Genomic DNA, 288,358 nt, shown 5'->3' with positions numbered 1-288,358 from the left:
AGGAATTTCTCTGCAGTACAGAATAAGTGATAACAAGAAAGCTGCATTTTTTTTTCCTATGAGGATAAACTATATAATCTAGTATAGTGCCCTTCTCTCTGCTAGGTCTTAAAGAGAACCTGGATCCTAAATTTATCCCATAACTTCTTTTTCTCTACCATGCAATTCAGTCCTTTAAAGCTGTTAAACAAGACAATGACAAAGCATCAAATATTTCCTGTGGGGATATTTTGCTTCAAAGCTTTCTGGTGTACTGTTATTTCCGTGCTTCTGCTCCAACCCTCCCTCCTCCCTATAATGATTGTTTTTCTTTAGTAATCAGAGTCTCCTTCCAGCCCATTGTGAAATAATTCCAGGTTTTACTGTTGCTTTTATTCTTTTCACAGTAACATGCAATTGAAAAATTCTGCCTGATTTATTTCACAATGCTCTCTATAGAAGTTGATTCATGCAGAGCAGACAAAATAGTCCCCCAACACCTGCATGCGTAACAGAGGTAATCTATCAGGAACAAACCAAGCAAGGAACACCATGACAATTAGTAGTTTATGAATTCACATGTATCCTTTGCTCTCCATGGTGCAGTTGCTTGACATGGTAAGTAGGTGTCCATACTCAAACCCTGGTTCAAAGTTACAGCACTGTTCTTCAACATACTATGGAGTATATAAAATGAATTCTCAAGAGTATCATGTCACAAATAGCACTCCATAGGATGATAATGTATTCTTATGATAAATTTATGTTTCTGCGCATGGAGTTTATCTTAACCAATGGCTGTTAGGGGCCATATAAGAAAAGAAAAAAGATTTTGTAAGGTAGTCTGCATCTTCAGGTGCCTGATACTCATCTAGTCAACAGTGACTTAACAGCAAGGAGTTAAACAAAGAATCGAGCAAAATCAAAGGGATTGTTTCCAAGAGTACTCTGTGGAGCATTCAACAAACATATGCAGTGTAGCTCCTTGTCATTTCAGAACCTTTTCGAAAAGACTCGTCTTTCTTGGTAAAGCAGTCTAAATCTACCAGATTTCCACAGTATCAAACCCTCATTTATCTGAATCACTTCAGTGAAAGAAAGGTGCTTGCTTTCTATTTGATTTTCAGACTTCTTTCTACGATTCTAAACAGAAGGTAACTGAAGGAGACACAAACTGATTGGAAGGAACTTTGGGAGGTCTCTAGTCCCACCTCCTGCTCAAAGCAGGGTCAAGTTCAAAGTTAAATCAGGTTGCTGACTGCTTTGTCTAGTCAAGTTTTGAAGGTCCTTATCTTCAAGGATGAAGATTTCACAGCCTGTCTAGGTAATATATTCCAGTGATGTTTTTATACTTAGGCTATACTGCATATATACATATTTTGTATACTCAAGCAAACTGAACCTATATTAGTTATTGGGACCTAAGAATATTGGAGAATACTTAGGGAGCAGGCCAATGCCATTGTGAAGCTGTTTTTTATCTTTAAAAGGCCAAGGTGATCGTGAGAGGTACCTGATGACTGGAAAAAGGCAGTCACCATGCCCTTCTTCAAGAAAGGCAAGGAACTACAGAACAGTCAGACTAACCCCAGTTTATGGCAAGATTATGAAACAAATCCTGCTCCAAGGCTCTTCCAGCCACATGAAGGACAGGAAGACAATTGGGCACCACAAGCTTGGGAACAATCAGGCTTTGGGTGCAAGGAGAGCAGTAGCCTTCCTTTATCTTGACTTTAGCAAGGCTTTTGATATGGTTTCCTATCATCCAAGTTGGGAGCTATGGACTATGGGTAGACTACAAATTGAGTTAAAAAGTGGCTGGACTGCTGGGTTCAAAGAGTAGTGGTGAGTGGTTTGAAGTCCAACCAATATCATACTTGGTGATACAAAGTTTGACTGATATGGGTCTCAACAACCTGATCTATATTTGAAGGTAGCCCTGTGTTGAAGCAGAGGGTTGGACTAGATGACCTCCCAAATCACTCTATGATTCTATATAGCCAAATCCCACTCATACATTATGACCTTTTGGAAAAGGAGCGTGTCTCTCCCTGATAATCAAACACACGCACAATCCTTGAGAAGCGTAAGACTTATCCTAACATCCTCTGAATCTTCACCCACTGTAATACACAGGTGGAGTCAGCAGTATCCCCCAACATGATCTTGGCTGTTACAAATAATAAAAATAAATAAATAAATATTGTGCCTACCTGTCACTTATCAACCTTTAGTTTACATGGTTTTAATAGATGCTGAAAGTACTACAGACAAACAAGACACTTACTCTCCAGTTCAATAATTTCCATTCTGTTCCCTTCCGTATCATGGCCAACAAATTTCAAACCTTTCTCTTCAAAGCAGTGAGTCAATTCTGGGTTCACCTAAAATATTGAAAGTAATAATAATCGCAGTTCTATTTATTTTTGGATTTAACAAACAGTAGTAGTTACTTGTAATGTTTTTAGTATGCATACAAGAATGAAAAGAATTAAAAAAGAGTTGGGAACTTTCGCTTTCTTGTTTTAACAACTCTCTGATATAAATTTGTAAAAGTGGGCATGCTTATTTAATAAGAGATGGATCAGTGATTTTTAAACTTACTACAGAACATTCAAAAGATTAAAGCCAGAGTCCTCTCTGCTTGCTGTCCTCCTGATTCTGAGCAGCTTGCATTCCTCTTTCTTTAAACAGCCCACTACCGTAGGCATAAAGACTGACCTCCTCTTTGAACACTGCATTTCAGTGGTTGACACAAACTGTGGTTCAGCTCCTCCAAACTGAGGAGCTCTGCAGTGAGCTGTTTCATTTCCTTGGTGATGTTCTAACCACTCATTTAATATTCAAACTCTGAGCACCTTTGCCACCATCACATTCTCCTCCCAGCTTTTTACCAAAATTTAACATTGTCTGAATCACTTTGAAGCATGCACACACCTCATAGCACAGGCCCCTCTGGAGATACTGATGGAGTCAGGTCCCTTCTGAACTATTTCAGTGATAACTCTAGGAGTCCAGCTCTTGCCCGTCTCCTTGAATGACAGTATTTTGAATGTACACAGACACCTTTGCTCAGATGTTCTCAAACAGAGAAGTGGACCTATACAAGGGGTCTACAGAGTTGAACGGTAAGAGTTGTAGATGCCTGAAGGCTGCCTACATTTAGACTATGAAAGAATGTGCACTGCTGGAACATAATCTAAGCCTTTAAATAAGCCAAATCAGCCAAGGAGCAAGGCATTTAAAGATTGTAAGCCTTTACCTTTCAAATACTTCACAGGAAGTCTTCAGGTAATCTCTGACATCACTCTCCAAAACCATTTCGCTAAGACACTGCGCTTCCTCTACCACAGAAACAGTACTCTACATTATCACCCTCTATTGAACACTTGCAAGAACACCTCTGTGATACTGTGTCTAGTTTCAGGCCCCTCAATACAAGAAGGAAATCGACTAAATGTTGCGAGTCCATAGGAGGTCCAAACAGGATGGTTAGGGGGCTGGACCACATGCAAAATAGGAGGAGAGACTGGATGAACTGGATTTGTTCTTTGCCAGAAAAGGCAAAGAGTGGATCTCGTTGCTGACTTCAACTATCTAATGGGACAGTATACAGAAGACTGCATCAGACTCTGCTCAGAGATGCACAGCACAAGACTGAGAGACAAAAGACAAACTGTCCAAGGAAATCTCCTATTAGATATAAGAGAAAAAAGGGTTCACAATGAAGTGGTTAAGCACTGGAAGAGACTGCCAAAAGGTGTTGTGGAATCTCTTCAGGAGATTCAGAACTACATGCAACAAAACCCTGAGCAGCCTGATCTAATTTTAAAGTTGGCTCAGCTCCAAACAGGGAGTTGGACCAGATTGCAGAGGTTCCTTTCAATCTAAATTATACTATCTAACCATTACTAAATTATGGGTTATGTTTATGTAAGAAATCTCCCATTGGCTTTAAGGACAATCATGCCTATCGAGAGAAACATAATTTACTTAAGCTTTACCTTTTGAGCACAAAGTACATTAGCAGTTCTTACCTCGTATCGATGCCTGTGTCGCTCCTCTACAAATGTTTCATCACCATAAAGTTTCCCTGAATATACAACAAAAAAAGAAATTAATGCTAATGAGTTGCTTAATAGTTGTTACAACTATTTCTCATAATTTAAACCTCAAAAAAATTTTACATGTAAAACATAACAGGACACTATTCATCTCAGTCCAGCATTCTGTTTTTCTGAGTGATGACTAGTTTCTTTTAATTTACTGTTACCTGAGTTTATTCAGGATTCATATTCAACATTCTTTGACCAGAAATAGCTTAGGTAGACTAGAGTCTGAAGGCTACACTTACACTAATTTAAATTGTAAAGCCCAAGATAAAATAAAAAAATGTTTGAGTGAACAAGCAACATAAAATCCCTTCAGGGTTTTACAACAGTTATACACAAAAGGTGCAGTGAAGGAAGCCTTTTAGGAGCATCTGCTCTATTTTAATAGATTATGCATGGCAGCTGGCATAATACCTCCAATGACAAACAGAGAATATTGTTTTTCTTCTGTTTTCCTGATCTCATTACCCAAATGACTCTTACACAACTCTGAGCCTAATCTGGAACATTCTACATTCCAGAGCAACAATGAGTAAGTTAGAGGTATGCAGTAAAACAGAATTTAATCATAACTCTCTTACAGTCATAGCTCAAACTCTGCTCTCAATTTATCCTAGTGTCATTAGGATTACTATCTCGCTTAGGGGTTGGTACAAGAACTAGACTACCACTAAGATCTCCCAAAATTGTAGAGTGATAGTACTGCAGTTTTACAAAAAGTGATATATGAGTTAATTTTAAGGAACCACCCCCTCAAAACCATTATTTCCATTCAAGTCGTAAAGCATTAGAAACAGAAATCAGCTTTCCTAAGTAAATTAGCAGACCTTTCTATGGGTCTGATAAATATGGTCATCTAAACAACTCGTAATACTGGTCAAGAGTTACAACACATGTTAATTTTTATTAACTTTTCCAAGAAGGGTTTAGGCCACAGAACAACTTGTACATTGTGATATGCATATCTATATCATACCTAGGCAAACTATCACCCAGGACAATCAGATCACTAGCATGGGCAGATTTTTCATTAAATGTGCATATGTATTACACTTTGGTCTCCTGCTGAAGTAGATGTCATTTTTAAAAGCTCAGAAGGATATACTCCAGAAATTCAGCATAGCTAAATATAGCAATAGCTCAGATCAATGTCAGGGCCAAGGCAATACAAGAAATATGCCCATATTTAATTGATGGACAAGAAACCACTTTTTACACATTTGAAGCGTCGCTTATATTACTACTGTATAATAGGCTGATTAATAGAAGACAAATATTATTTCAATTTTAAAACATATAGATCAAATTGAATCATTTGTTCTATATTCTAGTTGCTTTTATTTTGCCTTTTGAAGCATCCTGTTACAGCAAATAATTTTCCTTTTCTACAATAAATAATTTGCTTTTCCAAAACACGAATGTTTCCAGGGCTGGGCTAGGCCTACGGCAGTGCTGGATCACAGTCTGGAGTTAAGCAGGGCCTGGCTATAATTAGGATACAAACCAGCAAACTGTGTCAAGACAAGGTGAGGACTAAGGCAGCAAGGCCAGATGACATTTGAGGTTGAGGTGTACTGGCAACTCTAGGGAACGACAAGCAATGTTTAGGTCTGGCAAGAGCATACTGGTAGGAGGTTGGGTTAGTTCTACCAAAAAGCTTCAGGGGTAGAACAAGAAGCCCTGGTTCACACATCCTGTCACCTCATAAAGAAAATAGGAAGAAAATGCTCTGATCTTCTCAAGAAAATAATGAAGTAAACTAATATAAAATGCATTTCAGTTATCTCAACAGTCTCCCCATTGTTTATTGAAAGCATTGGACCCTAACTGACCTTTTCACTGGGACTTCCAGATGTGTCTCATTTCTTTCTTTACATTCCGATCCTGGGCAAATGTATGTGGGACCAGAATCAGAATGAGCAAGCTTGGGGAAGCTGTCTCCCAACTGCTTGCTTGAGGTTGTAGTCCTTTAACAAAAACGTGCTTTGGAATTTTTGCTTTGCCATGTTACAGAGCTTCTATTCAAAAGGCAAACCATAAGAGCAGAAATGGAACTTACTTAAAACAGAATTTTGTGTTTTGAAAACAGTCCTCCTCTTTCCCAGTCTCATTGTTCCACCCATATCACCAGGATTGTGTTCTGGCATGTCAATAACCTGCAAAGAAAAAGCAGTTTAAACACTGTTTCGTCCAACAAAGAAAAAAAAATAAAAGCAACAACTGCATCACAGGTTGCATAGATCTACAGCTGGCAACATTATTTATTTTTCGTCTAAGCATTCCCAATTATGACTTCTCTTTGGTTTTCCTAATGCTTTGTTCTCAATATTGAGACTGTAATAGACTGTGAAATCGGGACTGTGAACCTTTTCCATTTAATGCCAAGATCAGCAAAATCATTTTATTAATTCCTTAATTCAATTTTTGGGGTGGAAAAAACATTTCTCTTAAAAAAGATACCAAAACGTTAGCCATAGGATAATTCTGCCAAAAGCTATTCTTGGTGCTATAAGAGTACATAGATTTTTAAAAACTGATACATTCATAGACAAAAAAATCCACCAAGTGATAAAGACACCATCTTTGAAAAAGCAAGTCCCTGAACCACACAGTGATAGATGCTGAAAGATTATCCTGGGTATATATTCCTGTATACTAGGCCCCTTCTTACACCGTTCTTTATACACAGTGTTGTTTCTTACACTAAAAGGCAGAAACAGTCTTATCAAGACAGCAGAAGTCCTCTTTTTTGGGAAGTGGGGAGGAGGGCACAAAGCAGCAGAGTGAAAAGAAGGCACTTGTTACAAGACTACAATCTAGTGCTGTAAAAGTGGAGCACTAAAAAAGGTGCCTCCAACATGTGTGTGCTATTTCAGATTATATATGTAACTAATTTATCACAGGGAGAAAATGGAAAACACTCCCCCCTAATTCACCTTTACTAAAGTGTTTCTCAGATTGCCTAAGAATCCACAAAATACTGGGTTTCCTTGTATGAAGAATATGCTATTTAAGATAACATTTAAAGAAGAGAATATACAAATACTGGTTTTGAGGACTGAAGCAGATAGGTCAAATGGCTGCTATGTGGGTCAAGTGGAATCCAGAATGGTGGGACTCAGAGGATGTGAGAAACCACAGCCTAGTGGAAGGCACGCATTTACTTTTGCTCAGTTTGAAAAGTCCTGTTGGGTCTCACAACCATGTTTAGAGGCATTCTCTCTCAGAGAGGTAAAACAGTTCAAAATTGTAGAAACACATAAGCTGAAATTGTGACCTACGTACTTGTATTCACATATACACAGTCAGTGAGGAATGCAATTGACAAAGAAAGGTTCTAAAAATACAAATATTCACACATATGGGTAATCTGGAATTGGATTTTTATTAACCTTAATTCACCCTCTGCGAATAATGAAAACAATTTCTGATGATACACTTCATAAAGCGAAGTTATTCAATTTAGAGGGGATGGTGGAAAGTGCATAGCCTTTGGCCTTGTGCCAATGCATTTCAGCTGTGCAATTATCTCTGTATAACCTTATACCTTCAAAATGTTATTTATAAACTATATACTCATTATAAAATGTCACAAGCAGAGGTTGTGATCAAACCAGGGGGATATTACAAATCCTCTAATTACCTCTCAAATCATGAAGGTGAGGACTATGCAGCACATTCAGCTAAAAAAACCCCATAAGCCAAAAAAAAAAAAAAATTAAAAAAAATCATTCATTGAATCCTTATTACTTCAAAAAACGTGAGATTGTCTTTTTTACTTTATTTCCTTCCATTTACATTCACTTTTTTCCTGAAGTAGTGGCCACAAAAAAACCACAGAACATCAGAAGCAGTTAGAGTATATACAGCAGACCGTGTGTATATGTCAAACACTCTGACCCTCTGAAATCAAACACAAGTTTTCTATGAGGTGTTATTTATTGTCTACACCCATACTGTAGATAACCTTAAAGTTGTGCTCCTGGTTCTTGTCAAATGGAAATGAAGTGGTAACAGGCAGCTATCAAATACTTTAAGTACATGCTTCTCTTCCAACTACAAAAATTTCACTTTAACAGCTGTTTTACTAATATTTGCAGTTGACAAGAAAAACAATAAGGGCTTTTTGTTTGTTTGGGTTTTCTTAAGTTTGAAGGCTAAAGTCAAGATTAGACATTCCTTCATTCTCAAAAGTGTATGAAGCGCCTAAATACTGTCCCCTTACCTCAGCTTTAGACTTTTTCTTCCTAAAAATTTGAGGTAGGATGTTTTGGCCTAACTTTGCTAACTGAATCACAGTAATACCCAGGTGTTTGGGGTTCCCCCCCCCACACTGCCTTCTCAGAAAAAAATAGATTTCATTATTTTCACCTTTCAGTCAAGACCTTTTGAGCATAATGCCATAAATAGGAGGAAGCATGGGGATACAATGAGTGGGATGGTAACTTCTTGAAGGACATTGCTTAGCTCTTAAACTCCTGAGTTAAAACACTGGCTCCAAACGAAGCAGACCTGTCTATGTAGTCCATAGCAGATTTCACTAGTTTACTGTGCTTAAATGTGTTCTCCAGGAAGAATCAAAAACATCAGCTAGAAAATATATGGTCTTCTCTTCATTAAACAGAGCGCATTAGTTCAAACAGGTTATGGCCACACTCTCATCTCTTCCTTCTTTCAGTAGGCAAAAAACAAACACTGGATTCTTATAAGTCCCACTAAAGCTCTAGATACTGGCCTGGAACGAAGCCAGGCTGTGAAAGCACAGCTTCATCTGTTCTGCTGAGAGCTTCTGCTGCCCTTTGGGTCAGAATCCAACATGAGGCTGCAAGTCCAACAAGAATTCCACTGGAGAAATGGTCTCACAGGGCAGATTTGGACATTTTCCCCCAACTAACCTTTGTCTTCTAAAAGGCTTGCTTCCTTGTCTCAACAGTTACGTTAGTGTGGTCAGGGGCACATATTCAGAGAGGATCCAATCGTTAAAACTTTCACTAATGTCTGCTGTCTTAATTTAGGCATCTTGTAAGAAACATTGCATGATACAACCATTCAATCTTATTTCTATCTGTGGCAGACTTTCTGCCAATATGACAGCTGGATTAAGTTTCAGTATCAAGCATTTTACTGTGTGCATTCAGGTTTTGTTATTGATATGTGCATTATAAACCAGTTCTCCACCTTCCCTAAGATTTGTAGGTTTATGATAGTAAGAAAATAGACAGGCTTCAAATATTATTTTTTGCAGTCAGGTGAGGAAAGGAGCTACTTATGAAGTAATACCTCATAGCTACTCTGACTCTGGATCTTTCTTTTTGATATGCTCTGTGGCTCTGACCAACTTCAGCAACTATCACAGCACAACCCTCAACATTTATATATTACATGAGTTTCTCTGCAACAAAGTCTGTGCAAGAAGCTTTCAAAAGCAAAGCAGCACTGCTGCCTTACAGCCCTAGTAAGTAATAAGCATTAGAAAATCAACTCACACATATTATGGAAAATTTTGCCATATTTTACAGAATTTATTTGATCAAAACCTTCTAGTGGTGGTTATTTTGAACAACTGAGCAACTGAATAGATTCTTCAAAGAGATTATGTTTCCTGCCACAGAATAAATCAGCTCTTACTATGCATTAATTCTTTGAAGAGCAGAGAACACAGAACAACAGGCACCAACAGGGGAAAAAAGCATCAGTAGAGAGGGTGCAAGAAGAGATAAGGCATTAATTAGGGGTCTCTTACCCACATCTCTGAAAACTGCCAACACTACAGAGATTTTACAGAGATCACGTATTACACAGCAGACAGCCAACATGAAATAAATAAAGAATCAGTCTGATATAACACAAAGCACATCCTAGATATAAAACAGCCTGATCAGTATTAAATCATGCTACTGATGAATAGTGACTTTAACTATCCATGAACTGCAATCTTCTTTCAGAAATCTACTGCTTGGATCATTTCATTGTTGTTAGGAAACATAAAAGCTAATGAGAAAACCTCTCAAGCCCAGATGCTCAACACAGAGCAACCAAGGCCCTGAAAACCCAACACCTACCATTTTAGTAATCACCCCAGAACCATTAAGTTTTGTCTTTGTTTTGCCTCACATCCTGCAATGCCATTTTGAGAAACACATCTACCGTGGTTACCCAGGCGGGGTGGGTGGTGTTTGTTGGGAGGGAGGGGAGCATTACTTGATTTGAACAGCTCATTGGTAAGCCAGCTTTGGAAGCAGGTTTTTAGGGTTTTTTTGCCTTTTTACTTTGCTCTTGTCTGGTGAGCAAATGATTTGTCACTGCTGAAAGAAATTGCTATACATGTAAGCGCTGATCAAAGCATCAGGAGAAGCCCCGACCCTAAAGATTAATTGAACACTGAAAAGAGGCTCTAAGACGCTCAGCACACAAGAGATGTGTAGAGGGAAAGCTGACAGGAGCAAGGAATACAGTGACAGGTACTGATGAATATTAATCCCTGCTGAACACATCGTTGGGGAAAAAAAAAAAAGGCAACACAAACTGACAAGAACTCAACACAAACTAGAGGAACCCGTTCTTTTATTGACTCTTCCATCATTTCTCTGCAGGATTAGTCAGTACTTGACAGACTCAAACTGATCTGTTTCAATCACAAGTTCATCAGTAAACAGAGCCAGCCACCTACAAACGGGATGTTTATACTAACATTTTAGAAACAACAGGACAAACACTTTAAAGAAAAAATTGGCAGATGCAGCTTCCAACTTGTCAAGTAAACCAAAAAGACACTCTTTCCACATACATTCAAAACCAGGGTTTTAACATTTTCAATTACTGAAAGAAGGTGCAAGGATCTGCCAGAATCTCTTGTTCCCCAAAGACATCCTAGTTCCAAGCAAACTCCATCATTGCCCACCTATCTAAAGCACTCAGCCCTCTAGGATGGAACTAGTTGCCATAAAGCAACTTGCAGATTTCAAACTACTCAGTGCTCCATTACTCTGACTGAAGTAATGCTTGTTTTCAAAAAGATGACCACCATCATGTGTAAGATCAAAGCAGAAATCATCAATAGCTGATTCATGCAGCTACACAGTGATATGAGTAACCAGCTTGAAAAATCCTGTCCTCTCCTCCCTTACTAAACTACAGTGCAGTATCCAAATATTCAAAGAAATATCATCTTTAAGAAATTAAATTTCTTATAAACTCGTAAAATCCCATGGCATGTTACTCTCAACCATTTTTCAATTTGGGCAATCTTATTTTCCAGAGATCTGTTGTTTCCTATTCTAGAATTAAGTAATTGCCCTAGAGCATTTATTTAACTAAAGCCTAAAAACTCTCTAAGAAGGATTCTGCCTGAATAAGCAGAAATTCTGGTACAGAATGTTTTGTAACATTTTCTTCAGAAAAAGTCATAAAGGGTGTAACTTCTTTTTCAAACAGTGCTTACTCACTCATAAGCATGGTGCAGTGAACTGAGAAAGTTAATGGAGATGTTGATATGCAAAGCCCACATAGATATTGCTTAACAGCATTTTAGACTCATTCTAGTTATTCCAACCACAAGTCCCAGAGTTAGCTTAAAGACTTAATCAAGAAGAAATTTTCAGACTGTTAGTGTTAGCAAAAGGAACAGGATCAGACAGTGCCAGCTATAGAAATACACTGGAGTGCCAGTCATGCCATGCCCGGAGGTGCAGGATTTGCCACAGACTTGAGTAACTAAAAGTGGAAGAGTGTTCTCAGGCCTTTGACTGGTCCAGCTCATGTTACAGTTAATGACCAAATATTCACTAATTTAACTTCAGAAAAATCAGCAGGTCTGTAGCTAGGAGGAATCCTTCCCTTCCTACCACATACATCTATTAAAAAATCAGAATTTTATCACAGCCTTTGAGGGGCACTTCTCCAACTGAAATTGCTAGTAGGTGAAATTTTACCCCTACCAAATTCACTTAAATCCACATGAGGTATATTTCCAGGGGGAGAAAGGCATGAAGCAAGTCTGTGTCTCTGAGCATTCTAAAGCTGCGGGAACAACTTAGAGTGGGAGACAGAGCCTGGTGTTCTCTTCATCAAGCAGCCCAGCCACAAAGATAAGACAGGGATAATCAAACACTTACAGCCTGAGATTGTTTAAACAGTAGTATGCTTGATGGTCTCAGACTCAGAGAATTATATCCTACAGGCAACCGCCATGGAAGACTCAGCCACAGACAAGCCCCACTAGCAAAGCTATGCAGAACAGCCGAAGAGACATAAGATTGTCCTTAGTAGAGACAAAGCACAGCACATGTTTTATCCTCAAAATTGTCTGTGTTCTGTACTTCCTCTACACTGAGTTACCACACACAAGCAAGAATCCATTCCACTTATTTCTCATTCATGAACAAGGTAGCATTAGTTAGAATCACTTCATTATCAGTTATCTGTGCCTTCAGCAAGCAAGACAGATGGAAAATTGCTTACTTCAAGTGCTCACTACTCCAGACCTTCACTGAGGGGAATTTCTGGTATCAGCTTCCAGGCAACGCTCAGTACCATGACCTGCACTACCCTAGTATTTCCTAAAGAAATTCCATTCATCCGCCATAAAAATCAGTATCCCCATAGGGAAGATGAGAACTAGCAACTATTTTTCATCCCATTTCCCTAACATAATGAGACCACTTGCAGACTTGTTAGTAAGACTGCCTGGATTCCAACCACTGATCCTTCTCACAGAACGGTGTCACCAGTCATCCTGCTATCCTGTCCATCTTCCAGATCTGCCCAGCTGTGATTTGGTACTTGATGATCAGGGATGCAGAAACAGAGTAATTTATTTTAGAAAGGAAGTGAGTGGGCAGCAAGTAGAAAATTATAGTTTGCCTTATTTTAATTTTTATTCTAGTTGGAAGGTACTTTTTTTGTGGTATAAAACTTCCCAGGTACTTCAGAGCTGAGAAAAAATCCCTGGAAAGGTCCTGGATCAGTTGAAAGATTTCTTTTGAGTAATCTCTTACAAATACTAATCAGAACAGCAAGCCACAGCCATTTGTTTCTAATTTATTTTTTGTAAGCCCTCCCCTTTTCAGGCCTGCCAAGACAGGTGCAGAGGCATGTTTCTCACAAATTTGTTGAAATTGCGTGGGCACATGCTAAAATATAACAGTTGTTGCAATGGAAATAAAATATATCTGTGGACTATTTATTTTATTTATTGGAGATTGTGGTGGCCTATCCTGGTTAAACCAGGACAGAGATGGAAAAGGATCCTATCGAAAGTATAGCTATTTGAATAGAAAAAAAAGAAAGGTAATGGTACAATACTGTACTTCAAAATTGAAAAAGGGACTGGAAGTTTTTAAGTAAGAGCTCTACTCCCAGAAGAAACAAAGAGCAAATGCTATCTAGAGCTTGAAATCCATGTCATTTATAAGAATATAAATCTAAACATATATGTATTTTTTGTGGTTTAAGTTCTATGAAATGAAGAAATGGCTTTATTCTGTCTGTGATTCAGCCTGATAAATCATTTTTATGTTATCTGACCACAAATGCTTGACTGAGATTAAGTTTAATGCAGTTTAAGATGATTTCACCAACTAGCTTTAGTTACTATACATTTGATTAATATATAATTAAATTGAGGTTTTAAACTGAAGGAAAAAAATATACTATCACATTGCTTGATACTGCCGTAAGAAAATGCCTTATTTAGAATTTGGAGTAAATGAATGAAACAGAAATAAAGAATTCTAACTCCATAAGGATTTCTGTGCTAGAGATATGGAGGAAGTAGCCTAGTATCACTTTTTCCAATTAGGATATCATGCTTCATATCATGCCCAAAGGTCAGTGGCAGACCATGAACTTTAATGACTGATTGATCACCTTTTGAAATGGATACCAGAATTTAAAACATGACATTTTTACATCAAAAAGAGAATTCTCTGCTAGTTGAGCTAAATTAGTACCTCTTATAGGTGAGCATTTTATGAAAATCAGCTGAATAGAAGGAAAAAGAATACACTTACTCAGAAAAAATTCTCTAACGTTTAACTTTTAAGAACAAAAAATCCACAATACGATCCAAGATCCCAAGCAAAGGCAAAGTAGTGAGAAAGTATCTTAAAATGTTTTAAAGACACTGCTGAGCAAACATGCTAAACTTCTATGAGTAATTTTGCAGGTTTAATATCTTTGCAAGAAAATCCCCTAAAGTTGTAAACTGTAGACAGTTGTGAAAGTAAATGTTACTCTACTCCCAGTACCAAAATCTTGTACCAATCTAATTCATTTAACAAGCAGTTCAACTGAGTCCACTCTGCAAAACCACACAAAACAACCAGCTCATGCCAACCTCTGTAACCTTTAATTGAAGCAATTTGTTCTGATGAGCAAGCCTATTTTCCTTTCAATTCTTCTTTTACATTTAAGCTGTAACTTTGTAGAAATGAAGAAATGTAGATAATGAAGGCTAAAGTAGTTCCCATACTAATTTACAGTATAGTCATGCTTCTTCCTATCTTCCCTCCCCTTCTCCCCTTTGTTTTCAATTTTGCATTTTGAAATGGCATCTCACAAAGGATCACAACCAGGAAAAACACTGTCCAAGCTAAAGTAACTGTTTTTGGAAGACAAGAAGGATCACTTTTACTGTTTAAACAGAGATTCATATCTACTACATAGATATCTTAGAATATTTTATATGCATTTTTGTATTATCCTCCTTCTCTCTTCCTCTTTGGAACATTCCAGTTTAGTTAAACTCCTGTTTAAATGTTACACCAGTTCCCTCACCTCTACTATCCAGTAACATTCTGTTCCCCATAACAAAAGCATACAAAATTAAAGGACCTATAAAATTGAAGTTGGCCACCCATTACTTAGTGATCCTCCCACTTAATTTACTAATTTGAGACTTTCTAATAATGATAATCTTATGGACTAATAGCAGGAATTTCTAGGCAGAAAGCCTATGGTACAATCACTGTAATTTTAACTATTACTACTCGTCTCCCATGGCATGCCTAAGATAGTAAAAGTACCTTGGCCTATCTGGTCTTTCATGCCTGTAACTTTTTCTGAATTACAGGGAACAATGTGAATGCTGGATATCTCATTAAGCATACCGAATGGACACCTAGCCCTCGGAAAGCTCTCCAGGAATGAGTAATGGGATTTTCTTTCCCCCTGAAGTCAATAGCGGTAGCGGAGATCACTTCCATGAGTCATTATTCTCTCTCTCACATATACATTGTAACATTTCTCATTTCGGCTGGATAACTGGAAGAACTAAAGCAAGTGCTGGATACCATATAATGCTAATCAAGGCACTGACTTTTAATTCTAGGATTTCCTAAGAATACTGTAAACTACATTAGAACAAAAAAATAAAGACAACAGCATAGAGAGATAATTACAATAATACAATTTTAACCAGTTAGATTATCTTGCAAAAAAAGTACCTTGGCATTTTCATTACTGTCTATCCAACAAGAGTACACATCAGCTTCAGAAAACCAAAAGGAATGATATATATTAATATCATAGCAGAGATTAATTACCTTAATTACCTCTGCCAGCCATTTCAGGGATGCTTTGTCACATGCTCTACATTACATTTAATCATTTCCTGCTTCCACTCAGAAAAGATTCAGCTGGCCAAAGATTATTTTGCCTGGAAGTATCTTAATTCTGGTAGAAGATTTATGACCTACAATCCAAATCTTTTTTATTTCAAGCAGAAACCACTATGTCTTCCTTCTGAGCAAGATCCTTCCTGTCTCGCTTTGTCTGTTCTGCCTCCTCCAAAATCCTGAAAAGCATCACTGTCCAGATCTTAATTTAATTATGCAGTCCTTATGATCCTCCCCATAGCACATTAACTCTATCCCCTTCAACATCAAATGACAAGAATTCTTTGGAATTTGCTTTCCCTAATTGTGTTTATACAAGTATCGGGGGACAAGTTCAGTCTGCATTTAAAAAGACAAGTGGCTTGACCAGTTGCCTACATGCCACCTACACCAGCAGAGCTCAAATGTTAAGGACTTCCTCCTTCAACAAGGCACCAGTGAGCACCACTAGGATGCTTGGATTCAACTACAAGGTCCAAAGTCAATGTGACAGTAACAGACATACCTGTGCAGTTCTGGTTTGCTAATAAACCGGAATTGCAAATCTACGTATTCATTTTCAGAAATGAATATGGTACATACTTTTAAAATACAATCAGATATGAAGACATACATACGAGGAAGTAAGAACAGAGAAGCAGACAGGATGTGTGCATGCACGTGGAGAACCATTAGCAAAAAGGCCAAAGAGGAGGAGAAATAGATCTTCAGATCATTTCTTATTTACTAACATGATGGTGAAAACCTACAGGAAATATTTTACCAATATTGTTTCTAAGAAAGTAACATCTATAGAATAATGTCACCTTTATACTACCACAAATCAAATAGGCGTTTAATTAGCATGACATCAGATGAACACACCCAGCATAATTCAGACATCCTCTGTGAAAAGTGTGGGTGGCCAGGTACAGATCAACTCAACAGATAATGCAGTGACCTATTCAAATGCTACAAATGTTTACCAAGCAACCAGAAAAAGATATTGCCACACAGTAAAAGTTCTAGGCTGCATCACCAACCAGCACAGTATCACACAACATGCAGCTAGCACACCAGCTAGCTCTCACACAAAGCAACACACAACAGCTACAACCCCACAAAGGCAACGTTATTTAATGGTGCCCATATAAAATCATTTTTATCCTTCACCTGCACCTCTAATAGTTTATGTCTCCAATGGCAGAATGAAGAGTCAGAGAGCATGAGAAACTATTTTGAGTCAAAAAGCACAGGTCTACAGTGAATCCCTGTCAAATCCATTGCAAATGCAGTTCTGTTGTTCAGTGCCTAACTTCACAGTATGGAATATCCTATCAGCACGTACAAGTCAAGGATGGGAGGCAAATAAATATAGAATTAAGAAAACAGAAAACCTAATTTAATAAAAAAGTATTCCTTTTGGGGGAACCTTTGTATTATTCTTCTACCTCACTTACAGTAGGTAATTTGATAGGGGCACAGAGTATTTATCAAAAATAAAACTTTGGCTAATAGTCTTTATTTTTAATTAAAATTATGTAGTTCAGAACATAACGAACAGACCACTCACATCTCATTAAATATACCCTCCAGTGCAACTATGCAACTGATTTGAATTCCTCAGGTTTTTCTCACCCATGCACTCTTAGGCACACACTCAGTTCCCGTTCTTACTCCTGGGTGCCTAAAAGGCTGTTACAAAAAAGGTGGAAGTCCTCAGCTGCTGCACAGACCTTGTCTTTGCAGGTATCAAGCCACTTTACAAAGGCAGGGGTGTTTCATTACCTCCATTTGGTATGAGAAATATAAAGCAGATTAAGCAGTTTGTTCAGCCCAGCAGAACCAGGACTTCTGTGACACCTAATGTTGTTCCTACACTTTATAAACAAGGCAGCTAATCATACAGAAACTCACACATTCCCAGGTGAGCTTCTAACAAGGCCAGTGTCTTAATGTAACTTGCTCAGTTATGTAGGTAGGAAAAACTTCTATGGAAATGGCATTCATAATACTGGAGGTGATTTCATGTAGTTTTCAACAGATGAGCTGCAGTATACAGGTAATCTATTTCATGTTACCTAATTTTTAATATTTTTTTTTAATACATAATTTCTGCAAGTTTGTTTGCGTGAAAGGTTTTTTGGGGCTGGGGGGTGAAGGAGGTGTTTTGGAGGTGATAAAATTTTGAAGCGATATAATCACGGTATTAAGGGATCTGGACAACCCCTTTCCACATTTACTTTATTTCATTGATTAGTATTGCATTTTTAACTTGCCAAACAGGACAACTAAGAGGAACTACTTTACCATAGCGCCACTGAGTGTAGTCCCCTTGTGTGGGAATCACCTCACCTAACTTTGGCTGCCTAAGTTTCAGATAGATAATTTAAGGGGACCTCATCTAAGCCATAAAGCACGCAGTGCTGTTCTGCCCTAACACGTACAACCCGCTTGGCACAAAGCAGTTTTGTGAATGGCCCTTCCACATCCATGCTTTGTCAACACTATATATAACACTCCTGGAGCATCCATAGTTCATACTGAAGTGACACACTATTCAAATATATTGCAGCATTACGAAGACAGACTTGGGCATAGAGCCCTCCATAAAATAAGTGTTCTGTGCTTGTTAAATCACACACTGACAGATACTCACCCTATGTCCACTTCATCCAGAAAATTGTTTTGTACACAGCATAGATTTCCCTATTCGATTTACAATTAGTTACACATAATTCTCTATGTAAGTACTGGAAAGGTCAAAGACTTTCTGAAAATATTAACATGCAATTCTATTCAGAAAAATCCTTCTTATGAAGAAAACCTCAAGAAAGGAAAAGAGTGGGAGGTTATTAACAGCAAGAAGGCATTCTTCACAAAAACTAAATCTATGTCCAAATGAAGATAAAGAAACACAAATATTTTTAAGTTAAATACATACCAAATCATTATTTCCCTCAAATATTCAAGAAGCAACTTGTAAAAGGCATCAATAACTAAGAGTAATTATTTTCATTACTTTTCATTTAAAGAGAAAAATCTGGCATTGGAAAGCTAATCAATTATCAGGATTAAAAAAATAAAACAAAACATACTCAAAGAAGCTATGACCATGGCATTAAGAAATGAGCATTTTGCTTGTGTGCATTGTCAAGGAATTTGAAAGGCATTTCCAAGCTAAAAACCTTCTTCATGGGAGACTGATATACTCATCTCAAATTGAAGTGTTAAAAGAAGTGCTTACAAAACAAATAAACAAAATAGACAGTAAGAAATCACTGGAAACAGATGGTACTCACTCCATTTTGAAGCAACTGAAGGGTGAAATAGCCTACCTAGTAACTGTGGTGAATAACATCTCACCAGCCTTGGCACCCAAAGACTCCAAATGCTTCAGAGGAGATAGAGAGACCCATAATCTCAAACACTTGATGTCCATGCCAGGCAACCTAGCAGAACCTTTAACAAAAATGTAGAAGTAGGGGGTACCTGGGCAGCTACAATAAGTTGGGACACTGACAACAAAGATTTTGTAAAGGGAGGTTGTCTGTCACCTAGCTATTGAAGTTCTTCAGAGGAAAAGTACGTGGATAAGGGAGATTTGGTTGATAATCAAAGTTCACTTTGTTAAATGTGTTAAATGTTAAAAAGACGTGGAAGACATGTCAACAAAGACTTACAAAAAACTGAGAGGCTATTGAATTAACACACAGACACACACACAATACAGTTAAAAGTACAAGGGCAGAAGAAAATGCAATATTTCACAGTAGAGGAAAGTCACTAGTAGAGTTGAACAAGGCTCTAGGAATAGTACATTCAACTTATTTGATAAAAAGAAATAAGAATGAACAGTAGGCGACAGCCTGCTGATGACACCCTAATTTACTGAGGCTAATAAAGATGAGGGCTTACTAAAAAGAATCACAAAAGGACCTTCTGAAACTTAGTGATCAAAATGCCAGGTGAAATTCAGCAGAATCAAATATAAAGCCATACACAGGGGATAAAACAAGCTTAATTTCACATCACAGTTACAGGCTTTGAGCTGATCACAGCCCCTCAGGAACACGCCCTTGAGACTACAATAGATGGTTTTATAAAGATGTCAGTTCAACACTCAGTGACAGTCCAAAGCTATTCACATTATAACCAATTACAAAAGGAAGACAGACCACAACAGAGGAGATCATTGTAACACTTCTTATGTCTGTGCTGGCCACAGTTTATACTGTGCAGTTTAGGTCTTCCAGTCTTCTCTGTCTTGAAAACATCTGAGCTATAAGTTGTAGGAAAAGAGAAAATACATTGGGGAAGCACCACTGTACAGCTGTACACTGTACTGTATTTTTCCACAGAAAATTACTCATAGATGACAATGGACACAGGTGATGGGCCAAATGGGCCTTTGGTCTAGATGGAGCTCTGGTCTTACCAAGTGTGCTTTTCTTAAGTCAAGGTGAAACCACCAAATGCGCTGGAGAACACCAAAGGCATTGCCTACCTCTGATATAACCATAGGTGTGCTTAGTTCACAAATACATTCAATCAGTTCAATTTGGGTTCTGAGAGGAAAGCAGGGTTCTTTCCTTTCAATTTGTTATCTCAAATAAATGTCCTCCCAGTGCCACTTGTCACTCAAACTTCAGGTTTTGCTGAGTTTGCAAAGATGTGGTGGAATGAAGAAGAAATTAAGTAAATTCACTGACAAAAGAATTTTTAGAAACTTTTTCAGTTGTTTGCTTAAGTAGTGGCTCTCTAATGCCCCCAAGAAGACATAGACTTGTCTTGTCACTTAAGTTTCAGCTCAGAAAACACAGGTAAAAAGCAGTTAAGTTGGGTGAGAAGGTGCTAATATAAATATATTCACCACATAATGGTGCTAATGATATTGAATTTCAAAAATGGTAATTTATCTGGTGTTACAGAATTCATATCGGGTCTGCATACCATCACTTACAATTCCCATATACACAGTGAGAGAAACAACAAGACAACAGAAACCTTGCAAGAACTGTATCTCTATTTGAAATGGATTATTCTGAGAAAGTTTAGAATATTTTTCTGCCACTAGACAAAAAAGTTTTGCACAATGTCAAGCTGTGCAAGAGAGCAATGGTTGCCGATCTGTGTTGTTTGCAGACACAGCATGTCTGCTGTGATTTGTCAAAACCTATTTTTCAGTTTACAGATTGAGCAATACTGAGGCTTTGGTATTTTTCCCAGGCTCTTGGGCAATTGTTGGGCTTTCTTCTCATTAGTGAAGACCAATGTTAACAGTTTCATGGCAAGTTACATCTCTGATCCTTACGCAGGGTCTCTAATTAGCCAGGCCAAATGATAATCCCATCGGAAACCACAGCCAATTAAATCTGTATTATCTTTTAGCCACAATGCAATAATCACCAAGTGTTTTTATACATATATTTTCACTATTTTCAAATACATAATTCCAGATTCTTCACATCTAGATATTAAGGCTTTTTAATCCTAGGTTGTGATGGACAACAGAAGGTGAGTGTGCAGAGGTGATGGGAAAAATGAACTTTAGTAATGTCTCAGAAGAAAACCAGTGTTTCTCCTTTTCTGATCTTTTGGCAGTTCTGACATACAAAGGTCACACAGCATGCACAGGTACCTTGGGGTTACACAGGTCTGTTCCAAACTGATGTTATCCTTAAGGCCAAGTTCCACATGGCACCTGGTGCATACTCTCACAAGCTAAAGACACCTAAAACTTTCTTACAAAATCTTCTCCACTCTTGGTTCTGAATCCTAAGAAACCTCTCAAAGCTGCAATTTGTTACAGCTTAGTTGTGAACCTCTGTGTATTACAGGAAAGAAAGAAAAGCAAAAAGCAAAGCCCTTCTGTGTTGAAGGCAAGACTAGTCACTAACCTAAAATAAATCAAACAGGCTCTGAGGTTGAATCTTAAATTTAACTTAACTGATAGTACGGTTCCTCACTAGGAGAACTGAGAAATGAGTTATGATTGGCACGGATAATTTGTCAATTTCAGTTTATAACAAAATGCAAATCTAATTCTTTGAAGTTGTTTTACAGTTGTTTATAAACAGCTCATTTGATGCACTTGTGTAAACTGAAAACTTCCAAACTACTACTGCTGTTACTTATTGAATTTATGATAATTTGGCTTTGACTTAGTAACCACATTAAGCAATTAGTAAATCTAAAATTAAGCCAGGTACACAAGCACTTTCCCTCCGTGACTACAGTTCTTGTTAATTAACAATAGGTTCATTTCTTTCAAGAGGCCATAATCACATATAAAATATTTAGACAACTGATTGCTCTACACCATTAGTTAGACAACAGCTACTCTTCTCATAAGCCTGATTAGTTCCCTCTGATTTAACCCTCAGTTTTCCCTCATGTCCCAGGGTGACTCTTGGCTTGGTCAAAAGAGGGAGCGGGTGGGGAGACTTCTCTAGAAGTCTTTTGCTTCCATTGTCCCAAATTCTCATATCAGAGAGAACTGAAACAAAGGTATTCATGGTAACTTACTTAACATTTTGAGAGTCTTCCTTTGGAAAGAATTTAGTAAATATCTATTATATCTACAAATCAACACATCAGAGTGCTAACAGATGGGGAATTTGTACACCAAAGGTAAAGCCGTTACTTCATAACATCATTTTTGTTATGTTTCACATTGATAATGAAACATATCCCAGAATACCACTAATAATCTAATTTTACATGGCATGGCACACTTGCAGACTTCTGACTGAGAATTACCAACTACTGGAGCTCAACCAGTGCATCTAAGCACCTCTTTCTCTGAATCAAAGAGAGCGCTCCAAGATTCTTACCACTCTGCTATTTCTCTGCCTCTGCATTTTGTGCTGCTGAGTCTGACCAGGCCAGTGAGGCTGATCTAGCTGTTCTTTCAGTGTTGAAGGTAAAGAAATTGAACAGAGACTCAGAGGTTGCTACCAAAGAAGCATTGCAAAATGACGTCCATTTCTTTCTCCCTAAGAGTACTGCTCATGGTTGCTGCTGTTTTTCCCAAACTTACCTCTTCCTGGAGGAAAGAAGTTGGTCATTACCTAGCACAAGCACCTTTACTCAGTATTGTGGCACTGTCTCAATAATTCCCTTCCACTTCAGCAGCAAGGCAGCAGGGTCACAGTGACCTAGAAGGTCATTGCAGCACAATTCTGACAGAAGACCTCAGTGCCCGATTTCTAGGTGACAGAGCACTGTAACTGTGCTGAGGGCCCACTGTCCCTACACAGTATACAAAAACATCCCACACAAGAGTGCACACAGGTCCATGTAGTCAAAAATTCAGAATACTCATTCTCTCAGCTCCTGCTGTTTAATGTAAAAGGCAAAAGTGTTTTAGACAGAGAAGCCAGGACCCAAGATTCCCCCATCTTCCCCACATGCACCCAAAAAGAATCAAAAGTATCCTATCACCATATCATCTCAAGCTGCAGGCTTGCTTTAGAAGAAAATATTATACCAGGCCTCTTTCTATCAAATCATATTAAATAAATTTTAAGAATACATAATGAATTAGGCCCTTCCAGGATCAAGACAACCAGATGTGTCATTTCTGACTCACTAGTAGGATTATTACATTGACACAGTAATCCTGGACTTGCATGAAAACAGATTATAGGTATTTCTAGGCAAGAAAAAAGCTGGGCAAAGGAGTTTCTTGGTACTATTTTCACACCTTGGGATTTAGGCATCTCAGTGCCATGTAATTTCTATATTATGTGCCCATGTGGTTTATTAGGTGCACCTCTAGACCTCTTTTGAACAGTCCTTCAGGTTTGCATTGTCGAGAGTAACAACAATGCTTTGAAAACAAACTACAGAACTCAATTCTACCTCTCCTCATCAATTTTGTCTTCAGGATGAAGAAGGGTTCTTAGATACAGCTGAGACATGTAGAGATTCCAGGCATCTCCAAGGTCAGAGAACAGCTGAGAAGACTTAATCTCACCACAGAAATAACAAACTTGCAAGTGCCACTTGTACAGTACTACCTTACTTATACTTATTTTGCCCTACATGAAACTCAGCAAAATGTAACTCCTCCATAAATCCATATGTGCTTTCCTGGAATAGAGATTTATGCATTTTTGATCACTCTTAAGAATTCCAAAAAACAAATCTGAGTTTAGGAAAGAACAAAAAGTTTTAGGGTTTTAGTAATTACACTAACTGTAAATTTCAGCTGTGTCAGTAACAACCTTATTGCACTGCTGCATGAGCCAAGGTTCAGAAAGTAGAAGGATAAAACATCTTGAAACACATTCTCCCTCAAAACTGTCTCGTGTACATAAAATACCTACATCACAGGGACTTTCAGCAGATGTGTACATATGACAGCAAAAGCTGACACATACAGCTACAATGAATAACACATCACCAATTTATAGCTGACTACAAACAATGCATCATATTAAATCATCCATCCCTTTAGCAGCCACACCCAGTCCTGTTTAGGGAGACACGTTCAACATCTCATTAGGTATATGTCACAAGGGAGGGCCTGGAAGAAACTCTTGTCAGGATAACCCATATAGTTCAAGTTTAATTTGTGAGATGAGACAACTCTTTTACACGTCACCACTGGAGGTCTTACAAACAATGGCAATTTGAACATAAGGAATGCATCATCTGTGACACATAAAGGATTTTACAACCCATTCTCAACTTCTATCTAACAGTTCCATACCTCAAAGCAATGCCAGGTGCTCTACAACGGCTGTAGTGCAGTTTGCTGAACTTCTCACCCATAACTACTTGATCTTTTTCAGAAAATTTGTTAACTGGATGTTCCTGCTCTCTCAGTCTGTCTTTCACCTCCTCCTAGCCTGACAGAAAGAACCCATGGCACTGGCAACATTGCCAAGTTCTGTCACAACTCCCCTATTTGCACTAGAGAGTTAATTCCCACACCTGTCAACATACACCTTCAAAAAGGTCCCATGTAGCAGACTATCAGTATCCCAACTTTAAAGTCTTTCCCTTTTTGCAGATAGTGCAAGAATGTCTGAAGATGACTGCAGCTGCAGGACTGATTCTCTGCAGAACTCACCAAAGCCCCTATAGCCAAAATGAACACACATTGTGGTAGCGGCAGATATCTGCATCTCCACAGCTTTCCTTTTACTACTTGCAAATTATCTACAGTACAACTATTTCAAAAAAATGTATTCCTACTGATCTATTATTGTACATATCCCATACTTAACTTCAGATGCAGCATGGGGATTGGTATTTTACAACAGGCACGTATTTGACATACATGTACATTCTTTATACTAGCATTAATTCTATACAAATATCGCTCTGCTTCTTTACTCAGTAAGAAATCAAACTTATTTGACACCTGTGCAAGATTTCTTTGCCACTCAGATAAAGAATCTACGTCCCACTGAGTTCCTAATCCAGCCCAATTTACTTAAACTGTCCCATCATCTTTTTCCACTTCCACTCCAGAAAGTAACCAAAGTTAACAAAGGGCTTTGGTCTAGTGACTGATGTCTGGAAACTAGAGATGATGCACAAGCAGTATAAAAGTAGAAATAAATGCATACTAAGCACAAAACCATCTCCTGCTCTTTCTTTCTAAATGCACAGCATCCACAAATACACGGTCTCAATTATAGCCAACTTCACCTTGACAGTAGACATTTCTATACTGTGGTCAGGCTATAACATAAGCCTCACAGAGGTTCCTCAACTAGCTTTGAAGTAGTTGGGCTCACATACAAGCATTAGTGGTGCTGCTACAATAAAATACACCGAAGAAGGTGGAAAAATACTGGAGGGTTAGGGCGTTAACCCATCAGCAGAGGATTAAACAGGATGACAGAGATAGTTGCTGCCCTCAGGGACAACCACAACCCCACCCCTGTGGAAGGTGCCCTTCCAACAGTGTCAGTGAATGGCATAGAAATCCACTTGTAGGCCAATCCAATTTATAGTCCAGCACATTAATGTAAACAAAAAGCACAGATTCACATACCACATACCACACACCATCAATGGTGACAGGAGGATGTGACAAGGGCAAAAGAGATAACACCATCCCACTTAATCCATCATTAAACATGCATGAAGACCATGTGACCATGATGCCATAAGCTCCCAAACTTCAGTCATCCCTGCAGCTTTTATTCTCTTACTCTCCAACATGATCAGAATTGCTTTCTCCAAATATGCCAGCAAACCAGTTTACTAGGGCAATACTTAGCAATAGACAATTTTGAGTCAATATTGAATCTGCAGACACCATCACTGAAAGAAAATGACACACAATTATCACAGGGACACGTGTGTGATGTGCATCCCTAAACAGACTTAAAACACATCATCAGCATAGTTCTTTCTTTGCTAATGGCTTTGTATCTAAGCTACAATAAAAATGTCAATTCCAAAAGGATACGGTGCTTACTAACATGACTTCTCTAGCCCAGGGCAAACCCAATTGAATAATGTCATAAACTGCAGGAACGATATGTATTCATACATCTGAGGAAGAGCAGCAAGACACTTGTAACAAAAGCTGGACTGCTACTTCTACACTGGGAGTCAGCTTGCACAGATATCAAAGCTTAGTAACAAGTGCTGTTCTTCAGCACAGATAAATGCTGCTATCTGCTAGTCACATATCATCTAATAGTGACAACAGTAATATATTATCTTCTCCCACTTTTGTTAAAATTCTTGGTCAGCGATCAGAATTCCTTACCCCTGGATATCATTCTGCCATTGCTAGGTTGTGCTGGATAAACTGTACCTATTTTGGAATAGCACAAAGGGGTCTTCTGACAAAGACAGTGTACTGGGGCCCATGAAACCGAGTTCGGTTGCTGATTCTGATACAGAGTTCAGAGATGCCACACAAATTACTGGAGGAAAGCACTGTGGTCTAAATGAGAAGAGGCAGAGTTGGGAGATCAAATTACAAATCCCCACTCTGCCACTCTCTTATTCAGACAGTCTCTTACAGATTACAGTGCCTTGTGAATAAAGCTATTCTGAGGAGACTGGATTCATCTCCAGATCTGGCATACAACTCCTGTGCAACTCTTGAGCAGGTCACCTAAATTTCCAGACACTGGTCTCTCACTTCCATGGGAAGATGTTTCAGTAAAACTGGTTATGCTATTTTGCAATTAGGTGGTTTTCTTTAATGAATGCTTAACAAATTAACAAGGCTAATGTGCTGAATTCCTTGAGTTGTGATCCCTGGAAATGCAGTTCTTCTTTCATACTACTAAGCATCTTAGTACTACATCTTCAATACAGGGAGGTGCCTTTGGTACAAGTAAAAGCAAGTCATCTGAATACATAAAAAAAAGTTTTGCAAATACTGTAATGTCAACAATACACATCAGGCACACCAACTTCCTGACACTGCTTCCAAAAGGGATAAAGCAGTAAGTATAGCGCAGCTGTCACAGGCAGGAGCTCTAGGCAAAGAGAAGCAGCAGATGGGGATCAAAAGCCTTAGATCACCTGGTCATGCACTACTACTAAAACTTCACCATCTACCAAAGGTAGAAAACAGGATGGAAAGAGAAAGATGTTTGGTTTTTGTTTTGTTTGCAGAAAGAAGAGGAAGAAAAGAGGAAAAGGACTTATGATTATCTTATTGTCATGAATAACCACAGAGTTCATGCCCCAGTTTAGTGTATGGGACTTGCCCTAACCCATACAATGCATTCTAAGGCTAGGATGCTCAGACTTGCTTGCACTGCTGCCATAGCAGCATGAGAGGTTCTGCTAGTGATGACAGCAGCAGCTCCTGACTTTCTGTTGAGCCAAAAAGCAAACACAAGAGAAAATGCCTTTCCAGCTTCCTCCCTCAGTTGGATTGGACTAAGACTGGGGGATGCCTGACCTCAGTTCTCTGACCCTCAAGCTAATGCCAAGCTTCTGTGCTGAATTTGAAATCAGTGTATGTCACAAAAAGCTTGAAAAAGTGTCAAGAAACTTGACAAAGTCTTCTACTATTAAAGACCTGTAGCCTGCCACCTCCCTGTAAAATGACAAAGGTCCTCCTCATCAACCAAGTGCTTCAGGCACTATTTAAATCTGCAACGCTCTGAGTGCCCAGAATGGTGAACAATCTGTACAGCTTTGGACATGGTATCTCAAGCAGGATGGGAACCAACTAGAGGAAGTCAAGAAAAGATGAGTAGATCCAAGAAGCAGGACTCCCAAAGGAAGACTAAACTAGCAAGGATTTCTGAACCAAAAAATGTGGTATGTTAAAGGCCATTTTAAGAAGGAAGACAATAGGTCTCTTCTCCCTGTCTGTGGAGACAGGAGAAGCAAAGGGCTTAAGCGCAGCAAGGCTTGTGGACATATAGTAATACTGTCTAACAGCAAGATAAGGGACCACAAGGAATAGATCAGATAAGGAAGTTGTGGAGTCCCCATTATTTAAGGCACTCAGTATGTTAAGCACACATCCAACAAATACCTGTGATCCCACTCTAGGGCAAAGGGAAGAATGAATTATATGGTCTTTGAAGGACTCTTCTAATACTCTTCTCTCTGACACTTTGGGAAGTAAGTATAAGCACATGCAAGTAGACTCCTAATGCAAGGTGTGTATCTACGTGATTCATCTAGCAAAGCTTGCCTAGTCTTCTCAGGAAACCTCCCACTTACCTGTCATGGAACCCTAGACCCATACACCTACAGTTCCAAAAACACCCCTTCCAACCCATACATCTCCTACAGATCCACAAAGCTCTGGGCTCAGATTTCTAAGTGATGCAATGATGATTGATTCTCAATAAGTGATGCACACAGTGAAAGATCTAGTAAGTGAGCCTGGAGCTAAGCACTAAATGGCAACAGCAGACATCAGGCAGATTAGAAACCACATGTAGAAACCACAGCCAGAGCCAGCAACTTAGCAGTTGCAAAGCCAGCAGTGTTGAGTTAGGAAGCATCAACCACAGGCTGAATATCACTCAAAAATGCACCACAGACCATCAATGGACGTGATTTCAGAACCCGCAGAACACAATACTCAGTTATGAAGGTGTTTCCAAGAAGGAACCGTTTTTCAGAACCTTAGATTGACCTTTCCCATTTAGAATGCTTCGGGCTTTTTCCATTCACATCATGGAGTGTTTTGATCCTTAATAGCAGCAACCAAAATTTTATTCCAGAGGACATTAAATCATGTGTTGAGAAAGAGCACAAAATTTGCAGAACTGGCTTTGGCATTGGTGATTATCAACTCACACAAAACGCAAGTAGCTTCTTCATATTTTATCTGGATCTTTTAAAAACAAATTTATATTTACCATTTTCCAAAAGTCCATTATAGCAACAAATGCTATACATATCCCCATAGGAGCCTTTTTCAGGCTTCTTTAGGTGTGGTACATCTTGAAGCGTAAAATACACAAATTTAAGAGAGAAAACCTCTCTGAGATGGCCTATAAAGACCAAGTAAATCTACATTATGTGCAGTGGTGGATGTTGATGCTGACCCATTTGAGAGACAAAAAAATATTACTCATTTCTACTGCTAAAGTATCCTATTCCTTTGACTACTGAAAACACAATAAAAACTAGTGCACTGACTCAATGACAAATGCTAGTTGCATAACTAGGGTGGAGCGTGCAAGCAGCTATAAAGGTTGCCCCAGTCTGAGACTCTCACTTGTGCTCAATACATTTGAAAGCTCTGGATTCTGAGTGAGGTAAGCATAACCTAAACATACTGGGTGTTTCAAATCTTTGAACCTAACTTAGATTTTTTTTTTCTTGGGAGAGTTAATCCAGTTTTATAGAAAAAAAAACAACAAACACCAAAATCTCTTTTAATCTAGGTTAAGTATTAATCATTTCATATGGTTAGTAAACCAGTAAAAACAAGGTGTCAGATGTATTTCAAAATTCTGATGCACAAGATTGTTACTGTCTGCTTTGTTTGCAGTTATTCTTCAAGACAACATCTGAGAAACATGGAACATTTACTCAACGATAACCTTCTGAAGTATTTTACCCAGTATGCTTTAATGGAGGGCAGCACCAGTGCACTGTCCATTGGTGGGCTGAAAAATCTACTTCAGAATCAATTTGCACAGTACCTAAAGGTAAGTTTTACTCTTCTTATATTCACTGTGCTTCCTGTGAAATGGATAGGAAAAAGGAAATACAGGCAATGATGTTGCAGGGCAGATTATTGTGCCCAAATGGCTTCACTGACTCCATAAATAATCCTTTAATAAGGGTTGGCTTATAAAACTTCATTCACATTAATGAACAGTAGCTCCAAACAGATATCTGAGTAGGGAGTTTATAACAAAGCCCTATGAAATAAAATGAAATAATCTAAGAAGTTGTTTTGTTTGGGGTTTTTTATGTGAGCCAAATTTCACCTAGAGTAGTACATCTGAGTCTCATAAAATATTTTTTGTTTCAGTCTAAATAATAAATCTTGAATCTAGAAAATATATAGGAAAATCTATAAAACAACTAAATCAGTAGGACAAATTTAAGAGACATAAGCCAATTTCTATCTAGATTAAGTTCCCACCATCACAAAATAAAAGGTTTGCCATTCCAGAAAGATGCCAAGTTAAGAAAAGTAGTACTCGTTTCCTGTAGCTGGAAAAAGTCTAGGTTCTGACTTCATATATATTCTCTGCCAGACCTTTCCTGAACTGCATTAGGACTCAATTTAGATTCTTTTGCTAGACAAATTCTTAAATACTGTGTTTTGGATAGCTGACAAAAGCAATTTTTGCTAAAGGTCTGAAAGAAGTTGCATCTCAATAGAAAAATCCAGTATTCTGGGAAATACAGTAATCCAATTTAGTAATATCATGCCTAATTAAGGGAAAAAACTTTTGTGTTTTATTAGTGTGGGGTTTTTTGATTTTAAAAAAAACAAATGAGTCAGAAATTGCCAAAAATAAATAGAAAATGTGATGGCAAATTCAGAAATATAATACTTTTATATTAGCTGTAGACAATTTAGCACCATACCCATTTTCCTAGATATGTGGAAATGTAAGTGTTCAGGAAAAGCAATACTGATATTTTCTGTCTGGATATCAGGCATTTTCAAGTACCTACTCTGTTTGCAGAAATATATGGCACCATAATAAATCAACATAAAAGCAGGACAGGACATTACAAAACATGCATACACATTAAGTATGAAGAAAGAAAACATTTTAAAAATTTAAATTATAAATCAAAACTGGTTTTATATTATTTAACTAGCCTGATCGGGGATGTTATCAGAATACTCACTGCATCAGGATGTTACATGCACTCTACCAGACACGACAAATAAAAGGAGCTAATAATCTAAACTGTATTTAATACATTAGCAAGAATTTTTCAGCAGTGAATACAGTATTCCTAGTAAAGAAGGGAAAAGGGGAGGGAAGAGACTCTCAGGTCCTGGTCCAAAGCGTAATGAAAGTAGCAACACGTTTTCAAATAGCGTATGCAGGGCCTAAATTAGTACCTAATAAAGCAGTAGGTGGTATGCATATTTATTTTTTATTGGTGATGATGTACGTGCTGTAGCTATTCCACCTGGTCCATTTCCTAAATTCCAAATTTACCCACAAGACTGAAGTAACCTGAGTAATACTTGATACTTCTCAAATGGTTATCATATCTTTGATAACATTTTTGGCAGGCGATAGCAGGCACTGTATTTCTAGTTTAACCAGTAAAACTGGTAAATACAACACTACCAGTAACGCCTTCAAGTAACACTGACTGTTATTGACTGCATCACTTCTTGGCAATATTCCCCATAGGACAATAGTCATGGTAATCTATTTATTTCATTCTCTTTTTTTTTTTTTTTTAATTCTTTTCCTATAAAAACAGGATTCATTCTCACTTGATAACATAATTAAATCGTTGGACAAAAATAATGATGGAAGTGTCAGCTTTGATGAATTTGTGATGCTTATAAAAAAGATAACTGGTACAGGACAGTAACGCATCTGCAAGAATCAATATCACTGCTTTGAAGGAGAAGAGCCTGGCGTTTGTGTACATTATACATACACCTAAACCACAGATTTGTTATGATTTTAAAACATACAGAATAAAGATTTGACATATAACAAAGTATGTCTTGTATTGTTTCCTGCACATTTGCTAGCCACACTTTCCAGCTAAACTGCCTCACAATTAGTTCAGAACTACCCGTTTCTATTCCACATGACATCTGAGATAGCGTTGTTTAACAAACCCTGCTTTGCCCAAGCTGTTCTTTGGACCTCTAGAGCAATTAAAATCAAATGGTTTCTAAAACACATAAAAGGAAAGATGTATCATTCCATTTGAGGAGTGTTCCCTAGGGCATACTATCCAATACTCCCAGTTCAGTTTCATCATTCACATAAGACAACACTTCCATACAGTAAACAGTTCAAATTTTTTAAACATAAAATACTTATTTTCCATAACAATCTAACAATGCTAAGTATGACGACTGTAACATTACATGCTCATTTTAAATTCTATTTACGTAAGTATGTACTTTTTTGTTATGACTCTTGTAAATGGGAATACATTACATACAGGAACTGAGTGCTGTTGAAATTAAAACATTAATTACATTTATTTGGTGCAGTTTTAACTTTTTCATTGCATGATTCCCTGTGACATGTATTTTCACACATGTAATTCATGGCCATTATTATTTACTTCAAGAGGAAATTGGTGAAAAAGAACAGAAATGAGAAGAATGAAAAGTTTGAAGACAAGTAATTCAGTGGATTAGGCACTAATCCTACCCGAGAACTTGGAATTTGGACTGAATTTTAACACCAACATCACCCATTATCCTGATAAATCAGTTAGATCTCAGAGTTACTTAAGGTCTTAAAGACTCAACTTAATTGCAAAGCCTATCAAGTGCGTACAGTGGTTCCTATCCCTGAATTTCCCCTCCATGAAATGAGGAATAAAATAATTCACGCCACTGATGCATGAATAGAAGCCTCAAAAATTACAATATTTAAACATGATATAAATGTTCTAATAGGCTCCTGGACCACTCTTTTACACAAACACTTCAGCTGTTAAAATGTGTTATGTTTCTTGGAAGAAAAAAAATAGAAAATCATAATATTTATTACTTTTTTTCTGGTTTATGAAAAAAATTTCTAAATTAAAAATAGGCTTTGATTTCAAAACTAAATATACTCCTCACACATTTGCTTTCTAAGCTATGTTAGCTACTTTACACAAATAAGTAAAATCACAGAATTTTAAAAGGTGCTTTTGCATGAGTGGGACATACATTCCTTTTCATCTCTTAAGACAACCTTAAAAAATTTTTAATTCAGTCAGGTTGCTGACATCCTGAAGAGGAAATGTGGTCATCAAGAAACAAACGTTACAAGAGTGTCACCTATTGGCAAAATCTATTTCTGCACAATTGCTTGAGTTTAGAAAAAATGCACTTATTTTACATGGTGAAACATCTGAAGTTTCATGATCCTACACAAGATGCAATAGATCATGAAGAACAATGGTCACAATTAAAATTAGCTTTTTTAAATTTAAAAAAAAAAAATTATTTCTAGGAAGTCTTTTTTCTTTTTCCTAGAACACTATTAGATGCAGTTGCAATAAAATTGACAAAAAAAATATAATTAAAAGGCTCCTCCAAAAAATAAATCTAAGTTTAATAGTAGAGGAAGATGAAGGAAATGGAATAAAAAATTAACTCTTTTGCCATCCAGTGAATTCAGTTCATTAGCAGTTCACAGACTATACAATTTCCTTTTAAAGGAGTTAATTTTCATGTAATCATATAATAGGAAGGCACCTCAGGCATCATCTGGTCCAACCTTTCTCGGCAAAAGAAAGTCAAGACGGCCCAGCACCCTGTCCAGCTGAATCTTAAAAGTGTCCAATGTTGGGGAATCCACCACTTCCCTGGGGACATCATTCCAGTGGCTGATTGTTCTCATTGTGAAAAATTTTCCTCTTGTGCCCCATTGGAATCTCCCCAGGAGTAACTTGTACCCATTACCCCCTGTCTTTTCCATATCACTCCTTGTAAAAAGGAAGCCTCCATCTTCTTTGGAGCCACCCTTTAAACACTGGAACATGGTGATAAGGTCTCCCCTAAGCCATCTCTTCTCAAGGCTGAAAAAGCCCAGTTCTCTCAGCCTTTCATCACACAGCAGGCTTCCCAGTCCCTTGATCATCTTCGTGGTTCTTCTCTGGACCCTCTCCAGCCTGTCTACATCTTTTTTGCATAGCAGGGACCAAAACTGAACACTGTATTCCAGCTGTGCCCTGACAAGCACCTAGTAGAGTGGGATAACAATTTTATTCTCTCTGCTGGTGATGCCCATGTTGATGCAACCCAGCATCCTGTTGGCTTGCACTGCCACAGCAGCTCACTGTTCACTTGCGTTGAGCTTGTTCTCCACCAGGACTCTCAGGTCCCTTTCCACAGCTGCTCCCCAGCCAGGCAGATCCCAGCCTGTGCTCCACTCCTGCATTATGTTTTCCCAGGTGCAAGACCTTACCCTTGTCCTTGTTGAACTTCATAAGGTACTTGTTAGCCCACTCTTCCAGCCTATCCAGGTCTTCCTGCAGAGTGGCTCTCCTCAAGTGTCCACTTCCCCACTCAGTTCGGTATCGTCAGCAAACTTCATCAGGGTACACCTGCTCCCATCATCCAAATCACTTATGAAGCTATTAAACAGCGTTGGGCCCATTATCAATCCCTGGGGGACCTCACTTGTGACAGGTTGCCAGTTTGAAAAAGAGCTCTTTACCACTGTCCTCCGGGTGTGACCTTAAAATTATCATTTGCAACAGAAAACTCATACTAAGCACTACTCTCAAGCAAATTCATTACTTCTCTGAACAGCTATCTTCCTGTAAAGAACAGTAACAATTTACCTATCGTTATTATCCAAAAGGCTAGAAAGTAAAGCAGAAAGCCTAAGAATATATAATGAGAATATGACCTGCAAATAATCAACCAAGATGAGATCAAGAACTTGAGGGACTCTGGCCAGTGCTAATGCACCTCCCTCATTTTCCCTACTAAAATCAAACGTGTTAAAGAGGAATGGAACCCAAAACTTTACAGTGATATTTGATAGTGTAAATGGTATGGTCTGGTGAATACAGATAACTGCCATATCACAGGTCTGGGTTTTTTTTCTTCAAGAGTACACATTTTTAACTTAAGCCTAAATGAAAACATCCAATAGCAACTTCAAATCTCTCAAACACAGCTTATAAATAACAGCTTATTAATATTTTCAAATTCTAGGTCTCATTTCCTCTAAGTTTTCATCACATAGATATTCAGCTTTAGGACTTTTTTTTTTCCCTACAGTATTTTAAAAACACAATGTAAAATGGCCCAAATGAAGTCATTAACTTCCATTTTTTGTATGCAGATACTACTATTTTTTCCAAGGTATTTGAAATCTTAATTCTACAATACTTGCAGTCATTTACACACCAGTATAACTGGTATCAATATTCCCCAAAACAAGCAATACAGGGTTATACAGCATTTCTCTTCTATATAAAGTTACTCATGGGTGCTTTTGCAGAGCCTGGGTTGAGCAACATTGTTGTAATGATAGTAGAAATTGATGGAACAGCTAAAATGAAACAGATATTCAGCATTGCAGGCAACTCTCTACATTTCCACATTCAGATGTGCACTCATTCAAAACAGAACAAGTCACAATTGCCTCCTCATGTGAAAACCTTTTACGATGTTCAAAACTTTTTACTAATGCAGACAATGCTTTTCTATAGTACAATAACTTGTGTTATTTTAATTGAGAGACAGTAATGCCAGGAACATAATTTCTCATTTCAGCCACTTGTTTTTCCTTTGCAAGCCTAATTCTCAGTTACATGATTACTTGATGATCTCGGTCTTTATTCCTAATAAAAAGGTTCAAATTTCCATAGATGCAGACAAAAGGGAAGCAAAGTAGATGAAGATATTTTATATATACTTTAGAAGACACTATCAACCTTGGTGAGTACAGTTCTGAGTATTGCAATGCTTAGCAAATTAGAAGGGATGTAAGTAGTTGCATATTTTATGGTTGTCCCTCAGTTCCCCTGCCAAACTACATCTTCAAACTTTTGATTTTTTTCCTTTTTCTTAAAAATAAAAGGAAACAGAACTACTGCCTCACCAGTGCCTTTCTTCTCCCCCTTCAGTTTCCAAATGAGCAGGAACCAAAAGAAAAGTACACTCCTTTGGCCCTAAATTAGTGCTTAGCTGAACCACACAGTGACAACACAAAGTATTACCAGTGCTGATACAGTGTTTCCAATTAACTTTCTTGGGTAATGAAACATCTACATCAGTTACGTAGTTCGCAAACTTCACTAATCTGCTTCTCTTCCAATCATTTCTATTGATTTGCTATTATAAAGAATATCTAAACAGTTTTTAGCACCAGATGGACTCTGCTAAGATATATTATTCAGCAGTTACAATTACTGATAGTGCAAATTTAACCCTTGGAATGATTTACATCTGTTTCTCGCCCAGAACTGAGATGTCAAAGATCAGATTAAGATACTGAAATATGACTGGTAATAACCAATTTCAGAACCTTAATGTAGTTCAGAACAAAAGAATATCCATTACATATACTGCAAGCATACTGCTTCAGTTGTAAACACTGTATTAATCTTCTATGACACATTCACTCCATTATTTTCTTAATTTTATGTCCACATAATTGTCTCTTTAACATATATACCTTACTTGTCCTTGAATGCAAACTGCAAGTAACTCAGTTAATTACTTGTGGAATAAAATTTTGTCCTAGATGTCCTAATACACACTACAATTCCTGTAATAGAAGAAACTGCTGGTAGGGCCCCAGCAGTTAAACATCTGCGTTCTGACTTCAGCTAAGTGTGGAGCTCTGCGTTACTGTCAGCTACTGTGAACAACCCTTCAAATAATAGAGAAACCAGCAGTTCCAAAGGGTGACTCACGCCCTCCTAATGATATGACTGCATCCTGAAAAGGTACCTGAGGTGACTAGCTGAAATGTAATCACAAGAAGTTAAATAAAACTGGCACTAAAAAGCCCTAGAAATAAAGATGCCCCAGAATCAGTCTTCTGTACTATCCCTCTTGCTTCCCAAAAGCAAGAGGTTTTACAGTAAGCTTTCAACATCTTCCACATTTTACAACACATTGCTATTACAAAATTGATCCCTTCAGTGAAAGAGTATGTCTTCACATACATTCAAGAAGGGTGAAGGAAAAGACCTCTTACAATGGCAAGCCCACAAATTTGATGCCAAATGAAAAGTTTACCTTTGTTAACCTGAGGACATTTCCAAATGCCATCAAGTTTTAGCAGCAAGTCTCACACTGAAATGCTGAAGGTTTCTAATTTACCTTCAAAAGTTCAGACTAATTATCTCTCCTATGCATATAAACAACATTGACAAACAGGTCAAACGTTTTAAAAACCTCCTATTTGCATGTTTCAGACTAAGCAGAAGTGGAAAAAAAAATATTTTTTTTCAAAACTCTTTTGAAGGAAATTGATACAGAAACAGTAGGTCACTATGAGCAACCCACTTAATTTATCACTAGAACAGGTATTTACATCTTACACAAAGATACTACTTTACTTCTCACGTGTATTTCTGTTCCTTTTCATTTTCTTAAAAACTCTCTTTTACTGATAATTTTGAAGTTCTACTATTATGACAATGTGATGCCATACTCTCTTGAACTAGGAGATACCTAGAAGAACTCCACTCTAAAATTACACCATGGGCCTATGATACAGAGAGCCCTGTCCCATCTACAGCACTGAAATTTTTCTCAAAAGGAGGACTGTGAGATGCATGGGGGAAGAGGGGTGTAGTGACTGTTTATACTATTTGTATAAAGGAAAGACAAGATTTTTTTCAACAGCGTTCCATATAATCCTTATCTTTTTATATAAATTTATATTTTGATAATAGCTTTGTGCTATACTTTCCAGCTTCCCTTTATATTTTATTCTCTAGTAAAGCCAACCGAATCATTATTGCCTACTCACAGCATCAGTCTACAGCCAAGCAATCTATTAGAAAAACCACAAAAATAAAGCTAAGGCAAATTACAGAAGTGAGCAGGTGAAGGCAAGGAACTATTAAAAAAAAAACCCAACTTTTAAAACAATCCTGAATAAGGACAGTGGACACCTCTTCATGCCCTACCATATAAAAATATAGATAGATCTTAACTTACACAGAGGTAACTCCCTTTTTAACAACAGATATGTGTTCACAAAACATGCAGGAAAAAGAAAATCAGTACTTACAACAGGGTTTTTCGTGTCTGAGTCAAATTCTGTAGAATTTGCATCTAAAACAGAAGTTCAAAACAAACACAGTACATTTCCATTGATCTACATGCACTACAAACTCATCATAACAGTTCTGTGGCACTTTAGGGCTTGTCTGCATGTAAGCTACAGTCTTGTATGTTGAAACACATACTGCACCACTTTTAAAGCAACCCCAGGAAGCATATGATCTTAGCTGCACACACTCCCTTTCTTACTTCACAAAACTTTTTCCTCTCAGCTCTTAGCAGTAGAAACTCATTGGCGAGCTAAATCTCTTCATACTACTACTGCAATGACTATGGTTTGGCTACTTCAACTACTGAAAGCAAGTGAGAAAACTGCTTCTCACTTTTTACTCCTCACTACCTGCGCACTCCAGGAAGAGAATACAGGAGGTGAACTGTAAGCACACTTTCTTCTACACTCGTTAGACCAAGAAGCAGTTTTCAAGCAACCTGCATAAGAGTTCCTACTCCCTTGTACAGAAAGGTAGCTCAGCTGAAAATGATCATGTTGCAAGAGTTAAGTGCCTAATGATCATGGGATCTATATAATAGTTCTAATAATAGATATACATTTTACATATAGAATAAAAGTTGTTCTAAGCAAATCATAGTCACATTAGCATATATACTGAGCTCACCTTTCCAATTCAAACAGTTTCTTGCAAACTCCACAACTGCTAATTGCATTCCCAGGCAAACTCCTAGAAAAGAAGACAAAAACCCCAGAATTTAACAGGACAAAGTGCAGGACTGACAAATTACTTGCTGTTCTGTCTTAAATTTGACTACTTAGAAATCTTGGTACACAGTGTATATACATAGACTTACCAAAAAGATAAAACAAAAATGGCTGCTCAATGTAAAATTCACTCTTCAAACTTGCCACACTGTAAATACATGTGACACAATTATGTGCTTTAAGCCCTTTCAAAGATTTTTTTTTTCTCCCATCTATTTAACCAATAATTACCATAAAGACAAAGAGAAGCTGAAAGCCTAGGTATATCCAGATTCAAATTTTGCTTTGGCAACTAGTTGAAGTTGTAAGAAACACGGAGTAGGAACCAAAGCTTCAGAGGCACTTACACAAACAGCACTTAGCTTATACATCAGATGGCATCTTTACACCTTATCATAATAAAATATACCAGTAAATCAATAAAAGTTATTTAATATATCAAATGTGTACAAAGATACCTATGTTTTCCACACACCGATTACTATCTGTAATGATGCTGATTCAATTACAATGACAAGCAAAGACTCTCCACATCAAATGTGAATATAGCAAATAAAACCTTTGGAGTAGGGATAGTCGTCTTCTTCCTTCCTTATGCAGCAGATGTAGTACATGACTATGACCCCGCCGAAAATATTCACAACAGCACACGTACTTCCCTAAGACAGAATCCTTCCCTAGTGTGTGCTTTTCTTCTTTTTTTTTTTAATCAAATCAAGTAGCTTGCTATCAACTAGCTTGCTCTACACCTCCAAAACACAGTGATTTCTTGACTCTAATGATCTTACCAAGAAAAGGTTTTTTCTTTGTTCTTGCCCAGGAGATGGCTTGGAGTTTGCCTTCTGTTCCCCTAATTCCAAACCCTCCTGGGACCAGAATGCCACTGTAATGACAGCCATATATAAAGCAATCAACATGTAGAATCAACCCAGCAAAGGAAGTCCATACAAACTGAAGAAAGTCTTTTGAGGAACAAAGCAATCACAATGCATGACAGGCATGTTTTGTATGACCATTCAGAACACACAGAATTTAACTCCACATTTAGAGATTTGTCTCATCTATCCACCCCAATTCTCATCTGATCAACCTCATGTTTCTCAGTGAAATTCCCAATGCTTAAATAAACTAGCTACATATTCATTACTCTAAGATCTTAACAACAAAACTTTATGTCTACTGAGTAATAATGAAGAAATTAAATGCATTTTGACAGCAAACAACATCCCTTTATAAACACAAATTGAAATCCCAGCAATGATTCTTAACAGAGATGTCTGCAGAGTGTCACCAGCATTTACCAAGCTTTTATCTAACTACCTTTCACTATGATGCATGCTGACAAAGAAAAATCTTTGACAATTGACCTGCACTGTAAAGTCTAGCTACCCAAAAAGAGAAACAACCACCAAACTATTACAACTTGTCTAAAGATATTAAAATAGAGTTTGAAGATACAGGTTGATACTATAATTTGCTATGCCTGAAGCTTGTCACCAACCGTGCTCATCTATCCCTTTACGTAAGTAACAGAAGTTTGGATGCACTGAGAAGTGATTTACTGAAGTATTTTTTATTACGTGAAATAAATATCACAGTCTGCATTTTGGATACGTAACACTTACTCTGCTTTGCACAGTTTGTGCCATGCCTGGTGATATTTCACTGAGTTCTCCACTTCTGTGGAACGTTCAAGTTCTGTTGAATCTATGTACTAATAAAAAAAATATGCAGTAAAATAAGTCTTTTCTTCCACAGAAGGAGCAGCATACATTATATAACCAAGTTTTTAATAGCATTAAGACAAACTATTAAGAGTTCCAAGTGAATTTCCCAATAAACCTGTAATAGCTTCACTAAAGACCCAATATTTGCTCTGAAGACCCAGTATTTGCTCTAGTTGCAGCAATCCATGCCCCTTTCTTTGCAGGTAGCTCCAAAGTACTGCCTGCCTCCAGTCCTTATTTTGCTATCCTCTGGGTAAGCAGACTTGCTAGAATGCTTCATAACTGTGTAGTCAGGTTTTCTTCCTATGGAAATAGGGCACCAATCAAGGGGTGGTGCTGACTTTATCCTGTCATACAAATGAGATGTGGTGTTCACTTTCCTAGCTTTTGGGTGCCACAGTTTATCTAATCTTATCATAAGACTGGATAAACCTGTATTGTCTAGCCTGTGAGAAAGGCATTCCTGGGGACTGTCATGAAAGCATAAACTGTAGAGAGAGAGGCAGACTCATTATCTATGTCCTACTAGAAATACTGCCTTAGAATCTCTACTACCATTAATAAGCATGGCTCCTGAAGTACCACTAGAGCAACTGAGGCAGCTATGTACTGCACTTGGGGACACAAAAGATCAGAGTTTTATTCTTGGTTTTGTCAGTCTTTTTCACAGACAACATAATTCATAGCATCCTGATGTAGAATCCATCCCTCATAAAAATGAGATCATCTGAAATGACAGAACTCATTGGTGGGCAGAGAAATGAAACCAACAAGAAGATGGCTGAAAGTTTTCCAGATAGGATTGCCTTCTAGGAAACATTTTCTACTTTTCCACACTTCAGAAGGCATGAAAAATACAACAAAAAAATAACTACTTATGAATGTTGTTATTCTATACTAGTAGGATACTATAGGATCAACTAAAAGAAGACTTTATCATACTGGGAGTTTGGAAAGAGAAACTAATTACAGTTGAAGTTAATTGTGGTTTCCTTGCCAAGCACTGAGCCAGCACATTTATCACTTCAAGCAGCATCAACATTTCATCATTCACATATGTGGATGCTAGGTTACAAGCTGGATGCCACATACAATATTAAGCAGTTGCTTCAGAACACAGGATTATACAGAGAGCCTTTGGACAAAAACACTAATAAGGAGGTTAGCACATGCAGGTAAGTACAGTAGGAGCCCTTGTTTGTTAACATTTCAGCACCGCACTGGAGTTCAGCAGTCATCGATTCACATGCTTGTCAATGCAAAAGCCCCACTGAATTTAAGACTAGCTGCACACAAAGCTAACCGCATTATTTGCGGACTTGGCGCCTTTCACTTTTTTGCTAAAAGCAAAGTTAATTTACAGATCATAAAAGTTTCCCACTATGCAGCTGCCAGTATAAAATACTGTTTAGACTGACAGAATCACACAGGTCAGAAAGGGCCTTGGGAGATATCTAGCCCAACCCCCTGCTCGAAGCAGGTCAAATTAGAGCAGGTTTCCCAGGGCCATTTCCAGACAGGATCTGAAAATCTCCAGGGATTAATTCTATTCCCTCTTCCTTGTTTTTCATTCACACAGAAAACACTTTTTGGACTATTTGCTCCATAACCTTCACAGGGAATGAGGTAAGGGTGACCACCTGCCATTCCCCCAGATCCTCCTTTTTTCTTTTTTGAAGACTGGTGTGACATTTGCCTTTTTCTAGTCATAGAATCATTTAGGTTGGAAAAGACCTTTAAAATCATCAAGTCCTACCATTAACCTAACATTGCCAAGTCCACCAATAAACCATGTCCCTAAGTGCCACATCTACACATCTTTTAAATACCTCCAGGGATGGTGACTCAACCACTTCCCTGGGAAGCCTGTTTCAATGCTTGACAACCTTTCAGTGAAGAAATTCTTCCTAATATCCAATCTAAACCTCCCCTGGAGCAACTTCAGGCTGTTTCCTCTTGTCCTATCGCTTGTTACCTGGGAGAAGGGACCGACACCCACCTTGCTACAACCTCCTTTCAGGGAGTTGTAGAGAGCGATAAGGTCTCCCCTCAGCCTCCTTTCCTCCAGGCTAAACAACCCCACTTCCCTCAGCCGCTCCTCACAGGACTTGTGCTCTAGACCCTTCACCAGCTTTGTTGCCCTTCTCTGGACACACTCCATCACCTCAATGTCTTTCTTGTAGTGAGGGGCCCAAAACTCAATACAGTATTCGAGGTTTGGCCTCACCAGTGCTGAGTACAGGGGGGCAATCACTTCCCTAATCCTGCTGGCCACACTATTTTTGACACAAGCCAGGATGCTGTTGGCCTTCTCGGCCACCTGGGCACACTGCTGGCTCATATTCAGCTGGCTGTCACCCAGGACCCCCAGGTTCTTTTCTGCCAGGCAGCTTTCCAGCCACTCTTCCCCAAGCCTGTAGCATTGCATGGGGTTGTTGTGACCCAGATGCAGGACCCAGCACTGAGCCTTGTTGAACCTCAGACAACTGGCCTCGGCCCATCGATCCAGCCTGTCCAGACCCCTCTGTCAAGTCTTCCTACTCTCAAGCAGATCAACATTCCCACCCAACTTGGTGTCATCTCCAAACTTACTGAGGTTGCACTTGATCCTCTTGTCCAGATCACTGATAAAGATATTAAACAGAACTGATCCTAGTATTGAGCCCTGGGGAACACCACTTGTGACCGGCCACCGGCTGGATTTAACTCCATTCACCACAACTCTTTGGGCCTGGCCATCCAGCCAGTTTTTTACCCAGTGAAGCATATGCCCGTCCAAGCCATGAGCAGCCAGTTTCTCCAGGGGAATGCTGTGGAAAATGGTGTCAGAGGCTTTCCTAAAGTCTAGGCAGACAACATCCACAGCCTTTCCCTCATCTGCTAAGCAGGTCACCTTGTCATAGAAGGAGATCAGGTTAGTCAAGCAGGACCTGCCTTTCATAAACCCATGCTGACTGGACCTGATCACCTGGTTGTCCTGTACGTGCCACGTGATGGCACGGAAGATGTTCTGCTCCATAACCTTCCCAGGCACTGAGGTCAGACTAACAGGCCTGTAGTTCCCCAGACCCTCCTTCCAGCCCTTCTTGTAGACAGATGTCATGTTTTCTATCCTCTAGTCAACTGGGACTGCCCCCATTAGCCAGGAGTGCTGATAAGTGATGGAAAGTGGCTTGGTGAGCACTTCCGCCAGCTCCCTCAATACCCCATCTGGCCTCATAGACCTGTGTGTGTCTAAGTGTTGTCGCAGGTTGCTAACCATTTCCCCTTGGATTATGGGGGCTTCATTCTCAAGCAAACAGAATTATGTTACCAGGTTTCTGATATGAGAAACTCCTTCATCAGTACTCAGTATTCATGGCTTAAGGAATTTATCTTCTCTCAAAAGATGTTGGAAACATCACTGTAAACAGGACTCCCGTGTATTCCTTACTCTGTGTTTCAGTAAATAATTATATATGCACCCCTGGTTGTTCTAGGTGCTCCCACTGTTTCTTTCTGGGGTAGATGGACTGAGACAACAGAATGGTGGCTATGTCTTTGGCTTGCTGCCTTTAGCAACCTGTTAAGCCATCCCAGATATTAATGACCTTCCTTGTCAAAAAGTGGTTAGTTCCAGCGAGAAACTTTCTAGACTGGAGTGGAAACAGACTGCTTTCCTTGCACAAGCATTATCTAAAGCAACCCATACACAGCATTTGACAGACTGGAACTTTCACTCAAATATCTTCTATTTTTCATCTCATAAAAAAGGGAATGATCAAAGGTCACAGGGTTCAGCAATTTTCAGCAGTTACCAAAGTACATAAAATACATGAGCTTGCTTCCATCACAGAGACCAAAACCCGAGTACAGTAGAGCCTGCAACAGCCCACTTTGATCAATTTATCTTATATCATTTAACGAATCACTCTAAAGCAGAATCAGCAGTTGTTGCTGATACTATGTGACCATTTATTACTGTTTTGCTACTGCAAGTTGCTAAAATGTCCTCTGTACCCAATTAAGTGTTAATAATACACACTTCCACACTGCTTCTCTGCTGCAGACTTGCCAGCCCTAGCAACAAAACAGCAATGGAAACTGATAGTTCCACCAGTGAGAAAGCTGGTAACAGTTTTTCCCCCATGTAGTTCAGCTTTCTATTCTCATTAAAATGAGACAAATTAGATCCCTAAGTATTCCTTTATTTGAGGAACTACCATCTTGAAGAAACTAAGTTTAATGGCCCAATTCTGGTATTGTTAGAATCCTGCTGAAGATAAAATGGATGGGTCTCAGAATATTAACTGAAATGAAGAGAAACAGCTTCTGGCACCAGATTTTAAAAAGAAACTCAACTGCTTTCCAATTTACCTATTTTCTCCTGTCTTCAAGCTAATCTCATTAACATGATAAGCAGTCTCATGAGAACAAGTGAAACCTACCTTTGATCCAAATATAAACTTGCAGGTAAAGTCTGCTTTTTCATCAGACCCAGTTTTGGGTTAATTGCAGCGATCCTTTCAGATAATTTTAGTTCCAAATAAAATAATTAAATCTGTAAACACTGTTTTAAAAAAATTAGATGCTTCACCAGTCTGTATTTATCTGCATGATTCATTTTCTAATTTCCACATGAATTAAAACTGCCTCACATGATGGGAACTAGTACATTCAAAGTATTCCTGAAAGCAAAAATCCAGAAATATCCTCACCATTAAATCCAGTTTGTGATTAATTGCCAGCGCAGAGTGTTCCAGAGCCTTGAAAACAGATGCATAGCAATCACTTAGTTTTGTGTACTTGCCAACGAGAGCTATGGAACACACCTTCAACAACCTTTCATATCTGACAAAAACAAGTTTTTCAGTTATTACAGCATTTTTCACAAAGAAAACATTTTAACAGTGTTTGCTTTTTCTTTAACTTCATAAAACATCTTCTAAAAGTCTCAAAACTGACAATGTTTTTAAACCCAGACCATGCACAGGTGTTGATCAGCAGCATGCTACTGATCCCAGTCCAGTTTGGTGATTTCACAGCAGCTAAAAACCTAACCTGTATTAAAACACTTCTAGAAAAAAGCACCAGGAGCTAGAATACCTGTCAGCCATTTTTTTCCATTTCATTAGAAGATCACTTGGCTGGTCATCAATAGGTAAATTTAACCTCTGTTTAAAATACTTAATGATGCCTTGCTCCTCCAACAGGATTGGTACTCGGTAAGTGGAAGAAACATCATGGATAAATATCACCTAACAAAAAAAAACATAAGAGACTTACGTAAAAATTTTTCATAGGAAACATACATTCTATTTTCTGTATACTATATGCATTTTGTATTCTACGTACATTCTACATTTTAAATACTTTTCTTTAGAATGAGGAGGGCAGCACAGCTAATATTTAAGGTTCCACTAAATCTACAAGAAAAAAGTTACCCAAAAGGTAAAAATGTGTTTCACTTCTTCATTGCACCATCATACAAAAAAGCTTGTCAAGCCTATCAATGCATCAGTTTTAATACAAACATCTGGCCCCACAAGCAGTCATGTTTGCTAATTCTTCTTTCTCCCTCTCTCACAAACCTGAAGAATATTAACTGGGAAAGAGAGAACAAATGGAACTTAACAAAACAGACCCAATTAGGTTGCGATAAAGTCTCCCAAAAGAATTCTGTTAGTGAATTCGGTTATGTAATTAATTGATGACTATTGTCCATTCAAGGACCATTTAGTTAAGAACACATTTATGAACCACATCCAAGCTGCTGGCAGCTAAGGTCATTGCACTTGGCTTACATAAGACCACAGAGTTCAGAATCCTGAGCACAAGTGTTCTTCTCCTTGCTTCAATGTATATGCTACCAAAACAAAAGCTTTTTAAAAAAATCCACTTAGAGGAAGTCTGTGGACAAAATAGCATGTAGTCTTCATGGACTAGTTATGAGAGTCCTGGAAACCATTTCCAGGCACACAAAAGACAAGAAAATCATCAATAGTAGTCAGCATGGATTCTTCAAAGGGAGGTCATACTTGACCAACTTGATAACCAACTTGATAAACTTCTATGATGAAGTGACTGGTCTGGCAGATGAGAGAAGAGCAGGGGACATTGTCTACCTGGACTTCAGGAAGGTTTTTAACACTGTCTCCTCTAAGATCCTCAGAGACAACCTGTTCATGTATGGGCAGGATGAGCAGACAGCAAGGAAAACTGGCAGAATGGCCGGGCCCTGAAGGTGATGATCAGCAGCACAAAGTCTAGTTGAAAGACAGTAACTAGTGAAGTACCCCAGGGGTCAGCAATGGGTCCAGTCCTTCATTCATGATCTGGATGATGGGGCAAAGCATACCTTCAGCAAGTTTTCAGATGACACCAACGTGGCAGGAGTGGCTGATACACCAGAGGCTTGTGCTGCCATCCTGCCAACAGGCAGGAGAAATGGGCCGACAGGAAACTCACGAAGTTCAACAAGGGGAATTGCAAAGTCCTGCACCTGGGGGGAACAACCCCAAGCACCAGTACATGATGGGGGCCACCCAGCTGGAAAGCAGCTTGGCAGAAAAGGACCTGGGTGTCCTGGTGGACACCAAGTTGAACATGAGCCAACCAACGGTACCCTGGACTGCATTAGGAGGAGTGTTGCCAGCAGATCGAGGGAGGTGATCCTTCCCCTTTACGCCAGCACTGATGAGGCCACACCTGTAGTACTGGACCCAGTTCTGGGCTCCCCAGTACAGCAGAGACATGGACATACTCGAAAGAGTCCATGGCCAATAAAGGGCCATGAAGGTGATTAAGGGACTGGAATATCTCTTTTGTGAGGGAAGGCTGAGAGAGCTGGGACTGTTCAGCCTGGAGAAGGCTTGAGGGTGGAGGTGGAAAATCTCATCAATGTATAGAAATACCTGAGAGAAGGGTGCAAAGAAGATGGTGCCAGGCTCTCTTCAGTGGTGCCCAGTGACAGGACAAGAGGCAATAAGCACCAACTAAAACACAGGGGTTTCCCTCTGAACATCAGGAAACACTTTTTCACTGTGAGGGCCCAGGAAGGTGATGGAGTCTTCATCCTTGGAGATATTCAAAAGCTGCCTAAATAATGGTCCTGAGCAAGGGAGGAGTGGACCTGATGACCTCACTTCTAACCTCAACTCTGTGATTCTACAACAGCAAATAAATGGGAAATCTGGACTGAAAAGAAAAAAAAAAAATGCCCTTGAGATTGTAAACCACCATTCTAGACACAAAATAAACTAGCTTCTTCTATAGTGGCATTGCACTTAGCTCCCAAAAGAAGACCAATGATGCATCTAATCCTTCAGTTCACAAGAAATCCAGGATCATTCTAGGGAATATACAGACATGTGGCCAGTGTCTTCTGAAATACAGAATTGGCTCATTAATTTTAAGACACAGAGGGAACTTAAGAATGGCTTTGCAGAATTCTGATGACTACAGTTATGAAGAAAAAAAAAAAAAGCTGCAACATAGTATGATACCTAGCAGCATCCCAGTTCAGTCTACTGGGTCTAACTGCCAAGGACACACCTATATTACACAGTGCAGTGCTGTGGATAGACATTTGAGCTAGCCAGAACAACAGCACCAGAAGAACACAGCACTCTGTCTGGGATTATATACTCAACTTCTCATGAAAGCTGTTAACTGGCACAACTACTGAGCTTCTACCCTAAAAGACAGAACTTTGGAAAAAAAACAGTGCCATGAAGACAGCTCCCTCCCTGCCAAGGAGCTTTTAGGGAAGTTCAGTTACACGTGGGACTCTTGGTCCTGTTAGACTGGCATAATAACCGCAGTTGGAATCCAAGTATGTGTATGCTTACACATGGTCTGATTCTGCCAGGAAAGCACACACCATTTTTGTTTGATTGAACTTCCAGTTGTCTCTCTCTCTGGCTGGAGAAGAACCACAAAGGTATTTCTGAAGGATTTTCCAGAAGCTACCTTAAGGGTGTTGCCTTCCACAGATATTAAGATGGAAGGAAGGGGGCAGGGGGGGAAGTAATGACCACACTGCCATCTATATCTTACTATAAAAAGCTTTTTCTTACACACCTACAGAGAGAGGGGTCAACACTGATACGTATTTGAAATGCTGCATAACTGCTGGCATCTATTATCCCTTTAATATTATCCATTACATTGCAGAGTAAAATGCTCTCACTTGCAAAAATATTAAAGAGCATTTGATTTATCAAAATTAATATTTGATTAACAATTAATCACAAACTATTAAGGCCAAAATCACACATGAATTATAAAAGGATATATTACTACACAGTAGATGTTCTAAGCATGTTAAAGGGTCTGAATAGCCTATTACATATTACCACAATAAGAGCGCTCATGTGGCAGTGATCATCTATGGACATAAGGAAAACCCCTAGCTTTAACCACACTTTGTTCAGCCATTATTATAATCACCTGAGATGATTTATGGTCAATAACAAACCATAGCTTGAAACAGAACAGTTTTCCAACTATGCATAGCAATTAACTATGGACTCAAAATCTAGTCCTTTTATTATTTACATAACAGGCATTTAAATTGTTAATGAGCATTTGACATGAAATTTAACATATAAACTCCCAATATTTTTCAAGTGTTATAGTACACATGACAGCAAGATAGAAATTCTAAAAACAATTATATATTAATGAAACAGTCTGAAGTTGAAAACAGAAATGCGCAGAAATATTTGTATGCTTTCCCACATGTTTAAACAGTGACAAATAAAGTATTAAAGTACTGACCTGCTCAGGCTCCACATGGCAAAACATGGAAATCTTTTCCTTCACTGCCATTTCTATAGGTTTTGCACTTCTGCAGACAATCTGTCATAACAGAAGGAAAAATCTCAAATATTTAGTAGGCAAACCCATAAACGATCCTCAATACTGTTCACGAAGAAAGTAATCTCCTTTGGAAGCACAGCACAAACAAATGTGTTTTCCCCCCTTCCCCTTTTTTGGAGTTCTACACTATATCATAGCTCACAAATACCTGCTAGGAACACAAAGTAAATCAGTGACCTGCCCATACTGACCCATTTTCATTAATCTTTTTTTAGCATTCTCTGTAATACCACTTCCTCATGCTCTCCTTTCTTGTAGCTACTATTGTAATACCCTTTATTCAAAGTCTAGCAGCTGTATAAGCGTGAATAATATGACGAATCAAAAGAAATTGTGATCTTATCAACTAAGTTTAGAGCAATAATACTTAGCTTACATGCATGTTTTCTAGTATTTCAGTACTTCAGCACCTTTTCTTAGTTCTTAATCTGCACGTCATGATAAAAAGGAGGTGGCTGAAGATAAGAAAACTATTTCATAATTTTGTGGGGTTTTTTTTCTGGTGCAATTATTCTAATATTATTTTGCTGATACATGTAAAATTTGTCAATTTTAGAAAATATTTACAATTTTTACCAATAAAGAAAATAAGCATATGTTTGGTGCTTATTGGAAGGGGTTTTTTTGCAACTTTAGGCAGCTAGCACAAAATGCAAAACTGCTCTATCAATGTGCCTATTGATTACTCAGTCTATTACCTTGTTATTTTGAACCTTGAAAATATAACAGAAAGTAGCATGATCCTGTTAAGATACTGATTCATTATTTTCCCCATCTTTCTAGCAAATGCAACTACTTAATGCATTAAGCCCCTTTTTTTGTTCAGAAACTTGTAGCTGATCTTTGATCACCTTGCTAGAATGCAGCTTAGCTGCACTGATATTGATAAAGTCTAACTTCCCCTGCCCTTACAAGAAATTCTAGAAACAGAAAAATAATGCCAAGGATAAGGGAAAATTAGTGCACATTCTAATAATCAAAAAAGAATTATGAAACAATTTGTACATTCTATTCAATTAAGCACAATGTATACTTAAAAATTGGCTACTGTTTGAAGATGTGATTCATAAACCTTGACAGTATGAGCACACAATTAAATCCACTTTGAAATCTAACATTCATCTTGCTGAGACAAATTTAAAGTTAATGCAGTCACAGAAATAAAAAACATCAGAATCAGCATGAAAATATGAAACTACAGTAACAGTGGCAGAGCTGCATCTCAAAGAAACATAATACAAAGATGAGGAACAATTCGATTGAATAGGCCAGCACTGACAAGCGTACAATCAGTTTTCAAAATGCTGTAACAGAGTCCATTAAATCTGCAGATACAGCGTATTCATTAAGCGCTTAGAACACCTCGCAGAGAACAGAAAGGCTCCTGTACATACGCAGCTGACACTGGCCCAGCATGCCACCTCAGGGAAGCCTGGGACCAGACAGTGAGGCAGCAGGTATTAAGAACAAGCCTAGCCCAGTTTAGATCAGGCAGCCTGGCAGCACAGCTTAGGAAGGAAGCCCTCCTGACTGCTGTTCTAGGAGCTTCCCCATGTGCTGTCTTGGCCTTGGGCCCTTACCCAGGAGAGCAACCATTTAAAGATTTTCTTGAAGCAGTGCCCAAGCAACTTTATAACAGTGCCAAGTGGCTGTGTTCAGTGTGTAATCTCTCTATGCTTTACCAGTCAACAGCAGCAGGTTTTTTTTTAAAAAAAAAAAGGTACTAGGCTTTTGGCAGTCCCAGAACTGCCCCAGGCAAGAACTCAAGATGTGAGAAAGTGACTAGATTAATCTGTTTTCCTTTTAATACACACACATACACACACACACTCATTTAACAGGCTTTTAAAAATTAATTCAGAGGGAAAAAAAAAAAAGTCAGGCACTAGCAAGGCCTTCAAAAATCACATGCAACTTTCCACATGCAATTAGCACCTCAAGGGATTTTGAAATTTAGGCCCTGAAGCTTGGAATATAGAGCAGCATTGTGTTAATAAAAGTCTTTCCCTCCACAAGCTGATTACAGTTACCAAGTCAGAACAATTTGAAGCTACCTAACACATCTTTCACATATCATATTTATAAAGCCATTGGTTTTGTAGTTAGAAATGTGCTTTTTGATAAATGTAAAATGCAAGAGTTAAAAAAAATCAGAAAGAAGCACAACACAAAATTTAGTTGTGTGACTATCCTTTTAAGAATAATTTTTCCTTTTTGAGGACATAAATATTATACAGAAGCAGTGACTATTCTCACTACTCTTTAATTTATGAGAAGAGCTAGGAAGCTTTTTCTCCCAGTAGACTTTATGGGAATGGAAAGTGCTCAACAACCACCAGAATCAAGCAAGGAAAACATTCTTTGACTTATCAAGCAGCCTCACATAAAAGAGTAAAATTGTCCTTTTTTGTTCCTGAAGCACACCTAGAAACAGAGCGTGTCTTCAGCTGCACCAACTGCAGCTCAGGAAGATATAAGTTTGATCTGGGTTTGTACTGGCATTTGAAGCTGTGCTGCTCTGGCTTCAGTATCAACACCTGACCAAGCAGATTAACATCAATGACAGACAGGTATCACAACAGGGGAGCTGCAATCTACCTATTCTCCTCTCTGCTCCCAAGGAAAAGTGCCAGGGAGGCAAACACAGGGAATAAGCACATACTCATTACTAGAGCACTGGGGAGAAAGAACAGGAGTTAAGCATTTGTCATCATTTGCCAACTGGCATGAGGTGAAACTTGCTGGCTTTAGGTTCACTATAGTTTGTGGTGCAAGAAGGGATTGAGGGCAGCCCTGAGAAGGACTTGGGGGTACTTATGGATGAAAAGGTGCACGTGAGCCAGCAACGTGGTCTTGCAGCCTTGAAAGCCAACCATATCCTGGGCTGCATCAAGAAAAACCTGACCAGCAGGTTGAGTGGGGGTGATTCTCCCCCTCTACTCTGATCTCATGATTCCCCACCTGGAGTGCTACATTTAGCTCTGGGGCCCCCAACATAAGACAGACATGGACCTGTTGGAACAGACCCAGAGGAGGCCACAATGACCAGGGGCTGGAGCACATCCCCTATGAGGACAGGCTGAGAGAGTTGGGGTTGTTCAGCCTGGAGAAGAGAAGGCTCCAGGGAGACCTTACTGCAGCCTTTCAGTACTTAAAGGTGGCCTACAGGAAAGATGGGGAGGGACTCTATCAGGGAGTATAGTGATGGGACGAGAGGTAACAGTTTTAAACTAAAAGAGGGTAGATTTATACTAGATATAAGGAGGAAATTTTTTACAATGAATCACAGAATCATCTAGGTTGGAAAAGACCTTGAAGATCATCTAGTCCAACCATTAACCTAACACTGACTGTTCTCAACTACACCATATCCCTAAGCAGAGAGACATTGAAATAGGTTGCCCAGAGAGGTGGTAGATACCCCATCTCTGGAAACATTCAAGGTCAGGTTGGACAGGGCTCTGAGCAACTTGTCCTAGTTGAGGATGTCCCTCCTCATTGCAGGACAGTTGGACTACATGACCTTTAACAGTCCCTTCCAACCCAAACTATTCTATGATTCTATGAAAGGAATTGAGGAACCTTACTTTGAAGATTCACTCACATGTTTTATATTTCCAAACAGGAATATTTTTAAAGGCTGTACTTCAAAGGTAGGATTGCCTCTTCTTAATCATGCATAAAAAGAAATTTATGAAAAAAATGTTAGAAGCCAGAAGCATTCTAGGTCTTCCCACAAAGCGAACTGAGACTTCAGATTATTTTTAGCAGCACAGAATGATTTTTCTGCAAAGATCCCTGTAGAAGAAGAACATAGCTACAGTCCCAAGATACTGCAAGGAATTAGCTGAATTGTTAACTTAGAGTGAATTTCAGTAATTTGATTTCCTGCAGCTTTAGTGAAGCAATGCAGCATATAATTTGCATTTCTTCTAAAATTCTTGTCGCTCATGGGAGGCTAAGGCTTATTCTTTGAACACAGGTTATGCAAGGACACTTCTAGATAACCTATAAATAAAAATCTGTACTTTTTGACTCACCAAATCAGGAGACAAGCCTAGACCCCTCAGTGCTCGAACACTGTTCTGTGTTGGTTTTGTCTTCTGTTCACCAGTGGCATTAGGCTGGAAAGACATATTTTGAAAGCTCAAATAGCAACTAATCTCTACTAATGGAGGAGTTACAGGTTAAGTGAGAAAAATCATTGCGAGTAATAACACTTGCAGGAAGTAAACATATCCAAAGAGCCACAATATGCCAGAAACAGAAATGGCACCACAGTTATTACTTATGTAAGAAATTTTATGAAGAAACCACATGGCTCTAATTCAGGTGAGGGTTGGTTTTTTTTTCTTTCAGATAAAAAGTCTCAATATAATTGACTAAGGCAGAAGAAGAAGAATATTCCAAAAGGTGGATTTTGCTTCTAAATGGAAAGTGCCCAACACATCACAAAGATGGGCATTACGTGACTGTCCTTGGAAATAATCAGATATAGTAAATAATTCTGTTCTCAAATACAGAGAATCAATCGCACCAATTGCTGAACAATCCTCTAATCCATAGCTGCAATAGTTAATAATTCTCTTTTTATCTGTGCAAGGTACAATCATATCATCATTACCAACCTTTGCTTACCAAAATCACCCCAGTGAATACTTACCTCTTAAAATAAGAGGAAAACTATCTGTGAAGTAAAATTTAGTGTTTGAATGGAAAAATACTTTTAACCCTGTACAAAAAGTTGTGGTGGCCTTGACCAGAAGACCATTGTAGATCGAGAAGTTCATGATCCAAATCTGAGATCACCTGAGGAGGCCCAGGCCTGTGCTGCACAAACGCCCTGGCTGCAGGACAAACTCAGCCAGCTCCTTGTAAGAGGAGCCTGCAGGCAGCTCCCACTCAGCACCTGTGTGGCCTTGCCTTTGCCTAGGGATGTGGCAAGAAGTTCTCCTGAGAACATCCTTTCTGTTTGATAGTAAAAATGATAGAGTTGTCTCCTTGTAAGAAAATTATCTATTAGCTCAAATGACTGCAAGGGGAGAATCTCTTCTACGGATGTGGTCTGCCCATCATGCTGCACGTCAGGGCCATTCAACGCTACCTCACCTGGGGTTCCCGCCACCTAAAGGGATGTAGGGTCACTTCTACCATTCTCTTCTTACAGTGTTAGCTCTAACAAACAGAATTTTAAATGATAACTTAGAGATTCTGAGTGCCTTTCTTACTGGGTTCATAACGTACGAGCACATTCCAGTGCACAGCACAACTTTATTTAGCCTTCTAGATAAATTAGTGTTGATAAGCATTTTTTTGATAGCTTATAACATTAAAACAGATTCTCATATCAATAAAGTAATTATCAAGGCCTTTATTTACCCCAGTGTGGCTGAGTTTCATATCTCTTGTCTCTAAAACCCTCTAGCACGAAAGGGTTAATGGGAGAAGCAAATATAAAGCCCAATACAGAGTAAAATCTATTTTATTAATTTTAGTAACTTACCTGTGGTACTAGACTAACGTGGATATTACAGAAGTTCTCTCTTTTTGCTTTGAACTGAAACTGTCTAAATGCTTCAACAAATGGCATTCCTTCAATATCTCCAATGGTTCCACCCAACTGAAAAAGAAAGCTTGGATATGTCAGAGTGGCAGAAAGCAAAAGAAAAAAAGTCTACTCCTTACATACCCAAGTTTTTTTTTTTTTTAAGATAAAAATTTCAGAAAAGAGACAATTGAAACTTGCAGGCATACTCTGTAAAGAACCCTCATCTATTCTGTGCATTTTGTTTCCTGTGGAAAACATAACACAATTTTCCAGTTTTGTTATATTCACTTTACACCAAACACATAAGCTTCCCGTGGGGAGATGTGTGGTGCTACTGAATAATACATGCTTTCACACTGCTTTCAAAGTGGTGAACAAGTAATCAATAGTTAAGTTGATGTGAAGGTTTTTGTACAGACAAAACTTTATTTTCCTGTCAGACTAGTGAACAGTTGTGACCAACAGGATACAGACATTTGGCAATATTATCATACCCTTCCAACATCAATAAATGCCATATGGACAACATGAATTAATAGTTGACATTATAAAAGATTTTAAATATTTATTACCAAACCAAAGCCCAAGACTAAGTCCATGCTAAAAGTTATTTATAAAGACAAAAATTAGATGTCTTACAAGGACACAAAGAGCTGTAGTAGACTAAGCACTGAACAAAGCAGTGGTTAGCACCTAAGTCTTATGAAGTAGTTGCATTTCAGAATGATCTTTCTGTGCCACCAAGTGGCTTTTGACAAAATTGCATATTTGTGTTCACCCAGTCCCAGAAAAACTTCAGACAACTACATTTGCATGTGACACATATATTCAGTCTAACTCCTTCAGGATTTTGCCATGGACAAACATTACAATTATCCTTAAAGTCCTGAAAAAAATATTTTTATCAGGGTGGAGCTATATCAACAACAACAAAAAACACTTACATGGCGGAAACAGAAAATAACTTCAAGTTAAAGGACTGACAAGTCCACCTGTTATTAATGTTCTTGTGCAACTTCCATATTTACTGTTTTTACCCTTGTTCTAAATGAAATGTTTGACTCTCACTGTGCACATCATAATAAAGATCTATGGCTACACCAATAGTGTTCTTTAATCAGGGCAGATTCTTCTGCATAAGAAATACTGAGCAATTTTGTGGCCTGGATCACAAAGTTCATGACACTATTGATTACGGTGGTCACTTCTGGAATTAAATCTATGACATATTCTTCTGTTGAATTCTTAGGTATAATTTTTTTCTGTATTTTCTACTATAATAGTAATACTAGCAATTACTGACTGCCCTTCCTCCAGCTGTCTCAATGCCCTACTAAGGATGGGTAAAACTCAGTTTCCATTGTGCAGAACATCAGCTGGTTAAGCGATTAACAAAGTTGCCTCCAAAGATCTTAAAAAGCACACCAGAAAGTGGGAAACTAACTTTTACAGTGTTCAAATATATTCCTTCAAACATGACCACAAGCAACAAGATGGATGTTTGAAGTCACATGGAAAGCTAGAATGTTAGAGGCTCTCCTACTGACCATAGGAGATTTCAGGTCTTACACAAGTTTTCTCAATACTATTAACAGCATAAAGCTTCAGTCAAATGACTGTATCTTGGAATAGCTACTTCACATTACAGTAACTGGCCACTTTAACTCTGTAAATTAACAAACTCTTAAGCAGCTCAGTTTCAGCAGTATTCTAGAAGGGATTTAGTCAAGAAGCTGTAAGGATAAGACCACGCCTATCATTCTCAGAACAAACCAAAGAATATAAAACGTATCTTTGCATTGCTTCTCTCCATAAAACTTCAGTCTGATCTTTTTACAGTAAGCAGCAAAGAGAAAGCAAGCTCGTTCTTTGTGTTTACTGTGGATATATAACCTAAAACGTTCCATACTTGCCTCAATTACACAAATTTGTGGCTCTTTTCTGTCATCATCCACTGGAACTTTTGCCTGATTCATCACCCATTCCTGAACTGCATCAGTAATGTGTGGAACAACTACAAGACAAAACCAAAGAAGGCAAGCATATCTTACTTTAGGCCCATATACCAGTTTTTGCATGCAAAAGGGGAAAAATGAGCAGAAAGTCAAAAGGAAACTACTAGCTCCTTTTCCTACCCCTCCTTTCCTTGAACCCAGAAGCCAAACATTACAGGAATATGCCTATCTCTCTTGGGAAGGAGGAAGGAATAAGGTGATGCATCAAGGAGCAGCTTGTTCTAGCTGATCACTCTTTTGTGAAGACTGAATGGACAAGTATCCCACAGAATTAAAAATATCACCTTGAACAGTTTTTCCCAGGTAATCACCATGTCTTTCTTTATTAATGACATGCTGATATATCTTTCCAGTGGTGATGTTGTTATCTTTATAGAGATTGATGTCCAAAAATCTCTCATAGTTTCCCAAATCTAGGTCAACTTCTCCACCATCATTCAATACAAAAACTTCACCTGAAAAAAGTGAAAAGACAGAAAAGCAATAAAATAATCAGAAATTATTAAGCACACAGCAAGAATACCACAAAGTTATCTTAAAATCAAAGAAATGTTTTTTTAAAATTACATATCACAACAACGTATCAATAAAGCACATGCTGCAACTCAATCTGCTTTGTCATTCTGTGTGACTTAATATCTGAGTCACTACTTTTACAACGAATGTCTATCCCTCAGTCACAAATAGCTTTGCAAATAAATCTGAGTTACATTGCCAAAATATTTAAGGGACTTAAAAATATTTAACCGGCATTTCAACAGCATGCTACAATCCTTGATCAGAAGAAAACAATCTCCAGGAATGATAAATCAGCAACAAATAAAACATTAATTTACACGTTGGAGCCAAAAACTGTACTTTTATAAGCATGAATTATTATGCATGTTCGAAGTGTTTCATCATAAATTCTTGTTGTTTGGATCTATTTTAATGACTAAGGCTTGGATCAGAAGTAAAGTTATGATGAACGTAAATGCTTCTTCAAATGTGATCACCATTTCTTATTTAGTTGTTTCATCTTGTATGTTTGCTTCACTATGTCCACAGTGAGGCTTATTTCTGACCCTGAAAAATTTAATGAAAATATCCTTCAGGTTCAGACTTTTCTTAGATCTCTAAAAAGTCTCTAAATTCTGAATCTAGTCAACTTCTGAAGGAACTAAAATTGCTAATCTTGAGGTAAGGCTGGAAAGCTCTTCAAAAAAACATAAAATATTTTGCCATGACCCAATTAATCAACAGCTAAACAAATTACAGGACTAATGCACAAGAAAAAAAAAAAGCAGCAATCCCCTGAAGGTATAGTCTGAACTATGGAAATATATATCCCGCCAAGATAAAACACTCCAATGAACAGTTTAACAAAAACGACACAATGTGTACAACAGAGTGGAAGATTTATGACTGATCCTGTGAGGCACTGAGTACCTCCTCTGTACTAAGTTATTTAAGCCAACAGATGTGGAGTGGAACCAACATTTCTCATAAGCAGGCCTTGGAAGAATAAAAAAATATATTCTTTCAAAAACTCTTTAGTTAACTGGAAATCAGCAAATTAAAATCCTTTGACTCAATCGTGTTTCTGCCAAAATGTTAACAAAAGAGGCTTGCTGCTCAGGTGTGTGTGAATTTCTACTTACTAACCAGCAAGCCAGTGTTTCTTCACAAGCAGTAAGGAACTCTTAAGTGAACAGAGGGGGGAAAAAAACAAGCTGTGTGGGAATTACATGCCGTAGTGTCCCCCCTCCCCTATACCTGGTCCAGGGGAGGAATACATCCTCACAGTCACAAGTCATTGCAGGAGTCTTACCACCAAAGGTAAAGGCAGAACTTTGCTGGACAATTGCCTAAGTAGCACCAGATGAGCTTCTGAAAGTGCAGGACTACTGGATTAGTTAAATTTGGCTTTTTGAGAGAGGTCTGATGTGCTGTGCTCTTCCTCCACTTAAAAAGCAAAGTGGACTTTTTTCAGCTTGGGAGATAAAACACATTTATCTCCAGTTCCAAAAATTTTGGTCTAGGCTAAAAGTAAGCAGACAAAACCCATCAAATAAAAAGAATTAGAAATGTCTACTGGCTGAAGGTACTTTGGAACCTTGAAACCCATTGTTTTTAATTAATGTATGAGTAACAAGCCAGACAGCTGAAGGAACATTCAACATTATAAATGCACGCCAGACTGTCTTGTAGCTCATCAACAATGTAGTCAATACAACCAACATAGCTTAGAGAACTAACCAAGCAAACTAATCATCTACTTTAAAATTAGTTGGCTCTCTAAGCTTCACTGAGAGTTTTGACTAGATCCTCATTGAGTAAAATGAGAACTTAATCTAACTCTCATTAAGACACTTACACCTAACACCCAGATAAGAGCATTCACAAGTAACTGTTGAGGACTTCAGTTTCAAATAGGTTTTATAGTACTATTCCAATTTTTTTTCATTAACTTGAAGATAGCATTAACTGAGTAAGGCCTACAGCTAGGATTTTCCCAGCAAAGTGGTATTTTTTTATAGAAAGGAAGCATCTACTCATAAAAATATCTTCAACAGTCTTCTCTCTCTACTTAGAGCAGACAATGCTCTTGAGAACACATAGTAAGGAACAAACATTGTAGAGTATAAAATGACTAATAACTACCATACTATTGTTTTTTTTTAAAAAAAAAAAAAAAACAACAATCAAAACCCACCAAAACAGCACATTACTGTGAAAACAAATATTTACGCAAAAGGGAACAGCACTGCCCTTCATACCATGTTCATATGGTGAAAAAGTTCCAGCATCTATGTTTATGTAAGGATCAATTTTGATAGCAGTGACACGTAGTCCACATGATTTCAGTATGGTGCCAATGCTGCTTGCGATGATCCCTTTGCCAATGCCTGAGATGACACCACCAGTTACCAGGATGTACTTCATCGGAAAATCAGCACAAGCACACAGATCTTGAGCTGGAAATCTAAAAGGACAAAGACATACAGCTGATGAATGCAAATTCGTGTCAGGGAAGAACACAGCCTCAGTAGGCAAAGAATCTAAGTTGAAATAACCTTCAGAAACAGACAATAAAAACAATCATTTTGGAATCTGGGAGTAGGATTCATCTCTCGCAGCTTATACACCAATACGTAAATTAAGCACCTAAATCCACTTCGCAGTCAGTGGAAAAAGAGGTACCATTTTGATACACTGCCATGTGGAGATGCCAAGGAGGCACAGTTCACCCAACATATTCCTCTCCTGTGATAGGAAAAGCCAGCTAACTTTTAGAACCACAAGTTAGGCAAAACGAATCTCACCCTGAATTATTTCGAAATTAAAGTAGTTGTTAATTTCACACGTTTTGAGAAGTTAGCTCAAAGATTGTTCATTGCTATATTAGCCAGAACACTCATTCTCTACCCAGTAGCTTTGCCTTCAAAAATAGTGACTGCAGCTTCAAATATCTATTAAAATCAGAATGTTATACCATCCACTCCATATTTCAGCAGCCTTCACTTCTCCAACTCACAGTATATCACGTATTTCACCAAAGGTCTGACAATATCCTACAGATCAACAGAACATGAGACCAGGAAAGAAAAACTGAACCAGAACGTCCATATTTACACTACAGTATGTTACTGCTCAAGAGCCTAGAGTCCTTTCTTCACATGCCTACCCATTCTCCCTCTTCAAGTAATTAGTGTGAGAGAAAAATCAGAAAAAGAATCATTTACCATCTCTGGACTATGATGCAGATTAAGAGTTGATGCTGTTCTAGAAAACAGTATCATATCTGCTTTAAGTTTCAGATTTAGAGAAACCCCTGATGTTATGACACTCATTAGCATCGTTCATTCAGAACAGCAACCCTGTGTAGAGTAGGTCCGAGACCTAAAGCATGGCCAACTTGACAGAGCCTCTGCTTCCCTGTCTAGACCGCGAAATAAATGGTTCTTCACAAGAGGGAACTATGAGTACTCACAAACACTATACACTGAAGATAGGAACATGATAGCTAATGCGTATTATAGTGCTGAAGCCTTGATCAGATACAACTTCATATTTCACAGTGCTCTACAAGAGTACTAGTGTAACCAACAACAGCTATTCAGATACAGAAATTTCCTCTCTTGAAAATTTGGTTCTTTATAAGAAGCCTGTATAACTAAAACCGAAGAAAAAAAAGGCTCTGCTATGAACTATCATACTAGGTAAATCATATGATGGGGGGGAAATAATCCAGTAGATGCTAATATGTCTGTGCCACCTTGCACTGTATATGAGGGGTAAGGGATGCAGAACTACTAAAAAAAAAGATGAGACCACCACCCCCTAAAAATTCTGACAATTTCCATGCTAATTAAAAATTCTTCATCACCCTTCTTGTTGTTATAATCTGCTGTTCGCATCGACTGCTGTTGATCTCCTCACTAATCTCCCACTTCATCTGGCTTTCACACAAGCATAGATTTTGTCACCATTTCTCCACCCCATCTGAAACAGGATAATGTGTGTTATCTCATCCAGAATCGTGTTATATTACATTCAGGCAGCTGTGGAGGCTAATCACTGGGATAATTTTTGAACAATGATTTGAACAATGACAGCATGGCTCACCACAGAGCAAAAATTCTAGGGTCAGGAAAATTTTTCCTTACTTAAGTACCTAATTCATCCAAACTAACTCACAACAGCACATGATCTAATGGCACCCAGTACAAATCAAAGCAGTACGGTTCTTCACTGGTGTAAGCAGTGACTAGCGTGTGAACGTTCCCTTACTGTACTGAAGTAACAAAAATAAGGCCTGGATCTTCAGGAGACAAGAGTTCAAGAATGTAACAATGCTTGCTGCCAATGCTCTTACATTTTTTGGTAATAGAAATTTATAAACCATTATTTCCTTGTCACTATGGACAAAACGAAGCCATCAAAAGTATCTCGCTCAGGAGAAATGGATCATGAAGAATTAACTTTTTCCTGCCATTTAATTTTAATACGCATTTTTTTTAATAGCATAGATTAAGATTTGGAGCCTACCTCCTCTAAGACTCTTCTTTCATAAATCAGCTAATATAGTTGTCAACATTAACATTTCCTAATCATCTAAGCCATTTTCAAAGCTATTTTCAGAAAAAGGAGGAAAGGGGGGGAGAAATTACTTCAACAACAGGTGTGAATCTTGAGTATGTGCCACTTCAAAACTCTTAAGCCCTATCACCTTGCTTAATGTTCGCTGTGATTTTACAAGAACGGCAGTTTCGCAGCAGCTTAAGGAAACACAATGTTTACTCGCAAGAGAAACAACTTCCAGGTGGTCTGGGGACTCACATTTAAAAGGAAATAGAGTTAGGGGAGGAAAATCGAAAAGAGACTAATGGAAGCAAACCTCTTGCCGGGAACTGGAAAACAGCACAAGCGGAGAACACGGATTACTCCCTCTAGTCTTACCAGCAGGAGCTTCCTGCCTTCAGAGGGGATTTCGGGGCGCTCCACCTCAAACGTGCTGCGCTACAGTCGGAAGCCAGCTGCGGCCGAGCCCCGGAGAGGGACCCCCCGGCCCGTCCCGGCCCCAGAAGCCGGGCGGGCCGTTAACTCAGGGCGGCGGCGGGCAGCTCCGGTCCGCTGTGGGGCAAGCAGGGCCGCCCCAGGACAGCCGCTAAACGGCGGCCGGGCCGGGCGGCAGGACGGCGGAGCGGGGAAGCAGCGCGGCGGGCGGGGGGAGGGTGTTTGCCCCTGCCCTCTCCCGAGCGGCCGCAAGCCGCCGGCCTCTGACTTACCGCCCCGCGCCGCCTGTTCCGCTGTGAAGGCGGGCACTCCAACCGGCAGCCCGAGAGAGAAGTGCGCCCGCCGCCCGGTAACCGCCGCGGGGTCACCGCCCTGAAGCCAACCCTCGGAGGAGGAGAAGGAGGAGGCGGCGGCGGCACCTCCCCGAGGCAGGCGAAGCCCTCACCGCCGCCCCGCCCGGCCCGGCTCCGCAGGTACAGCTCCTACAAGCGCGGCCCGCTGCTGCCCCGCCGGGGCGGAACAGGCCCGCGCCTACACTGAGGCTCGCGCAGCGCCGGGGCTCGTCCTCCGCGCGCCCTCCCACAACGGGCAGCGGGGCGCGCGCGGTCCCGCGGGACAGGTGCCCCAGGGCGGCCTCGCGCGCCTCCCGCCCCTCCGCCCGCGGCGCTCGCCCCGCCCCGCCGCCCCGCCCACTCCCCCTCCCCGCGCGGCGGCGCGAGGCGGGCTGGGGGCGGTAGAGCACCGCCCTTCCTCGCGACAGGCGGAAGTAGCGTACGCGGAAGGCGCGCGCAGGCCGGGCTTCCGCACTCGGGGCTGCGCGCCCCTTGGCGTCGGGAGTGCCCGTTAACGGCCGAGCGCGGCCGCCACCACCGCTCCTGCGCCATGTTGCGCGGCCTGGGCAGCTGGTTGGGGCTGGAGCGGGCAGGCGAGGAGAAGCTGCTGTCGGCTGAAGAGAGGAGCAGTTCCGCGGAGGAGGAGGAGGAGGTGGTAGCGGTAGCTGCGGGCGGAGATCCAGTCGTGCGGAGCTCGGAGCAGGTGGAGCCGCAGGTGGACTCGGAGGCGCTGCTCAGCCAGGCCAAGGGACTCGGCAGTGAGTGTCCCGCCCTCGCACGCCGGTACTGCTGGGGGAGCGGGGCGGAGGCGGCCTGGCGCTGCCAGCCCCGGGGCACACCCGCACTCCACCAGGAACCTCCCCGGGTTGTCCCCGCGGCTCCCCGCGGCCCAAGTGTCGCCGCTCCGCTCCCCCGCGGTGCCCTGGGCTGCAGCGGAGAGGTGTGGAGCTCCTCCCCCTCCCACAGGCATCGCTGCTGGGGGCCTTCATGCCCGAAAAAGGCTTGAGTAAAAGAATAGTTTCAGTTGTTGAAGAGGCGTGTTGTGCCCAGGCATCTTCACGCGGGGAGTGCTGCTATGACTCTGTTCTGAAAAAGAGAAAGTGTAGTCTTAGCAGCAAAGCTCCCTTAGTGCGGTGAGGTAGCACAGGGTAGCAACTGGAGGAGGGCAAGTAGACCAGATTAATGCATATTTAGAGGCTAGAGGAGAAGTTACTAGCGTTTATCGTTGGCACTTAAACCAAAGCTTTAGTTGAGCTAAACAATTACAGGTTTTAAGATGAGTTAAGCATGTTTATTCTCAGTTCAACAAATGTTAAAGAAAAATCGCTTTTCAGCTAGATAGCAACAACTCTAACACAGCTTGCACAGTGATGCAAATTGGGGAACACAAGTCTATGAGATGACCTGAAGACTCTTTAGAAAAACCCTGAAGCCTATCTCTTCATATGTAGTTGGTAATTTAGGTTAGATTAGCTAGTACGGAAAAGTTTTAAGAGTTATTGTTTTCTACACTTCTCTACCTTGTGTTTTCATATATCTTTGTTTTGCACCTCTTCTAAAGCATGTCTCTTAACTGCAGTCTATGGCATGCGTCACTACCATGCGTTTCACAGGATGGAGTTTTTAATACAGCTTGTCCAGTCTCTTCCACAGTTCTGAAACAATCCTGTGCAATTGATAAAGCTCAAGTTTAGAAGTGACGTAATTCTCTAATTTCATCTTCGTTTTTCTGCATCTCAGAGATTCATTTTAAATAGCAGTTACTGGCAATGAGAAATATTTGATTGAGTTGCTAACAATTCTGTGCACTGTTAAAGGATGTTGCCTCACTGGAAATCAAAAAACATTTTAAAAAAAAGTGGATGTTTAAAATATGAACCAAGTAAATGGCTGCAAATGTTAAGAATTGTTACTAAAGGAACAGTGTTTCTTTATCTGTTCTGTTGTCACTGTGAGAGAAGTGATGTGTACATATAGAATAATGTACTTCATGAATAGGTGTGGGGTTTCTGTGATTTTTTTCATAGGAAAGTAAAGGATTTGATGATTTTGTTGAGCTCTTCTGTAATGACAAGGCTGTAATTTGCTAGAGGTAAGAATTCTGCTTTACGATAGTAGATTCTTAGATAAGATTAATCCAAATACAGCTCCATACTCGTTGCTAAAGTGTTTTTTTTACTGGTGCTCTGAAATGCTGGATCAATATCATCTGAAAGGTTAGTCTGAGATGGCTCTTTACTGTCCTTTGCCTTGGACTATCTGAGCAGCAGCAGTTTATCTGTGTATTTTGGTCAAATACTTGTCTGGTTGTTGTAAATAGATCCTAATCTGGTAGTCACTCTGATTGTTCAGAAAGTAAGAAAAAGACTGAATTTCAGGGGGAGAATAAGTATTGACTGTTACAGGTATAAAGGTCCATCCTATAATTTGCTCTGGAAGTGAGAATTTGGTTTAGTGATCCATGGATTCCTTCTCTGTGACACGAGAGAAGATTGTGCTGGAAAGCCTTTGGATTTGCATTATTCTTATGAGGATTTGGACATCACTGTTTTAACACATGGTAACTCTAGAAACATCTGCATGACTAATAACCAGGATAGCTGTGTGGAAACACTCCCCTGGCACATAAAGAATTTTACTGGTAAACCTGAAGCCTTGCATACATTGTTTTTTGCTCATTATCACATCATTACAAAGGTTAGGAGAGTTTGTCAATGTGAACTAATAATAGAAATATTGCTAGATACCTATTATTAATACAGGCATAGATTGGTAAGAGGGAGGGATAGTTTCTTCATTTGGTTGTGGAAGCGTTATTTTCTACCACTACTTCTATTTTTCTAAGGCTAAGTACCACCTCTTACTGAGGTTTTGTAAGTACTTTAATTCCTGAATATTTGCTCTTAATGGAAATAAAAAGCATTTTGCTCCTCAGACTGGTTCCAGGATTGGCCAACACTTTGCCCAAAACATCGCTGGACAGCAAATGTTTCAGCACCTTTTGCACCTAAAACAGTTGCATATGAGAAAGTTTCCAGGGATACGTAAAACAACCAATAAAAGCTGGTGTGGAGGAAACAATCCAGTAGGCTGCTGCTTCCTCTACTGTCATAAGGGGAATAGTCTATGTGTCTATATCTGTAAGTGTAAAAGATAGGCATTTTTTATACAAGCATGTGATGGGTCGTAAAGCCTGGTAACAGATATGAAAGATGCTAGCAAGTACCTGAAGGAAGTTTGGTTGCCACCATTCTGTGGCTTATAAATGAAAGTTACATATAAGAAACTGGCATGCTTTAAGGGCTGGCTAGACCCCTGCGTATTTCAGTATTGATTTGGTGATATCATAAAGAGAATATTTTATATGCCAGAAAGAACAGTCAGCTCTCCAAAAGGTGACATGAATGTAACTCATTTTGCCAGTGGCTAACAACTGTGTATTAAAACAACTCACATGTTTTTTTGCATGGTAAGGTTATTTCTTACATTTCTAACCCATAAGGAAACTGGAATTTTTGTAAGGTCTTGAGAAGGAAGGTGTGTTTTTGTTTGAAACAGAAGTGCTGGGGATTTTTTTGAAAGTCCCCTGTATAAAAGTCAAAGTTGATTTTTTGGAATAACTAAAATATTCTTACCATCCCACATGCTTTGCATTCTTACTAAGGCCTCAGATATATCTTTGATAGTTGCTATGCAGTTTAGATTCACCATTACTACTTCTAACCCTAGAATTAGAATAGAATGGACTATTTCAGTTGGAAGGGACCTACAATGATCATCTAGTCCAGCTGCCTAACCACTTTAGGACTGACCAAAAGTTAAAGCATGTTAAGGGCATTGTCCAAATGCCTCTTAAACTCTGACAGGCATGGGGCATTGACCACCTCTCTAGGAAGCCTGTTCCAGGGTTTCACCACCCTGGTAAAGAAGTGCTTCCTGATGTCCAGTCTAAACCTCCCCTGGTGCAGCTTTGAACTGTTCCCATGCATCCTGTCACTGGATCCCAGGGAGAAGAGCTCAGTGCCTCACTCTCTGCTTCCTCTCCTCAGGAAGCTGTAGACAGCATGAGGTCACCCCTCAGCTTCCTTTTCTCCAAAGCAGACAAGCCCAAAGTCCTCAGCCACACCTCACAGGACATTCCTTCCAGCCCTTTCACCAGCTTTGTTGCCCTCCTCTAGGCATATTCAAGGACCTTCATATCCTTCTTAAATTGTGGTGCCCAGAACTGCACAGGACTCAGGGTGAGGCTGCACCGACACTGAATACAGCGGGACAGTCAACTCTTTACTCTGGCTGGTTATGCTGTGTTTGATGCATCCCAGGGTGCAGTTTGCCCTCCTGGCTGCCAGGGCACACTGCTGGCTCATGTTGAGCCTGCTGGTGCCCAGAACCCCCAGATCCCTTTCTGCAGGGCTGCTCTCCAGCTGCTCCTCTCCCTGTTTATACTTGTGCCTCACATTACTCTGTCCCAGGTGCAGAATCCAGCATTTATTCTTGTTAAATTTCATGCCATTGATGATTGCCCAATGCTCCAATCTACCTAGATATCTCTGCAATTATTATACTATGTTTGCTATGGCACTTACTGGCCTTTTATCATTGTATATACTGTAACTGTGATACTACAGTCATAACACAACTGTTCGAATGTAATAAAGTTCTTGTGACGTCATTATCTGAGAAATAAACAATACCAATGTTGTTTTAAGATCCTTTGTCAATAAACTGATATTTAATATTTCCAAAGGTTTGTGATACACATCTTGCTGCTTGCAAGTTTGTTCTCTTCAACGAAAAACAAACAATACAAGGCAACTGCCTATGCTTCATAGTCCTTTCCCGGCCACCTTTCTTCACTTCAGCACTGCTAATATAAAAATGCTAGTTAGTCTTTGGAAATATTCGTTAGTGCTGTTCTGACACTAAACATACTCAGAAGAATAAGCGAACAGGACCACAGTGCTTGTCATGGATCTAAAGAAGAGGAAGACAGTGCAAAATAGAAAAGGGCAACCATCAAGAGCAAGTTTCTGTCTTAAGACTTTTGAAGGAATTTCAGTTGTTCCTTGTCTGAAATGTTTCATGCATTTGTTGCTTTACTTCATAAGACTTTATTGTGCATGTTGATTTTCTTTAAAAAAAATCTAATTCTGTTTTAATACTGTTGCTAAAGTTACCTTACTGCTTAATGTCTCCAGAATACTTAAATGAAATTAGGAAAAACACATTACTTCAGAAAATTCATTGGAAAGCAGTATTTCAAGGACCATTAGGAATGCTTGATTTAGTAAACAAGGTTCATGTATAAAAGTTTGATTTACAGAAAGTTGTGATCAAACATACGATTTGATCCTCATCACTAAAGAATATGATCTAGAAAAGGATAAATATGATTTTAGGAGTTCTTTGTAGGGCAGAAGCTAGTGTAAATTATTTTGAAAGAAGCTTTCAAGTAGATATCCAAATATCTAAAGAGAAAGAAAAATAAACCTAGTAGGAAAACTGGATGTAAAAAGATCTTTTTTCAGGTCTTTCTTTTCTCATCTGTGAAAGGTTACCTCTTCAATTTTGCCACCGCTGCTACAAAAAAGATATCTGAATCCGTTGCTGAAACAGCACAGACAATAAAGAAGTCTGTAGAAGAAGGAAAAATCGACAGTATCATTGATAAGGTATTTTATTTCTAGATACCTGAGCTGAAAGGTCTGTTGTTGTAACATGGCAAATCTGGCATGTGATAACATTTCTTTAAAATGGCTTTAGGATTACGTATTTCAGGAACAGATGTCTCCTGTCATGATAAATTATGGGACTGAAATGTTTATTCAGGGTAGACATGCCAAAAAATGGTCACTGATTTACTCAGTACTGCACCTGTGTTCTGTTCCTTCAGGACGTAGATACACTAGAGAAAGACCAGAAGAAAATATGAGAAATGCTGATGTAGGAGGAAAGGCAGGAAGGATTAGTAGAGACAGGCAGTTGGATGTCTGGGAGATGTGTGGGTTGGGTTTTTCCCCTTGGTTTATTTAAGCGGAAAGAAGAATGCTATAGCTTGCATCTTAAATGCATCTCTAAGAGCAAGATTCAGAATTGGGTCAGCTTTGTGGATATTGTATACTAAGACCCTAGAGCTATACAGGTATGGTTTCATAAGACCCAGTGAGTTAACGAAACAGCTTACTACTGTCTGTTCTTTCCTCAACCCTGCCACTTATCTCTTGTCCTCCCTGTTCCTGGCTGCCAGCTTCAGTTCCTTAACTTATGTCAGCAGGTGCTCTTCCAGTGCTTAAAGTCACAAAAAAAGCAGCAATAAGTGCCATGTAGTGTTCTGTGTTTGTTAGGAAGCATAACTTGAAAGGGGAAGGGCAAGGGAACTGGCCAAAAACAACCCAGCTGTAGTGGGACTATGCATCCAAGAGTGTCAGACATGGGATACACAGCCAGACCCCTCTGCTTTGGTCTCTCAGACACCCCTTCAGGGGAACTAAAGCATTGCCTTTTTTTTTTTTTTAAATACAATGAAATTCAATTTCTTGATATAATTAGTGCTCATTTTGTCTTCGAAATTAATCATCAAATGATACTTCTGAATTTGTTAATATCAAATTTTTCTTCCGGATTTTGTTGACCTTCTTGTGACAACTGTATAGTTATATACAGTTATAGCAGTTATATTTCCCACCACAATATATTAGTCTAATGTAATTTTGATTCACATCAAAACAGAAAAATCAAATAAGTTATTTGGTAATTTAATACACAGATAATAGTGCTCTTAAGAAACTGTAGCAAAGTACCTACAGCACATTTTATATCTAAAATACCATTTTCTTTTTTCCATGAGTGCCTTAGAGTAATATGAATTCCCTGTTTTGACTAATAAGCTTACATATGGGAGAAACAGGATTATATGTATATCATCATAAAGCTTTTTATTATACCATACAAATTATTTTATTCCATAAATACCAAAAATATATACAACTTAAAAACAGGAGGAACCACAATGATCTATTTATATGACAGGCACTACAGTAGTTCTCTCACTGATGGTTAACCTTAAACTGAAATGCTGGGTTGTTGAAGGGAAAAAAATGTATAGGAATTTATCAGGATTTAGGTTGAAGACTTGCATGCTTTTTGGTAACTTGTTAAACCATAGACCTCACTACATAAAATTGTATTTTGATAATGGTTTAAGTATTCATTTCTAGCTTAATGGTTTTTTGCCTCTGCTTTCAACTACAGAACAACATTTGCATTGTTACTTCTAGATTATGGCATGCCGACTTCTGAGACCATTCTCCATGTTTTAATTCTAAATTCAATATAGGATATTTCTGAACATAATTTTTTGATGCAAATTTGTCAACAACATAAATAGAGAAATTATTTTATTTCAGCTAAGCAGGCATTCTGAAAATTATACTTACTAATTTTATAAGTCCAATTTATTGCAATGGATATATTTCTTAGGCAACTCTTGAAACTTATTGTAAGGCCAAGGGTATCTTTAAGTGTTTAGTGCTTTAAAATCTGTTTAAATAAGTCTAAACAGGCTATGTTGTCCGTATTTGATATGGTAAGGCAGTAAGTGTATATGCATAGTATGCTGATGTTCAAACTATCAGCTAGGATTTTCCTTTTTTTTTCGAAAGTGTACTCAATAGTTTAAACTTTTAAAGGCAAATGTTTTGATAAAGGGGAATGTATGTTTTACGTGAAACACCTTTAATTAACTTACAAAAAGGGCCACCAGGGATATAAGAATATGATCCTATAGTGTATTTGAAAGCACTTTCTGAGTGAATATGAAAAAAGAGGAGTTTTATTGTGGTTCCCTAATTTTTATTTTAGACCATTATTGGAGATTTTCAGAAGGAACAGAAAAAATTTGTTCAAGAGCAGCAAACAAAAAAATCAGGTAATGTGTGCTTTTTTTGATAATGCATGACATTGCATAAGCTAAAACTTGCTGGAAGCTGGATAATTGAGCTATATCTAAACCTAAGCTATCAAAACTCCATTTAATGAACCATGTTATGGCAGAATTTAACATATATTGTGGAATAGGAAGATGACTAACTTAAGTAAAGTTAGTGTTACATTATCTAGTTGGTTTAGATTTGCTTTTTTAACCAAATTCAGCTTTATGAAATCAACTCAGAGATCGCTGTGTTGGCAAAGCTGTTCTCTTATTGTTGTTTTGAATCTTAAGCCTCTGTATTTATTGAAACGTTTATTGAAAAAATCAGCATGACGATTACTTTTGAGCTTTAGCAATCATGTCAAGTTTTCATAATGAAATGAAAAATACGGGTTAGAGTTTGCACTATAGTATTTAATTAGTTTTGCTGTAGGAGTTGCTCTGCTTACATTAAAGACATAATTGCTCTTTTGCTTTCCCATAAATCATTTGCTTTATAATTATCTGTGATCTAAATCCTTTGAGTTATTCACCCATGTACCATTGACATCAGTGGATCTATTTGAGACTTTAAAAGAAGCACAAATTTTTTTTGGTGGCATTTCATCATAGGCTATTATCTCTTTTAACGTGTTACCTGAATGCAGTAATTTCTGACAGTTTGAATAATTAGTGGCTCTATTGTTAATCTTGAAAATGAGCTGGTTTTAAATGGATTGTGATAAAATTTTTCATGCTGTCTGTTGTTAGTATGTTAGTCAAGTTTCTTACTGCAAGACGGCTTATATAACCACGTTATCTGTATTTCTGTCTGTTTCTGTTAGTAAACTTTGGCATCTGTTAACATATTTCTAAAAGTTTCATGAAAATAGGTAGCTAGACTGGTGAAAGAAGGAGTAATAGATGGCCTAACTGAAAGAAGCATTAACATCAGACGTGAATCCATGTGGGTGAAAGATCTTGCTGATGTGAGGTGCATAGGCAAATAAGCATTGTTAGTTTAAGCGCACAAGAATTATTTGTTAACTGTTACAGATGCATCATAATGTCTCTGTAGGCTGAATTTGCATTGAGAGGAAAGAGATTAATAGATTTCTATACCCCTACAGTAGTTTATTTTCCTCTGTGTACAGCCTACAGAACTGATTTGGAAGCATCTCTGTAAATATAGAAATCAACTGAACTTGACTATGCTTATTCAGTGTATAACATGTTGTAATTTATAACATTTTTCTCCATTGTTAAAGAATCGGTGTCTTCTGGGTGTTAGAAAATTAATACAATAGTAAATTATTTTGAAAACTTAATTTAGACAAAAGTTTAGATGTTTAAAGTGGATCTAGAAATTTCTATTTGCAGGCAGTTTAACCAGTTACACAGCACTACTTCACTAACTAAACTAAGAGACAACAAATTCTGACTGCAAAGAAATCCCCACAGTTCTAGTTTTACAGTAACAGAAGTCAGCAACTATTTAATTTTTTTTTTACCTCTGATAAGCAAAGATGCATTCCTAGAGTTTCTCTCTTATGCCATGAGCTTAGTTTAGGAAAAAGGAACAATGAATTGGCTTACTGATGTCAGTCTGCTGATTTTTGTGACATTATATATTACTTTATGTAAGGTGGTTTGGTTTTGTTTTTTGTTGGTTTTTTTTTTTAAGTAATACACATTCCATTATTTTCCTCCTTTCAATAACAGAAGCAGCAGTACCTCCCTGGGTAGACAGCAATGAAGAAGAGACAATTCAACAACAAATACTGGCCTTGTCAGCAGTAAGTATTTCGTTTCCTGTAAGATTTGAAATTTTTCTGTTGGAGAGCTTAAAACTTTTTTTTTTTTCAAAGTAAGTTTGGCTGGCATTATTAAATTATGTATTTTCAATATACTTCTTTTAACGTGTCTGGCACTGCACTGATCAGGTGCAGGAGTAAATAGTTCTTTCAGTATCAACTTGAGGCAAAGTAGATCCCCAATATAATTTTTTGTTTTTATAAATGCTTTACAGCTTTGTTGTATGATAGAATTATGTGGAGGTGGGATTGCTTTGCTGGTCTTGTGTGTGAAATATGATACCCTTTTTCTAATATCAGTTAATGACCATAAGTGTGTTCTTCGAAGGATAAACGAAATTTTCTGCGGGATCCTCCAGCAGGTGTGCAGTTTAATTTTGACTTTGATCAAATGTACCCTGTTGCAATGGTGATGTTACAAGAAGATGAACTTCTCAATAGGATGAGGTTCGATCTCGTTCCCAAACAGTAAGTAATTTCTACTGGTAACTATGTATTGTTGTACTTTTAATGTGTCTGTAAATATTCATAAATTAATCCTTTTTCTTTTCACTTCCTTCAACTCTTTCTTTATGTACTTCCTCTGTATGTATTTTGTATCTGCTAATTTCAAATGCATGGAATATTGTATGTGCATTGCAGTTTAGCAGTTGGAGGAAAGAAGTAGATTTGTTAGAGATTCAGAAGTAATAAGGACCTGTTGACTTAAGTCTGGGAAAGACCTTAAGTTTTTTCCATGTCTGGTGTGCTGAATTAATTGAAAATCATTTTCCCGAACAAAGGTAAATGCAGCAACAAAAATGTTCAGATCTGTTGGTGTAACTTACACACCAAAAAGGTTATCGGATAGTCAGAGGCCCCTTGGAGAAATGGTAAAAGAATGCATCACAAAACAGTAGCAATACAAGCAAGAAAAACTGGTTTTGAATACGCAATGGCAAAAGCTGTGTGGCGACTGCCTTCCTTCTAGTGGATGTAACTAAAAGGCCCATAAGGTCTTTGTCCCAGCAGTTATGACCTGTTCTAGTATGGCTTCTTGATCCCATCTTTATTCCAGTGCTGTTCTCCTTCCTTGTCCAGTTCCAGACTCTTCTCCTAAAGCTTGTTTCACAGGTCAACATTCTTGTTAAGTAGGAGTTCCCAACATTAGTCTTCTTGTCTAAGGATGGAAACAGGACATAAAACATCTGTCTTTGTGAGCTTTTCTGTCTTAAATCTCCTCCTTTTATAAACCTTCCCAGCTCCTCATATTATCCACCCCCTTTCCTATTTTTTTTTTTTTGCTGTTGTCAGCCCTAAAACTCTGCCCACATTCTAGGTATTCATCAGATCTGTCTCTGGCACTCTGTATTCAGCTTCTGGTCATGCTATCCTTGCCTATTCTACCACATTGCTTAATAGGGTTTTTTTCCCTGTTCTTAGTAGTCACTGTTTGTCAGAATGGGCAGGAAGGTAACTTCACTCTCTTCTTTGTTTCTTGACCTATACACCTTCCTCCCCATGTGTCTTGCCATTTCTGCCTTTTGTTCCCTCTGGGCTAAAGTTGGGTCTTTTCTTGCTTGCTGGAGGATTATCAGAGGGAAATGTTACCTAAGAAATGGGATAGTCTCCCACTTACCAGAGCAGGTCGTTTCCAGGATGGCAGCTTCTAATTACTGAAGGTGCTGCAGATATGCTGAAAGATGTGCAGATAGTGAAGTAGTTCTGTTGCAGTCTAGGAATGGCTTCTGCCTACAGATCAGAGATGTTCCAGTTCCACCCAAGGTCTAAGGAAGGCGTAGATGAATATAGTTGACAATGATAGAATGTTGGTTTTAGAGAAGAAGTGAAGAGAGCAGGATTATTTGGCTTGTTGCGTTTGTTTACATAATTTGTCAAGAGATGGAACAGCATAATATTTTTCCAACTTATGTATTGCTGATACTGTTAATCTTTTTCTAAAGACATAGCGTTATTATTATATGTTCAAGTCCATTGTAACTATCTTTTGTAAGAGATCAAGAACTTCTACAATGACAGAGTTCTTAAACTGTGTTAATACCACTAATTTTTTTTTAAGTTTTTACTTAAACGGCAGCTACGTTTACTCCTTCCCTCTGCATATTTATTTCATTGCTAGATGGTAAAAGGAACCATATTTCCAAATGTAGTAATCAAAATCTGTTTGTTCTCTCTAGCGTAAAGGAGGAGGTGTTCTGGAGAAATTATTTCTACAGGGTATCCCTAATTAAACAGTCTGCACAACTCACTGCGCTTGCAGCTCAACAGCAAGCAGTAGGAAAAGAAGAGAACAAAGGCAGAGAAGAAGATAGTCAACTGAAAGGTACGGAAAAGATTTGTTTTAGCATAGCTCCTTAAGTTAGCGTCATGCATACTCACTGTGTACATTGGGTGACATTGACTTTTTATCCTGGATTTCCTATTGAATCAGGGCCTCTCTCACCATAGTTGGTGTGTTTGTCCAGATGGGGGAAGAGGAGGCTCCTACTGCTTTTAAACCATTTTCCTATTTCAGCCAAGTGGAAATATCAAGAGATGGAAATTTTGTACTTGGCTTACAACAGCTCAAGACCACTAGTGGTCTCTCATGTGCTTTTTTGACTTGCCAGAAAGAAGTAGGAGATTCACCTGATAAGCCAACAGGTACTAGCCAATCCAGCCAGCTGGCATATGGTTTGCTCTTGGCCAAACAGAAGGTAGTGAGTGTTACAGGGATAGAATTACGTGGCGGTGGAGACAGACACATGCAGGACATGGAAAGGCCCACAATGTACTATAGAAATGGAGGAAGATGGGGACCAGGAGGCAACCTGGGGTTCAATCTTGAGATAAAAAATCCACTTACTGACCCTCTTATGAACCACTGGGCATCTTTATCTGCATGCACACAAATTCTGCAAGCAGGAATATATGCAGCTTAAAGAATATAAAGAATATAAAGCAGTTAATGGCAAAGACACAAAAGATAACTAGTAGCTCATTAAATCTTAGTTTAAGCTAGGTACACTCACCCCCCCAGTAATATGCCTGAATAATCTCAACAGGCTGGGTAGGCACTAGGCAGAAGGAGAAAGCCTTCACTGCACCTGGGAACAGATTCTCATATCCCCAACATCAATAAATTGTCATAATCCATGAAATCCATTAATGTTTATGTCCTGTTGACACTGCTGGCCTGACTGACAATCAACTGATCACTGCCAAGTTGACTTCTTCCCCCCCTTTTGAATATAGTATCTTTCCATATTGGTATTTTTCCTCTTGAGTTACTGCACTACTAATGATCCCATCTTTCTAATCCTACCTCAGTTTCTAATTGCACCTTATCTTTTTACAGACTTTCTCACAGCTCTTTTGCACAACTTGGTAATCTTCAGCACAGTCTGAGCTAAGGTTGCTCAGCTGGACCTTGGCTTCTTGGGCACAGGCAGCTGAACCTTGTGGTGAAGGGGAGATTACAAGGGGAATTACATAGAAGATACCTTTTCAAAAGGACTGTAGTACTTTCCTGAGGCTTTTTTTTGTGTGTGTATGTGTGTGTCTTTGCTGTCAGCTTGTCTTATGCTGTTTCTTATAGGTTCTGTTCAGAGTGTATGTGTGGTAGCATAGGCAAGGTCCACATCTAGAATGAACAAAGTAGTTTTCTCTGAGTTAAAATCCAAGCAATGGTGATGGGACGGGTCACTCCAGAATCTACTGCAGACCAAGAGGCACCAATTCTGACTTCCTTTATCTAGGACAGTTGTCTGCTGTCCCAATGGGCTATATACAACCAAACCTTGCAGCATGTCCCCATGTTGAACAGCAATACTGTCAACCACAGAAACACTACTCATGCTATTTCAGGCTTTGTAAGCTTAAAAAAAAATCATGGCCTCACTTGAGCATATTACATGGAGCACAGAGGAGATCTAGGCCAAACCTATGCAAAGTGACCACAGGCTGCGTGTGCTCCAGAGGATGCTAACCTTTGAGGAGAGTAACTATTGCCAGCACACACCAGTGGGCTGTAGGGAGCAGGGTTCCCTCCCTGTGAAGATTGACAGACAGCATAGAAATAGCCCAAATTGATTTATATGTTTACTATAATGATGTAACTCTTTTGCTCAGTAGAGTTCAGAAAACTGCTTTAAGCAAAGGAGTACAGAATTTGTGTTTGGTTTGGGTTTTTTCTGTACCTTTAATTTAAAATATGTGCAGGTTAAAAAATGAAGTTGGGATTTACATGACAGTGAATCTTCCTGCTGTTTTCATAGTTTTGTAAGCATGTTCTCTTGTAGAAACAGAAGAGCAATAGAGGAAATGTGATTATATGGAGAAACAACTGATGAGTATTGTGGAAGATGAGAATTTTTTTTTCCTTGTGTAAAAGAGCTACTCTTAAATATCCTACACTTAACTCTTTCATCATAACAGAAAGTCTTTACCTTTCAATGCAGACTGTATTTAGGCTCATCACTTACTTACCTGTTTGCGTCATGTCACTTCTACACTCCCACCATATTCAGCTCCCCATTTCTGTAATTTTCTATGACCAGGTTTGGTTTACTGTTATCCTGTGCAGGTGCCATCAACTCAGGAAATCACTGAGATTCTCATAATTTCATAAACTTCTGCACCTTACTATCTTTTAAATTTATCTATCTGATTTTCTTTCTTTCTTGTATTTGTTTATTGTGACTTTTTTTTTTTAAATCCTTTTTTGGATTTCTGTTCCTCTGGATTTTTTTATTACATCAACTGATAGGATTATATTACAGACTACTAAGAGTAGTGACTGTCTTCTCCTCTGGTTTCTGTAGTGCCTCACAACAGATCTTTGAATATTGGATGCTTTCATTTGCTACTGCATTTAATCCTTTGTATAGAGGAAGAGGTTGCATTTGGAAAGATTAGAAACACAAATTCTGCCAAAAGAGATTTTCTTCACTGTTGTTTATACGCATATTCTCTGTGAAGTCTGTCAGTATGATTCCCCTTTGCACTGAGCTTTTTATCTGATTTCTGTTTCTGCATATGATTGCTTCAGTAAACCAATTCCAAAAGAAAAGAAAGCTGCTACTGTTGTGGCTGATGGACTAGTCAAATAGAAGTTACTCTATCGTTAATTACAGTGCTGAAGGTTTTCTTTATGCAGGCTGAATATGTAGTTAAATGGGTAGTCTTACTCTGTAAGTTTCTAGGGCAGCATTACCTCCTTTTTTAACAGTACAGTACTCACATTTGCCAGACTATGGCTGTTTTACTTGAAGTGATCCAATTCTACAGGAGAGATGGCAACTGACCCTATTGAACAGCAAAACTATTATCTTTGAGTCATCCAAACCCTTGGAAATTGCCAGTCAAAGAGAAAGTTGCTGGGTACTACCCAAAGAGTCATTCTAGTAAAATTACCATTGTGACTGAAAACAAAACATATCTTCCTTTTTTTTTAAAAAAAAAAAAGAGGCAAAAAACCCACTGTCTTCTGGCCTGTTGCAGATCTCGTAGGATATGCAGATAGATTTACTGTCCTAATGACTCTATATTCTGTAATGGTAAAGATACATTTACCAGACTGTAGTAAACACATTTTGTTTGATTCAGAAATTGCATAGATTTGGGAAGCTCTGAATCATCTGTGTTATTTTTTTATTTAAATAACCTTCTTGGAGTTTGGATTCCCTCATTGGAGGCTAAAACTGAAAGTAATTGCCTGTTGGTAACACTTCATAATGTTCAGAGTTTTTTCTTAAAGTTGACTGATGTCTATAAAATAGAAATAATTGCCTTCCATTTTTATCTCTGTCTCCTCTTGCTGTTTTCACAAAGTTAAATTAAGTGGTTGATATGAAAGGAAAAACAGAAGGGACAAATGGAAGATATCCCATGTTCTAGTGTGGAGACTATATAAGATCTATAACAAAATGCCAAGTTCTAGTCCTTCTCCAGGTATTAGTAACTATTTACTTGGGAATTAAGTTACCTCAGGGGCAGAGAGCCCATCAGCAGTGGTGGAGATGATGCGAGGCCAGTAGATCCAGAACAGTGCTAATGGTATGTTAGTCACATCAGACTGGTGCATGTCCCAGTGCAGAGCTGCTGTGCTGCTTCTGCATGAAAGCAGCAGATGGAGCGTGAGGCAGCTCTCATGTGGTGCTATGGGCATTCAGTGCTGAACAGCGAAGAGTTCATGCCATGTTCTACAGCCTTCCTGATGTGGGAGTGCTGGAGCCTCTTTGGCTGCGGTATTGGGTGCAGTAACAGATCCTCTGAAGACAGGGAAGGGGAAGGAAGGGAGAGGATGGGACAGAGCAGTGGGCATTGATTAGATGAGCTGTATAAACAGTGACAACTACCAATTAGGGATTTATTTGAATTAGAACTGATCTTAATTTTAAAAATTAAACCTGAAAAAATTCCCCCTTCAGAAATTGCAGAGTAAGCAGGAAGGGTCCACCTGGGCACACTGCAGTAAGCAGAGCCACATGCTCAGAGCTGCAAGCTCAGAGTTGTTTTGCATGTTTAAACAAATAGAACTGCTAAGCAAGCACTCCATCACTACCACAACGCTGTATGTTAATTGTTCTTGCAGCCACCTGGCTAGTTATTGTGACTTGTCTACCCAGCCAGCGTACAAAGAAGAAAGCTGGGTGTTCCTCTATCTGCCAAGAAAAAGATCTGTCCTTGCTTATAAACAGTCATCCTCCTAGCACCATGCTACTAAATACAGAATGCACAGTGAGGTTTTCCTAGGAAACTGGGAACAGCTTCTAGAGTTTATGTTTTTCAGTGACTTCCTTTGCCTGTGTGAAAGAAGGTAAGGCTGCAGAGCACTCGTCTCATGTGCGTTTAGGGGTGTGCGTACAGAGGAAGTCTGGTATACCTAAGAGCTAACTAGTGCCCATGTCAGTAGTAGTACTCAGCCAGGGGAGTTTGGGAAGTTCTGTGACAGGCAGTAACTGGATTTCATGACCAAGTGTACACCTTTGTAACTTTAAAGATCTTGTGACATGTGATGCAATCTGTGTTTTATAAAAGACATTCTTTCAGATTCCCAGCGGTTCCTATTTATGTAGTTCTTTGGATCATTTTGAGGGGCAGAGGGGTTCTTGTGATTTAACTCTGGAGTAATAATGAGGAGGAAATGGTTTGCAAAATTTGCCTTAAGAATAGAAAGTTGCTTCTCTTCCATTTTGTTGTTGCAAATGCTTCACCTATGGCTGAATTCACCCTTTAACCAACAGGATTCCTTAAAACTTAAAATACAATATTTCCTTGTACATTTAATAGCTATGCAGATTGAATGAGATCTTTATATATTTAAATGTAATCTACTATTTTTTTTCTCTCTCGCTAGAAACAGTACGGCCAAAAACACCACCTGTTACAATAAAGCCTCAAATAAAATCTCAAGAGGTAAAAACGCTGTTATATCTTTTTTGGTATTTAGTATGTGAAATTGTTACTTAATAGGTAATTATGCATCCTTTTGAGTAAGTTGTGCTATGAAACCATAATAATATAATATCTGATAGTCCTAACCTGCTGCTGTTCTGCTGTGATATTAATTTTTAGCGCATACATTTTAAACTCATTTCAGTAGAAGAAACAGTAGTTTATGTGAAGAATACTTTCATTAGTATTCTGCACATTATAATAAGACATGTTTCTACTCTGAAAAGTGACATTTCCAAAATACTTGGAGCAGAATGTTTGCATTGTATTTAGACATGAGGAGTACCTTCATAAAATTATATGTGTGCCGTGTTCTGTCCAACTCTGCAGCAGTTGTCAGACTTACATATAGGAAATCTAAATCATGCATTGCATTGCAATAGCAACATTATTTTATTGAAACGGCAAGAAGAATTTTGCTTGATACTGCAAAAACCTTTAACTTAGACACGTAATGACCCTTGTTCATTTCTTGATTGTAAAATCAGTGCTAGAGAACTCTTGGCAGAAGCAGAGCTGTGCATTCACTTGCCAATAATATGCAGTGGACTAAACTAAGCTAGAAAGATTTCCAAAGAACAGTCCTCTCAATCTTATTTGTGTGTAGAAAACTGTTACTGAATTGTGGTCAAAATTTATTATTAGTCTTAGGTACTGTTCTAAACTACTTATGAGTTTATTATTCTTTCTGAAGATTACAAAACCAGAATTGAAGTTGTTAAGAGAACACAAAAAGGAGCCTAGGATGAAAAGCAAGTCATTTTTAGTACAACTGTCTAATGTTTTTGTCTGTACAAAAATATTCTTAAAGAAAAATAGTTGTCAAGAGTAACACATTTGGTTTGTTTTTTTGCTAACTGTTTAAAAGGCAGTCAGTCACATGAGTGGAAGTATGTATTGGTGACATTTTTTTCCCCTTTTTGAATAAGTTTATACAAAACTGTCTTACTGCAGGATGAGGAAGAGATTTCCACAAGTCCAGGTGTATCAGAATTTGTGAGTGATGCTTTTGATGCCTGTAATCTGAATCAGGAAGACCTAAGAAAAGAAATGGAACAACTGGTGCTAGACAAAAAGAAAGAAGAGACTTCAGCAGCAGAAGGTAAAGCTATTATTACCTTCTGGGTCTTAAATACAGCAATTCTAAGATAGGTTGATTTTTTTAAAAATTGTAATTCAATTTTGAAGAGTAGATTTGTGACCATTTTTCAAACTGTATGAAACGTCCTGCTATGAAATATAGTAGAAATAATGATAATTCTGACCACAGTCAAACCACATCTTACACAGAATGTTGCCTGTGAGGAGTTTAAATCCAAAGAACCTAGGTGGCTCTTTTATGAAAGCAACAGAGTATTTTTTTCTGTCTACCTCTTCCTTTCCCTGCCTTCTGTCTCATAGGTCCTTATGTGTATGAATTTTTCTTTCTTTAATTGACATCCTTGTATATAAAGTACAGTATTTGGAAGTCAGGCTATGTTTTCTTCTTGTATGCGCTAAAAAGGCAGTATTTCCACCAGGCTGTGAGCTTGCAGGTGCCTCTGCTGTAAAAGGTTTACATGCATTTAGAACAGTTAAAATTTAACAAGTAGTTTTGAGAATGATGAGAAGAAATAAAGTAGGTCTTATATTTAAAATTCAGAAGAACTAGTATCAGTGTAAAAAGCATAAAAACAATCTGTGATGATGTGACTCTGGCTATGCACAATGAAAAATTTACTATGAAGACACCTGCATATGTAGATGCTTATCACAATACAATTTTCAGAATTCATCTTACAACGTGTTTTGGATGTTGCTGAATCCTTGTGTTCTGAAATTGTTCTTTTTCCCAATACATAACCAAGCTTGAGGAGTTCTAATAAGTAGTATCAGTTCCTTGCATCTAACTTTGATGGAAATGTTTCAATAAGTCATTAATGTGTAATTTGTTCAGAGAAATCTCAGCTGGCCTTAGTGACTTGGACTATGGAATTACGTACCTTCATATCTAGGCTGAAGTACTAACCAGCATGTAACACATCAGACACCCATCTCCTCCCCCATACTCTTGCATATGATAGGTAGAACTAATTAAAACAGATTAACAACACAGGAATGCCTTCTGACTCACTTTTTGTTATGAAGTATGAAATAATGATTAGCTCTAACTTTGATTAAATGAGCTTGCCTAGCTACAAGTGTCAGTGAGGAGAATACCTGCTGCTTTTTTTAAATTATCCACAGTATTTGATCTTACTTTTTTGTTTGGCTGGTTTTTTTCATAACAGTATATCCAACAAACTTAGGAACTTTGTTCATTTTTTTTTCTGGAGATTTAAAAGTACAAAGGGAGATTCAGTTGGTAGTAGACTGAAAGACTGTAAGAAATGAACTTGCAAACGGACACTAAGCTGCATATTTGCTTTTGATATCTTTTATTATAGTATGCACATAGGAATAGAGACTTGTATATTAATTCATTCCTATCTGTGGTCAATATGATGATGAAATCTCTGATCTTGAAGTTTCTTTAGTTTTTAAGAATAGTCCATAAAGTTTGAGGGATATAGGAGAGATTCAGTGCAAATCCATCTAGTTTTACTTAAACAAGCAACATTCTGTATTATCAAGTTAATTCTTACACATCATTTATCTCTTGTAGAAGAAACAGCTGATTGGGAAAAGGAATTACAACAGGAGCTTCAAGAGTATGAGGTGGTGACAGAATCAGAAAAGCGTGATGAAAACTGGGATAAAGAAATAGAAGAAATGTTGCAAGAAGAAAATTAAGCATTTTCACAAAATCGCCATAACCCTAAGATTTTTCTGAGGACTGACATGGATTTCTGCTTTCATATTTTGCTTACGAAAGATCTTCAAAATACATAAAAGAATCTAAGATCCTTATAATTCCATATGGGGATGCAATCATTCTGTTCTTTGTATGAGCAGTTTCTGAACTTCTACATTCTTCAAAAGAAAAACAGAGGGGACAGACACTGCAGGTTATATGTCATAATTAAAAGTGATAACTATTACATGAAGCAACAGTTTGAGGCATTTTTATGTGGTCAAGAAGCTCTGCAAAGAGATTTCTAAATTGAAGAATCTTGATTTTTTTTTTTTTTTTTTTTTGATAACAGCCTTCTGTTTGGGATGTAAAATTGGATGTTGTAAGTAACTTAGTCCTTGAAAATAACTCTTTCATCACATTTGCACTCTGGTCCCTGTATAATCTGTAAATGTGTACTATTTTTAAGGTACTTGTAGCTAGTAGCTTTCATGTGTATTTAACTTCCTTAATGTATGTAGCCAAAGAATTTATAGAAAACACTATCAAATAACTACTGATAGCTTGTTAAAAAAATACTAGTTCGGACTCTAAAAAGAAGTACCGATTAATTATTCATCAGGTATGATTAATTGGCACACATTTAAGCATTTAAATAAGAACAGAGTTATTAACTGCTTGAATTAAACTATTGTTTTTGTTAAGTCATCATATTAAGATACTGCCTTTCCCCAGAGAGAAATGGTTTATTGCATTCTTTCTTCAGAAGACTGTTATGTTTCCATTTAGTTTTGCTGTCTGAGTGAGAGCAAATTAAATGTTTCTCTTTAAGTGCTGAAACATTTATGTAAAAACTTTGTTTGGATTGAACATCTTTATTAAATCCTGTAGATATGTATAAACTTGGCTCATTTATTCGGAGGGAGGGCAGAGTGAGAGGCAAACATACTTCAGACTTATACAGATTTCAAAAATATACTTTGTCACAGTGGTTAAGACATGGAATTTAAATAAAGAATAGTTTTCTTTAAAAGATTTCTTGATTCTTCTTAGGTATCTGGATGTTTCCTGTTGTTTTACTATTAAGTCAGTATCTTTATGTATGTAATGAAAATTTGATATTCTGTTTGTCATCTGTTTCATAAACTTCTGTGACAAAACATTCAGGAAATTCCAAATATGAAGGAAAATGGGTAAAATGAAGTAGGAAGGAGCCATTAAGCACAACTGAATTATAGGCATGTTACATACAGTAAGCTCTGTCTTAGTGACATAATTCTGCAGAAAACTTTTGTAAAGAGACTGAAAAGATTATTGCTGTAATTACTCAGTCAATATTCATCCCGTGGGAATTGAAAAGAGCTAAGTAGTTTTAACTGCTGTTACTGTAAGAAAGGACTATTTTAAATTGTCTTTAGTAGCTACTTGGACAGAAAGCCCTGTACTTCTCATTATGGAAAATGAATTGCTTTAAACCTGCATACATTCGGCTTCTCAATTTAGTTTCTTTATTACCATACACTTTGTCAACTACAAATCATCTTAAGCACGATTTGTATTTTTACAGTGTTTTTCACTTTTAGTTAACATATGCAAGGTAAGTTGTGGTAAATAAGAAGTGCTATAGGGGCTTTTTATATCTGGGATTAATTAAAGGCCACAAACGTTAAATCTGTTATGCTCATAAAAATCAGACTATTCAAAGCCTAATGTTTACTCTTGACAAATGCTCATAGATTTAAGCTGGAGACATTAGGATCTGTCTACTGTACAGTTTGACACAACACCTTCTAAAGAGACAGGTAGTTCTATTCTGATAGTGGCAAATCTTCTGTGGATGACTAAAAGCTCAAAATCACGGCTCCAAACATCTGCTTTCTTGAAAACCAGCCTGATCATTCCTAGTGTTTCCAGATCTATGACTGGCTTATTTGCATAGCACTTGTACATCGAGACTCATCTTTCTTTTCATGTAAGCATAGCCTATATAATGGTTATAGATACTGAACCCCATATCTCATAAAAGATGAATCCTCCATATAAAACCTTAGTTTGCCAAGTCTCATGAAAAGCAAGTATGGTTAAAAAAAAAAAAAAAAACCCTATTTAAATTTGCATTTTAAAAGGCAATAATGTAGTAAGAATGACCCTGACTTGAGCTCTGATATTTGAAGTCTCTTATCAAAAATCACGTTAATATTTTCAAATCTGTATATCTGGTTTTATCCTGGAAAGCTGAAATAAGTTTTGTATAATCCTGCAGTTTTCAGGACCAGCTCGTGCCTTTCATTTAGGTTAGTGCTACCAGTGCCTAGTAGTTTTTACTGTGTGTGGTAAGAAGGAAAGCATCTACATTCCACTTGTCACCAGAGATGAACATAGGTAGACGTCTTCACATTCATGGTGAATTTTGTAGGCCTTTGTAGCCCAAATGTGTCGTAATAATATATTCCATAATCAAGTACGCTGGTGTTTTCTTAACAACATCATTGCAAGTGCTGGGATGGTACAGATGCTAAAATCCAGCAAAACAACAACAGTATGAAATCAATGACAAAACCAAAAGAAACCAAGAATAGATGTAAGTAATAACCAACCTTTGGAGACAGTGTAACAGAAAATGCAGTTGTTCAAAACATAAAGGAAAAGCAAACAAAGAAAAAGATTGTCAACAAGTTTTCTTAGAAGAAGCTAAACTTGCAGATTTTGCAGTTAACCTTCGAGAGACTGGGAAAAGATTGCCTGGGAGTCATTTAGGTTAGCTTAGAACAGTGATAGAGTTTTCCTCTGAAGTACCAACATCTCTAGTTATTGTGCACTGAAGCATCCTCTTCAACTACTAGTTTACTAGTCCATTCGGTATTAGTATGTGTATGGAATTTTGTGGTTCAGTAATTTGTTTGGAGGAGGAGGAAAAGGAAAGATTGTAAAATCCTGGAATAAAAAAAATGTAGTAAAATGTTCCCCTACATTTTTATTTGATTGTTTACAGCTGTTCTCTAAACCAAATTAACTAAAGCTTTCAATTTCCTGAACTGCTTCAGTAAACTTTGAATTTCTTTAGTTTGTCACTTGGGTCATAGAAGTATTTTTCTTCTCTTTGCTGTATGGTTATCTAGGTGTTTGTTTGGTGGCCTTACGTACATGGTACTGAAGTGCAGGAAGTCAGTTTTAACCTCGTGCATTTAAAGAACAAGCCTATGTGCAGGACAGTATCACCTGACCACGAGATGCATCCTTGAACTGTTGGCCACTCAAATATTATTGACTTTTACTTTGCAATAGCTATTACATAAAAGGGAATGAAGTGTGTCTGGTTACTTAGTGGTGTACTGCCAAGCAACAGCGGCTGTGTTGGGCCCTGGGACCGTGTGCTGTATCTAGAGTCTAGTTGTACAATTAGCATCAAGAGCCACACTGATAGTGGTCTGCATTTCACTTCAGCAGAAGTTTAGATGTATTGTCTGGCCTGATACTGTATGTCTCAGTGAGTGCTGACTGATGTATCTGTAACAACAACAGTACAGTAGCCTAGCCTTAAATAATGTTATCCATTAGTAGATTTTTTTTTTTACCAAACTACTCATTTTCAATGCTTTTTTTCCTTGGTTTTGAACATTAGGGGTTTGGGGTTTTTTTTTTTTAGATCAGCATTCCAATTTTTTTAAATGAAATGGCAAGTAACAGTTAACTAATTTCTCATTATATATTCTTTGTATTAAGTTAATGATTTCAGAAAATGACAATTCCTACAAAAACATCAGAAGACATGCATGGCTTCATCTTCTTCCCAGTATAGTCCAGTATTGGCTCTATATGCATACATACAAAGACCATGCATATATATATTGCAAAACCACATCTATTAGTGTGTCTAAATATATTCAAAAAATCATTTTCCTTTTCAGCTGTTACTTTTAACTAGATACCATTGCAAAAGTAGGAACAACCAAAATAATTATCATTAGTTTGTCACTCTATCATTTTTAATGAGACAGCACTCTGTATAAATTATCTTGAACAATGAATCACTTGCTTCATTTCTTAAAAGCCTGGTTTTCTTTGGCACGGGTTGGAAACGTTTTCCTTTGCTAATTCAGGGATTCAGGAAGCTATGACCAACCTCTCCAGATACACTTGGGAGGTAGGCTTAATCCAAAACTAAATGGACAGAAAGGTACTTTTATCTTGGTGCGATTCTGACAAAGGAGGGAAAGACAGAAGAAAAATGCAGTTAGTTAAGGGTTATATAGAAAGTTAGAAGAATAAAAATTTGATGCCTGCTTTGATACAGGCTGTTCTAAAGAAAACCATGTTTAGTGTGGGAGTTTTTAATTCTGTGCATCCATAAAATCTTCATTCTCTGGGGTTATTTATTTGTTTATTTATTTATTTGTTCTCTTAGCTATGGTTTCCATACTCAAATGTGAAGATTTCAGAGCCAGATAAAGCTGCTGCTTCTCTGCATTTCCTATCCTTCCTGAGGAGAAATGAGCCCAATTTACCTCACAGTCAAATAATGGCCAGCAAATAGATTACACCCAGCTTCTTGTCCCACATTTCAGAAATGTTTTAAAGCTGGCCATGTGCCCTTTTGTGACTTTGATGCCTGCAATTTAAACAAAGTTTTGCTTTTGCTGTATCATCACCACCTTGCATTCTGCATTGTGTGTAACAAGACTTTCAAGCCTATCATGTGTTGGGTGGATGAAAAGTGCTGCTGTAAGAGCATTACTGGGGTGGAGAGGAGCCTCCACAGACATTTAGTGTGGATGCAGAAACAACAATCTCTCTCGGTGGGATGTGGAATCAAAGAATTAGTGGGCATGTGAATGAAAGAGCTGAAACCATTGCCTAAGCGGGTAAAGATACTGGTGCACAGAATCTTTCAGGTGGAGGAATGTTATCGGACATACTTTGGGTCTCTCTGGCTATGGATATACTAGTTAACTGACGTCTCTGAGCACCTGTTGAAAACTGAATGCCTATAAACAGTTAGAAGGACCCCTACAAATGTTTACCCTGAGCCAGCTAGCAATCTCTCCATCAGCTCCTAGCCACTGAGTTATTCCCAGCAGAGCTGGTGAGCAATCCAGTTTTGGAGGCCAAGCACCGAGGGGTGCAGTAGGGAATGGCCTGCATCCCTGTGGTCTAGGTGCTGGAGGACAGTCACCAGCAGATTTAACTCACAGCCAAAAGCACAGCCTCTGGCTAGGGTGTCCTGCTTCCAGTCCCGGCTGGTGTAAACACGGACACAAGCAGCGTTAAGGTAAGCAGCGCCAGGTTCATCAGTTTCCCAGACTGACGACCTGCCTCGTCACAGTGAGCCAAGGCTCGCCTTCAGACCCTGCTGGCTGGCATCCAAATTCTCTTTCAAAGTACGTTTGGAGGAACACGTAATTGTCTACCATTCTTATCCATACAGATGTCCAGTTCCTTTTTTAATCTAGTTCATTACTTCATTGTTATTGTGGGTTAATTAATTTCTTAATGTGTGCAGGGGGAAAATCATTTCATTGGTTTTAAATGTGCTGCTTTGTAATTTAGCTGAAAGGTGTGTGACATAGGAAAACAGAAGAACCTAACTTTGCTTTCTTTTCATCATGTGTCACGTGTTACTTTCCTGAGCCAAGCAAGTAATTTCAGACTTTTCATTCTTGTCGTATTTTAATGGGGGCATTTTTCCATACACCCAGTAATTTGTGACAGCTTTCCTTAGAGCTCACTTACCTTCAGAGTTCATTTTCTGGGAGGGAGGTGTGACAAGTCCAACAAGCACGTAGGAGAATGCACCACCCAGCTGACACATGCACGTTTCATTTTCTGTATTACTCCTCATCCCATTTCATGTGTACCCCAACATCTTGTTTGGTTTTATTTATAGCTGTATGTTCAGCCAGTTCGTGTTTGCAATATTCACTGGGCCCCAGGCAATTTCCCTAGTAGCCGTCATTGAATTTTAAACTCCTGTGAAGTAGAAGAATGTTGATTTGGGTTTGTTTTTTGGTTTCTTTATACTTTTCTGTTTCCCTCCTGCCTTCATTTTTGCTTTTGATTGGTCATTCTGTGAAAAGTAATGTTGGAAGAATTACAGTTCCTACTCAGTACCAGGGGGGAAGTGTTCCAAGAACAATTCTGGTAGTCCAGAGCTTCTCGAAAATTTCAATGAAAGCAATTATCATAGTAATCATGAGAAAAGGACAAAATAAAATTTGGTGCTGCATTTCAATAGTTTCCTGGCTGCATTGCATGTTGTAATGATGCTATAAGAAAATAAACACTCTCTTTATTTCACAATTGTCATTGTTTAGAGTTTTAAACATCTTGTTCTAGTTGTCACCCTACTGATGTGTTTAAAAAATAATGAAGCAACTCCTTTTTCACCAAGTTGCCTAGGAGTCCCCACCCCAGTGAGGGCAGTGAAGTACTTGAGAGAGGTGTCAAACTGGCCACTTGTACAGGGATCATGAAGTTAGACTACTCTTAAGTATGGTAATAACCGCCTAACTTGGGTGTAGTTCATAAAAATAGGATACCCTGAAAATTTGTAAAAAGTTGGTAACTAAAGATTTTTACCAATGGATGCTTAGTTATATCCTAACTAATAATGATAAAAAAGAACTAATTTTCCTAAAATTTCATATTCTCGCCTGTGAAAACATGAGACTGCTACTTTTGGTGCCCAATATTTAAGCAACTTCTTGGCGATGGCCATTTGGGTGGAATATCTCCTTGGTTGCTCCTAGTGTATAGTCCATGACTGTTCCTCCCTCGCACGAGCAATCTCCAGCAAGATCATTATCAGGGCACAACTGCAAATATGTTCTTATCCTCCTGTCAGTCCATGTATTTACTTGCAGGAGTGGAATATGAACTTCCAGTACTGTTGATGTGCACTTTGTTGGTAAGTGCACTTTTGAGTTCACAAAAACACACCAAGAGACATAAGGAGAGAAGCATAAATGTAAATATGAAAAGTATTTTTTTTCATTCAATTTCACGTTTGAGTTCTTCAGAGGACAATAGCACAGCAAGTAGTCAGTGCACCAGATCTGGATCTGTGACTGAGTTTGGAAGCTGATGGTACCTTTCTCACTATGCCTGGAACAGTTCTGCTCAAAAGCCCCTGAACTTCTGTAAAAACTTAGTAGAAAGCAGTATCTTTCTTCATGAAACTATTACAATTGATCAGTGGCACTGTATCAGCAGAAAAAAACCTGCCAGTTAAGTGTGAAAAGAATTACTGCTGAAAATGTATCCTCTAACATCTGGTAGTTTTTGAAGTAAACTTTGTCCCCATTGACCGAATAGCCTGTCTGCTGCTGCACGATGTGTGCTAACCTCTCTGGCACCCAAATTCATCAAAATAGGCCTACAATGAATTTTATTGCGGTAAAGGCTTACAGCCTGCAAGAAGTCTGTGGTTCTTTATTCCATTCTGAGAGTAGTTCGTATTTGTAATTAATCTTCCTTCTATTCCAAAAAGTGCCTATCTGGGGGAGGGGAAGGGGGGTGCACGAGTAAGTTATGCTTTGCTACAGATATATATACTTTCAAATAATGCTTAAGAAGAATTAGAAGTAATCCTAAAGCCCTGTTTAAGGATTGCATGAGCCATCCTGGGATCAACCAGAGCATACTTGCATGGATTTCTTGCTACTCTCAAACGGAAGGGATTTGTGAGAAGAATCCTAAAGCATCAAAATTCTGCTGGGGGAGAGGAGGGGTCCTTTCTTCTTTTTCCGAGAATTGTACTAGTATTATGCATGTTTGTAAAAGCACGAGTGTTATTTTGGGGGAGAAAAACTCCATCTAAAGATCAGGATGAAACCCAAAAATCTAAGTATTTTTCATCTTGAAATTAGCAATTGAATAGTTCTGGTAAGTGTAGATTTAGGATGTAAGGACAACATAATTTAAGCAGGTACTGCCTCACAGAAGTACTCAGAAATATCCACTCTATCTATTCTCTGCAGTAGTGTTCAAGGAGATTTAGTGGTATTTTTTTATTCAGTAGCTCTATAAAAGAACATAAAAGTTCCCCTTGTATTATGAAGAGGTTGTGTTTATTTCCCTGGAAGGCAGGAATGTAGGTATCTCCAGGCCGTTTGCTTGAGTCAATTTTAAGTTATTCTACAGCAATCTACCAGGAGACCAAGGCCCACATGTGCCCATGAAACTGATGGTGGCTCCAAAGGATTGCATGTGTGCCTCAGCGGCTTTGTTCTTTCCTCCAGCAGAAGTTGCCATCCTTTCGTCCACGGAAGCAATCCTTAAACCCGTAGCAGGTGCCTCGAGGAGCGGAGAAGGGCTTGGCTAAGGCGAAGGCTGTAGCAGGCCGCTGTGTTCCCACGGAAGGCTCACGAAGCTATTTCCCCAGCCGTGCCGGCCTAAGAAGATGCTCCAGCTGCGGTCCTGGCCTCGGCTACACACGTGAAGCAATTCCTGGCAAAACTTCGTTGCGCAACTCAGCTTTCCGACAGACGTCCTGCTTTTGCTCCGGGAGAAGCGGCTCCGCCGACCACAGCCGCCGCCCAAGAGCGGCCCGCGGCAACCACCCCACGCTCGGCCGCCTGTCACGGCCCCGCCGCCGCGCTGGGCCGCGTCTTCAAAGCGGTGACAAACGCAGTAATGGCTACAAGGAAGGCGGAATAAAGCTCAAGGCAGGGAGGGGACAAAGCTTCCTTGGCTGGTTAACCGTTAATAACGCTGCCTGCCCGCCTGTCTGCCCGCCTGCGGCCGCTCCCGCGCCTCCCGCCGCGCCTCAGGCCCCGCCGGCGGGACTACCTCTCCCGGCACGCCCCGCGGCGGGACAGACTACCGCTCCCGGCATACCCCCCCTCAGGCCCGAGCGCCGGGGCGCCGCGCCGCGCAGCGCATGCTGGAGCCGGGCGGCAGCGTCACGGCGCAGAGCACGCCGGGAAGCGCAGTCCGCCGCTCACCGGGGAGCCCACGGGCGCCGCCGCCGCCCCGGCAGCGCCTGGGGCAGCGGCGGGCAAGGGAGAGCGCGAGGCTCCCACGTGGGGCGGGGGGCCGCACGGCGATTGGCTGGCGGCCGGAGAAGGGGCGGGCCCGCAGGGAGCGCTTCCGGTGTTCCTCGGTTCGGCAGCTTGTTTGGATGCTGCCGTCACATCATGGCGACGCGCGGAGCGGAGGCAGCGCGCGGAGGAGGCAGCGGCGGCGGCAGCGCGGCGGCGGGACGCAGCCGGCTCCAGAGCCAGAGCGGCGCGGAGGAGGCGGCGGCCCCGAGCGGCAGCCCGGAGGTGAGGGCAGCGCGCAGACGGACCCGGGAGGAGGGCGCTCCCCCTCCCCGCCCCGCCGGCTTGTGGCGCCTCGTTCTCCGCCTCCCCCGTCCCCACGCGGCCTCTGCGGCCGGCCGGCTCGGGCGCTCGGTGCTGGGGCCGGCAGTGCCCCCGCCGCCACCCCTGATTGCGGGAGCTTGCGTCGGGCAGGCCGGGCTCCGCTCCGCTTCCCCCGGGACCGGACCCGTCGCCGCAGCCGCGGGTGTGTGTCGGGGGCGTGGGGAGGGGTTCGGCATCGCCCCCGGGCAGCCGCGTTCGCCTGGCTGGGGCCGGGGGTGGCTTCCCCCCACCCCCCTCTCCCCTCACGCCCCCCCAAGGGCGGAGGGGCGGTCCCTGCCTCGCGCGCGGGGCGGGCCGCTGGGGGCGGCGGCACGTGGCGGGGCCCGGTGCGGAGGGGGGGCAGCGCCGTAACTCCGCGGCCGCCGCTGCTCGGGCCGGGGTCTGGGTGGCCTTGGGGGCGCCTTTGTCGACCGCCCCGGGGGGCTCTGCCGAGCGGCCCCGCCTGTACCCTGCCCCGCGGAGCGGCCGTGGCCCGGCAGTACCGGGCGGCCCCGGCGCCGCTGCCGGCACTTGGCGCTCGCCGGTGCGAGCGGAGAGAGGCTGAGGTGAGAGGCTCTGCCCGCCTGCCTGCAGCGCGGTGGGGGTGCTGGGGCGGCGGGAGCCTTTCCTTGCCCTCCGAAACGGGTAGAAATGGCCTTTTCTCTCTTTTCCCTTCATCTACCGAAACGGCGCTGAAAGCAGCGGTGTTCCCCGTGACTTTACAGTAATTTCTGGTTGCATGTCCGTGTAGGAAAAAACTAGAATATGTATATTTGGGCACCAAACAGCAGAGACTTAAAATGTGTTGTAACTCCGCTACTGTATGTAATATGGCCAACACAGTGTTTTATGTGACAGAACTGCCTTGGTAATCTCATGTGCTGCCTTCAGTATCTTATGCTGTGTCCTTACATAAATTCAAGTCGCTTTTTTGTGGTAACTTTTTACTGTGGTACAAAGCATAATAACATCCCAGAAATAGTAACTTTGTGGTGGTGACTGTTTATTTTGGCTGCTGCAGAGAGGCTTAAGAGACTGTGGAGCTAGTTCTCCTCAATGGAAAACCTTCTCTTCTGCTTTAAGTTTTCTGAAGTTCTTTCTTAGGAAGTGGCTTGTAAGTAACTTTAGTATTCACTATGAAAGCCGATTATGGTGTTGCTTAACAAAAAAGCTTAAAAAACCCCAAACAAACCATCTTTGCTATGTTATTTCATATACCCACAGTCAAGCGACATTTAATTTTTTGAAAAGGTGAAATGTGGCAGGGAATCTTAAGCAAATTTTACTTCGAACTTTTTTTGTGAGTTAAAAATCCTTTGGCAATCTCTTGCAGATTTCCCTCCCCCTGCCTTGGTACACGGGAGCTTCTTTATTTTTAGGTTCCTTGTGACCTGTTTGCATTGGGAATTCAGAACTTGTCTACCCTGCTTTTTCCAGAAATGTGCGGTGAATGACTAGAAAACTATTAGGCTTATAGTAAAGAGGAAGTGAAACTTCACTGGCGGAAGTGATTCATACTATATTAAATATTTTCTTAATTAGCACCTGTCTCAGATGCTTGATTAAAAAGGGCTGGTGAAATGCGCAGCACTTTGCCCTGCATGTAAACGCACTGAAAGTTTCCATTTAAGTTTTGGGTTCCTCCAGTGAAATTTTTGCTAGAATTACAGGAAGTGTTTTCAATGTTTTAATCTAAAGCAGGGAAGAGAACTTTCTCATCTTTTTTGAGAGCATAGAGAAGAAAAATTATACAAAACTAGTCTGGGTTTTTTTCTCCTTTGAGATTGTTTGAGGTAAATAAAGCAATTTTTAAAAGCAGGAATGTGTTCTGTGTCATGAGGCTACTGAAAGAGCAAGCAGCATGGAAAGGGTAACAAAAATAAGGACCCTAAGCAGGGGTCGTGTGAGAATGTAAGTGTGTGCATCAGTGTCAAAGGCTATATCTAGAATGTAAGGCCAACAGTATTAGTAGTGGAATTCTATTAACATTGACTCAGTATATTGACTTTTATAAAGATAAGATACAGATTTCCAAGGTAGATATTTCTTGATCATCCTCCTGCTGTGTTGGGACTTCTAACCTGCAGTGCTTTGAAACTAATGATGAGCAATACTGCAGGTGCCTCAGTCCAGTATTTTGAAAGTAGATAAATGAGTGCACAGAACATAATTTTTAATGTAATGACAGAACAGGGTGAAATGTTTGTTTGAAATTACTTTCTGATCTCGCAACTAAGATCTTGGTTCGGTGGGGAAGCCACCTCAGAGGCCATCAGGTTTTCAGAAAGGTATAATTAGACTGCACGATCATTCAGGCCAGTGAGCACAGTATAGAGAAATGGAGAAATAACCTTAATAAGCTAGTCTTGTGGTCACAGACACCCCAATTACTGTGTCTAGACCAGTGGATGAAGGTGCACCTGCTATAAAATTCAAGCCCAAATTTTGTGACGTCCCAAAACACTAGTTTTTATGAAGTGATGAATAAAATTGCTACCAAGAATGACTTATTTTTCAGAACAACACAGTTATGTTAAATGAAGTCATCTTGAGTACCTGCGCTGAAGAAGTGTATTACGCACATGTTTTCAAAGTAAGTTTCCCTGTGTTAGCAGGTAAAAGTAAATTGCTGGGATGCAGGAAGCCTAAAATTTGTTATAAGCCCTAAACATTTATGATATACTTCTTCAATATGACATACTTCTTGCCAGAAGATTTTTTCTTTTATGTGATTGGTCAGGATAAGGGGTGTAAAGGTTTTATGTCCACTTGCACATGCAGTAAGCTGAATGATGTTATTCATAGGGTCTTTTCAGGAGCCTGATGCTAGGCAAATGATTACATATTTGCTTGTATTACAAGGTTGTCTTACAGTGTGAAAATCTGTTTTATGTACATATGTTTGTTCTAAAGCTTCCAGGATATTTTTTGAAAGTATTAGCAATTCTGAAGGCTAAGGTTGTAGGAGTCTTTTCACAGTACAGGCCAACTGCTACTATGGGGAATGTAGATTTTTTTGATAGATAAATGCTAGTGCTTTTGTTTTTTAGGGTAATTTGCTAACATATAGGAGAAAAAGGGTTTTGGTGTAGCTACTAATTATGGTTTCTTTTAATAGGAGAAACCGAGTGTTTTAGGGAAAGATTGAGTATGTGTATGCGCAGGAGTATAAAATATAGGTACTTTGGTACATGTAATACCAACAATAAGCACAGTATATTTTAGGTAGCACTGTATGTTACAGACTTTTGTAGGCACTAGAACAAACAAGTAAGTCTGATGATACATTTTGTCATGACAGGATAAATTCTGCCTGGGTGTCTTGTCTTGTCCTTATGTACAATGTGTGCTACTGAAGCAGTACTCTTTGAAGTAAAGCTGGCTTATGCTCTTCTGATCATATCCTATTTATGAAACTGGCTACCTATCTTGTACCCTCATCTTTTAGGTATAAAGTAAGGTAGAGTTTTCCTGATGTGCACCTTTTTTAGTCAAGGAACAAGATGAGAGAATAGGGCAGAAGACTGAATGAAAACTTTGGGGTGAGCTGGAGTGATGTTACGAGTAATTTTCTTGCAGGCATCCTCAAGTTGTTTGGCCTGTAACTCTAGTTTAAATAGCTTGAAGATGATCTGCTTATTCAGATGTGTCAGCATCTTGTAATAGCTGATTTCACAGCTAGGTAAGTGCAAGTATCTTATTTTTTTAATGGTAGAGTTTTGAATTTTCTTAAATAATTTTGTTATCTTATGAAGTGACACGTTATCTGTGCAATATATTCTTTTCGTCTCTCACTAAAAATCTTTCTAAGTATGCAACAATCTAATTTTGGTCTGTCAGATTATAAACCACCTATCATTAAAGCTGGTTGGAAGCCAGCTGGACGCTGAGAAAGCATGGTAGCAGCTAGAAAAGGTAGTGGTGATTTCAGTAGAAGGTCTTTGGTGGGCTGGTTTTGTTTTGTTTTTATTCAGTCAGTACTGAATCAGCGCTATTATACAATGTGCTGTTGGAAGTGCTCTGTTCTGGCTGGAATGTTAAACTGAGAAGTTCACTCGTCTGATGAGCACACATTTGAAAAGATAGAGGTAAAAGTTGGGGTTGTTCTCACCATTGTCTCAAAGGGGGGGTAATTTCAGTGGTACTAATGGTTTAGTACCTAACATTCTCAGTGTGATGTTTATTATTACTATACTCCAACTTGAAGCTTGATACAGATCATATCTGAAACTATCGGTAGTTAAAGTGTTTTAAGAATAAAATTGAGTTTAAGAAGGCTGTTTAGACTTCTGGTTAAGTTTTTAATATCTAAAGTGACAGCTAATGTAGAAAATTCTTTGTTAGTCATAATCAGGAAATCATCTAGCTATTAGTGTCTGTGGCGCCTATCAGGCAATAACAGACTTTTCTGTTTAAAATGAAAAACAAATACTTTCTAATCTAGGTTAAATATGTTAGAATTTTAGTACTACTGTCAGTTTTGCTGGAACTTGTAGACTACAACTTGGTAGAATTTAACTAGGGTTTTTAAAGTTATTTTTTGTATAGTATCAGGTTGTTCTAGGTGCTGGTAGATCCACTTCTAAATACAGTATTCTAGCCTGTGGTCACCAATTTTTCATTGTATTTAAGCTAAGAAAGCTGGATATTACAAAAACTGTCTACTGCCTAAGCTTTGGTTTTGCAGGGAGCATGCTTGCTTGTCAGTAAGCTTGGATTTGTTCCATGTTTGCTGGAAAACCAAGAGGAGGTTGACAAGGTCTGTAGTTCTTCCACTATTGCTATTATCTTCAAATATATTTGAGATGTACAGGATGCTTGTACACAAACCTTTTTCTTCAATTCAGTATTCTGATAGGTTATTTCTGCCTTTTCTGTTAGACTTCAGAGAATGAGTCTGAAGTTCTGAAAATCCTTGTGGGTTTTTCGATGAAGGATAGAGAATACTGAGAGTTGAGAAATTATTATTGTCAGTAAGGAATGGGACTGACACCTAATTTAACTTATACAAAAAGCTCTGCTGAATTAATGAGGTCGTGGTGTTCACTCTGTGAAGTTTCCAGATGCTTTGGAATATGCATGTTAATTGCCAGCACTGAATTGACAGGTGTTTAAGTTACTGTGATGGTTTGCTAGTAGAGGTGGGCATTTTGCAACTCAGTGGTCACATGTATGCCCTTCCTGGTAGTTGTCTTTTTTTTTTTTTCCCCCAGAAGTGGCAGAATTTTCTCAGACGAAAACCAGTGAAAAACTCTGGATTGTCTAAATTTGACAGTGATGCTTCTCATGAGTGTCTTGCTGATGATGTTACAGTACCTTAGTTATCAGTGTTAACTAGGTACTTGTGGTGAGGATAAGGTATTTTTCTGTTTAGTTCCTTGTTCTCTGGCCGTGATTAGATTGACTTTTTTCTTTTAGTGACTCTTGGGCTTTGGCTTCTTTCCAACCATCGTGCTAGCACTTCTGGCTGGCCAGATTGCCTATTGCTGTGCAGTGAACTGGGCTGAGGTACTGATCTGGCTATAAACTGCGTTAGAACAAGTTGCATGACTGTTGTTGCTAGCACAACAGAGGCGGGTATGAAAGAGGAATGAAATGATAGCAAGAGCTGTTCGGGCACTGCTGCTATTCAATGTGTAAGCACAGCTGCAGCCAGTCAGGCCTTTGCAGCTGCTTGTTGGAGTTCCTGGCAATTTTGTGCTCTGCTTTCAAAAAGAAAATTTTGAGTCTGTTTATGGATTTCAGAAAGTCTGGGAATGCTGTGCCAAACCAGAAACTTTTGAGTTTAGAGCAGACTTTCCCTACCTTTTGCCAAACTTCTTAGGCATGGGTGTTTGAATTGGAAGTTCATGTTCTATGTGAAGGAAAAACTGCAAGTTTCAGCTGTTGTGTTGGTACTGCAGTTCTGCTCTGGTATCACGTGTTCAGATACCTCTGATCTTTCCTGTCTTATCAAAGTAGTGTGACGCAGTATCTTCAGCTTCTGTATGAATCATGGTATTTAGAGAAGATCTGTGCCATGGTTTCAACCACTGGTACCTACAAAAAGTGAAGCAAGTTCTTCTGTTTTCAATCTTTTGTCCTTTTTTGAAAAGCATCTCATTTGTTTAGCTGACCCTAAATGGGGGGGCTAAGCCTTTTCCATCTAATGGAAGCCCCACAATTTAATACATTCTAAGGAAAAAAATATGCATTTTACAGCTCTAAAGGTCAACTGTTAAATGTTGGGGTTGGTTATTTGTTACAGCAATTCTATTACTACATTACCTTTGCAGGCATTTATCAAGTACATTGTCTGATGTGATTGGAGAATGATGAAACTGCAGTGTGTTTATTTGTCCATAAAGCATGTGCATAATTTCCGCACTCATGAAGAGCAGTGCAAAGTGAATCTTCCTTGCTAAGTCAAAAGTTGCTCCTTAATGTACGTACGGATTATTTGCAGTTAAAAAGCTTATTGTCCTTCATGAAAGTTACTATATGAATTCCCTCTTCTCAGGAATGAATCTACCTTGAGATAAGGTCAAAAGCAAGAGACTTGCTTTAAATATAGAGAAAACCTAAGCTGTTATGTATTTTTTTTATGGTGTTAATGCATATTTGTTTAATGATTTTTAAATAACTCTTCCAAGCATGCTGAACAAATTGGGAGTTGAAATATATCTCACAATATATTATTAGTGTTGGCTGCATTCCTTTGTTGGCTAATTCCTTTTGAAGAGGAAAACAGTCCATCTGTGCAGAATATAAAACCTAGTGCAAACCCCTGGCTTTAAGAATTAGCACATTTTTAATATTAAAATATAAGATAATCTGAAATTAATTTGTGCTTAAACAGTATAACTCTGCATATAAACAAACACTGGGTTTATAATGCCTTGTGACTTTAAGGAAATTTACTTTCAGTTCACTGAAAATAAATCAGTGAGAATGATCACTTCTCTTTGGCAGTGAGTTCAACTCTGCTTATCATACTTTTAACTATGTATGTTGTATAGTAGGATTGCAAATGGACAGCAAAAAAAATACCCAGTCAGTTGGTATTGTCCTGTCCCAGCCTCTGTAGTGTAACAAAACAAACAAAAAAACACCCAACCAAATGCCCTTGAAGTTCTCATCAGCCTTAAATGTTTCTAAAAATTGAGAATGTTGTTCTGGTGTTTGAGAGGGGAGTCTAGTAGGTGCTCAAACTATACAGTGGTGTCATCAGGTGTTCTGCTCCAAAATGTGGACATATCACTGCAGTGTTAAAACAACTGGTGATGTTTAACTTTTTGGTTAAATGATTAAATGTATTGGGATTTAAGAAATCTTTTGAAAAGTTCTGTTTAATTGAGCAGAAATAATGTATTGTTAAAAATCATACGTAGCAGGACTCCAAATCTGAACCCAGTTAATATTCACTTCTTTGATTTCACAGATATGAATTTTAACGTTTCAAAAATGGATGTGGTGCTGGTCCTGGTTATCGTTCTTGTAACAACAGATTTTCTCTGGTTGTGAGCTGACAATGGTATTTGGCATACTGATTGAAGTAGTTTTAAACTATGTATGTTATTGAACCAACATATTTCTGTGGATTCCTTTAGACTCCCTAGCAGGTTAATTTCCCCCCCCCCCCCCCCCTTTCTTGCAGTATGTTTCTTGAATTATTTTAAAACTGATATCTTCCAGCTTTCTGAAACTTATTATGTAATAAAGTTGGTTTTAATAATGGTGTCCTCCTGCCTCAATTTCTGTACCTTATTTTTCAAATAATAGTGCATAAAGCTAGTTAAACTCTTGCTGAGTTTTAGATTTAGTATACTTAGTGTTGGTTTGTGAGATACATTTTCAAAGAACTGAGGAAGGAATGTTTTCATTTAAGATTGTGTGCTTTAACAGCGGAGATGATGGTTTTGGAGCTTTAGGAACAGATTTCCATGTGAGCTTTTAATTCGTAGAGTACAAACTTTTGCAATGACAGGGTATTTAAGTTGTTTCATAATAGAGTAATATTTTGGGCTGTTGTGTGCTGTTTTTTACCACTCTTCAGGCTCATTCTGTGTACAGTTTTTTTATATACCTGTCTTAACAGCAGTGGGTATCAACTTGAATAATGATGGGATTTTCTTATTTGTCCATGTGAAAGAAAGGGGAAATTTTCATTTTAAATACAGTTGCTTGACTGTTTACTTCCACTTCTTCCTTCCCTTCTGAAGCTGGTTGGTGGTGCAATGGAAGAAGCTGGATCTCAGGAGATGGGAATGAATAACCAGGATCAGCTGGTGAACAGCAAGTGCAATGAATTCTCTGATACAGTGTTGCAGCATGCACAGTCCAACTGTTATGGCCTGGAAAATACGGGCACATTGGAAGAAACTGGGTACATCGCAAAGAACAGAAAGTATCCGGGGACCATGTGCTGCTCTCAAGAGTCTCGTGAGGAGACTCCGGGGAGAGAAGAGGCACGTACTGATCCACCTGATGGCCAGCAAGATCCAGAGAGTGAAAAACACAAAGAGAAAACATTGGGTATGCTCTCTTCAGCATTTTGATTTTTAAGTGGCTTTAATATTTTCATAAAATAGCATTTGCTGTCTTTGTCTCAAGTTTACTCTGTAGCCAAAACTTGTCATCTTTAACAGGATATTCTGAGAAAATGTACACTTCTGCTTAGGAAAAGACAGTTCTTAATGCATATGTAAGCATCCTTCAGCTGGTACGCTGTTTTTACAGGAACTTTAATAATAATAACAATAATAATAATGTGGTTATTACTAATCTGCTTTCTTAACGTTCCGGTTGTTGGATTAACTCTTAAATTTGGGATTGCGGCGTTCAATGCTACCAAAGCACTGCTGATATTTAAATTTCGAAGGCTTATTAAAAACACTTGTGTGAGTATTCTTTATTAGCAAAACTTAACCTTTTAAATGTCAGTCAGATTTTTCTTTTTATCTGTGCTATTATAAATTATAAACCAGTACTTCTTTGGTTTTAAAATTAAAGTAACCTTTGTCGTCCGTGTTGTGTAATGGCACATAGGCAAGACAAATTTATTCTTACTGTGATGACTTCCCATTTGTCGTCCATTAGGACTGTGCAGCTATCAAATCAGAGAACAACTTAACTCACACTAATTTCTCATGGTTCTATATTACTTCTAAAGAGAGGCTGCTTTTATGGTATGGTTTTTTTACTCAATATGGTTATATGGTTGTCTTTGATCCAATTCATAGGAAAAGAAGTGCTATTATTAATGCAAGCCTTGAACACACTTTCTACTCCAGAGGAAAAGCTGGCAGCTTTGTGCAAGAAGTATGCTGATCTGGTAAGTAATTTGTAAAGATAGCAGGAGTTATTCATGTGTTAATATTAACTGTGGAATGCAAGAACATCTAATACAGGACAGTTAACAATTTCGAATTTTTCATGGTGTTAATAAAAAAAAAAAACAAACAACAAATGCTCAGGCTTATTATGAGTATTGCTTCAGCCAAGCTTGCATGTAGTCCTTTAGCTTCTACATGACTGCCTAAATCCAAAGAAAAAAGAGGTTATAATAACTTTTTGATAACTTGGTGTTGAAGCATAACATTAGGATTAACAGGAAAGCTAAGAGTTTCTTTTGGGAGTAATTATTTTGTTAGGTTTTTTTCTGTTGATAATGCTTTTGTGCTAGCACTTTATAATTTATACCCTTTAGGATAAAGGGAAAGAACATACTGTGATACCGAGATTTGGGCAAAAGTTCAGTTATACTTAACACTAGTGATTTTTTGGGAAGGTAGGGGAAGTTGGAAAGATCTAGATTTAATTTTGCTTTGTGCTTTCTGCATGCAAAGGAATGGACAGGAAAGTATACATTTCTCCAGTAACAAACCAAAATGTTAGCAGTAATTGATCATGAAGTGCATTCCCACCCCAAGTAGGAGAAATGAAAATTTATTCTCTAAATTAATTGATTGCAAAATCGATGACAAAAAAAGGCTCATGAATTCACTTTTCTGAATGTGCCTCGAGACAGAAATGCTTGACTTGTTCATCTTGAGTCAGGGACAGACAAGAATGGAAAGACCAGAAATACTGTGTGTGTATGTTTTCCCACCATATTTATAGTAATAAAGTAAATGCAGAACTGAAGAGGTAACTGAATAGCTTGACAAAAGCATAAGATTTGCCTTCTGTAGATGTCAGGTCTATGATATATGAAAATGTTTCTGAAAATGACATAGTGGTTGTAGCTCTTCTGAAGTAAATTTTTCCGTTGAGATTAATAATGTCTCCAGAGCTTTGAGGATGAGCTAGCAGGTGGTCTTTTTACTCACAGAGGCAATATTAATTACTTAAGAATAGACTTAAGTTCTGTTTAGGAAATCCTGAGTCCTCCTTGGAGGTCTGTAACATTTTTGCTTTGTTTTCCTTGCTCTCTCTCACATGCGTGCTCTTGTTCATGTGAGTGAATTTCCTTCAAAACCAGCAGCTTCTCTTAAGTTGTCACTTTCATTTAAATGAGAAACAATGACACTTCTGTAGCACAACTCAAGGATGGGGAGCCCACCTAAAACTGAGCTTTGATATCGTGAGAGAAAAATGCATTAAATGAGTTAGTTCTCATGAGCAATTGCTTGTGCATGTGATGCCTTTTCTATTTGGGTGAATGGCTCCCATGTCATATCACAGTGGTGATGATGATGGCCTGCATGAGGAGCTAGGCTGGCATAAATTCCTCACTTCTGCAGAAAGAAAACAGTCTGCATGATCTTCACTTCAAATGTTCTTGTTGGAAGAAAGATCTCAAAACAATCAGGGAACAGCTAGACCAAGTGAATGGTAATTTCCTTCAAGAAGCTTAGCAGTCAGGAGAGACATGTTCACGTTGTGTTTTTTCCCCTCTCAGGAGAGGAGCTATAGCCTATAGTAAGCATTCACAGTCTATAGATTGTCACCATCCTAGAAAAACAGTTGCTTTCCCCATGATGCTCAGAACTGCTGGGAGGTTGGGTGGGAGCTTGTTTGGGTGTAACAGTAGCTCTGTTTTAGCTGAATGAGTCTTAGAGGTACTCTGTTCCCTCTGGAAAGTTTAGGTTGGATCTGGATGTGTTCCTTTTAAGATGCATTCTTTTCTTCATGATAGTGGTGGTGAACCACTGGCATAGGTGTCAGGTTTAATGCCAGCAGAGGTTTGAACTGTTCATGACAGTGCACCTACAATGCTTTTTTTCTTTTTTTAAAGATTCATCATCTTTAAAGCTCACTGTCAGGTTTTTCAGTGGTGTCTCATGAAAAGGACTGTACAATAAAGGTAGGAATGCCTCTCTCCTGGCAAAAGATCTTCCACAATTTTTTTTTTTTTCTAATTTGGAATCTATCAGGAGATCAGTTTGTGATGCAGGAAGGTTTGCATCCTTGGTGATGTGTCTCATGCTGGCATACTTTTACAGACCTGAAGTTTCATAGGTATGCAAACAGCACAGTCGCTTGAGGTGTTTTTTCTAGCCACCCAAGAAAAGGGCTTTTTATGTTTGGATGTCAAGATAGTCCCTTAATATTCCTTTTCTCTAAACTAGATTAAATATGCATTTAATGTACTGTTGTCATGGAGGTCCTTAAATTTATTCTTTCTTCTGTGCTTCAGATTATTTTGAGCTCTTTCAGAAAACCAGCATTGTATTCTTCTGTCATGGTGATGTTCCTCGTTGCCAGCTGCCTTTTCCTGTGGTGTCCCAAGGCTGAGGCACTACCTAATAAGGAGCAGTGTTGCACTTAACATTGTTACCTTCTTTACAATAGAACAGACTCTAAATATGGTTTCTTGGGGAGCCCAAAAATGTTTAATGGAACTTACTCTCAGCTAGATATTCATGCAAGAAACTTCTATTCAGTGGATATTCATAGAATAGATTTTGAAATCAGCACTGTATACAAAGTTTAATGCTGTCATCTATCATCTAAACAGCCTAAAGGAAATAGAACAAAAATTCTGCTTCAGATGGTTGAGACTACAGATCTCTTAAGTCATCAAAGTCTGGGCTGTGCAGCTTTAACAATATTTGACTTGATTTGTCAGGGCTGCTAGTTGTATCTGTTCCTTTCTGAAATACCTTAGCATTTTACAAACTTGTCTCAACTACTGCTTCCTTTGATAGGAGCTCCTGCTGACAAGAAAACTCTGTACACAGTTCTGTGGGTTTTTCTTTTTGATAGTAAAACCAAGACCTGTTGGATTAACAGCTGTGTGTACCTTACAGATAAGAGAGTGGAAAAAGTTGTGACTAGTTGAAAAGCCAGTCTCAGTTGGCTTTTAATTGTATCTGCCACATCCTCCTTTCTCAGGGCTGGTCCTACCCCTGTAGCTGAATGCAAGCTGATAGCCCATGGTCAACAGGTCCACGGTTCCTGTTCCTCAAATGCAAACGTTTAAGTTGGAATTCGTATATTTTCATCTTCTGTCCATATGCATTTAGAATTGTCTGTAGGATGATGGGAGTTTCTCTTTAAGATCAGTTTAGGGGTCTTAATGAAATTATTTTGCTTTCTTGCTTCCAACTGAAATGTTTAAAAGTTTATTCAGTCTGCTCATCTAGATACATCAAGATAATTTCACCTATGTTTATTTAATAAATATGCTCTCTAATGTTAGTTGGAGGAAAGCCGGAATGTTCAAAAGCAGATGAAGATACTGCAGAAGAAGCAAGCACAAGTTGTAAAGGAGAAAGTCCACTTGCAGAGTGAGCATAGCAAGGCCATTTTGGCACGTAGCAAACTGGAATCCCTCTGTCGGGAGCTTCAGCGTCACAACAAGACTTTGAAGGTTAGTTTATTTACATAAATTACAGTGCCAGTGGTGGTGAAAAACTTACTTAATGATTACTGCTTAAAATCAGGACTACTGCTTTTTACTTACTACTTTGCCCATTACCTGTCCCAACAAAAGATGAGTGGCGTGTGGCATAAGTGTACCTGATTTTAAGGTAAGGAATATGGGGGTAGTTCAACTCACTAATTTTTTTTTCCTCTCAAACTGGTTCATGTTACTTGCAGTATGTGATCTTGCCGTATTTGTTTCTGGGAGCAATGCTAATGGCTGCTGGAAAAAATAACACAAGTGAAATAACCGCAGCATGAAATGGCAGGGTATCAAAAAAGGCTTAATTCTGTCAGAATATAATGGATGGGAGTGAAATGGAAGAGAGCCAAGAGATTCTTATCTGTGATCACTGTAGGAAATTTCATTATGGTATAAATGCTTGTTTTAACATCTGGGTAATTCTTAGCTTGCAAAGGTATTCATGTATCATCCTATAATACCAGTCTCTGAGCAATGGTACTAGTGGTAAGGACAAGATTCTCTAAAAATTCTGGAATTTCTAGGTTCTTCATTCTATGTGCTTCATAGGAGTAGTCAGCATAGCATGTTATGATTATGATTTATATTAACTCTAGCACTCTAGAACTTAATACTTCTGTACAGTTTTCATCATTGCTTCTGACTCAAAAATATCAAAAAGGTACATGGTTTGGCTTGAACACGTTAATATTCTCTCATAAAAGGAAGAAAACATGCAGCAAGCACGTGAAGAAGAAGAAAGGCGCAAAGAAGCAACTGCGCACTTCCAGATTACGCTGAATGAAATTCAGGCTCAACTGGAACAGCATGATATACATAATGCCAAGCTCCGTCAGGAAAATATTGAACTGGGGGAAAAACTGAAGAAACTCATTGAGCAGTATGCATTGCGAGAAGAGGTGCTTACATTATGCTTCTAATGAGATTCTGTTAGTTCTTTGACTGTAAGGATCAAACAACTGTTTAAAGGGGAGAAAAAACCCTAATACTTTACAGCCATCATGTATATATATTTGAAATTATTCTTTTTACTTCTGTGAAAAATTAAGTAGCTGTTTGGCCCACTGTCTGCCTTTTCAGTCTGGCTTTGCATATCTAAATTCAAGATGCATTGAAAAAAATCTTTCACAGTGAAAGCAGTTGAATAGAACGAAGTTGTCCAGAGACTGGACTCCGACTTTAGTGGTGTTCAGAACTCAACTGGGCAAGGTGTGAGCAACCTGATCAGACTTTGAAGTTGACCCTGATTTGAGTGGACTAAATGGCTTCCAAAGGTTATTTCCAACACAAATATGTATTAGTATTTGAACTTCTAAATTACAATTTCATGTTAGAGTGGGAGGGGATATAAGAGTTGTTCTGTTATTTGTTTTCGTTCGTTAAGGTTGGAGGTTTGGGGGAAGCTTCTTCGTGTGTGCTGTTCTTGTTGGCATAGAGTCAAAGCTAGCCATCATGCTTTAAGAATATATTTGGACTGATGTCATGGAAATTACTGTATTATAGGACTAATTGAGCTAGCTTTGATTGGCACCAGTATGTGAGCTAGCCAGTCTAAGCTACAGTGGTAGAAAACAGCCAGTTTTCCTTGTCAAAAAGAGAACTGAGCTTCAAGGAGTTCTACACTTAAAATAAGTTTGCTAGTTCCTAGTTGACACAGGAGGTTTGGAATATAATTTCTCAGCTGAATTTTTTGTTGTGTTGTTTTTTAAAAATCTGGCTCATTTAGAAAGCTTTCTGTAGACTAGTTCACCCCGCTTTGCAATCATGAAATACTTGGGGAAGAGAAAAGGTAGGAAGCTACCTTGTGCTACTTTACAGATGGAAGACTGCAAAATTCAATGATTTGTAGAATTTCATCAGCTAAATAAACTATTGCAAACTTTGCTTGTTTTGAGCTTTTTTAATTAGGAGGACTAGAGCTTTTAGAAGTAACAAAGTACAGTAAGAATTAGATACACCAACTTTAGAAGAAGGGATGTAGGCTACTTGTTACAGGATTTTTGAAATGTCTAGTGTGAGGTGACTGACGGTATTGTACCAATTTAATAAAATATGCATCTGGCTTCTGAGACAAAAAAAGTGTAGTTAGGTATGGAGTTAAAGGGAGAGAAAAGGCATGTAAAAGTCTTGTTGCTTTTTCCTTTGCATTAACCTGCTAAACAATTACATCTCCCCATACACATACGCTTACCTTAATTGACCAGTGGACTATTTATGTTTTACTAATATGATTTTCTTTTTCCTTTTAGCATATTGATAAAGTGTTCAAACATAAAGAACTGCAGCAGCAACTTGTGGATGCCAAACTTCAGCAAACTACCCAACTTATTAAAGAAGCAGAGGAAAAACACCAGCGAGAAAGGGAGTTTGTAAGTGAATTCTATGTATGTTAAGAGAAATAACAAAACCCACTGAACTGGATTTTTCATGATTTAAAGCAAAACACTGCAAATTGATGAGACTGTCTTTTGGAAGTTAGGATAGATTTCAACAGGGAGACTGAGATTTAAGTTTTGTGTATGTGTAGTGTCTACAATATTAATGTCCATATTTACAGGCAAGTAATGTTATTGTTTGCATATTCTCAGCAAATGTACTGGATATCATCCAGATTTTTCTTAAACTGAGAAATGCCTTGAGCTGAAACACCAAAGGTACTTTCTAGCAGTCAATAATCGTAACTTCTGTTTTTATGCTATAACAAATAACAAAATGCAGAATAAAGCATATGCTTTTCTGAACTTTTTGTCCCCAGAATTATGCCTGATGTTTTATTTGTACGTTAATAATCAGCAATTACTTGCAGTCTTCCAAGAAGTTGGCTTCCAAATAAAAAACAATACTTGGGTTGTTTATGCTCCTTATGTATCTGTAACCTCTAAGCAAAAGTCTTGCTTTTTCTGTATAACCTTAAAATGATCATCCAGTGTTGGATTGTTCTGTATTTTTAAAACATAATTTTGGAATCATAAGCTGATGAAAATATCTTGAAAGATGAACCTATGAAATGGTGTCAAGTGGAAGCAAAATTGGTTTGAATTAGTCTGTAAAGGTAATATTAGTGACTGGAGAAATGGAGGTGGAAAATAAATAAGGTTACAAAACAATTAAAACTATGTACAGTTGATTAATGAACTACTCATACAAATTTAGCTGTTCAAACTTGCTACAGAAATAGAAACATTGACTCATGCTACCAATTTGAAAAATGTCTCAAATTTCTGCACGCCAGCACATGCTTTAAATCGTATATATGAAAGTATAGTATAGTAATAAAAAAGCCCATGTGAGAAGACATGGTTGAATAGCCCTTAGGTGATGTTAACATATGTTCATTTTTCATCATAAATCAAGTTAGGCTATTTTCAGTAGTACTTTCTTCATTATGTGGCTTTTTGCATTGTTTTTTAGCTTCTAAAAGAAGCTACGGAGTCCAGACACAAATGTGAACAGATGAAGCAACAGGAAGCTCAGCTGAAGCAGCAGGTATCTCTTTTTAATGGAGTGGTCTTCAATTACAGTTGTTGCAGAAAGAAAATACCAAGAGATTTGTGATTGTAGTGAACATAACAGAACATATGAAGAAAACTACATGTTGTCATTCACCAGATGCAGTACACTACTTGTGAAAAGTACTTGGTATTTTTTTTAATTGCCTTAAATATAGTTTCCAGTAGTTAGCTCTTCAGTAGTGAAGTGGGAAGTACAAATTGTAAAGATCTGATGTTTTGTACTTGGTGTTTAATACATCTGAAGTGCACCGTTACTGGAAGGTGCTAAACGCTGAGTTGTTGGAGTTAGTATTCTTTTAATATGCAGACGACACCAAGCTGGGTGGGAGTGCAGAGAGATCTGGACAGGCTGGAGCGATGGGCTGAGGCCAACTGTAGGAGTTTCAATAAGGCCGAATGCCGGGTGCTGCACTTGGGCCACAACAACCCCCAGCAGCGCTACAGGCTTGGGGAGGAGTGGCTGGAGAGCTGCCAGTCAGAGAGGGACCTGGGGGTGTTGATTGACAGCCGGCTGAACATGAGCCCCCAGTGTGCCCAGGTGGCCAAGAAGGCCAATGGTATCCTGGCCTGTATCAGAAATAGCGTGGCCAGCAGGGACAGGGAAGTGATCTTACCCCTGTACTCGGCACCGGTGAGGCCGCACCTCGATGACTGTGTTCAGTTTTGGGCCCCTCACTACAAAAAGGACATTGAATTACTCGAGCGTGTCCAGAGAAGGGCAACGAAGCTGGTGAAGGGTCTGGAGCACATGTCGTACGAGGAGCGGCTGAGGGAACTGGGGTTGTTTAGTCTGGAGAAGAGGAGGCTGAGGGGAGACCTCATCGCCTTCTACAACTACCTGAAAGGAGGTTGCAGAGAGCTGGGGATGAGTCTCTTTAACCAAGTAACAAGTGATAGGACAAGAGGGAATGGCCTCAAGTTGCGCCAGGGAAGGTTTAGACTAGATGTCAGGAAGTATTTCTTTACAGAACGGGTTATTAGGCATTGGAATGGATTGCCCAGGGAGGTGGTGGAGTCCCCATCCCTGGAGGTGTTTAAGAGTAGGGTTGACATAGTGCTGAGAGATATGGTGTAGATGGGAACTGGCAGTGTTAGGTTAACGGTTGGACTAGATGATCTTCAGGGTCCTTTCCAACCTGGTTGATTCTGTGATTCTGTAACAGCGTTAATATTACAAAGATTAGAATATATAAAAGCTTAAGAATCTATTCATTGTGGCAGCTACTGTGTCATTCCTTGGCTTCTCTGAAACTGTTGTTCTCTCTTCCAAAGGTATTTTTATCTTTTTTTTTTATAGCTGTTCAGGACCAGAGGGGCCCTTGTGACTGTAAAAAGTTGGGTGGGGATTTTTACCCAGGCCCGTTTTAGAATTTGTTCCTTATTGTTTCCATCTCGTACTGTTGTGGAGGATTGGGAACCAGCAATGTCATGTTTATCCCTCTAGTTATTCAGATTTAGTAACCTGAGTGTGTCTGTCCACAAACTGCTATTTTTCAAATTGTTTTCTTGCTGTGAATGCTACAGCAAAATCCTCTCAGGGTGGAGAGATGGTCTCCAGTTTTTGCGCTGTGGTTCTGGATCACCTGCAGTCATTGGCCACACGTGAGTGCAGCACGTAAGGCAAAGGGAAATGGTAGGTTCAACATCATAGCATCTGAGAAGCAGTAGCTACTCCTTTTATTGTATACCTCTTACTGCTTCAGTTTTTTGAGGTTTCGTATAGTCTTTGTGCAAGCCCTGTTTCATGCCCTTTTTTCACACCTACTGTACCTAATTCTTTTACAGTCTTTCCAGCAGTTACTTTTGAAGTGTGTATGTATGTGTGTAGTTAAATGTAATCATACACATGCATCTCCACTGGACGTGAACTCATTAATATCCAAGTTCTCCCAAAGAGTTTTTTGCCACACTTAGTCTTTTATGATTTTTTTTCCCACGTTGGTTACCCTTTATTTAAAATCCCACTGCCTTTTTATTAAGCTTTTTCATAGTAACTGTGTGTATAGTTTGGTTTCCTGGGGCTGACAAATTTTTTTTTTGTAGAAGATGAGCTAGAAAAGTTCAGTTAACTGTTGACAAGCTGGGCTAATTTCTGTTACGAAAGTTCCCCTCTATTAGAGCAAAACATTATTTCTGCGCTCTTAGTAGTATTGTCCTGCAACCCCCATTGTAAGAATTGAGAGAACTGATTACTCTTCAGTTGAAGTGGTTAGTAGTAAATGGTCATGTATTCTTAGAACATCAAATTACACACTGGTAATAAAAGTTGTTTTAATAAGAACCATAACTTAATCATTTTTTAAAGACTATGTTAATATATTTTGTAGTTTGTTCTTGATGATTGATCTTGTGGTGCAGGGCAAGAAAATTTTTTGTCATCGAATGTTAATGCTCTTCTCTAGTTAAAATGTAATGCTTTTCACTATTAAATTAATTCCTTGTCAATATTCCCTTTCCTTGATTTTTGCTCACTGGGCAGATTTCATAGATTGTGAATGTGTATTTTGATTTCTGGAATCAAGCATGCTTATTTTGTTCCAGCCTTGGTTGTTAGCTTTGGCTGGTTAAGGTGGAAAGGTAGGTCTTTTCTAATTTTAATTTCACTAACCATGTGCTGATATGCATATATGTCCACAGATTTTTTTTTTCAACAGGGAAGCAAAAATGAGATAGTGATGAACTGTGTCTTCCAACATCTTATTAAACATACCCTTTTTAGTTCAGAATATATTGCTGTTCTATAAACATAGAACTCTCCTTTATATATAATTTGAATAGCATGTTTTCAGACAAGTTCTACATGTTCCTCAAATGGAAATCATAGGATAATATAAAAAAAATAAGTTAATCTTCTACTATTTTGAGTTTAATTTTGTCTTGTACCTTAATATTTTTGTATTTTTATACAGCTGTTCAGATTAACATCCTTGCCTCTTTTCCAACAGCTTTCTCTTTATATGGATAAGTTTGAAGAATTCCAGACCACCATGGCAAAAAGTAATGAACTCTTTACAACCTTCAGGCAGGAAATGGAGAAGGTACTTATAGGATTACTTAGTTTCATAAAAAGTAATATAAAAACGCATGCTGTTAGTGGGATGCATTTAAGATTTTATAACAGTGCTTGCCTTCTGAAAATATGTGGAGCCTTTTGACATTTGGTTGGATCATAAGATAGGGCATAAGAATTTGTCATATGGAAGAGAAATGTAAATTTTTTTTCTGATTTTTTTTAATGTACTTGCATAATATCTAAATTCCAATTTCAGTGTTCTATCAAAGGCATAAAATACTTCTTGGTCTTTTGGCTGTGCTTATGTTTTAAAACTACTTTTTCCTGAAGCTTTTTATTAGTTGTACTTGAAGGTTGCTAGTTTCTTTTAGGAATCAATCTTGGTTTCTTTGAATGCAGAATCTGTATTTATGGGGTTGATTTTGTGCAGAAACACTTTTCTGTAAAATAACTTGTTCAAACTGGACTTGGAAAGTAACACTAGAAAGTTGAATTACTCGTGTAAACCTACCTATGCTGCAACACAAGCCTCAAAATTAAGTCTTACTTTCTTTTGTAGATGACTAAGAAGATTAAGAAACTGGAAAAGGAAACCATAGTGTGGCGTACAAAATGGGAAAACAACAACAAGGCTCTTCTGCAAATGGCTGAAGAGGTAATTATCTTTTAAGCAGCAGTATGGCTAAACTACAGTCTGTATCCTAGTGAACTTCATACAGTTTTTCCATTTTAGAGAACTGGAAATAATACACAGTAGTCTCTTGGATTGTCTGCCTTGTATTTTCTGTTGTGCAAATGGTACAGTTCTCAGACTTGGAAAATAAAAACCTGCTATATAAATCTGAACTCATGACACAAAAACCAGCCTCATCTTTCCTTGCTTACTGTTTAATTGGTGAGATAATGTTTATGAAATCATACAAGCTGAATTAATTGACTGTATTTCAATATGCTAAGCAAAGTTCAATCAGTGCTGCAGTAGAAATCTATTTCATATATACAAGACTGATGTGAAGAAAATAACCTGTGTATAAGGGATCAATTACTTTCCCTGCGTTGCTGCTGCTTTTGGGGTCATGAAGTGCCATTACTTAACTGTAGTCCAGCAGAAGAGGAGCTAAAACCGTTTTCACCCAGGCCATAGGCATACAGTTCTGCTCACACTGTCTAGTTCAAGTATATTAGGTATGACTTTGCTAAACCATGCTAGGTTATACAGGTTCTGCTATAGCACTGCTTACCTTTCTCTGTTCTTTTAAGGGGCTAGTTAGGAGAGCCATGAATATGGTACCTTCTGACCTGATTTCTGGTGCCGGATTGTAGATTTCCCCCTTTTATGCCCTTTTGCTCCCTATAGTTGCGATTATTTGGGTTGTTATTGACTACTCTATGGGATTTCATATCAGGATCCTCACTGATCCTCAGCCCTCACAGTTAGCATTATGTAGTTATGTAGTGCTTATTGCTTGGTTCTAAAGGTGTCTGTTGCCAATCCGGCTTAGAAAAACCATCTGAAGTGTAGCAGTCAACTATTCTGAGGAAAATTGCTCTAGTGCAGCTGGAATTTGATCTACTGGATTAATTAAGACCTAATATTTGGGATTAAATAGTGGTGATTCTTTTCATAAATTTAAGAAAATTGTTTGAATCACAGAGCTTTCATTTTTTTTTTTTGTCCTTCAGAAAACAGTAAGAGATAAAGAATACAAGGGCTTTCAAATAAAACTGGAGCGTTTGGAGAAGCTATGCAGGGCCCTTCAGACAGAAAGGAATGAGCTGAATGAGAAGGTGGAAGTCCTTAAGGAGCAGGTTTCTCTCAGAGAAGCAGATGTGGATCTAGCTGTGCAGGTGTTGCAGTCCTGCACGCTCAATTCCCACGAGGAGCTGGGAACTCCCACTGACACGGAACCAGGAATCCAGCCCGATGTGGAATCATGTGCAGCAAATAGCTCTGAAAAGACTGTCTCAACAAGTCCTGTTCCTGGCACTGAATCTGTAGACTAAAATGAAGTGTAAACACTGTATTGAGAGATATATTTTGTGTATAACTTTCTCTGTTGGTGGTAACTATTTGGTTTTGTGGTGAAAATTTTCTTACTTTTTCTACCATATCTGTATTTTCTTAGAACTACTGGACTTATGTGGTACAGGAAGCTGCATAGCAGCTTTACATAGCTTAAACTATAAATTTTCCACAACTGTGTTGCACATCTGCCTCATTTTTTAAAAGAAAATATTTTTCCATAAAAGGATGCATGTGCGTTTCCTCCCCACAACACAAATCACTGTCGTGGAAGACTGTGTACAGATATAACATCGTTCTGGGGAAAAATAGTGACAGCAGGTCACTTTTTTTGGTTTAAAGGACAGCATTCTGGTTTTGTTCATTGATTTGCCACTCAGTATACTAAAGACTACCAATTTTTCCAGTAAATTTATCTACATAAGGATGTCTAATGGCCAGTAAAAAAATGTCAGCTTTCCCCTTTAGTATGTTTTCATATGTATGAATGAAAAAGTAAAGGTCCAGAATACAGTAAAAGATATGTTTAAAGGGTTTTATGTACTTTGTGGTATGAAAAAAACAGCTTTGAAATACATTAATTTGCAGCTGGTGAAACAGGGTGTACAACTTCTTGCAGACTTCTCAGGGTTGTGTTGTAAAGGTTAGTTTAGACTATTTACCCTACCTGTGAACATGTTAAATATAAATGCGTGAGAAAATGTACAGCAATGTTACCTAGTGGAATTTTGCAGTTGTGTAGCCTATTGCACAGGTGTTGGTCACGTTCTTCCCTCTTAGCTGCAGTGTGTCCATCACATGGTTATCCTGACTAGAGAAATCCATTACTGTCTAGATGAATCTCTGGATTATCTGAAGGGCTGGAAAACAGACATTTACTGCCGAAGGTGTGGAAGACACACGAGTCTGTGGCATATAGGCTTTCTCTAATAGCCTTGTATGCAATGTATTTAAGTGTTAGTTAAGCATATACTGGTTATAATTGAATGTGTAGGTTCAAATACTCTTCCTGACGTACAACATGGAATTTCTTGCGCATTCAACCTCAAAGCTGTACCAGTTGGCAGAGTGCCTTCCCAGTTAGGTTATCTGGTAAAGATGGTACTTCAAGTTCTTATACTAACGTACCACAAGCAAAACTCCCTTGTTAACCTTAAACCATATAGTCTTTTCCTAGAAAATTTGATATCCACATTTTGACTTCTTTTCCTGAGAGAAACTAGGACCAATGTTATTTTTGGGCAAGGTAATGTGTGAAATAACTACAAGCTACCCTTAACTTTAGTTCCCGTGTATTTACTTTCTAGTTTTGGTTGCTGTCATTTTAAGAAATACAAACGCGTAGCCTTTTCTGGTACTTAAAGTTCTTTGCACTTAACGTGGGAGGGGATTTCTGAATCAAGCACATCTCTCAATGAGCTTCCCACCCTCATTGCCCTTGACAGTTTAGTGGCTAAATTACTTGAATGTTCAGGCTGCACTGAGCTCCTGATCCTTTTCCTGTAGTAATGTACATTGAAATAATGTAGCTGTCTCTGAAAGAGAGTAAGGTTATGTAAGGCCTAATGTGTTTTAGCTCATACCACTGAGAGGAACTGCAAAACTGACATTTCTAAATGGTGAAGCAAATCAGATGCTGGCCATCCTTCTAGATTTGTGCTGGTTTTGTGTTTGTGGTCCAAGCACAATGCAGGAATGAAAAGAAGGTAGTGATGAGCAGCCAGTCAAGTTAGACTCAGAGCTTTGAAATGTTAATCGTGCTAACCATATGGTGTAAAAAATACTCGAAAGAAGTATTTCAGAGTTGCTTTTCAAAGGACTTTCTTTATAGAATCAAGCTGTTTAAAAAATAGTTGTTGCGAGAACTGGTTTTCACCTAACACTAAGCATGAAGTAATTTTCCTGAGGAAAAGTGAAAAACTTTGTATCTGATGCATCATACCCTTGGCAAGGTAGGACATGCAGTTTTCTATTTTTACAATTTATTATTTGGACATTTGTATCTTTAACAATTCTTTCTATAGTGCTTGTTCTGTATGGAGGCAAGAGTGAATTTTTGGACCCTGCTGCAAGAGTATTTTAAAGGGCTTTTAGAGACATGACAGATGTATAGAACAGCAATACAAATATATTTGTTACTGACTTAATATGTAAATGAAGTAGAACGCCCCAAGTGAAAGGCTTTTAAAACGGGGTTATCTTTTTTTCCTAACAGTAACATACCCATATCGTATCAATTTATCTGGCCAAGGTGAGCTATACTTTGCTTCCTGAAACCAGTCAATAGTTTCATGCATTGCTTAGAGTGTTGGTTTTTAAAAAAAAAAAAACAAAACACAAAACCGAATTCATGTTAAGAGATGAGCTCAGCACTCTAACTGATCTGCCATACAGCAGGCTATTGCACTGCCAGTGTGCAGCCAAATTGGCTCCAGTAGGGTTTTTAAGTAAACTTGTGTTAATGCCTTTCTCCCACTACCATAAACTGTTTAACTTGGGCTGTGAACTGATGTAGCCTGAAATAAGTATGTCTAATTGTCAAAACTCTGGGGCTTGATTGACAGTTTCACCATGATTAAGCTGCAAAAAGCTAAATTACATGTGATGCAAGACCCAAATATGTGTATACATACACAAGTAGGTTAGGGCTGTATCTCTAATGTTTTGTCCTTCCTTTCATTACACCTGGTTATGTTACAGTTCAATTCTCAGGTGTTGCAGAAAATCTACCTCTTTGGACTGTAGATGGAAATAACTGTGAAAAAAGTGATGCAGAAATCTAGTTTGTGCTAAACACACTGCTTTATTTTTACAACCCATGTCTGCTTTCATGAGGAAAAATGATAAATGAACAGGCAGTCTTTGTTTTGCTTTTCAAAAACATTTTGTAGAGATTTTTCACTAATGTGAATCTGAAATTTTATCTACTCGATTCTGTATAGATTAAGTAAATAAGTATGCTTAATATATTGGACTCTGAGTTTTTCTTTAACATCATATTCATGTCTTCTAACTGGATCTACTGAACTCATTGTATTTGTTTGAAAAAATCAAGAATGAAAATTAAAAGATGTGAAACTTGAGTTTAAGCGCATTGTTCAAGTGAAATGCCATAAGAAAGGTGCTGTCACAGGGCCGTGTCGCTGACTTCCATTTTACTGGTGGTAGCCAGGACAAGCTGCGCAGGCAGGGTAGGGTGAGCAAAGTGCGGGGCTGGCTACGCTCACCCAGCGGCCTTCGGTTTGGGAGCGTTGTCAGGTGGAGGGCAGAGCTCTGGCTGAACCTGGGGCTGCCTGCTCTGAATTCTGCTTGTGCCTCCTGTCTCCAAAAAATTTACCTACTGTAGTTCCATTGGGCACAGTGTGAAAAATATGGGGGGTTTATGTCAAAAATCAGGCTGTCCAATAATTTCATCAAATGCTCCCCATTCTGTTGTATGATGTGGGGTCATTTGTTACTAATGTACAGTTCCCTCCCAGTTTCCTAATAATGCCAAGTGTTCTGTTTGCCTTTTTTGGCATATTCCCTAATGTTTGGCAACTTCCCCAAACATATGAGAAAGGAAAACTGAACTCAAAACCAGTTATGTAGACTTTTTTCTAGGTAGTACATAGGATTGTTTTACAACAATATACTATGATGTGCTCTGTGACTCTTTGAAGACAATATTAATGTTTTTACTTAAATATAATTGCTCACTTCTTTGAATATACCTATCTTACAAAAGCTGAGCCATGTAGGTCCTACCCCTGAGCCTTTTCTAGAGCTATGCCAAGTATTTTGGAAATCCAAGTACATTGCTTGGTCTCAGTTGCTGTTCTTGCTGTACTTTACTCATTCAAGAGTATTCCCTCACATCTGAGGCTTGTCTCCACAGAAGGTGCTGCCCCTGCCTCTATATATGGTGCATACTGATACAGAAGTCAAATCTACTGTTGGTAGTTCCATGGATCTATTTCCTTACAGAAACTGGTCAGATTTGCAAGCTTTTGCTAGAGAGAAATTTGGTTATACATAGCAGTTAATAGTCTTTTTTTATTAGGTGCTAAGTCTCCTAACATACATGCACACACATGTACATATATATTTGAGCTGTACTTTTCTTGTGAAGAGTAGCTCTGACATGAGAACCTCTTTCACCAGCTGCATTCTGAGCCCTTCAGTCCAGCTGCCAGGGCTTCATTTCCCTGGCAGATGGGCAAGGGGGTTTGATGTACTTGAGAAAAGATGCTTGCTTTTAGGCTGTTACTAAGTTATTCCTCAAAGGTACTTTTTGCTCCTTCCTGAATTTTTTTTTCTACATTTAGCTTTTATTATCCACCTTTTTCTTCTTGTTTAGACATGTCTTCCTGAAAGAAGAATGTATTTTCTTCTAATAGCCTGACTCAGTCTCATCTAACTATGCTAGCTTTTATTGATCTTGCTGACTGGCACCCATCTAGCTCGATCTTTTAAGTAATTTAAAAATATTGTGCTGCCTGTAAAGACTTTAATTTCATTTTAAACTGTTATCTTCTAACTTTGAGGTTGCACGTGATCTTGGATTTCTTGCTCAGACAAGGATCTGGGCTGTGCCTATCTTAGACTATGACAGTTGGAGTCTTAAAGCAGGCCTTCTGCATAATAAAGCTCTCCTTCAAGAAAGTAATCTCTTTCAGCATCTAAAAATTAAATACCGTTATATCTTGTGATATTTGCTCAAGCTGATGAGATTAATTCAAGCCTCCCTCATTTTTAATGTTATTCGAACTACAGCTATGTCATAGATATTCCATACGGATGTAGTTCACTCTCACCAAATTTATGTCCTAGTGTTAAAGAGTCAAAATAACTACCTCGGTTCTGCCAAGTCCAAGATACGTTACTGATATTTATTTCATGTAATTTGGTGGGGGTATTTGGTTGTTGGGTTTTTTCCCCACCACAAGTGTTCATGTAAAACCATTTGATCTTGGTCATGTTGCCTGCTTTATTAATCCTGCTCATCAAAGCTCTTGCTGGCTTTGATTGGGCTTCTGTTGTTTCCTGCCAGAAGATTACTGACTCTTCTCCTAATCCTGGTTTTCATGCAGGCTTGATGTCTAAAGCAGAGAATCATTGTCTTTTAAAGGGGAAGAGTAGTTACACAACTCTCAAACACCAGGTTGCCATTTGTTATGCATGTTTGGCCATGTCTGGACTGGGGGAAGCTCTGGGTTTGAAAGTCACAGGACAGAAGCTGATGTTGAGAGAATTAGGAAGAATCTACCACATTGGACTTCTTAGTGGCTGGAAGGCAAAAGGTCAAACACAGTATTGATTAAGTACTTCTCTGTAGAGAGTTTACACAGCTAACAAGTACAATTTGGTAAGATATTTCAGTGCTGAAGTGAACAGATACAGTGTACACACTGATAATAATAAAGTATAGTATGTATAAGGGCATAAACCACATGGCTATGTATCAAAAATTGCCTGGTATCAAACAGTTGACATGCTTGAGGGTCTTCCATGCTACAAGAAAAGCAACTGCGGTTCTTCATACACAGTAAAGGAAAACCCCTGAAATCACTTTTTGTCTCACTGAAGCAAAATGCAGGAATATTACGCACGCTCTCAGTTTTCTTGTTGTATAGGTATCAGTCTTCTAAAATATTTCAGTATCAGTTACACTGAACCACTTGCAACTCCTTAGAGAGGTATTTCTGTTTTTCAAGTTTACATTCAGAGGAGTTGGTGATGCAAACCACCAGGTTCTTAGAGAAGAAAACAGTGGGAACAAAAATTTCTGATGCACACTAGTAACATACCTTGGCTTTATTGGTAATAAACCACCCCTACGGGCTGGTGCTGGAAGTGTGCTGCTCTCCAGCTACCAGCTGCTCTTCTGAAGGGCTCAAGTGGTCTGACAAGATAGCATGGCTGAAGATTTTATTATTCAACTCTGGAAACGTGGGTCTGTTGAAATAGCAGGTTTAAAATGTAGTTTATAGTTCCACTGCCATTCATGTTGTAATTCAGTACAAAGGTGAAGGAATTTTGATTTCCTTCATGCAGGCTGAAAACCTTAGAGAGAAAAGATAACCTTTTTTTCTGAAAAATTGCATCAACTATGTAGGTGTTGAGAACAAATGAGGAAGTCACCCTAAACTGACGATTTTTCACTTTAAATTACCTTCTGTAGTTTTTGTTATACCTGCACTTCTGGAAACAGCTAATACAAAAAAGGTAGGTCTCAAAACTCTGTACACAGTTCCCTTGAAAAGAAAGACGGAAAACTTGTTGGTTTTTCTTCTCCCCGGCATGTACCAACCTGCAGGAATAACTTATTGAATTGAGTATGCTCCATAAGTACTGTGTAAGTACACCTAAAGTAACTGTTGTGTAATGCAATAAATAAATATCTTGCTGTAGCCATTGTTCAGGTTGATTATTTTATTACTTTTTTTTTAAACTTCAAATTCCATGGTATTTACTACTAATGGCAGTACATAAACAGTATCTACTTCCTGTGGAAGTCACCAGTTTATAAAATCAAATACTAAGGCACTCAGACAAATAGGCTTAAATATAATGACCTTCCAAAGTTTCACAAACATTTGACTTGGGCAATAACAAAGAGCGTTTAAAAAAAAACACTTGCAAATTAAAAACCATAATGGTCCCAGCAACACATTGTCACCCAGTAACAAAGAGTTTTAAGTCAACAACATGTAGGCTAACTCTTACATTAAATACTGGCCCTGTGACCTGGCTGTGGGACCAAGCTGTCCCAGAGCTCCCTCAATAAGGCTTGTGCAAGCTTGACTATTGGAGGAAGCTATGTGTGTGTACACATTTAGTGTGAAAGACAATTCAGGCTTGGGGAAAAGAAAGCAGTTACAGAGGTTTTTACTGCAGCACTTTGAACTACAAGTATATTAAAGATAATAAAATTATGCTCTCATTTTGTTCCATAATAAATTATGCCATCCTGCTGCCTTTCAGCTGTACAAGAGTGGCTACTGAGTGTGTCCCTAAGCCCCAGCTAGCTGCCTCTTCAGTGCTCTGCAGGGAAGCAGCAGGGCTTTGTGGGACGCTGAAGGCATCCACCAGTGAGTGACTCACAGAGCTGCAGCTTGGAGCTCTTTGCAGTTCCATAAAGGAAATCAGGAACACTGACAACCACTTATTTTATTTTAAAAAGTACATGGATCTGTACAATAGTATTGTATCAGTGCTAAAATGTCTCTTGACAGTATGCCGCTAATCAGGGAGGTATGCTTCAGCAATAATTTGACTTTACCCACATAGCCAGGGTGCAAACCAAGGTCATTAAAAAAAACAGAATGGCTTTAGGCTTTTATGAGCGAACAAGTGGCAATCTGTCTGGGTCTTGCCAGACACAGCAGTGCTTCCTGCCTTCTGCAGGAGACCCTGTTTCCAACAGGAATGAATTCAGAGAAGCTGAAGTAAAACTTACAGGGCCAATCTATCACAGGGGCCTCTAACACTGAGTCACCAGCTTCCTGAGGGGCCCTGAGATGTTTCTGGAGCCAGTTAGCAAGTGGGACAGCCAGGGACAGAAACTGCTAGCACAGCAGCTGCCTTGGCATGCTCAGGCGCGATCACTCCCTTCAGCAGCAGCCCCCCACCCCCGACTGTTAGTCAACCCAAACCCACGCTTAGAGAACGCGTTCGTCTCCACTTCCTGGACGTGGCCTTTTAGTGCTTTTACACCCATGAACACCAGCTAGACTGAAGCATGGTTCATCAGATAGGGGCCTAGCTGTCCTTCAGCAGCTTTGACCTTCCATGCTGTTCAGCACATCCTCTCCAGCTGCTGCCTACCTGCTGAACTCCAACAGCATCTCAGCCTTCCGCAGGAATATTCAAGTGCTTTTGCACCTACCTGCATCGCTTTTAGAGGAACTGGGAAAAGGTGTGGGTGGACACATGTCTGTGCAGATGACCCAGTGCCTAAAACAGGGGGGGTCCTGGTAATAGCAGAGAGGGAATTAAAGCCAAGTAGCATAAGAGAATTGAGAAGAGAGCTACAATTAGTAGTCACCCCTCCTTCCCACTCCCAATTAGTTAGTGAGGCAGTAAGAAGACTTAAGTATTAACAACCCCAACCATAACTGACACACAAAGCTGAAATCACTGATTACAGGGATCAAGTGCACCGTACACGCTGGTGCAAAGCAGCTGGTAGATCTCCTTGAAGTAAGCCCTGAAGAGCACCAGCAGCGGGAGGAGGCGTGTAATAGCCCACAGCCGTATCTGAGCCTGGAAAAGCCACCAAGCTCCGGGGTGTTTTTCTGGTGACAGTCAGGCCACTGGTCTTCATTTCCTACTTTTCAAGAGCTGAAGTGCTAAGGCTTGGACAACAGGCCCAAGCCAGAGTTGACCTATAGATGAATCCTGTATATTTTATAACTGATAACCATGGTGGTAGTAGGTATTGTACTAAGCTATAACAACCCATTTATGCTGATGTAAAAAGTGCTAAAACGTTGAAATACCGAAGCCTGAACAACAGGCCCAGAGCCAAAGCTGCTAACCTAGCATGTAATCTTTAACAAAATATGTAACCTCACTAGTGAAAGATGCAGCTTAGACAGAACATAATCAGTAGTGACGATGAAAGACCGAGAAAATGTATCCAACTTTCCTTTCGCAGCCTTGTTCAAGGCTGAGAACCCAAGTATTTGGCCTTGTTAGAAACTTCCTTGGTTTCCCCCCCACCCGAGTCCTGGCCAGGCTTTGGGTGGAATCCAACAGAAGAATGAAACCAGATATTTTCCACTCAAAACAAAGGTGCCAGCTATTCTGGCTTGCTGATTTTTGGGTATATAAGGCTGGACCCGCTCACAGCAACTTTGGAAGCCTCACCTATGGGTGGACGCACCGCGTAGGATTTCCCACTTGCCGGGAAAGGCTCTCCCAATCCTCGCTGTAACCGGGGCTCCCCAGCGACTGCGGATCTGGATGATGGTAACGTATGCAAGTGGTGATGTATCTTTCTTAATCACTATTCTCTCTCTCAGGTAGTAACGATTTGATGCATTACCCTGTATTTTCCTATTTGTTTGCTTTAAGTGCATTATTCCGTCTTTTTTTACTGCATGTTTCTGTATTACTCTGTTACGTTATTTAGTTATCACTAGTAAAATACACCTACTTTTTTCACTCTGGTGTCCAAGTTTCATTGGTATCCTTAATCAGCAAAACAGCTGCGTATGTCAAGATGGATGTCGAAAGGAAGTAGGACCTGACCAAAAACTAATCTCCAAGTTCAGTATGTTTAATCCTTTTCATTTGCTGTCACTTGCAAATTAAATTAGCAGCCAGAGTTCCCCTCAGATACCATCGTGGAGCCCTTCCTGTGAGGCAAGGAAGAAAAAACTGCCAGCCTGCTTACACGTACCAAGACTTTGTCAACAGATGTTGACTCTTTTAGCTGAAGGACCATTAGCCCAACAGGAAAGTCAGCAATGCCTTTGCTCTACAGCTTCACTGCCATTCCCTCACAGCACCAGCACAGGGACAATCTGCTGCAGATGACGACCAGAGGGCACGTGTTGGAAGGAAGCTGGTCCTCTCAGGGACATACAGGTGAGCTCCTTTCTGAGGAACAAAACGCTGAACCACAGATGTCTATAGTCAAGTTCCAGCTAACAACTGCCACGTGGCTCTGCCCTGCCAAGGGCTAACTTTGACTGGACGTTAATCAGTACTACACTACTGGTATCTGGTACTAGTACCCGATTGTCTCGGGAAAATTAATTAGCTTCCGTCTCAAAACCATCTCTTGTTCATTCCCACCCCACTCCCAAGTACCAACACTTTTAAGAATGGGATGTAACATTACACCCATCTACTAGACCTAAGGAGCATGCAGCCTACCGTGTTCCCACACAGAACATAAAAGGAGCTAAATCAAAACTCTTCTCCATTCAATTCTCACTCCTTAAAGACAGAAACATTTAACCCCAAACAGCAGCTTTCCACCTGTGAATGGCAGAGCAGTGGATTGGCCCTGGCCAGCAGCAAAGCACCCACACAGCTGCTTGCTCACCGTCCCCCCAGCAGGGCAGAGAGAACAAGAGAAGAAAATTTCACATGTAAAGATGAAAGACAGTTTAATAGGTGGGTGAGAGAGGGAAGAGGGGAAAAAAAACAAAACCAGAAGTGAAATCTCTCACCACCTCCCAGAAGCAGGCAGATGCCCTGTTAGCCTCCAAACAAAGGCCACCATGAAAGGCCCCTTCTTCTTCCCCTACCTCATTTTTTATTGCAGAGCAGGACACGGCCAGGAATATCCCCCGTTGGGCAACTGGAGTCTGCTGTCCAGGCTGTGTTTCCCCTCCAGCTCGTGCCCACCCCCAGCCCACGTGGCCTGTAAGCACTGCCCAGCCATAGCCAGTAGAGGGGTGTTCATCAACACCCTTCTAGCCAGGAATCCGAAACACAGCACCACACCTGCCTCTCAGATGGACATGAGCTCCGACCCCACCAGACCCAGAACAGGTGCCATGAGCTGTGCAGCTGGAGCCCAGCAGCCCACTGGCTTGTTAAACTCAAGTCAAGGCACGAGCAAGACATGCATCAAGGGAAGTAACATTTTTAACATCAAAAATCGCATTTTCACTATCAGCCACCCAAGTCTTCTGTTTTTTTCAGCTTGAGCAGGAATATCAGGACAGCCAACAGTTCATTTAATTAAGGCCTGTCTTAAGTAACTAAGCACCTTAATTTAAACTCAAGCTGGACACCGACTTAATTTATCTGACTGACAGCTCCCAAGGTGATCCCTAACTTGTCTGTAGAACCATGATAAATACAGATATTTTACTTCTACGTGGTCTAAATTCTCCAGCTTTTCAGTCAGCCTGAAGTTTGGAAGCAAACTGTGTTTGTCTTGTACTTGTTCAGATATTAATGTATTTTAGATACCTGCCCAATTGCCTCACACCATTTTAAAATCAAAAGAAGCTATGGGAGGGCTCTAACACAACAGTGCTGGCAATACCAATTCACTGAGCCTGCACTGCCATCTTGGCACCTAAGACAAGGAAAGAGTGAAGGCTAGAGCTTCCACCACCACCACAAAAAAACCCCAAACCCACCCAAAACCAAAAACCAACTCAAGAGTTACCCGAGTCTGCTCAAGATTTATATGGAACTTTACAGGACTCTGACTGGTGATCCTCCTGCATTCCTCAAACCTCTTCCTATACCCGCTCTGTTTGGGAGGGACCCAAGTTTTTCGCACCAAGTCAACTCTCATCTCTGCAGACCTTTAATTGTGGGGTAAATTACAAACCAAGAACTACAAATCTTTCTTACCTTGCAGAAATTAAATTATATTCAGGAAAGAAGACATTCAGCTTATGTCAACAGACATTAAACACACCAAGCACTTTATTTAATAAATTTTATTTATGCAAAGCCAATCCAAAAGTGTGTGTAAAAGTGAAAAGCTCTTTTTACATATTAATAAAACTTCTGTGTGTGTGTGTGTGTGTGCACTTTCCATGTGGGAGGAGTGAGGATTTGACTGTTTTATTTACAAGAACCCACATTGTTTAAAAATATAGACATAGGTAGTAAGTCATTCTTATTTTCCCTAAAAGCTAATTGCTGTACAGTATACAACAGCTCAAAGTGCCCAAACAACCAAGGGTGGCCCATGACAACTTGACTATACAAGCTTTTCATGCCTGATTAAGGATATTCTCGTTTTTATGTAATGCTTCTGCCCAGAGCTTGTTTTTTGGGTGTTTTTCAGGGTTTTTTAGGGGCTTTTTTTTTAAATGCATACAGTAGTCAAATTATATTACTATGTCACACCCACTATTTCCTTAAGGAAGAAAACTTATGTTCCTTGACCCTCCAGTTCCGCTGCTGCTATATCTGGTTCTTCATCATTGTAAATGTTTTCTGCCTAAAGACACAAAATATCACATTAAAAATAGCAGACACAATCGTTTTTAAATGATCTTCTACACTTTATATAGAAAAAACATGGTAATACCAAGAAAGCACAGACATCATCCCCTCCTTAAAGGGCTCCTCTCCCTGCCTTTTCTTAAAGAACAGCCAAATTTAGGAACGTGCAGACAGTGGCTTGACTTCAACACTTGTCTTCTCGGGTTGTCTCATTTCAGCAGAACAAGCCTTAGCCATTTAATTCCTTACCCTGAACATTTTGTTATTTGGACTTAACCACAAAAGAAGTTAAAGAATAGGTATTAAAAACTGAAAGCCTTACTTGTGTTGCACATTTAAGTCTGTTACGCTTTTTTAACTTAAGTTATTCCTAAGTGATTTTATTCCATATTTATAAGACAACTGATCCAATTCCTGTGATGTTAAATAATATGAACTAACTGGAGAGTTAGAAGGCACCGTGCTTCATGATCAGTATGTGGGGGCTGGGGGGAAAAGTAAGTCTTGGCTAGCATTTGGATATAAGTTCTCAACTGCCACATTTATTCTCAATATTAACTAGTATCTAAGACTTGGAGTCAGGAATTAGCTAGCAGTTGTCTTTATTCAGGTTGTTTTAGTCTTTGTTTTCTTTTGAAAGTCTTACTCTCCGATCAGTGTCAGAAGTAGAGGGGACAGACTGCTTCAGCCACTGAAGGCACAAGCTGCCCTAAGAACAAGCCATTTCAGTTTCATTTATGCAACAAGCTTCAGAGCGACTCAAGAGCCTTGACACTCACCATTTGCCATATCTGCATTATGTTGTCCTCCGATACAGAACAGATTACCCAAGGCTCATTAGGATTCCAACTGAAGTCTGAGATTTTAGCAGTGTGTCCTCCATGAATAAACTGTTAAAAAACCCAGAAGCTTCAGTAAGCCATTTCACCTCTAGAGAGAAATCTGTTAAAACCCAACATTCAGAAGGTAAATTCATCATGCTGACAACTACACAAAGAAGAAAGGTTCACGATGCAGGTGTCAAGAAGGTGTGTATGAAACAGCACATTCCATTCATTGCTTACGGACACAGCTGCAACTGCTGAGACAGCATTCAAGAAGACAGTTCATATTATTACAGCAACAACTGATTGACATCCTCAAAATGGTGCTACTTCACGCAAGGCTGGGCTGTGAAATCCAGCCATATTTTACATCCATTACCTCACCTAATTATATAAGCACTTATGCAGTTACACAGGAAATGGGGAAGCCAAGCTATAAGCCTTTTTAATTGTTTGTTTCCTAAGCAAAACAAAACATAAGCCTTTGTACTTTCTACATCAGTAAGGTTCGCAGCCACATGGGACCTAACTGGTCCAATGCAAGACAAACAACTTGAGGGAGGCCTTGGCTCTACACATGTTCAGTTATAAGAGTACCGACAAGCACGTGGCCGAACTGTAAATATGTTCAACAATAAAGATGTGTGAATCATGTCCAGGACAGCTTTGAAAAAAAAAAAATCACTACCTTCAGAATCGAACAGAGGAAGCTACTGCGGGTTACAGCAATGGATTGAAAACCAGGGAGCTGAAAAGATTTATCAACTGCTGCAGTTTTAGTAGCACTCGTAAGGCATCATACTGCCATACAGCATGTCAGCAGACTGAAACCAAACAAACATACCAGCAGCTCAGGAGGCCCGTCTTCTGCGTCCTCTGCAGACTGCTCTTCTCCAATTTTACTGTAAGAAAGTAGTTTATACTTTTTATTAATAATGAAAATTGCACCCTGTATCAGCTTAACAGTTCCTAGCCTTTGTTTCCAGTATTTGCTTTTGCTGTTGGTTTTTCCCTCTCTCAAATAACTATAAGGTACAGAACATCAACCGTTTGGTGTTATCATTACTGAAATAGAATCTAACTTGTGAAGCACATGGAGGCAGAAATCCCTTATTACTGAAGACAACCCAATTCTATCAGCAAGAAATCCTCACAGAGAAGTAACATTAGAATGTTACACACATACTGTGCTGCTTCTACTGTATACCTGAGAAACCAGGTCCAAGTTATGCAAGCAAGGAAGTCTAGAGACCAGCAAAAATCCAGTCTACCAAATAAAGTAGGTCTGCAGCCTTTTTTTTTTTTTTTTTTACCAGTTCATATACACTAAAAGAAAGAAAATGCTCTTCACCTCAGATCCCATACATTAAGCCGACGATCAGTACCACTTGAGGCAAGAATTGTTTCGTTATGAGGAGACCAGTGAACCTATTGAAAGACAACAACTTGACTGGAGCACAGTTACTGATTTCTAAAGCATATCCTGAATAACCCCCACCAGCACCTGGCCTCTAATCTTCAACAACAAGACTCAATACATCAGTTTCTTCCAGCTAAAATGATGTCCTATAGCTCAAATCAAGTGCTTTAAAGTCTTAAGATGTCTGAGATTGAACAGTCAACATCACTTCACTGTTAGAGATTTACCCTATCCTGAAATTTAATTGTCTGAAATTCACTGTTAATCGCACCTACACAATATTAGATTTGAACCCAAGTCCTCTCCACAGAAGGACATTTTAGAGAAACCTTCTACACCTGTACTGAAGGTAGCTGTAAGCTCCCAGTATGTTCTCAGCAGTAAGTTGTAGACTACTTGCTTCAGAGTCGAGTGGGAAAAGGTAGAAAGAAACTATGTGGTACTGCCCATATTTATTGAACCAAAATTCACTATTTAATGTTTAACAGACTTTTATTTATTGTGGTCGGCCACCATAAGAAAACTTACATGTTCTTGTCCTAGTCAGTACTCTTACAGATTTTGTTACAGGTTGTGAGAAAAGTTTACCCACCTGAAAAATTTCATCTTTATGAGACTCAAAAGAATGGAGTTTCAATTTTAAATTTCGAAGATCCCAAAGAGCCACTGTCTGGGAGAAGTAACAAGAAACCATTTTTACTATAATGGCTATAGAACTGTAATCTAAAATTACTTATAAAGTATGCACAAGTAAATACCTTGTCAGCAGAACCAGTTGCTAGAATGAACTCACTGTATGGGTTGAAGGACAGACAGTTGACCTCGGCTGTATGAGCATCTACGGAATGACTTGGCTTGGACGTAGTGTTAGATCTTGTGTCCCAACTGTTGCAATGAAGGGTTTGTGGGAGAGTGAGGGGCAGTGAGGAGAGAGCAAGAGTGAGCACACATAAATTTCCACAGGAGGTTCTTTTTCACTACACTACACGTTAGTTTAAGAGACTACATTATTAGTAGTCTCTGAACTTAAATCTGAAGCTACAGTTTTTATTCAAAAAGTTTCCAGGTCTTTGTGTCTGTCGTACATGAGCAGTTCACACCCAGAAGCTGATATACATATTAATTATATCTTATTTTCAAATCATGTGAACACACTAAATGACATGCAGATTTCAGTGATTCTGCAGCATTACTACTGTTGATTGCACTAAAGAGCTACATTAGACCATTTCATAATTCAGGTTTCTTTAATCTAAGTGCTCTGAACTGGTCCACTGACAGCACACAGCAGGCACTATCCAGAAACTGCTTAGCCCTGACTTACATCATAAGCTTCTGATCATCAGCCACAGATCCAAACAGAGATTCATGGAGCAGATGCCATGCCACATCTTCTACTACTGCAGAGTGTCCAGTAAAGATTGCTTTTGCATCAATAATTTTGCCTTCTTTCGGTCCAGCACTTACATCCCATAAACACACAGTCTGTAAATAAGAGTCATATTCTATTGTTATGTGAACTTCAGCGTTATCTTAAAAAAAACCCCAACCATATTCTACATATAAACAGAGATAACAATCCTGCTCCTGAAACAGGTTGATTTGAAACGGAACACTTAATAAGCCATTAGAAATCAGATGAGTTAAGTTATTAATCAGTTTTCTTCAAATTCAAGGCCCAAGGATTATTTATAAGGTCACAAAAGCAATTTACAAAAAGCATCCCTAGTCAGTAGTTTGTGTTTCACTTTTAAAGCCCACGCAGAAATTTGCTAGCTGTTAGTCCAACTGATCTTCAAGGGTCTTACTAATTTATGGTCTCAGACCCCAGCCAGTTTAAAGGCTTGTTACACAACAGTTTCTTCCAGCAGAAAATGATAAGAACATTCTGTTTTTACTTCACTGAGAATGCTACAAAGAATTGGTTGTTGATTACAGCCTAAAGTCAAACTGACAGCCTTTAGAAATACAATATGTGAGAACTTCCCCACAAAAAGCTACACAAACCCAGTTTTTCTCTAATTACCTATTACAGCATAAATTAGCAGGGGTGATTTGGTTGGTTGTTTGGGGTTTTTTTAAAATAGGGGAAAAGATGTGTTTTTTACATGATCATCCGACGCACTGAGAAGATGTCCACTCAAATTTGAGTTCCATGATAAGCCATAGCCTTCCTTCTGGTGCCCTCTTAATCTAAGGTCAGGATTACACTCTCCACTTGGGTCTGAAAGAGAGTAAATTCCTTCCATTGAGCTTCATCTTGCACATCAATCCACAAGTGCATCATTATCACCCAAGAACTTTGTTTCCATTGCAATAATGGCATTTCACACATCGGCCTCATAGGAGAATGCTGCTTCTATGGAGATTCGCTTACGATATTGAGCCTAACCAGGCAGTAAAGTCATCGAAGATATGAGTCTTCCTCTTTGGACTCCAGAGTCCATCACCTCTCCTCCCAATTGCAGTAAAATGTAAGTTTACTTTCAACGACAAGAAGCATTTTACTTAACTTCAAGGAATCTGACTCACCTGGTTTTGAAGGATGTTTCGTGTAGTCAAATACCAACACATCAGCAGATGGTGTTTTTGTAGCAATGATGCAGGGATTCTGGGGCATGTAACGAGCACGGTTTACTTCACCTTCATGGTTAATTTTAATCTCTGTTTCAATTTTGCCAGTCACAGATCCAAAGCCACCAAACTCTACGTTTGTCAGAAAAAGGTCAGTTTGTCACATCAACTATTTTAAACAGGTTAAACAGCATTTCATGCATGTCCTCCACTCCATGAAGCAGTGGTAAGCATCTTATGAAAGACTAGCACCATGTGGCACAACAGTATTAACACTAGATATTTTGAGTCCTCTGATAGAAACTAAAGCTCTGAAAGAGTTTGTATTTGAGGTAGGTGGATATCAGTTTTCACCACAACTGACAGAGCTGGCAGAAATACTAGTAGGGATTATGTATCATAGTGTTACCCAAATTATTCTGAAATAAGTTTCCTCTTTTTAGTCACTATTAATGATCTAGAATTAGCGTGAACTGATAAGTACATGTCAGCTTTAGTATTTAACCAAGTTAGAATACCATTAGATAGGACACTTATTAATGCTACTGCTAAAGCATAATCTTAAGAATGCATGCACTGCCCACCTCCTTTCTCACTGTCATATTGAGAAGCATCAAACTGATCATCATTGGGAATCTGGACTCTTGCAACAACCAGGTGGTTCTGTTCATCGGACGTGTGCGTTCCCAAAACCAGCCAGTGTAGAGCATAATCCTTTCCTTCTGGCCTGTTCAGAATAACAAATGCATGGAATAAAATTAAGCGCTCAGTTCCATAAGTTTGATAGCTAGCATCAATAACATTCAAGATCCAAACTTCTTCAGGGAGCTAGAAAAGAGAGACTCGTGTAAGAGATCCTTTCCTTTTTCACAAGAGTCTTGTGCAATGCAGTGAACTAGACTTGGACATAAGCAAGCCAAAGATACAACCAGCAAGGCTAGAGTGACAACGCAAGTCAGTAAACTTTGCCACTACAGCTAAAAAGGACGATTACAGTTTGCATAGTAGCTAAAGGTGACGCTAATACCTACTTCTGTCTTTAATTCCCCTAGCAGTGGCACAGTATTGATTTAGAAAACAATCAATACTACTTTCTATAAAACACTAATACTGAGGACAAATGGCAACTTATTTTAGTTACTTCTCTTGGAAGCTTTTACCAGTTTTTATTTTATTACAGAAGTTCATTTTTAAACACTGAGCAAATCCTAGCTAACTAGAATCAAATTTCTCTTCTGGCAGTTAAATGCAACATTTAGTAATAAGTGAAAGGCTGGATGGACAGTGCCATTTAGTTCTGAAAGGAAAAATCTGAACAGTCAAAACCAAGCAAATTCTGCATTCCTGAAAACAAATTATGCTGTCTGAATCCAAGCAAACAGGAATCACTGGGGCAATCATAAACCACTGTAGGTATTGCCACACCACTTCCAAGGCAACATCATACATTTTGAAGGGAAAATTAAAATATGAAACAAAACAAGAAAACACACAATGCACACACACTTACTTGCATCAGGAACAGGTGTCCCATCATGCCAGGTGCCATACAAAGAGACAGTCCTTGCCTTATATGGCTTACATATTTTGACACTGGATAATTGGAAATACCAGGTTTTAAACTGAATATTAAGTCAATCTGCAAAATACGAGGCAAGCAGAAGTGTTCCTCATAAGGGCTCCACACCCTCACATCCCCACGTCATTTTCTCCATGCCACTACTAGTTAGCTCGCATCTCTCAACATCCTCCCCAAACATTCTGGTATACAAAATTAAATGATCATCTAACCACCAAGTATAACATCACATATGGAAGGTGGAATTTTGAAGAGGAAAGAGACCATCCTCTGATTATTGCATGAGCTTTACACATAAGCTATTTTAAAACCTAGCTGTAACCAGTTTACAACAAGAGGGACCCAGTCCTTGCCCACTACTTCAATGGAGCCCTGAGTGGTTACCGTTACAATTTAAGTTCTGTAGTAGCTGGCACATGAACAGAATCTATCCTCATCTTCAAAGTTCTTTAAGAAATCAACCAGTGAGCCCACAATTTTCAGGGGGAGGTGGAAGAATGGGAAAATTAAAGTATGTGAAGTCAACAATGAGCCAGGGACAGAACCAGGATGTGAAGCACCAGAACAATATCCTCTTAAATAAGTCCTAACTTAAAACAAAAGAAATCGTAGACAGATACTACAGCTTCTACAGAACAGTAATCTGTAGTACACATGAGGAAAAAACAGTCTTGAAGAATAAGCTAATTTAGTACATAGATTTTGGTGTTAGGTCTCATATATCAATAAATTGACGAAGATTTCTCTCCTCACACTTCACGACATCTTCTGCTACGCTAAGCAAGAATTCTGTAAAGTATCAAGTTGTAACTTTTTCCCCCCAAACCTTCTGCATACCCAAAGGGTTTTTAAGATTGTAAGCAAAATAAAGTGTCACAAGCTCACAAAAAGGAGTCTAACCCAAATTACTCTCATCTTGCATGGTTTTTACTCTCATGTTCCTTAGCAGACACGGTTAAGAGAGACAGAAAGAGGAGTGAAACAAGCAATTGCACAGAGTCTCAGCTCCTGCTCTGCAAACTAAGCAAATCAGCAGCTGAGCCCTGCGCCTCCCTGGTACCTTCCAGGCCTCTCTTCCCTTCTCTCACCTGGTCACATCAGGCAACCACTGCACGGTGAGGCTGGGCCACTCCAGAGCATGTGTCATAACCAGGTCGTACAAGAAGGGGGTGTTTTTCTTCCAGATCTTGTACTCCTCGCTGATGACGCGCTCCTCCACTGTGTCCTCCAACACTGCCGGAATGGGAAGAGATGAACCAGGGGCTCGGCACCTGCCGCCGCTGAGGCGAGGCGGGGCGGGGCTGGGGGGGGGTGGGGGGGTGGGGTGGTGCACCGCCAGAGGTTGGGGCTATACCAGGGAGAAGGCGAGGTAGGAGAGGGGGTCCTGAAGCGCCCTCAGGGCGGCCGGCGGGGGCACAACTGCAACCGCCCCAACCCTGCTACCATCCCATCGGAAGCTCCTTGGAGAGGAATTCCGGAGCGCCTCAGCCCCGCCCCGCCCCGCCCCCCGCGCCCCTCGAGCACACGCGTCCTCCCGCCACCGCCCAGCTGGGGAGAGGGAGCAGTGGGTTTCCTACCTTCCTTGCTCGCCATTTTGGGTGTGCGCGTGCGCGCGCAGGCGACACGCAGCGCGGGCAGCAGCGGCTAACGGCGACGAAGGGGGAGAGAGGAGCAGGACGGGAGGGAGGAGGGAGGAGGGAGGGCGGGAGCGTGGGCCGCCGCCGAGGGCCTCGCCGCTGAGGGCCCCAACGGCGCCGCCGCCCCGCCGCGCGCGGGCTTGCCGACTTCCAACCCGCGCCTCGCAGCACGGCGCATGCGCGGTCCGCAGCACCACCGCCCGCAGCGGCAGCCAATGAGGTGGGCGGGAGGGCCGCGAGGGCGCGCGCGTGAGGCAGCGGGCGCGAGGCGGCGCCACGGGGGCGCTCCAATCAGGCGCTGGCGCGCGCTGAGCCCACGCGGGGTGGGGCGGGGCGGGGCGGGGCTGCCATGACTGCCGGGAGCGCGCGGGAGCCCGTCCGGAAGCGCTGGCGGGCGGGGAGCGCGAGGCGCGGCGGGTGCCGCTGTCGTAGGGTCCCCCCTGCCACGGCGGTGCCCGGGCTGGGCCCGGAGGGGATGGCGCTGCGCCCGGCCGCCTCCGTGCGGCGGCCTAGGGATGAGGGCTGAGGCGGAGGCGGGCGGCCGCAGACGCGCGGGGCTCGCGGGCCGGGGGGAGGCCTGCCAGCCTGGCCGCGCTGTCACCGCGAGGTGGGGCTGTCGGTAAAGCGGCTCCCCGGCGGGTACCGGAGCGGGAGCTCGCGAACGCGCCTCGCGCTGCTTCACCGCGGTTCCAGGGCGCTACGGAGCGACCTGCCCGCGCGCTCCAGCCGCGGCCTCGCGGCCGCCGGAGCCAACCCAGCTCGGGCCGCGGGCTTGGGGGGCGCTGTCGGCGTACCGGCGCGATGCGGGTCATCTGCTCACCAAATCACCGGTGCCCCCAAACCCCACCTCAGCAGAAGGGCGCCGGTGCCGCCAAGAGGCCGCTGCTTTGTCCGGGCGGCATCCACCGGGCACACGGTGTCCCCAGGGGCAGGCAGGGCAGGGAGCACTCCCCGCCCCCGGTAATAACGCTGGTGCCACCACAAACCAACCCGGGAAGCGCTCCCGTCAGTACCGCTGCGGAAAATCAGAATGCGAAAATGCTATCCACGAGTGTCATTTACACTCGTCTTCCTTGCTGAGGGATAAAATAAAAATTCAAAATTCTGAAGGTGTTAAATAAAATCGCTAAAACACTCAGGAGTAGGTGAAGAACAAAAACATTCTGGTGCTTTTTAAACTACCCTACTTGTTACTGCTGCTCTGAGGCAGGTTTACCAAATAGGGCTGCAGTCACTGCACGTTGGAACTAGAAATTGGGAAACAGGAGTAGTTGTAGTATTAACTCATTCGTAAATTCTCATGGACAGAACCCAGGGTACATTCAGAAAGGAGGGGACAGTGCAGTCACTGGGAGGGAAATGAGAACAAATTACTTTTTCTATGGAAGAGTCCAAAATCCAGAATGCAATATATCCATTGCCACCAGACAGAAATTGTAATAATTTATCCATTAAAAAAGGAAACAGCAGCCACGTCTTTAACATCAGTTAAAAAATTATCCAGACACGAATGAAGAGTAGAGATTAGCCTCTGAGAAACAAGTGGAGGCAGCTACGTCCAGGAAACTCTGGGGAACCCCAGCTGGCGGGGGGGAGCGGAGGATGCAGTGCAGCAGCCGGCTGTGCGGGGCTGCTGCGGCACTGGGTAGCTGGCTGTGGCCCATGGGGCAAGCTGCACAGCCACGGTATACGGAGGTTTGGGGCTTTGGCAGTAAAAAGGAAATTTCTTGGAGATCCAGCAGCTACCAGGCGGCCTGTCTGCATTTGAAACAAACTTAGATTTAGCAGCAAAGAATGGCAGTTGGCCTGTATTTAGTATGTCTTAGCTAACAAGCCCTAAATTGTATTAAAAACTTAGATACGAATCCCACTTTACAACTAGAAATCTGTAAGTAAAAATGGCTACAGAGGCCACAGCTGCGTAGTTACTATTTTTCAGCAATGGTGCTGAAGATAACAGAATGTTGCTTGATTTTATAGGAGAAATGCGTGTTTGAACTATTTGTTAGTTGCAGTTAGGACACAGAAGACACTGAACTGCATTACTGAATCCTCAGTCACATAATATCAGTCAGTCTTACAAGAGTTTCAAGTCCTGTTGTCCAACAGGGTCAGTGGTACTGCCTGACTGCTGTGGTGAGTGACACAGCTTTGTTTAAGTGGTCATATACAAATCGAACATCCAGCTTTGCCACCATGGCTGCCCAGCCTTTCTGTTCTCTCATTTCAGCTACCACTAACCAAAAGATCATTTAATTTAACTGCTTTCTGTTCAGCTTAAATGAACAGTGCTTGCCACAGATAACAGCCTTAATCAGGGTAGATCTTTCTGGCGGCTTTCCAGCAGAATAATGGAAATAGAGGCAGTTAGGAATCGGGTTGGCTTCTCCTGAATCTCCCTACAGATTCAAAGGAATTTTTTGCCTCCAAATTGCATGGGTTTTCTTGCAATGTTGTGATTTACAGTCTTAAGTTGAATTCTTGCTTCAGCATTAAACTCAGGGAGATGAATCCTGTATCACTAGGGCTCATATGCCTTGAGTCCCAGAAGGGGAGGAAATTAGCTCTGTAGTGGAGCCCACCGTGCTCAGCTAGAGATAGTGGCAGGAAAGAGAGGGGAACACGTGGCCAAATAAGAGCTGGTGTATTTTAATTTCCCTCTGTGAGGACACTCTTCATGGGCTGAGCCTTCTATGGTCTGGACTCCAGTTTTGCAAACAAGGAATCCAGTTATGGAAAATGTTTATGTCTAGGAGAGGCTGGAGAGTCAGAGGCTGGTAATAGCAGCCGAAGGTGGGAATGGGAATCGGGGAAGAAGGCTGAGGTAGGCAGCCAGCTCCTCAAACAGGAAGCCTTTCCTAATGAACTGTTTCTTTTTTAGACAGTGTTGAAAACCAGAAAAATTTTGGTGAAGTTAAATAATTTATATAAATCTTCTTAAACCTGCACAAATTGGAATTAAAGCTATGTATGGCTTACTTATTCAAAGCGAGAATCGTATTAAATCAACTGCAAGCTGCAAAATGATCTGCTACACAGGAGTGTACGAGTGAGTGTGTTAACACAGACACAGAGCCTTGATCATATGAGATGTGTTACCAGCTTGCCTTTGGCAACGCTTACTAGTTGTTATGGTATTTGCTGCCAAGTATGTGTCTACTTCTACAAAGTGCTGAGGCCTTCCTAAAACATTGGAAAGTGAAGACTGAACCTTTCAGAGTCTGTGTGTTGTTACAGAGCGTTGATCACTTAAACCTCAGATACCGGATAAAGGAAATCTCTGTCAGGCTTCCTGGCCTTAAGTGACCTCTGTTAGCTCTCACTGAAGGGTGATTACATGGCCCCTTGAAAGATCAAGCCTGTATGAGCGTTTGGGTGGGATGGTGTTTGTGCCTTTTGCTGTAAAGAGCAGTATTTGTTGCCCCAGCTTACCTGGAATATGATGGGGAAAATGTGAGTTAGTTTTGGGAAATGATACACAAAATTGTCCTTCAATGATACCATGTAGGGTTAGACTGAACTATAAGTGAAGAGAGTAACTGCTCCCTAACCCCCAACAAATTTTTTGCAGACCCTGTTTAGGATCTGCAAATCGAGTTGGATTCTGATGGGCTGCCAGGACTAGTACTAGCTTTGGTGAACAAAACCTGTCATGCCTATATATCAAAATAATTGGTAAGTGACCAGCGCAGTTCTCCTTGTTAGCAACTATACTTGCACACAGCCACATTTTCTTTTAATTTAAGTCCATGCACCAAAAATCCTGTTATTGAGTGCTTTTTCTCCCATTGAGATTGTCATGGAAAAGACAGTTTATGAACAGTACAGCTATCAAAGAATTGATTCTTAGGTTGGTTATTTGCAATTCATCAGCATGGTCATATCTGTCACCACACATCTAAAACAGATCCTTTGATTCCCACACTTTGTAAGGAAAGTAATTGTTCAAGGCCATTGTTCATCACTTGCAGTGTGTGAAATGTACAATAAATTAGTTTTGAAGTAAAAGGGTGACTTGAATCATAAGCTTTATTTCATTAAGCTATACTTCTTTCAAGCCTAAGCATGAAATACTGCATTTTCATTTCAGTAAAAAAAAGTCTCCCGCATCCTCAACTGTATGTGCTTCATTGTGCTTCAAATCACCAGATATACTTATGAAGAATTACATGCACTTATTAATTTTCAGCTTGAAGACATGTATGCTGATTTATTACTCTACAAAGAATTAGCTGACATGCTGATGCTTATGTCTCTTATATGTTATGCAGAGCTGATGGATGTTCATAGCACAACTCAGCAAATAGATGTAGGTATTGCTGTGAATGACCATCTCAGAAAATTGTTTAAAGAAAATCAAGTTTACACAAAAACTCAAAATTGCCCATTGGAAAAGTAAAGTAGCAGCCTCAGCATTTATTATTCTCTAATATATTTGCAGTCATTGCATAGTCTCAGTAGCCTATTAGGAATAAAGAATTATTTTCATCAAACATGCAGATAAGAAAAGCACACCTCAGTGTGATGCAAATATCCATTCAGAATTTCTTGAATTGTGACCATGTTTATTTTCCCCACTGCTCATCCAATATTTCTTTGTATTTACCCAGCAATTATTATCTCCCCAGTATAAATCACACCTAACAAATACCCTGCTGTCACAGAAAATCTTGAGCTGCAGCAGTGTAGCAGTGTCTTGGACTTTCTTGTTCTCTGTGACATGCAGTTTGGGATTTGTCTAATGACAGCATGTCTCTGGCAGTTCACTTCTAAATAGACTTGGCTCTGTTTTTTCCTGATATGCAACATATGTATGCTGCATAGCCATGTGCAAATGATCGCTTTCGCTCTGCAGCGAATAAAGAACACTTGTACGAACGTCAGTACTTAGGGGAAGGCATGACTCACATGGATTGTATCCAGCATTGTAGACAAATACTCCTCTTGCACCTTCTAGGTGGGATTGTTCCCACTGTTGGGATGCTGTAGTGGGAACTCATGATCTGCCTGTTTTGGATAATTAGCACCATTTGTCACACTTTCAGCCAACCATTGTAGATTGAAATTCATGCTGCAAATGAGAAGCAGTCTTACGGTAGGCTTGTGCATTCCTTCAGTATTCAGGAATATACAGTGGGGTTTTTGATGTAGAATATGTTTATGTTGGAACATACAAACTAAGCTCATTGTCATATAACAAGCCCCCCCTTCCCCTCCCAAAATAATGTTAATATTGCACTAAGCCTAGACTAATAAAATCCAACCCTGCTGAACACTTTTTTGTTGCTTGCCATGTACATGGCAGCATTCCCTCAACACCTAGGCTTGCTGGGCTATTTCTATGCTCTGCGGCATTTGTTTAGCATTTTCTATGCTTTTTTTTTAATAATTCCATATAGAATGGCAGGTAAATTATCTGAGACATAGATAACAACATTTACATAACTGGCTTGGTACACTTTTTTAAATTTTGCACAGAGTAGTGGAACTGGTGGAATTACTGAAGAGCAGGGAAATATGTGAGTAGTTTTTAACAGGTCATCTTATGAAACAGTGCTGCAATATTTGCTGGTTTCCATGCTATACATTTCCAAGAGGATGTCAGATGTGCTTTCATTGCTATAGTTCTGCAACCTACTGGCCTGGAGAGATTATTGCCCATATGTGGGGTTTTCAGAACTGTAGCGATATTAAAAGAAAAGGCAGAGAATATTTTGCTCGGCAGAAGATACTTTGGCTTTTTGAGAGAAGCAACAGACATGCAAATTTGTACAACAAACAATCTATTTTCCTAAAAGTATAAATGCTTAAATGAGTGCCAACAGGGGGATTTTCAATAAAATGGAAGGAGACATCTGACTTCTGAAGCTTCCAGCATTTGGCTCAGTGGAGTTCCTTGTTGTCCTGGCCTCCCTCCTTGTGATCTCAGAGGAACTTGGGGAGCAGGAATGGGGTAGTTTCAAGCCTGTGTCTGGGTCACAGGAATCAGAGGAGGCTGTAATCCAGAAACTGCTGTTTTCAGTTATACGGAAAGGAGTTGAGGCAGACTGCTGTTCTCAATGATGTGCGGAAGCATTGTGAAGTGTAGGAAAGTCTAAGACTCCCATGACAAAGAAGGTGAAAGGAAGATGCTTATTATAATCTATTTCCTCTTCATTTTCTGCTTTAGGGCTCAAAAGCCGCAACAAGTAATCAGTGAAGGAAACTGATCTCTGCTCTTGCCTTCTAATCTTTGGGAATGTCTCTCCCCACCTGAGCTGCTTGGCCTTTTTCAGAGACTTCTCTGGGGTCACCATATGGTTTCTTTCTTTGTTCTTTACTCTTACTCGTTTGAGACTTGAAGCAATTAATAACAGCATTATCTTCAAGGTTCTGGATATCTCAGAAGTAAAGCTACTGAGTCGGAAACTGTGGCAGGCTGTTTTAGCTCATTGATCAGTTCCTGTGGTAATGAAGATTTTTGTTTGTTCTGTTTGATTTACTCATCCATTATGGCAGAACACCCTCAGGTGCAGTCTTTGGAAGCTCTAGAGATCTTGAATTTTATATGCTCTCTTCTTTCTGAGTGTTGTGAATACTGAGAACCACAGTACTGCACAGAGTATGTAGTAATGGATAGGTGTTATGTCAGATGGCTGTACAGCTTTTTACTTTGGCAGGCAGAGGCTGGGACCAGATTAACTATGGATTCAGAGTGTGTTAGGGACATCGTATGAGGGAAGATGGAACAGGCAGATGGAAGATCTGCTGAGACCAGGCTGGTGCCTGTTTACATTTCTGCAGTCAGTTCTAAAGCTGGTGGGTACCCAACCATCTTAGGAGTATGCAGCAAATAAAACTTTGTTGCTGTTTATGCTAGTTACTCTCAGTGGTGTCTGCAGCTAAAGCAGCATAGCTGCATGTTCAGAATGGGAGGAAAGAAAGATAGTGGCACTGCCCTGTCAGGTCAGAACTGTACTGGAACATGTTCTGCAATTAGCAGTCTGTCTTATATTCCCTGTGGGCCAGTTTGAAGTTCATCATGCTGTTAATGCCTTTTTGCAATACGTTTGCAGAGTAGGTTTTTATGAACAACTTAAGCCAGTCCAAGACCATAATAATGCTAAAAGAAGTGGACCTGATCTCCCCTCTTGCTAGCCACCCTTCTGCCCCTGCCCTTGTGTCAGCGCTAATGTGCACATGGTCAGTGGGGAGCTGAGTCACGTCCCCAGTCTAGCTGATTTATTTTTTTTAGCAGAGTTGGTTTTCAGCCAGGTGATCAAGCTGAGCATACTCACTGCACATCTTCCTGATCTTAAACCTGGCACGAAGGGGAGCACATAGCCAAGGGCAAGAAGAGGGACAGCTCCATCCAGGCTCTGGTTTCAGATTAGTTTGCACCAATTGTAAGATTGCACCACAAGCCATGCAAGACAATAGTGCTAGCACTTCACTGCTAGTTCACTGTGGTGTCTGGAGTCTTCAGTTCCCTGAACAGCCAGCTAGTAGTATTGTCTCTCTGCCTCTTGTCTGTCTTCTGCAGATGAGGAAACCGAGAAAGAAGGTGAAAACTCCATTCACATGGTTTCATTTGCTGGCAGTGGCAGAGCGCTCCAAAATTTTTACTTAGTTACTGGTATAAATGGGATATATAGCTAGGACTTCAGTGGGAGACAACTGAGCTAAATATGAGTACAGGGACTCCCAGTATCATGGGACACTGTTGAGACCTTATTTGACATGCATTTAAAATATTCTTCAAAGAAGTTTTTTAAAGGAAAAAGGTTTTAACAAAATTGTTGGTTTGCTGAAAGGCAGCACAACTGGATCAAATTAAATAAGACCTGAATTTTAAAAGCATCTTGTGATTTGAGATACTGCAGAGATCCTCTTTAAAAGGTGTCTGAGACTGAGCATCCATCAACTGAGGAAATCCCTAATGCTAGGGGCTTTATAAAAATCTAAGCTTTCACATTTGAACTATTCCTTCATACAGCTGGAAATCTAATGTAAACAGGGCCTAAGCAACTTGGCCAAAGTAATTCAGGGAATCAGAACTGCTGACTACTAATCCTATCTCAAGTTTCTAGCCACATGCCCGGAATGCTAACATTTGGCTTTATTGTTTTGTGTTTTTCTTCAGTCTCTGCTGTAAAGTACATTGGGGGAACAGTAGAGCAGTGACGACTGTTAACACAACACCTCTGCCCTCTTTCTTAAGAAGGACCTGTTTTTTGCTGAAGCTTAGGGAGACAAATAGAGACTACATGATAACATATTTCTGTGTGAGAAGTCATTTTTGGCTATCTGTCACTTTAAAAAACGTTGCACATGGGAGGTTAAGGAGGGTGTGAATAACCTGGTTTCTTTTTTGGAAGAGGGACGCAGAAGCAGCATGTTGGATGCCAGGATGGCTTTGTTATTAGTTATGTGCTATCATTACATCTGCATATCCCAGTCACAGGTCAGCACCGGACTCTGTCAGCACTCTACAGACACCATAGGAAGATGTCAGTTATTGACCCAAAGATCTGATTTACTCTTAGATTTTGAGAAAAAGACAGTTGGATACAGGAAGATGGGACTATGCAAAGTGACAGTCATTGGTGAGCAAAATAAGCAGTTCTCATGGCTGCAATCTCCCTGATAGCAGAGATAATATAGAAAGAGAATTTGGAAGAGATACAGGGTGGCTTTGTGAATGCTTATGAGTGAGCTGTCCCCAGGTGAAACAAACAAGTAGGAAATAAAAGGGATAGATAACTTTTCATAAAATGCTTTTTTTTTTTCTTAAATTTAGGTTACCTCCCAAAAGAGTTGCTCCAAAACCCTGACTGGTAAGTCTTCTGGGGTTAACATTAACATTTTAGTTTGGACCAGGAGTGAACTTTTGAAGCGAACCTTCTGATTATCTTCACTTAGTTGGGTTTACACCGTGGACTGGTCACAGAGCATATGAATTGGATTCTTTTTGAGTGAAACTAAATCAGAAATATGTTCCATCTGCCAATGAGAGGGTCAGATGTACAGAACCAGACAAGAGATAATGTAAAATAATTTTTAAAAAACCCCACAAATATATTTAGCATGGAGTCAAGGTCCTCAAAACCAATTGCTTTACAGATCCACTCCTATTGCATGGTACTACTTGCTAGTGTAGATATAAATTACCTTGTTTCTTTTATATTTTTTGATGAAAGGAATACAACTTTTTGACAGACTTTCCAGTGCTTTTTGCTTATATTTCTTATATATGCTGATACCCTATCATCTGTATGCCTCTGTGGCATTTGCTCAGGTAGCATTATATGCTTTACTTAGTATTTGCAATGAAATTGCACCTATTTTGGGACAAAGTTTCTAGATTCACAGGAAGCATCTTGTCAGCTAAAATGGCATGTTGAAGGTAAATCTCAAATGCCTACTCAGCATTTTGGCAGAGGTACATATGGAAACAAACAGTTAAAGATAGTGAAGGTCAGAAATTCTGTCTCAGGGGATTTTGACTTGAAATGTGAGAATTTTAAAAAATACCTAACAGGTTTTAACAGAACATTTGGAAACACTTTTCCCTCTTTCCTATGTGTGACCATAGAGTTATTCATCAGCCTCTCCTCCCCACTTACTTGGCTCTGCAATGGAAATATCTAGGGGCAGTATACTGTTGATCTTGTATGTGTTTTATTAAGGCCTAGTACATTTTCAGATCCTACAGAAGAGTTCAGAAGAGAAATATTCTGGTAGCATGTGGAACACAAAGAGATGAGGTGGTGGGCAGAAATGTGGAAACATTCCCCTGTCTCCATACACTCAGGGAGATGGAAAGGAACAATTTACTGCAAGTTGTTAAGGGGTGATGCAGCACACTCTCACAATCAACCACGGGGAAAAGGAAGACCCCAGAGAGGTGAAACCTGGTTCTTCCCTCAGACTTCACTTGGACTGGTACAGCTACCCACAGCCTCTCCTGTAGTGCTGTGTCTTAAGGCTTATATGTGTATGAGAGGGTGGTCACAGAAGAATCACAGTTTCATTGGGGCTGAAATCCTACAAGAATTAAGAACAATAGATTTCACCACCTGTTACCACAAATCCCAGGGACATTTATTCAACAAAGCCTTTGTAATACAATATAAGTAAACAAGGAAAATAAAAAAGAAAAAAAGGAAAAAAGGGGGGAAAAAAGTCATGCTAAAATTAGAAGCACAGAACCCTCCTCCTAAGAAGGGGTAAAAGAATACTAAACTGCATGTTACAAGTGTCAGGTCAGACTTGTAATTCATTCTTAAAAGGACTTCAGAAATGTGCTATGAAGACAATCAACTATTTTAATAGAATAGAATCCTCAAAATACGTTATATATGAGTAGTATTTTTCTAAGCAACTGATAATAACATTAAGTGTGTTGTTCCCATAACAATACAAAATTAAGTCCGTGTAAAGACCTGTTTGAAGTGGGGTAGCGCAGCATGTGGCAACATGCCACAATGACATTTTTTTTTCAGACATCAGCTTGACCCTTTTTTTCTGGGGTAACAGCATCTTGCAAGAACCCTGAAGGAGTGCCGTAGTAGCTACTGTCTCAGAAGAAAGCAAGCAATCAGCTGCTTCCACTGAAATCTTGCAAGTGCTGGGCAGCAAGCTGGTTTGGGAGTTGGTGCTGTACAGGAAGGCTCAACACTATTCAGAATTCTCATTTCTTTGTGTTTAGAATGCAGCAGGACCTTGATAATGCCTACTACTAGGTGATCTTTCTGCATAAGGCACAGACTTCCAATGGGTCATGAACCAGACCCCTGCTAACAGGGTCATGTTTGATCACTTCAGAAATTCTAACTAGCAGAGAGAATTTGTGTTAAAAGAAAAGAGAAAAAAACAAAACCCTTTTTGGCACAGTTGTTGCTGCTGAGCTAAGAGAAAAGAAAAAGAGGAGGAGACTCCTTACATATGTTAGTGAATATGCTGCATAGAAACTAATGTTTGGTTTATTGCATAGAGTAATGCTGAAATACACATAGAGATTACAGCATGCTGCAAACTAATTTTCTCATGGGAAAGTGAAGGCTAGAAGCACTCGGAGTATATCTGTGCCTGCAGCTGTATGAAGACATATCTAATCTTTACACAAACAAGTGCTCTGGAGTTCCGTGGAAGTGGGCAATTGGTTATATTTCTAGATTTTTTAAAGATATGAAATATCTGGGTTTGTGTATGTGTGTGCGCTTTCCACCAGAATTGTCCATTTGTTCCCCAAAAGAAGCAGATGCAGAACGAACAAGCAAAGGAATGTGGAAGAAACACAGCTCCTGTAGCTAAAAGATGCTGTTTCTTGTGATGTCCCAAGTTATGGTTTGTTGCTGAAGGGTGAACTGTGAGGGAATTTCTGTGCCATTTTGCCCAAGAAAAAGACAAACCTGTTAAATAAGTCCATAACACAATATTGCACAAGATAGCAGAGCTTCCTACCAGCATTTAGATTAGCAAGCAGAGGGAGGAAAGCAGTGTAGCAGAAAGATGAGTCAAGAGACTGATGTAATCACTGTGTTTTTCCCAGGCATCTTGTTTGGTAGCTTTCAGGCCAGCAAAGGTTATCCTCTTTATGACTGATCCTCCAACAGAGACTGGGAGTCTGATGTTAAAGCAAATGATATCCACTGCAGATGCTGTCTGTTAGGTTGTCAACAATTGATACAGTTAGTTCATTTTATCTTGGCTATCTGCTCTTGCTCTTCTCTACCGCCCTTTCAGCAAGGACTTCCCTCTCTGATTCTGGCAGCAGGTTTCAGGTGCATCCAGGGACTCTATCCTTCATCACCTTTAATTAAATGTTCAGGGTGTTCTTTTACTTAGGGACATGCAGATGAAGTTACTCCTTGCTTTGACAAAGCAAAGACAAATTAAATGAATCACCTTAAAAATGTGAAATTTATACTTTCCATGAGCTAACTCAGATGCAATCTTTTCATCTTAAATATAGACTATAATGGCTTTCATCAGTAACAATATCACCAGAATCAGTACTGTGACAGTGTCATCTCTGTCCATTCTGGACCACTGAGTGACAGAAAGTGTCTGTACGCCTCTAACCAAACTCTCCTGTGCATTACTTTACTGAATATTGCCTTTAAGTTCCTGTTCGCACAAGATGGGTTATCTCTAGTTGTACTGAAACTTTTAACTCAAGTGGTCTGACCAAGCAGAAAGCAAAGCATAAAGCTCACAGGAATTCATGTCCTCAGCTATTTGTACAGCCATTTTGCCATACACAGCTGTATGATAATATCTGAACTAGTCACAGCAATTCAGGATATTGATTTGCAACAGACCAACAGAATTACCAGAGCCAGCTCTTACTCTGCATAAGCAATCACACCATACATCTCCATCCAAATTTATCAGATTTCACTTTCAAAACCATTAACTAGGTTTGTCTTGCTACTTATATTGGAAAACCTTCATTCTCCCACAATTACCCGAATTTGAAATTGCTGAACAAAGTGTTGTGAGAACAGAGTAAGAATTTCTGATACATTCTCCTCAAGGGAACAGCTAACCCATTAAGTAAGTCCATAACATAGTATTATTACACAACAGGAGATACACGGTCCTTGTAGGTTGTTAGTGCAACAAAAGACAATACAAGATCTTAGGCAGGCAGAACAGGATTTTAATTTACAATCTGCTAAGTAAGTTGACACTCTCATGCCCACATACTTGCAAACACTAAGACATGTGCATGCCGGAGCAATTTTGCCAGGATCAGCTGTATGCCGTATGGATGGCAACAGCAAATAGCTTTCAGGTCCTCACTACATCTCTTGAGTTCCTCTTCATTGGTGACAATAAATTGGGTTTGGGCAGATTTTCGTACTCTTTAGGAGTGAACAGTTATTATGGCACAATGTTTTTGCATCACAACCTTGTTTATTTTATCCTCCATAAATCTTCAACAAAGTTCCTGTTCTGTTTGCTCCTTTGTTTCACATATCTTTATCGTTATGGTCTGTCTTAATGCTGAGATAACAGGAAGAGGAATGGCTCTTCCACTGTGATGTAGCTTTGCTGCTTTGCTCCATTGTTTCTTCTGGTGCTTTTGTATGCACATTTCCATCCAGACCAATTCTAGTATTTATGTTACATAGCTTTATAGATGTAATGGCAAAAACGTTTTTCCACCATTCACTGTAAAGAAACTCACAGTACATCTCCACTTCCTAGAGTACTGAGAATCTGGAGGTATGGCCCCAGAAATCTTTGCGCTGCATGCCAGAGTTGCTCTCAAGTGCAGTACCTCAAGTGACATCACTTGAGCGTAAATAATTATCACTCTTCAATGAAGTCAGCTGAAGGTCTTTTCACATGCCTGGATACTTGCCTTCGACCCAAGGCTACTACTCCTGCTTTCTAACCAGTATTCCTCCCAGTGTCACAAAGAAGAAGGTGGGGGAATGCCTCACAGCTTATATGAAGGTACAAAGCTCATATGAAGAAGTAACACTTTTTATTAACTTAACTGGAAAAAAAAAAAAAAAACCCAAACAAAAATGACAAACATTCAAGCTCAAAATTCTTTCAGAAAGTCACTCAAGGTACAAAAACACTTCAATGATGACTAACATAGCCTTGCAAATACTTACGTGTTCCAAGCTGTTTCTTCTTGCTGCGAATGTTCAGGGGTGCAGATATACTATGTCAAGTTAGCTGCAGAATAAAATGAAACCTTTCATACCTTCTTGCAAGTGGTCCATTTTTAGTGCACATGAAGAAATTTTGATAATGACCTTTTAAAATCTATACTTCATTATTTTCTCCTAACATTAAGCATGCTAGGTTTTGATGCTTTTTTGGTTATTACAGATTATTGGCCATCTCAAATTGATGCTCATTATCTCTGAAAATAAAGAGTATTTAGTTCAAATCCCAACAAATTTTAGTCACAAGATGGAAATCGCCAATATGAAAGAGATCTATCTCTGAAATATAATAATTCCTTTTTTTAAAAATTTCTTTGCCTGATGGAAAATATTTGATCACCTGAAATATGGAATTTGTCATCCTGGCTTGAATCAGTCTGGTGGAGCTCTGTCTTCAGCAAATGCATCTAGCCAAGTAATGAAGGACTGTGGAGCCAAAGGGAGTAGTTTTTCTTTTATGACTCTTACAAATGATTGGTTTATTTGATTAGGTTTATTAAAGTGGCTTGCCACCAGGTAGTAGTCACTAAAATGGTATAGCACTTCAAAAATGTTGGTGCAATAACTAACTTGGTGATCAGCTGCAGAGTTTAACTCTGCATTTATTCCCTTTGGTTTTGCAAAATTGTAGTTTAGGTCTTAGATACACATTCAGTAAAGAAATAGCTGCAACATATAAATTGTTATTGACATACTCTTTGTTGTTGTCCTTCTGTCAGAGGTGAACACAACCACATTTTCCACATCCTCTCCTGTTGAATCAGTAAGGCAAAACAGTCCTTCAGCCAGTTTGATGTGATGTCTAGTAACAGAACCCAGACTACTGTGAGAGGCAGTTGATGCTGAACTTCCAGAGTTTGTATTATATTGGCTTAGGAACACTTAAACACTACTTCTAAGAGGTTGGGAAAAGATGACTAGGGCTGGGCAGGGAGGGGAGAAAGGATTGACAACATCTTAAATCACTGCAACTGTTTCTTAAATGAAAAAGCACACAAGCCTTGGAATTCTAGTCTGCCATCGCAGTAGTTACTGTACCATGGCTTTTTGTCATTCTTTACAAACCCCTTGGAAGTGCTGATAAGAGTGTTCAGAACAGATAGGCTGCTCACTTACAGAAGTATGGCCATTAGTCACCCAGGAGACAGTTTAAGAAAAAGTTTGGCTTTTCCACTCTATCAAAAAAGAGATACTATTTCATTTTTGCCTTGAAATGCAGCTTTCAAAATGTTGAGTTAGAAAATCTGCATGAAGAATGCAAGGCTAGAATTTCACTGAATCCCAAATTTAACAGGTTCTATTGTTTTGTCCTGTAAATTGTCAGTTTTTCTCAGTGAGAGGTAAAAGAATGTGTAAAGGCCTCCCTAGGATTTAATAAATCATAATTGATAGCATGCTAAGGCCATGAAACACTTTCATGGAAGTGTAGCTAGGAGCAAAACCATTCACCAACAAAAAGACACCAGGCCAAAGAAGTTTTGAGCTTGAGTGAAAAAAGAGGTGCTGTATTTCTGATTCAGCACTACATATGCACAGCATAAAATCCACAGAAAACTGAGGAGGAAAACTCTCCTGAAAAAAATAGCAGTTATCTTCCACTGTATTTTTAGTGTGTGCCAGACAGCATCGCTCAGCAGCCTCCCATAGCATTCTTGGCTTCAACCAGGCAATCTGAAAACCCAAGGAATGACTTTGCACTCATACTTGTACCAAGGAAGCTGCAGGAAGTTTTCCACCCTTGCTTAGCACAGTCAGTGGTACTAAGAGCCATATTTGTCAACAGCTTTGCATTGCTTTTGGTATCAGGTCAGTTATCCTTGCTCCTGAGGTTTCTGCTGGCAGCATTGTCCATGCTGAAACTGCTAACAACAGTGCTTCACAGTGAATCACTGTGAGCAAAATTCTTTACAGTGCACCGAACTCGAGAGGACTCAAAATAGCAGTGATACACTGTCATCAAAAAGTGTCTTGCAAGTAGAAGAGATATCATAAAGGCTGGCGAAAAGCTGTGTCATGTGAACAGCTATGCTTCTTGTATCTAGCTGGGGTAGATAGTAGAGTTCTCTTTTCAATACAGTAGCTTTGGCTAGAAGGCTGCAGTTATTTGGAATATGCACAGGTACACATCATCAAGGGTGGAACCAGGAAAAAAATATTCAGTGGGAGAGTTTTAGTGGTGCTATAGTCACAGTATTCATCTTTTCTTCACTAGTGGTGGGAGCACGGTCAGCTCACATAGCTCATGGCATCTCTACCCTGCAGGCAAAGACATAAATATAATTTAAATGGATTTACTGAAGCTAGCTTGAGGCGAGCTAGAGAGAGTATACGAGGTGTTTCCACATAGGTCACAAGAGGCTGCAAAGCCCATTTAAGAATCCAGGTAAAAGTTTGTAGCTGGCCACACCGAGCTGCTGCAGTATCTTTCTCCAAATCATCTGCCCAGAAATTCACTCTAGACTGTTCCTGCAAGCTGCAGTCACATACTGATTGCAGTATGGGCATATACTCTATTTTACTCAGTACTTTTAGGGGTCAAGCTCTCTACGCATTGATCAGAGTTCACTGACAATCAGAAACTATTTGTTAATGAGGGTTTTTGTATCCTCTCCCCAGGGGACTCTATGGACACAGGATTATTCTGAAACTGTGTGTGGAATAAGAGTCCCTTTTTCTGCATTAGTATATTCAACTTTGCTGGTGACTAATGCAACATTATCAAGGCATTCATAATTCTGTTGTAGTCGTTGTCCACACATGGAGTTCCTCTGAAGAAGTAGCCTGCAGATTCTCACCCTGTTTCACTCCAAACTCATTTGCAGGTTCCCTTATTGGAAGGAGGTAACTCACTGCTACTTCTCAACCAGCTCCCCAGAAACTTTTAATTTCTTCAGATACCTTGATATGGCTTCCTCCATATATGTCCCTCTTGGCAGACCCCAGCTGACGGGCTGTGCCTCTTCTGCTGGCACTTTAGGACCATTCGTTGCTGTAGGTTCCGTCCTGGCTTTTCTGTCTGCAATTTATTAAATACATCATTTGCTACCCGATTAAGACATTTGCCTGCTCCCTTACACCTGCCAGCAGTAACATTTCTGTGCTATATGAGCTTTAGGGGCTAGCTTGAGAGCTGAAATGTGTTTCTGGGTCAGAGCAGGCAGGTATTTTGGAGGACAGCAGCAGGCTCTTATCTCACTTCAGATCCCCGCAGCCTTGTTCCACCTCCAGAGAAAGACCTCATGCTTCCATACTCATTCTGTGCTAGCCAGAGCCAGATTGGCACTCCTGCTCTGCGGTAATTAACCAAAGTGACATCTCTTAATGCTGCTGGTGAGACATCAACAAGGGCTGTAAATGCCTGCAGTTTATGTGCTGCCTCAGGGGGCAACAAGAATGCCAAGGATCTGGCTGGATCCTAACAAAGCCCTGCTCAGGCAGGTGCTCCCAACCCACAGCTCAGGAGTTGCACCCCTCCAGGGCACTGGCCGTGCTGAGCCAGCTCTGGGGGCAACCTCAAGCGACTGTCAGGTCCTCCCCCTGGCACCCCTCAGTAGCACTCATGAGGGCATCCAACACCACCTCATATGAAAAAATGGATAAAACACCTCGTACGCTGCAGTATGTGATTCTAGCCACCTGTGTGAACACACATAATCTGTTCTTTCTCGCTGGCCATAAGCATTTGTAGTCTACATACCTGCTGAAGTTCTTTTCCTTTGCATTACTTTCCAGAGTATTGAATCCAAGTGATTTTTATGTTGAAATGATCTAAAGGGTAACGATAAACAAAAAATTGCAAAATGATACCGACATTAATTTCTACCTTGCCACCAACTGTCATTACCTGGGGTCTCAAGTGAAAACAACTTTGCCTTCCTCCCCAAACCCTCTCACTGCACTTGACAGGAGGCAATTTTATTTAATGAATACAGCCATACTTCAGTATAAAGGTATCAAGTGAATTATTCATGAGCTCCTTTATCTCCAAAGCATTCCAGCTGCTTTATCTCATTGTAAAATTCTAACAGAAAATTAAAGTTTTTTGTGGAAGTGCAGCTGTTGCTTTGAAAAGCATCTGTTTACCAACTAATACTGGGAGACAGTAACATCCGCAGCTTCTGCTGTCAAGTGGCAGAAGTAAAAGACCAACAGAACTGGGCAAACAGATACACTGGAGAGAAACGAGCATAGCTGACAACATCAGCACTGTGAGGAAATCAATACTCAGATATTTTTAGGTGCCTCATTTTCTGCAATTAATGTCTTGAGCAGTACTGAAAAAATGGAGCAGCTGAGCTTTTTTCCCCCTCTATATTCTCCTTTCTTTAACATATGACTGTCCTTTACTGTGAGGTATTTCATTACAGACCAGCCCTGTCATTAGCGCAGCGTGTTGATATGTATCTTTACTCATGGGAAAACCAATATAATCAGCACGTTTATACATCAGCACAACAGTCTTTGCATTTCATCTAATTTCAGAGCTGAGATCCACATATGCTGATTCAATTAGAAAGTGGAATTCACTGCAGACACTGTGAGCCTTATTCTTACTTCACTGGCTACATGGTTACTTAAATTTGCACAGATGTGCAAAAGCGTTGCAAAATAAAAGTTTTTTTTTTTCTTGCTCATATTTTAGTACTGTGGAAGTACAAGTAAGCTGTATTTAGAAATACAGTTAAAAAATCACCATACCCTTAGAAGTCAGACCAGACTACATATAAGCAGCTTGCTGAACTTATTATAGCACTCTAGAGGTTTGTGAGAGCAGGCACACTGCAAGCTTTTGCCCTTTATTTCACCAACTACATCCTTCAACCTTGTGGAGAGAGTTCTGGTTTAAAAGACAAGTTAGCATGATTTATACTTGCACTTCTTCTTCTTTACAATCTTATTGTTAAGTATTTTCTCATAATCATTTAATCATAAAGAAAGTGCACCTCTGTGCCTATGCATATTTTTACAGATAAGGTCGTGTCTACCAAATAGCAGCTAATCTGCTACATTCCATCACTATTTAGCAAATATAGCTGAATATTAAAGAATTCATGTTTACCTTTCTTTTATCAGCATTTGTGCCCATAACAGGACAGAAATAACATTGTGTAGGCTATCTTACTTGGGACGTGTCCTAAATTTGGGGCACTTTATTTCTTAATCTCAATATTTATTTTTGTGTAGGATGTTTTATCTAGAACAGTCCTAATACAATGGCATCTATCCTTAGATACCGTCTTCAGTTATCAAACAGAAGTAACATTCAAAAATGTGATCATAATCTTAAAGGCTCAAACATAAAGATAAGAAAATACATAATCATAAAAAAAAATTACTCTCTTCAGTGCAGAAGTAGATTGCAATTACTCTTAATTAATTCTGGTGCTGTTGAGATTGGTATCTGGTTTAACACAGCTGCCTTGCCAACTGGATGCTAATTTCTTCCTCCTGAGCATGAAGACTTTTCTCAGCTTTAATTTAACTGATAACACAGGATTTGGCTAATAGCTGCTATGGAAGCTATAGTGCTTTTTCTCCATGTTATATACGATGCTAAATTTTACAGATGATCAGGAGAAGATACAGGCAAGTGCTTCTTGAATTTGATCAATACCCATCTGCCCAGCTTGTAGGACAGAACTTCAGGAAAGGAAAGAGGGATCAACAGTGTGATTCTTTTCCATCAGTAATCACTGGACTGCAGAAAGCGAGAAAAAACTGCTGGATCCACCAAGGAAGAAAAAAATGTTTCAACAATGTTGTTATGAGATGGCTGTGCACTGGCTTGAGTGACTGCATGAAGTAAAAGGTAACACCAATGGCTTCAAGTCGTCAGAAGAAAGGAACCTTTTAGTCTGAGGCTCTCTGTCAGTGTTGTGAAGGTAGAGACAGACCAAAATAGAGCTCTCACTGGGGACAGTCTGTGATGTTCCTTCAAACCCTTGTGGGCACCCAAGTATCTGGACAAGAGAGAAAAGTGGGAAAACCACACTTCAGAAACTCTGCTTCTCACATTTTTTATTTTTTTTTTAATTAGGAACATTGATAACTAAGTTATTTTCCATTTGCATATCTTTGCTGAGTTTTCTCAGGATATTAGGATTTTTCTGAATCTATAAGATCATCAGGGATTACTAGACCTGACAATAAAAAAATCCACAAAAGAGAATCTGTCCTTCTCGCGAAGGACTCTGCTATCAGCAGTTATAACATTTCTCATATGTTTTTGATCTGTAAGTACTCCAGACAGCAGACTGCCTCTGAACATCTGTTCACTGCATGTCCCAGAGAGACTGGTTTTGACTGCAAATTTCAAGCATCTCTGATATTACCATGCAATACCAGCATCTTTGCTCCCCTTGCTGAAATGTTTTTAATGTGGGTAATTTAGAAGAAAGAAGAAGCAATATATTTGTCTGAAAGCTGTTAAATTCCTACATATTTTTTAAATCTTGAAGGATTTTGCAAAACTCATACCCAGTCATCCTGCTTAACTATTCTTTTTAGCTTTCTCCTTGTATTTAATTTTCTTTCCATGGCATTTCTTATAGCTGGAAAAGTTATTTGACTTTTTAGATTATGACTTTTCATTTAGATGCATGCTCAGCATGCACTCTTCCATTAAAGCTTCAATGACAATTCACTAAAATAGAAAATTATATTTTAATGTTTGAGTTCAGGCCTCATCTGGCATGCTCATTTATTGCAAATCTTTACAGTGCTATGTATCTTACAGTAAATTTTTTGCCCATTATCCTGCACATGCTTGACTTTACAACTGTGTGTAGCCCTGTATAAATTCAGTGTTCTTTCATGGATTTTAAAGGTAAGCAAGTCCAAAACTCAGTATAGCCATACTCTGGTTTTGACAGCAGATCTTCATACTTTATAAACTTTTTCATATTGTTTTATCCCAATATTGCAAGTTAATAAATGACATTGATAGCATAAGCTTTTCTAGAAATGAATGCACTCTTCTGTAACTATATTAGGATATAGACTTCATTAAAATGTATCTTGTTTACTTTGAATGACCAAAAGAAAAATAAATTAGCAACCGAAAAAGAAGAAACACCCCCCACCCCCCAGACCTCTCTAAGCAATTCTTACTCCTTTAAATCAATTACACTGCAAGTAAGGATGCTCACTGAATTATAACCAATACACTGGAAATCTTCCTTCCTTAAACTATCCATAGTTTTAGAGAAGGCAAGACTTGACAAATGTATATTATTTAAACTATGTGGAAAGTACAACAGTGTTCAAAAATGCTTGTCTGCTTGCTAAAAAAAGAGGGTACATATTCACTATGAACACAGAGATTCTAGTAGTAAGGTCTTCACTTTGGAGCCATCCTACTTTGAAATGGTTCTTCTGTGGCTTCATCAGATCCCTCTACTGCTTCCACAAAGCTACAAGACATGGACATCGGTTCACATGCAAAAACAAAACCACCGGACACCCCTAGGAGTTTTAATTTAGAATGGCAATCTTTTGAAAAACCTTTTGTCTCTAGCCGTGCTTTTTTAGGACAGACTAATCCTGAGTTTCACTGCAGTGTTCTTGCACCCAAACAGTGGAGATTGCAGTATCGGGTACGAGCAGGATCACAGTGTTGTTGTAGGAAATATTTGTAAAACATCTAACTGGCCAAGCACAAGAGAGTAGCTACACATCCTGTGGCCCAACTCTAATTGTTTTTCTAATATTAGGGCCAGGAGCGGTTGATGTACCACACCCAGAGGAGTAAACAGGAAAAGCTGCATCTATTGCTTTGTTCTGCAGTGCTGCGTGACAACGGAAGACACAAGGATATATCCAGGCACATGCACCTCTATGCATAGACGTCCTTTCAGACAGACTTTCTCTCTTTCCCTCTCTTTCCCTCTCTTTCCCTCTCTTTCCCTCTCTTTCCCTCTCTTTCCCTCTCTTTCCCTCTCTTTCCCTCTCTTTCCCTCTCTTTCCCTCTCTTTCCCTCTCTTTCCCTCTCTTTCCCTCTCTTTCCCTCTCTTTCCCTCTCTTTCCCTCTCTTTCCCTCTCTTTCCTGCCCTTGCTGATGTCCAGTGTTACAAATTTGCTGCAATTTAGAGCTGAATATTCAAAGGACTAATATTCAAAGCAGGATTTTCTCATCTAAGGGGCTGTATCCTCTGATAGAAGTGGAGTGAAGAGAGTCATCTAGCATTTGCAAAGAGAGGAAAGAGGCGGGAAGGTACCTTGTGGAGGGAGGTCCAGGAAGGGAAGATACAAAACACAGTGGTAAGTCCCTGGCAAGGAGGATGAGAGAGGGATGATAGGAAAGGTCCCAGGTCAACCACAGCTAGGGCAGGGAAGAGTGGGATCACTCAAAGGAGGGAGATGATATAGGGCAGGGGCAGCGTGGGAGATGCTATTTATTTCTTTTATTTGAAAGATGCTTCTAAAACCTGATCTCTTCTTTTTACTGTGCCACTGATCATTCTTCCATCTAGAGCTCTCCTTGTAGGTGTTGTGTTCCCATGCTTCTTCACGGGAAGCTCCATGGGAAGCTTCGCCCATGTGCAAACTATTCCTGTCATCTACGTGACACTCTGCTGAGCAACAGTTTATTTATATATATATATTTACATTAGAAAGTATTTCTTTACAGAACGGGTTGTGAGGCATTGGAATGGGCTGCCCGGGGAGGTGGTGGAGTCCCCATCCCTGGAGGCGTTCAAGAGGCGGGTTGACATAGCGCTGAGAGATATGGTGTAGTTGGGATCTGTCAGTGCTAGGTTAACGGTTGGACTGGATGATCTTCAAGGTCCTTTCCAACCTAGATGATTCTGTGAAACACTGGAAATCCTGTAGCTAGCACCAAAGAGCTGGTATGTCACCACAGCCCAGCCCAGTGCTGTTCACAGAGGGTAGTTTAGACTCCAGAAGGGTAACTTAGCCATTAGCTTTCACCTGATCTTGCCAGTTTAGGCATGGGCAGCTGTACCACTTTGATTTGCAAGCTAGTAGGTCTGGCTCCTGCATGGGATCTCAGAACTTAACTATATTGTGGAGCCTGGTTGTCTGCACAGAAAATTGAAATAACTTCTGAACCATGTAATCAAATCCTCCATTTCACCAACTTACTTCCTATTAGTCACTGTCATCATACCTGAAGTTGCTCCAAAGTCAGTCAGGAATAATCTCCTGATTGCTAGTCTTACGCTGAGTTTATCTGCTCCTCATCACCCTTTCAGAGCATCTGAATGCCCAGCAATTGCCTGTATCTCACAAGAGATTGCCTGTATCTCACAAGACTGCTGTACGATTAGAAAATATTTTCTTTGTACTACTAACAAAGAATGTCTGCAGGATTGCATGGCAAATGTAGCAAAGGTAGAAGCAGAACCAGATTTTTCTGAGTCTCACTAAGATACACTCCTCAGTCACAAGACTGTAATTTATCTTCCTTACACACACCTTCCTTCACCATAATAAGATTTCATATCTAATCTCTACACTGAATAATAATGTCAGCTGTCATCTGCCTGGAATTCTTACACTGGGGGAAAAATGAAGAACATATATAAATGGCAAAACAAATAGTATTCTAAAAATATTTATTCTTTCCTAGTCAAAACTGGCAATAAGAACTCATGTAACTACAAATATAAGATTTTATACAGTAATTGACATGATGTTGGCTCAATAACATAAAATGTACATATGCACAGACTAGCCTTTATTTTAGGCTGATCCTATTTCTATTTTAAATTCTGGATTTAGATACCTCAACAGCAAATCTATAATGGACTTTAAGCACATTGAGTTGCAAAGAATAGAGCTTTTCTCACACTGCTGTAAATGAAGAGTAACTTTGCTGAAGTTGCTGTGGCACCAGCAGAGCCCAGTGAGTGAGGAAACAGGCTGGCAGTACTCCGCGAGGAGGTGGTCAGCCAGCCTGACTCCCTGCTAAAGTCTGCAAGCAGGAAACAAAGCTTGAAGAGGGGTCTTGGAAGAGCATCTTGCAAGAGGCTCCAAGGGGAGAGCAGTTCCATGGTGACGTGCCATCTTATGCTCTGTCTTTATTGTGACCCAGGTCAAGCTGTGTAGTCAGTGCGGGATCTGTTGTGTTCAGCTCTGCAGCTCTGCCTTCTACATGAGAGGGGCAATAAATTATCTGCATGGTACCTTCCCCTGCTTGCTGACAGGCTGGTGAGGTTTGGGCTAACAGTGACACTGAGAGTCCAGCTGTGATCTGCGCTATTTTTCCAGTACAGTCTCCTGTTTGTGGCTTCAGGGGCTCTGATGGTCAGAGGCTGTCCCTGCTACAGGAGGGGTTTGCCAGAAAATGAGAAGACCTTCTTCTGTGCTTCTGAGAAACAATGCCCGACCCAAACTAATACTGCTCAGGTGTCTCGAGTTTCTTTTTCTTTGAAAGCAATATCCCAATTATCTGTTGTAATCTTGGAGGGTTGGGAGAAGGGAAAGGAGATTCCCACATGATGGTGTAGTGGCTGCGCAACCAGGCTGCGGCTGACATATCTCCAAGCTGTGCCACCCAGCCCCACCCTGCGCCAGGCACAGCTGCCCAGCTCTGGACAAACCCGACCTACCTTGTGAGAGAGGTTATGAAGAGGTAGAGAGGCCATGGCGTGGTGCTGTGGATGAGAGTTGTAGCTCTGGCTGCCGGGGAATATGAGCCAGCTGTGTGTTTCTCCATCACTGCATGTGAGATCTGAGAGTTGGAGGTTGCTATCACATTGCAGGCCAAGCTGCAGTTACAGTGGCTCTTGCATAACGAGCGATGCAGTGAAAGTACAGCCCTTCTCAAACTGATGCTGAAGGAAAAGCTATGTCGCATGCAGATTACAAGCTTTATGGCATGGTGCATGTTCTTGCAGAAAGTGCCTGCCACGATACTCTCTGCAATTGCAATGACATTGTTGTAGCTGTACTTGGACTAGGAAAATCAGTTGTAAATAGAATTTATTGTTGGTGTATTTCCACTGTCTGTGCTAACAGCAGAAGCTGTAGACTATTGCAGCTGATTTGTTTGTGTTTTATACTGAGTTCATGAATTAACTAGAGGACAGGGTGGACCATTTGCTGTGTTAAAATACAACTAGGAAAATGGCATGAGGGCATATTATTTGCCTTAAAGGGAACTTACTTAGGTCAAAACTGCATGTGAAGCATGAGGCTGTAGTAGCAGCACTGAAAGCTCTTTCTGGTCAAAAGATTATTTCGTAACTGAACACTTCTTAGAATTGTTTTCCAAATCTGAAGGCAAAATTTTCAAGAGGGAAATTAGCTGAAGGACACACAGAAGAGTGAATGTGCAGTGATTTTTTACTTAACTGTTATTTCTTCAAATGGAAAATATGCATTTTGCTTTGCATTAATGGCTTCATTGTAATGATTAATGTCTGTGTGCCTTTCTGTGATTATTTTTCACTTAAGAGTGTGGTTGCAAGTAACAGTTTGTTAAAAGAAACAAGTGATGGAACATTAGCTGCCTGACTGAGCACTAAGAATTTTTCTTTAATTATAATCTATGCTCTTGTAATAGCCCCTTCTGCCTGGCATGCATTTCCCTCCTTGTCCATGAGAATACAGTTAACTTTCAGGATATATTGAAAGATCTGTCTTTCAACTCATGTCTATGTGTGGGAGAAGACAATCACAGGTTTTTACTTTTATTTTTATTTTTTCTGCATGTGGCTTCCAGGATCATGTAGATCTTCCTCTGACAGCATTTCTTGGTTCAGGCTTTCGAGTATGCTGATGATACGACCTTTAGGAATATTGCTCTGCAATACAGTAAGGTTCGGTGTATTCTGGTTGAAACCGGGTGTTTGTATAGTTGCTGAAGGCTTTCTGAAATTCCTAAGTTAAAGCACAAATGATAGAGGAATGACATTTTCTAATGCTTGGTTTGTTGAGTGACCTTTAGAATCCAGAAAATATGAAAGTACGAGGATAATCTTTCAAAACTACAACCAAAAAATAGAAAATGTACACCTAAAATATTTTTTTAAAATTTCGTATGAAGCCACTATTTAAAAAAAAATAAATTGCCAAGAGCTTTGATGTAAATCAATGGAAATGAGGCTGTACTTTTCTGGAAAGTTACCTAAAAAGCAGTGTGGTATTTTTGGCCTTGCTCTTATAAAGATGTGTGCATGGGCTTAGCCTTATGCCACTAAAGCTCACTTACATGCATAAATCTTTGTAAAAGGACTTTCTAAAAGATTCATCTAAACACAACTAGTTGTGATATCATTATAAATTACAAAACTTTCCTGTAGCTAAGAAACTCTACATACCAGTAAATCAAAATATTTCAAGTATTTATTGTTTGCTAGAAAAAATAATGTCAGTTATTTAAACTGGATTGAAATTTGACTTATGAAAGTATGTTTTAGATCTGTGTGTGGTCCTCCTTCCCTTCCCACACAAATAATAAATACGTGGATATTTGTCAAATATTTTATGACACCAGCTGTTATTCTCTATTATGTACTCAGTTGCTTACAGAAAAAACTGACATGAACTGCATCTTCAACAATCTGCTCAGAGAAGGCAGTTTTCACCTATGATGCCATCTAATTTTTGAAAAAAATGAATAGGCCAGAGCTAGGAAACTGCTACTATTTCTTGGACCTTTTTAATGCATTAGAGGTACTAACAAGCTGGAAAACAGGCAATCACATTTTACAGTTCATTAACCATTTCTCCTGTTTTTCTTAGAGATGGAACATCATGCAAGAAACAACTCCAAGAATCGTAAGAGTATTTGCATGCTGAATCGATACATGAAACTACAAGCTTGTCAATTATATTCCAAGCATGCCTGATGCTGTGGCTGGAAGACCTGCCCCACCAGCTGCTTGTCATCAAAGTCTTCTTTCATTCTGCAAAGAGAGTAAATAAAAAGAATTGTTATTAGGAACAACTGGTGAGATTCACTCAAACTAATTTGGGAAAAGCTAACATGTTTTTCCAGACAACTATTTGCCTGTGTTTCTGAAGCCTCACCCCGTGATATGTGGGGTGTTTCACTGTCAATGGGAAGCAGCTGCCAGGCAGGTATCATGTCTTTTGGGCCAGGACAAGCTTGACATGATCTGAACCCTAAGATAAGTGAAATAACATACAAATTTGAGTGAATGGTCCTTGGCTGTACTGCTCAAATAAAAGTAGTTCCCAGGATTCCCAAAATACTAAAATATTGGGAGGGATTTTTTACTTGTGATTACATATTATACGCCGTATTATACGTCATATTTTACACGACACTTTATACCAATGATTTCACCCTGAAAGAAAATATACCTATCATACATATCACTACTATTCCTACTAGCATGTCTTGAGAAGTAGTATTTTTTAAATCTTTTTTTTTACTATGACTTTGGTCTCCCTCCCACACCTGATCACACAATTGTTTGCAGGACTGCTGTTGGCTGGGTTTAGAGTAAGGCATTGCATTATTATTTGTGTGGAGAGGGAAGGAGGAAACGAGGACCATCATACTTTGATAAGTCAGCTTTCAATCCAGTTTACATTACCGACTTCATTTTTTTCCAGCAAACAATAATACTTGAACTGTTTTAACTTACTGATGCATAGCGTTTCTTAGTTATAGGGAAGTTTTGTAACCTGTAATGACATCACAATTTCCTTGTAAACAGGAAAGTTAAATCTCTCTTCCTACGATGCTTGTAAGGCTTCTGATATCATGAAGTGCCTCTCAGTCTGAACTAATGTACCCTCACAAGAGCTTCAAATCATGCAAGGACTGTCAGTGCCATTGCACAAGGCACACTGGACTCTATAGAAAGTGGCTCAGGCATCCAGAGTGGGTTAAAGCTCCCTGTAAGTGTTGGGTTCAGCAGAGAAAGTTGGTGCGGTTGGCACTGCTGAGTGCCAAAGGATGCCTGCGATTCAGAGGTGACAGGCAGACACCTGAGCACCCCCTGAATTCCCCAAATGCATGCTCACATCTTCATCTCAACTGAATAGGTGGTTCAGCTCACGCCTGTTACACCTATAAGCTCACACTTATTTTGCAGAAATAAGAGGCATGGATTTTCCTTCCTCCTCCCTCAGCTTGTGGGGTTCACTTCTTTAGTGTCTTGGAGATGACACATTGGAGATTACAATACTGGGGTAGACTGGTTTGAACACAGCCACTGTGTTGTTTCTGATGAGAGTGGGATGTATTGAGAGAGGAATTTAAGTTTTACAGGTCAGGAAAGAAGAGAAAATTGTCCAAAGGAAAAAAAAAAGGAATAAAAAGCAGCTGTGTTTGTTTGCGATAAGAGATGTGGCTGGTAAGACAGACTATTGTGTTCTGGGACAGTGGGTGTTTCCAGTATCTTCCTGCCATGGTCCACCCTAGAAATACTTAGAAAAACTGGGGCTGATATATCAACAAAGGTCAAATGGTGTCTGCTGGGGTGTTGGAGATAGGAGTTTTCGTTGTGACGAGACATTAGCATCACAAGTATTGAACTGGTCAGTTATCAATGAGCATCTTCAGGCACAGGAAAATGCACAATTAGCACAAATTATTGACAATATACTTGTCAGCATAGCATCTCTCTTGTTCAAGTACAGCTGTGAGACAGCTATTCTTCCATAAGCTAGTTTGAAGATACTATTCTATTTTCACAGGAGTCATATAGTTAAATATGGCAATAGTTAGGTAAAGCCCTATGTCATCTCCACATGGCTGGTACCATTTCCTTTGACCAGCATCTTATACCTGACTGAAGATGCAGAAAAAGGCCATCTTAGGTGAAGCAACAAGCAGTCAAGGGGTTGTTCATTCTCTGTTCTGCAGAGCCTTCTCAAGAGGATTCAGAGAATTTTTCTGAGCTACTATGGGTCTTTGCCACTTTAAGTTGGGCTACAAGATTCAGTTTCTGAAATAGTCTTGCCCTCCTTTGAAACAGTATGTTTTAAAATGAGAAAATGCTATGACCATCTCCTGTCCCTAAAGGAACAAAAATTTCTGCATAACACTGCATCCTTAAACACAATCATCAATTATTCACCCACCAATAACTGCAACTGTCAACCCATTCAGTGTTCCACACATTGAGAAGACAGGCACAGATCTTCATTTCGAATTAGAGGAATTAAAGAGTTGCATGTTTTGTGCAGGTGAGAAGGCCACACAGATGCGTGGTGTGGAGAGGATAAAGTAGTTTTTAAAAGATTTTAAAAAGAAATAACAGGTCTTGGTTAACAAGGACAGAGGTGATGAGCTAGTAAATTTTTTTTTGTCTTTACAGACCATAAACTGATAGCAATTTTAACTGAAGTAACCCTAACCTAATATTTGATAGTAAAATCGTTATGTAAAATTATTACACTTGGATTTTATATTTTGCCAGAATTAATGGTAAACAAGCATATAAAAATTAAACCACATTGACTTCCTAAATGTTTTGTGTTTAGAAATGTGGCAAACAATGTTAGCCACCTGTTGCTAACAGTACAGGACTGCACGTAAATAGCTGGTAATCTGGTTTCTCCTGGGCCAGGCTGTATCTTGGCACCAAAGCTGCCGTGAAGAGAACTGTTGACTCTTCTGCGGGTCATCGGCACTCACAAGGATCACCTTCAGGTTGATTACCTTAGTCCTTGAAATGCCCCAAAGAACTGCTGGGAGGAAAGACTCTGAAAACCAGTGTGAGACCCACAGACATCCTCTTTGCTGGGATGTACCTTCCCTCCCACCTTGAGTCGTGACCTGCCTGACTTTTAAGGTGGTGCTCAGCGTGGAAGGGGAACTTTTACTGTGTCACTGCTGACAGAGAACAAATGAAGAGGAATCTTGTCTCCGTAAACAAGGGGCTCTTTGCCCTTTACGTTAAAGCAAAAACTATAGAGAACACAGTGAGATGCTTCTCTGTCAAACCATCATGGCTGATCCCTTAGGACTCATTTCAGGGTATTGCGTGATAGCATTTCCTTACTGCAAGTTCAGCAGCCGGTGGTACTTTTGGAAATGCAGCTGCTGAGGGCCCATCGTATCTGGGGAGAAAACCAGTGCTCCTAGCTCTGTAAGCCCAGTGCTTTGGGGCAGAAGCAGGAAGCCCAGGAGGGCTGGCAGGGGCATGGCAATGATGGGCACTGGGTGGCCGTGGCATGGGCCGAGGCGATGTGGGTCACCCAGCCGCATAAGGGGTTTTGATGCCACTGCACCGGCCCGACAGCACCTGCCCTCCATGCCTGCAGGTCTGCCTGGTGGCATGGCGATGCTCTGACCCATGCAGCACCCAGATCCTGGGGCTGGTGACATGAGCAGGGGGTTGGTACTTCAGATTAAAACTAAACCAGCTAAGAAAAAAAAAGAAAAAAAAAAAAAAAGAAAAATGGGAAAAAAGGAAAAAAAGAAAAAAGAAAAAGGGAAAAAAGGGGGGAAAAGGGAAAAAAAGGAAAAAAAAGGGGAAAAAAGGGGAAGAAAAAAAAGAAAAGGCGCCAGGCAAGGGCCGGAGTGGGGGAGTCGTGAGGGGCCGCGGCCGGTGGGGTCCCCCCGCAGCGCCGCCGGGTGTGGGGCGGGGCGGCAGGGAGGGGAGGCGGCGGTGAGCGGCTCCCGGTACCGGGTCACTGCGGAGCCGCCGCGGCGGCCGCACCGGGCGGGGGGCGGGGCCGGCACCTTCCCCGCCGCAGCACGGCGCCGCCCCCCGCCCCACCTCCCCCCGCCCCCTCCCCCCGGCGGCGGCGGCGGCACCCGCTGCCCGGCCGCACGGCTCTGCCTGCGCCGCCCCGCCATGGAGCAGGGGCCGGCAGGGGGGCCCGCCGCCACCGGCACCGCTACCGGCCCCGGGGGGCTGCTCCTGCCGCTGAGCGAGAGCGAGCAGCAGCGCTACTCCGAGCTCTTCTCGCGGTGCTGCCCGCCCCCCGAGGCGGCCGCCGGGGGCAGCAGCGTGGGCGAGCTGTTCCGGGCCTCCCAGCTGCCCCCGGACACGCTGCACCAGGTGGGTCGGGGGCGGCCGGCTCCCCCCAAGTTGCCGGGGGGGGGGGGGGGCGGGCTGCACACGGACGGGGCGGGACGGGACGGGACCCGCTCGCTCAGCCCTGCGGGAGAGGCGCCGGCGCTGCCTCCGCCGGAAAGTTAGGGGCTGCGCGGCGGGCCGGTGCCGCGCCGTGCCGTGCCGTGCCCGCGGGGCCGGGGCGCGGCGGGAGCGGGGCCGGGAGCGGGGTACGTCTCCTGACGGCAGCGGTGTGGATGGCGGTGCCTGGGGCTGCTCTGTGGCCGCGCTCCTGTTTCAGCTAAGCCACGAGTCCTGCCGGTAACCCCCGGTCGTGTTTCTTCGTCCTCCCGGGCGTTTGCGTACCGGGGACTGGCGGTGTGCTGTTGGCAGGGGATCCCTGGTCTGCGCTTAAGGTTAGGCGCAGCCCTCGGCCGGCTGCGTGCGGTCTCTCGGGTCAGGCTGGTCATGTCATTAACTCCCTCCCAAGGGCCCAGAATGTCATAAAGGCAGTTGTGTTCGCAGGGCTGTAAAGGGGACATGCGATGTGTTTAATTCCTGGTGTAAAACTGATACTATTCTTAAAGTGTTGTTTCAGTGAAAAAAAATAAGTAGGTAAAATGACGTTGTGGCATTTCTGCGTCTGTTCATGAGAGTGCATATATTTAGGCAGGCAGTAAGAGGCTCTTGCACCATCAGAGCAGCAGAGTCCCAGAAAAGGTCCCCAACAGAGGCTCTGGGGCAAAACCCTCCGTAGTTTTGAGGAGGAGCTTGGTCGGGGTGGGAGAAGGCTCGTGCCATCCAGCATCCAGTGACAGCAAAGAACCGGACTCGTGGTCTCCACCACCTGTGGATTAGTAATTTGACTGATGCACTGTAGTTGCATAATACTCCTGACGATAAACTGAAGAGAGGTAGAGTATTCCTGGTTATTTTAATTTAATTTATAGGAATTCTGTTCTTCAGTAGTCTTTATGAAGCAGAAAAAAAGTTATGTTGAAATTGAGCTGAAGTATAGTTCTACCTGGGAACCACCTGAGGGTACTAAACTCCTCTACTGCTTTCCTGATAGCTGTCAGGTCATCTCATAATGACTTACATAAATTAATGTTACACAGGTGATTCTGAACAAAAATGATGATATTTTAATGATATTTTTCCTCTCTTACTTGTGCCGTTTACCAGATCTGTAAAACAAAAATGTTACAGACCACTGTAATACTACTTCGTTTTGAGCCACACTGTGGCCTTGGTCTTGCAGGTGAATTGAGTGGTGAAAGTGGAGTGGTGAAAGCATAGATCTAGCACCAAGAGTAGGTCTTTTGCAAAGAAGAAGAGGGCGTTTAATTTCAAATAAGAAGGCATATTTAAGAAACTTGTTAAAGCCCTGTTAGTAAATTTGTGTGACTTTGGTATTAGTGACTTCATTTTCCAAAGGAGTATGGAAAAAACCTCCTATTTTTGCTAGGTAGTTCCTTATCATTTAGGTGAAACTTATTATCATGGTCTGTTTTGGGGGTCATTTTGATAGTAGTGTGTGACTTAAGCCTGGAAATGTTGGGGTTTTTTAATGTTCTTGTTTTTAACTATTTTAGATGATTTCCAAGTATATTTATGCTGTGGGGAGAACGTTACTGGGAAACAAGCCTGTAATTGGCTTCAGGAATATTCAGATAATAAGGCCTGTGGGATCTGGGACTGTTTCTCTTCCTCCTTCCTGCCCTCCCCCTCTTGTTTATATGGCATTAATCGCAGTGGTGTTCTGCTCTAGGGCTAGAGCGCCTGTCCTCAAAACCCACCGCTGTCAGGTATTCTTACTAACATTTACTGGGACTTAAGAAAAAAAAAAGAATTTACATAATGTGCTTTAAAAAAAAAAAAGGAAGCGTGGATGTTTTAATAGGGCAAAACTCACAACATTGTTTGAGATATGTCTCTTATCATACTCCAAAAATGTGATCTAATAATTTCTGTTTAAAAAAACCCTACCATTCTAACAGTTATGGGAACAAGGCACGGAGGTTCATGGTATGTTTTCTGCTAGTACAGGGAACACCTGTTTTGGGCAGAGGCAGCTCGTTTGGGTTAAGATGTTTGCTTTGAAATAATTGTTGGCCATGAAAGTTTTCTTTTTTTTTTTTTTTAAGAAAAAAATGCTTTTTAAAATCCCTGTCTGTCACAATTAGTGCTTAGTATGCAGGCATCCCTACCGACTGACTGAGAAATGGTCATGCTGAGTTTTGCCATGTCAGAAGTGAGGAGATTTGGATTGGCAACCAATTCTGGATTTCTACTAAGCAGAGCCTGCACAGTCCAGAAAGTACTTAACACCATTGCCTGGCCCTTGTGTGGGCTATAACAAGAGGCAGCTATGGATCTTTTGTGAACAATGTGCAATTTACAGCTTTTTATTCTCAAGGTATTCATCCAAGAGTGGTTTTACAGATCAGTATGCTTCCAGAACTGGCATTTAGTGCCATGGCAGAGTCTTGAACCTGTGCTGTTATCTCCAGGATTTGTACTTGCATAATAAGTGGCATAAATCTTTTGAGAAAGAAGGAGCCTTTCCTTATGCAGTCTTTGATATTTCTTGTTGATCGGGAAGATGCTCACAAGCATCATGGGAAATCTCCTTCCACCTTGCTTGACTGTAATGGCAGTGTTTGCAGTCTAGGCAAAAATCATGTGGGTGCATCCCGGCTGGAGCACTGCTGTCGATTATGTCAGTTTCTGTGGAAAAAGAAGTGATGTGTACTTTCAAACAGCAAACAGGCAAGGGTTTTGTTTGGTTTAAAGGTTAGTTGGCTTGATCCAAGAGGTTATTTAAATGAAAGAGGCAAGGTAACAGAGAGCAGGTAGGGAATGTGAGAGCATGTGCCAGAAGAGGAAATGCTGGAATCAATGGAGAAAATCCAAGAGCAGCCGGGTCAGTAGGAGCAGATGGTGTGCACCTGAGAGTCCTGGGTCTTGCTAAGGATGAAGTGATTGAACACAGATTCATTACACCCGGGCTCATTAAAGCCAGCTATTCTGCTGGGCAGTAAGGTACAGCAGAGGTTGTACCTATTTAACTTTCCTGAAAGAAGGGATCAAAGAATGAACTCAGCAAGAGTTATTTTGGTTCTGGAAAAATGGTTGAAGTTAGCACTAAAATTAAAAAATGTCAGACACTTTACAGGACAGAGAAGGGCATGACAGGGACAGGACAGTGTGGTTTTTGCTGACTCTATAATCATACTTCCCCCATGTACTGGAAGTCTTCAACTAGCCATATAGTGTGGTTAAAGGCAGAACCGTAAAGATTTTATTTAGACTTGTCCAAAGCCTGTGGCAGATCTTTTACCAGGGGCTTTTAAAGTAACTGTAAAATGTCTATAATCTCTTGCCTAGATGATCTATGCTAGGGTTGTTTTTCTTTTTATTTTTCACAATATTTATGGCAAAGGAGGAAGGAACAGACTAGTCACGCACCATGCAGTTATGTAGACTGTCAGAAATAGAAGAAACTCAGCAGCACCAGCCGTATTTATATTTACCAGTGTTGGTCAGGTTGAAAACGCTGTTCCCTATGTTTTGGCTCCTAATAAAGGGAAGAACAACTGAATTTGTGTAAAGAAAAAAAAAAAATCCTGAAAAAATAAATGTTTTGAAGTCACTGCGTCCACAAAAATATCGCTGAAGCAAAGGTGATCCCACAGCATGCTTTGTTACATAGATCAATATCGATAGTGCTTCTTACAAGGGAAGGAGGCAGGTGGAGGTGCGCTAGCAGTTAGGAAGAAGGGAGAAGTGACTGCGTCTTGGGGCAGGAGGCACCGCTGGTGGCTGTCAGTAGATGACAGTAACAAGGGCAAGTTGTCTCTGGGGTTTCTGGCCTTTTCCTTGGAGGAATCGGTTTGATTATGCTCCCTGAGTGTATTTGGAAGTCAATACTCCATGCTAACCGCTGTGCCACGGGTGTTGATGATGGCTGGTTTGCCCTGTCTCATTTTGGGCAATCAGCTTGTGACCCCATTTTGAAGCTGGCTGCCAGCGATTACGGCCTCTGCTCCTGGAGTCTGAGGCCCCAAAGTGCATTTGTTATGGGTGCCAAGTACCAATGGGCTGATGTCTGCGTGGATTTCAGATAAAACAGTGCTTTATAGAGTCATCACCCACTGATCAGCAAAGGAGTTTTACTGTTTGTTGCTATTATTGTGGTCTCTGAAGATTTTATCTTAAGAAATTAGGGAGCAGGATTGGACTCAGGATTTACACTGAAATCTCTTTTTATTAGTTTCTGACTTATTTGATTAATTTCACTTGGTTGTCTGATGGTATCTTTAATTCCCAGTTTTATAAACCTTAATCTTATTTGTGGATTTGTGCTATCAGCACAGAGATCCAATTTTCTTAAGAAAATGCATTCTTTCCTCTGCAAATGAACACCCTGTGTTATTCTGAGCTCCAAGGATGACAAGTACTAATTGTATGATGCTGGAGCTACACAGACGCTGCATTTTTTAGCTGGGACTCTCCTTCTAGCTCTGCGTGAATAGGGAACACAGACCAGCAATCTTGCTTTTCTTCCATGGGCTTCGTGAGTTAATTTGTGTTTATCGTGACTTGTCTCTATAGTTACAACTCTACAGTTTAACCGTATTTTCGTGTTCAAAAAGCAGAAGTGTGAATAGATTAAAAAAAAATTGCTAGGTCGATATTTCTTTGGAAAAAGGCCGGTAACTTTTTTTATTCCATAAGCATAAATTAGTACCTGCATGATAGCTGGGATGGGATTAACTGTCTGCCTCAAAGAGGCAGAAAAGAATAAGAACTGTGGCAGTTAAAATAGGAACTTCTTGAGTGAGGAAAGTCTGGACTTGCTGTTACTTTATAAAAGACAAAATTTGCTCTGTTGTGCCCCTTGACAGAATTTGGCATTATGCTAGTGTTGGAAATGTGATTTAGCTGACCAACAATAAGTCCATCAAAAAGTGATGTTAGGTTAGAGTACATATGGAGAAATTACATCCTACTGACATCTTTGAGTCAGGAAGAAACAAAAGGGGAGGTACAACTTCATGTAAGTGGTACAGCAAGAAGAGGAAAGGAAAACTGACGTTTCAGTATCAGTACTTCTGGCCAGTACCCCAACCTGTCATTGCCTTTCTAGAGTCACAAGCAAACTTGTGCTTATGTAAGTAGGAACATGCAACGTTCAGATGTAAAAAACTTAGTAATATTATTTATAAAAAAAAAAAATCTAAATTATACCAAAGGGTAAAACTTCACCTGAAACAATCTTGATGATATATTCCATTAAAAAAAAAAAATTGATGTCCCAGTACATCTTTAAACTATTGTTTGTAATTTAAAGTATCATTTAGGAGTCACTGCTTACAAGGTTTGAATTCCTCAACGCTGAGATAAACAGTACAAGATTTGTAGAAGCTGTTCCTTCCCAAATGTGTTTCAAATTGTTGTAAAACCAGAGTCTCCTAGACCTGTTTGTCACAGACATTCAGTGGTGTGATCAGGATTAGCCTGGTCAAGGCCTGCAGGCTTCAGTAATTAACCCTCATTACAACCAAGTATGAATTCATTAGTTTAGTTTCCAATAAAATAATGTGTTGCTGTGCCAGTGATTTAAAATAATTCTACAGGAGGGAGGGAGGAAGAAGATCCATTGGGATGAAAATGAGTAACTTTCTTCATGAGAGATCGCTGCAGTACAAAGCAGTGATGATAAAGAATGGTGTGGGGTTTTTCTGTGTTTTTTGTTTTTTTAAGTGGTTTTGTCATGGTGCTTATGTAAGTGCAGCAGGTTCACCAAGCAGCTGAGTATAACCTCTTTTAATTGTGCATGTATCTACAGTAATATGGTGTCAGTATCGTGATGTTTATGTACAGATTGATTGATATTGTCCACAATCTGTTTTGCAAAGGTCACAAAATACACAGAATTGACCTACTTCAGTGGGGGAATCTAGTGCAGACATCCCCTGCAAGAAAGGGTTGGTATAAAGTCTGAAAACGTGAATTTAGCTGAGCTGAAAAACTTAGCCAGGATAGATTAATGAAAGATGGAACAAGCATTTCTGTGGCAAGGAATTGGAATAAATAACCTATTTAAATTTAAAATATTATGAATTGAGAAATACGTTTGATATAATATTTGTAAAGCAAGATTCTTTGATGTATTAACATCTAAACAAACCAACAGTATGGTAAAATAAAACATTAATGAGCAATATGTGCTAGTTCAACTTTTGAAGACAGTCAAACAGTTGAACAGCTGAGTTAGTGGATAATTAACTAGAAAAGGTTGCTGGAGTAGAAAACCAACTGTGGACAAATAGTAATCCCCTCTTCCTAAACAGAGGGGACTATATTCTTTTTCCAGGGTATTCAGGAGCATTATTTGGTGACCACTGCATAAAATTGAGAACTCTGTTGAGAAGTTGGTTTTTGGTTTTTTTTTTGGTTTTTTTTTTTTTTCCCTGCAGTTTAGATATGATGATGAGGTGGAGGGATGTGGGGGGGGGCAAGATCCATTCTTTCTGTCTGGTAGGACACAGTGACCAGCAATAATCAGCTAAATCACGAACTGCAAATTATACTTAATTTACCAAAGTGTTTAAAAGACAAAACATATATTTATAAACTTCTTAATGTTTGTATACATAAGAAATGTGTAGTTTTCATTTTCTAGCAGATGAGGATGGTCTGTGTATTTTTAAATAAGTTTTAGTTTTCATCTAAATTTAACTTTGCATGTATCACATATACCTGCACAAGTAGATGTATTTCTTAATAAAGATAACAGAGCAAATTCCTTACAAAATAAAAATTAAGATGTATATTAAGCTATGCAGTTGCTTATATATGTTTTAAAATGCTACTTGTTAGTAAAAAGAGAAATTTTACCATATTTTAAAAAATAATTTGATTTAATGATGACTAACTGATGAGACAGATCTTTATCTAGAAAAATAACTAGATAGTTCCAATACAAACCAAAAATGAAATTAGGGACTTATCTCTTAAGACTTAAATAACGTTTGAAATAACTTATTTCTCCCATTAATCTGCCTTGCAAACTTTAAGGTTGATGCGTCATGCTGCCACTTGTTTTAGATGGGGTGGTATGTTTGGAGAGGAGCGCTGAAGAAGCCATCTCTGACAAGTTCCTCCCAGCAGGTTGTCACGCTGTGCAGAACATGCCTGTGGTATGCAGTGGGCTCTCTCCAGGTGGCACTAGGCCTGCTTAAAACCACCCCACGGTTACAGGCTGCCTGTTATATTGTCTCTTGTACCTGGATGAGTCATTCAGTGGCCTTCCTAATGAACATAAATTACTGAACAGAGCTACAAGAGTGCCCCACTTACAGCAGCATGATTAGCAAATGTCTTCAAAAAAAAAAAAAAAAAGGGTCTTGAGAAAGTTTAGGTAGCCTGACTACCAAAGCACATCTTCAGTGTTTTCTTCTGCTTCTTTATTTTTGATCTCTGTGGTGTTTTTTCTGCCCTGAGCAGTCTTCCCACATCCAAAAAAGCTGCTAATGATTGTTCTACTATCTTACGTTTGATATCTTCATGGTCCTGCAATCTGAACATGCACTTCCGTTGGTCCTTGTCTTTGACAGGAGGTGGTGGGGAGCTCCTCCTTTGAACAGGGTCATACCTGAAACTCTGGATTCAGACCTCGTAATTCCCACTGCGTTGGTGGCACCGAAAATTTAGAGTCGGCTAATGGGAAACACTTGGCTGAGCTTGAATTTAAGCTGTCTGAATATGGCTTGTGGTGTCTGCTCGCTCACTACGGTATGAGTCATGAAGCTGAATTCTACTTTCACAGCAAATGTCTGTAGCATAACTTTATTATTATAAATATCAAGTGGTTTTTGGCATGGACTTTTCAAATCCATTTACTTCTTTTTTTAATCCTTTCTTCTTCTTAAAGTCTCTCTTTCCACACCAAGAAACATTAGATCAGCTTTGGCATAGGTAACATTTCACATTTCATGCATTATTTACTTCTGGCATAATTTACACAATGATGTCCTATGGAAGCCAAGATGATGGTCTTTCAGAATAAAACAATGTGTCTAATCATTTGCAAAACAGGATGACTGCTATGGGCTAAGAAATACAGTCAGAATTATTACCAACAGTAACAGCAGTGGAGCAGTAAAAGGTGAAGTACTTGGAGGTTTCAAATGCTAAAAATAAATGCGGAGGGAGGCAAAATGCACTCAATAGTGTGATTTATGTATTTAATTTTTTTTTCCCTCCTCTGAATAATTGCTGCCTTTATAAGAACATCTTTATGTTTTGATAGCCATCGGCTGCTTTTCCTTTACTATGTTCAGATAGAAATGCAAATACAAGTCATGATATAAAATGTGCTATAAAATACTGGCATACTGTGCATGGGCACTGGAGATGGTGTTGTCTGACTGTCTGATGTTGCTGCTTTGAAGTCCTTTGCTTTTTAGCTGAGTTGAGGACCAACACTTGGTTTAGATGCAAACAAGTAGGTTCTCACTTGTTGAATGATGCATTTCAACACATAAGGTGCAAGCATGTTGGGTGAAATGGTGATAATTTTAGGTTTTTGTTTAGTGATGTGGAAGAGAAAAAATTTAAGCTGCTTTTCCAAGTGATGTGTTGATTCAAACTAAAGGTAAGCAGGGTATAAGATAAAGGAAGGGCAGGTAGTATCCTCTACACACTCCATATACAGTGGAGTTGGCTACAATGGTACACCTTTGGTTAAGAAGACTTTTGACAGCTCTTCAGTCTTATAAAAATAAGCCATGACTCTTAAAGAAGGATTTTAGTTTGTGATATTGATTAACATAACTGCACAACTGTAGAAGATAATGTTTTGGGTGTTTGCTGCATTGCCTTTAACAGTACCTGCTGTAGTTGTAAGCTCTAGGGAAATGAACTCAGGAAATGTGCCAAATGTGATAAAATAGAATGGGTACTGGGAGCATCAAGTTTCTTTTGTGCCTCAGAAATGCCATCTGCTGAGGAACCACAAAGGTGTGAAACATGAAAACTATAGCTTCTGTGAGACTGTGGTACCTTTGTATTAAGGCAACCTGGAACAAAATATTTCATTTCCTGGCAGAAATTTGAAAGGAATCTTTTTTTTTTTTTTTTTTTTCCCAGGAAGAAACTTGAGATTTTGCAGTATTTTCAATTAGTCTAGCTCAACATGACTAGATCTGGTGGCTGCCATCTAGCTGGGTAGAATTTGTCAGGGTTTCCATGTGTGGTGGTCATCACTTCTTGGATAATAACTCCTGTGATTTTTAGCAACTTGAAGCACTTTCTGCCACTGCTTTCAGAATGAGGACTGGGAGACACCAAGTGTCAGATCTGCCATGCAGAGTTGTCCATAACTGATTCTCATTCTGAGAAGTGAGAAGCAAATGTTTAAATCTCTGAAGAATGATTTTTTTTCTATCATCTTTGGTAGTTGTGGAAGACTTAGATAATTGTATCTGCTACAAGAGGTAATTGTATCTATCTTGTTCTCCTATTTACCTATGTGGACATGTCCCATATGTCCTGTCTGTCTATTCTTCTCTTCTGTAAACTCTGAATTCAGTATTAATGGTAAAAAGGGGTCCTGAAAATTTTCCTTTGGACCCAAAATACTGTAATTCCCTTCTTAAACAGAGTAAGAGGAAGAAACTGAATACAAGGCTATTCCAAAGTGATAGTACCTTTCTGTAGGTCATCGTGGGCTGAATTCTAGGTTGCTGGCCAGGTTTCTTTCTGGGTTTGGTAATTGCGATGTTCATGCCTCCCAGCAGCTTTTTGTGCTCCTGGTACTTATATGGGATTCTTTATGGTTCTGGTAGGAAGCATGAAGAACAGATAGGCTAAAACTAGTTTGCCGTTATAAAAATGTAAGGCAAGTGGAGACCTTACCTGAGGGTGACAGAGCTGGGAGGTAGTAAGACAGCAGTGAATCTCATTACAAGAAGTGGTTGTGAGGGAGATTGGAGAAGAAGCTTGAAAGAGTCAGCCAGGTGGCCAGTGTGTATATTGGGGGATATCTGGTTTGCGACATCAGAAGGCAAAAATAAATCCCAATTACATTGTTAACTGCTGTTTTCTGCTGAGTAATAAAAGGAAGGAACCAGGAAGCTGCTTGTTTCTGTTTTTTATTAGATGCTTTAGATACCATGGTGATGAGCAGGTTATAAATATAAATGTCTGCTGTAGATAGAAGGTGAAACTGGCTAGAATCTGGTACTCTTGAAAAAGGGATAAGATCTAAAATTATGCTGATGTCTGAAGCTTCCTTTCATGAAAAGTCTGTCAATAGCAAAAAAACCCAAACCACCCCAAAACAAATAAACTACACACCCTCCCCCCCCCAAAAAAAAATAAAATTACAAAGCCAAAATCGTATATGCTTTTTAGGTTGAGTTTCTCGTGAGATGCCACCAAAATTAGAAATGAAGAGAGCCTCAGTTTTCAGTTTTCTACACCCGATATGTGATGGAGGTGTACCACTGTAACAAATAGTATGCTTGGCGGTTTTTTGCACTTGTATTGTAACCTGCTGCTGCCCTTGCTTAACTGTGAACTTTTTTTAAAAACAGCACTAAATTATTATTCTGGAGTTATAGTGTACTTATAATACAGCTGTGAAGTCATGCCTGTCAAAACATGGTTTGAGTGTTGTGAGAGGAAGGAACCAGGACGGGGAGCCTGGGGGTGAGGATGTTGCAGCACTTGGTTCCTCACAGCATGACAGGTCCTGGGTTCACTGGCCAGAGCAAATATTGTTTCAGGACAAGAAAGAGCAGCATTAGGCAGTGCTGATGTCAGCAGGAAAATAATTCTTAATGTTATTTACATTGAGTTATCAGTCCCTTAATTTCTTCTCTCTCTCTGCCTCCCCCTCCCCCCAGCTATATTATAGTAATTGTATCTCTTTATTTGATCTAACCTAAATCAGGACTGTCTTTGAGGAGAATATTCTCCAAAGGAATATTTTTCCTTAGGAAATACTCATTAGCTGGTTTTAGACTGCATTATTTACCATGCATATATTTGATTGCAGGAGAGGTGTGCAAGAGGTAAAGGATTAAGTCTAGCAAAGCACTTTATTTTAGTGTAACTACTGAATTTAAGCCCTGCAACAAAATAGGGCACTCTGGAATTTGAGTGAAGGTCTTCTGTTCAGGTACTGAAGGATAGGTCTTAAAGTAAATGTCTCTGATTAGGCAAAACATCCAAAAGGACAAAAGTGGAGGATAAGTTTGTGAATCTTTTTTTTTTTTTCTTTCCCTCACTATATAGTTTAAATCATTTGGCAGTATCTAAGTGCAAATATTATAACAACCAAATTAATAGTGAGACAGGCACAGTAATACTTGGGTCATCCTTCCAGTAACTTGGTCACTCAGGATAAGTTAAGTTTCAAAATGTGAGTGTTTGACTTCTTAATAAAGAGGAAGAGGAGCAATGTGTCAAGGGGTGTAGATGTGAAATACATTAAAAAGAGTGGATGAGTAGTTCTATATAGTTTTCCATGTTCCTGATTCCCTTCCATATGGAGAATCATGGTAATATACAGTGCCTTAAATAGATAGTGCAGGACTGTCCTATGGTCAAATTGACATTTGCCCAGAATAGCATTTTAGCAGTTTCCACAGCACTCTCTAGTTGGATGGCATGGTTTGTATGTGACTCTACAGAGCACAGAGGAGAAACTAGGTTTTTTTGAGCAGTGAAATTATTTGGGCCAGCTCTAAATACTTGAAATTTTGCTTTGCTTCCTGATGGCTATTGCAAGATAGCATGTCTTGCAAGCAACATTGTACAGCAATTTTCATTTGTAGAAGAGCATTAAGCCATTTCAAAACCAGTTCACCATTGCTGTAAGAGGGCCAGAGCTATAGTTTTATAACGAAAGAGCTGGAGTTGCGTAGTTCCAAGGAAAGCCAGCTTTGAATCATAAACTAATACACATTACTCTAGTGAATGACTTCCCAAACTTAACACTTAAAGAATTTTAACCTACAATGACATTTCCATCCCCTAAAATGTGAAATATAGAATGCTCCTTTTGCTTTGCTGCCAATGTTTCTGTTCTGTTAGAAGTTTGCCTGTCCATGCTGTTAATACCTTGTTATGTTTTGTTATCTGTTGAGTTAGCCTTTTCTTGTAGTCCATCTGGGAGAACGGCTACAAGTGTGATGCTGGAGTACTCATTTGGGGTAGGAATGCTCAGTTTACCCTTCCATGGCAGCAGTAGCTCATTTATTACCAAGGCTGCAAGCAGAACATGAAAGCTAGTTATGTCCTTGTGTGAACACCCATCAGTCTCATCAGCCATTAAATGGTTGAATGGCTGAAGACACATTTGAGTTTCTGAATGTGTAAGGTCCTCTGTGGGGAAGGCATCCTTCCCCTGGTTCTCCATTAGGGGTTTGCTTAACCTATCATCCTGCTCTTTACGCAATGCAAGGTTTCATCTCCTGCTGGGAATGACCTACCAACTAATGATGTTTTTGTTGCCATTAGATGGCTAGGCACAGGCTTATGTTCCTGCAGGGTCTTGCTATTTCTTACATAACTGCGTGATTTTGGCTCAAAAAATGCACACAAAAATGGGATGGTCTCCTTTATTACTGTTTATTCCACTTCATCTTCCTTAATGTAATCTAAAACTTGCCAATTTCACATGTCATGGGTTGGTGTTTTTTTGGCCTGGTTTTTGAAAGAAATGAGGCTTGTGCAATGATGTTATTAATTCAGCCCAGTAATAACTTCTGAATCTGTTAACTATTTCAACAGAATTTCAGGAAAATTGAGAAACTTTGAAGAGTTCCTAAGAGTTATGTGAAAGACCTAAGTCATTTGGTAAAAGAAAACCCTATTAATTTTCCTACTCAGAGAAAGGTCCCAACTCAGTCCATGTTAAACATAAAAGAATCCATAGAGGAATGTCACTTCAGGACAGAGAAAGTTGGGATTTGTTGGTTCTGCTGCTCATAGATAGCTTCTTAGAACCGATGTAGGCTGCTCAGGGAAGTGGTTGAGTCACTGTCCCTGGAGGTGTTTAGAAGACATGTAGATATGTTTAGGGTCATGCTTAGTGGTGGACTTGACAGCGTTAGGCTAACAGCTGGACTTGATCTAAAGGGTCTTTTCCAACCTAAATGCTTCTATGATTCTGAATAGTGGTATGAGCATTAGATGTCTGTAAAACAGCATTTTAAAAGTTACTGTGATAGTGAGTGGAGAGGAGCAAAAAGGGAAGGCGAGTCTCTCTGTAGCTGCTCTGTGTCACTATTTTTGTGCTCCTCTTTGCCTCCCCAGCCCCTTCCCACGCGGCTCCACCTGCGCTGCTCTTTGTTCCCCTTGTTTCCAGCTGGCAACTTCCACCAGCCAAAAGAGCTGCTGGTTCAGCAGTTCTCTGCATCTGCCAGGAAATAAATAAATAGTGGGAAGAAAACCGGAAGGGATGTGCTCTTGCGCTTTTTGTCAGCTTTACTTAGGGCTTTTTTTTTTAATTGTACGTTTTGCAAAAATGTACTACTGTGAGAAAATTTCCTTGAAACTAGAGCTGAATCCTGTTGCCTCCTTGGTTTCCTTAGTTTTCTGGCATTAAGAAAAATGCAAGTGCTTTGATGTTGATGCGTTGGAGGTGGATTCTCATTTATACTGCTATTAAATATGCCATTGACATTGAGAGGTTTAACACAGTCCCCTAAGGGCTTGCCAGGTGTTGTGTTTTGTTTGCGTGCACCCCTTGCTCATGCAGTGCTTTGCAAGGTGTCCTGCACCTGCATACCTGCAGGTAGCTGCAGCCCAAATTTGATCGCTGCTGGGCTTTGGGAGCTGATTGCCTCTCTGTCCTATAAATTCTCTCTAACTCCTCAGGAAGCTGAAGACAATGTGCCGGCACTATTTTTGCTCCTTTTGTACCAGTACTTTCTCCTAGTGTTTCCAGCCTTTATGGCTGCCATCTGCCCAGGAGCAGCAAAGATGTGTCAGGGATTCAGATGAACAGGTGGATTATACATGGCACAACAAGCAGGTGAGCCCCTGTTGTGGTTTGAGCCCAGAGGGCAACTGAGCACCACACAGTGGCTCACTCACCCCTTCCCCCTCAGGACTGGGAAGAGGAAAATGAAGGAAAAGGCCCAGGAATCGGGATAAGGAAAGGGAGGGATGATTCATTACAGTCATGGGCAAAAGACAGACTCCTTAGGGGAAGAAAAAGAATGTATTTGGACACTAACAACAGCACCTAACAGACAGAGTAGGACAGTGGAGAAGCATTATCACATCTTAAAAACATCTTCCCCCCACCCCTCCCTTCTTCCCTGGCTCAGCTTTGCTCCCAATATCTCTACCTCCTCTCCTGCAGGGGGCAGGGAATGGGGGGGGAAGTGGTCAGTCCCACCACTCCTCCCTCTTCAAGGTGGAGGGGAACTCCTCTCATTCTTCCCCTGCTCTCTGTTTTTTTTCTCACCGTAGAAGGAAAATTTGCCTACTTTCAAACTTTTATTATAGAAATGTTTGCTAGGAAATACTTGTACAAAAACCACACAACTGTTTCCAGTAGAATTCAAAAATAATAAATATCACCATTCATCTCATTGCAAAGCATTTCTGCTGATACTAAATCTTGGAAAAAAATATTTTAAAATATCTAGTTATGAGCCAAACTTTGCTTGACCCATATACCTTTTGATTTCATAAATGTGTTTGAGGTCTTCGGCTACACAAAATGTTTGTGGCATGGTTTGTTTGAAAGACTATTTGGAATGCAAAATAATTTCACAGGATGTGAAATCCTTACCCAGCTTGCCCAGTCTAGAGAGAGCTTCATGCATGTTCTGAAAACACCAGGTCTGAGCTTCTGCTAAGAAGCAGGGCACAAGCAATGGGCCATATACACCTTCATCCTTGTAGCCCTGGTCAGCCAGGTCTGAACATTTCTCTCCACTTCATTACTGACTCTGCTACTTTTAAATCAAGAAACTGGTGGGGAGGAGCAACAGTCTGGAGTGATTGTGAATCCTTTTAATATACAAAAGGAAGAGGGTTTGATCATGGGTAAGAGAGGCTGCAGAGTAAGATGGGACTTTGTCATTTTTACTTTTCAAGGTGTGACAGGGAATAAAAGAGGATTATTAGCAAAAACAAGTCTGAAGTTTTTGTAGCTGTTAGGAGCCACTCAAATGATGTTTCTGTATTTTTTTCATGAAACAGCAACTGGACATGGTCTTGTCCTACAGTACTTAGGACTCTTGTCCTAAGAGTTGCCCCTGAGGTGCCGTCCCTCCCTCACTCCTGTCCTTGCACACTGCCTTTTTCATAGGAAAAAAGCAAGTGGTAGCATGAGCACTGCGCAGCACTTTTCAAAGGCCAGTGGTAGTATAAACATGAACTGGTTCAGAAACAACCCATGCCCTGACTCTACCTGATGGCTGTGTCAGCATGGAGAAGGGGCTGAGCTGCGTCAGCAATACTGGTAAGGCCCGTGAAAATCAGAGGTTGGGAAATGCATTTCTCTGACACCTCTGCCCTTCTTTCTAACCAAATAGACAGCAAAGCTAATGAACTATGAAAAGTATTGTTGAGAGGGTTTGGTGCAGTGTGATCACATCATCCTCATCTTTATAGGATGCTGGATTATCTACAGACGTGGAAAGGACCTCAGACCATCCCTAGACACCCTCTCCTGTCCACAGCAAAATCCCATTTCTGTGTTATTCTTGAGCAATTTGTTAATTCCTGGTGATAACTCCTAACTTTTATAGGCAATGTACTGCTGCCTTATCCTTAGATTTAAGAAGGTTGTTTTGAAGCCTTATGTTGTTTGTGGCCTGTCTACAGAGGATATGAAGAACAGATTATTCCTCTCCCTTCTCAAGCCGACTGTTATTGTGCTTCCTTTTAGTTTAATGTTGCAAACTGTCATTTGCACATTTGGACATTGCTGCAACGAGTCTTGAGAAAATGAAAGTTGAGAAAATTCTTCTTCAAGAATCTTGAGGTAGCATTTGCTAGTAAGATAGATAACAGTACAAATGGTTGCATCAGACGTAAGAATAAAAGCTGTATGGGTGTGATTCTTTAGAGAAGGGGGAGTTTTTCTGTGGCTTTCCTTTGGGTTCTGAGTGGGGACTCCCTTGCACCCGAGGCAAGCCGATATGTTTTCAAAGGCCTCTGGGGAGCTGCGGTGCCAAAAGAGATCCTCTCTATGGACAGGGCTGTGCCACCTGATCAGGGGCTGCTGTGTGTCCACATGGTGCTGCTGACCGCAACCCCTAAGGCAGCCAAAAATGCACCGACACTCTGCAGGATCTTTACTGTCCATCAGTGAATTGTGTCTGGGGTTATTACCTGCCCTGAGACCATCCCCTTGCCCCAGAAGACTAATCGGTAAAGAATTCATGAAGGTTTTTATGTTCATAAAAACATATTAGTTTCCACTAAGGTGGGCTTGAAGTTAGAGTTCCTACAGATGTGTGGAAATGGTGGATTATATTGCATGGTGTGTTTGCCAGTGTTTTTTTTCTTTCCTTAAATTCTAGTTTTACAAGCATGGTTCCTACTGCTAGTAGCTTCATCTTGTGGTCACATATGCTCTTTGCCCCTGAAACCAACCTTGGTTGTGGACCAGAAAAGATGGCATGTTATCAGAGGCCAGTTTTCAAAGGGCCCTTGTTGGAAATACTGGGACCACTCTGTAAAAACAAACAAACAAAATAAAACCCCAAAAACCTAGCCCTTCTCTAAGGGAATGAATTCACAGTAAACGTCTTATTGAGTAGGAAATGGTTTTTATTTATTCCTTGAAAAAGGAACCATATATGAAACTCATGGGGGCAAGATAAATTGGGTGGTTGCCATCTTGCATATCTGTCAAGACTTACAGAAGATCAGCAATTACCATGAAAACAATTTCATTACAGAATGTTTAATAAGGAGACTTAGAAAAAAATATTAAACTCTTGAATGGTTTGTTCTGTTACCTTCCATTCTGCTCCTCTGGGACTTCTACTCTGAGTTTCATTTGATGCCAACTTGTTCAATGTGTTAGTTTTTTATATGCTGTGCTCACATCTGTGGGCCGTGTTGTAGGTTTGGACCTAAATGGACTGTAAATATCTTGCGCAGGAATCCAAGTCGAATCCTTTCCAAAACTTTTGTAGAAAATCAATTTCCTGTGGGGAGTGTCAAGATTTTTAAGGTTAATACTGTGTGGAACTGCTTCCAGCTTTTTGAGCGAGCTGGAAAAAAATAAACGTGGTATTCTTACACAATCCAAATTAAATTTGTACTCTTGATGTGCAATAAGTACAATTATATACCTCATTAAAATTTCTTATTTAAAAGGACAAATGGTTTTGTATTCTTTCAGTTTGAATTAATTCCTTTTGACATTGAAATATGGTGCCAAAGATTTTCAGTGTTGTGAGAATTATTATTATGAAAGCTGTTCTGAGGGATTTAAAAACAATGAAATCCTAGGTTATGATGCCCAAATATTATGATGTTAAAAAAAAGGTACAGAATACAAATACATTCCATTATAAACTTTAGTTTAATTGGATCATTTTTGCATGACTTGTTCATTGTGAAAAAAAGTTTTTCCATATTCCTGGAGCTGGAAGAATGGAACATATAGGTAAACAAATAGGTTTCTAAAAGGGCATGGCTATTTTAAGAAAAAGGTTATTTTTCTGAAAAATAAATTTTTAAATTGTTGTTCCCAAACTGTTCATATTATTTTTGTGGTATTTTGCATGCTTTTGTTGTTTAATGAATGTTTGCAATCGTCAGAATTTTTCCATCATTGTTTGCACAGGAAGATAGATACAAATAGTAGATTTATATATTTCTCGCTGTTCATTTGGGAGGAAAAGGTAGCACGGTTTGTCTTCATTTGTCAGAATGGAAATCATCCTGGTTTTGTATGTACCTCGAGATCACCTGAACCTACAGGCATTCAGTTCTTCAAAGATGTATTTTATCTTTATTATACCTCCTTTGTGGTAGTAAGTTGCGTACAGTGCAGAGATTTGGAATTATTTGTGACATCAATCCCAACCATGGTTTTGAAATTGTAGTGAGTTTATGCAGTGTATCTGCCATACATGTTGAGAAGAGGTGCTATTTTTTTTTCCCCAAATATTTTAAGAATTTGTACTCACCAGAAACTTTCCAGAGAATTAGGAACTTCACATTTTTTAATTGTACAATGCCCAGTGCTGTATTTAATTTTCTTGTTACTAGGTAGAACAGGGAAGTTGTTTTAATTCAGAACTAACATCGTAGCACAGATTACTAAAAAAATTATTTTAATTTGATGTATCATTTTCTATAATATCTGAGAGACTTTCAGATAGATAATGTTACGAAATATGTACACACTGGTTTGCTCTCAGAAGAAAAAGTGCTTGTGGGTAAAAGTGTTGAGTGTTTTTTCTGCTCGAAACAATTGTTTCTAGAGGCCGAAGATGCTTTGTACATGCATGATAGAAAAATTTTCTTAGTGAATTAGTGTGGCGAAGAAATTGAAAAAAGACAAAACTCCTGTTTGTGCTCATCAGCAGTGAGCCTGCCACTGGGGTGAGAAGCAGGTCACCGATGGAGGTACTTTTTTGGTTACTTGCTGGATGGGTTATACAGGAGAGCAGATACAAAACTGGCATTTCTTCCCTGCCTCTATGCAAGCCCCAGCATCTTGTAAGGGAAAAAAAAAGAGCAGTGTCTCACCTCAACTCTTCTTTCGGTCTTTCCTCCCCTCAGCCTACCCCCAAAACCAGTGATGAAATGCAATCTACACTTATTTTAAGAATTCACATGTGGAAAAAAAACAGTCCTGCTTTTTGGCTGATGACCTAGTTTCAGCAGCAAAATAAAACTAAGCCACAGTTGACAGATTGCAAGTGAAGAAATGTAGCGATAATTTTTTTCTGTTTTATTTAAGTATTTTTCTGTTATATTTAAATTTGCTTTTGTAAACTGTCAGCAATAAGAACATCTGAAAGTTAACTTTCCATTATAAAATAAAAGCTGAGACACCCCAAGTTGTTGGCACATTGTGTGGCAACACTCTTGCCAGGCAGGAGACAGGTAGGTACAACAATGTTTGTTAGGTGGGACGGGAGTGAAGGGCAGTGTTGGGAATAGGACTTCCCTTGTTATCTTCCCTCTCATGCTTAACAAAGTGGCTGTTGTAAGTCTGCTAAGCCAACAGATTCCTGTGCAAAAGCACCGAGGGAATTAAAAGCTTAAGCGGTTCCTGCACTCTCAGGAGTTTAAATGGTTTAGGCAAGGAAAATAGGGGAAAGAGTGTATATTTGTTAAGTACTAATGCTTTTGCTTGTTCTCAGTTAGGCTCCAAACTAACAAAGCAGTTAAACTTGGGGTTTTTCAGCCCATGAGCTTTCCTAGTGAAGTCGCATGGGGCTGTTTAATGTGAATCTCAGAGAGACAAGTCTTTTGAATTCTACAGCTGTTACAGAAGAAAAGAATTTCTAGCTCAGTTATACAATGAGTATGTGCTTACTAGAATATAAATTTATTAAAAGTCTTCTGTGGTTTTGCTCTTTTTAAAGCTGCTGCACTTTGCCCCCCTTTTGTGAACGTGTTGCAGACTTTAATTGCACGAGAAATAATTTGCTCTGCAGGATTCCTGTTTCATTTAGCACAGAAATTGTGCAAAGCATAAGGCAGAGGGTTAGGAGAAGGAAAAGAGGTTGCTGCCTTTAAGACCTGAATTGGTACGCAACACAAGCTTGGGTTTTGGTATCCAGCTTTCATTTACTTTAAGCAATAATTCGCCTAAAGACTTCTGCCTAAATATAAAACTTACCAGTGTTAAAGAACAAGAAAGAAAATAAAGCAGTTGAAAGGAAAAATGATTGCTAAATGATTCATTCACTGTCCTGTTGCATAGGCTTAATTTTCAATACTGAAGCAAAGTAATGCTAAAAATGAACAGATACTTAGAAAAGCTGTATGTGACAAGCTTTTACAAATCTTTTTTATTCTAATATGTAGTAATGTGTACAGATGTCTTGTCATTTTCTAGATTAACTCCAGAAAGTCCTGTGAAAGAGTCATAAAAGCCTCACAGCTAATATTTTTAAATACCTTGCCTGCTGTGTGTTCTGTCCTAATAATGGAGGTATATTAAAACAAGCACGTTGTTAGTTGTTGCATTAAGACCAAAGAAATGAGAAACTCTGAATAATTTAGCATTTCAAGTGTGTCGTGAGCTCCTCTTGCACACGCCATTGTGCTGAGAGCTGGAGAAGGTGTTTCCTTGGCAGCTGTGGGTGTAACTGGTGCGCAGCCACTCTTTCCCAGGGCATCCCACTCTTTCCCAGTGCGTCTCCTCTGAGCTCCTTCTGCTTGGACGATGGAATGATGCAAAATAATTAATGTAGCCATTATTAGAGCAGATTGTAAATACTGAGCATGCAGCACGACAGGCTTTGTGAAGAGAAGCACGGAGCTGTCTTCCTAATGCAAATGCAGATTTATTGCCCTATTTTCAGATATTATCCAAACATGGGTGATGCTCGGTTTGTGAATTGTCCTGTTTGATTGCAGGATTTCTTGCAGGCTTAAAGATAAGCGCTAACTCATGCACCTTGTGTGTAATGAGACCTGGATCACAAATATCTATGCTCATATCCTTATAAAAATGGCTTGTGGAAATGAAAGGCAGGGGTAGAAGCTTTCACTTGCTTAGTTGCAAAAATGGCAAAATGTTACTTGTGAATGTGTAGGAGGAGGAAGCACAAACGTAGGAATTATTTTTTAAACAGTTGTAGTATTTTGTGTAGAAAAGAGTGAAAATCTTTCTTAAAATCAGTGTGTGGGGAGTTTCCACTACTACAAGAAAATTGCTAAGATTTTATTGGACATTTCCTTCTTGCTTTGCAGATAGTAGTATATGTTTCCTGCAGTGATCGTTAGTGTCTTTGGAGATCCGAAGTCAGCATGCAATACCAGCCATGAATCACTCTCCATTTTACCCATCTCTTCAGAGTCAAATAAATCAGCATCCTTTTCTCTGCCCAATGTATTAAGTTCTTCCTTTTAATTTGCTATTTTGAGCCATAAATGTTTGTTGAAAGTTGTGCCAAGAATTTAGAAATGAAACAGGGATTTGCATACCTATTGCAAATTGCAGCCATTGGGTTGCTTCCCTCAGCTGTGCAAGCCTGTGCAGTTCCCTGGTGCGGTGCAGCACATACCCTATGTGAAGAAAAGGCTGTTATAAGGATACTTTCAGTATTTGATTGAAGTCTTAGAAGTCCAAAGCCATTTTTGACAGTCTCTTATATTATCTTCATCTGAGGATGGAAGAGAAAGGTTGAGCAGAAGTTGCTGTGGCAGTGATGTGTGATGGATCATGCAGCATCTGTGACAGATGAGAAATAGGCTGCGTCATTAGTGACTTCCATCTTTCCAGAGTGACCCAGCCTCAGCTGTTCCACACAAATTGCCACTGACTTGGTGGTTAGAAAATCCTTTTACAGAATTTGACTCCAGACTTACCTCTGTCAGTGAATTATGCCCATTTCAATTGAGTGCAGTGCTCCTAATAACATGTCAATTAATTTTAAATTGCACAAATCTTCACACTGAACCAAGACTTGGAAAACAAGCCTTCATCAATTGCTCCTTCTGGGACTTTGGAAAAAACATAATTTAAAACACTCAGTATGACTTTTGGTCTCCTTTTTCTAATGTACAGAATTTGATTTTATAAGTGCTTTTGGATTAAAAAAAAAATGAGAGTAATTTTGCTAAATCGGTTGCTGAATCTATAAACCCATGTTGCTAAAAGTTAATGCTGGATAATCTCTGTGTAGTGCTATGAAAGATTTTGCAAAAGAGCCGTGATTTTTAAGTGGTGTATTCTTTATTTTTGTATATTGTGATATTTGGGTCTTACAGTTGTGTTAAGCAATTAAAGATTAGGGAGGAAAGGCTAATGGAAACAAGCCTAAGGATGTTGCTGAACTGAATGTTTAAGTGCTCATCTGCATTGCACTGGCCAGAGTTAAAAAGTGTGGTACTAAAAGGGGAATGATATAAATTATATGTTAGGTATTGATGTATAAGGAAAAACTTTATTCTTCTTTTTCTTTACTGAAACCAGGGCCCACTGAAAACACATAGATCCAGAGGGATTAACTTGAGTTTTGTCGTGTAGAAAACTCTTGCTGTGAACCAAGTCTTGTATGGGAGAGGCCATCCTGCTTTGATCCATGTGCCAGGCTTTCTGCAGTCAAATCCAGAAACCTGCAGCTAATAGATTTGCTGCTGTATTTTTTTGGCCAGCTCTGCTACATATCAGTCACAGCTTGGGTTTGGGTCACTGTATTTTGGTGGGGTTGGGAAATGTTTCCCAGGTGCATGCACTGGGATTGCCCTGTGCCTGGAAGCACTGGGGGGTGCTCTAGGAGCCCCCCTGTCCCCCGGCCCCAGACTGCCTGCCATCCCTGGGAACCAGCTGTGGCAATGCCGAGTGGGTTTTTGGCAGGGCGGCCTGCGAATCCCGTGGGTAGCCGGAGCTAATGGCAGTTGTGTAACTTATCCACAGCTCAGTGTGGCTGCAGAAAATTCAAATTTCAGCTCAGTTTAGGGTCACCACCTCTGTTTATCTTTGAAGACTGCTCCTCTTTCACTAATCTTTGAAGGTGGTTACCTCTCCTGAATTTTAAAGGGTTTGTCCCAGAAGTCATGGGAAAGCTGAATCAAATAATCACCTATTTTTTTAGAGCAAAGCTGAACAATGTTTGCTTTGCATGTCTCCAAGTGAGGGGCTTTCCAGACTGCTCTGAAAACCTTCACTTGGGGATGTGAGCCCATGGAGGGGTAAGGTCTTTTGGGTACTGCCCTGCTGCTTGTCCCCTGAGCTGCTGAGGGCATTGTGGAAGGGCTTCAGCGCTGGCAGAGTGGGAAGGAGAAGCGTGGAGTATTGGACAAGGATTTTGTAAGAGGGATCTTGTTCGTGGGAGGAAACCTGAAGGACAGCTCAACGCACTTGCTGTCAGTGGTGCTACTGCTGTTTGTGGCTGAAAGCTTGGATAAAATGAGGTAAAATGCTGATGATGGCCGAGAGCAGAGTTTTGATTCCTGCCTCTCCCAGTGGCTGGAGTGACTATGTCTGAGCAATCTCTGCCTATGGCCTTTTAGTTTCCCAGACTACCTCATTACTTGGAGTAAAATTCTGTGTACTAGATCTCAAACAGCAGAAATTAATGTTTACGCAGAACCTTCAAAGCCAAAAGATTCTGAATTTCCGCACAGGTCTTGTACCGTAATGATGTGAGCCATCACTGAAATGTAAAAATAGGTTATATCATAAGATGTTTTTCTATAATCTTTGTAGTCAACTTTGGTATCCTCTGTGTTCAGTCTCTTGTCATCTACAACCAATTTGATCCCAATTTGAGTTAAACCATGGCCCGTGGGGGTCAGCATCTGAGTGTCTTGTCCCCGTGCAGAGGGGAGATGAGCAAGGTGCCCTGTTTGATTATGATCCGAGATGAAGAATTTATTTACATCTAATTTGTCTGAGACATATGTCTGGGTGCATCAGGACTGCAATGGTGGCTGGAGGAGTTGCGTCCCATCAGCGAGTAGAAGCACACTTGCTGAGAAGAAAAGGCTGTTTGCCTTCCAAAGTAAGCAGAGAAATGTTTTTTGTCTGGATATGTAAAGATAACAGTAATTGTCATGAAGTTTGCTTTTGGTTGTTCTTGGTATGCTTTCAGCTGTGAAAACGCCTACTAATGAAACAGATCGTAAAGTTATCCTGGCATAGCATCTGAGAGTAAAACTCCTGAAGTATTTCCTTGTTGTAGTTGCAAAGAAATGTGGAAATAATAAGGCAGCTGTTTAGAGGCAGCAGAAGTGTACTGCGGTACTGTCTCTAGGCAGGCCTATAGACCTCTTGATGGTGACAGCAAGTTAAAATAGCTTTGTTTTCTGGGATTCACCCCAAGCAATGTGGTGTACTCGGACAGAATGAAGTCTTTAAACATTGCCAACAAATGAGAAAAGAAAGATTTGACTGAAAAGGTCCATATTTTGGGTGGACTTGGCCTGAGATAATAGTGAAAGTATCAAAAGACGCTACTGATAGCAGTTTATTTTTATACATTTGGAAAGGAGATTACATGCCTTTCTGCTGGTTTTCCTCATTGTGCATTCAGTTTAGCATTTATCTAGCGGTTGTTTCCATTGTTTTTCCTTAGCTGCTAAATGAGTCTCTGAATTTGAGAAGATATTTTGATTGTCTATTCATAAAAACATTATGGTGTGTCCACAGGAGATGTTATCTCCTTACTGCTAAGTTCAAAGCTTGTCAGTTTTCCAGATGTTTCAAGTTACTTTTTGTGCTTTAGGTGAGATTGGCAAGCTTCTTTGAGTGACGAGGAGGTGTTTTCACCAACTGTGTTACTTACACCGAAGCTTTTTATGATGATATTTTAACAAATATGAGAATAAAATGGTATTGCTTAGCTTCGTAAGTTAGCTCATTTATTGAAGAGTAAGTAGCAACAAAGAGTTGATGTTAGCTTATTCAGAGGGTAAGGTAAATCCTGTCTAACAGCACTCGCTTCATGATGTATGAAAATGAAGTGGATTTTTCTGTAATACACGTTTTTGTATGAGGAATGCTCAAACTGAATTTTGAATTCAACAAACAAAATTACTTCAACCCAAACCAGTGGGGACTTTTTTTCCAAAAAAAATCATCAATTTCTGAGTCTAAGCACTAAGAGACTGACATTTGACAAAAAGCAGGATAAGAATTCTCTGTATGAAAAACTGCAAGATTAGTCAAATGTTTTTAAGCAGGCTTGAGGAGTACGGTATTATAAATAGCTTCATGTGCCGTTATAAAATTTCAGTGTTTTCAGTTGTTGGTCATTTGTTTTATTTTTTGAACTCGGGGTATGTGTTTTAGTCTGTATCTGAACTGCAGCAATGGAGAGACCATTCTTTCTTTTATAAGAAAGGCTTGTACAGATTGCAGAAACCTTTCCTACAAAGGTTTGTTTGTTAAGGCTGATCTTCAAGTTGCATTTAATTTCAGTTTTGTGTGTGTGTATATATATATGTACACACACACACAGAGTGTTTTGAATGGAGTTTAAAAAATAAGAATATTGAAATACATTGGAGTTAATAATAAATGTCATTCTAAATAATGAACTTAAGTTTATAAATGAGTGCCATATTTTAAGTCAGTGAAAATGTACTCTCAAGATGAGAATACGCTAATGGCAGCGCTGCTTGTGTAAAGTATTCCTTGAAATAATTAACAACTTGGTTGCTGAAGTGGTGTAAAATGCTAAAACCGGAAGGATATACTACTACCTTTCCCTAAAATCTGTCCTTGATAAAAATAGTGTTGTCCTTTAATGTTCCTGTGGTGGTCCTGGTATTTTCATTCCCACAGGGTGCTGGTGCAGCTCCTGTGCAAAACATGGTATTTCCACTTCAGCTAAAGAGGAACCCTCCATTCACTGTAACAAGTAGTAAGGCTTAGATACTTAGTTTTCAGTTCAGCCTTCATAAAATGAAAGTTTTAGGAACAGATGTGTATTTTGTTGGCCCAGTGCCAGCCTTGGCCCAATTCCAGCATGGGTAGTTGTATCCTGCCTCCATCAAGCTCCTCTTGCAATGTCAGTTGCTTGTGGGTAAGGGGGTTCAGAATAATGTTTTGACTGAGCGGGCAAGAATTGGAGGGTCTGGGTTCTCTTCTGTCACTGGACTTTCTCTGTATCATGTCTCTAGATGTGCTCTTGAAAGAGAAGAGGTGAACAGGAAGATGAGCAGAAATCCTTGGAATGACTAGTGCCTTTAAAGAAGCTCATTTGCAATGTCTAGTATTAACCATCTGTAAGATAGGCTTTATGAAACTCATGGCTCATATCCAGGAGAATGAAATGCTCTTGGCAGGGACTTGCATCAGAATAAATTTGGATAAGCCCTGAGGAAGCTTCCTGCAATCTACTTGTTTGGATGGGGTAGTGTGACAGCTCCATACTTGCTATTTTACTTGGGATATTATGCTTACTCCCTTGCTTCTACAGTAAGATTTGAAAAGCAGATAAAACAACCCGTAACCCAATTCTGTGTACTTTGCAGATTTCCATGGGATTTCAGGTCTTAGTAGTGATTTTGGCAAGGCTGTGTGTGCAGCATTTCAGAGTGACCTGCTGAATATCTGTGTTTCCTTATCCAGATGCTGAGGAACTGATTACCTACAAAGAATGTGAAGCAGTTCAGTGAATAAGTGGGCCCATACTTTTATAAAAATCTGTACTGCTTGTTGGTATCTTTATGCCAAGTTCTTAAATCTGGAGTAACCTGTTTTCAGGCTTTTTATTTTTGTGTTCCAAGTTTTAAAAGCTTTATTAAAATTTCATTCATAACCCTATACAAATTTATTGGTACAGGCTGTATTTATTGACCTGGAGAGTTTTTTATATTAGTTTGATACAAACTAGTGAATAGGAAACACATCTAGAACAATTTCAGGTGGATGAATGCTGTTCTCTGAGTATTCATTTTCCAGATAGTGAGAAGAAAAAGACAAGGAAGTTTTGAAAATAATTTGCTTACTCTTTCACCCCTGCAGACTTTTTACACATTCCTAAAGGCATGTGTTTAGTAAAGGTGATGCCAGTTTTTTTCTTCCGAAGGAAAGACAGAATGTCTGTAACAACCTCTGACCTAATTCTGTTAGGCACTGCTATTGTGAAAATAATTTACTTGGCATGGAGACTGTCAGTTATTTTTCAGGAATGGTGGTTCTTAAACCTCCCAATAAGACTGACATTAGATGAAAATGTCTACCTTTTCCATGTCACATGCAGATGAAAGATTCATTAGCCTTTGTACATTAAAGACAAAAGGTTGAGCATAGGAGATGGGATTTCTTTCAGGTATACTTCAATGCTTATAAATATTAACATGCATCAGCAGCCTTTATTCCCTGGCAGAGTTTTTCTAGCCAGTACTCTTTAATAATTGAAATCTTTTGATTAACAATGCTGACTCACATATCCTCGTAGCTGCACAATTCGGATCAATACTTTTTGTAACTTGTGGTATGCTGGCATTGCCAGTCTTCCTTCTTGAAGAGAAGTACTGTGTGATCCACGTGCTTGAGCTTCTGTAGGCATCTGCAGCTGACAGTTGTACAAGAGAGGACTCAACTGACCCTTGCACTGAGCAAGTGTGACTGCCCTGCTCCTGCCCTGCCTCCTCACAAGACTTTACTGATTGAAAGCAGTGGTATTTGCTTTTTTTTTTAACCTCTGCTCAGGAATTGATGTTTTCTAGTAGATCTAGTATATCCATACTTCTGCTGCTAGACTTCAATGTGATACTTAAAGTTGTTTGAAAATGGTTTTAGTGTTTGATGGGATTCTATCTGTGGCTGCATGTGTGTGTGTGCACGAGCATGCACTGGATCATAAGCCTTGTAGTTCTCAGTGTTGGCATAAAATGCACTGCTTAGAGCTGCTGGAAACGCGTTTTCCTGTTCCTGAAAAGTGAAGTGCTTTCCCCCTAGATGCTCAAAGGTGTGATGGCACATGGAGCACCAGTCGCTGCGTGCAAATGTGAATGGTTCTGGGTTGTGCCAGGAGGAAGGAGCTTGGGCAAACCCTTGCGGTGCTATCAGTGGGCTTTTGCCTAACAGATGTGGTTGCTCTCTGCTGCTTTTATCGCTGTGTTAGCTGAGGTTGCTAAGCTTTGACAGTTTATCAGTAGCTTGCCTTGTAACTTAAAAATACATTGCTCTTTAATATAAAGCAATGATCGTGCAGAGCTTAAATGGTGAGAATGTTTTGTAGTTAGGTCTTTAAAAATATACCATGTATGTGTTGTCTTGTGTGTCATAAACTAAGTTTTTTTCCTTTTGTTTTAGATGTTGGAACCCTGCTTGCTCAAAACAGCTAGATTTTTAGTAAACATTTCAGGTGATGTTTAAAAAGTCTAAAATAGATGAAACATCTGTTTTTGAAAGTCAAGATCACAGCATAAAAAGTTATAGAAATACTGATATGAAGGAGCTAAGATCCTAATCCATAGCAGAGCCTCTTTCTCTGTGCAGCTGGTTATGTAACTGCTCCGGCACGTTCCTCTTCCTGTCGCCTTCCCAGGGCAATCCTTCTGGATCCACGATGTGTTGTTTCTTTGCTTTAAATAATCAAGAACTAGGTACGTAGCCCTGGGCTCCAGGTAGTGTTACAGATATCTGAACAATGATGTGTTCAGAAAGAAATACCTATTTAAGAATGTAGCAAAACTCGTCTGTAACAAGCAGATCATAGTCTCTGTAAACACATATTTGAAGAAAAAAAAAAAAGGGGTAAAGTGGGTCAGGTGCATGACACAGTTTTGAGATAAGCTGTTGATAAGCCACTGCTGCAAATATTTGTCTTTGAAACAGTTGTAAGAGGGTGGTTGATCCAGAAGGGAGCCCCAGGCTTTCTCTGCAGTTGAGGTCTGAGCGTTGAGCAAAGTGTGCGTTGGCTAACAGCAGAAGCTTTTCAATGTGTTCCTTAAAACGTGGAGGCAGTTGATGAACTGGAAAATCTTTCTGCCTCATTATAGCCTGAGCAATGATAAGTTAAAAAAATTGTGCTTTCTGGGGTTGGGCTGAGATGGAAGGTGCAGCAAGAAAATTTTCTTTAACATAGGAGCCAGTGATGCTTGTTTTCTTTTTCTTTCTGAATGAGTTGAATATGCATTCAGCTTACATGTGTTCCTCGCAGAGTCTCACAACCCACACAGAGATTTGAGTGCCTTTGGGCTAGGTTTGCCTGCAAATGCCAAGCAGTGACCATCTACATGGCAGGTAGCAACAGGGGAACAGAACAGACAAAAACTGTGTGCCAGTTACATACAGAGGATTCCGTAGTAACGTTAATGGCTAAATGAAAACGCAAAAATCCCAACTCTACTTCTGCCTGACAGCTGAAAACCTTTCCCTTGAGAATGCAGGATGGTCACCTCAGCCTGCCCATAGGATTATGGAATAGTCGTTTCTGATTTTACCTCTTTTTCTACTTATGGAAAACAAACTTCATCTCTAGGCTCATGTTCAGTTCCTGAAGTTTAGCTCTTGTGATCTAAATTAGACCTGCCCAGGGTGTTTGAGAGGTCAGTGCTCTTGGAGGCTGCAGTGGAAACTTGTTTAGAGAGAACTGGTGAGACCTGGAACAAAGTCAGATTGTGCTGGGAAAAGCTGCTTCATGTGGGATATCTTCAAGGAGCAATTACAAAAATAACACTTGCTGTCAGCCAATAGAGCAGAGCACTGAGTGGACAATAAATACAAAAATCTGCTTTGTGTTCCAGCATCTCAAGATGTAAAGCTTTTCTATTAGAAGTTTGTATGGAGAATGATAATTTAAAACAGCTTACTCTTCCAAATAGCTTGTAGCTTCCTTTTAAATTTTAATATTGATGAGTTGGAGATTTGGTGTGGTGGTTTGTTTTTTTTTTTTGAAAAAGTATCTATTTCTACAACCATAGAAAAACCTCTGGCCTGTCAGAAGGGTGTGCAGGCATCTAGATCTTGCTCTTTCTCCCCTTCTTATGGCTGCTTGCTAGGGAAGGTGGTGCGATTCGTGTACAGAACATGTATTTTAAGGCTACCTGCTGAATTTCCATTGAACTGAGCGGTGCTGTTCCAGGACTGACTGAGAACAAATACGAGATTAGATACTACAGGTTTAGATCCTTCTCCAAGAAATGTTGTTTTCACATGTTGTGTGAAATGAACTTTATTCCTTAATTGGCAAATGACCTGTGAAATTGTTTCATAGAAGCAGTTATACCTTGCAGTAAATTTAATCTCAGTTCACTCAACATCGTGTTCTTGCCTCAAAAACTGTTGAATAGATCAGTTTTTGACTAATTCTGTTTATCATCCTGAGGTTAGATTTGGCAAGCAACAGCTGTAACCTGCCACCATGAAAAATTATTTCCAACGTGTTCATCATTAGTCTTTTCTTCAATATTTGGCTATGACTGGAGGATTACAGTTTTCTGCTGGAGAATTAAAAAAAAACTTGCAATGAAAATTGACTGTCAGTAGTTCTGTATTAAAATCTCTTGAAGTATCAGGGTATGCAAGTTGTTTGATTTACATGTGTGTCTGTTTAGCAGTGCACAAATAGAAAATACCAGTTCTTTTCTTGCTAGCTTGCTGAAAAGTATGCAAACCAAACAGCCAAGAGGAAAGGATAGAAAGAATTTTAACATCAGTTGGATAAAAGCAGAACTGATGTTTTCCCTGTATTTTTAGGGGTTATTTTCATATGTGTAATTTCCAAAGTGCTCTCTGTTTTATTAGAGCAAGAGTCTAGTTCCAGCTTGAAAAAAATTTGTATCACATTAGTATACAACGCCTTTAATTCAGGTGGACCTTGGAGACACTTAACAGTATATTGCACAAACTAGCTTAATTTCAGTATTGCATATCACTAAATGTAATTACCCATCAAGAGTCTATGTGCACTGACCCTGCAAAAGGTTAAACCAGGAAAAAACAGAAAAAAAATTGGAGTATTCAGTTTAAGCTGCTGTGGAAATCTGAGCAGGCAGCATGTTCTGAGGAATTAGCCTTCATCCAAAATTAATCTGCCACCTACCTCTGCAGTCGTTGAAGAGAGGAGCTGCTCCCCTTAGCAGCTCTGAGCAGGGTTCTGAGGTAGGTAGTATGAAATGTTCTCTGGAAGGAACCCAAGACCCTCGCCTTTAGCTGTACAGCAAACCTGGTAAGAGTAAATGCCTGTACCTGCAGTTAATCTATATGAATACCTACAATTAATTGTGTAAGAAATTTGGCTATTCTGTCATCTTGCATCTTTTGCCCTGGGCTATTAACAAAGAGATCAGGATTTAGTTGCACAAATAACAAAGAGGAGCTTGTGCCTACAAAATATATTTCTGTTGTTACCACCAAAGAGCAAAATTACAGAAGAGGCAGTTTCAGGTTCGTTGGCTGTAAGTGTGCTTGAGAAACAACACCGTATTTTTTAGAGATGACGCATCCTTGATAAACATTTTTAGTCTGCGTGATCAGAATAAAATGTTCATGCTTCCATATCAGGAGCAAGCAGAGCATTTATGGCATTCAGCGACCTTAATATTTCAAAGTGTAGAAAAAGATATGGAAAATTAATTCTCAGTATTTTTTCAGGAGGATGATAGCATCACAAATCCCCCTGTGAAAGTCCCAGTTGCTCAGTGTTTCCTCTTTCCAGCAGCTGGCGAGTGGCAGCGCAGATCACGGTAATGCTGTTGCTCCGTGCCAGCAAGTGTAGGATGCCATGGCAGGAAAGCAGCCCAAGAGGAGAAAAATCCCTCTAGGGTACACCCAGGGATTTTGCATGCCATTTTTGAGTTGCAGTAGCTGCAATCCTGGGCGCTGTTTGTGGGTCATGCAGGAGGTGAGTGCCCGCACCCCGCCACGGAACAACCTGGGTGCAGGCAGATGCCCAGATTTGCAAACTGCCTTGTTCAGTGCTGGCCTTTGTTTAACAAACCTCTCCCATGGCAAACCAGGGCTGTGTACCCAGATTGAATTTCAGCTTGGTTGTGCCCCATCTCCTTCTGCTTCCCCCCAGGTTGTTGAACTTGCACACCTGGGACATGCAGCAAGCCCACGGCCAGTGGCTTCCCACATACCTGCTGCTGCAGCATTGTTCCCAGAGCTGTGGGGGTCTGGCGTGCCTGGGCGGTTGTGCCCTGGGGAGCTGGCTGGGTCGCAGTCGCCGTGCACACTCCCTGTCCTGGATCAAACCTGATCGGCTGTGCTCCGTGCCACTGCGCCAGGCAGAACCAGGGCCGCTGGTGGGGAAGGACTGTGGAGGAGTGGGAGGTGTGGGCAGCAAGGTCGAGTGATTTAGGAGCATCCAGAGATGAGGGGAGGGAAGCCGGTACCTGCTTTGGAGTTCAGAAATGGTGCTGATGCTCTGCCCAGCCCTCCCAGAACAGTGCCGGTACTGTGATGGGCTGTCCCAGCAGCATGCCCATGCCGCAGGCAGGCAGGCGTTGCTCCCACAGCACGGTGGGCATTACCTCTGGTGTCACCACCTGCCATGGGACCCCCATAGCCTTCTGGTGGGGAACCCACTGGTGCAGCGGGACTCCACCATGGGCAGTGTTGTTCCCTATGGCAGTGGGGAGCCCTCTGCAACAGTGGGGTCTGTATAGTGCCATCCACCGAGGTGGGTGTGATGTGTTTGACTCCGGATGGGGTGCAGCTCTCCTCCAAGGAATTCTCTTCCCCCTGTTCCTCCCCCCCCCAGCATACTCCCATTTTCAGTCATGCTTCAGCACCATCCATCTCAGGCAAGTGCCAAATTCCCTTTGTTCCCACTGGAAGATAAAAGAAGTAAGGCCAGTGACAGAAGGGGAGGGATAAAAAAAAAAACTTTTTAAAAAGCCAGAGTAACCTCAGAAAAAAAGATATGTAGAGGAAAGAAAATGGGAAATGCCACTGGTTAGTTGAAGCTGTCCTCGTACAGAGAATCAATCTCCCTTTTCGTCAAGCAGTAAGAAAAAAGAAAGCTGCTTGATACTTGTGATCAAGGAATTAAGCGATGCATCTCCAAAACTCGCAGGAAGAGAAGAAAGCCACAGCTCATTCAGTCAAAGTGGAAGCCACATCCAGAGAAGAAAGAATTTGCTTGAAGATAATTTTTTTTGGTTAGTAAGAATTACCATTCCAAAACATTTGGTTTTTCAGTAATTGTTTCACCTCATGTTTTGCCACAGTGTATGTGTGTGTATATATACATATAAAAATAAATTAGAAAAAACAGACTATTCATTTGTGCTATTTGTTTATACATATGATCTGAGAACAGTTTCTGTCAGGCTGTTGTAGCTTGGGAGCGATCTGTGGACGGGATTTTCTGGAGAGCAGCACTTTACCCATGAAGAACCAGCACAGCTCTACTGTCATGCTGCACACGGGCAATGCACCTCACCAGCCAGGAGACATTGCTCATCTAGGTTTTTTGGGAAAACAGTTTGGGGCTTCCCTTTACATCTGGGAGGAATGGGGTTTCGTTCTAACATTGATGCCCAGCAGAGGTTTGTTTGTGAACATCTGGGAGCTCCAGGCATGGGAGCATTGGCACCTGTGCTTATAACCTGCTGGTAGCTGTTGCTTGTATAGCTGTTGTCTGAGCGTATGAACGTAGAGCTGTTTGCTTTGTAGAGGTGGCTGAGTGAAGCAAACAGTGAAGTATATATAGAAGTCAAGCTTCAGTGCTGAGACCATGTTAATTTTTCACAAAGAAAAGTGTTCCGCACAAGCGGTGCGATGGGGTGTTTTTTGTGTTGTGTTTATGTTCCCAGTACAATATTTGTCTGAACTGTTGCTGTAAGCACTAATATTAAGTACATTTTTCTGTGAATACCTTAGCTTCTTCAATGGAAATGTTTCACTGGACAGTGTGCTTAACAAGTTGTTATTTCACCTGCTATTAATATCATATGTAGTATGAAAACCCCTAAGTTGGTTTAGGATAGCAGTGTTACCCAGCAATGCTTCTGAAAAGCGTAACAGCTACCTATCTGTCTCTGATATACTAAGGGGAATGTGATCAGACAGCAATGTCCTGAGTTGAAACAAAGCAACGACATTAGCAGGAGAAGTATTAAATCAATGAAGAGAGATTTCAGGGCCTTGGGGAAACTGATCAAGGGGTTGGGGGCACAGGTTGTGTTCTCCTCCATCCCTCCAGTTGGGGGGATGGATGAGGATGAACACTGAAGAACACAGCAGATGAATTCGTGGCTTCAAGACTGGTGTCACCGTCAGGGCTTTGGTTTTTTTGATCATGGGTTGGTATACAGGGCACCAGACCTCTGGGCGTTAGATGGGATGCACTTGTCCCAGAAGGGGAAGAGGATCTTGGGGCAGGAGTTAGCTGGGCTCATTGACAGAGCTTTAAACTAGATTTGAAGGGGGAAGGGGGCAAAACACCAGCCCATCTGAAGTGCATGTATACCAATGCACACAGCATGGGTAACAAACAGGAGGAGCTTGAAGCCATGATGAAACAGGAAAATTATGATGTAGTGGCTATCACAGAAACATGGTGGGATGCCTCCCATGACTGGAGCGTGCCAGTTGATGGCTACAAGCTCTTTAGAAGGGATAGACAAGGTAGGAGAGGCGGTGGGGTAGTACTGTATGTTAGGGACTGTTATGATTGCCTTGAATACAAGTGCAGTGAAGACAGGGTGGAGTGTCTTTGTGTTAGAATCAGGGGGAAGGCCAACAGGGCAGATGTTGTAGTAGGAGTCTACTATAGGCCACCCACCCAGGACAGAGAGGTGGATGAAATATTCTATAGGCACTTGGGTGAAATCTCACGATCGCTTGCCCTTGTTCTTGTGGGGGACTTCAACTTCCCAGACATCTGCTGGAAATACAACACAGAAGAGCGGGACCAGTCCCGAAGATTCCTGGAATGTGTGGGGGACAACTTCCCAACACAGCTGGTGAGAGAACCGACCAGAGAAGGTGCCCTGCTAGATCTCCTCCTTGTGAACAGAGAAGGACTGGTGGATGATGTGGTGGTTGGAGGACGACTAGGGCATAGCGATCATGAAATAATAGAGTTCTCTATTCTTAGAGAGGCCAGGAAAGGGCTAAGCAGGACTGACATCCTGGACTTCCAAAGAGCTGACTTTGTCTTGTTTAGGCACCTCCTTGACAGGATCCCTTGGGAGATGGTCCTGAAGGGTATAGGGGTCCAGGAAGGCTGGGCGCTCTTTAAGAAGGAAGTGTTTATGGCTCAGGAGCAGGCAGTCCCCAGGTGCTCTAAGAGGAGCAGGCGGCAGAGAAGACCACCCTGGCTGAACAGGGAGCTTTGGCTGCAACACAAGGAGAAAAGGAGAGTTTACAGCCTTTGGAGGAAGGGTCTAGCCACTCGCAGTGATTACAAAGAGGCTGTGAGGCTATGCAGGGCAGAAATCAGGAGGTCCAAAGCCCAGCTGGAAATTAATCTGGCTTCAGCAATCAAAGATAACAAGAAATGTTTCTATAAGTATGTCAATAGCAAAAGAAAGACCAGGGAGAGTCTCCATCCCCTGCTAGATGCTGAAGGAAACTTGGTAGCAAGTGATGAGGGGAAGGCTGAGGTACTTAATGCCTTCTTTGCCTCAGTCTTTAATAACAAGACTAGTTGTATTGAGGGAATCCAGCCCCCTCAGCCAGATGATAGAGACTGGGAGAACGACCCCCCTCTGCAATCCAGGAGAGAGTCAGTGACCTGCTACATCACATAGACACACACAAGTCTATGGGACCAGATGGGATATACCCGGGGGTGCTGAAGGAGCTGGCTGGGGTGCTTGCCAAGCCGCTTTCCATCATTTACCAGCAGTCCTGGCTGACCGGGAAGGTCCCGACAGATTGGAAATTGGCCAGTGTGACGCCCATCTATAAGAAGGGTTGGAAGGATGATCCAGGAAATTACAGGCCTGTCAGCTTGACTTCGGTACCCGGGGAGCTGATGGAGCAGCTCATCCAGAGTACCATCACACAACACATGCGGGACAACCAGGGGATCAGGCCCAGTCAGCATGGGTTTATGAAAGGCAGGTCCTGCTTGACAAACCTGATCTCCTTCTACGACAGGGTGACCTGCTTATTGGATGAGGGAAAGGCTGTGGATGTAGTTTACCTTGACTTTAGCAAGTCCTTTGACACCGTTTCCCACAGCATTCTCCTGGCAAAACTGGCTGCTTGAGGCTTAGATGATCGCACGCTTTGCTGGGTAAAAAACTGGCTGGATGGCCGGGCCCAAAGAGTTGTGGTGAATGGAGTTAAATCCAGTTGGAGGCCGGTCACAAGTGGTGTCCCCCAGGGCTCGGTTTTGGGGCCACTCCTGTTTAACATCTTTATTGATGATCTAGACGAGAGGATCGAATGCACCCTCAGTAAGTTTGCAGACGACACCAAGTTGGGTGGGAGTGTGGGTCTGCTTGAGGGTAGGGAGGCTCTGCAGAGAGATCTGGACAGGCTGGAGCGATGGGCTAAGGCCAACTGTAGGAGTTTCAATAAGGCCAAAGGCCGGGTGCTGCACTTGGGCCACAACAACCCCCAGCAGCGCTACAGGCTTGGGGAGGAGTGGCTGGAGAGCTGCCAGTCAGAGAGGGACCTGGGGGTGTTGATTGACAGCCGGCTGAACATGAGCCAGCAGTGTGCCCAGGTGGCCAAGAAGGCCAATGGCATCCTGGCTTGTATCAGAAATAGCGTGGCCAGCGGGGACAGGGAAGTGATCTTACCCCTGTACTTGGCACTGGTGAGGCTGCACCTCGATGACTGTGTTCAGTTTTGGGCCCCTCACTACAAAAAGGACATTGAATTACTCGAGCGTGTCCAAAGAAGGGCAACGAAGCTGGTGAAGGGTCTGGAGCACATGTCGTACGGGGAGCGGCTGAGGGAACTGGGGTTGTTTAGTCTGGAGAAGAGGAGGCTGAGGGGAGACCTCATCGCCCTCTACAGCTGTCTGAAAGGAGGTTGCAGAGAGCTGGGGATGAGTCTCTTTAACCAAGTAATAAGCGATAGGACAAGAGGTAATGGCCTCAAGTTGCGCCAGGGAAGGTTTAGACTAGATGTCAGGAAGTATTTCTTTACAGAACGGGTTATTAGGCAGTGGAATGGATTGCCCAGGGAGGTGGTGGAGTCCCCATCCCTGGAGGTGTTCAAGAGTAGGGTCGACATAGCGCTGAGAGATATGGTGTAGATGGGAACTGGCAGTGTTAGGTTAATGGTTGGGCTAGATGATCTTCAAGGTCCTTTCCAACCTAGTTGATTCTGTGATTCTGTGAAATATGCTTAATAGAAAGCTTTAAATACAACAAGCGTTTTGCATTTAATGAATTTTTTCTTTGTTTGTGCAGAGGTGTTTACATTCCCTGGAAGAGTGAAGTGCATTTAACCAGCTATGTGTCTCTTCTCTTTTAGATTACAGAAATTTGTGGAGCCAAGCGTGTGGGTTATTTTGGTCCTGCTCAATTTTATATTGCTTTGAAGTTAATTGCAGCAGCGCAGTCAGGGTTCCCAGTACGGATTGAGAGCATTAAGAATGGTAAGTAACAAATCTTTCTTACAGCACTATGCACTTCTTTTTGACTTGTCACCTCTCTGTGGTGGTAAACCTTTTGTTCTAATGTGTCTGTGAAACAATTGTATTTTGAGGAGCAGAGAAAGAGTAGAAGGTAATGTTACATTCTCTAAGTGACTGGTAGAAAATTGCAGTGAATTACATCTATGGCAAAGCTGAGATGACATCCCCCTCTGGAAAAGGCATTACCAATGGAATGGCATGAATGACAGCTGATCAGTGCTGGGGATGCATTTCTCTCTCACCTTCAGCCTCTGATCTTGACAGCTCTGCAGAGTGGGAGTGATAGCTGTTTTGGGTGGAGGTGTGTTGTGGGGGACGTGGGAAGGTCAGGGGTCCCCCTGTGCAGGGCAGTTTGCAACACTCATCTGTTTTAGCAAATAATCCTGCTGAAATAAATGGGTAATGGTGACAAAATCGTGGTGCTTCCTATCAGTAGGTATGAAAACATATGTTAGGTATAATTTAAAACAGCTTTGTTCTTCTCAGTGAATTAACAGTAATATTAATTGTACCATTCTTGATGGAGAAAAACACTTCTAAAGAGGCTTATCAAACTCAAGGTTGAAGAGAGAAAGCAGGTCCCTTTTAGCTCTGAAACCTTGATAGTGACTAAATGGAAGGGGCTCGATGTTCTTGCCTTGGTGATGCATGCTCTGCTTCAGCAGGGCTCAGGCTGCAAAACAGATGGCTTTTCACCTGGGCTTGAGCCTGAACAGGTTTGATCCCTTAGCTCCCACATCACAGGCAGGCATTCAGACTGGGCTTTGAGGCTGTGTTCTGAGCAGGAGTGCTTGCCACCATCCCGTTGAAGGCAGCAACGCAACTGGCCAGGAGATCAGAAAGGAGGTAGGAAAGGCAGGATCTACCCATAGTCTCGCAATCAGGTCACTGCTCCCAGCGCAGTTTCTGCTCTGCTGTCCCTGCTAAGGACAACAAAATGTGAATTCATCTATGTTACAGGGCACAGAGAGGGGGTTCCCAGGCCTGGCCCATCCCAGAGGGGAAGCCCAGCTGGCAAGCCTGTACAGACCTGTGGGAGCTTTGCTCCTGTGGTGCAGAGCGCCCGATCAAGTGGAGGGGATCAGATGCATCTGGCGTGGTTCGGTTTGGTGCCTCGCTGGCAGGGGAGTTTAAACCAGGGCTAAAGCAGGCTGGGCTGAGTTTGTCTATCAGTTTTCCTTACAGACAGCTTGTGTGCTCTCTCTTGCACTGACATCTTTTTTTAAGGATGCTAATTTGAAAAAATAAAAACCACAGCAAAAACCAACAGACTAAATTAGAAACCTGAACTAAGTGAGACTGTGTATGTTTTACAAGTCCAGCATCTGCAAATAATCCACAAATTCGAGTGAAGAAGGGTACTTGCAGTCCTTGTATTGATAGCCTGCTTACTTACTGTTACTGAAACACTTCCAGTGTTAATTACATTTTCTCTTGAAATGTATGAGTGCTTTTAGAGTGGGGTGAGTAACATGCACCAAACTCCAATTAATTTCTTTTTCCTTCTGGTAGTAGCTGTAGGTGTAAATTATTACAGAGGGGATGTACGGCTTTGCTCAGTTTTGAGCATTCTGCTGATTTTAGTTGTATTGATCTTTCAGGGTGACTCTGCACAAAAATAAATGATGTTTCATGAAAATAATCCTGAATTGTCTTAAAGAGTGACAGAGCATCACTACTCTTCTCTGCAGAGCAGATGCAATGTGGGACCTTTTGACACAGTCGTCTCACCAGGACTTGGCATGATCTCTAAACCCTACCATTTTTAGTTTGTTCCTTTTATGATGGCAGCATTGAGGATACTGTGATCCTGACTGATTAATTCATCAGTCCCACAGTTTCTGTGGGAAACTATTCTTTTCACTACAGACAATGTTTTGAAGGCAGGAAATGAGTTTGCCACTTGCTTTAATAACATGCACAAGGCTTATTTCTTTCTCTTTGCATGGAGAAATGATATATTAAGCTAGTGAATGTAGCTCTGTGTACCATTCACATTTTTATCAAGACATAATCACAAGAGTTCCACACTTATAAATGTTACAAAGTATAAATAGTACTCTTTTATAGATAAACTTTTCATTGGTTTTACAAGACAATACTGCTTAAAGTACTTTTAATGTTTTGTACTCTCAACTGATTTTTTTTCTCTTTTAATGAAGAATTGCCTCTGCCACGGTTTATGGCGCTGAAAAATGACAGTGAAGTACGTTACGGGACTCCAGCAGAACTCCATGGAGTTAAATTTCAGGTTCCACATGCACCTTTGGAAAAAAATTCCTACAAAAGAACAGATGAAGGGGACAAACAGGTAACAGGCCTGTCTCCTTCACGCCAATATGTGATTATGCATCCTCCCTTTGGGTCCAGTCCTGTAAATGATTACAGTCATGTAGGCTTACTCAGTTTTGCAGTACTAGACAAGAGATGAGCTCTTGGCATGCAAATAATCCCGATCAGGGCTATGCTCTGATTTTGGTGCATCCCAATTGCATCCCTGGAGGGAATTTCTCTATATGAGCTTGTATAAAGCTGTCAGCCCTGTAATATGCTGTGTAAGTTCTTTCAGTGTTGTCCTCCTACTTAGTCCAGCACTGTTTCTTGGAGAGGACTAGGGGAAGAGCAGCAAATAGAAATCTGTCTGTGAAACAGAACAGGAAAGTGAGTGATTTCTCATGGCCACTATGATCCTTAGTCACTACAAAAATACTCAGTTGGAGAAGAGGTGTTGTTAGGTGTTGGAATGGGCTGCCCAGGGAGGTGGTGGAGTCCCCATCCCTGGAGGTGTTCAAGAGGTGGGTCAACATAGCGCTTAGGGATATGGTGTAGTTGGGAACTGTCAATGTTAGGTTAATGGTTGGACTGGATGATCTTCAAGGTCTTTTCCAACCTAGTTGATTCTGTGAATCACGAGCCACTCTTTCTGTGTGGGATAAGACCACCAGATTTTCTTACATTCTGATCTTCCCCAGGAGTAGTCCAGAAGAAATCTGCTTTTCTTTTGTCTTCAGTGAAACATCATCCCAGCGTCTGTTGTTCTGAGTTGCCAATTTAATAAAGCTGCCTAAGGGAGATTTGTATTACATGTATTTAGGAGAGTTGAGAGCGCTTACTCAGATACAAGCAGCTTCACAACGCAACCTTGATTTTTCATAATTTTCCCCAGGCCCAACACCTTCTCTTCTGGTACCATATCAGGTCATGTTGCAAATGCCTGGTGGCAGGCGATTTATCTTCCCATAACGCACGCACACATTTGTCACATGGTGCACTGACCTGAGTAATGGCGTTCCCAGCCTGAGGTCAACCAACAGGAATGAGCTGATGACAAGATACACAGGTGGAATAACAGGATGAGGAAGAGGAGCATGGGTGCCTATCTGCCTATGTGTACTGATGCTGAAGCAGAACGCTACCCTCAAACCTCTGTCTCCGTCTAGGTTGTCTGGGCTGTGTTATATTTTCCTTTCTACACAGTAAACTGTTTCAGGATCACATCCTCTTCTTAAAAAATCTGTTAAGGGAAAGAGAACGCTGTAGGATAGATACTCAGTAACACCTACAAAGCCACAGAGTACTTAAAATACCAATTCAGAGATTTATTTTAATTTTTTATGTTTTATATGAAAAACATTCTCCCACAAAGAATGCACTCACCCTAAATGAATGTGTTATGTAAATACAAAGATAACCAGTCACATTAACCATCCTACGTGTACTTCTTCAGGCATCTTTGGAAGTAAAATACCTTAAGCTGTTCATTGTAAAGCTTTGCTATGGCTTTGCCATGCTCTGCCCCTAGGAGGCTCAATATCAAATTCTGTCTTTACCAACTTCTGTTTTTGAAGGAGACTTTTCTTGGAAATAAAGGGCCTCAGAGAACTACAGCATTTGCTTTTTCTTTGTCCATCATGTTGTACACATTCAGATTGCCATTTAGGATTACTTGATTGTTTTGCTGTCGTCTCAGAATTCCATTTCGTGTTGAAATAGGAACTCAAGTCTCCACCGATGTCTCCAATCTGCTCACCTCCTGCTTCTCCATCTACTTACCAGAGAATACCCTTAAGTTATGGATATGGTAAATCAAGAAGTGGGCTGGAGCAGCAGCATGGAGGTAGGATAAAAACTGGGATGTGCGCATTGTATTCAATTCTTTTTTTTCCTTCTCAGAAGCATCCACATTTCAAATGCAACTGACAGCCTAATGATTTTAACATTTAATTAGACCTGTATTTTAGAAAATGATTCAATCATCTAATTTTATTTTGATTGTTCAATCCTGTTCGCTTTCTGGTAAATTGGTTAGATTTATGTGTCACTGCTCACAGATAAATGCTAATACCTAATCTCTGACAAGACTATGTGCAATATATCCCAATGACAGAGTGTGAGTATTTTCAGAGTGCATGATGCTTTTGGTTTCATTAGAGGGGAAGAAAAGCCCACTCCTGATTTCAGTAGCTGCTATATTAGTTTTCAGATTGGCAGTCAACCTTCCTTTGCAGGAAAGAAAAATAATCTCGCTGGTTTCATAATGGAAATAACAATATAAAAATAATAAATGAATATAAAAACAGTCCCACAATGTAACTTAGGAAAAACAGACAAAAATAGGGCACTGCATAGATGCTCTGTCCTTGATCTCACTGCCATTAGAGTAGGCAGCAAAACATTTTGATTTTAGTAAGAGGGTAGTAGGGCAGAAGCCAGTTTTACCAAGACTTTACAAACCATTAATAGTAAGTAACTTTAAATTCATTAATAGTAAGTTGCCTGTGCTCTCCTAATTGCAACATCTGGTGGCCAAGATGGTGCCTGGCATCAGTGTATATCATCCCTCTGGCTTTCTGTTAGTGTGTTTACAGTGAGTGAGGAGTGGAGCATGCTAGTCCTCTAGCTGTTGTCCTTGTTTACAAATGAGTGAAAAAACAGAGCAATTACAACATTTTGAAAGTCACTACAGCCATGGTAAGAATATGTTCAACACTATCAAGTGGCCTTCACGTGAAAATCATACCAGTACTGAGTCACAGGCATTCATTTGCTGGTTAGGTAAACTGCTGTTTGTTCAGAGATGGGATTTTCCCCCACCCCACACTGGGCATAACTGATTAAAACAGTGATGGTTGACTTCTGAAATAAGCAGCACCAGTGAAGTCATCTTCTGGGATGACGCATGTTCTGTTCCAGTGAAGAAGACATGTGGCAGATAGCCCACACCCGGAAGAGCCGGGCAGGAGGGGGCCATCGGGAGCAGCCGACTAGGTTGCATGTTGTGTGCGCTGCTGTTTTCTGGGACTGTGTCCTAGATCTGTCAGTGCTAGTGGGGGTGTATTTTGAGTGTTATTTTCTTTTTTTCCTCTGAATTTGGTTGCAATCATAACTTCAGTGAAACTTCTCATGGAGTCAGCAGCTGTGCGGAGTAGAGGCAGCAGCGTTCAATCCAGCTGACGATGACTTCTAAAATTAATTATTCAACTGCTTGAATTTTTAAGGTGATAAAATCCTAGAGGTGTAGAACACTGTGGTTGTTTTCCGGAAAGCGAGTCTCTTCTAACTTAATCCCACTGGGAATACTTCAGCCAAATGTGACCTCATTGGCAGTAAGTGGGTAACATTTTATGGCCCATATTGTACCAAGTGCCAGCCTAGGTGACCTACTGGTTCTTCCTGGACTTGAAGATTAGGACCCTTATGGTTTTCCAAAGAGCATGCGAAAGGGTAGGTCTGAAAGCTGCTGCACCCTAGTATGTGCAGGAGGTGGTAGCACCACAGCACTGAGCTGGGTGGGCTGGTCTGTACTGCAGGTCTGACCCCGAAACTGGATGATGTGTCTCTAAGGGTAGCCCTTTGCACTGCAACTGTGACTATGTACATTTTTCTTGATAGTTTTGGAAGTTTTTATTGCTAGCAAACACACAGCAGTGTGTCCTTGTGCTTAAATCTCCTCTCCAAGAGCGTCCGTATGTTTCCCTACTTCCTTCCTGTGTTTTTTTCTGAAATTAGAAGTTACTTGTACAGGAATAAAAATAGATACTGATACAGGATAAGACCACTTAGGAAAGCAAGGGGGTTAGCAGTATAATTTCTAAGGTCTTCCTGAGTTCAAAATTTTTAAGATTTCTTGGTCTCACTCTTCATCAAGAGTCTTTTAAGTTCTGTCTATCTAATGCTGACTGTCTTTGTAGTGGCAAATTTTAAATAGGCTGGCAGCAGGAGTTCTCAGCTCTAAGCGTTTGCAAGTGAGTTGCCTTTGTGTTTGCATACTTGACCTATTTTTAAAACATTGTTTCTAAATGTGCTGTTATGTCACTGCTTACTGTGTTTGCTGCAGTGAATGTGACTTATTTTAGCAAAAGAAGTAGTAATTGTAATTTTTAACAGAAATTAGGGAAGGGGGAAGAGTATATACTGATTTTCTATTTGATAGCATTGTCAAAGCATATTTTTTTGCAGCTCAGTTGAACTATTCTATTTTGTAATGCAGGCTTATGCTATATATGGGTAAAGTGTATAAAATGTATAAATATATAAACAGGCTATATAAATATATATTTCAACATGACAATGTTTTCTGTTATCTAGTAATATATAACTGACAGTTTCTATCAGTAATGCCTGAAGAATGATGTAATGTAAAAGACAAGTATGTGGCTGGAATGTTGTTGCAGAAGACGAAATGGACTTTGATACTGTGATACTAGGTTTACTTGGTAGATGCTTGACAAAATGGACTTTGGTAGTGTGATACTAGGTTCACAAGCTGGATTCTTCACCTTATGTTATTGAATTATTTCCTTTAGCCTACTAGAATCTTTTTGCTTATGCATTCTTTTATATACTTTATTTTAAATGTCTGTAGCTCCTTATGAAGTCAGACACTCTGCTCACCAGCAAGATGGACCATCATCAGGGAATTATGGAGCCAAACCTGCACTCACCTGTTCAACTCCTAATCGGGTAATGAATTGCATGTTTTTCTTAAGTAGTGCACTAATAAAAAAAAAATAGAGAAATTAAAAAAAAAGGCAGAAGAATTCTAACTTCAAAAGTAAAAAGTGTTCTCCATGGTGTTTTTAGACTAGAGACTGAAGCGTGCTTTTTTAATGCATGAAAAAAAAAAAAGCTGATGTGAAGGAGAAATTAAAATAAATAATCCACATAATTAAATTACTGAAGCTAAGTAGAATGAGAAGCACCAAATAGCATAGATAGGAAAACTAGACTGAGAATCTTAAGCTGAAAAGTAAAAAAAAAAATTATGGTTATCCTAGCAGAAGTAAAACATTTTCATTTCTAAAATACATGAGGTTTCACAGAGATTCCTGCTTGATTTAGAATGCCATCTGTAACACATGCACAGAATTTATGGCCTAATACTCTGTGTATTCTCTTTGGTGAAGACACCCAAAATGAATCCAGAGGTAATAAAGTATGACTTGGACTTTCCTTCTTGCAGTCAGCAGTAGTAAGATTTCCCTTTTCTTTTAGTTTTGGTTATGTAAAACTTCCTTTAATTACCTGGGTAAAGACACCTGATACTAGTCTCAGCTTTAACAGATAAGTAGTGGAACAGTAATCAGCGTGGCCGTTTCTGCTTCTTGTCTTTTTAAAATATGTATCTGCTATTAGAAGAGAGTGAAACTGGTTTCATGAGGTTCCCAGTGCTCCACATGGCCCTTTTAGCCCCCTGCCTCGACTGGTGCCAGTGTCCCTCTCTTCAGTCTCTTTCAGTGGAGCGGGAGCAGCAGGACAGCAGCAGCCACTACTCAGATGACCCTTGGAGGATAACGGAGGAGCAGCGAGACTACTACATCAACCAGTTCAGGTCCCTGCAGCCTGACCTGAACTCCTTTATTTCAGGTAATTTTTACCAAATGCTGTACATGTCAAGTAGAAGGACCAGGCTGAGACCTGAGAAGTGTTAAGTAGATTCATTCTTTTTTCTCTCTGGAGTGAGTTTATGAGAGAGGGTTGATTGCGTTTTCTTTCTAAAGGCAGACAACTCAAAGAGCAAGCCAGTACTGTAGCCATTATGGTTTTTGTTAAATATGCTGCTTTTAGAAGAACAATTACATCTAAGGGAGCAGTGTTGGTGATTCAGTAGAAATTAAAATGAGCTGTCACTATTTGGTCCACTATGTTTGTGGATCACACCTGTAGTGTATATTGAGCTGAAAAAACCCTTAGGGTTGTGCTTGCTTTCCCAGCAGAAATGTGGCAGCATCCATGTGATGGAAGTGAAGCATGCAGTTAACTGTCCTTTGTGGTCATGCCTGGGTGTTTGTGGCCCTGAGGGATTGAGATTTTGACGTTTAGGTGATTAAAAGCAAATCCTGGAGAGCACACATGTGGTAAAAGTATTGTTAACAGCATATTGAGATTGTGTTTCCATCCTGAATAGGAGGATCAGGCTGATCATGAGAGCAGTTACTGTGGGTACACACAGTTGATCTGGCAAGGAAGACATCACAGGTTTTAAATTGAGGCAGTTTTACTGAGCTCTGCTGTATTACTGGGGTTCGGGAGGCTCTGATCCAGCCAAGTTTAAATAAATTACCTGCTGCTGACAAAAGTTAGTGCTTCACCAGTTCTTTGCCTCAGTTAAGTCTCCTTCATATAATTTGCTTGAAAGAGAAGGTGGTTGTTCAACAATATTGTATTTCCTCACAGACTTATATATGTCTGTAACTGTGTATGCATGTATATATGGATATACAGCCTCTCAGGTAGTTGTGCATTTTCCTTTATGTTGAGTAAGGTTCTCAGGCAGTCCTTGGACATCCAAAATTACTGTTTATAAATGCCAAATTTGAGCTTCCACAACATCCTAAAGTAAGCTGTAGAAATCCTTGCTGCAGGGTGATACAGATGTTAGAGGTTTGTCCAGGTTTAAGAAGTTGAGAAATCTGTGACTGAAAAATCTGTCAGAAGCTATTGAATATTTAAGTGCTACCTCTGGTTGGGAAAGTTACTAAATCACAGGTGGTCAAGAGATTGGGGGATATTATGGAGCTACATTATTATTACATGGCTTTGTCATGGTCACATTCTCCTCTCTTGGCATCTGGTGTTGGGGAGGACATGCTGTGCAAGGTGGGTCTTGGACCTGCTCCAGTGACAGCTTTTCTTATGTACTGCAGTGGGTGATCTGACCTGAACACCTAAGGGGAAGAGGAATATAGACCTAGAAGTCTGCGCTTTATGTTGCCTTATGTTTTGTAAGCCTGTATCCAGGAAGGGCTTCCAGGGTACCTCCTATACCTACTGTCCTGTTGCAGGCATCCTCACTCGCCCTGCCACAGCAGCCCTTCTCATTCTTCTCCTAGCTAACAAATCCACTTCTTCACCATCCTATATGCACAGACTATATGCTATCTGACTCTCCTGAGTGGTGGTTTGTTTTTCTTTTTTCCCCATAAAATTTGAGCCACTGCAGGGAAACATCATGGTTGAAGCAGTGTCTTGGGAGAGCTGCAGACACTACAGCACTGTACGGCCATACACATTGCTTCTGGGTGAAGCAGAGCCATTTGTGTCTGTTATTCCATCATGGATGACATACTAATTATGCTGGTTAGAATCACTAGTACTAAAGCGTATTTTCCTTTACTTATTTTTTCTCATGCGGAGGGAATGGGGAAATGAGGTCAACAGCTCTGTCTGGCTTTCTCTGTCACTTACTCAGCAAGAGACAAATGGTCCAACAGTTATATTAGCATCCAGTTAATCTGGACATAAAGTAACCAGCCGCTTCTGATGCGGCAGCCCTGGCCAAAGGTAAATAATTGGAGGATTAATTTCTAGTGATTGATAAGGCACGGTTTCCCAACAGGTTCTGTGGCAAAGAATTTCTTCACAAAGTCAAAGCTGCCCATCCCAGAGCTTTCTCACATCTGGTAAGTACTGTAATAGTGCTGGGGATATGTATCCTGTGTTTTTTTGTGTTTTGGTTTTTTTTTTTTTTTTTTCTTTTAGAGGATTCTTAATTCAAGAGTTCTTGTTAGATTTTGAAAAGTGTCTTCAATTGTAATTATTGCTCTTATCTCCAGAATCACTTTTAGGCCCAAGCAGCAGGGTGCTTATTGATCTCCCTGACGTGGTTGTTTTCTGGAGAGATGTTCGCCTACTCAGCTGGACTGGGAAGGTTTGAACAGCGACATAAGTGAGAGCTGTTTTTAAGTATATTGTAAGCAGCATCATTAGCTCAACAAACTGACATTTTTCATGAAATGACACAGAGGAGAAGCACCTCTGAAAAGTTTTAGATGTGTTTATGTTTCTGGCTGTGTTTTGTCAGAGGAGGCCTAATTAATGCCTAATTCTTAGTAAGCACAACTACATAATTCATCAGTGCTTTTCTAATGAACCAGCACGCTTACTTTTAGTAAGCTTATTTAGAAATGATTGCGGATGGAACTGTACATGATAAAATTTGACAAGGATTCTGTTATATTTTCATAAACAACATGGTGCTTTGTAATTCAGTGTCATACTTGCATCTCAGATAGGAAGAATGAACAGTTTTAAACGTTGATCAGAAATGCTGATAGAGGTTTTACTTTTATATATGCTTTTATGAAGAGAGATGAGAAGAAAAGCTTGCTAGAGCCTAAACATCTGTCAGGGTCAAAGAATGAGTCTGGAATCTTCAAAGTGGATTGTCAGTTGTGAAAGTAGAAAAAAAAATGAGTGTTGGGGGAAATGACTTGGAATTTAAATTTAAGGTTACTTAAAAAGAATGGATTAACCCAATATGTTAACAAAACACATTTCTATTGCTGACATAAGTTGTCCCCTGTGCAAAATTAAAGAAAACTTTGTAGTAGATAATTTTGTGATGATCTGATTTATCAGGTTGTGTTGCTGTGTTAACATGGAATGTTTCAGTCTTTGTTACTATAACCTCAACAGCTTGACAAATGCTCATTACTTTCAAAGAGTAGGAAGTTGTTTATTTGTTTTAGTCCATGTGCTCATGATAAAATATTACTCAATTCTTGCAGAGTTAATTTGTAAAATTGAGTTCTTGAATTTCTGAAGTCCAGTTTTAGTGTTTGAGAAGCATCACAGAATTAAAGAGAACCACTTTAGTGAGAAATTAACAATAACATTTAAACTTATCAAGAGCGTTATTTAGCTCTTTCCTTGAGGCTAGTCAATGGTGCTAAGTAACCATTGCTGAAGTCCATTTTTAACTTCTTCTGCTTGAACTGGTTCAAGAACCTGCATGGATTGTCCAAAAGTGCTTCCAACCACTGGAAAGTTAATTTCACCCTGGAAGTACAGGATATGTATTTCATGATATAATATATACATACCTTCATATTGTATGGTGTAATGTATAACAAAAAATGTACTTTATTAATAAAGAAAAAAGCAACAAGTCAATATTAGAAAATTAGCTTGCTTCATCTTCCCTGAGACAAATGTACAAGTTAGGATTAAGTGCCAATGGCAGAGATGCTTGTCTTGTATTAAAATATCCCTTCTCAAAGTTGCATTTCTGTCCCCCCTGTGATTGCACATGTATGTTTCCCTGAGGTAGCGGCTTGGAAAATGTGTGCCTGTCATACCTGCAGGGAGCTGAGTGACGTGGATTGCGACGGGGCGCTGACACTCCCAGAGTTTTGTGCTGCTTTCCACCTCGTGGTTGCAAGGAAGAATGGTTACCAGCTGCCGGAGACGCTGCCGGAGACGCTGCTGCCCGAGTACCTTCAAGCAGGTAATGTCCCTGCGGCGGGTTGTGTTCCTGTAGCCATCTCAGGAAGCCAACTCGCGTGTAAGACAGGTTTCACTTTCCATCCTGCAGGTAGGATGGGGTTCTACACCACGTAATGGCTCTCCGGTTGCTTTTTAATGCATGCATTTTTAACTGTGCTTACGAGGCAATCGCTGAAGGAATATCTAAAAGCACAAAATAGTGATGCAAAGTGTAGCAGTTACCTGCCTCTTAATGTCTGCCTCTGCTGCAGTGTGCTTCAGGTGTCATTGTAGCTACAGTGGCAGGTGATTACCTGCAGCAAAGATAATGCAACAAGAGTTACATGGCTTTTAACTCTTTTGATGATTTTTCCCTTAAGTATCTGTCTCGAATATGTGTTGAAAACAATACTGGACTGTCTTAGAACTTATTATGGAAATATATTTTGTTAGATGCTATTACCAGTTGTATCAAAGGTTGAATTTTTTTGTAATTCATTTTGTGCAATCCACAGATTCTTCTGTAAGTAATTTGCAGTAATGATGGGGGGATTACAACAGTTTGTAGAGCACAAGGATGAACCAATCCAAAATATAACATACCCCAGTAACAGTGTGCAGTGAGAGACCTGCCCTTTCATTTGTTCTCTTCAGTTGTGTCTCTTCTAATTATAAATTAACATTGAAATATATACTGTTTCATCTAAAAAATGTGCATGACTTTCTAGGGCAAGGAGGATTAATCACAGATGATAATTACAGTGCTAAGGGATAATATTTAAGACCTAATAAAATCTCCATTAAATTTGATGACACTCAATATATTAAAAGACAGGAAAAGAGCAAATCAAGCTGCAGTTAGGAAAATTAAATGTTCACCCTGTATCAGATTTGGGAAGTAATTTCTGGTGGAGCCATGTTCATTATAATCCACTGTCTTCATATCCAAAGCAAGAAGCTCCTGTAAAACATGTGCTTCCAAGTCTTCATCACTTTTAGTCTCTCTAATTACATTCCCTTGTCATAATTACAACTACCCTTTTCCCTCCAGGACTGCCACTTTGTTCACTACTCTCATGCCTTTCTCATGATAAATTAGCTTGTAAGCTTCTCCATGCAGGTTCTTGTTGGTGTGTCTTCACATTAAGCCTTTTTGGGTGAAACTGCAATGGAAATAACTATCTCTAGAGGTAGGGAATCATTATGTCAGTGGGAGGAAGAGCATGGTAAGCTGTGGTTGTTCCCTGGGAGTCCCTTTTTTCCCCTAATTTGTCCCTTTCAGCACTGGGGTCTTTGCCACTTTCAGAGATGATTATTGTTTTATGGTGTTGCATGCAACGACACATTTCAAGCTGATCTACCAGGAAGAGGGGAAAAGAACTAATTGTTTGTTGTAGGCACTCTAAGTACATCAGCTAGTATGCTAATTCTGGTTAGCTTAATAAAAAGCGAGACATCTCAACACACTGTAACACCACCAATCACAAGAAAGTGTAGAGCCTTGGTTGTGTCAACTTCTGAAATCAAAGCATTGATAATTAAGCAAGTGCCTTATACACTTACCTAAAATGTCAGAAGAAATTTTCAAGAGAAACTTTTTGTTTTCATAATTTGATTTCTGTGAAACTTAGATTATTTTTTCTCTGATTTTTAAATTTTTTAAAACTTTTTTTTTTTTGGCTTCTTAGGAACTCGATGAAGATTACTGGAAACTGTTTTTCATTAGGTCATTGTATTAGTTTTAAAATGAGGCAGAATTTGGTTCAAGTGAAATATTTGCATCTGATAAGACTGCTAAAGCTTCAAATAAAGTGACTTGGAGCATAAGACAGAGCATTTAAGAATGAATTAATCTTGCTAGTTTTATGGTTTGTTCTACAAACTACAAGCACAGATCCGAATGCTATCCTGGCGCAGCTCCATTAACAGTTTGACCCACCACCTTCGTTTCTGAAAGTTTTTATTAAAACTAATTTACAGAATCTGTAAAGCTATTTGCCCTGTATGCAACCAACTGTATTGTAAATTAAGACAGATTTGCAAGAGCTGAATTTATTCAGAAAAACTAGATGCTAGCCAAAAACTAGAAATTTGATGTGAGAACTGGTTATCCTGCCTTTCAGTGTATTGATCTTAAGAAAAGCTGTTTTCCAGCTGTTAAGACAGATTTATCTCAGAGGAACTAATCCCAGAGTGATATCAGCAGAAGGACCTGAGCTTGTGGAATTGAAATGAGGTTCTTGTGAATATTCTTGTGAGAAGTTAAAATTGATTTTTTTTTTGCTTTGTCCCTAGTCTCAATGCTGTTTAGTTAAAGAGGGTATATACTGCAGCATCTACTGTGTTCAGGTGTCCTTGCTCTTTGGTAGCCTTCAATTCCGGTGTATAATGTAGATTCTGCTATACTTCTCGGTATTCAAAATGTCAAAAATTGGAGTTGAAGGCTTGGTTAGTACCTTTAATATTCCTAAGACAGCAAGGTTTGAACTGTAAGGCCAACTAAGTTGATACTGGACTGTGAGGAGGAATAATGCAAGTAAAGTTGTTGTTTGGCAGTTAATGTTTGCCAAGCATCACTCCTCCCAAATTTCACAATTATTTCTATAACAGAAATTATACATACTATCCCTTTGATGACATTGACTTTTTCAGAATACAAGATAGAAACATTTTCTTCATGGTGTTTGTCATCTGTGACTTACAAATGAGTTCTGGTACGTATAAATGAAGGGCAAAACGATGCTGGAACAGGTTTTTAAGAAGTGTGTATTAACCAAAGACTTGGCATGTCTCTGGTTTTGTTTTCTTTCTTTTTCCTTCCCCTGCAGCTTCTTTGAAGCCCATGCGTGACTGCACACTATTTGATTCTTATTCTGAGTCGTTGCCAGGCGGTCAGCAGAGTCGGGACTTCAGTCGAACGGAGGTGAGAAGGCGTAAGCAAGGTAGTTACCTTGCAGAGTGCAGAGGAATAGGTCTCTATACCTTCACAGTGACTGTGGTGTGCATAGCAGCAGAACCACGAGTGAGAGGACTTTAAGAGTCTCTGAGCTTCCCATTAAGCCATCTTAAACCCCTCTCTTGGCAATTTCTTCAGTGTGTGGAAAGGGCTGACAGGGTTTTCAAAAGGTATTCCCACATAACAGAGTTCACAGTAGTCATCAAGGGACTCCAGCCTTGTGCGATGTTGGAGTCTGCAAAGAAATACACCTTAACTGTTCGTGCCCTGCGGGGCTGCTTTTGGCTCTCCAGCGTAGGGAGCCAGCGGTGAGGGGCAGAGCCCACGCAGCAGGAGGGGCAGTGGTACAAGTACAGTGCTCAGGTGAAGTATCTCCTGAATCTGAATTGGTTGAAAATGTGAGGCTTCAGGCGCAGACCTTGGTTCTAGTCAGGCACTCCTGATTGTGTAGCTCTTGAGTGTTTCTTCCATTTACAGTGCTCTATTTCCATACTTGCTCCCCCAGTTTTGATGATGAGAAGAAAAAAGGCTCGGCTTGTCCTGATTCCTTGTACTTTGCTTCTTTGGTGGCTGAAACTATCCCAGATTTTGTACTGTATGGACATGCATAGTTCTGTTCTAAGTCATTCAGTCTCCTTTTTAATATCCAGCCTTTTCATAGACTAAGGAACTACCATCTAAGGGTCTAGGTAGTAATTGTAAGGAGCTGGGAAGAGTGTTTTGAGGGAAGAATGGAGATCCTTTATAGCAATATCACAACAAATACTAGCCTTGTAATGGAAGACTGTTGCAAGCAAAACTAAATTAAAGAGAAAAGTTTTTATCACTGAAGTTAAAAACTGAAACTTTAAAGATCTTGTAAAGCTGAACTAATCATGGCCACTGAGTTGTGCCTGGATATTGCAGCTCTGAATATATATGCTACAGGATTTAAGGGTTTAGTGTTTAGGGTAGTGAATCAAATGGCAGAGTGACTGCAAGAATGGGCCCTTCCGATGCTGCTTCCAAGTTAAAAAGTAATGGTATGTCTTGGCAGCTCAGCAAGGCTGTTCTCCAGTTATTTCTTCCCTATGCCTTGCTCTGAGGTGTTTCTGGATCAGAACTCAGCTGTTCCCTCATCAAATTCAGCTCAGTAGTGGTACCAGGCAGACTCTCTGAAGCTGCTATGGAGTGCAGTGTTCACTTTGGGCAATGCTGCAGCCAATGCTTTTGAGTATCCGGTTTATCTTCTGGAACTGTTAAAAATATATGCAGTCTCCCTGGGTGGTGTTGCTCTTTGTACGGCAGATAGGCCAAAGTACAGAAGTCATACTGAGTTTTGAAAGCAGCACTGCTGTTCTGGTAGTGTGGGCTGCTGGTGCGTTGGCAGTGTAGTCAGGTCCTTTACTGTAGCAGAACAGCCTAGTCCCTTCCATATGACCTTATTTTGGGAGGGTGGTTTGGAGGGGGCTCCGAGATTGTGCCACAGGCCACGCTGCGCTAGCACTTCTTCACTGTGCGGTTGTGTGGCAAAGCTCAACAGTCCCTTGAGAGTGTGCCTCGTTAGCATATATGGGTATTGGTTTGCAATTTAAACAAGCATAAGAGGCAAAATTCAAGGCTATTTGTGTTGAAAACTCATTTGCTGATGTCAGCATGTGTATGTACACATATACATAACTCCATTTCCGTACTGCAGTAAGAGTCAACTGAGTATTTGAGTTAACTCACTGCATCAGCTTAAGATAATTCATTTTTAGAGAGAATTATTTGTCTTCTGAATTAAAAACTGTCACATCCCTGTTCAAATGTATTTTTGTCAGTAGGTAAGATCCCTGAGTATCAGCTTCTCTTTTTCACTTGCGTTTTCACGTGCATGTACAAATACATGTGCATATATAAAAAAAGATACAGACATAATATATAATTAAATTATATTAAAATATAAATATATAATTATGTATATTTTATACACATAATTAAAAAGGTTCAGTTTATGTAGCTTCATGACTTTTTGACTAGGAGACTTGAAGTAGAAGGATCTACTTCAGTATCTCTGGTCTAGGAAGCCCTTGTTTTTATTAGGATATTGACTTCACAAGTGTTTATCCAGATATGCAAAGTGGTCTTTGGTTATTGCAGTGTTGTGAGGAAGTTTGCTCTTTAGTAGCACAGCCTTTGGGACTGTAAGATTACAACATTCTTTTATATATTTCAGAAAGCTTAGAAATCTAGCTTTCAGAGTCATCTTGTGTTTCCTAGAAATAAAATGACGTTTCAGTATCCTAACCAATGCAATGTTATAATTTTTTTTAATGTCTGGTTTTTAGGCTCTTCTTGTTTGTAGTCCTTCAATGTATGTGCAGCGTAAGGATAAATCTAGAAGGAGATGATTTTCTAAGCAATTAAATTGTATGTTTTTCTGCTTTTTAGATTTTTCTGCTGCAGTGGAGATGATAATAGTAGAAATATTATAGTAATAATTAAATAGCTGTAGAGGGTATATAGTACAAAATGTAAAAAAACGCAAACAAGCAACAAGTCCCTCATTTTATGTTTAATTTTTAATTTGATTTTCAGCAATTAAGATTTCAGACCTTCTCTGCCTTATCCCTGTGCTCTCCTCCTTGAGAGACTCTCACCATAACTGCCAATAACTTGCAGATTACTGTGCTGCCTTTGTTGTCAGATAATGTTCTTGGGGGAACATCTGGATCTTCTGCTCCATTCCTAGGTTCTGCAAGATGGCAAGGATGTTCTGCAAAATCAGGGGTTTTTTATGGCTAGGTTGAAATTGAATAAGAATCTGTAGGATGATTGCCTGCTGGCTAAGCACAGGTAGTGCTACCTGACTATGTCACAGTTGTTTGACTGGTTTTGCTCCATTTCTTCACTGTCTGGGTCCTAGACGTGCAGGGCAAAGCTCTCAGTTTGTTTTAGGGCCTTGTTATTTTGGTGCTTTGTTATCCAGGATCAATGGACTATAAAATCTCTGATTTTGACTTTTTTTTTTTTCAACTGATGTTTTTATGTTCAGAATTAATACCCTGAATGAATATCATTTGGAAGGTCAGTGATTCATCTCCCTCTGTGGGAAGTGCAGTAATTCACACTTGATGTTTAGTTTGTAGCTTGGCTGCTTGAGGAAATATAGTTTAGATGCTTGATCACTACATTAAAAATATTCTATTATCAGTAAAATCAGTTATGCATTATCTCCGTGTCTTTGTCTCTTTCCACCTATCATCCATTCAGGCGGTTTAATTTAATTTCAGAAGACCGTTTTTACTGTGAATGCTGAACTACAGTACTGCAATACAATGGGAACAGTTCTTGAATGCATCCATAAAGAAAATAATGACAGGAGACAGGTCACCTGAATGCTAGGCTTTGTTAAACTTGCAAAACACACAAAGGCTTCTAATGTTATTCTTGAGAATGACAAGGATGACTGCTTTTTGTTAACCAAGGAGGTTTTGTCTTCCTGGGTTTTTTTTTCTCAAGTTTTCATCTCCCACTCTGGTTCTGGTCTTTCTTTTTTTTTCTTTTTTTCCCCCCATTCCTTTGGCTCTTTTCTACGAGCTTTCTCACTGCCAGAAGCTTAAAGATAAAACACAAGATTTTGCACTATATGCATAAAATGACTGGCTGGGGTTGCTCTAAACACCCTCAGAAATGTCATGCTCACAGCTCACTGAAATTTGTGAGAGTCATTCCATCAATTCAAGCATGCACTGAATTAGGTCTTTAGTCTGGCACTCTGAAGTAAAGAGTGTCAGAGCTAGTTAGGGTTGTGAAGTTTTTGTACAAATGTTTTCAGAGTCCTCAAGCCATGTTTTTGCTATGTTGCTTCCTCAGAAGCATTAGGAAATCCCATGTGCAACTTTATAAAACAGATGTGGTAGCCCTTTACTCTAGACTTGGCCTTCTTGAATTACTGACTTGAGATTTTTAGGGTTTTTTTAAACGTCTGTAAAATCTATGTTTCTGAATTAATTTTTTTTTTTTTTAGGCCCAATGGATTTCAGGTCATTTTTAGGCCCAACATCTTTCATGCTCCCTGGGAAAAAGAAAGCATCACTTAATATTTTGGGAAGCTTGGGGCTTCTGATGTTTGCTTTATTGTTGTTTTGACTGCAGAGTATATCCTTGTTCTTACAGATAATGGTAGTAGAATTTGTTCCTGGTTTCTTTTTGTGAGCTATGCAGCAGAATTTACAAGAACAACAAATGCCTGTATTGTAAGTTGCTGTTGAAATAAAGAAAAGTCAAAGAATAAGACTGGGGAGAAGTTCCCTGTTTTCTCATCAGAGGCCTGAATGGGCCTTCAGCAGACAGGCTGAGAACTTTGTTCTTCCCATCTCAATGACTATATGTTGAAAGAAAAAGAGTAGTCCAAGGATCCACCTCAGCTAGAAGACTTTAGGTGTAGAACTACAGGGCTTTGTAGTACAGCTTGAGTTTTGGCTAGAGAGACTGTTCTGATGGAGACTGTAACTCTGGTGAAGGAGCTGGAGAAAGTTTTATAAACCCTAACAGAGGTGTTACACCCAAAGAGAAAAGAAAACAGAGAATGACGTTGCTCTGTTGTGAGCATATCCTTACATATAGTCCTTAGTTCCTTGTGAGTCACTGTGAAGTGCTTCTCAAACTAATTTCAGGTATGGAACTACTGTGCCTTGAAAAGCAGAGTTATGGTTGTCTTTTTGAAGATCCTCTATGCTTCTTTATTTTACAAAGTAAATCATGGTGCAGGAGAGAATATCACCTTTATTTGTGTTGCTCTGTATTCTTAAATATTTGACTGTGGAAATGTGGGTGCTGTGCCAATCGGTATAATAAATCTTCTTTCTTTAAGAAGGCATCGGCTGAAGAGGTACCTGATAACTCTGCCCTGTTACAAGATGCAAAGAAAGATGACAAACAAGGTATTCAAATAAATCACTTCCCCTCCCACCCCCACATCATGAGTTAAGTTCTGTGTGTTATTAGTATTCCATATATTCGCTGACAGAAGCGATGGTATTTTAAATTTCTCAGCTGGCTATGTGTTGCTATAGATTTAGACAGCAGCTGAGTTGAAGACAAATAAATGGATGTGTTTGCTTCAAAGTTAGTTCTGTCATGTGAATGATATGAAATGCACCTTCTAAAATATGTCTAGTCCTAGGGCAATTAATGTTGCACTTTGTATTTTAACAAAGTCGTAATTGTCATTATCAGGAATTTTGTAAGAGTAAAGACTACATTATGCCAAATTTTGGATTTCCCTTTTTGCAGGAAATAGCAGCACTTAAAAGTTAGTTTTTATTCCTATTTTAAGAAAAGTCCCTGTACTTTCTCGCAGAACAAAAGTTTTGGACAAGCTGGATTGAAAATACTCAGTTAATTTATTTCACTTGAAATCCGTCAGTAGCAAACCATGTGAAGTTGAAGTGGTCATCTTTTCCATTCAGCACCTACTAGGACTTCCAGAATCGGTGCTGGATCATCACACAGTCCTTCCCTTTTATATGCCTGTTCCCTCACCTTTCAGGTTCTCGCCTGCTGTTGCTGTCCCTGTCCCTCAACTATGGAAACAAAATAGTTGTGGGTATTTTGTCGCCTTATTGTGGTGGTTTAGTCCCTGCCAGGCCGCTGCCCCTCCCCCACAAAGGGAGTGAAATACAAAGCCCCGGGGCTGAGATAAGGAGAGGTTTAATACAACAGTGCAACAGCAACACAACAAACAACAACAATAACAGTAACAGTAATAACAATGAACAGAGCAAGATATCTACCGATACAGCAGTGAGAGCAGAGAGATGGCATAACACACGTGTTAACTGTTAACCGACTGTCTCGTGCTCCGCGCTATAGCGCCAGGTCTTGACGTCAGCATGGTATATGAATAACCCAGCCAGAGCTTCCCCCCCGCTCCTGGGGAAACTTAACCCTATCCTAGCTAAACCAGGACACTTATTCTCAGAGCTGTGGATTATACGTTAATTAAAAAACCCTTATGCATCTTGACCTCACAGCTGTCCACATGCTGAGGTTGCATCAGAGCTGTGAGACCAGATAGTCCACATTCCTGAATCATCTTCCACACTCATGTGTGACTGAGTTGGGCAGATTCCCAATGTCCCTGGTTCAAAGAAAGGTTGCCAGAATTGATGGGTGTTTGTAAAACATTTTGTTAAGTCAGCATATTCCAAGAAATTAATCTTTTGTTGACAAGGTTTGTTTTGTTGTAAAATTTGTAATGAACAAGAGCAGGACTTGAACCTTGAAGGCTATTGCTTTCATATATCTAGGGCAGATTTACTTTTTACTTGGGGAAACTTTTTTCTTCCCTGTGTAGGTGAAGAACTTACACTTTGCTCTTGGTAGCTGACATGTTAAGTCAGATGGGAACCTGCTTTAGTACATGCAGTCCTTCAGGGCTGAAGATTTGTTGTGTTTATGACACGGATTCTTACCTTTTCAGCCAAAGAACAAATGCCTCTTGTTCTGCCATTTATTGCTATTCTGACAAATGAAAGAGCAGATTGCTCTCCCAAGTGACGAGATCTCTCCAGAAGTCAAGAACCTGTGGTTCAGAACCACAGAAGCAAATTTTCCTGCATTTTCAAAACTGTACAAGTAAATTAGCTCTACTCTATCAGGTTATAATATAGTTAAATGTGGAATATAATGTAAATAGAACTAGATCATGAGGACCAGACTTTTCCCACATGTTTTGTTTGATAAAGGGAGATGAAGATGAGAGACTTCATTCCAAGTGGTCTTTTATTTCAGTACATTAAAATACATAACAATGCATTAAGAATGCCTTAAGAAAGGATGAGTAGGCATCAATGGAAGGGGAATAAGCACAAAGATTGTGATTTCCTAAATTTTAACCCTGACTCTGTTGGTGCTATATGACATTCCCTGGGGCAGGCTGGTGAGGTTTCAGTTGCCAGAAGCAGTCTCTCGTACGCCCTGACTTTTCTGGTTTGTAACTTGGGAGAGGTGTGTCCCGGCTCTGCCAAGTGTCACCAGCTACTGCCTCTCTGACAGCACTGCATCTCTGGAACAGAAGTCTGTCGATTTAGATGCCAAAACCCCCAAATTCTTAAAAATCAGGATTATTTGCAATTTGGGCATAGGTCTTTCTGTTCTTGACTCTTGTGCTCTTAAAAATTGTTACTTCTTTGAGTGCTTGGGTGTTCTGAGGGTATTTGGCTACTTCTGTTTTCTTGTTGAGTACGATGTTTAGCTTTATTAGATGTTCTAAACTAATACCAGTTTAGATGCTCCTTTGTCAGAGCTACAGATACCTGTAGATTTTACCTGCACATACTTAAAATAATTCTCATTGTTTTGTTTTCTTTAAGCTCTTAAAGTAAGCACTGCTCTCAAAATGATACCAAAGGAATTTCAGCACTTGACTGTGAAAACAGGTAAGAAAAAATTGACGTGTTCCATTAGAATTTCAATCATATATTTTTATATCACAGTAAGCCTAAGTTAATGTAATTTGATTAATTTTAAAATCCTTTTGCTCTCATACTATATTACTACTAAAATCAGCTTTTGCCTCCTAATGACTACTACTTGCAGAATTAATCTTAATTAGTACTTCAAGTTGCAAAAGGTTTTCTTGCTTTCGTTCCCTTGTTAGTGTACGTGCATTTTTCATGTGTGGGAAATGTTTTTAATGTAGCATTTTATAAGGAGTCTGAATTTTGTTTTTCTGTACTACAAGCAAGATGCTAGAGCATGAATATTGTACGAGAAAAGCTCTTCTCAAGTGTGGCGTAAGTATTCAATAACTATTTGGAAATGGCCTGTTTCTTTATAAAAACTGAGCTTTCATATTTTCTGTCAAGGAGTTTAAGGGCAGAAAGCCTTTTGGAAACAAGACCTTGTGGCACTTACAGCACTGACGTAAGCTTTTGATTCAGGGGACGTTTCTTTGTTGAAACCACCCCTGATTTTTCTCTCTCCAAGCCCAACATACACTCCTTGTTCCTATCATACTGGAAAATGTTATTTCTGGAACAGCATATGTCAAAATTGCTTAGTTGCTCCGGAAACTTCCCATGCATTCACTTCAGTTCATCAGACCTCCCTTGCCTTCCTCTTTGTTAATCTGTTTCCTAGAGTGGCAAGAGTGCAAACCCTCCCTGGTCCCAGTCAAGCTAAAATCTGGACTTGCTTTCTTTTCCTTTTGCGTAAATGTTTTTACTTGTGAAGATACCCTTGATTAAGAAAACTGACCCCACATGTCTGTCACAGCAGTTCTGTCTTATAGCTCAATTTATTCAAGGCTGCTCAACAGCTGCATGCCTCATTTCCCAACTCTTTTTTTCCTGGCTTCTTCCCAAACACTTGGCAGCTGCCAGATTTCCTATCTTCAGCTCCTATTCTCAAATGATTGCTGCTTCTCCTTCACACACACACACTCTTACAGTTCCCTCTCAGGGGGAGAGGAGGGTGATTGCAAGACTTTCAGTTCAGCAATTCCGTCTTCAGTACTCTTAGGAAAAAAAATCTGTTGTAACCTGCACATCTCCTTTGCCACTGACCTCTTTTCCCTATGTCCTTCGTCTCCTAGTCAAGGACGTCTTCCCGATACTGCTGTGCTCCTCCAGCAGCAGTGCTGTGTTTGTATACCAAGGGAGGCAGTGGCAGAGTTTCACCCCATCGTCGTGACTCTTGTCACTGTAGGGGTTTCACCCTTGCTGTCCCGCACATTGAGGGTTGAGCAAGCACATTCTCAGTTTGCATGGTACGATTGATGTTAGAAGTAAAAATGTTTATCTTCCAGTGGGCTAGATACAGCACAGTAATTGAGTGGTTATTTCAGAATTGGTCACCATTCTGAAAGGTCATTGTAATCATTAACCTTCAAGATGAAAACTCAGTTGGGATGAAGTGGGAGGAATTTTACATCCTTCTTTGATTTTTCATTTGGCTGTTTATGTAAATTCAGGAAAGATGATACTGCTGTGCTTTGTTACAGGAAAGTTTTCTTTGCCATCAGAAGGACTAGAAATTTGAAATCAGTAAAAACTTTATATGCTCAGCATCTCTGAATATTTGGGCAGTTTATTTAGGCTCTTAAGTGCAAGATCATTGTTTGCCTTAGACTTCTAAAGGATTGAGTTCCAAATTTGCGAGCGTTTAGACTGTACGTTTCTGCCTAGGCCGCCATTAAGAGATGAGTCAGTGGGGGTCATTTAGACTAGTGGGGAATTCTTTGTATTTTTTTTTAGCCATGTGGCATACTTGCACCTTTTATGGTACAATTTTCCACCTAATCTTCAGCCTGTAAAGCAAGGAGGCACTAGTTGAGTATAAGGTATTAGGCTACAGCCAAAAGTTACTGAATCAACATTCTTTGGAATGTTAAAATTAAGCTGTATTGGAAGTGGGGCATGGGAACAGTTAAACACACAAAACAGGAACCTTCACACTCTCCTGTGAATGAATAAATAAGAGTTTGTGATTGTATGTGACTTTAGTGCAGACCAAGCTATTCAGTTCATCAGGCTTTACTACTTCAGGAATTGTACAAACTTTTAGATAATAAATGTAATTCATTTACTCAACAGCTTTACCTTTTTATCAGTTTCATGTAAGTTAGCCTGACATATCCATAATGATAGAAATATGGAAAACTCATGAACTGGGTAAATAGTTTTGTATTATCTCGAATTATTATGTGATGTACGTGTATAAACCTGAACCTTAAACACAAAGTAAGTGCAGTCTGAGCATACCAAAATAACTGCATGTTTTATGGAAATCTTGCCACAATTGTATGTCCTAATAATGAAGTACCTGCTTTGTAATATTTTTATTGATATTGTATTACCTCTTTTGAAAGATAAAGCTAAGTCTGGGTGTTGTCTAACTGTAGCCTTGAATTTCCTGATTTTTCAAAAGCTTAAAAGAAAATCCTTGGCAGTAGTATTCTATTGCTATCAATTTTTATTAGTAGTCATTTCCGGATTCTCTCTTCGTTGTCTGCTTTCCTGTTTACCTCAACAAGATGTCCTTGGAGAGTTTTAATGTCAGTTTTACCTGCAGGTTTTTAGATGAAAGGCTGTCTAAAAGAAGTATGAATAGAATTGCAGTCTCCATAAAGGAAAGGAAATTTAAAGGTCCTTAAGCATGGCTTAGCTTAGAAAGGATTTATACTTCCTATTTCTAAGTGGCATGTATTTAATTATTGTGCATGTAATTTAATAATCAGCAATTTCAGCATTGGAAGAATTGGGTCATATGGCTGTAGGGAAGCATTGTCTGAAGTTGTATTCTCTGGGAGTTTGACACAGAGAGGAGGATTATCACCACTGCATATTTTTAATAATAATTCTCTCTCCCTCCTTTAGTTGTTAGGAAGAGTTTGTTGCACAGAAATCTGGAATGACTGTGAGCCAGTTTGGTGGTGACAGTAATCTACTAGAACTTGGTTTATAAGTGCTTGTTTGTGTTATTGCCAGGTGCATTTGGGTTTATTCCATCCAAAGCACCATCTAACAATGCATGACCCTAAAAGCAGTTTCTTTTATGAAGAAATAGTGTATGGCTATATGTGTGCCATGTGCTGCTACTTGTCTTCTGTGAGCCTAAAGCCTCCTATGGAGGGTCTATGCAGTACTACAATGCAAGCCATTAAAAATTCAGTATTTGCCAGCTGTTCCCACAGGTAGCTCCAGCTCCAGGTTTTAGAGGATCTGTTGTATTCTCAGGTAGTGCTGTATAGTAGCTGGTGATAGATAAATGTCTGACTTGGAAGTAGGCCTATATCTGAAGGAAGCTAGAAACAGATTTTTATTTTTTTTTTTTTCTCAACCTACTTGCTTCTCTTAAGTGTTGTACCTTGATTAGCAGAATAATGGGGAAAGTACAAGGATTCACTTTTTATGTGCATTGGGATCACTGATGCTGCTGTAATACCTTGAGGATGTCTCAGTGGGCAGAATTTGAAAGCAATCACAGAGATATGTTTTCTCAAAGTTATATAATGCTAGTAAGGAGAATAACAGAAAAATCACAGAAAGACTATGTAAACCAAGAACAGCCTTGAGGAATTACCCAGAGAAGATAAGTCAGCACTGTTGTTTGCCTATCACACAACCTGCATGTGGCAGGATATTTGGCATTCATCCAAATAAAAGAAACAGATTTTTACATTGATAGAAATGTGTTTGATCAACACCTAGACTGTAAAGCTTTCTACCTTCAAATATCATTCCTTCCCAATGTCAAAGTAGTTTCAACCTGATGTGTCAAATTTTTTTTGTGGGTGGTAAGATGTACGTTTATACTAATTAGTTAAAGTATTTAGGAAGGGCATAAACCTTTGTACCTTGGGAAGCAGGACAACTAATAGATATCTGGACTAGGAGTAAGGTGTTTTCTGTGGAAAGTTTATGCTATTCCTTATGTTGCTTTGTCACAGTTACATACAGGAGTACAGGTCAGAGCTATCAGATGCTCTTCTGGTGTTCTGATAACCAAATTAAAAGGTGAAGCGCTGACTACATGTGGACTTTTGAATTCTTAGGACATTCACATGCTACGAAAACAAAGGGGAAGGAGAAGCGAAAATCAATCCCTGTTGCTCATGTGAGATTAGCATGCTCTTACATCCGCATTTGCAACACTCACATTTTTAATGAACACTGATTCTGCAGCTAAAGGCGTTTATTTAAAATATGATGGTTTAGTGGTTCTTTTTTTTTTTTCTGTTCCAGCTGCTCAGGAATCTAATGCACTTAAAGCCAGACCACGATCCAGGTACTGCTTTCATTTCTATTTCAGAAGACATATGTTCCTCTGGTGTTAGATACAAGGCGTAAGAACTGGTGTTGCATTTAAAATTTTTTTTTAATTGGTGGTGTGCTGGAAGTACAGCTCAGCTCAGATTTACCAGGAGGGATCTGTAAGTTATAGACCCTACATAAGTACTGCCCTAGGGCCCTGTGGTCTCTGGTCATAAGGCACTAGGGCTTTTGCCTGTCTGCCCAGCCCCTCTGCCTTGTCAGGGTGGTAGATGCCTCCAGCTGAGCCCCAGGGGCATCGTGGTGGGACAGTGGGGACCACCCCATTGTGGGGAACCTTCTCAGCAATGTTGTGCTGTTGAAACCTGCACACAGTGGTTGCATATGGAGGGAGACACTGCATGCTCCCACAGAAACAGCAGTGGTAGCTCAGCTCTCGGATGTGGGTGAGTGAATCCTTTTGGTGGTGTGTGTGTACTTTACTATGACTAGTTGGTGCATGATGAGAGGACTTACGGACTCGCACTATTGTGCGCTAGAAATGACACCTGCTGAATTTGGATGTTCGAAAGAAAAGGGAAACCTGTGCCAGAAAATATTGCGTATAAATGGATTACATTTGGTTTGGCTGTCCACCATTCTGGTGTATAGCCATATCGTGCACTCACCTTCACTCTTTTATTTTTTGGTGCTAGTTAGAGAGCTTCATTTTTTTTTTTTTTTTTGCTTAGGTAATGAGAATATAATCACGAGCTCCCTCCTTAAAAGCTTGTCAAAGCCTGCTAATAAGAGAGGATCAGCTATAAGCATGATGAATGAATACTGAAATCCTCTGTTCTGAGGACCTACATCCAGGAGGGCTGAACCGCCTTGTGTGCTATTTTTCTGCTGCTAGCCAAGCTTTTTAGTTTTCATACTGTTTTAAATTTTCTTGTTGTGTTGCTGAATCATAAATTGCAAATATGGAAAAAACATGTGAGAAGTATTTTATGCAAAAACGCATAAAATAGAAAATGCTTTAAAAAGTTTGAAAAAAGTCATTTGAATGTGACTACTGTGTCACATATGACTGTCTCACATCTGACTATATGTCACTACTTCAATGCAGAAGTTCAGACTAAGGATTCCTGTATACATCCTTGAACTCAGACGTTCAGCTGTGCTTGTCCTGGAGGGCTCTATAAACTCAAGGGTCTTTGTCTTCAGGTGTGCTTGACCACCAGAAGCTACAATTCAAGCCTGCTACAGCTCTCGGCTCTGGAGCCTGGCTTTCTAGCCTAAGCTGTGCAGATTCTTAGCTGCTGACTCTTAACTGATGTTTAGGTGCCAGGTCTGCCTGCTGCAAACCACGATTCATTGTCACGGGGCTCTGTGTTGGCATTGCTGGAGCTGGCATATTTTTGCCTGGTAGCTGCTACCTTACTTGATCTTTAAAAAAAAAGTTAAAAATCTCAAACTGTTAGGTTGTACAATTTTAATGCAAGTAAAATGTACACCACATAATATGGAAAGTAAAAGCATAAATCCTGATTCAAAGCTTTCCCATTTATTTCAGAGAGGTTGGGTTAAGTCTGGTATGATAAGGCTATGGAATTCAAAACTTCACCAAGACAAAAAATTCATCATTAGCACAGGTTTTTGTGCCACATGTACACTTTAAAGAAATTAAAGCTTTTTCTCCTGTATTTATTAAAGTTTACATCAAAAACATAGGATCAGCATTGCCAAATGTCTGTCCCACTACAGAGCTGTTTTCTAACAACAGCCTGTTTGGCAAAAAAATTATCCGTTTCCCATTAGTGGGAGTTATTTCTGTTCTACTCGAATGTGGTTTTGGTCTTGCCTGTCATGCATAATGTGTAACAGTAAGTGTAACATCTCACGTTGTCAATGCTTATTTTGAGCAAAGCTCTCGGTCTTGCAGAAAAACTGTAGCTACAACAGCTGAAAAATATTGGACACTATTTAGCAAAATCAAAATTCTTAGTGAATGCACTGCATTGGGCTTAATGTGATGTGGAAGGGCCTGGAAAGATGTACTGAGCCATGTATTTTGACCAGTTTTGGTCACTTTGGAGCCATTTCTTTTTTCTGGAATTTGGGGAATTTGGTGAATGTTTGCTATGAAAAATTTAATAGTTAGAATATTATAATTACAAAATGTATACTTGCAAGAGGTAGATTGAAGCTATACCTGTATAAACGCTACCTGCACAGTTGGGAAAGGCAACAGAAACTGTAAGGGGCGGGTGGAGAATTTTACTGAGGTTTATTCAAAATAGTTGCTAGAATTATCCTGTTGATGGTTAAAGTTACCTAAGAAGGCCTGAAGCTGCGATATAAAGGGCCTTAAAAAATACTAGCCCTGTAAGCATGACTTGTTCCTTTGTCCAGATGCTTAGGTCCCTCGGTTGCCAAATAAATCTGCCTTGTTCTAAGAGGGAACTTTCAGTCGTTAGGGCAAGGAATTTCCACCATGAACCTGAGTCCTGGACAGTGTGGTTTTAGGTACTATTCATTGTGGTTGCTTAAAATGTATTTCTGAAATAAAATATTTATATTTTCTGCTTTTTTTTCTCCCGTTTTTCATTAGGTCTTATTCTAGCACATCAATAGAAGATGCCATGAAAAAGGGAGAAGAGCCCCCTACGCCACCTCCAAGGCCACAGAAGTCACATTCCAGAGCTTCTTCTTTGGATCTGAACAAAATATTTCAACAAAACACGCAAGGTAAAGTTTACTTTCTTTCCTTCTTTTGAGGTTATCTGCATACTTGGCAACTTGATCTGTTTGCACAAATGCTGACAATATGCACATGTGCTCACTTTTGCTATAGACAGTAATACACTGCAGAACAGAAGTTGCACTTTCTTGCATTACATTGCCACTGAGGGGAAGAAATCACTGTTTCTGTAATTAAGGTGATTATAATGCTTTCTGGTACAATAATGGGAAGCTTAACATACGGTAGTCTGTCATCACTGACTGTTCATAACTAGTCTGGCTGTTTACACAATTCTCATCAGTAACTACAATATATTTGATTTTTATTACTACTTATTTTTTTGTAGTTCAGAAGCAGGAAGAAAACCCTTAATGTTTAAACTGGGAGAAAATGAAATCTCTTGTGTGCAAACATTTTTGATGTTGAAATCTTCCATATGCGTGGGGGCAATCGGAAACCATTCTTTGAGTAAAAAGAAGGGCTGATTTCTTTTGACAGGATTGCATGTTGAGGGGAGAGAAAGAAAGTGTAGAATAGTAGCTGGAGTGAACTGAAAGAAAACCGCTTTCCACTGCGTTGGTGTTTGAATGGTCCTTTTGCCTTGCACAGTGAATGGTGGAAGGAGGAGCTGTTTGTTCAGGGCAGCAGTCACCCAGGATCGCTGTGTTTTAGCAGTGTTCTCGAACCAGACCAGAGCTTTCTGCAGTGCACACCAATCATCTGATTCAAGGACTAGGTTAAACATGGTCATGTTTATGCTTCAGAAGAAAGCCAAGGTTTGACTGTGTCAAGGAATATTTTAACTAGGCTCTCTAATGTGGTGGTTGGAGTAGAAAAGAACGAGTTTCATCTTTTGCTGTATGGGACTTTTATTGGTGCAAACACCAGACAGAATTTGAGAGTCCTGCTATGTGTGCTGAACCCTGAAACTCAATAGGAATAAACTTCTTTTTTTTTCTGCCTTGCACAGAGAAGCAATTCCTGATCTTTGTGGTTCCTGTTCAGGGATCTGTTGCCTCTGATTTTGATTTCATTATACATCAAAATAAAACCCCAAACAGAGCCCAGTACACATTTTCTAAGGCAGCAAATCCTCTCAGAATCCAGATAAAAAGTATAGCTGGAAGGAAAAACACTTGGATTTAGGTTTCTCTTGGAACACAAATCAAAAGAGAATGTAAATTCTCAAAGTCTTCATTCTGTGAATGAAAAGTAACATCCTGCTTTTGAAATGGATTGTTTTGAAAGTCACCATTACTTTTGAAGTAACATAACTATTTCTTCTGGGCAACTTAACAAACTGACAGTGTTATAGTGAGTGCAAGAAAGGATAACTCATCCTATCAATACTTTTTGGAGGGTTTTCTCTCTGGAAATGGGGCAGTTAACTAAGGGTAGGCAGTTGATTGCTTGCAAAGAAAGTAAGTGCTCTGGTCTCCTGAAAACTGTTCATCATATTTGGTTCAAATTTACAGCTGTTTATAGTTGGGGAAAAAAAAAATTGGTTCTGTGTTGACAAAACCTGAAATATAGCATGATACCAAATTGCAGAACTGTGGAAGGTCTCCTAGAGGTTCAGCTTCCTCCTGCACCTACAGGGTGTTGGCCTGTCACTTTTTTGCTCTCTTGAATGTGCCCTGGTGGCAATGCCAAATATCTGTGGTGGTTGTCTTCCTCTAATGGAGTTGTTCTATTTTGTGTCAAAAATGTAAATGCTCATTGGGAAAGAATAAGGAGGAATTTGTAGCTTTGAAGAATTCAAGGAAGAACTTGTTAAACAATTTGTAGCCCAGCCCAAAGAAGGGTTCCATTTCAAATAAATCTGCATCATCAGGAGGAAGGGATTAAATCAACCCATCCCAGTGTGCCCAAGCACTGTGGTGCATTTACCTTGCTCTGCTTTGAGGTAAAATGTCTGCATTGGAAGTGGTATTTTCAGTTCTTCATTCTATGAACAAACATACCCAGGTTCTTCCCTGTCATTAAGCCCTGAATAGTTGTTCTTTTGCAACATCCTACTGATAATGTGATTTTTATACAGCTGCTTTCTTTTCTTCCACTTCTCTTGTTTTGATCACCTCACTTTTTTGACCTTTTTTTTTTTTTTTTAATCCCTTCCCTTACCGATCTTGCTTCTCAGTAGAAACTCCGATCTCATTATTTGAAGAAACCTTTTTCATCTAGAGACAGTTCTTCCTCAGGGAGTGGTCATTATTTCAGAGCCAAACTCTTTACTGAGATGCACTTTGCACTTTCTAAAAAAATGTTTTGTAGGAAGACAGAGGGATTGAGCACTGACACCTTAAGCTGAAGAGCCTCACCAAAAAGAGCATGTGCATGTTTGTGTGAATTGCGTGCAGTTGTATAATAACAAGCTGTATTATTATTTCTGCTGACAGTATAAAAAATGAAATTAGAATAGTTTCCATCTGCCATTAGATGACACAGTTACAGACATACAATATAAAAGATGTGGTGGCAATGTGGTATTTAGGTTTCTTGGCTATTCAGGTAATACATCCTGATGTGTTTCTATCCACAGATCAGTTGATTCCTTTCTGTCCTAATGGACTCTTGACTGAATTTTTGCTTTACATTTTCTCTGTGCTCTCCTTCCTTCCTAGGTTTTCAAAAATAGTCTCATTGTCACAGCTGGACCAGAATGACCATTCCTTCTAGCACAACCATACTGCCTAGTGTCAGTACAGAAAACCAGACTGTAAAATTGACCATTTTAATAGCTTTCAGGGTGTATCCAACATGATTAGAATAATACCATTTCGGTACATTAGGTTTTGTCCTACTAATTCTTGTTCAGAAATAATCCTGACTTTGTGAGTTTTGTAGATAATCTGCCTCTATATCTGCAAAGGAGTGCTCAGTTTTATTTTTGGTTCCTCACTGGTCATGTTGATCTATATGTATCACTTCCTTAATTGTAAAGCCACCAGTGGTTTGGAGTATTTCTTTTGTTTATTTTGTTTTTAAAGGACAGAAAAAGAAAAATCTCTTCAGGTGAATTCATCCAAAGACTGTGGTGTATCCTTGTTGCAGGCACTGTTTTTTGGGGGGGTGTTTTTGGTTTTTATTTACTGCTGCTGTATCATGTTTGCCACCACTTTATGATGCCCCTCTCCTGACAAGTATACACAGAGAACATTTATCTATGATGGCTGGGATGTCCAGCAATGTACTGGCCACAGAAACTGTGCTTTCAAGTTGTTGAATTTGGACATAACTTGCACTTGAAGGAAGCGCCTTCATTGATACTCCACAGCTGCACTCTTGTGGGACGCTGTAACTAGTGTTACCCAGGAAAAACATAAAAAAACAAGAGAATTTATTGAAAGGCCATACCTTCTGAAATGTCCATATGTGAATTTCTGTTAAGAGACAAAAATTTCTTCTATTTTTTTTTAATCATGTAGTCCTTTACATTAGCATCTGAGAAAAATTCAGTGTTGCCAGATTCTCAATGTATTTCTTTTTGTTGAATATAATCTCTGGCATTTGGCCTACGTACATATTAAGAAAATACTTGGCTGGGGTTTATGCATTCCTGGAAAGACAACAGCAGGTTTTTAGTAGAAACAAAAATGTCAGTTTAAATACATGCATGACCTGGTTTACATCTTGATTTCTTCTCTAACCCACTGTCTAGTGAGGTACAAGCCAAGAGCTCCCAGGGTAAGACCGGGGAGCCTGTGGCCCGCAAAGCTTTCCTGCACTGTTCATAAAGGTTGCTTGCAGAATTACTTGCACTCTGGGGCTCCCTGTGCTCCCTTCCGACTGTCCTGTGGTCTGGGTGAGGGAGCAGGTACTGAGGGGGCCAAAACTGCTGCAGCTCAGAGTCCAGCTGTCCTCCAGCAAGGCCCCCAGCCACCTTTTACCCTCAACAGCAGCAGTAAGCTAGGGTCTGCCTTGGGGTAACTCTGGGACTGGGGCAAGTCTCGGCTTTATTATTAAAACCCAAAAATGCATCCGTTGTTCTTTTGGCATTTTTCTCGGTTACGTTTTCTGCCCATGACAGCTACTAAAGAATTTACTTATACGCAGTTACAGGCAGTGACAGCAGTCTGGGTCTTGTTAGACTGATACAGATGCCTCTGAAATACATTTTATTTCCAATTTAGTTTCTGAATTGCGTAACTTCTCTTAATTAACAGTTCTGTTGAACAAAGGATACTTGTTTGAAAAAGAGAATTTGCTTTGATAAACCAGAAAATGGTCATAAACTGTGTAGTTTCATGTTGATATGGAAGCAGATTGAGTATCTCTGTAATGCATCAAAACAGCCATATATAACTATTTGCAAATGAATCTTCCACTGAAGGTTTTCAGCACTCATTTGCTTTTGAATCTCGCCTCCTGCTGTGGCTGTCCCTGCAGTGAAGAACGTGTGGAATGCAGGCACCATTTCTTACCTTGTCTTGTAAGCAAGTGCTCACTGTAACCTAGATTTGCTCCTTTGGGGGTGCTGGTTTCTGCCAGCACTGTGGGGCTAGTATTTTTGGTTTTTTCTCCCTTTTAAAATGTGAGGTGCTAAGTACCACACTTTGTAAGGGGGAAACACAACTAGCATTTTAGGATAAGTGCAGTGTTTTCTATTAAGGATGATATTTTCCTAACTACAGTCGGATCTGTAACCTCTGCTTATCTCTGCTGGGCTAGTGATGGCTGCCAAACAAGAAAACGTCCCCTCTGCTCTAAATGTAGTGTTCACAGAAAAGGAACAAGGGAACAGATACATTGGTGTGCATCAGCATTCCTGTAAGTGATGTAAATGTGTCCCCACATCTCTTCTGCAATCCTTCATATACATGTTTCCCCCGCAGTTTAAAGTAGTACTTTTATCATAAGACTCAGTCAGTACAAACTTCTTTCTGCACACTTTCATTTTCTTTAGTGCTAGAGGAAGACTGGTGTTCAGCAACACATCTTGCCCTCTTTTTCATACCTTTGAAGAAGACTCTTCATTACTTCCTTTACTCCATCAAACATTCATTACTCCATTCAGTTAGCACAACCTTTCCTTGAATGTACAGGTTTGGTGGGTTTTATTTGCCAAGTGTGGAGATTTCTGAATAGTAGGTGTGTGTTGAGATGTCTTTGGGTTTTTTTTATTTGCCCAACCGCAGCCAAATTTTATGTATTTCTGAATGTTTTCAGTCCACTTATCAAATAAAACAGTTCTGTAATTGTGTAGGAAAGAGGATTTTGAGAATTAAAATGATCATTGCTCTGTTGTCATACACATTTTGATACAAACATCCAAAAAGTTACCCTAATACTGTTTACAGCTGTTTTCAGCAATGTTTTCAGCTGCATCATATTTTTAGTTTAGTGAGCCAAATGCAGGTGACTTTCCCTTTTGGGTACATGGGCCCCGGTACTAAAAAACCTGCCAAATGTAACCTAGATAAGTGTGATTACTCCATTATCTTCTGTATTCTTTATGCTTAATTAATAATTTTATGCTTAATTGGGTCACAACAACCACGTGCAACGCTACAGGCTTGGGGAAGAGTGGCTGGAAAGCTGCCTGGCAGAAAAGGACCTGGGGGTGTTGGTCAACAGCTGGCTGAATGAGAGCCAGCAGTGTGCCCAGGTGGCCAAGAAGGCCAGTGGTATTCTGGCTTGTATCAGAAATAGCATGGCCAGCTGGCCTAGGGAAGTGATTGTCACCCTGTACTCAGCACTGGTGAGGCCACACCTTGAGTACTGTGTTCAGTTTTAGGCCCCTCACTACAAGAAAGACATTGAGGTGCTGAAGCGTGTCCAAAGAAGGGCAACAAAGCTGGTGAAGGGTCTAGAGCACAAGTCCTGTGAGGAGCAGCTGAGGGAACTGGGGTTGTTTAGTCTGGAGAAAAGGAGGCTGAGGGGAGACCTTATCGCTCTCTACATCTACCTGAAAGGGGGTTGTAGCAAGGTGGGTGTCAGTCCCTTCTCCCAAATAACAAGCGATAGGACAAGAGGAAACAGCCTCAAGTTGCTCCAGGGGAGGTTTAGATTGGATATTAGGAAAAATACCGAAAGGTTGTTAAGGATTGGAACAGGCTTCCTAGGGAAGTGGTTGAGTCACCATCCCTGGAGGTATTTAAAAGATGTATAGATGTGGCACTTAGGGACATGGTTTAGTGGTGGACTTGGCACTACTGGGTTAACGGTTGGACTCTATGATCTTAAAGGTCTTTTACAACCTAAACGATTCTGATTCTAATTGTATTTGCTAGGTAATACCTGTATCTGTTGAGGTTAGCTGTATGCAAGTCTTAGTTACTAAAGGCAAGCTTTTAAGGGATTATGCAGGGGGTTATGTTGTTTGTGTTATCATAAATACAGCTTTCTCAACTAACTCTTTGGTTCAAAGATGAAGTGACAAGGGGAACCTAGAATAGTAATGTCCTTCTCTATGCTGAATTTAGATCACAGTGAATTGAATTAAGCAATTAATTTTCAGGACCCCTTCTCATGCCCTTCTGTTGGTCTTGATTTAGTAAAATCCAGCTATTTTCTTGTGTAATAGGGCTGGGCTTTACTCATGCTGTTGTACTATGCTGTTTTGCATGTTACTGTGTTGTGTTTATTAATCAGACCAAAACATTAAGTTAAGAAGATGACAATTCTGAAGGACCTTTATTTTAGAATAGCGATAATGACAAATACCACCAGCAAAATATGCCATTTTACTGAATGTAGTTTGCACAGTATACAAGAGCTCTAATGTTGCCAGCTTCGTTAAGAGTGCACAGTTAAGTTAGTATCTTTGGTTGTAAGGGTTGTAACAATAATTGCAATTTAAATTAAAAATGTCTTTTACACGTTAAACCATAGAGTACACAAAATTGAGCTGCTGTCTGTACTTTTCTCTGGCACTGTATCACTGCAATGAAAATACTGTGAAATGCTTTCTTAACATAAATGTTGCAAAAACATTTTTTTTGAAGCAGAAAAATAGATTTTTTTTTTTCTTTTTTTCTTTTGGGACTTAGCTCCTGATCAGTTACTGGACTGCTGTTTTCTCCTAGTCCTGTTCCTCTTCAGAATGTATGTGATCACTGAACTGAGCTTATTCTGAATAAAATATGAATGTCTCACCTCTGATTTGAGTGGAAGATGCTTCCCAGACGTTAAGGATTTATGTGTTTACAATTATGTAACTTATTCCTTTGCCCAACTGGACAAGGACGTAATTAAGGTTGAATAGGCTGGAGAAAATAGTGAGGACATAAACGGATGAGTGGTTATTACATGGTAGGAATCTGATGGGGTAACTTATTTCTGTGTTTTTAGATTTTTAATTTTTTATGTCTATCTCTAAGGGCTGAGTCCAGAGAGTACTTGTGTGCAAACTGGGGTAAATCTTACTAGTCTTTCAAGTGTAACTGTTTCTTGACCGTTTATGTAAATGGAACTTCTTTTAAATCGTTTTTTCCCATTTTTCTAATCTTAGCTCTTGTCCTTCTGGGGTTGAGGAATGGTTTACAATTTGTTTTCATTCTGTTGCATTTGTTAAAAATGAAATTTTAATCCAAAAAGTCATTTCTACTGAAAAGTGTGAAGGTTGAAATGTTCTTGATGGGCCCTGCCAGCCCCACTGACCTATTTTTGTGATCCCATGGGGGTTACTCTGTTCCATGAAAAAATGTTGGTCCGTTGTAGAACAGCTTTACAGGTTAAACAAGAGAGGATCTTCTATTTCTCTCATGGAACAGGGGGGCAAGTTGCCTCCCTTGTGGGGAAGACCCTGGAGATGCAGATGTCCTCAGGAAGTGTCTTGAGCCGCAGGTGGGACGGGAGGGGTGGTAGGTGGCAGCCCGCTGCTTTTCCCGGCTCCCGTGTGCCGGCTCTGAGTTGATCCGTGTTGGAAATGGTCACAGGTGGCAAATGCCGGAGCCTCCAGGACTCCCACCGGGATCTCCAGGGGTGAGAAGCTCTGGCAACACGGATCTCTGGGAGGTAGGTGGAGGGACTGTGCCTCCCTGTGGGTGGAGAATGAAGCTAAATGTGAAGTGAGAAGGAATAAAATCATGAATAGTTTTGTTTAAGGGGGGAGGGAGGAGAGAGAAACAGTCCCCAAATAGAAACACACAGAAAAGGAAGGGGTAGAGAAAACAGTAACTAGAAAATGAAATGGTTTAGGGAAAATGAGGGACAGGAAGTTGAAAATACAGATGTTGTGGGTATATGATTCAAAACAGAAAATAGGTGTGTTAAGAAAAAAAACCATCTGTTTTACAGATTTTACTTAAAACATGCTGAATTTCATGGATAGGGCATTAAAAAAGACATCCTAAAAACACCTTTAATGGTGTCTTGTTTGGTTTGAAAGTGACCCATCAAATATGTAAGCACAGCAGTGTCCTAAATGAAGTCACACCTGTGAGTTCATAGTGCAGAGGTGTTAACTGCTTAAGGTCTGACTATATCTCTTTCTAATTACTTGGAAAGTACTTGGATAAGTTTCCGTGCAGTTGGGGTACAAATGATGTTCTGTATGATTAGCACATGAAACACCTGTAACAAGAGTTGGTCTGTGACATCAGGTGTGTGTATCACTCACTGCGATGCATGAAGCTTTACTGCTGAGCAGGTTCCCAAAACTAACTGTGAGAAGAGAGGTTATAGTGCTGGTGATGCTTTCTACTGTCTTTCTAAAACCTGATAATAAAATTAATATCAGGAATCTAAAATCTTTTTTTGCATTGCTATTACCTTCTGAGGAGACATTAGTAAGAATTATTGAAATGGATCCCTGGATAAATATATACTTCACAACCACCTTACTAGAATGCTTCATTAAATTTACACTCCTGGCTACAGCTTTAGATTTATTTTTCTTGCAACTTTTTGCAGACATAGTAGTGAGAATTAATAAATCGGATCTCTTGAAAAACAGGTATTTCACAATCACCTTACTAATACTGTTGTCAGGAATGTAAATAATTGAAGGAGTGCAGAGAATGGTATTAGTATTATGGGATATCCAAGTGCCAATTTCAGTGAAGAACAAGCGAAGTTTTGTAAGACAGAGGTAAACAGAAACCAGCTTAGACACAGAACATTTCTGTGGTCTGCCTTAGGCAACAGAAGCAGGAAAAGCATCTCAAAAACTCTCCAAAATTGCATCAGAGTGGAAGGGTGAAAATGTTGGCTTCCCAAACTACTTAAGGAACTGAAGCCTTAGGTAGTTTGAGGAACCGAAGAACAACTCGTTCTGTTGGGTTACCTTTTTTTGAACTGTTTTCAGTGTTGCAGATCTTTGCTTCCTGATAAAATTATTTGGTTGGTCTTTTGTTAAACTTGATCTGGGGCCTAAGCACTATGAAGAAGCTTAAACTGCCATGCAACCAGCCTTTCCCTTGGTCCAACAGTGCTGTAACACCTGCTTGAAAAATACCAGACACGTCATCCAGACTACAGAAGTACCCTATCATTTTTTTTCCCAATTTAAGTCCCTGGATGGTCACCACCCAGTTGCAGAAGGGGTGGTTGTGGTGGTGGTGGTGGGGAAGCAGAACAGAAGCAAGAACCTGGATTTAGGTCAGCCTGGATTTAAGCTGGGTTTGGTTAGGGCTGCACCCTTTTTGTGAGCTGAGAAACACAGCCTCTTTCTCCCTTTGGGAATGGTGACTGAAATAAGAGGAGTGACCAAACTCTGGGTGCCTTTTTGATCATGGAATGAAAGGTGTGTAGGGTTTTGACATGAAAGGAGGTCAGTCTCCTTTCATAGGCAGTATCTAGTTTCACTGTGGCTAGAAAGGTGCAAAACGGCCCTTGAAAGGTGCAAAACGGCCCTTGACCAGGAAAACCATCCTTTTTTCAGGACACTGCTTATGTACATATTCAATTCAGATGAGAAAAAGGAGTATATTTTTTTCACCCAAAGCTTTAACTTGTCTGAAGTGATACTTAGGGTAAGGTGGTAGTCATATAAAACCAAGAAGGAAGGCAGCTGCAAAGAAGGGAAGTGAAATAAATACCTGATATGGAAATATTTCAGGAAGTGTAGTTTTATATGCTGCTGTTCCAGTATTAATTAACTTTAAGAAATAGCATGCATCCAGAAGCTCAGTGTATTATGACAGTTTTCTTCAGTACTAAGAAACAAGAGGTCAAGTGACTATAATTTGGTGAGAGAGGTGCAGCATGTTGTTCTTACAGGTTGTTCTGAAGGATCCCAAGGGCCCAAATTTGTTCCACCATAATTTTGGCATCCTGCCCTGCTGCTGTGCTGGGTGAGCTAAAGACCTACTTCCCGTAGCTTTGACTGGACTTTGATAATTTTATGTTTTTCTTTGGTCTCCTCTTCCTAGATCAAATAAGTAAAGAAGCTATTTGGATGATCACCATGACTTATATTTTTCACTACCATGGGTAATGAAGATGCTGAGGATTTGTGTTGTCTGCTAGGGAGACTGGGGCCAGAGCAGCGTGGCCAGATAGGATGGCATGGCCTGTTCTCAGAGTGTACAATTACAGCCTGGTGTTTGTTTTAAAATATTAATCTAGTTTCAGATTGGAAAACCTGTTCTTTTAATCTAGTGTGGTGTTCTGTTAGTGCTGTCAGACCTTTGTGATTGCCAAAATAGGGCAGAAAATTGGACCTGGAAGCTTTCCATGCAGATAATCCACCTTAAAGTGTAAACATGCTAAGTAAAGAGCCATGATTTTTGAACTGAAAGCCTTAGCACTATCTTTGTGGGAGTAACTAGTGCATGAAAATGCTATAGTTTACAGGAATACGTGTGATATGGATACTGGGTATACTTAAAATCTATTTTACTGGTACCTGTATGGCATTTCCACAGTGCTATCTCTGAGATTTGCTTTACATGGCTCACCCTGGTTGGAATGCCAGCAAGCTGCTGAGTAACAAGGCAACCTGTGCGAGGCCCATCCTGCTCCTTCCAGCTCCCTCTGCTTTTGTGCAGGGGGACAAGACTTGTTTTCAAAGAGCAATGGTGTGCAGCTTATCTAAGCTCTGAGGTGTGCACCTGGAAATACGACATTTGTCTGTTTGCTGCTTGGTCCCAGGGTACTTGCTTTCATTTTGGAAACAGACCTTCCCCTGTTACCTGTGTTCACTTTCAGAGCCAACATAGTGATGCTGTCTCTTAACAGCAAAAGTCGATCTGTGTGGGGCAGTCTTCCAGGAAGGAAGGTATTCTGGAATAGCCTAATAGTACATGTCACCTGCTGATAAACATAAAAACCTATGAGTATCTGTTAATACTGTCCTCTTTTAGGGTAGTGACACTAGAGGAGGCCGAAGCATGCAGGATCTGTCATTGAATTTTTTTTCATTGCCCTGTGGGGGAAAAAAAGTGAGCTTTTTTATAAGTTGTTACCAGTCCTCAAAAGTCAACTAACTTTTGTCTAGCAATTGTGCTCACATAAGCATGATTTCCTTCTAACAGGCCGAAGATGTTCTGCAACAGCAGGAATTTTATGAATATTTCATGAGCAGCTTAAGTTAGAATTAGCAGGATTAAAAAGAGGAAACTGGGTCAAATGCATGTGGTATAAGCATCTAACTTCTTTAATGCTAAATTCATATATGTTGTATTTTGAAAGCTGAAGAAGCAGGTTTTTGGGGGTGGGGTTTTGTGTTTGTTTTTCTTAATTTGACCATTTTACGGAAACATTATTTTTCCGTTTGGTATTTTGTGGGACAAATCCCAGGAGACTTCTGAAGTTTCACAGTGTGTGCAGCCACTTCAGGAGATGCTTTTCCAGCAAGCCCAGCACTGTTCTGCATAAAGACTATGCTGCTGCTTTCCTAGGTGTATCGCTGGGTTTGAAGAATTGGGGAGCGAGGACAGCAAGTGCTGCATTCTCTAGAGCTGAAGTTGAGGCGAGTTCTCAATGGATGCAGCTCTTGCAGTAAAGCTTTTGGGGGCCTGCTGGAGAGTAAACCAGCAAGTACAGAAACAATGGGCCCTGGAGGGGTCTATGTGTGTTTGGAAGGGCCGAGGGAGCTGCTGGGGTTGGTGCCTGCCCACAGCACCACTGACCCTGGCCCCACGTGCCTTTTCCCTGGGACCCCTATGCTTGTGGCAGCAGTGCACTCCATAGCATCGCGTTTGGGCTGTTGGGGGCTCATTAGGAAGCGTGAGGGATTCATGCTCCCCCATGACATTAGAGCCGTTTGGAGAGCAGAGGTGATACCCTTGCAGTGATAGTCGCTGGTGGTGGTGGTAGGATAAGGTGCACAGAGGTGTTTTCCATGGAGCATCACAGCACAGCTCCCACAAGGTTTCCTGAATATAAACATACCATGTTGAGCATACGTACTTGTCTGCTACTACAGCGTGCAGCTGATGGACCTACAAGAGTGCTGCAGCTTTCAAGTATTGTTACTAGTCGTAACTGCCAAAGCGACTGCCAGTGCTCAGATAAATGAAGTAATAACCTGAAGTTCAGCCTAAAGGAAAGGAGGGTTTCTTATTCCACTGTTCCTTTCTAAAGGTGAGTTGCACAGAAGAGATAAAAAATGCAGTGATGACATCATGCAGGTACTGCAGTGGTCTTATAAAGAGAACTAATTAAATGTAAGAGAAAGGATCCCAATGACCATGTTTTTTCAAATCTCTTACACCTGTGTGTTAGTGACTCCCTTGCTTAACCTAAGTTGTGTTTTAATTGTTCTCTCTCTTTGGCATTGTGTGCAGTGATATTTTGATTCAAGAGATGATGATACAGAAGATGTAAAAAACCCCAATGTGTTGTAAGCCTCTTTGGAGCTGTATATAGTCAATATGACTGTTCTCAATGTTTTTCACCCACATATTACTCACATGTCACTGTTGTCCTTAATGGTTACTATCTTTTGTCTTTGTATTTCAGCCATGTAGACATTTTTAGATTTGGTGTATAAAATATGTAAATGGCTAAGCTGTAACAAGGCTTGTAATGGTCTTTGTGGCTTTTTAAAATATGCATGGAAATAAAGTGTCTAAATGTAACTGCTTGCTTAGCATTATTGTGGTAAAAGCATTTCTAAGTTTTAATATTGTTGGGGGGTTTTTTGCTATACAGATAACCACCAGTGCAAGATGGACTGTGTTATCTGCCAGTGCAAGTGTTGAGCATTCAGTGCGACAGGAGCTAGGGGAGGGTAACCTACCTAAGGACTCCTACCAGTCCTGGTTGGTATCTCTGTGCTAGCCTAGTCTTCCTCTCTGCAGCTGCCTTTGGAAGCCATCATCTGTCCTGTAGTTTTACCCCATGATGGGTTTTAGGTATTTAGGGAAACTGAGAAATACAGTGCTTGGACCTACATGACTGTTACCCTCCCTTTGTGCTGGCTCAAACTTAAAAGCTGACATTGTGTTATATTAAAGGGGCCTGAACGAACCATTAGTATTTGTCTTCCTCCCCCTACTTCTCCTTCTTCTGAAATACCTCCAATGAGTAATAACATGCAAATACAAAACATAAAGCCAAATAAATGGTTGTCTTTTTTGTTCGTTTAGGCTTTTGTCCTATTGATTCCATGGCAGATGTTTTCTTTTTAAGGCTGCACTCCATCACATAGTGTGTTTTATCTGGAGTGAACACTAATGTTGACATTGGATGCTAATGCATCACTTTTAAAAAAGGCAATAATGTTAATGACAAAGAGCAAAGTCCAAGGACAAGTAGTCCCTGTTTCTGGGGTTCTTTAACTAGAATTGGATTGCTTTAGCTACAGCTTTTGTGGCTGACTGGCTTCCATCTCTGCTTTTTATCATAACATTGTGGGTTTTTACAGCAATTAAATCACTACTCAGGAAGTTATTTCAAACATGGTTTTGCTCAATAAAGATCAAGTTTGGTTTCTGTTATTAAAATGTTGAATACTGCTTCTTCACTAGGAATTATCATGGAAATTAATTCTGGTTTTATTTGGAATTAATGTGGTTTTGGTTTTTTGTTTTATCTTCTCTTCTCACTGTTCAGCTGTGAGGTCTGGCTGGCTGCCCCCACCACCGCCTGCACTGCCCCCTCGGCCTTCTGTATCTCAGGTATGGACAGAGGTTTAGCACTTTGCTGTGTATTATTTGTTTATTTATGTTACTGTTGCAGTGGTTAGCAGAAGTTGGCTTGGACATGGCAGTTGTTCTTCCTTCCAGGTTAATGCAAATCTGCAGTGTGCTCTGCAGTTCTGTACATGTCCTCCTTCATTGGTCTGTCTAGCCGGTGTGCTGCAGTGTCAAATTACGGACTAATTAAATCTCTTTGTAGTGGAGCTGACATGCACCCACTAGACAAAACTGTAAATTAAAGGCTAGTAAGGGTAGTCTACTAATGAGAGTTTTCATGCCTGAAAGGCATGGGCGTGATGCCTGCTATTTGCTTCTCAAGCTTCAAATGCTCAGAGGGCACCTGCTAAAGGAGCCATGGTATGTAAGAGTGTATTTCACCCATGGGTTTAAAACATAATGCTGAAAGGAAGTGAATGCCATGTCAGTTATGTTATTAAGTTTCAAACGGTTAGTGGTGTGCTTTTGTTTTGCTTTTTGGATGAGTTTTTGTTTTCAGAGCATCACACAACCACATCATAATGCAAATTGACTAAATCATGCATATCTGCATCCAGATACTACTTCTTGTTTTAAGAAATGATGGAGGTTCAGCGTCTTGTTCTTTTGTTGGCTCTGTTAGATCTGAGGCAGCAGTATGCTTCATATATTACTCCTTTGGGTGAAGTGTATAATAGAAAACAAGTCCACAGGGGAGCTAACAGCCCATTACATATAAAAACTTGGTGAGACACCTTCCTTGGGCCAGAAACAGTCCTCGCTTGAGTTTTGGATCTACTCTTAAGAGTCTGCTGTTGAACACCTCCTGCTGCACAGTGCTTATGATCAAAATGCTAAAAGGCTTGTTGCCACCCCAAGCTTCACCAGCAGCTTGTTGCTCTATTCCTCTCCCCAGCCCTTTTTAGCTAGTTTCTACCTTGAGGACTGCAGAGCATGCTGATTTGAGCTTGTGTGCTTCACCCAAGTCAGTATGGCATTAGCCTTACTGCTAACACCACATGAGCCTTAGCGCACCCATTGCATTCCTGCTTTGTCCAACGTTCCCTGGAGAGCAGTGCTTCCCTCTGGCCTCCCCCGAACCCCAGTATGGTTCCCCACCTCATGCCTGCAGCAGCAACTTCCGCTGTGACCAATGCTGGCCCTGCTGCCACTACTCGGGCTTGCCACAGCATGCTGGCTCTGTGCAGTGCAAGCCCTCTCGCTGCCATCAGGAAAAGCAGTAAATACAACAAATCCTGTTCTTTGCTTGAAAACAATGGTTTTCTTCCCTAGGTTCTGCTAATTGTTCACTTCCTTGTCCTATGATAGATTTGCGTTTCCTGAGCAGGGCAGTAAGGAGAGATGTTAATTTATTTATGCATGTGCAGCAGCTTCCTTACCACATCACAAACACTAAACCAACTGCTCATCCTACATTTGGCTATTCAGAATATAGGACCTTTCTAAAACAATACACACAAGAAGATTCTCATATGAAATTTTTGATCCAGTCCTCTCCCATACAAAAGTCTGGTTTCTGAAAGAAAAAAAAAAAAAGTGGCTTCTATGTCTACTCAGTGATGAATATATAGCTGATGCTTTGCTTACCTGCATCACTTACATTTACTTAATTTATTTCTGATGATTTTTAAAGATATTTAATCAAATATCAAAATATTATTGTTCTGACATCTAGCAAATATTTACATAAAACTGGTTCTTGAAAACATAATAAACTTCAAGCTTGTCACATTGTTTATTTTATCTCCAAGCGTGCCTTTCTGTGATAAAGGTAACAGACAGTAGAGAAGTATGTGTGATGGGGTCATAATTCAGCTGAGCTGACACTTAGGAATAGCATGTAAGCAATAGTAAGCATATGGATTACATTAGTCCAGTGGGGCCCTTGATTTAAAGAGCATGAAGAAGTTGGAGGAAGGGATCTGCTTTCAAAACTGAAGCATGATCAGGAACTGAAGAAAAGTCATGATGCTGAAATGACACATTCAGCTTTTTCCAGTTTCAAGATTTACCAAACTCTTCTTAAATTTCTGTTTTAACTTAATTTTCAACAATGTTATTGAAAATCCTTTTTTTATTGCTATAAATCCTTTTTTATGTGCCAGTAGTTAAGCACTGTGAATGACAAATGTAGCTTGGAAATGAAGCAAACCCTACATATTTCAGGTGGCCATGCACCATATAAGTATGCTTGTGGTGTGGTTATTTTGGCTGAGCTTTGGAAATGAGTTGATGGAGGAGGAGAGGGAAATAATTTCTTCTGAGGACTACAGTTTTCTATGGATGGCTGAGAAGCAGCCTGAACCAGTTACCTCTTTAGAGTGAGATTAAAGGGCTCATGGGATGTAAAGGCCAAAGTGCATAAAAGAGAGGTACCAAGGGGCAGGTGTTACATTTCAGTGGAGCAGAAGTCCTTCTGTGAGCTTAATCAATAGCAATATAGAAATGGCATCTTGACTTTGGTCCTGAGTTGCTGTTGTTTTTAGTAGAATTTGCTTCAACCTTTAGGAAAACATTATTTTTCCTGTCAGAACCTCCAAGGTAATCAGGCTCAGTAAGTTACTGAAACACTGGTTATTCAGAGCATGCCAAACGTTTCTAGTCGTATCACAAACTTATTAAATGATGTCCATGTCCAACTCTGCCTCCCTAGTGCAGTCAGCTGAATAACGAGGGAGAAGGATCACATCACTGGGTGAGTGTAGCACAAGATAAAACTTAGAGCTAATACTGCTGTGGCCTTGACTCCAGAGCTCAGTGGATGCACAGGCTTACTGTGGGAGCCTCGAGTCTTGGGATCCTGCGAGGACTTGGCTGGTTTATGGGGAAGTAGCAGCATGGGGATGGCTTCTCTGCTCTGGGTTGCTGCTGCTAGCCCATGCCATTCCACATCTGTGGTGGGCAGACACCTTTACAGGTGCAGCTGTATCTCTTCTTACCTTTATGATGGGTTTAGAGTTGGTGGATTAACTCTGTATTTTTTTCTTCTTGATCGCCTCTAAAAGGCGATCCATATGCTTGGAGTTTTTCTCCATTGCCAAAGTCAGCATTATATTGACTTTGTATCAGTCCATGAACTGTACTCAAGTTTTTCTTGGAGCTTTCACCAGTCATTTCTCCCATGCAGTGGTGCTTTCATCTGACGACCCTATAATGACTGTAAAGAAATTTAATAAAGATGGACAAAGGGCAAGTTTACATAATGTGGATACACCGTTATCTCCAATTTATGATCTTTTAACCCAAATTCCAGCCCATATCTCTCTGCACTGCAAGCCATTTTGAATTGATATTTCCAGTAAGACACCATGAAATGCAGTATGAAATGCTTTATTAGAATACTGAATTCATGCTGCTTTCCTATTAAAAAAAGAAAGTAACTCAAGTTTAGCCTAAATTCTATAAAGGGCACCTGGAAATATTATGTATGGAAGCAGGCTTATACAAAGACTACAGTCTTGTTTTGGATAATACGTTATTTTGAAGTCTTTTCCTTTTACTACTGTATATATGCCTGTGTGTAATTTCACTGACACCTTCTGTAAACCCTAGGAGCACATCTCACACTTAGCAAGTCTTCAGTAGCTGCTAGATTTAAGGATAATTTTGTCTGTATCAGTTTCCCTATTTCTCTGGACCACAAATATTTAATATGCTGCAAGCTATTGTACAGACTTGGGACACTGGCAATGCCTTACCTCTATTGCACACTTCCCATGACATGCTACAGTTATGGCTTTTCTACTCTGTTTGTTTGTTTAAGTTTTTAGGTTTTTATTCGGTCATCCCTATCGTCATCCCCATCATCATCCCTCCCACCCAAAGTGATGATATATAGAACAGATGACCTGTAGCTTGTTGAAATACCTGCTGGGTTTTTTTTCTGGGCTTGTAGAGGACTGGATTCAGTGGCTCAGGTAATTTTTCCTGATCCTGTGTTCCTAACTTAACGATAAATTTAAGTCATCAAGGAAAAATGACATAAAGGTGGCCCCAAAACTTTTTTGTGGGCCCAGGGCTTTACATAGAAAATTTGTGTAACTTGATGGTGGTGAGAACCATGATAGGAAGGCAATAGCTACATAGCTGATTTGCAGTGATGCAGATTTCAGATAGGAAATAACTTTGGGTGCTCATAAATAACACTCCACTGGAACCAAACGTGTATGCACATCTCATATAAGCCTCTGTTGTTATTTTTTTAATTGAAAAACAAAATAATACTTTATTACTGTTGGCTTTTAGGCCTACAGAAGTCATTTACCACAGCTGCTTACTGTGGGAGATTTAGTAACATATTTATGTTAATAGGAATTACGGATGAACACTGAAGAGCAAATATAACTTTAGGATCCAACATAGCTCACTATCTACAACCTTGCCCAATTAGATCAACATCCCTTTATTTAAATTACTCTATTTTGGTACCTTCCTGTCCAGTAATGAAGGCATGTGTATCTTCAATCCTGCCTGTGCCATAATAAGGGGATTTGAAAACAGTGGGACTGGAAGAAAACCCTGTATATCTTGGCTGAAAAAACTGATGTTCCTAGTCTGTTTTCCCAGAGTCTAAATTTTAAGCCTGTTGGTTTTGTGTATTCACACTGGTTTGTGTTGGATTTTTATTTCTGGAGACCTTGGGACCTGGTTTTCCCACTGGTTCCATGCTGGCAGATTTGACAGGCACTGAAAAAATTATGGGTGAAGGCAAAGTGTTCAGGTGAAATGGAGTTGGTAGGCAGCTGTTAACATTATCAAGTTGAGGTATCCTGAGTACAGTGCAGCTCTGAAGATTAAAATCTCACTGTGTTATATGAGCTCAGAATTAGCCTGTCAGTTTAGTGGCCATCGTTACTGTTAGATGTTATTGATTTGGTGATTTCATGGAAACAAAGTGCTGTGAGGGATGATGGGTGGGTCACCCTGCCCAGTCACAGGCACCTGTTGTTTTTGGAAAGCAAATATATTATTCTTAACATATTGAATGTTCTGCTCTCCAAATGTTACTTGATACTTCATAATTCCTTGAAGCTTTTTGCCCATTCATCATCCAGAATTGCAAGTGAAAACTGGGACACAGTTCAAGAAGTTGTCTCTACTAACATGCCTCCAAGTTCTCCTGAATCCATGAAGAGCATGGGGTACGCTCAGGCTGGGTCTGTAACCATGAATTACGCATGCCCATGCTGATCTGCGGGGCGGAGGCCAAGAGGTGGGGAAGGGCTCCTGTCTGTCCTGCTGAGACCTCTCAGCCTGCCAGGCAGGATGGCCATGTGCAGGCTCTGTGCTGGGAGCTGGTCCGGGGGGCCCCCCACCGCCAATGCCTTTGGGTAAAGCCAAGATACGTAGAGGATGAAGTAGGGTTTGCTCATCTCTGTTACAAGGTTGTTTGGAGAAGATATTCAGCCAGCTGAGGGGCTGCGTCACTGTGTAAAATTATGTGAGGAATTTCAAGTGCTGGCAGGACACCTGGAGTTTTATAGGAAGGAACTTTTCTGTTATAAAAATTACCAAAAAAGAAGTGAAGATTTTGCTTTTGGCAGCATGCTATTTGTATACATGATGGTATTCTCTCAGACAACCATTTTATATTAAACTAAATGAATACTTTTTTAGCTTGCGTTTTCAACCACTGTGCAAGAAGAGGGTGGGTTTTTTTGATCATCTCCATGGTTTTGGCTGCAGAATAACATATGTTGTATAATCAGTGCAATAGGTACTGAAGAAGCCTGTAACTGTAATCAAACTGAAAGTCTTCTATAACATGAAAGATTTTGCCATCTGCCACTTTAATATTATACAAGTGGATTATCTTCCTCTTATGAAAACTATATATTAAATCTAAAACGGCCAGACAAAATAAATTACAGTTTAAGAAGTGGTGGAAAGTAGCACAGTTAAAATTGAATTTGGGGAGTAGTTGATGGATGCCATGAAATCCTTTCTAAAGAGGTTTCTGGGAGACTGAAAGAAGGGCGAGAGTCTTAACTAAAATGTGTGTAATAATTTTTGAATTTGGCTTATTATAAAAACAACAACAAAAAAAGCTGAGACTCCAATGCTTATATCTCCAGTGGAATGCACATACCCCTTTCTAGCTTACGTTAATCTGGTTTTGTGGAAGTGGAATATTAAAACACATCGTTGATGCTTCCGTCTGAGTCCTATTCTTTCCTTGCAAATGGGCTGAACATTGCAGCAATTTGTTTGTATTTACTGCCTTTTTCCTCACCCTTATCACCAGCTCTCAGATAGCTCGGGGAAGGAGAAAGCTTATCAAAACTTCAGGGCTGCACAGCTCTGAGAAAGCAGACAGCACGCTAAGACCCTGGCAGCTTGTTGCATTTGCATCCCTATGGGTTTTCTTTCTGTCTTAACCATTTTCAGTTTCTGTAACAAGCAATAAAAAGAACTGATGATTCAGTGTGGGATGCACAAGACTCACAGAAACTGGAATTGAGACATCTTGACTTCTTAGAAATTGACATTAAGCGCAGAAATACGAATTTTTAGAAAGGAGGAAAATACCTCTTAAATGAATTTACATAGAGATGATAGGAGATTGCAGCGGGCACATACTGAGCATTAAACATATTTAGCATCCTACTTTTTCTTACAGATAAGCTGTTCTCAATACTTTTTTTGCAAAGCTAAGCAGTGGCGCTGTATAGGTAATGATTATGGGCTATTCCAATGAATGCACTGAGATAACTTCATTTCTGTGAGTGGTGCCATTGACTACAATGGGACTGTTTCCACGTGTAAAGTTATCCTGGAGCATAAGTGTGGGTGAGATTGAATTGTGGGAAAGAGTGGATATATACTTTATACCTCTTGCAAAAAGGCTCTGGTAGACATTCTGTTCTGGAAGATCAGTTACGGATTGTTTTGAAAAGTGGGTGTGAAATCCACATATAATCCAGCACTGCAAAGCGAAAGTACTGGAAATGTAAATGAAGAACCAGTTGTTAAGGTAATGTGTTCTCTTACAGTTATGAAAATCTTTCATCTGAGGGTTTGGAAGCACTTAGTGCTTAAGTGAGTGTTACATATTGTTTTAGAAAGGTACTGTTAAGTATCGTCACATGGAGCAGTGAGGAGATTATGAATGGCTTGTCAAGGATCACGCGATAAAATAATGAGTATTTGCAATTCCTAATGCTCTCCTTAACGATGAGGAGTTATCTGTCCTAATGCTTAATATTGGCCATAGGCCACAGGTTGGTCTCTGGCCACAGCTGTTGTACAGAAACTTTGTTGGCCAGTTTTATCTTCTGTCTGGAAGAATGAGAAGGGTATGGCTATTCCTAGGAAATACAAGGCTGCATGGGAGAGAAAGGAGTTACTGCCTGTTAATAACTGGACTTTGGTCTTTGCAAAGAGAAGCTCTTCAGAAGATTTGTAATAGGACACTGTCTTGCTCTTTTCTGTGGTCGCTAACTTTTCTTCCCAAAATCAAGATACTCTTAGGCCTGGTCCGCACACTCTTTTTTGCACTGCTGGCAGTGCACATGAGCAGGATATTCTTTGCCCATCAGCTGTAACTGTGGGTGTGGACCCAGCCATACCAGCTAGCACAGTAGTACTTTCTATGTCAGTAGCTTACTCAGTTCTGTGGACACGAGTGAGAAACTTCCGTTGAAGCACTTTTACACTCCTGTAACCGAATTTTCCTTTGAAAGACCATACTGCATAATGTATGATCTTTCAGTTTTATAAACCAGTGGTGAAGATTTTAAAACCCTAATATAATGGTGAGAAGTTCCCAAGATGTGGGAAAATTTTAAGACGTTTATTGCTGTGATGGAGGTAGACAGTTTATTGCTGTTTCTTAATGAGAAACAAGTTGCCCAAAGACTATACTAAGCATGGTATAAAAACAATGGAGAACTAAAGGGAACCCACCTCTGCTGCTCCTAATGGATCACCTTTTCCTTACACTCTGCTCTAGGAGCTTGGACTGGAGTATTTTTGAGCCAGTCTCACTCTGCCCATGACCAGAAGGCTACAGGGAGTGGCTTTCACCCTATGTCCAAATCAGTGAGGGGAATGAAATCTGTGAAGAATCCCTCTGCCAAAAGAAAAAGCAGGAGTTATTTTTCCTTTAAAATCTGTGTGGGGCCAGTGTGGGGAGACATCAGATTGCAAACATATTTGTAAAGCCTCTCAGGCCTTGCCTAGAGAGGACTTTGTTGGGTTAGCCAAGTCAGCAAACCTTTGCATTGATGCACATTGCAGTTAACAAAAGATTTTTGCCTGGTTTAAATGCTGTCTGTCCCTGAACAAAATCCCCTGCAACAGCATACTGATTTTTTTTTTTATGCTTGGGCACTTGTGTCAGAGGCACATCTCTCTGAGGAATGGAGATCTTTCATGGAGGAGAACTTGTAGCTCTGATGGCAGGTCGTTAATGTGTGGACCTGGCTTCTGCAAGAGAGGGAAAGGAGACTCTCCAAAGAGCCGAGGCTGATGGTGCCCAGCCCGGCTGTCTGCCCACCCTGTGGGGCCGGCTCAGTCTGCAGGCTCCGAGTAATGCAAACAGCTATTTTTTGGTACTCTCCTCTAAGCAAAGCACTCAGAAATGGCCTGTCCCGCATGCCACTAGGTGGCACTTTAGGGACGTGGCAGTCGGTTTTATTCATTTTGCATAAGCTGCATCACCAGAGCTAGTTGGTTTGGGTTTTTTCTTTTTTTTTTTTTTTTTTTTTTTTTGTTTGTTTGTTTTTATTTTTTTATTAAATGTAACTATTTATTTATTTATTTTACCACTTGCCTGCTCCAGCCAGCCCCTGCCCCACTGGCTGCTGAGCTTTGCTGTCCTGGCGTCCAGGCAGTGGAGAGGAGCAGCCAGCTCCATGGCCCAACCTCAGCCAGTGGGTCCCACAGCCCCGCAACCGCAGCACAGCGGCTGCCACAGTTGTTAGGCTGACAGCCACATCCCAGCACTTGGATATCAAACTGTTGGAAATTTTGAAATCTTACCCTTCTTGGCATCAGAACGCCAATTTGTATTTGCTTCCACCAGAGAACAAAGTTTACCCTTTTTTTCCTTTATCAGTTCCCTTCAGTTTAAAACAGTGTTATCCTGCAATGAGACCATTTAAAAAAAAAAAAAAAGGGTGTGTGTGTGTGTGTATGTTTCTGCAAAAGTTTGGGGTTTAGATTTTCCCCCCTCCCCCTTTATCTTACAGTGATTTCAATTTTCTTCCTTATTTGCAATTGACATTGTACAGTACCAGTCTATTTAGTTACTTCTACACTGTTTGAACACATTGGTTCTTGAAAAGCTGCATTTTATCTATAGCTAAATAACATGCGGTTGGTCTCTTTTCTTTTTCATTCTGTGGAATAAGTTAATATATTCTTGCTTTTGATGCAGGGTTTAGTGTAGACTCCCAACGTGAGTGTGAGCACCAGAAACTGCCTGCCTGGCCAGGTTAGGGGGATATCTAGTGTTCCCTGTCCAAGAAAGGCCATTAAGAGCTGGCTCTTTTATACCTCTGTCATTGTTCTGTGTTGTGCAGCAAAGCTATACCATGAGGAGTTTATAGTAGACTGCATTTACTCTTGCTGTCCCTAAATGAATGATTTTGACAAAGTGATGTGGTTTGAGCCCAAATTTATTGTCTGGCTGTGTTGGGTATTTGAGCTTCGCTATCCCCAAATCATTCATGAAAGCCTCACGGACTTTGCCAGGCTACTGTCATCAGTGCTTAGAGCCTTCATTTTTTTCAAATACATAAAAAGTGGTTGTAGAAATCAGGGAGGTTATGGGCTATTCAGCTTGCTGATAAAGAAATGGTCTGTTGCATTAAATGGACTTCTAAAGGTCTTTGATTTTTGTAGACAGAAAAAAAGATTGTTTTTTCCACTTCACTCTCCTATTTGTACCAGAAATCTACAGTTACAGCACTTCAACTTGTGAAAAGCTTTCCACAATTCAAATGTTAGTATCTAACAGTTACTAAAATCCAAGTATTTCAGATGCTAATATTCAAATACTGGGAGACTACAGGGTGAGTTGTTTTGGGTTTTTTTTAACCATCAGATAACACTACAAATGTGGCACTTAGAAGAGAAGGGGAGAGAAATTTTGTCAGCTTGGGGAGGTGTGACTGGAGATCTGTGTGGAAGAGAAGGACCTGGGGGTTCTAACTGACAAGCAACTGAACATGAGCTGGCAGTGTGCCCAGGTGGCCAAGAAAGCCAACGGCATCCTGGCTTGTATTAGAAATAGTGTGACCAGCAGAAGTAGGGAGGTGATAGTCCCCCTGTACTCTGCACTGGTGAGGCCACACCTGGAGTATTGTGTCCAGTTTGGGGCACCTCAATACAAGAGGGATATCGAGGTGCTGGAGCGAGTGCAGAGGAGGGCAACGAAGCTGGTGAAGGGCCTGGTGAACAAATCCTGTGAGGAGTGATTGAAGGAGCTGGGACTGTTCAGTTTGAGGAAGAGAAGGCTGAGGGGAGACCTCATCACTCTCTACAGCTACCTGACAGGACATTGTAGAGAGGTTGGTGCTGGTCTCTTCTCATAGGTAATTAGCGATAGAACAAGAGGGAATGGCTTTAAACTGCAGCAGGGGAGGTTCAGACTGGACATTAGGAAAAAGAGTGGTCAGACAGTGGAATAGGCTGCCCAGGGAGGTGGTGGAGTCACCATCCCTGGATGTGTTTAAGGGTCGTTTAGATGAGATGCTGGGGGATATGGTGTAGGGGAGAACTTGTAGAGTAGGGCTGATGGTTGGACTCGATGATCCCAAGGTCTTTTCCAACCTGAATGGATTCTGTGATTCTGTGAAAATGCCTTTTCCTCCTCTCTGGAGGAATTTCATACGCATTTTAAAAAAAGATCCCGAATCTCCCTCCTCTGCACATGTTTGACACTGTACAGTTGGAGAACAGCAGTAACCTGGCAGAACCACGTTTCTCCTGCACCTTTCTGTACAGCTCTTATTGTGTATTTTTGGACAAAATGGAAGTGGTATGAAAAAGCCCCTCAATTTTAAAGGTATCAAATTCTGTGGTTTCTGTCGTTTTTGTTTAACTTATGGTTAAGCACTGGGAAACTTGCGACTGCTACAGAGCTTGATGGGCCTGTGTAGAAATGTCTTGGCAACAGTGAATTAGGTTCTTCAGTGTGCGACAGGTTATTGTTGTTACTGTTACTACTAAAATCCTGTCCCCTTAGAAGGTTGAGGTTTGCCTTAAACTTGGTTTTAAACACGAGCTTTCACCTGTGTAGCAATGAGCCTTTTTTGAGGAGGGAGCAGGATGGCGGGTTGCCTCTCCTGCCTGGGGGCTGTTGTCAGCGTGGCTCCAACTTGGCAGAAGTTGGGAAAGAGAAGAGGCCATCTGCCTCAGTGCCAAGTGCCCTCAGCCTCCCGCTCCTGCCTGCCTGCCCTGTCTTGGAGAGCCAGCCTTCTGGACGGAAAACAGCTGCACCGTGTTTATACCATGTTTATTCTGTGTTTGCTGCCACACGTCCCCAGGGACAGGCAGCTCCAGATCCTGGTACCTTCACCTGGCTGATGTGCCATGCCCTGTCCTGGTGAAGCAAATCAAAAGATGTGGGAAGGTTTCAGGAGAGCCAAAGCAAGGGATTAACCCTCTGTTTTAATTTGCTGTTTGGTCAGATATGCTGGGGGAACGGTGTTTTGTTTTGCGGAAGTGTAGACCTGTGTGTTGAATATTCAGCTTGATTTCTGTTTGAAACATGAGAAAGGAGGAGGGAAGATTTATTTGGCTGCTTCTATGACTTGTGTTTTCAGTAACTTTACTGGAATTTTTGGTATAATTCAGACTTTCTCACTCCAGCCTTGCAAACTTCAAAGACAGAGGCTTACTCCAATGAATTTTCATAGGTTTCAGGAGATATTAAGGTGACAGGGTGCATTTGAGAACTTTCTAGCTTTTATCCAGCCCCCTTAGTCTTTCTCTGAGAATTTAGTCCATAAGGGTAACTCTAGAAGAAATTCTGGGTACTAGGTCATTTACATCCAGAGACATGGTTCCTAATGTTTTGCCAAAAAACTTTTCTCTTGTTTTCCTAGCACAATAAAATGCAAGAAAAAGGTTTCATTAAAAATCTGCAAAAGACATATGTCATCTATTCAGCTGTCACCCTAGATCTCCTTTTCTCCAACTGCTGAATTGTTAAAGTAACTTTCTTTTATGCATAATGTTTCCTTTCATTGACTTTATTGTGTGTAACTGCTAGTCGTTTTCTGGGTGTAGCAATGACTGATTTGTTGTTGCAGACAGAGCAACCATCTGAGGTTGAATTACATCCTCAGATGAATAGACCCCCGTCGCAGGCAGAAGAAAACAGTTCAGCAAAAAAGGTGAGACCTGCACACGTTGTACCATTGTGGAGTGATTTGCCTTCAACAAATGTGGTTGTTTTACATTTTTAAAGCAATTAAACGGAGCGTTAGGGTTACGTTTTTACATGTTTACCTTCTCTGGAGGTCAAGACACTAGAGAGAACTAGGATTGCATGTGACATCAGCTCAGATAAATCATTAGGAAACTCTTAGTACATACACATTGATGCGCGTGCTTTAAGAGAGGCAGCTTGCCATTTGTTTCAAATCAATAGGGGCTTGTGGAGCCTTAGGGAAGACAAAAAAAAGACTTTGATTGTACTCGACCCCTGTCTCGCTGTATTTCTTCCAAATTGTGGTGCACTTCTTGCTTCCAGTTACTGAGGATTTGGTTTTGATGTAAACACACCGGTTTGCTAGAGGTCAGGATCAGCCACTAAGTATATATAGACTGGGAAAGATTTGCTCAAGATGTGCAGTTTCTAATATGTTTTTATATGAACATATCATTGGTATAAAGTAAGCACCAAAATTGCAGTGGCACTCTTCAAAGGGTCTCACTTAGGGGTGGAGTGGCCGTAGCAGTGGCTGTGAGCATTTTCCCACTCCTGGTCACTCTCCCACCACCTCCTTCCACCAGCCCCAGCCAGAACAGGTTTTGATAGGGGGAAAATGCATATACTACCCTCTCCAGCCCCTCCTGCAGCCAGGGAGCACCTGCAAGACCTTTGCTCAGCCCAACCAAGAACTGTTGGCAGGTGCTGTATGTAGTACATACCTTGTCCAGGGAGCACCATCACACTTCTTACCCTAACAGGGAGCACAGACAAATGTCCCGTGTTGTTTCCTATACATTATAGGGCTTTCTGGGCAGTGTCCTTGCTCCATTTGTGCTCACTGCATGCTAGTTCTAGCCCTGCTGCTTCCTTGCTCTGCTTTGCAGCCCTACTGGGGGAATTAAATCCTTGTGGTCCACCTACTTCATGCTTGCCCTCATCCCGCCCAGATCACTAAAATACAGAGAAGCCCCAGGTTGGGGGGTGTGGGAGGCAGGTTGCTGGCACAGTGCTGACCCACCTCCAAAGCCTGGTGCAGCAGCAGCCAGCCAAAGAGCTCCTGTGGAGGGATCTGTTTTTAGATATTGGGTCACTTTTTCCAGTATTTCATTTGAAATGGAAGAGGGATTTATGCTATGGATTTGGTTGGTTTTTGGCAGTTTAAGGTAGACTGGGATTGTGCATTTGGCATCCCACCAGTTTGTAGTTGTAGAAGGCATATGCAAGTTTGTCACTTGCTGTACGTTGTGTGTTTGCAGGGAGCTGTGCATATACATAGTATTTCCAATGACAATATTATTTGAGATCTGTGCAGTGCTGATGGGCTGACTTCCTGATCAAAAGATCTCACAATAGTTTTAGATAATTTTTTTTTCAGCAATGGCAGAACTGATTTTTAATGTTGAAACCCGTTGTTTCCTTATAATTCTAATTCCTCTTATAATCCCTCTAATACTAATTATTGGTCTTATGTTGGTTTCATTCTCTATCACTCATAGTAGTCTCTTCTGCTGAGTCAGGCTGTGTACTATACTGTTGGCTTTTTTTCTTATGATTGCTGTGTAATTAAATGCTTCCTCATTTAATTTTTTTCTTATTTTATTAGCGTTTAGCCAAAACATAGTAAGGAGGATAGTTTGGCCCAGTAAAATGTGCTCTGTGCAAGTGATAATCAAATTTGGTCTCTGGTCTTGACTGTGACACTAAATATATAACCTTTGTCATGTCACTTCATCTTTTTGAGTCTTAGCTTTCTCATTCATGAAATGGGGCAGTAATAGTTATATCCCTTGTAAAAGAGATCTAATAATAAAATACACTGAAAAGGATATATTTATATTTCAGATTTAAAACAGCTGTAAGGCATTAAAACTACTTCTCATCACAAAAGAAAGGATGTCTTAATTTAAGATAATAAAAGCACTTGTGTCTACTGAAGTCATAAAAATCCAAGACTCTTTGTTTTACCTACAAACCAGACTATTTCTTTGATGTAACTTATCAAGAGAAATGACTGGCCTTTTACACTTCCAACATGTTAATTTTGCATGGATAATTTTATACATTTGTCTTTCTAAGCTATTTTCAGTGCTACTTCATGTAAGAGAGGAAGGGAGAAGGGAGAGACTCCATGCCAGATGGGTGAGGTAGTAAGTTGGGATGCAAGTGATTGCTTATTGATTCTTACCAACTGAGCATAATTAAAAATAAATCTTGTTTTGTTTTTAATTCTTTCGGATCAACTTGGGGGCCAGTATATGTATTTATACCCCTCCCTCCTGCCCCCCCACCCCCCCCCACCCCCCAATGCACTCAGAGCTATACAGTCCAGATCTGAAGAGTCCATAATCCAGATGAAGACAAACCACCAGTATAATCATTTCATTCATTAAAGGGTTGCAGGAGTTACTGTTCCTTTTTGCAAAGTCAGAAACCTGAGAGACTATTACCAAATTTGAATCTGTAACTCTTTAAATTCTGAAATAGTAGGCCAGCTGTCAGCAATTTCTGTGTCACAGGTATTCCCCAACCTAATGATGGGACACATATGGCCTGACCTTAACGTTGCTGTGCTTCTCTCTTGCAGGAGGTTGTTCTTGCTCAGCCGCCCTCCAAACCTGCCCGCAGGAAGCTCCGGACAGAGGCACAGGGGCTGGAGACCCCCGAGCTTTCTCCCACTATAAATGTGACTTCTTCTCTGCCAGCAGTCAAGCCTCACCTCCCAGTCCAAAAGTAAAAACATGTACCAAGTGCACCAAACTGTACCATGAGATCTGATGTGGCAGGGTTTGCTCTTTGCATAATTTTGTGCTTAATAGTTCTGGTTTTAAGAATGCTTCACAAGGTACAGGTCTCTGAAATCTGCATCTGTCTTCTCAAATGCAGACTAAGTCTGTAGTGACTGTATAAGTTGGTAATATTTGATTGATAGCCTCTTCAGAGATGTTCTACCTCTGTATCTGGTAGACACCTCTGAAGAGCAAGCCTAGCTGTTCAACTAGCATCTCATAACGCAACTCCTTTTAGCTCTGTGGGTGTGTGTTTTTGCCTTTTTCTCATTCATGTGGACAGATATGACCAGATAAATGCCCAGGAAAATGCGTATAAAATGCTTGATGTTGGTTGTATCCTTGTGGTATTTCTTCATCGTTAGGCAGGTTGGAAATGAACTTGCCACTGGTATGAGCTGATCCATAGACCACTTGTGATAATCTGATAATTGCCAAACCCAGCATGTGTTGTTTGGTCACATAAATATAGCTGTTGAAGCTGTCAGCAACAAAGACTTGTAGGGATTTCACTATATATTCATTTAATAGCAGTGGAGAAGGGGCTGTACAAATGGTAAGTGAAGGCACTGGAAGCCCCTTTGGATCTATGTATCTCCCTCAACTGAAACTGTGCGAACATTATAGCTCTCCTTCACCCAAAGCCTTGCAAAGCTATCTGATACAGTCTGAAACAAAACCAAGCTGCCCAAATCAGTTGAGTGGTTCTTGGCAAACTGTTTATCGATAGACTGAAACTGTGCTGCATAATTGGAGATTAGAATAAGTAATAAGACTCCTAGGATGCCCTTAAAGTGCTATTTTGTGTTTTGCAAGTGCATATTCCATAGTGGTTCAAAGAAAGATAATAGCATTTGTTAGCATCTCAACTTAATCCTGTCTCGTCTATATCTTTCCTAAAATGTTTAAATGACCATGGAGGTATATCACCCTGTTTTTTATTCTTTCCTATCATTATTACTTTATAGCCTATGGAGAGTAGTTTGAAGCAAAATAGTGAAGCAGGAAACTGCCAGTTCACTGGAAGATAACAGCATAAAGACCCGTCTGTGCTGTTAAACAGATTCTGTTGCAAAGATCAGTGCCATCAGCTCTGTTAAGAGAAAAGAGCTGATGGGGACTGTGTACCACTATGGACCTTATTTAAATAGAGCATCCCTTTTACATCAGATTTGTCATTAAGGAGCTCTTGATGCCTCATGTAAAACTTTTAATCTATTTGGAAAAGGGTTTGTTCATTCAGACAGTATTTTCTGTATTTTCTTTTCTTTTTCCTGTTTTACCTCTGTTTCTTGGAATAGGTTGGTCCTTATGTACCTATGTGCATAACTGTAGTTTCCTCTAGATCAGTTACCACGGGCTATAGAGTAATAATAATAAGAGAGAAATCTTTTATATAAGCAGCAAAAAAGATGAGGAAAGTCCATAAACCATCTACCTGTTCCTGTTTGTGATGTCAGATGGTTTGGTGGAAATGACTGTTTTGAATGAAAGAAAGATTAATTTTTGAAGTAAAGAAACATCAGAATCATCAGTGCCCCCAAAAATCTGAGACAGTATTTTCATGCAGATGTTCTTTTTTTCCACATAGAATGATTTTTGTATTTTCTGTTAACCACTCCTGAATGTGTAAACTCTACAAGTATCTGAAAACAGCTATTGCAAAGATGCTGCAATAAGCACAGCTATGCAGGGATTATTCTCAAACTGAATCAGAATGCAGTGATTTTGCAATAATTGAGACAGACTAAAATGTTTCTGTCATTCAGGTTAACAAGTGTGGCCGTTTTACTTTCAAATAGTCTGATTCAGCCATCTCATTTCGGTGTTAACGTTTTTTTCTCTTAAATCTGTAGTTTGTACCTTGTCTTTGAAGTGTAGTCCAGTGTGTATGGAGTACAGGCGTGCAAAATGGATGGCTTGTCTTCTGGCATCAGCCACTGTTGAGGCTCCTAATTGAAATGTTTTGTCTTTATCTGTCTGGCAGACAGTCTTCCAAGCAGAAAAGGGCTATTCAGACCGCTATACGAAAAAACAAAGAAGCCAATGCTGTGCTTGCCAGGTTGAACAGTGAGCTCCAGCAGCAGCTGAAGGTAAGGAATGCATTGAAAATTGGTGACAAAGCTCCCTGTGGTCAATTACATGTCACCTCCAGCAGAGAATCTTGTTCATCCTCTCAGATGAGACCTACTGCGTTACTTCCTGCTTTCTGGACGGAATAGCTATACTGTGTGTGGGAATAGGATGAGGCTTTCTGGGAAAAGTTATAACCTGTGGGCCTACAGCTCCACTGTCAGTTAGAGTAAGCCTAAAGGGTGAACTTTGTCTTTCTGAAAAGTTTGATAATGTGATGGTGTCACCTAGTGCAGGAGAGCAACTCAAACATGGCTTTCTTGTCTTCTCATCAGTTGTGCAACGTAACTGTCTCCTGAAGTCAGGCATTTGGTATACATGGACTGGCAAGACCATGCTTTATGTGAACATCTAACACTGTTTTTTGATGTTTGCTCACTTGTCTTTTAGCATGTTCTCAAGGGGCTGCTTTCTTATAAATATCAGTTCTAGTTTTTCTGTTGCCTTAGTCCAAAGGTAGTACAGACTTTTCATCTGTTTTTCATCTGCTACAGCTTTTTCTTCCTTGCATATTATGAACACACTTGTCTGGAAGGGGAGGTGAACCCCCGGTTGCACTTTTTCTTCAGCGAAGGGGAAAGTTTGATTGCATGTTCAACTTTGTTTAACATAATTTCTTAACTGCTTCTCAAGGATCTCCTGAGAGAGATGTAGGGTGGATGCTCTGTACTGAAATCCTAGCAAAATAGAGGACAGCAGTTGAAATAAACACAGAGATGAAAGCTTTTACTGACAGCACATTGCCATCATGCCTTGACTCAGGTCTTATTTGCTTCCGTGCACTATCTTCAGCATGCTTAAACTCCCTGACCTTCACAAAGCAGGCCAATGCTGTTACCTGTATTTTACAGCAGTGTGAAGGAAGCTTGGAAAGACAGAGATTTGCCTAAGTTCACCCAAGGACAGAAAACTGAACTTGTCCTTCAAGTCATGTTGCTGCCTGGCAGCTTTCTGATGGAGCAAGGCTTTGCTGTTTTTATGGAGACCAGAAGACTTGACAGGTACCCCTCAGGCACAGCTTGCACCGAGGCACCAGGAGTGTTCAAGTGCACTCCTGTGCTGGGGCTCTGAGCCTGGAGTAAAGGGGTACCAAAAGGGGTACCAAAGCCTGGAGGAGTCATAGGTTAGCCTGGCTCCCACACTGGCCAGGGAGCCCTTTGGTGGGAGGTCAGTGAGAACCAGGTGCCCCTCAGTGCAGGGACAGCCTTGAGACCAGGAGAGGCTTTCCCAAAATTGCTGATCCTCAAAGCCTTCACAGTTAGTTTCCAACTGAGACTGTTGATCTTCCTGCCACAGCTGCCAAAGAGGTAGATTGCAAAGCTTGTGTCATCTTAGAAAGGCTAAGTCTTGTTCATTTCCAGAAAGAAAGTGGTTGATTGTATGAAGGAAAAATTCTCAAAAAGCAGTTTTGAGGGAAATGTGGTTTCAAAATAACCTGTTTTTCTTTGGTAAAAATGGCCAATTGTGGCCAGCTTTGCTGCATCCCAAGCTATTCCCCTGGCCAGTGGATGGCTGCTTCTCTCCATCACCCGAGCAAGTGATTGAGCCTCCGTATTGCCCTGCTGTAAGGAGGCAGCAGTAGACAGCTGCACAGGGTGTTCCTGTGGCATTGGTATGGTGTTTTGAAACTGCAAGGAGAGTAACTTAAACAGCAGAGCCCTGAGCCTCCTGTCAATGCCAGTGATTTGCCTGACTACTCTTCATGAGAGCAGGGTGGTGCATGCGAGCATCCCAAAAACTACAGCGCATCTCTCCCTGCTGCAGGAGGTTCACAAGGAACGAATTGCCTTGGAAACGCAGCTGGAACAGCTACGTCCTGTCACCGTCTTGTGACTTCCCACACCGCCATGCAGCAGCAAGAGTGGAGCAGGCATCCCAACAGCCTTGCAGGAAGAGGAGCGCAGTGCGGCTGAGCAGGGTTTCTGCCAAGGTGGTGGCAGCGGGGAGGACCGGCTTGTCAGGTCTCCCTTCACCCTGCTGCGTCCATTTGCCTTTGGAGATGAAGACGGTACAGAAAACAAATAACTGACTGCCAGATATTTCTGAGCGGGGGGGCGGGGGGGAGGGATGCTTCGCCTTCTTTCCTCCCTTTTCCCAGCCTAATGTGTAAATGCAGTTTATCACTGAAATGAATAACCTGAGAGTATTTTATTTATGTAAAGAATTCCTGATTTATATGCTTTCTGGCAGCACCTCCTGCCCTGATCATTAAGAGGTACAGCATTCCTGAATTCTTGCTTAAATTTAAAACTCATCCTTTGAGATGGACTTCTGGATGTTACTGATTCCTGTAGGATTGTATCATGGTAGAGTACCTGTGGGTTTCATGTACTACAGGAATAAAACTCCCTACACATAAAGAGTCTTTATCTGCAATCACGTTAGATAATTATTTTCTTAGTACTGTTTATTATGCAATCACGGATGTATTTTAATGTTAGAGAACTTGTATTTTATAAGTTCAAATCATATGAGAGAACAGTAAAAAATACTAAAATTTAATTATTTTGGAAATTAAAAAAAAAATCTGGTTTTTGAGCTGTAACTGTTTCCTATCACCAGTGTTTGATCACTTGCTTGCAACTGCCAGTGCCTCTGCATACTTTTAGCATGTTTGAAATCACTGGTTTATAGCTTTTTTTTCTTTCTTTTTTTTTTTTTTAAACCCAACAGTATGTTTCTAACAAGAGGTTAAAAATGCATCCAGGGCATTTTTGTAAAAGCTGTTCTATGTACATTTGTATTAGTCTGCTTTGCCGTCTTAATAGCTGCTGATTTGTTTTAAGGATGTGTACAAGAACTGTGTTTCCAAAAGAAGAAAGATAGCAAAAGTGCTATATATGAGCTTATAAAATGTGTGATGGAAATGATTGCCTTCTACAACAGGTTTTAGTTAAGGTTTCTTTGCACCTCACTGGAGATGCTACTGATTGGATGAAGCTGCTAATGCCCATTTATTTTCTAAATGAAGAAGCAAAGAAGCAAAGATTAATTTTTAAGCTGGGTCTGAGCCAACTGAATCCGCTGGGGATTTTTCCATGGATGCAGGTGGTCATTGACTTCAGTCTCAGTTCTTGCAATGGAAGCTGGCTAACTAATGTTACTTTATTTCTTTGGCCAGTTCTTTTGGATTGGGTGACTTCAGACATAATGTCAGCCTCCGTCCACAGATATGATATGTGCTTCGCTACAAGGGAATGTCATCTACCTGTTATCCATCTTAAACATGCCACTGCATGTATTTCATATCCTGTTCACTAAGCATACGTGTTTGCCTTGCAGAAACGGTGTAACAGGTTTTTACTGTTGTTGGTGTGATGCTTTCTCCCTGTAGCTATAGGATGGCCCTGGGGCTGAGAGGAAGGAGAAGCAGGTTTGAAGCAGCTGGGTAGCCTCCCTTCAGGGTGTGTCATGAAATGGCTGTGGTGTGGTATCAGAGGACATCAGAGCAGCCAAAAGTTTTGTTGAGAGATAAGAAAGACATCAACGGGAGTGTTTGAAGTGATGAGGAAACAGCCTAATTTTTGTGAAAGGTATATGGATGTGTGACATAGATCCAGAAGTCGAAGGTGAAAATAGGCGTTTGCAGAATTGTTACTGAATATCTATTTTTGTAACACATTGGTTTCAATTCAACTAAACATCACTGTGTCAACAAGCAACAACCATTTTGCTGGATTTGGGACTTCGTTTGTGTGACTGTTGCGTAGCTGGGGTCAGATGGTCATTCCTGGTCAGTGACAAAATGCGAGAACTGCAGACTTTCCGGGAAGTTGCAAAACAGATGCTGCCCTCTTGCTGGCAGTGGTACTGTTCAGAATTTATCATCATTTGTTTCATATGTTCATAACACTGAGTCATTCCTGAGATGTTAATGAGGTTAAGAGCTCACTGTTTGTTTGCTTTTTAGTAAGTTAATAAGCCCCTACTATTTGATAGGAAATAATCATATGGCATATTTGGTTTTTATTTTATAGATTTTTTTTTTTAAGGAAAGCTTTTTAATGATTACAAAGAAGTGTGCACATTGTATTTTTAAGGCAGTAGAGGACTTTTTCATGTTTGATAGGAGCTTCCTCTAGAATAATCCCCCATTTATTTCGCTTGGGTTATTCATGGAATAGATGTTGTTCTAAGGAAGAGTGGAGAAGGCTGTTTTATATGTCTTTTTCAAATGTCTTCCTTCTAATGTACAGGGCTTCTTTTCATTCACTGGAAGTGAGGATACTTGGTTAGCTAATAATGAAATATTTACTCAGTTGTTACTCTACCACAGGACTTAATAAATTAAAAATTTAACCATCCCTGCATTTATAGGGTTGCAGTCAAATGCCCCACTCAGCTTCAAGGCCTAGAGTGTAGGTTGATTTGTATTCTGTTTGATGAAGTGTTGGCTATGATGATGATATACTACTTCACAGAGAGAGTAAAGCAAAATATTCAAGGAGAAATGCTGTTGTGTTACACATACGATGTAATGTCTCAGTACTTAAGCATTCATGATAGCCCATGCAAAATGGAAAAAAATGTGTCTGGTTTTGGGAGGCTGTTAGCATTTTGAGAGGGAGAGGAGGAGGCATCATGAAGCTATAGACAATGCTTCTAGCCATTGCTGCATGCAGCCACGCTCATGGCTACTATTAACAGACTCTGGCTGGTCAACACATCTAAATCCAGTATCACAGATTTTCTCAAAAAATATTTTTCCGTTGGAAAAATGTGGGTACAGCAAAATCATAAGTTCTTGCAGAAGCCTTTGCTTTCTGAAACTTTGGGTGGGAGATGCTCCTCAACCCAAGACAGACCATCTGGTCAGAAAGGGAGACCTCACAGGCTGTTTGCTCAATGTTCAGGGCACTTTCTTGAGCTACAGGATAGCAATCAACTTTAAGCCTCTGACGTGCCTCACCCAGAACAACAACTGGAATCTGCCTGTCCTAGCTTATAGCCTGACCAAGGAGCGACAGCAGCTTTCCCTGTGTGAGGTCTCCCTCTCCTCAGTTCATGGTTTCTGTAGGTACTTATGCAGAGCAGAATATGCCAGCGAGAGAGGATAACTGGGAACAGGAGCTGGAGCATGGCTTCCTTGCATCTGAGAGGATGCGCTGACCATGAGCCTGGTGCCCCTTTTTAAGTCTTCAATTTCCTGCAGCTATTCTGGTTTGGACAATTAAATATTTTTGTCTGCAGGACAAGACTAGGCAGAGCAGATAAGGATCTTCCTCAGTGTGTGTGTAAGTGTGCACTCATGTCTTCCTTTTGATCATGCATTTCTTTATGTATCTGTTAATGTTCATATGGCCCAATACCTTTCTATGAAATGTGCATTTCAATACATGGTAGTTCAGTGGTGAAAAAAAGAAAAGTGCCCAGCTAAGTGTAATGACTGGTTGCCTTTGTAGATCAAGCCATTTTTGAGCCTTTAAATATAAATAATGACCTGGTAATTAAGCAAGGAAAACAGGTTCCATTTCCAAGGCATTCCTTTAAACAAACTGTCTGTGAACAAACATTAATCCTTAATGATCAATGTCCTTCTCCTAGTTATTAATTTTATACTAGGATGCAGTGGAAACATTGCCACCTCTTTCCAGACAGTTCTTTCTTCCAGAGAGTTTTGGTGACGTAGCAAAAATGTCAGTGATTAGATTACCAATAACAGCCCTGTTATTGGTAAGTCGATGAATATCCTTCTTAACTCAAAAGATGATCTCCAACCTGTTTTTACGTGCATGGCAGTAGTTTTGCTGCTGGGAATTCTGTATCCACACTGGGGAGAGGAACTTGTTCAACTGTCATCCAGATGGTCCCAACTTGACACTGCCAGGGGTAACTGGCATGGGATGGTGACAACTTGCACAGTAAAATGAGCCCAGAGGGCTGGTTGGGACTTGGAACACTTCACAGGAAGCATTTAGGATGGGCATGATGTGAAAATTGCCTTTTGGTGGTGTATAAGTTGCTAGCCAGGGAATGAGGGGTGTCCATTTTCCAGCACCATCAGCCGTTCGGCCTTCAGCACACATGGTCCTTGACAGGAAAATACACGGGGTTATAAAAGAAGAGAAGCCCTCACAAAGCCACATATTTTCTTGACTAAAGAGTAAAAGTATTTTTTCAGGAAAAAAATAATCTAAGTGATGTAGTACCTTTGAGAAGAGATGATGTATTTTGAAGCTTTTTCAGTTATCTTCATGATAATGTGCTATGAACATATGCATTATGTTTTACTCTGTTACTGATTTTTTGATATAAAAAATCATATTGCAAGCATTATCTTTGTTAATCTAAAAAAAATACCCTGAGGCTATTATATGTTTGATTTTTAACTTATAAAGTAGATAGCCAGATTTAAGCAATTTGTTTTCACAGCTGCAGACTGTCCACGTGGTAAGCTGCAAAATGTATAGTGTTCTATACTATGCCCATCTAATTTTGGAAAATGTATGTGATATGGAGCTGGGTGCTACATTAAAATAAAAGCGTCCAATAACTTCAGATTGCCTTGCTCTTGTGATTTATTTAGGATGTCGATTGTGCAGATCTGCCAGGAGAGCAGAAACTGTGACTCGTTGTGGAAAAAATACAGCGTCGAAATGGCTGACCTTCAACTATGAAAGATGAAATCACTTACACTGGGATTGCGTGTACGTGAGACAAAGACAGACTTAGTTAAAGTGAAATCATATTTCCTTAGGCTTCAGTTAAGTCAAAACTCCGTCTTTACTTTGTCAGGCCTTGCTTTGTCAGAATTTAGACTTCTTGCTGTGATTAAGCCTAAAGAGGTGCACCCTTTTCTAACCTGAATGGCACCACCACGAAGGAAAAGCTCTTCCAAGCCTCCAGCAGACCCTTGGTCAGAGGGTGCCCAAGAAGGAACAGCGAGAGGACTCTAGTTGTTCCCCCCAGAACTCCCATGCTCACTGTTTTCAGCCTCTCATCAACTGCAAGAGCTGAAATTAAACTGGGAAAAGGCAAACATTTGAATAGCTGGCCTTTGTGGCCAGGGAGCTGGAGTGGACAGTGTACTTCTGCTCTTTAACTAGTGTGATTTTTAAGAATTATGTCACAGCTATCCAAAGAGCAGGGCTTTAAAAGAGGAAATAATTAGTGATAGATTAATTCTTGCAGCATTAAGCCATGACAAGGGATGTTTTATTCGCCTAAAAGTATGTCTCTGGTGCACGTGAGGCACAAGGCCAACTCGTTAAAAACTTGTAAATATCCTGTTGGGAGCTATTCTGCATCGGCAGCAGGATGGATTTAGATCGCTCCTCCATTCTTAGTTTTTACAATTAGATGGTGCTCTGGGGTGCCTTCATGCAAATCTAGATTGGCTCTCCATATTTAAATTCACGTTCCAAATATTCTTTCTTAAAAATGAAAAGATGCATTTTCCTGCTGTAGAAAAACTTCTTAGTGGAAGTGGGAAAGAAAAGAAATAGGAGAAGCTTCAAAAGTCCTCTTTTATCCTTCTGCTGTTTTTAAGGTAACGCTGTTTCACAAGCATGCCTGCTTAGATGGGATGCTTCCATGGCTTCCGCAGCAAAGCAGACTAAAGGAAAATTAATGAACTAACAAAATCCCTGCGTATCCATAGCCCATAGCTGAGTTGGAGCTCTTTTACCTGGTGGTCTTATTGCTCCTCCTGTTTCACCTCCCTTGCCAGCCCTCGGGGTACTGTGTCTGCTCAAACAAATGTACCTTCAAGCAGAAGGCCTTGGGTATGTGAGGTCAGCTTGCACCAGGCTCTCGAGTTCCCAGTATTCCCTTGGCGCCCACCATTTTGGGCACATGTCTGGAAGCGGTGACATTAGCTGTGTCCCAGCTGTGTTATGCCAGTAGTCCCCCTGCTAAATGCTGAATCAGTATTCCTGGTTAAATCCTGAATTAGTTTATGTTTGTTGATTGTTACCTTAAATAGCACGAGGTAGGAAGAATGTCTTATCTGAGGATGTTTTGAGGATGCTTTATGCATCAGAAATGTGATGGGCTAGACAAGACCAAGGCTATATATTGCATCTAGTCTGTTTTTTGCAGGAGGGAGGGAGGAAGAGGGGGATTCTTTCCTTAGCTAGGCTGCTCCCATAAGAAATGTCATTTTTTTACTTCCCATCCTTGGTTCATGTAGGGAACCTACTCATCACTGCACTGTGGTCTTCAATGAAACATGGATAAACAGCTGGCAAATGCACAGGTAAGGTGTCTCTGCCACAGGCCCTCCATCCGGACCTCCTCCCCCTGCAGAGATGAGCTGTAGTGGAGCAGTGATTGCATGTCCAGCCCTGTGACAGCAAATGGCTTGCAGAGCCCACCAATGAGGAAAGCGGAGAAGGAGGCAGTATGTCAGCTCTGGTGGGACCATGATGGAGGGAAAACGTGACTCAAGAAAAGTAATCGTGCTTCTGAGGTAGCAGAGAAGTCAGTATACCCCTACCACCTTGCTTCACGCCCATGCAAAAGAATGATGTGCTTAAAAAAGCTCTGCTGCTCACCTCGCTATCAGGAGGCTTGGATGTAGGGCTGCCACTTGATATATGAGCTATTCCTTTCCAAGGTCACTTAAGGAATTCAGTAGTTCATGCTGTCTGTCACAGGTTTAGGGTGTGTTAAGCCAGTGATACCGGTGTTCAGCAGACTGATACAGAGCATGCATTGTTTACCACAGTTTTTGCACTCTTATCTGAGAGGAAAAAGCCAGCACATGATCTCACCTGTGTCTTGTTTCCCAGACCTGTGCTGTTCCTAAAGGACACTGTATACTCAATGAGAAATAATGGCTTCCTGTTTCATTAATGAGTTCTTACAGCAATTTCCCGTCAGAGCAACCAGCTTGGGTGATGGTGGTGTGCAATTCCAAAAGCGATTAGCCCTCTGGGGGCAGGGTGGGGGGCTGTGGTGGGAAGCAGCATTCTCCGCCAACAGAAAAGCAACTCCCTTTTGGGTGTCTCAGCTTGGATGCTAAGGAGACCAGTGCTGCCAGAGTCATCAATCACTTGAAGCTATCAGCCAAAATGTCTCCTGGGATTAAAAGAGCCCTCCTTGGGAAAAAATTTGTTTCCAGTGCTTAGTACCATGCCACATGGGGAAAAAAAAAAAAAAAAACCAAAAAAAACCCTGTTGCTTTGATCGCTCTCCAATTATCTGGGTGATTGTGTTACTCAGAAGGTGCTTCTTCAGTGCTGCGCTTTCTGAATTTGTTACTGCAGAAATTCTCAGTTGGGAACTTTGATCCAGGCATCCCAGGATTTTTAGGGGGCTCTGATTTGGAACTGGCCTTCATGTTTCACTCCAGCTGATTTACACCAGTCACCCACATTAGTGCAAATAGTAACATGTATTTTTAAGGCTGTGCTTTTATTCTTAAAGCCTTTCAAACTGCTGCTGCAAGTATATCATGCTCCAGTTAGAGCCGGCTATTAAGTATACATGGAGCTATGTCAAAATGAGAGTAAACAAGTAACAGGTGTTTGTCAAGCGTGGCAGGCAGAAGGGCTTAGCGCTGGACTGCAGGGGCTGAGGCAGAGGCAGGCCAGCAGTGTCTTCCTCCTGCTCTGAGTTTTACCACCATGGGTAAGCTCTAATTTGCGCAAGAAAAATGCAGTTTGATTTCCCCCACCTTAGTTATGAAGCTAATTTAGCTTAATGCATATTTTAATGTGTTGGACCCTCAGCCATGTGTTCTTACTCTTCCCTCTAGTTTGATTCTTCGCCTTGTTTTCTAAGTTTGTCTGGCACCCTGCAGTTGCTTGGTTTTGCACACACTGGAAAGACTGAGCCAAGTGCAGGTGCTTGTTGGCTGGTCCAGCTTTCAGCCCATAGCCTGGGGGACTCAGCATGCTTTTGCTCTTGTGTACAAATGTATGGTTGGGTTTATGACTTTGCTCTGGTTTGGTTGATTCTGGAGGTTGCTTTGGCTGCAGGTGATGAAGCACAGGGGCCTTTTCATGACACATTGGCTGGGTGGAGATTGTCTCATTGTGGACTTGCAGCTTTGCAAGCTGGATATCAAAATGGTCTGTGGAAACCTGCATTTGGCTCAAACTTTGAGCACAGAAACCCAAGGGTGCTTGACAGGGTTTGGAAAAAGTTGCAGAAATAATATTTGAGACTAATAGCAACGTTAACACAGAACGTGCAGAACTGTTGCTCCAGGTTGGCCCATCTCATCCAGGATGTCTCTCTGATATTGAGCAGTGCCAAAAAGAGTTAGAGGAAAAGGAAAGAACCCCAAAGTTGTAAAAAATGGTTCAGTAAATAGACTTCGGATGACCATTTCCATGGCTGACATGCTGGTGTTTCTTCTGGCATCTCTGGAACCTGAAGCATGGACTGCTGCAGTCTGCTCAAGGCCAGCATTTGCTTCACTTTTGACCACAACAGTTTCTCTCTTCTGTAAATTGAGACAGAGAAATACCTGTAATACGCACCCAGCAGTATAACCTCTATACAAACATATTTAGAGAAGTTTTGGCTTTACTTTTCCATTTGCCATTCATTATTTGATATGTTTGAAGTTTTTTTATCATTTCCTGTGTTATTTTTCTCCAGTATAGATAGTGGAATTCCCATCTGTTCACTCTGTCTTCTTCCAGACATTTCTTTTTCTCTAGTTGGTTTTGCTGCCTCTCTCTGGGACTTTTCTCCTTCCTTTTATTCTTTTTTTGAAATAGGGTAGTCAAAACTGAAGCCAGTTTGTTGTCACCTCATTTCTAAAGCAGTGACTCTGTAAAATACAGCATCACGACACCCAGGAGTTTATACTTTTTTTTTTTTTCCCCATCTATTTGGCAGCCCTGCAAACATCAGCTGGCATCTTGAAAGGGTGGGATCATCCTAGTGGCTTGAGAATTTGTAAATAACACTGTACAAGTCAGTAAAAGAATGTGTGAATCTCTGTCTCTCACTCTTTTTTCAGTGCCTGCATTGAACCCAAGGCATCATTTTAAAGTAATAATTTTCTTTTAAACCATCAGAAGCATGTGTGAACCACCCTGCCGCATAGTAGGTACGCTCTGTAACGGTGCATTTCTCAGAGAACTGAATGGAAAAGTTTCTGCATCAGCTGGAGAGAAAACCTCAGGCCTTAGCTGACTGAGAGCCTGTATTTCCCTGAAAAACAGTGCTAAAAGCAGGTGTCTCTTCAGACGGATAAAAATTGACCTCGTGTGCTTTGATTTCCGCTTCTTCAGATAACAGCATCACTGTGTGCATCTCCTGAGAATGCGAATCCCAAGCTCAGGAGTTGCTCTGCAGCTTATGGTAATGGTAAGTCTGAGCCTGGGCTTGGGAAGCTCCCCGGGAGAAAGACAATTTTACAGGTAATTTTACATTCTGAGGTGTCTCATTAGCAGTCTAATCTATTTAGTCTCAAGAAGAAGAAGCGGGATCAAAGGCAGGAGAAGTGAGATATCAAAATTAGTTCTAATAAAATTAATAAATATCTCAATTTTTATTTCCCTTAAATATTATTTATTGCTCCTCTTTGAATTTTGCAAAGCCTTTTGAGAGCTGCTCTCATTTTTGTGCTCAGACGTCACTGCACATTTTGCCTTATGCAGCTGTCTTTTATCATTAGGGAAGAAGTAATAATTCAGGCCTGAAATTTAGCTTTTGACTAAAAGGAATCAGGTTGATTATTTACTGCGTACACAATAGGATACCATATAATCCTCTCATCTGTTAGAAGGGCACGAGTTACTTATGTTAATCCTCAATCTAGATGTATGTGTTAGTAGCTGTTATTTTGTGACAATAGTTTCATTATGCATCTTTTAGTACAATGGGATGTGGGTGACATATAGGGGAACATGAGTTTGCTTGCTGCATGTGTAGGTGCTTGCTGTAGCCAGGTGCTGAAGGTTTAAAGCAGTAATTCTGCAGGTCACAGTAGCCACAGTACTGACTGATCTGTTTTCATTGTCCAAGTTGAGTGAAATACAAAAGTCAATATACATCACAAGTGGTAAAAATAAATTAAATTTTAGAAGTTCTTTAGGGACTTAGGAAATTAGTAGTAAAACCAACTTTATCTAAGAGGGTTTGATTTTCCCTTTCCCTGTGCAAGTTGGACAAGGTGTTAGAAGCTCCAGCAATTGAAATCCAGCTTTCAAATTCACAATGTGAGCTTTAAAACAGCAAGAACTGAAAATGAAATGGAAAGTTTGTTTAATGTGACTTCTGGCTCTTGAATCTTTATTCAGGACACTTTTTAATGCTTGACCACAAATTTTTCAGAATTACAGCTAAGCTTTTTTTTAACTCCTTGCTTCCAGCAGCTGGAGCTTTAAGAAATACAGTCAATACTTCAAGAGAGCAAATAGGCAGCAGTGCTGTTCAGCTGTCAAAACACATGTAACAGCATTGCTGCTGTCCTAAAGCATTGCATCCAATGTGTAATAGCCATGTAAAAACCCTCAAACAGCTTCAGTATTACCCTTTTCATTCTTCAAAACAAATAAAAAAATTTCAGGGAGTACGTCATTATTTTTGCCCAGTTTTTATTTATTCTAAATCAAAATATCTGAGCTGTCAAAATGGGTAGTATTTTACTCAAACCTGTCCTGTCTTTGGTGTCAAGCACAGAGTGTGAAAGCTGCCAGACTGACATGTCTGGATGTGGAGTTCCCGTTGCCATAGAGGGAGCATTTCCAGCTTCTCTTCCAAAGGTCTTTTTACTGGCAGAGAGTTCAGTAATTGTGATTTCCAAGGGCCCACCTTAGAGGGGTAAACATACATGAGCTGTATTTTCCTCTAGCACCAAGGCTTACCTTCTCAAAGACTGACAGAGTCTTTGGGACTATTAGGTGCCCAGTGACAGGACCAGAAGCAATGGGAACAAACTGAAACACAGGAGGTTCCCTCTGAACATCAGGAAACACTTTTTCATTATGAGGGTGAGCAAGCCCTGGCACAGGTTGCCCAGGGAGGTTGTGGAGTTGCCATCCTTGGAGATATTCAAAAGCCACTTGAACATGGTCCTGGGCAACCAGCTCTAGGTGACCCTGCTTGAACAGGAGAGTTGGATCTCCAGAGGTCCCTTCCAACCTCAACCAGTCTGTGATTCTGTGATGAATACAAGGTCAATATTGTCCCCTTAGAAATGGGAACATCACATCTGTATTAATCACCAGATCCAGCTTTATAAAAGAAATTAGAAGACATTCCTTGCTGCATTTTGCTTTTGTATTGTAGCCTGCATACATTTCATGTTTAGGCAGCAGCCTATCATAATTATTTAGCTGAGTGTTTCTAGAGGGAAAATTCATGAAACTGAATTCTTGTTTCTGTGCCCTGGAGAGGCAGGAGAGCAGTGATCTTTGTTCTGAAAACACTTTGGGGGCAGAGAAATCACAGTGTATATTTCTGACAAAGCTAGCCTGTTTGTGCAACGCCTTCTCCTCCATCAAAAATCTCTCTCAAACCAACAACGTCGGACAGTACCACCAGCCTTCCCTGAGGTAAACAGGATTGGCCTCAGCACATAACCCACTTTTTTGAGGACTGTAATTTCAGAGAGACTGAATTATTTAATCAGCAGTGACCTAATAACATGTATGTGGCAGGTGCAGAAGGGCTCAGTAAACTAATGAAGTATGGATGGCCCTGGCTCAAGAGTCTGGGAGATGAATTGGGAAGCTAATACGGGATGAGCCAGCCAGAGATTATTTTCTTGCACAGGCAAGGGGGAGAGCTCCACAAAGCTGCCTGAAATCCTGCCTTCCTAGAAATCCACTCCTTTAAGCTTGAGGACTGGATTCTTTGGCCCTCCAAAGGGAGCCAGAACACTCTTCCCTTTCTCTGTAATGGGGGATCTGGACTTTATTCAGCATTAGTATGAAGACAACTGGAAAACCTCCACTGATGCTACTGACTGGGGCCAGGTGCTGAACCTTGCCAGCCAGCGTCGTGCACACCAGCGTCGTGCACAGGCAGCCACTCGTAAATAATGGTATTAATGGAATGGGTTACAGTTACATTAATAAAATATTATCCTGAGGAAATAATCTGATTAATTCTGAGAGGAAAAAGTGCTTGAGGCTGTCTCTGCTGTCATGGTGTTTGATTATTTGTCGCTGACACTGCAGACAAGAGTCTGGCTCTCAGATGCCTGCCCCTAGAGAGGAAAGATTGTCTAGGCGTTAGGGAATGAGGCATGGAAATCTGGATTCCAGTCCTTCTCTGCCACGGCCTTTTCTGCAGTCTCGGGAAGCCATCAGAGGTGGGGTTAACCTTGCTTAATTTCACCCGGGTAAGAGTTAAAGCTGTGGTGTCAAATAGTTGTCTGGGCTCCCTCTGTATTAACAGAGAGAGAAGAGCACTTCTGGAAGGCAGCTCCCGCAGCAGCATCATCGTGCTGGTGAGCACAGGAGGCTTCTGGGCACCTCGCCCCAGCCCCCATCACAGTTGTGCCTTAAACTGCCTTGTGGCAGCACTGCCCTCTTGCCTTCCCAGCCCCACAGCTGCTCCCTCCTGCCCTGGCAATGCCCCATGAGCCCATGTGCCACCCATATCAAGGAAGAGATATGAGTTAACACCAACCTTTCAGAAAAAAAGTGTCTTTTTAACCTAAACCAATTCCTTCCTTTGGCTTGCTGTGAGGCCATTTGTGCTGGCACCAGGGCAGTAGAGGTGGGAAGCAAGGTGGGGGTGGTGGCCATGTGGGGAGTGGGACTGCCAGAAATGAAGACCTTAAATAGATGCCTGGTTTTTAACAGGCTGGTATGAGGGGAGGTGAGCCCCATCATCAACCTCTCTGCATGGACCCAGAGCACTTCCCTCCACCAAAGGGAGGATGCGTGTGCTGCCAGAGAGACGGATCTTGCCTCAGAGTGGGGACAGGCAGGCCCCAGCTGGGCAAGTACCCCAAGACAGGAGTGGGAAAGGAAAGCCCCCCAGATCCTAAAATACCAGCACAGACTGGGAATGCTTGGGTCAAGCTCACTGCAGGTGAAGGATGGCACCAAAGCCATCATCAGCACCAACTTCCCTGCTGGCTTCCAAATCAAGACCCGTAAGTGTCAGCACCTCTGGCACATCTGGGGCCAGTGACCCAGTGGCTGAGGCTGATGAAAGGATGGGCATGAAAGAAGAATACCTGTCTGTGAGCTTTGCACATGAAACAAAAGCTGCTGGCATGGTCTGTGAATGCAGACAGGTCCCTGTTTGCCTTACAGGGGGCCTCTGCCATGCTGAGTGCACAGAACAACCTGGTCACCCAGAGGGGCTCTAACTGCACCCTTGCAATGCCCAAGTGCTCTTCTAATTTTTGAAAGGTAAAGTCAAGGGTAAGCGAATGAGGAGGCCTGTGAGGCAGATGTCCTATTTTAGCTCACTTCCCACAAAAGCTTTTAAAATTTCTAAGGTCACGAAACAGTGTTTCAGCAGCAAAGGGAGAAGTTGCATCTGAGCACATGCTTGTATTTTGAAGTCACCTTGTTAGAGAGGGTCCAACCTGTTGGACACTGTGGGGACAGGAAGACACATGTACACACACATGCATGCACGTGCCTGCCTGCAGGGACAGCCATGGCACCCCTTCAGCAATGAAGCCAAAGAACCCATACATCCCACACATCTACAGTCAATAGTCAAATACCTTCTTCTGCAAATAACATCATTATCTGTGATGGGCTCCAGTCATGAAAAGAATTAAGACTATTTGACCAAATAAGGGCAGAGCCAAATCCTCACCCAGCCCTGCGGAGAGATTTGCGGCATGCACATTGCGGAGGAGCTCTTTCCCTTGGTATTTCAGCAGAGGCAGAGTACCGTGGCATGGTGTCACGTCAGTGTAGTGCCATGACTCATCACCGCAGCAGCTCAGCTGGTTCGTGTGTGTGCTTAATCCATCCGAGCCTGTTTCTCACATTGAGTTGTTTTGAAAGTTTGAGAAAGTTTGCTTTACTCTTGATTTCTTATTTTTGCACATCTCATTCCATCTGGGCCTGAAAGCCAAAGCACTGAAATGTTGCAATAACAGCTGTGCTTGCAAGCTTTCCATCCCAGCTGATAATTAAATGCAGAATATCTCAAGAAAAACTCATATCTAGAGAAGACAAGCCCAGCTGTTAAAAAAAAAGCAAACTGAAATAAACATCTGAATCTGTAGGTGCTTGAGTGAACCAAAACTGCTCTCCTCAGGTTAAAGATTTAGCTGAGGTCATGAAGGACCTTGCCTATTGTTTAAACCTGCTGGTGCCTAACTCTTGGAAGAGCTTGTAGTTGTGTTAAGCAGCTGTTGGCAGGGACACAAAGTGTCCGCAGCGACAGCCATTGCTCCCAGCATCTATCATCTGAAAAGATTCTCTCCAGGCACTGACTGAGCTTGTTAGCTCACCCTGTGTCTGCTGCTTCCCAGCCTGCAGGCTGGTGCAGGGTCATGGGTGCATGTTTGCAGCCCCAGAGCTGGAGGGGAAGGTAATTTACTCAAGGCTGACTGACCCAGAGCCAGCTGGCCTCAGCCAAGATAGGACTGACTGTGCCTGCATGTTATCGATAGGAAAAGACCCACTTGATTATAGATTATGTCTATCATGTATCACTCTGGCTTGCAGTGTATGGGGAGCTGAGCACAATGTGAGCAGATCAGAGCAGCTGACCTGAACAAATGTTTATTTTTCCTCTGTTCAGTTGAGACTTTTGTTGGTTTTAATTTGCCTATGGACTGCTGTGCAGTGAGCAATACCTGCATACCCCGAGTTTGGGTTAGCATGGTGCAGTCCTCCCAGCAGCGCCAGTGGGGGACAGTAAGTAGCAGGTGCCTTGTGTGGGTACGTCTTGTCTGGATGGTCCAGCTGGGGATAGTTCTTTAAAAGGTGGAAGTGATCTGAGATCTCCTCTCATGAAAGACCACCTAATTTTCTCACAGGGTGACACTTCAGTGTTTCATCTGAAGAGCAGTGGCTTGGGTTTAGTGCGGGCAGCCTGGGGTCCAGGAGAGAGATCAGGCTGCCAGGGGCACCAAGGCCCCCCAGGACAGCTCTCTGGCAGCACTTACCAGGCTGGAGGGCTCCCAGTGCCCCTCAGGGGGGTCCAGTCATCACAGCCAAGCAGAGCTTCTCCAGCTTCTCACATGTAGATGAAATGAAGACACCAAAACATTTTCAACAAGAGGTCTTCCTTTTCCTTCAGCTTATAAAATCTTGATCTATTAATTTTTGGATCATATTTATTTCTTCAGGCTTACAGGTCAGAAGTGGGAAGAGGATGATTTGATGGGAGGAGGGTGATGCTGCACATCAGCACTTTGGTGGAAGCTGCTGTGTTGTACACACACTTGAACTCTTGGAGAAGCACACTTCATAAATCCAGGAAAAACTTCCCTGAAAACAAAATGTTGTAACAAACGGGGGAGGTGATAGGTAAATGCTCGTGTAGTTCATGGCTCCCTCGTTCTTCACAGAATTACCCTTTTACCTCAACATTAAAATGCTCAGCAAGAACTGAAAGGAGAGGCCTTTGTATTTGTGAAATGAATTTTAAAAAATGTGGATCAAGTGCAAACTGCCATTGGGTTTTCTTCCCAGGTCTACAGAAGTCTTGAAACCACAGCTTTGAGAGAGGCAATTAACTCCTTAACCTAAAGATGTGCATTGACATGCAGCGTTGTTAACAGTTCCCTCGCTAATCACTTCTGTGGTCTTAATCAGCTGACACACACATTTCTCAACTCCAGACAGCTTCTCAGACAGCCAAAAGTAACGACCCTCCCCTAACGCAACCCCTACAACACTTCCTTAATACTTTCCATGTTGCACATGTTTTCTTAATATACAAAGCTGTGATATATTGAATTTGTGGGGGCAGCATAAAATTAATATAAAAACAAATAGCACTAAATCTACCATGCTTATTTTATTACTCTGGTTTGTATTTTACTTACTTAAAACTTTTTTTTTTTTCTCCTTACTTCAGTGAGCTGGCTGACAAATTCCCCAGCTCTTACACTAGAGCTCTGCAGAACTTAAGGGATTTGTTGGAAAATTTAGTTTGAGCTTACAACCCTCTTGAGGTAGAGCACCAAATTTCCCTTTCAATTGTAAACTCTAGATGACAGTAGACTGCAGCAAGAACCTCAGACAGATTGGTATCACCTCCAGTAACTTCCCCTTCTCAGTGAGACTTCAGGAGGTCAGGTGTCTCCAGACCTAAAACAGTTCCCCCTCCCAAATGCTTAACTTCTGCATGTTGTGGCTCCCATAAGGCAAGGAGGTCCATGGGTTGCCATTGCTGTCCAAGTTGCTTCTCCAGGAAGAAGATTGCTCAGATTATGCTTTTGCTGGTAAATGTTGCCATTAACCAATCCTGCAGGGTTTGGGTATAAAGGCTGGAGGACGATTGGCATTTTTCAAGGTAAACATGGGGATTTAGTTGAGAAGTAGCTGCTGCCACAAACGTTAGCCTAGCTTTCATCACCAATGGTGACGATTGGTGTGTAATGTCAGGTCAAGATGAGAGGTCATAACCTTCTAGGGGAAAAAAAAGGCCAAATGGTCATGAATGAGAAATGCACTGCACACTGCTTAATCCTCCTTGATTTACTGCTGACTGGAGTACCAGAAAAGATACATTTTGTTTCCAAATTTAAATAAAAGATAATTGATGCTGTTTCTTCCAAAAATGCAAACCATGACTATTTTAAAACAGAAAAATCCTCAGCAGATGAAACTACAGATAATTTCAAAATAAGATTTTAAAAAAATAGATAAATTTGGTCTTTCCCAGAAGTGGCCTGTGACTTTAGCTCTTTCCATTTTGCCTGTTCAGTATGGGGCACCTTAAAGGGACTTGAATCTGAGAGGCTTTGAAAATTAAAGGCCTTTGGTTTGTCTGCATGGACAGATATGGAGGGTGAAGTCAGGGTTTTATGATCTTCAGCAGGCTCATGGCCATTGCCTTTCCCTCAGCCTGTCAGCACATCCCCATCTTGCCCCACCACCTGCCCACAGCCCCTTGTTGCTCTTGATTTAGGTATCTCCAAAGGTCACTAGGGATTATAAAAAGCTCTTTTCCCCAGTCATGACTATTGAAAGGATGCTCAAGTTTTGTTTCTTCCTCATTCTTGATGCTCTTCTCTGACACTATTATCTATTTCCCTCAGGTTGCACTAGAAAACAGGCCACTGCCACCTCCCAGTTCACCTGCCCGTTTCCTGCTGATCTTGATGAACTGTCAGTATTTACCCATGTGTGTTGTATGTACATGGGGCAGGGTTTGCTGACTCAAGGCACTCCATCATTTTCCTTGTTAGAGTTACAAATCCATAGGGAGATTTTACTTTTTGGATTAGAACCTGTTTTAACTGCAGATTTAGGAAGTCTTGAAGTCTATGAATGCTCAAAAACACAAGGGAAGGGAAGGGAAGGGAAGGGAAGGGAAGGGAAGGGAAGGGAAGGGAAGGGAAGGGAAGGGAAGGGAAGGGAAGGGAAGGGAAGGGAAGGGAAGGGAAGGGAAGGGAAGGGAAGGGAAGGGAAGGGAAGGGAAGGGAAGGGAAGGGAAGGGAAGGGGAAGGGGAAGGGGAAGGGGAAGGGGAAGGGGAAGGGGAAGGGGAAGGGAAGGAAAAAGAAAGGGCTTAGCAACAACGCGTGATTGATGGTGTCCTTTCAGTTAAATCAGAACCAAGACTACAAGGGAAAAGGTTTGCGGTAATCAAAGACAGCACTGGATCTGAATCCATGGACTGAGATTTTGGCAGTGTTTGAAATGTCAGCCTGCAACCTGTTCCCCGTTTCATCTACCTCTCTCACAGGGAGAAACAAAGTTCATGTCTGTGTTCCCCAGCGTCCTGCAACTGCCCCCACAGATCTACATTGCAGGTTGCGCCCCGCAGTGGACAAATGAGCTTGAGTGTGTCAACATGTGTGTGAGCTTGAGGGCAGCTCCTGACCTCCAGTGCTTTCAAACCAGAGCTGGCTATGCTGCCTATCACACTGTGACAGAGCACTTTTGGGAGCAGCACGGTGCCTTCTGAGCTGTGAGTGTGCTGCACGTGCCACCAGCTTGGGGACCTCTGCCATTGGCAGCTGACAGTGGTTGTCCTCTGCAGCTCTCTACATTCCTGTTTTTTCTTTGACTGACTCTTTAATGCCACTGATTAATACTGAAGTGTCCTGTTTGACAGCATCATTTCTCATAGACCTCATTTCTTCTTCCCATCAGACTAACCTTCCTGATGTTAGTCACCTTCTGGAAACTGGTCGGACATTTTGGGTGCTTGGGAGGCAAGGCTGAGCTGACCTCTTCTAACTCGCTTCTTCAACAGCTCACAGCTTTTCCCACAGTGGGACTCTCTTCCCAAAGAGAGAAATGAGCCCTGAGATGGGATTATGGGTTTAAGGAACAAAAACAACTATGCCAACAGCCTCCAGGCTCTTTAAAAGCACACACCAGTTTCTACAAATTTCCATCATATCAAGGGTCATCTAGCTTCTCTGAAGCCAAGTTCATGCTCCAAAACCAAGAAACTCTGGTCTCTGTGAGGCATTTCCATGTGTAACCCATTTCTCAGATCAACCACACCTTGACAAAAGTATTGCTGTTGGAATAAAGCCCCAAGGCAGACTCCATGCCATGCAAATGAAAGCAGACAGCAGGAGGTATTTGAGCAAGGAGAGCAGACTGCAAAGGTTTAGGTGGCAAAGGGACTACCAGGGAAAGAGCAAGGAGGCTATAAGGGTTGAACAGAGGAGAGATGGGGACAAAAGGGGTCTACAGTAAACTTTCTTGCAAGTCTATCATCTCCAGTGAGCAGGTCCACATGTGGAGGTTAAGGCCTGATATACACACATGAAAATATTGAGGACACACCAAGAAACACTGTTTTGTCCTTCAACCCATCATGTTTGATTGACGGGGTTTGCTGCATTGACTTGACTGGGTATGGTAAAGCACTGGCTTTTACTGATAAGGTAAAAACCATTCAGAGGTTTTCCCATGTTCTTGCTGGCTCCTCAGTCTGGGGATACCTGCATATGGCAGAGGGAGTGCCGCAGACAGCCAAATTTTTCTCAATATATAATCTGCTCCTGGGACTTCTGTCACTGTAATACCTGAATACCTAGCAGTCCTGAAGGTGAACCAAGCTCTATCCCCTTTGCTTCATCAGGTGGGAAACTGGAGTTCCCAGATGCTGCACCCAGCCCTGCAGTCAGGTGCAGGTTAGGTCTCAATGGGTGCTGAGCCCTGACTGCATAACCCTCCTGTCACCATGGATCCATGGCGAGGGGTGACCTGGGTGCCCTCAGTGGGGACATGGGTGGCTGCTGGGTCAGAGGATGGAGGTTCACTGACCTCACCATCCTGTTGCTCTTCTCTGGGCAAAAGGCACTAGTGGTTTTGAAGGAAATGAGAGATATTTATCACCCAGAAATTATCTTGGCTATGTAATTTCTTGCTGGAAGAGGTAGTTCGGCAAGATCAACATAACTGACATAATTGGGTCCAATTTCTTTAAACACGCTACCCTGTATAATGAGAATAACTGAGCCCTTTTGCTGCCAGGTTGTTGAGTCACAAATGTGAAAGAAAGAAACCCAAAATATACAAATTACTGAGGGGTTTAAACTGGATACTTTGGATCCATTTTTAAGTAAGACTTTAGCTGTAAGTATATTCAGAATTAAAATTCTGCCTATATCCTGTATAAATAGCGTTTGGCACTTCAGTGGAGTTCAGTGTTCAAAGTTCAAGGAATAGCTTGGGTTTGGGCTTATCCATAGATATATTTTCAGCAATAGTTGATATTTTTGCAACGCCCACAGCATCTGCAGTTGTGTAAAGCACGTGAGCTCATGTTGGCCTTAAATGAAAGTGGCAGCTATAGCAGCCAAGTGCTGTTCACAGCAGCCAGCTCAGATAAACCTCTCTTTCTTCCTTGAGGGCATCCCGACTTCCTAGAAGTGCAAACCCACACAGTTTCCATGGGAGTGTGAAACACAAACTACTGTGCTGTAGCTGAAATACGCTTCCCCTGACCCTCCACTGCTTCTCAGCTCCTTCACCAAAGGAGGAGGGTGGGTTTGAACTGTCTCAGCCAAACAACTCAGTGCTGTTTGTTGAGCAAAACCTGACAGATTTGTGAATACCCACAGAGGTCCTCAGATATGACCCTGAGTGAGATTTTCTCATTATAGACTCAGAGATGGGGGCAAAAAACGTCCAGCCCATCTTTCTGCCATCACAGGTTTGTTTTCACTTTATTTCCTCCAGCAAACATCATATGAGTTGTCCCAGTTTAGAGTGAAGGTGAAACTTTCCTGCCTGTATAAGGAAATGTTTTTTTCACAGCAAAATGGCAGTCTTGTTTTCCAGTGGCAGCACAGATGTCATCCACTGCTGGCAGCTCACATGCTGGTTCAATGAGTGACACTGCCAAGGTTGTCCTCTCCCAGTCCCAGGTGCCGGCTGCAGCCCCAGGAGCCCCTGCTTCAAACCCAGAAGGCAGCTCTGAATCCCTCCAACTATTTAAGGTAATAAAGCTTTAAATACAATAAGCTTTGTTTCCTGGTCAGGGAGCACTCTGCATGGTGAAAAGGACAAGGTACATTCCCCCCAGCCCTGGCTCATGCCCTCCACCATGTCCCTGCTCCCTCCCTTAGGGCTGTGGCAGCGGGGTGGCTCATTGGTCTTGATGAAGTTCTTTGTTCTATCTGGGAGCAGAAATGGGTCCCATGCAGCCACTAAAGCACCTATGGGGCCAGGTGGCCAGGACACTGCAGCCTGGCTCCTGCACCCACCAGCTTCACCCATCAGTCTTTGGTTTGCATCCATTTTGAGGCAGACAGGAGTAAAACAGATCTGGAAAGAAATTATAATTTTCACCCTGTTTCTTGCTGTTGTTTATTGCACAGCTGCACAAATGTGGGTTTGAGTAGATCTGGGCCCACAAGCCCTCACTGGCTTTCACTGTGTGCCTATCTACAGGTGACACATGGCAAAATCCAGCCACAGGGAACTCCTGCAGTCATGGCTGGGGGCAGCACTGTATTCTGACAATGTATTCATGCTTTTACTGTAGGAGCACATACTCTTTCTAAAAATTTGAAACCATAAATACTATTATTTATTTATTATTATTATTATATCAGCAGGCAGTGGGGATGGGTGGCAGGGGGTGAGGGAGGGGGCTGAGCTTTGCCCTCCTCCTGCAGCACCCCCTGGGTGGGTGGTTGTGCACCATGCGGGGACCTCTCCCACAGCAGGGAGCAAATGATAAAGGGAACTGGAGCTTCCTTAAGTCAGAAAGCATTTGCAGGGCTCAGGCCAATATATTGAGGCAAATAGCAAATGCTCCTGGACCACATAAATAAGCCGTCACTTTGAGGAAATACGTAACTGAAAAGCAGGCAGATTGGAAAATTATCTAAAAATAGTGGAGCAAAGATTAGCAGCACAAGAATCAGCTCAAAAGCATCAGGACACTCCTGGGCTTATTCAAATCACAAGTTCCTAAAGGAGGATTGCAAAGATGTTGAAAATATACAGCCAGCTCTACACATTTCTTGGGCTTGACTGAACACCAGGAGAGTACCATGTTCCCGGGAGGGCACAGAAGCTACATGGGAAGTCTTAACATTTTTAATGAGTGTCATGAAGAATTTTATTATCATGGAAAGGAATATAATAATTTTCTCAACAAAAAAATCTCTTTAGTCAGTAACCACTGCCTAGCACTGAGAGGCAATTCAGCTGTCTTTAGCTGTCATTTCAGAAGACATATGGCAAGAACAAGATCAACCTCATATTGCCTTTCATATCAGGAAAGTTTCCCATTAATAACAGGTTTGTCATTATAATGTGTGTCTTGGAATGAAATAATTTGAGCTATGTGGGGTTTCGTGAGACACTAGAAACAGAAGTCAGTAGAAATCTCTAATCAGCTCCTCCCTTTACCTTCCTCTCCTCAGACCCAGTTTAGGAATTTCACAGCTGTCCACTTCGTTTCTGTTGTACTTGTGTTTTCTTCTGCCTTTCCATGATCCTGTTTGGTTTTGTTTAGAAAGTATCATTCATTAAATATTTATTACTTTATTAGGCCAACTTGTCTCATGAATGCATATTTGCTTTCCTGTTTTTTACAGTGTACCCACTAAACCTTGCATCCCTTGTTGTGGGATTATGATAGTAGCCTAATACTAATACTCTTGAGGGAGCTTGATAGCAGAGCTGCCTTTGGTTTCTCCCAAGTAATGAGGCTTCCAAGATGACACCTCTCTTGTGGTTGCTGTTTGAGTCCTCAACGCGGTGGCCTGAAGCGCTGCACTTTCTGTAAGAGCCTTCAGAAGCTTTCCGTCTGCAGCTGTAGAAATGACTCAGCTCTCCACATACTGCTGCTGTCTGATCTCTCTCTGGTCAGTAAGGTCTTGGTGATGGATGAGCTGAATTAGTAGCTAACTGCTGCAACAAGAGGGGATGGTCCATTCTCCTCCATCCCTGGCTCCCCTCTATGGTCTCCTACATATCCCAGTCACAGAATCACAGAATCACAGAATCATTCAGATTGGAAAAGACCCTTGGGATCATCGAGTCCAACCATCAGCCCTACTCTACAAGTTGTCCCCTACACCGTATCCCCCAACATCTCACCTGAACGACCCTTAAACACATCCAGGGATGGTGACTCCACCACCTCCCTGGGCAGCCTCTTCCACTGCCTGACCACTCTTTCTGTGAAAAATTTTTTCTTAATGTCCAGTCTAATCCTCCCCTGTTGGAGTTTGAAGCCATTCCCCTTGTCCACACCACACAGTCCCCACCTCCCTGACTCTCCTTGCACAAGCTCTGGCACTTGTCTGATTGCAAGATAAGCCAATTCAGCCCACTAAAACAGCAGAGCCATGAGTTACTAATTCAACTCAAGGTGTCTTGTGAAACCATACCCTCCAGCTAAAAGCACAGCTGTGCATTAAGCTATATCTGGGCACAGTTTGCACTGTAATAAGAAGGAGTATATAATCTTTCCTTTCTCAAAATTGGAATTATAGATTCTGGAGGGTATGGAAAAACATGTCAGCAGTGGATCTGAAACCATCTGCATTTGAACAGCTGCTAGATTGTGTGATCTCTAAGAACCATCTTCTGTATAATTTTTTCAGTGGGGCTCTCATGAGCCTGCATTTCAGTGGGCAAGCTTAGATAGCTACACCAAAATGACCTGCCCCTTGCCAGCAAACCAGCCATTTCTATTGGTTTGTCCTGCAGCTTCGAATAGCTCAGTCCCTTTAGTCCTCCTGTGTCCCTGCTGTGGAGTTGCTATCTCCTGTACAGCAGGATGCTCCACAGGCTATGCTCTACAGCAGACTGGTCACAATGCACGTGGCAAATTTTTAAGAGTAGGCCTTTCTCTTTTTTGGCTTGCTGCCATTGTCTCTTACACACATCCTTAATTCCCAGGACAAAAATGTCCTGAGCTCTGGGAGTAATTAGTAAGAGAGCACAGCAGATAAGAGGTTGCAGTAAGCCTGAGCAGTGATCATAGGGCTGCATATGTACCTGGGAAGTTATAGAACTACTTTTTTAAAGCACTTTAAAGATGAAGGATGCTTTTTCATGATTTATTCTCATTATTATGACCAGTCTTTCCATCCACAAAGGACCAATGACACCTGCTAGGGCTTGCTATCACTCTCCCGGTGTCATTATCAAAGTACGGGGAGTCAGTTTAGAGAGCCTGTGCTGGCAGCCAGTGCTGGACATGCTGCTCCGGCAGCACCACTGCCTTCCCTCTCCATTCCAGGCGAGCCTCTCTGCACCTCCGTTTAAATGGGGACAATAGTTACCTACAGCTTGTCTCCTCAGTGTCGTGAGATTGGACTCATTAGTGTTGGCAAAGTACATAGCCACCTGGATAAAAGAGAGATAAGCGCTCGGTTTCATTATTTGAAGACCCAGATCAAAGAGCCAAGGGCAGCCTTGATTTACCACTAGAGGTACACCTGCAAGTAACGTCCGAGTAGAAATTAAGCAGTAAAACCACTGACAGTAAAAACAACAATGAAGGCATGAAAAAACTTTGCAGCTGGTCAGCTGGAACCCAATGAAACAAGGAAAACCAAAAAACAATCACAGGTTTGTCTCTGATACTTTTTACCCTCTTGTTGCAGAGGCTTTTAAAACAAAACAAACACTTCCCGGGGTATATAACTTGGTTTTATTTTTTAAGGAAACAAGGAAAGGGCAGAAAGGGCTGCCCCCACCCATGTAATAACTGCAGCTTTTGGAGGAAGGAGGTTCTATGTAAGTTAATGATTGAACAATAAATTCCTGCTAGTTAAGGCAGGGGTGAAGCACAAATCTGTCTCTGCTTCTATTCCCTGCCAGTCTGACAACAATCAAAGGTTGTCAGGCCTAAAGCCGCTGATAAATTTTCCTTCTCCCCAGCAGCATACTGTAGTCTTCATGCCCCAGTGTCTCAGGTAAGCGCCTTCACATGGTATTATGTACAGCCTGACATGTTTTATATATCCCCTCTGGTTAGTACACACTCACATTACTGCAAGGTTAAGAAAGGGCGTTCATGCAGAGAGAAGTGAAAGGATGCAGAAAGGTAGGTCACAGTTATCCAGGGAGGGATAAGAAGTGGTGCAGACCTGTTTGAGGAGTGAGCCTCGGGTGCCAGGGGTGTCTTCACCCCAACCTCCAAACAGCAGGCATACCTATGCCTGGGCCTGGGGCATGGGGAAGCTGTCGTTTCCCACCG

The 288,358-nt window shown here is 40.6% G+C and overlaps 5 protein-coding genes and 1 long non-coding RNA gene across 13 annotated transcripts in view; 4 read left to right on the top strand and 2 right to left on the bottom strand.

Annotated features, from left to right (window-relative positions):
- Nucleotides 1-63,111, bottom strand: part of CTPS2 (CTP synthase 2) — a 75,861-nt gene extending 12,750 nt beyond the window's left edge. Inside the window, exons 1-16 of one of the 3 annotated variants that reach the window (XM_074814735.1) lie at nt 62,723-63,111; nt 59,711-59,916; nt 57,236-57,406; nt 56,850-56,950; nt 54,892-55,008; nt 53,429-53,512; nt 49,287-49,367; nt 45,612-45,763; nt 45,224-45,356; nt 40,425-40,513; nt 39,588-39,682; nt 38,699-38,761; nt 38,029-38,072; nt 6,151-6,247; nt 4,017-4,072; nt 2,267-2,363 (exon numbers count right to left, since the gene is read on the bottom strand). In XM_074814735.1, the coding sequence (XP_074670836.1) occupies nt 2,267-2,363; nt 4,017-4,072; nt 6,151-6,247; nt 38,029-38,072; nt 38,699-38,761; nt 39,588-39,682; nt 40,425-40,513; nt 45,224-45,356; nt 45,612-45,763; nt 49,287-49,367; nt 53,429-53,512; nt 54,892-55,008; nt 56,850-56,950; nt 57,236-57,406; nt 59,711-59,876 (1,546 nt within the window). In that variant the 5' untranslated portion in view covers nt 59,877-59,916; nt 62,723-63,111. Of the gene's footprint in view, nt 1-2,266; nt 2,364-4,016; nt 4,073-6,150; nt 6,248-38,028; nt 38,073-38,698; nt 38,762-39,587; nt 39,683-40,424; nt 40,514-45,223; nt 45,357-45,611; nt 45,764-49,286; nt 49,368-53,428; nt 53,513-54,891; nt 55,009-56,849; nt 56,951-57,235; nt 57,407-59,710; nt 59,917-62,331; nt 62,700-62,722 lie in introns of those variants that run through there. The other 2 variants (XM_074814736.1, XM_074814737.1) reach the window with 2 other exon arrangements.
- Nucleotides 63,112-63,201: 90 nt separating this feature from the next.
- SYAP1 (synapse associated protein 1) lies at nt 63,202-84,196 on the top strand. Of its 2 annotated transcripts, XM_074814738.1 has the most exons (9): nt 63,204-63,540; nt 68,336-68,454; nt 70,643-70,709; nt 72,414-72,487; nt 72,834-72,973; nt 74,683-74,828; nt 79,845-79,903; nt 80,897-81,044; nt 82,587-84,196. In XM_074814738.1, exons 1-9 carry the CDS (start codon nt 63,333-63,335, stop codon nt 82,712-82,714), a joined length of 1,089 nt encoding a protein of 362 aa, XP_074670839.1. In that variant the 5' UTR covers nt 63,204-63,332; the 3' UTR covers nt 82,715-84,196. The 2 variants fall into 2 exon arrangements, with proteins under 2 accessions (XP_074670840.1, XP_074670839.1); XM_074814739.1 differs by lacking the exons at nt 68,336-68,454; nt 70,643-70,709 and having other exon boundaries at nt 63,202-63,540.
- Nucleotides 84,197-91,849: 7,653 nt separating this feature from the next.
- On the top strand, nt 91,850-116,403 carry TXLNG (taxilin gamma). Of its 2 annotated transcripts, none has more exons than XM_074814732.1 (10): nt 91,850-91,978; nt 100,258-100,570; nt 101,278-101,369; nt 104,682-104,852; nt 105,593-105,787; nt 107,138-107,257; nt 108,300-108,374; nt 111,346-111,438; nt 111,973-112,068; nt 113,097-116,403. In XM_074814732.1, exons 1-10 carry the CDS (start codon nt 91,850-91,852, stop codon nt 113,415-113,417), a joined length of 1,605 nt encoding a protein of 534 aa, XP_074670833.1. In that variant the 3' UTR covers nt 113,418-116,403. The 2 variants fall into 2 exon arrangements, with proteins under 2 accessions (XP_074670833.1, XP_074670834.1); XM_074814733.1 differs by lacking the exon at nt 91,850-91,978 and adding an exon at nt 99,491-99,569.
- An 8,417-nt stretch (nt 116,404-124,820) lies between these two features.
- Nucleotides 124,821-133,543, bottom strand: RBBP7 (RB binding protein 7, chromatin remodeling factor). The gene is made up of 12 exons (XM_074814731.1): nt 133,324-133,543; nt 132,835-132,979; nt 130,752-130,894; nt 130,126-130,299; nt 129,702-129,817; nt 128,918-129,078; nt 128,352-128,478; nt 128,186-128,263; nt 127,525-127,601; nt 127,018-127,075; nt 126,129-126,239; nt 124,821-125,344 (listed from the first exon to the last, which is right to left on the bottom strand). The coding sequence occupies exons 1-12, from the start codon at nt 133,337-133,339 to the stop codon at nt 125,276-125,278; spliced, it is 1,275 nt and encodes a 424-aa protein (XP_074670832.1). The 5' UTR covers nt 133,340-133,543; the 3' UTR covers nt 124,821-125,275.
- Nucleotides 133,544-163,144: 29,601 nt separating this feature from the next.
- REPS2 (RALBP1 associated Eps domain containing 2) lies at nt 163,145-268,158 on the top strand. 4 transcript variants are annotated; one of them, XM_074814728.1, is made up of 18 exons: nt 163,145-164,011; nt 201,039-201,162; nt 203,364-203,512; nt 205,195-205,318; nt 208,067-208,164; nt 208,929-209,067; nt 211,040-211,103; nt 212,787-212,929; nt 215,736-215,830; nt 220,704-220,770; nt 223,204-223,269; nt 227,578-227,620; nt 230,198-230,334; nt 244,274-244,338; nt 256,617-256,700; nt 259,326-259,471; nt 261,515-261,620; nt 263,425-268,158. In XM_074814728.1, the coding sequence occupies exons 1-18, from the start codon at nt 163,301-163,303 to the stop codon at nt 263,491-263,493; spliced, it is 2,430 nt and encodes an 809-aa protein (XP_074670829.1). In that variant the 5' UTR covers nt 163,145-163,300; the 3' UTR covers nt 263,494-268,158. The 4 variants fall into 4 exon arrangements, with proteins under 4 accessions (XP_074670829.1, XP_074670828.1, XP_074670830.1 ...); XM_074814727.1 differs by having other exon boundaries at nt 220,701-220,770; XM_074814729.1 differs by lacking the exon at nt 256,617-256,700 and having other exon boundaries at nt 220,701-220,770.
- A 1,829-nt stretch (nt 268,159-269,987) lies between these two features.
- LOC141920192 (uncharacterized) lies at nt 269,988-279,092 on the top strand. Its single transcript, XR_012622248.1, has 3 exons — nt 269,988-270,070; nt 272,637-272,928; nt 278,843-279,092. It is a non-coding gene; the product is annotated as an uncharacterized LOC141920192 (long non-coding RNA).
- The last annotated feature ends 9,266 nt before the right edge of the window (nt 279,093-288,358 follow it).

Source organism: Strix aluco, chromosome 2 (genome assembly GCF_031877795.1).
Source record: "Strix aluco isolate bStrAlu1 chromosome 2, bStrAlu1.hap1, whole genome shotgun sequence".
In the NCBI taxonomy this organism is placed as follows: domain Eukaryota; kingdom Metazoa; phylum Chordata; class Aves; order Strigiformes; family Strigidae; genus Strix; species Strix aluco.
Note: the sequence above shows the minus strand (reverse complement) of the source record. Positions and strands in the feature narration are given on the sequence as shown.

Excerpts from the sequence above, each read along its gene's own strand:
- TXLNG (XM_074814732.1), top strand. The coding sequence starts at position 91,850 with ATGGCGACGCGCGGAGCGGAGGCAGCGCGCGGAGGAGGCAGCGGCGGC. Across the intron at positions 105,788-107,137 it reads AGTATGCATTGCGAGAAGAG|CATATTGATAAAGTGTTCAA; the intron begins GTGCTTACATTA and ends TTTTCCTTTTAG. Across the intron at positions 112,069-113,096 it reads TTCTGCAAATGGCTGAAGAG|AAAACAGTAAGAGATAAAGA; the intron begins GTAATTATCTTT and ends TTTGTCCTTCAG.
- REPS2 (XM_074814727.1), top strand. The coding sequence starts at position 163,301 with ATGCAGCACCCAGATCCTGGGGCTGGTGACATGAGCAGGGGGTTGGTA. Across the intron at positions 164,012-201,038 it reads CCCCGGACACGCTGCACCAG|ATTACAGAAATTTGTGGAGC; the intron begins GTGGGTCGGGGG and ends CTTCTCTTTTAG. Across the intron at positions 209,068-211,039 it reads CCTGAACTCCTTTATTTCAG|GTTCTGTGGCAAAGAATTTC; the intron begins GTAATTTTTACC and ends GTTTCCCAACAG.
- SYAP1 (XM_074814738.1), top strand. The coding sequence starts at position 63,333 with ATGTTGCGCGGCCTGGGCAGCTGGTTGGGGCTGGAGCGGGCAGGCGAG. Across the intron at positions 72,974-74,682 it reads TTCGATCTCGTTCCCAAACA|CGTAAAGGAGGAGGTGTTCT; the intron begins GTAAGTAATTTC and ends TGTTCTCTCTAG. Across the intron at positions 81,045-82,586 it reads AGAGACTTCAGCAGCAGAAG|AAGAAACAGCTGATTGGGAA; the intron begins GTAAAGCTATTA and ends TATCTCTTGTAG.
- RBBP7 (XM_074814731.1), bottom strand. Across the intron at positions 130,300-130,751 it reads ATATGACAGTGAGAAAGGAG|AGTTTGGTGGCTTTGGATCT; the intron begins GTGGGCAGTGCA and ends TGACAAACGTAG. Across the intron at positions 128,264-128,351 it reads CAACTGGTTCTGCTGACAAG|ACAGTGGCTCTTTGGGATCT; the intron begins GTATTTACTTGT and ends TACTTCTCCCAG.